Consider the following 252,500-nt stretch of genomic DNA (forward strand, 5'->3'; position numbering starts at 1 on the left):
GGCCCGGACCGACCCCCCAGATTCCCCCCTCAGCATCGAGGAATCTGGGGCGGCTCGGTTGGAAACGGAGATGTAATGACTGGAATGCTCACCAGAGAAATCTGTTGGTTAAAACGCTTGGTTGAAGCACAGCAGGTGAGCAGCCTGTGGAACAGCCGGTCAGACGGCCAACAGGCATACCAGCACAGATTTTACGGACTGGTTCCAATGCACAAGTCCAGCCGCTGAGCCCAACAACTTTTCTGGCTGAAACCCTGTAAAATATTATATGGTCTGGTGAACAAACAGAAAGTCTGGCAGCCACACACACTCGCACACAGTGTGTGTTACCTGGTTTGGTTGGTTGGATCTCGTCCCCTCGTCTCATTACACAACACAGAGTCGGCTGAGACCAAACAAAGCTTCAGTCCCTGATGAAGTATGTCACAGGAAGTCTCTGGCCAAATCCCAATGTTGCCCCTGAACCCTGAACCCTCACAGACTTAGTGACATCACCTGGTGAGTGGCTGAGTGTGAGAGGCTGAATGGGGCAGCACTATTATCACGTGACCTCGATGATGCCAAAAATTTGCATTGAATTATGGGTTTGGGAATTTTGATTGTTCATTTTCATTCCCTCCCTTCGCTCCCTGTTTGTAAACAAAAAGATAATGTTGGATCAGATCTGATCTGAATCACAGTGACTTTACTGTCACACGCTGTTTTCTTCTGATGCTAATGTTAGCGTTAGCTCCTCGCATGCTTGTCTGTTAACCGTTCTTCTTCTATCTTATTATTTCTTGCGTTTTATGGCCGTTGTTGGCCATTTTTTACGCTTCTGGGCGTCCCCTGATAACCCAGGCAACCCTGTGTTTAACGCTATGAACCTTGGGTAATTCCCTCTGGCAAAGTCTGCAGCAATGCGGACTTACAGAAAGCGTGAATAAAGGGCTCAAAATGTGTGTTAGAGAGTCCTCATGTCCTCGATGGGTTGACAGGATCGCCACTGGCTGTGCCGCCATGTTGTGTATGAGTGGCCTTTTAAGAATCTTTGTATTGGTGCATTTTTAGATATTTTCAGCCACTCGAGCTGCTGATTAAAGCCTGCTCGACTGCTCCACTGCTCCACTGCTCCACTGCTCGACTGCTCGACTTGAGAACTTCAGATCTGAGCAGGATGTGTGGTCTCTGAGGTCAGGTGTGAGTCAAGCAGTGGTTCGCATGGCTAGTTTCCATGGAAATAGGTTTGTTGAATCGCCCGGTGTGTTGTTAAGGTGTGTCCCCCGCCGTCGCACACAAAGCAGCCTATTAACACACCCGAATTCTCACACCCACACCCACACTGTGTCATAAAGGATACACAGCAGCAGATACACACTTCATAGCACTGAGCAGAAACTATGTTCAAACAATCAGCTGGGATCAAACTATTTTGATTTTCAAAGCTTTGCAGTTTTCAGTTTTACAAAAGTTTTACAAAGTGACCAGGATGTTGTTTCTGATAATTGTTGTTTCCACATGTTTATTGTGGAGCTTTTAAATCAGTGTCAGATTATTTCCATTCACCTCTGATGAACTGAGACATCAGCAGCAGCAGGTTCATGAGCGATCACCTCGAAATCTCAGTGGATGAAACCAAAACTTTGCTCAGTGATTGGTGAGAAAACGTGCTTCACCTGGTCTGGTTTCACTTTGCTGGTCAAATACTGGACTCAGTTCAAGCTGCTGCACTTTGATACAAGACAAAATCAAGCAGAAGAAAAGCTTGGCTGGCACTAATAATAATAATAATAATAATAATAATAACTTTATTTATATTGCACTTAGAAAGGTTACAGAGTGCTTTACAAGAAAAAAGTAAAACCAGATGAAAGAAAAGTCCAAATAAAACACGTATAAGACAAAGAAATGTCTTTTAAAAAGAGATTTAAAGGAGGTTGAAGTATCTGGTTCTTCTCAGAATAGAGTTACAGTTCTGTTGGGTGATAAATAAAAACATCTCAGAGTCGTGTTTCCTTGCGGAGTGACTGCAGCCTCTTATCATCCAGGTTAGTAAAAACTGCAGTGTGTTTATACTGGGAACTTGCAGGAACTCGTCAGCACGCAAATGGAAAAACATCCTCAAATATGTAAACACACTGATGTGAAAGTTTCCTGGATGCAGATCTCGCTAATGAAATTCCAGGGCTGAAATTTCATCGAGGCTTTGATCCCTGATCCGAAACAGTTTTGTTGTTTTGTCATTATTGTTATTTAATCGAGATTTTAGTCGGATGTTTCTATTAATTGTTGTGTGGTTGATTTTTCTTTGCAGGTTTGATTTGTTGGAAGATAAGATGCAGATTTTATTTCTTTCTGTGATGGTTTAAGTTATTTTTTGTTGAATTTCCTGGGATTCATTTTTCTTCTGTTTGGAAATATTTTTGTAAATAAAATCACATTTCTTTCAGACCTTCCTCCGGCCTGCTGACCGGCTTTCTTTCAACATCCCTTCTTAAAGTTTCCAGTGTCCAAACACCATCATCTGCCCTCTCCATGGTTTTCATCCAGCGCCGCCATCAGGTCACGTTATGTCCAATGAATGAGTGAAGTCATTTCACTGTGTCTCGTGATGCTGCAGCTCCACCTGCTGGCTGCCCAAAGGTGCAACACAACGAGGAGAATAATGGAGGATTTTTGTGTCGTATTAATGAAATTAGTCGTGAAAACACTCACAGGTCTGATCTGTCAGCTGAATGTAGATATCATTGATCCAGGTCCTGGTCCTTCAGGAGGCTTTGTCTCTGTATGAACCTGCACTTCACATCTTCACCCTCTCTCTAGCTTGACATAATTTACGGGTCATTTCCTGCACATTTATTTGTCTTTATTTACCTTATATTCTGATTTTGTGTTTGTGTCGACTGTGTGCACACGTCACTAAACCTGCGATCTCTCCTGTTGCTTCTTCCTGTTTCCCCTCGTGTGACCTGAGGCTCTGAGGTCAGATGGTGTGTTGTGATCTATGGACTGTATGTGGTCAGTTCTGTACCTGCAGAGGGAGACGTTACTCTACACACAACGGATTTAACTTCTGTTGGTGTCCAGACGAGTTGTAATAATTAATTCTGCTTAAAACATTTCGTGTTGTTAAATAGAAAATGAGCTTGTAGGAGCCTGATGCTGCGTCTCCAACTTCAAGTGTCATTTGTAGAAAACGTGGCTCCATATATTTATACAAAAAACACTTCAGCAAAAAGTTAAAGTCTGAAAATCTTTCCTTTGTTTTTCTCTCCTGCCTAAAAAAAACCTCCAAAAAGTGAAATGTGTAATTTACCAAATCACCTGTTAAAAGAGAAAAGAGTTTGGATTTTGATATTTTCCTCAGTATAAACGTCACAGCTTCAACAAACAGCTGGAACATTTCTTTAAAAGTTTACGAGTTCAACTCAAAAACTTTAATCTGCTTAATAAAAAAATGGCAAACTGTTTAATTCAAAGAGGAATTTATTCAAGTTTAACATGGTGACAAAGCTTTGCTTAAACAGTTCTACATAAAAATATATAAAATCATTTATTTTACATTGCACAGTAAAAAAAGGTCTGAGCCTTAAAAACACACAGAACACGACATAAAAACCCGACAGCACTGAAACAACAGGAAATAAAATGTGTTTTTCCTCTTAATTCATTAATCACATTAATATTTGTAACTTAAATATCTTTTAAAATGTGAGTTTTGATGGAAGAAGTTTGAAGGAAGTTTCTGATTTCAGGTTGAATTTGATTTGCAAGTGTTTTTTGTCGGCATGAAAAAAAGTTCATGATGTTTTTAATGCAAATTTCATCAGCTGAAACAAGATTATGTTTCTAAATAAACAGGATTCAACTGGATCTGACGCACGTCACACTGTGGTCGATGCCAGCGCAGCAGTTTCCTGCAGACGAGCTGAAACCACTTTCAGTGTGTTTATTTCTTTAAGAAGAGTCGATTCACCTCACCACAAACAAACCCCCTCAACCCTGGAGTTTGTATCCCTGCAGATAGTTTTCCAGTTCATTACAATGGAGGAGGACGGAAACAAGGTTGTGATCTTTAAGACTCTTTCACTTGAAGAAAATAGTCCCTATGAAAAATCATCCACAGTGATGAGGCCTGTAAAAACATTCTGATGTTTTCCACACCTCAAATTAAATCCCAGTCACTTCCATTGGATTGAGGTGGAGGCAGAAATCTCAAACAGCTGGACTAATCAAACTAATGTTAGTCCATTAGTCACCTGCGAGGAGAAATATCTTTGTGTAATTTGGGTGAATTGATTCTTTTCAGTTTCCAGATCATCAAATATTAAAGTGTCAGTGTGTTTAAAACGGTTCTGGACTCTGGACCAACTGTGGCTCAGCTCATTTGCATGAGTCCTGTTTCCAGCATTTGGTTCAGAGCGAAACACACTCCAATGTAAACAGTCAGGTTTCACTCACACACACACACACACACACACACACACACACACAGGGAAGCTTCCCGTCCCAGAGAGACGCAGTGGAGGAAGATTAATGTTTCAGTCCCTGGAATCAAAAGTTTAATGTTTGATTTTTGACTTTAATCTGGATGGAAACCACCAGAGACTTTGACCTGTTGTTAGAATAATAAACCTGCTATCAGGCTGTTATTTTATACTACAGTGCTATCAAATGACCTTCACATCACCCGGCTTGTATTACCTGACCGGCACTTTGGAGCCTCAAATTCAGGCCTCTGCCGTTACCTGGCCGCCATTTCCTTTTTTTTTTTTTTTTTTTTATAAAGGTGATTATTTTCAGCTTTTGGCACAAGCGAAGTGAAGCAGATAAAAGTTCACCCCCTCTCATATTCCTTGGTCCATTTCCTCCTCCGCTGTGACATGACGAAGTGATACTGAGGAGGGAAAAACAAAGATGGAGGGAGATCTACGTTTTCATGAAGCAGATTAAAGTCCACCGGGTCTCGGGTTCAGGTGTCTCCATTCCCACAGTTCCCCTCTCTGAGTCTTGGAAAGTCAGCAAGTTAGAAGCTGCTCAAGTTTTTAAATTGCACATCTGGATGTGATTTCTTTTAACCGCAGCAGCGAGACACACGTGGCTCAGTAACGGTGAGTAAAAGTAAAATGGAGACGGGGTGTGATGTCATGTGATGTCACTCACGGTCACTCCAAGTCCTTGCTGTTGATGAGGAGGAAGATGATGATGCAGGTCAGCAGCACCATCATCATCACCACGGCTGTCAGGAGGAAGGCTCGGCACGCCGGCCGGCCGGTCAGTCTGAACAGAGCGCCGCCCACGCCCACGCCCCCCGCCTCGCCACGGCCCCCCACGGGCGGACTGGGAAGCCCCACGTCCAGAGAGCGGTTCACTGACCTCAGAGATGTCAGCGACCTCTGACCCCACCTCCGAGGACTTTCAGATGACCTGAACGAGAAACAGAGGATGGATCCTGTGATTCATCAATAAAATCATTTATTATTACTATTGTTATGATTTCATCTGTTTTAAAAACTGAATTTATTCTGTGTGAGTGTTACGGTGGCCCTGAGGGGTCAAATCACAGGAACTTGAGAAAACACAAAACACAAATTCAGGAAAGATCTTCAGTACAGAAACGTCCCAGCCTGGTTCATCACTTTTTTTTTCACTCTGCTCGTGTTGTTTTCTTTAGTAGCAGCTTGTACAACATTATGTTCAACAGTGATTTCAGTTTATCCAGGTTAATGAGGTCTGATACGTTTGTGGAACTTGATCAATAACTGACATCAATATTCCAGTTAAATTTGGCAGAAGAACAAATGTGCTCCAATAAAAACCGGATCAGATAACATGTATTTCCTTGTAATAAATCAGTTTCTTCGAGGTGTTGTGTTTCCTCCGTGATGCACGAACACCTCAGCACCACATTTTCACCACAAGCCGACGGATGAGATTTTAAAAGGACTCGTCTGATCTGGATTAACTTTTCAGTTTCACCTGTTCTTACACGCACAACTTTCAAACACGTCATGGTTGTTTTATGTTGAAATCGTCCCCTCAGTGATAAACTGACCAGCAAAGGCTCCACAGAGGGAACGCCGACCACCAGAACTGAATTAATCTGACTCATGCTGCTGAATTTAGGTTCTGACAACTAATAATCATCAAATGAATCAAAACTGAAGTCTAGAAACTTAAACCCAATGTTGTTGAAGGTTGATGATAAATCCAATAAATGTTGACAGTGGAGGGAAATCATGAACAACTGTCTAGAGGTGAGAACAAATCATCTGTTACTGAATCAGTAGTTTTCATAAAGATTATTGACTCCTGATAGATTATTTTAACAGTCTGACCTCTTGACCTCCAGCTTCCCTTTGTTGCGGAGGAAGCGGATGCTGTAGACTCTCTGCATGGCGGCCGGCAGGAAGGAGAGCACGTCCGGGTCCGTGGTCAGTTTGGGCAGGCCGAGGGCGGGCAGGGGCGTGAGGCTGCGGCACAGCGGGCACTGGATGGCGCTGGGCTGGGCCGACTTGACGTTGATGCGCGCCAGGCACTCCAGGCAGAACGTGTGCTTGCAGTGAAGCATCTTGGGACAGCGGAAGACGTTGTTGAACTGGCTGAAGCAGATGGCGCACTCCAGGTCCGGACAGGTGTCTTCGGAGCACTGAGACGGGAGTGGGGACGGGCGGAGGTCTGGGGACGGGATGATGACGGAGACCTGGTAGGACGGCGGCGTGGCGGGGGCGGGGGCGGGGTAAGGGTTTAGTGTGGGAACAGATGGAGCCTGTATCTGCGGCGAGACCGGAGCCGGGCCGGACTGAGGCCTGGATGGGAGGCTGAAGCCTGGATCTGAGGCTGGAAGCGGCGAGGCGGAGTGGTCCGAGCTCGGTGATCGGATCAGGTTTTGACCTCCATCTTGGTCTGACGAGGTCTGAGGGGAGGTACGGCTCCAAACCGACAGAGAGGTATGACCTGTCTGGATGAGCGGAGGAGATGGTAAACTGGAGAGAGATGGATTATGGGAACTATCACAGGGGCCAGGGGCTGAAGGTGGAGGTGGACTTTGGAAGCCAGAGTTCAGGTTTGGATCTCCATAGGGATTCATGACTGGTGGATGACAGACGGACGGAGGGAGAGAAAGATGGAGGATGTTGAGCTTTCAGCCGTCAGCAGGGACAAGAGCTTCAGTGACGGCTTCACAGACTCATGGTGGATGGAGGATGATGAAGAAATGATGAAGATGCTCCTCATGCAGCCTCAGACGCCCTCATCAAAACTCACTCTAAAGAAGCAAAGACTTTATCAACACACTGCAAACCAACAGGATTAAAGATAATTCATTATGAAAACTAAGCAGTGACAGTTTGACCCTCAGTTCAGATGATCGGAAGTCTTAATGCTTCAAGCTTGGAAAGTAAAAAAAGAAAAGAGACATTTCTCTGCACTTCAAAGCTGCTGGAGCATCAAACTCTTTCCTTTCTTTTTAAAAAAAGTGAAATACAACAGCTTTTCAAACGGGGCCCGTTTCACAAAGACAGACTTCGACTGTGACTTCTAACAAACAGTCAGACTTCAGACGGACTGAGTCTGAATTCATCTGCTGCATGAAGCAGTTTAGTTGACTTAAGCCAGACGGCAGTACAATGAATTCTGGGTAAATTAAGAATTTTATGAATATAAAAATAAAGCCAACTGCTCAGCTCCGTTTACCTCAGCATCAAATGTTTGTCATACAGAAGAATTCAACCGTTACAACGACATTTTACTTTGAAAATTCAGTGCGTGAAACAATAAACTGAACTAATCTGATTTTGGTCTCTAAAAACTCTTTCCTTTCTCTCCATAACAAAGTCAGCAAACCACAAATCATGAGCCATGTTTTCCTGTGTCTTGTTGTTGGGTACTGCTCAGCGCAGGTGTGATTGACTGTTACCATGGTAACATTGGTCTTAGGCCTGAGTTAACCTGAGGGTGAGGCCTACAATTAGTCTGTTTTTATTGTTGTGAAACAGTTTGATTACCACTACAGACCAGTCTAAAATATCTCTGTGGAACTGACCCCAGATCTGTACTGCTGTTTTATAGCACCTTTCACCATTACAGTCACAACACTGTAGCTGTGCACGTTATTTATATCCAAAGGTCTTACTAACAGTTCTCTCCGCAAAACAAGGCAAATAAACTGTAATAAGTATATGAAGAAAGACATTTTTCATTATTGGTGCCATATTCCAACAAATCTGAGTGTTTCACGACAGTTTTCAGACGAAGAACTCGAGGTCTTGCAGCATATTATATCACACACACTAACACTGCCAGACCCGCCACGGGCTCTCAACTTCACAACCTCATGTAGTTTGTCTATAAATTCACTTTAAATCACAAAAAACTGAGCAGACTGAATTTTGAGTAACATATAAAATCATGCACAAGACATTTAACTTTCCAAAGCTTAAAAAGAAACCTGCTGGGAGGTGTATTAAAAGACAGAGTACCTACCTCCACAGTGACGGAGAAGCGCAGTCAGTTCTAACACATCAGCTCTCTGTATTAAACCGCTCAGGATCACTTTTCCTCTAGTTTGCATAAGTTTAGTTAAAACTGAGAGCAGGTCTGTGTCTGAATGAATAACACTGTGCCACACAACTGGATTCATATTCCAGTCCAGCGGGTGTCAACAGAACAGAAATTTGCATTGTCGTCTTATTTACAAAAGGGAAATAACATGCAAAACAAGATGGCCGCCCGTTCTGATGCTGGGACACGCTGAGCAGGAATCACCTCATAAAGCAGAAACGTAGACAGATCGTCTCGACTGCAACCTTCATCTGAGTCTGTTTATGTAGCAGTGTTTTAGGTTCTTGACCATCAGGCTGTGACATTTCCTGTTTCCTGTATACATTCCACGTGTTGTTGCCGTGTTCAATAGATCACTACAGATACACTGTGTGTGCAATTGCCATGAGGTGTTTGATAGTTGTAGCTGTGAGGTGAGAAGGTGAGAAGGTGAGAATTTGCTGCTTTTCCTCGTCTTACATTAGAGTTAAATTTAATATTTTGTGTTGGTCGGCTCTCAAACGTTTTACATTGGTTCAAGGTTCCACTGAAACTGGGAACGCACCGATATGATTTCTGAAGCTTTAATTGATCAAGGTTTTAGTAGGAAAATGTACAACTGCACACAAACCCATATCAGTTATATTCTAGTGATGGCTGTGCAAACACTGTCAGAAAAATAAATGCTGCCCCAACACAGCAATTACTTTTTAAAATCTGCTGCCAAAATGTCCACTATCGACTGAGACCATGAGTGATTCAGATATCCCAATGAAAGACACATGCAATTCCATTTATTTTAAGGGGTTAACGTATGACTACCTGGAATTGATCAGTTATGTTGTAAATACTTGTGAAAACCCAAATAAAGTCCATTATACAACTGTGGGAAAATGAGCAGATAGAGACATGGCAGTGTTGGCATAAAGGATCTTTGCTTCAGCGCTTCCCATGCAAAAAACCAGCACACCTGGAGATCTTACTGCTGTTTCAGGTAACACCTAAAACAGCAGGTACAGAGTAAGAGTCTTTCATCCTCATGTAAATAATCTCTTACTGTCAAATTTACCAGCTGCACATCACTGACAGAGCAGCTGATCTCCTGTCAGTTCCTACTACCTCTTCCTCCTCACTATATTAGATCTGTGAACCATGAAAGGCTTGACTGAACAACTGCTCTCGTGCAGGCCACCAAACTCCAGGCAAAAATATGGAAATTTACAATTTCAACAACAGCAACAACAACAACAACAACACCTCGTAGGACCTGGTTTCATCATAGAAAAACTACATAAAACGTATTTTGGTCAAACTGCCTGTTACTTTAACCACACACAAGATACAAGGCAGGAATTGTATAGGCTACCTGTATAGGCTACCTTGCATTGCACTTAGTTGGGAATCACCTATGCCGAATTTGACCTAAGACCCTCTTGATTTGAAAAAACATCTAAAATAATCTGTTAAATGTGTCCCCGACTTTGTGCATGAACAGGAAAGGTAAAATTATAAGGTTTATGAATGACGTTTGGCGCGCAAGCGGGAAAGATTGTTCTTACCATTTAGATAGATATCCACTCTCTCCCCTTCCACGCGCCACCATCACGGGGTCGGTTTATGACGTAGCTCCTCCAGGAGTTCACTTTTAACGGCTCGAGTTAACGGCCAACGGTCCGATTTTAAACGTTGTCTTTCCGGCTCAGCTCGCTTCTTTGGCTGTGCTTTGCGGTAGTGACTCCGTATTTGAATAACTGAATAAAAACGAGGAAACGGGTTTAGTCAAATCACCTGCTGGCCTCTTTCTTTCCTGGCTGTGTTGGAGGGTGAACACACCTGAAGAAAGTGATGTTGATGAAGGTGACGTTCTCCATTTTCCCTACCGACGTTGAAGCCCTTCACCTGGTAATTAGCTTCAACCCTTTTGTCAACATTTTCTTAATTTTTTCGTATATATGAACTTATCTTTGTATGTTTGATAAAATACTCTTTTGTTACAACTGTACTTAATGGTGAACAAAACGCCTAAATGTAGGCCAAAGGTTACACCAAAAACGTAAATTTCCACAGTAAGCTAGCTACCGTAGCAATTAGCTAGTTAACTAGCAGTTGGTGCTAACTGCTACATACAGTAACCGCGAAAAGAACAGCTTGGCCTAAAAAACCCCAATGTTATCCATCTAAGAAAATCAATCATGAATGGCCCTGTCACTTTGTCTTTACTAATCATACAATTTCGTTGGAATTTAACAAAGAGAAGTTAATTGGCAGCTGATGATAAGCTAATGATGGCTGGTTGTTAACTTTATCAAAATGAGGGATAACTAAAGTCTTTGATTGGCCTAAAAATTACACTTCAGAACAAAGAGGAGAAAAAGTGGCTAATGTACTGGCACTGTAGGCAGTTGGAGACATATTTAATAAACTCAAGAAGAAAAGGGCTTGAAATTGTGCCACTTTTCTATTTTAATTCTAGTATAATTCAGGAAATGTTTATAATTTCAACTGTAACCACATTATTGGCAAACTAAGACAGGTTTGTCTGGCTGGTTGATGACCTTTGCAAAATAGAACATAACATTCACTTTTAATGGAATCCAGATATTAGGTTTATATTAGGGATCATGCACCCTTCATTTTGGCTTTTTTTTTTTGGTTGTGTACCATACAATATCCATAAATAGAAAAATGGGCACCTAAAGTGTCTATTTTGCTTTTCTATTCATATAGTTTCAGTTCATTTCTGGTGAGATTTCACACTGTAAATATTACACACAGCTTTCAGCATTAAGCTACTTGTTTTTTTTAGGCTTGGATACCAAATTTAGAACTTTAAAGGGTAGTGACCTCTAGTGAGAGATAGACAGGATAGTCGGGGCGAGTAGCTAGTTCGATTAAGCTGTTGTTGGAGATAATTGTGCTTTTCTTCACTGTCTTGTTTGGCGTTAGCTTAGCATTTTTACTAACATTAACCAACATGACGCCACTGGCTGCATCCGAAATTCTTGCTCAACATGCTATTTAGTGCACTGAAACAGTATGTGTGATTTTTTAAGATGTTCGCCACCTTAGTATGAAACCAATAGACTGAATTGCATACTATGTACCGGGAAATATTACAGCTAGCACTATGCAAACACTGCAGTGAATGTGAATAGTACTCAACCCTAGTATTTTTGTATACCACCAATGGTATTTGATTGTTTAAAAATGATACGTCGGCCAATATGTTTATTTTTTTAAATAAATACAATGTAAACAAACACTTCTGGTAAAGATTTGTTCTTTCAATCTGTTGTTCCCAGACAGGTGGAGTCAAATCAGCATCATCTGAATCATAAACAATTTCAGACAGACAAAAAAATATGCGCAATTCAATTAACTAAATCAATCAAGGTCAAATCATTATGACAAACCCAGTCTTTTCATTCAGAGCCTGTGCACCATTCGGCAGTGCTGGTGTGCTGTATTTTCTGTGGGGGAGATGACAGCTGGGAAATATGCTAGATTGAGTTCAGACGGCAAATGCGATGGCAGGTATCATATTGAATCCTTGTCAGCTGGTGAAAAATAGTAACAGGTAATGTACCCGATTTTGTGTTAATACTACTGCTCTTACTGTTTTTTAACATTTCCACTGAAATGCACCGTAAATGTACCTCCTAATGCAACATAAAAAAGAATTTAAAAAAAAAAAAATCTTAGATAATATGAAAAGAGAGATATAGAGTTATTTATTTAATATGAAATTATGAAACTTCTTTCCTGGCTGTGTTTGAGTGTGAACACACCTGAAGAAAGTGATGCTGATGAAGGTGACGTTCTCCATTTTCCCCACCGACGTTGAAGCCCTTCACCTGGTAATTAGCTTTAACCCTTTTGTCAACATTTTCTTAATTTTTTCGTATATATGAACTTATCTTTTTATGTTTGATAACATATACATATGTAACATATACATACATACATACATAAATTATGAAACTTATCTTATTATCAAACTTTGCTGTCATCCTTTCAACACTGCTGAAAATTATATCAATGTAAGATCAGATGGTTATATCGCCATTAACGCTCAATGCTGAACTGTTAAAGATATTTTGAGATGAATAAGACATTTTCTGCACTAAAGGACAGAAATTGTAGTTATTGCAATGAAGAGAAAGTGTAAGGTATCACATTTAAGTACGCCCACTCATTTCACTCCCTCAATTCCTTGTCTAAAAAAGAGGAAAGTATCACATTCTATACTTGTTTTCATGACACTTTACAACAATACAGCCGACAACTTTCTCCTTCTCATCATGTATAAGGCGAGTGATTTTAGCTGTAGCCATAACTGGGAGTCAATGAACATGACTGGCAGAGGACCAGTTTCCCCAGTCAGGGACACATTTTTTCAATTATTCTCCACTTGAATGCATCAGCTAGACATTTCTCCATTCTTTGCTGAGATGGACAGACTAGTGCTGCAACAAATGTTTTCTGGTTTATTCAAATGTATTATTTGTAAGGACTGTTATTCTACAGTAGTAGTAAGTGCATGTTATTATAATTTGTAACATTTAAACAGTGGACAAAGCATCTTCACCACAGTAACTACACAACAGGCATTAGTTTGTTAACTAGTATGGTCTCAGTTTTTTGCATTGTCAAACAATACCTTACTACTTGCAGAATTCAGGTATGTTTTCATGCTTGTTGTGCCACTGTGGTTGGCCCAAATCACACTGCCTTTGTCTTATCATCGCTCAATTTAAAATGTTCCCACACAGCTGAGGGCTTCGGCATTCTGTCTTCCCTTTAACAGGCGGGATAAACTGAAACGTGACATTCACTGCTGTGAGTAAGACGGATGTCAGGTGTCCAAGCTGAGACTAAAAAAAAAAAAAAAAAACTAAAAAAAAAAATCTCTTGATAACCTCATTAACATTGATCATCACGTTATTTATTCAGGCTTTTGTGACTTTATTGATAGTGCAGTAGAGAGACAGGAAATGGGGAGGCAGAGAGAGGGGGAATGACATGCAGCTAAGGGCTGTCCGATGCGGGACTTGAACCAGGGCCGACTGCAGCGAGGACTGTGGATTTATTGCATGTATATATTCATTTTATTTGGTCAGTTGTATACCGATTTAAATTAAGATAAATGTTACATATGAAATCTATGAGGGTGTTACCTGAAATGACTGATTTGATAGTAACCTAGAAAACTCCCTCCTCAATCTTTTATGTTAAGTGGGTGTTGTTATGGCAGTTGGCGAAAATGTAGTTTATATCAAAGGATACATGGACTTATAGGGTACATGCATGTATTTCTATAGACTCTGCTCCAGGTTGAATGACCAACTCACTCTGCTTTGCTTTCACATGATAATGTCGCAGAATCTTAACAGGACTCTAGGCTTGTGGAAATAATTTTGGGAAATTGTGTATTCCATTGCAATTTCTGGTGGTCATTTCATTAGTCATTGGGAAAAATGACAGATATAGTAAAATATTTAAATCAACTTGAAAGAGCAGTACCAGTTGGCACCAGAGAGAGGAAATTGTTACAGCAAATGAAGAAAACTTTTTATAAAGCCAAATTGTTTCAAGGCCTACCCATCATCAAGTAAGTGGCATAGCTAGTACTAACAAGCCTTACGAATACAGCTTACTTGCATCAACAACAAATCTTCTACAAATCTAAAAAATGCTTGAATCATTTACTAGTACACAATAACTACTGCTTTCATTGCATAGCATTAGTGATTGATAAATGTAGCTATGACATTCATATTAGGTTGTATGCTGCCTAACATTAATCTTGTTAGGTAATACTTCATTTATATAATTTGTACTTCTTTTCATTTATATGGCTGACAGTTAGTTTGGTAATATAAAAAGTGAGTTACCATGGTTACACAGCAAGCCATAGTGGCAAGTTGGAAAAACTTGAAGCATTGTGAACTCTGACGGCAGCAGGCAGCCATTGTGCATTCATGACGGAAGCATCTGCCCTCCCTCTGCTTGCCACTGCCACCAACCTCATGCTCACACTGAAAGCAATGTAGGTGGTGGAACAGTTCTCTTTCTGAAAACACCTTAAATAAATAATGCATGAATAATGCATCATCATACATTATAGGCGAGCAAGTTGCTGCAGGCCCTATAGCTATGTTGTTAATGTGGACAAAAAGATAATAAGAATGTAAAGTTATGAACAGTGCATCTCTGAGGCTGTTAAGTGCTGGTGTATAACTTCAGGGCATGTTAAACATTAACCCAACTATTTTATGTCATATTGGTGCAGTGTCCTACCCACTCTGCTGAAAAAGAAGGTTGCCCCAGGTGAGTTGGTCGTCAGTGTGAAGTTGTAATTTCATATTTTGTACTTGGATATAAAGTGATGCACCAAGAATGGTACCAGGTAAGTAGAAACATGTTTCATCTGAAACATGAATCTAAATTTATAAACAAATTGTTGTTTAAGTTAATACATTCTTAAGTTGAATTTGTGTTACCTGTAATCCTCAGGTGTGTTTCAACTGCTCAGGCCAAGAGATCAAATGGACCAGAATAACTGTTCAACGTGACTACACAAATTAAGTTTAAGAGAATATACCTCATAACAACCTTCTACAAAGAAGATGGCTGGCATACCACCCAAGATTTCAACAACAGTCACCAGTCGTAAGTACCAGCATCTTGAGGATAATTTATTAGAAATTCATGAAGAAATAAATAGCTTTTTATAGAAGAAATTATATGGTGGTGAGATTAAAAAAAACTGTATACAGGCTACTTAAAAGAAAGATTAAAAAGGTATCTCTTAAGATGTATATGAATTTAAAGAAGTTGCATGGTGTATGTTTATGGGTAGCTTGTTACAGTTTTTTCCAAGGTAAAAGAAGGCAGCCTCTTCACCTATTAGTCTTTGCCTTAACCAGCTGTACATTTAATGCTGTCTGATGACCTACGGCAGTGAGTATAGAGTATAGACGGAGATACAGTTTAATGCTAACAGGATAAGTATGGATGTTCTAAACCTTTTAGAGTCTTATAAACTAGTAAAATCTTAAAAGAGATTGGAAGCCAATATGGATCTAAAGGGGCATAATGTGGCATTTTTATATTAACTGAAATCTGACCACTTTTTTTTTTCTTTTTTGGTAATCCACTTAGACGAGAGAAAGCCAATGCATAAATTGATTTTTGCGTCAGGAAGAGTAAGATATGGTCTGACTATTGCAGTATTCTCAGGTGGAAAAATACAGTCTTACCAGTGTAGTAATGAGAAAATTACATTTATCTCCTTATTAATGGAAATGGATTTATCAAACCAACCAGACAATATGGTGGTGATATTTCGATTTTTTTGTGTTTATGTGCTTTTTGTTTTGTAATCTTTGATGTGGACAACAGTGCTTTATTCAGTTATCAGTCTATAGATCAGTCCATAAAGATTAATCATTCTAGAGTCTGAAATACAGACTAAAGGTGAACAAGGAAGAAAATCCCATTATAAGCAACAGTAATAACAAGATTACAAGCAGTATCAATTCTTGGCACTGCTGCAGGGGGACTTTTTGAAAACTCATTCACTTTCTAGCAAACTCTGCTTCATTCACATTAGTGTTTATGCACACGTGTTCTGTAGGTACTGTACACCGATCAGCCACAATATTAAAGTCACCTGTTTTTTTTGTTGTGGTTTATTGGTGTACATTAAGCAATGAACATTTCATTATTGCATTCTAGCTGCCAAGTAGCATCTAACATCAGATTGTGAATTAAAAAAAAAAAAAAGAAAGAAAAATCTTAATGACAAAAAAATTACGCAATCACTGAGAATGATTCTCATGAGTAGGAATGGGCACTGAAACTCATTATTAAACAGACCTGGGGGCAAAATTTTTAAAGACCCGAGTATTGATAAGCTCCGAAATTATCAGTTCTGTTCGGTACTTGAGAAATTATGAAAATTGATTTACAATTTGTTATTGCACAAGTTCTCTCCCACATTTTATCTCATCAACTCTTTTTCTGATCAACACTGGTGTATTTTCACTGATTACAACGCAGCAGATCTCTCTCTCTCTCTCTCTCTCTCTGACCCTGTGTGTGTGTGTGTGTGTCTGTCTGTGTGTATGACTCACTGAATATGTATGTAAATTAACAATAAATATACTAACATCTATATACATTCAGTTTTATTCCCTGTTTCATTTATGCATGTGGTCATGGTTACAGGTTGATACAGGTTTGCATGTTGATGTCTACAAATGTATTCAGTGCTTGTAGATTGGTGCAGAACATACGCTCTGCATATAATGCTCAAACTCTACCCACTATGTACACGTACTTTTCTGCTATGATAAATAAAAGATTTTTCTATTGCTGATGTAGACACACCCAAAACATTGATCAAAATGTGGTTTGTGTGAGGGAGAGAGACAGGAGTAATATAGAAAGTTACGTTTTTGTTCGATTAATTTTTCCTTTTCTTTCTTCAAGAACATCCAGAGGGACTCGTCCGGGTGAATGTCTCTGTCACAGGTTTCCAGCAGGTTTCCAGTGACACCATGGCAGAGTCATCTGGTGAGTCCATTCACAGATTGTATCATAACATTACATGCAGATGTGTTTGGGTGTTTAATTTCATCAAACTCTCTATTGATATTCCTGTTATCTCTCTTACTGAGGTAGGCTAATTAAAATCATAATAAAACTATATAATCATTTCTGAATTTATATTTAGTCTGTGGCAAAGGGTAGCTGTTAAAAACTGACTTAAACTGGGTGCCCTGATAGCCAAATTGTTGGGGTTTGTACCAGATGGGCAAAAAATGCCCTGGTTCGACTCCTTGCTGGCCGGACCATTTGTTGCATGTCATTCACCTTTTCCCTACTTTCTCTCACTGCATTTCCTGTCTGTCTCTATTACGTTATCCAGTAAAGGCCTAAGATGGCCAAAAAAACTAAAAAAAGAAAAAAGAAAACTGAAAAATTTCCTGTTTGATGTGTTGATGATTAAATGATCATAAACATATGAAACCGGGATTTGTATATGAATATTATTATGAGCAAAATATTTTTTAGCAAATATACACAGTGTATGATTCCTACATTACATTTGTGAGGTACCCCTTGCCTTAAGTGGACAGGGCACATTTCAGCTTTCCATTGTCCTTAGCAAGTTAAAGGGATTGGTGTTTTACTGGTGTGCTACTAAGAAAAGAAACAGAGAGCCTCTATTTCTATTCCTTTGGAAGACAGATGGAAACTTAATTGTGGATTACATTAGGTGCAAAGGCAGTTTAGTTAATTCACAGCTTGGAGAGAAGACTTGAGTAGGAATAGATAGAGGCACAGCTATAGGTGGCCCTACCTAAGATGTCTTTAAGGCAGTACCACCGAAGGGAGTAGAAGAAGAGGAGGGAGATAAGGTGAAGGAAGAGAACGAGGAGAAGCTAGTTGAGTTGAATGAGACAGAAACAGTGGATTTGGACAAAGGGAAGCATCTGCTATATGTCCAATTATCATTTAGGTGAAAGTCAAGTTTTTTATTTCATTGATGGTATTTGTGGTGCATAAAATCAGTAAAAGAAAGAATTAAGTTCCACATTTCTACATTCTTACAGAGAAGTCTGATCAGGAACCCCTGAAGCGTAACAACAGCCTGCTGTATCTGCCACCTCACAGTGAGTTAAAACAAACTGAACACTAACTGATTTGCTATTTCATGAATTATTTCATAATAAATAATTTCATAATAATGTAAGTTTAAAAAACAAAAAACTCATTAATGCAGCTCAAGTGTTTGAAAGTAGTGATTGCTCAATGGGAATTATTTAGGCACATTATTTATTACTGACATTAATTAGCCATTACTGTCACAAATTTGAATAGATTCAATGTCATTAAGTTTTCTGTACAGTGTGGTTGTTTTCCAATAGGTTTACTTTACTACTTACTAAGTTGCCATGTTTAATCTGCGCTGGTCCTAAATACAGTGTTATTAAAAATAAGTAAAAGCCTTGTATATTTATTTCTCTTTGGATTAGAGATTATCGTTGTTGACATATTAATTCACATTTGCCCTTCATTTCAGTGTCTGAGCTGAAGGTTCTTGTGCTGGGGAACAACTGGTCTTCCAGGAGAGAAGTGGGGAACTTCATACTGGGAGAGAGTTCATTCAACAGTCACAAAGCACCTGATGGCTGTGTGATGGGAAGGAGACAGATGGCTGACAAAAAAATAGTTGTCATCAACACCCCAGATCTGCTCTCTCCCAATATCCCTGAAGACAAAGTTAGAAAATCTGTTGAGAACTGTGCACGTATGTCTGCTCCTGGACCTCATGTGTTCCTGCTGGTTCTACAGCCTGAAGACTTCACTGAGGATCAAAACCAGAGGCTCTGCAGAGTCCTTCAACTCTACAGTGATCAATCATTAGATCATTCACTGGTTCTGATATCAACACCCAGAGAAGAGAGGTCAGGTTTCAGGGAAAGTGACATGAACCATTTACAAGATATGATCAGAAAATGCAGAGGCAGATCACTGAAAAACCCTGAGCGTCCAGAACTTATGAAACACCTGATACAAATTACAGAGGAGAACAAAAGACAGTGTGTGAGCTGTGATCTATTGAACACAGTAAGTCCTGGTTTTACTAGAGATACCAACCTGAAAGGAAGGAGAGCACATCCACCAACAGCAACACGTGGAGCGTCTGGTAAGTGCAGAAAAATAATTATTGATGATGATGTGGCAGAGAGTTATTAATTAACCCAAATGACTGTATAGCCATATACTATCTTTTATTGCTGATATTATCTTTTGACAGGACTGAAACCAACTTTGGAAAATACCCTGTCCAACCAAAGTAAGTAAACAAAATGATCAAATTACTATCCAAATAACTATTTTCCAATTACACTGAGATACTCTAAGTTACTTGTACTATTCACACAGACAATGACTATGAAGTTAAAGTACTGACTCCCAGTTTGAATTTGAAGGTGTTGATGTACATTTCAGATGGACAGTGTATAAACTGTGAATCATTTGACAGATACATGTTCAATGAAGGCATAAAAATGGCTTTACAATCTACATTCTTCCCCCAGTATAGATATGAACACCCTCAAAGCTGAGAAACAGTTTAACCTCATAGTCACTTTTTCATTTCAACACAACTGTAAATAACCAGAATAATGAGAGAAAATTACTGTCTCGATACATTAATATCTGACAGCACTGTTTGTGGGTAAATGTAAAATTATTAAGAATGTTCTAATTTCAAGGAAAAACTTCTTTTCACAGCAGATAAACTCAGAATCGTGCTGTTTGGAGACTGTGAAGAGGACAAGATAACTCTATGTAACTTCATCACCAGAAAAGAAGCTTCTATATCTCAGAGAGACTCAGAGAGGATGCACTGTGAGACCACTGAAGGAGAGTGGAAAGGAAACTCTTTCATAGTTGTGAAAGCTCCAGACATCTTCAGTCTGAATGAGAAGACCATGAGAGAAGAGGTGAAGAAGTGTGAGACTCTTTGTTCTCCTGGACCAAATGTTCTGCTGCTGTTAGTGAAACCTTCTGATTTCACTGAGGAGAACAGACGAACACTGAAGTTCATCCTGAGTCTGTTTGGTCCAGATGCTTTTAAACACTCGATGGTCGTCATGACAGAGAAGAAGAGAGGAACACAACACACTGTCAATCAGCTGCTTCAAGACTGTGGAGGAAGACTCTACAACATGTTTGAAGATAAACACCAACTGTTGATGGAGAAGATTGAGAACATTGTGCATGAAAACAAAGAAACCTTCCTCACCTTCTCTGAAGAGCCTGAACACATGAAACCAGCTTTAAACCTGGTTCTGTGTGGGAGGAGAGGAGCAGGGAAGACTTCAGCAGCCGAGGCCATTTTAGGTCAGACAGAGCTTCATTCAGTCTCCAGCTCATCAGAGTGTGTTAAACATCAGGGAGAGGTGAGAGGACGTCAGGTTTCCCTGGTGGAGCTTCCTGCCTTGTATGGAAAACCTCAGGAGGAAGTGATGAAGGAATCATTCAGGTGTATCTCCCTCTGTGATCCTGAGGGCGTCCATGCCTTCATCCTGGTCCTACCTGTGGGTCCCCTCACTGATGAAGACAAGGGAGAGTTAGAGACCATCCAGAACTCATTCAGCTCTCCAGTCAATGACTTCACCATGATTCTGTTCACTGTGGAGTCAGATCCTGCAGCTCCAGCTGTTGATGACTTTATAAGAAAGAACAGAGACATCCAGGAGCTGCTTCAGAGCTGTGGAGGAGGATCTGTTGTTGTCAACATCAAGAAGAAACATCAGATCTCTGAGCTGTTGGAGGCTGTGGACAAGATGAGAGTTGAAGGATCTGAAAGCTTTAGAAAGGAAATGTTCACCAGGGCTCGGAGTGATAAAGGTGCAAGGCCAGACATTGAAGACAGAAGATTTCAAGCTGAAAGTAAAGATGTAAAAGTGCAGAATATAAAGACAGAGCCTCTGAGGATGGTGCTGATCGGGAAGACTGGCAGTGGGAAGAGTGCTGCTGGAAACACCATTTTAGGAAAGCACTTTGAATCCAGAGCCAGTCAGAGATCAGTTACCAAGTCCTGCCAGAAAGCATCAGGAGAGATTGATGGACGACCTGTTGTTGTGGTCGACACCCCCGGCTTGTTTGACACAGCTCTGGCCACTGATGAAGTTGAAGAGGAGATATTGAAATGTGTCAAGATGTTGTCTCCTGGACCTCATGTGTTCTTACTGGTGTTACAGATCGGCCGGTTTACACAAGAGGAACAAGACTCTGTGGAACTGATCAAGAAAATATTTGGTGAAAATTCAGGAGATTTCATCATCGTTCTGTTCACCAGAGGAGATGATCTGAAAAATCAGTCAATTGAAAACTACATAGAAGAAGACTGTGAGGACTTTGTTAAAAATCTAATTAAAGAGTGTGGAGGGAGATACCACGTCTTCAATAACAACGATAAGACAAATCACACACAAGTCAGTCAGCTGCTGAACAAGGTTGAGACATTGGTGAGAGAAAATGGTGGTGGATGCTACAGCACAGAGCTGCTAAATATTGAAAACAATTATCAGAAGGTGTTGAAAAAGATGGAAGAGATGCAGAGAGAGAAGGAGGACCTTGAAAGAAAACATGAGAATGAAATGGAGGTGCTGAAAAGAAAATTAGAAACACAGGCTTCTGAAATGGAAAAGCAACAGAACTGCAGTGAAGAAATGAAGAAAGAAATGAGGGACCTTATCCAGACCACTGAGACCCTGAAGAAGAAACAAGAAAAGGAAAGGAATCGTTTAAAAAAGAGACAAAAAAAAACATGTATAATCTTGTGATGACAACAGTGGTCAGATATGTGAAATGAGTCTCATCAGTTTACCACCAAGCTGAATAAGGATTGATTACTGTATGTAGCAAGGCTGTACTGCGCTGACTTTAACCTGCCCAGTTACCACTCACCACTAGCTGATCACTCCACCTCTCTCTCTCTCTCTCTCTCTCTCTCTCTCTCTCTCTGTCTCTCTCTGTCTCTCTCTCTCTCTCATCGGCAGGCTACGTCTCCTGTTTAGAGTTTTCCTGTATTACTGCACTCAGAAAATATTTGCTTGTATTTTATCTACTTATAGTTTGATATTGTTTTATAAATTCTGTATTCACTTTTTGCTTACAGAGAGACAAACCAGCTGCTTAAGACTTGAGTTTGTAATTTAAATTGAAGTAATTTTACCACTTAAATTTAGTATTTAATGTCAAGTTTTCATGCATCTTTTACTTTAACTCTGTCCAATTATATATTTCAGTTAATTTAATAAACCCAATATTGTTGCATTCAAAGCCACATCTGTCTTTTTATAAACACGTGTCATTGACCTGGTGTGTAAAGCAGTTTGTCTGATCCTCTAGTCCCTCAGGTCACATGTACATTACACTGTACATCATGCATCATCTCACAATAAGACTTTACTGTTACTCCTGCTTGCTGTGAAGAGCAGTACTTCCTTTAATATTACAGTGTATAAATGTGGTCAATACAAACTTTAAAATGCATACAATTAAAATATAACATTGTCCTGAATATAAGACAATATATTTTTCTGAAAACTGAAATTGAAAGAAGAAAAAACTAGAAAGTGTTGCATTATGAGTTGCTTGTAGCCTTAACATTGCTAAGATAGCGAGTTACAAAGCATGTTCGTTATGTCTTTTAGATTTATTGAACTCCAAAAGTGTATTTAGCAGATCGTGTATTGTTTCTTCTTGCCAGGTTTTCGTGAGGCTGGATGATAATTTGTCCAATCCATGGATGGATTGGTGAATGGGCCTTAAATGGGTCACAATTAAATGACTGTTATGAACAATGCTTAATGTAGAATGTATCAGTTGTGTTTTTACCCCAAGTTTGTCCTGTACATAGTGTTTATAATGAAAATATTTTTTCATACACAATAATTCATTAATAATGAATTTAAAGAGAAATAAATGCAGACACAAATAAATCATGAATAAATAAAGTTTTGTTGATTTATGTGCTTTCAGTGTCTGAGCAGTAACTTTACAAACTGGCTCTGTAGGTCTGTTCACAATAGACACCACAGGCTGTAAGGATTTACTGTGGTATTTGTATTGTTGACTATTTTACTTGTTGAGCTGCTGAGCTGTTGCTCTTGAGATTCAGTTTGTAAAGGACATGAATAATTAGGAGTTACAGCTTTTGCATGCTTTAAGTTGATGTAGTGTTGTTAGCTGCTGAGGTACAGGAAACTTAAAACTATGAATTTGTAGAATAATTATGTACAGTGAGGTCCAAAAGTCTGAGACCACTTTCCCATGGTCCACACTGAGTATCATGGATGCTGCTCGTTTTACGTTTAGAACTACATAAAGTGGCTGAGCTGCATGACATCACAAATACTTACAGAGAGTTATCTTACTACAGTTGAAGAGAAAAAAATCAAATCTAATGGAACTGCATCTATTGTCTCTACAGCTTATATTGAAAACATAATAAAAATAGACAGAAAGATTTTACCCCATAAATGTTACATTTTGGGAATACAGCTTAATTTGCCCTCATTCATTCTCAACTATCTCACAAACTTCCCCTGCACCACCAGTTTTTTTTTTTGTTCCAATATTTAACTTTTTCTTGAACAACTGACACTGGAAGTTTTGTTGTCCTCTGCTGTGACATCCCTAAAATATATTTCATGTGTTAAATTTGTCTGAAAATTATGCAAATGTGATGTGCTAACTGTTAATGACAGGTTAGCTACAAATAGCAAGGTCAATATCTGACACAAAAGTGTAACAGAAAATACCCACTGGTGCAGGACAAGATCTCTTTAAGAAGCAATTTGAATAATTAGATAAGACTTATTTAACTCCCTTTTATTCTTCTTCTTCTTTTAAGTCATAATCATAGTATAAATAGTGCTCTTTATAATTTTACATCAAATAAATAATACTACATGTAAATAAGTCTCTTACAATGAGCATAAATCTCTCTCATGCTATTTTAAAAGATTTTCTTTTCCCTTTTTTATGTCACACCATAGGACACATTAACGGTGCAGTAACGTTGAAAATATTCAAAAAAATAATAAAAAAGGTGATTTACAAAAAAAGCTTTTTGACTGCATATTTGTCAACCACCCATAAACACATAATAAAACAAAAATACCAAGAGCGAGGAGGCTTGCACAGACAGGCGCCATAAAACAACCAAAAGGAAAAAAAAGTATTTCAAAAGGAAAATGTGCATGTTGCTATGCTTATAATTTTCTAGAAAGAATGACAGTTCCGTTTCACGATCCTGTGTCTGAGCTATAACACTTATCCTGTTAATCCTGTATTGGCACAGTTTGTTAGGAGTGAAGCTCATGTCTAATTTGAGTTTCTATATTAATGTCACGGATCTGCCATACACCATGTCCACTGTATATCCAGTAATTGATATACCTGTAAGGAAAGAGCAGGATTTAAGTACATGCTAATGTTCAAATATAATAAATAGGATCAGTGTGTCCATACTCTTAACTTAACCTTGAACATGTAGCAGGCAAACAACCTGTTAAGATGTGTTGTTATTGTGTGATGGGGCCTCTGTGGTTTAATGAGTTGGGGTTAGGCTCTATAGGTGTGTATAGCCACTGCTACTAGCTGTGTGTCACATACAAATTCACCAGCAAGCTCATTTAATTGAAAGAACAGGAAAGCTATTATAGCATTCTGGAAACTTGCTATCCAGCATCTGCTGCAGGGTGTACACCCTCAATAGTTTGTAAACCTGAGACCTTTCTAAGTGAAGGAGAGCTCACGAGGTGCAGTTGAGGTGTAATGGTAGGATTCAATAGATATCACCAAGGCAGGAAAATCTTTAATACTTTTATGATCATAATTTTAAACAAATTCCAAGGGCAGCAGTTCAACTCCACCAGAGAAAACTGTCCATCACTCATCCGATTAAAATATTTCAATCTTTAGGCCTAATTACAGAGTTGCAGTCAAACATACGTGGTAAATGTATGAAACAAAGTTAAGTACTAAATTCAAATTTAAGTTTAATAAACACAAACCACAATAATTTGTTGTATTCTTTGTCTTCATTCATATAAATGTATATAAAGATTTATAAAAGTATTAGGTTAAACATTGACTATTGTTGATGTCATAGCTGTGCAGTGTCCCGCCCACTCAGGAGGACAGGAGGCTGTCTCAGGAAACATCAGTGTGGAGAGCTTTGAGCTTTAAGTTACAGTCATGTACGTGAACAGAGAAAGAAGAATTCCACTCGGTAAGTAAAACAAAGAAGCAAAGAAATCATCAATAAAAGACTATGTCCTTAAAACTGTGTTATAAAACCTGATTTTTGGTCTTCCTCAGGTGTGTGCTGACGGGTCAGGCCTGGTGATCAGGTGGACCAGATTCACTGTTGTTAGACACTGGTGTCAGAGTTATTGTACATACTCTGTTTGTACCATTACATCACTGTTACAGACCTTCAGAATCACAGCAGCAAACATCTCAGGTAAGTTCTGCCTGTTCAACTGCTTGGAGAAATATGTGACGGCTGTCAAACAGACTGATGTGATCTATTTAACTCTTTACTTTACTTTAGTTATAATTTGATTTTAGTCTTCAGCGGATAAGTCTTTGTTCCAGAGACCAGGGTCCGATGTTCAGTGAATCAAAGAGATAATGTTCATTTCATTGATAAAGTCATAAAGTAATTTAAGTAATAAAGTTATTGTACAACTTAATTACTGCAATAACAATAACTGTAGTTTCAGTCCAAGGATGAAGAAGTTACTGATTTATGTAGAAATGAATCAGTAAATGATTAATATGTTACAAGACAAAGGCACCTTTAAATCACTGTGTAAAGGTTAAAGGATTAATTTAGGCCTGGATTTAATGACACTTGTGAAGCCACAACATTAATGAAATGTCGAATTTTAAAGAATTATACTGTGAGCATTTCTCAAAGAATCACATCCATAAAGTTAATTGATACTTGATCTTATTTATACGAGTTTGGGTGTTTTAAGAGACAAACCAGTATTTACTAATGAAAGATGCTTATATCAAGTTTACGATTCCTATTTTTGTAATTTATCCTTACGATCCATCAAAGGAGCTTGTCCAGGGGCAGTTGTTGCTCCAAGGTCTCCAGCAGAGGGACAGTATGGCAGCATCAATGCCAGAACCATCTGGTGAGTCCAGTCATGATTTCAGACGTATTTATTATCTGGCTGAAGATACACTGACACTTGGATTCTGTCCTTTCCTTGGTCCTTTGTTTCATCAGCTTAATCATTTATAAAGTGAACATTTATTTACTGACCATTTCATTTTGTGAATTATGTCATGATTTCCAGTTTTACTTCAAATGTCTTCAAATGCAAAATGCACAAAGCGCCCTAGAAGTGTTCTTTATGCCGCTTTTACAACATTTTCGCACTATACCACTTTGTTAATCCTGGCAGTGTTGCTGCCTCTCTGTTCTCCTCTGTACTTTATCATTTGCTGTCTTTTGTTTTACTGTTTAGTGCAATGCTGTATAATCATATTGTTTAGTGTTGCATTGCTCTGTGCTTATTTTACATTGTTACCCATTTTGCACATTATGTAGTCACTGTGCTACTGCATTGTGTTATTGTTGCAGCACAGTCCATGGTACAACTGTGAATGAGTTAACAAATGAAATCTGTTTTATATGACATTGTAAATTGTCTTTGAGCCTCAGTAATTTATATTATTTGAACACAGAGAGTCAAGCTCTTCATGGAGTGAACAAGTTACAGTAGCTGAAAATGTCTGTGATCTAAGAGGGGGCAATTAACTTTCTTTAGGCTCCCTAATGAAACAGTTATTCTGCAATGATTCTCAGAATCTCCAGCGAGACAAATGAAAGAGCTTCTCACAAAGTCACCAAATGTAACAACAACAGTTTCTCCATTCATGTTAAAGTTTTCAAGGGTAAATCTAATGTTTACTATAATTGGCTCGACACATAATTAATTTAAGGATTCACAAGATAAAAGGTGAGTTTAATATTTAAGGTTAGTAAAGAGAACAGATTACAGATGATGATTGGAACAATGTTTGGAAAAGGTGCAAAAACCTTGAGAGTCAAAGCAATTCAACTCAAAGTTTTACACAGGACCCACATATCCCTCTCCCAACATGTTTAATATTGACTCCTCCTAACAATGTCCCAAATGCAAAATAGACACAGGCCATTCTCACCCATTGCCGAGGTCTTCCAGGAAAATACAGCAATTGTTCATGTTTTGGTTTAGATTTCTGCTTTTATCACAAGAGGGTTTTTGTTGTGTAAACCTCAGCAACACCTGTCTGAGCTCTTTATTATTTTTACTTTTACTTTATGTAAATCCTGAGTCTGTCATCTTTTTGAATGTGAATGTGTCATTTGCAATTACAATGCCTGTTGAAGAATCACTAAACAGAAAAATAAAATAAAGTGAGTGAAAGTTTTGCTTAAGATAAGGTTAATCTCTGTTGCCTTTTATAATGTTTTTCAAATCACATTTTTATCTCAGTGTAAATATAAAAGTTTTTTGTTTCTGATACGTGACAAAGTTAAGTTGCCCACACCAACAACCATCTGCATGACTAGCTGATCCTCCACAGAGACAATGTCCATACAGTCTTCTCTACTACAGTATGATCTGAACGGAAATATTATGGAGAACAAAGAAAGTTTAAGATTACATTTTTCTTACAGACGGAGACGATGTGGGACCCATACAATGCAGGAGCAGCTATCAGTGGCTGCCACCTCATAGTGAGTGAAACTGAACTGAGTCAGAACTGTTCTGATGTTATGTATCTGATGTATTCAGTACATATCCAATATTTCATGACTATAATGAAGGAAGGTTGTTGGACTGTAACAGCTGAATCTTAAGATGGACATTTGCTCCAGTGTATCATTGAGAATGCATTTGACAGACCCCAGTATTTGTTTACTGCCCTTTATTGACCTGATTGATTATAGTTTAAAGTGATAGTGTCTTCTGTGCCAGTATTCCTGGCTGCCGACCAGCCCACCGATCAACTGCTTGATTACAAAAACATTTTTGCTACAATAGATCCTCTAAACCACAGATAGGCTTTAATAATGCAATATAAAATTATGACTTTCAGTAAGATCATGTTTAGTTTTTTGCTGCTTTAGTGATGGCGTCTCTTTGTTTGTTTAAATTAATATTCCACTGTAAATGGAACTCATTCTGTAACTTTGAAAGATGACTGAAAGGTTTGTAGGTTACTTCTTCATGGAATATAGCAGCTATAGTTAGTTTGGATTTCACAGCAATTTTAGTCCATTCATATGGAGACCATTACTTTGGGTCTCGATTTGAAGGTGGCAATAACAGATGAGAGTTTTTCTCAGTTTTTCTACAAAGGAGCAAGGGTGAAGTCTTCTTCACTTCCTCTGTTGGCACATTTCTTCTAATCTTGATGCATTACTGTCACATGTAGTTCAGTGCTGTACTATGACACCACTGGCAGAAAATATATATTGCATCATTGTTGTGCACATGAGCACACATGTTCATTCTTGTGTGTGTTCACAAGACAAAACATGGTCTCACTGATAAATATACTGCTCCATAGCTGCTGGAGGTCAAAAACTCTTTAACCTTTAAGGTTTGTGTTTTCATTTCAGTGTCTGAGCTGAGGGTTGTTCTGCTGGGGAACAGCTGGTCTGAGAGGAGTTCAGTGGGGAACTTCATACTGGGAGAGACTGTGTTCAGCACTGAGGAAGAACCAGACCGCTGTCTGAGATTCAGTGGACAGTTGAAGGAGAAACGCATAGTCCTTGTCAACACCCCAGATCTGCTTCATTACAACATCTCTGAAGAGACACTAAAAGAACATGTAGAGAACTGTGTGAGACTCTCTGCTCCTGGACCTCATGTGTTCCTGCTGGTTCTACAGCCTGAAGACTTCACTGAGGAACAGAAACTGAGGCTCTGCAGAGTCCTGAAACTCTTCAGTGATCAATCATTTGATCATTCAATGGTTCTGATCTCACCCAGAGAGGAGAGTTCAGGGTTCAGGGAAAATTACATGAACCATTTGGCCTTACAAGATGTGATCAGAAAATGCAGAGACAGGTGTTTGACACTGAAAAACCTTGAACATCAAGAGCTTATGAAACACCTGATACAAATTTCAGAGAAGAACAAAAGACAGTGTGTGAGCTGTGATCTATTGAACACAATGAGTCCTGGTTTTACTAGAGACCAAGTCCTCAAACAAAAGAGAACAGCTCCACCACCACCAACACGTGGAGCTGCTGGTAAGTGCAGAACGATAATTTAATGATGATGATGATGTGGAGGAAAGTTATTAATTAAATCAAATGACTGGATGATCATAAGTTATTTTTCCTCAAGTTATTGGTGATATTATGTTTTAACAGGATTGAAACCAACTTTGGAAAATACCCTGTCAAACCATAGTAAGTAAATACAATTATTAAAATATTAAATTATTATCCAAAATTAACTATTTTACAATTACACTGAGATACTCTAAGTGACTTGTACTATTCACACAGACAATGACTATGAGAATAGTCATAATAATAGAATAAATCAGTAACAGTTTTTAAGAATGTTCTCATTGGAATCAAAAACTTCTTTTTACAGCAGATAAACTCAGAATCGTGCTGTTTGGAGACAGTGAAGAGGACAAGATAACTCTATGTAACTTCATCACCAGAAAAGAAGCTTCTATATCTCAGAGAGACTCAGAGAGGATGCACTGTGAGACCACTGAAGGAGAGTGGAAAGGAAAACCATTAACAGTGGTGAAAGCTCCAGACATCTTCAGTCTGTCTGAGGAAGCAGTGAGAGAAGAGGTGAAGAAGTGTGAGACTCTTTGTTCTCCTGGACCAAATGTTCTGCTGCTGTTAGTGAAACCTTCTGATTTCACTGAGAAGAACAGACGAACACTGAAGTTCATCCTGAGTCTGTTTGGTCCAGATGCTTTTAAACACTCGATGGTCGTCATGACAGAGAAGAAGAGAGGAACACAACACACTGTCAACCAGCTGCTTCAAGACTGTGGAGGAAGACTCTACAACATGTTTGAAGATAAACACCAACTGTTGATGGAGAAGATTGAGAACATTGTGCGTGAAAACAAAGAAACCTTCCTCACCTTCTCTGAAGAGCCTGAACACATGAAACCAGCTTTAAACCTGGTTCTGTGTGGGAGGAGAGGAGCAGGGAAGACTTCAGCAGCCGAGGCCATTTTAGGTCAGACGGAGCTTCATTCAGTCTCCAGCTCATCACAGTGTGTTAAACATCAGGGAGAGGTGAGAGGACATCAGGTTTCCCTGGTGGAGCTTCCTGCCTTGTATGGAAAACCTCAGGAGGAAGTGATGAAGGAATCATTCAGGTGTATCTCCCTCTGTGATCCTGAGGGCGTCCATGCCTTCATCCTGGTCCTACCTGTGGGTCCCCTCACTGATGAAGACAAGGGAGAGTTAGAGACCATCCAGAACTCATTCAGCTCTCCAGTCAATGACTTCACCATGATTCTGTTCACTGTGGAGTCAGATCCTGCAGCTCCAGCTGTTGTTGACTTTATAAGAAAGAACAGAGACATCCAGGAGCTGCTTCAGAGCTGTGGAGGAAGATCTGTTGTTGTCAACATCAAGGACAAGCAGCAGAAGTCTGAGGTGTTGGAGGCTGTGGACAAGATGGGAGTTGAAGGATCTGAAAGCTTTAGAAAGGAAATGTTCACCAGGATTCTGAGTGATAAAGGTACAAGGCCAGACATTGAAGACAGAAGATTTCAAGCTGAAAGTAAAGATGTAAAAGTGCAGAATATAAAGACAGAGCCTCTGAGGATGGTGCTGATCGGGAAGACTGGCAGTGGGAAGAGTGCAAGTGGAAACACCATTTTAAGTCAACAACATTTTGAATCTAAAGCCAGCCAGAAGTCTGTGACAGAGATCTGCCAAAAAGAAACAGGAGAGATTGATGGACGACCTGTCGTTGTGGTCGACACCCCCGGCTTGTTTGACACAGCTAGAACAATGTCCAATGAGGAAGTTGAACAGGAGCTTGTGAAATGCCTCAGCATGTTGTCTCCTGGACCTCATGTTATTTTACTGGTGATGTCAATCGGCTGCTTTACACTGGAAGAAAAAGGGACTGTTGAAATTATCAAGAAAATCTTTGGTGAAAATTCAGGAGATTTCATCATCGTTCTGTTCACCAGAGGAGATGATCTGAAAAATCAGTTAGTTGAAAAATACATAGAAGAAGAGTGTGATGACTTTGTTAAAAATCTAATTGAAGAGTGTGGAGGGAGATACCACGTCTTCAATAACAAAGATATGACAGATCGTACACAAGTCAGTGAGCTGCTGAACAAGATTGAACTAATGGTGAGAAAAAATGGCGGGAACTGCTACAGTACAGAGCTGCTAAACATTGAAAAAGATGTTCAGAAGATTTTCAAAGAGATAGAAGAGATGCAGGAAGAAATGCAGAGAGAGAAGGACCATAAAAAAAATCATGAGACAGAAATAACAGAGCTCAGAAAGGAAGTGGAGAACCTGAAGAAAACACAAGAAGAATACATGGAACTATTGAGATGTGCAAACAGATGCATTATCCAGTGATATTTTTCTCTGTACTTTTTACTCCATTACATTTATTTGTTGAGGTGCAAGTTACTTTCATATGCATATTTGTTGGGCCGCAGGCCACTCAAGATGGTGGATGAGACAGAGATGGTGCATTTTTTTGGTCTTCAGACAAAAGGGTGCCATTGAGCTCAGTTTCCCAAGATCCTTCATCTTTTCACGCCTGGCTGTGAAACCCATCCATGGGCCCAGTCTCCAACTACTGTGGGTCACTGTGTGGCATATGACCCAGGATGTCACCAAGTCAATGAAACCTCTGGCTGCTTTTCTCTTTCTGTCTTTCACCCCAGCTGCAGGGGGAGTAACAATAGCAACAACTCTTCTCTGCAGGCCTGCCCAGAGACTGCTACACTGCACTCTTTCTCAACTGTAGTGACAGGAGAGATTGCCTGAGATTAGTCTGGAGTGAACAAGTTTCATTTAGCACCAGTAGCTACAAAACAAAGTCTGCCATCTGATTTTTACAAGCAACAGGACCCACAGAGTTAGCGTCAAATGGCTAACTTGAAGAACAAAGGTGCTACCAGTGTCTTCTTCAGAAAGGCAGAGGCCAAGAAGCCTGCAACTCGCTGGACTTCACAAAGCAGCACACCAAAAAGGACCTCTATGGGTCACGTTAGATCGGCTCAACCTAAGCACAGCACAGTTAGGCACAGGACTGTTTAACCTTTGTCAATATACTGTACATGTATTTGTTTGGTTAATGTACCCACTGAGATTTATATGATGTCTGTTTATTTTAGGTTGTTGGTTAGCCACACCATTAAGTTGATGTTAGAATGATTCATTTGTAGTACATCAAGGACTTGGTCTTGCATGTGACTAACCTCTCTTTTAAGGTGGCACTTTTAACCAACGTGAATTAAGGTTGTGAATGAAGAAACACACTGTCTCTCTATCACACATCACATGTGGTCCCAGCAGCCATAATTGATCTTCTTTGTAGTTTCCTTTGGTTACCTTTCAACCACCATTTTGAATCAGCCATTTTGAGTTGCCTATTTTGTCTGTTTCCGCACAGACACACACACACCTATACATACTACTTTTGTTAGATTAGACATTGCATGTTTTTACTTTTGTTATCTTTTTAATAAATGCCTTTCACTAAAAGCTAACTGCTGGTCTGTGTAATGTTGGTGAATGTTTCCAGCCTCTCCTCTGCAGAACTGTAAATCCTTCAACTTTTACTGACTATTGATACGGTCATTTTGGTCAAAGTTATTTATGAATCAGTTCCAGATTAATAGTATATCCTGTCCCTGTTTATGGTTGTGCCCCATTGAACTTGGTCATTATGATATTTTTCTATTATTTTTTTTTTTTGTATTTGTTTTGTGGGAAAAATGTACATTTTCTTAATAAATTCCATTTAAAGAAAGATTTAAAAAATTTTCTATCTGGGCCTTTTTCCTCATAATTGTAGTCATTAGTGCCACGGGTGCTCAGCTCCGAGGCACTCCTCTACAGCTAGAATCTATTAATCTTCTGTTTCGGGTTTATTATTCTTCCGCCAAATTTCGCCGCGTAACTCGTCCCGCAGCTTTGAGAAAACCCCGGTAATATATACATCAAAACATGCGTCTTGATCCCGCAAGGGGTGCTATGACTTTTGGTGTTAAAATTCCAAAGTTATTCCCAAAAAACTGGGAATAAATAATGCATTAGAAATGCATTGGAATTTTCTTTAGAAACCCACCTTTTTTCGACAAAATTGCACCTTTTTTCTGAGTCACCCAGCTCTCTCATACCTGCACGTAGAAATGTGATTCAAACTGTAAAACGGAGGAAAACTTCTGCTCTCTCAAAAAGACAGGAACTGTTTTTACATAACATGTAAACTTTTCAAACTGTGAGCACTCAAAGGAGGAGTGCAAATCACTTTTTCTTCAAAGTTAGAGTGAAAGCGTCAGTTGGCTAGAGTGCGTGAAGCAGTAAAAAATAACCTTTATTTTTATTTTTAACTCGAGCTCACGGCCAAACCGTAAAAAGGAGACAAAAACGACTTTCTGAAAATGTAGACATAGTTGTTGGGATTCATAAAATGTAACTTTGACAGGCAGGGTCTGCACAAAATTTAAACGGGGGTGCCGAGTCCGGCAGCAATACCTGTCTCACTCTCATTGACACCTAATGTAATCGTCTTTTTTTTCAAAAGAATCTCACTCTGTCTTCGCACTGAGCTTACTCACTCATTTTAAGGAATATCTGAATAAAATAGAGACTGTAGAAACTTCTGGCTTCAGTGTCTGGCACGGTCTTTTCGGTTTATGAAAAGAAGTAACGGTTTTCTCATAATTTGCAGTTGTTTTGAAGCCATGTAGAAGCCAAATTCTGGGCAGATTTTCACATTGCCATGGCAACGGCAGCTCCTGACCTGTGTGCGTGCGCCTAGCAACCAGATAACCAACTCTCCAAGCTCCGCTAGCTTTACATTAGCCGTTTTCTTTACTTTCTTTTTTGATTTGCCGATCATTGGCTGTGTTACAGCTGAAGGTTTGGATTTCTGCAAGAAAGTGTCTTTTTTGACATATTTTTAAAATCTAATGTCAGTTACTGTTACAGGTCTATTATACACTGGTAACACATTTTGTACCCTCTGGGGTTCCTCGCGTCCAAAAAAGGACACACAAAGAAAATGCTATAAAATCATCATATATCAATATTTTTTTCTGCTTTTTTTGCATAAATCTCTTAAACCACTTCAGTTCTGCTCAAACCTACCAAATGTTTATTAGTTTTCAGGATTTTAACCCTTTAAATGCCAGTTTGAAGACATGTTGCCTCTTGTTTTATTAAAAAAAACAACACAGAATATGAGATATTTCCCACATAATACATGATGGAGGGATGTGACATTGTTTTATATCAGAGTCTTTTATATCAAGACATTTCTCAAAAGCAGAATCTGATCAGGGTGACTTTTGAACACTGGAAATAAATCATGTACTCATCCCGGCAGTAGCCCCCGTGGCACTCAAAATTTCCCTGGAATTTTCTAGTTCTTACTAATGATTCATGTCAACTTTGGACCCACCACCTCCATTGTAGGAATTCAGTACCTGTATTTCTTTTTTTTTCTATTTTTTGTGGTATATATTTTAGTGTTTCTTTTTCTAATCATTAAATTAACTGCAGTGAGATGTTTTTTGTAAATATACTTTTTTGTGGTCACAATCTTGCCATGCTTTCTCTCATTGCTGCAAATAAACTACACTTAACACTAAACTGACCTGAGGTAAGTTTTGTTTATTGTACTTCAGTGTGCTCTGCTCCTTAGCACTGAGAATACAAAACTGCTGCTGAGATTCTTGTAACAGCTCAGGTCAAATTAGCGAAACACAGATGTACTTGTACTGAAACTCCAGGCATATTAGATGTTTTTGCTGATATATCCCTAATTTGACCTTCTAAAAAGTGGGAGATACTGGTTCTAGTATGAGGTCAGTACCGATCTTCAACACAGAATAAACTTAACATTAAGATTCAAAGCACTGTCAAACAAAAAAAACACATTCAGTCTTTTTTGGCTGGACCACAACAGCATACCCGGCCTTATAATCTCGAATGTCACTGGCTGACTGACTGAGTGATGATATTTCCATCACTGGTCAGTGGAGTGCCAAGCCGCAGTCTGCCATGCCGCTCTGGTTTCCCGGCTGCTCGGGAAGTGTAACTAACATATCAAACTGAGTTAGACATAAAGACCTGCCTCTAATAAAAGTCTGTTACATTCTGTAGTTGAAGTAAATTAAGATTAAACTATTGTAGATCCCAGACGAAGGCTGTGCTCTGCGTGAGAGACTAAATAAGAAAGGCAGTCTGTTTCGGGTACAGCGTCTCACCTGGTGGAGCGTGTGCTATTTGGGCATTGTGCTTGCCACCACGGGTAGGGTTTGAGTCCGGCCTGTGGTCCTTTGCCGTGTGTCATCCCCGCCCTCTCCCTCTTCAATTTTCTGTCTCTTCTAACTGTGATCATTTTACAGTGAATACAGTTGAAATCACAGCTCAGTCTTTAATTTATTTGTGTGGTCATTTTGTCAGAAAAAGTGACAGTTATAAAATTAGGATTTGAAGATAGGCAGTCCACACATATGACCTAGTCTATTTTAACTGCAAGATGACATTTAGTCTACAGATTTACCTTCAAATCAAAACAAAGCACATGCAGAGATATTGTATGACATGGCCAAACAATTATAGGTCTATAGGAATGGATTAAAAAGAATAAATGAAATATTATATAAATATATATATATTATATAAACTGACATACAGGTGGGCGGCGCGGTGGTGCAGTGGTTAGCGCTGTCGCCCTACAGCAAGAAGGTGCCGGGTTCGAGTCCCGGCTCGGACGCGGGATCTTTCTGTGTGGAGTTTGCATGTTCTCCTCGTGCCAGTTTGGGTTCTCTCCGGCTTCCTCCCACAGTCCAAAGACATGCAAAATGGGGACTAGGCTAATTGGATAATCTAAATTGACCATAGGTGTGGCTGTGAGTGTGAATGGTTGTCTGTCTCTATGTGTTTGCCCTGCGATGGACTGGCGACCTGTCCAGGGTGTACCCCGCCTCTCGCCCGAGAAGATGCTGGGATAGGCTCCAGCCCCCCCGCGACCCTACTAGAGGATAAGCGGTAGAAAATGAATGAATGACATACAGGTTTTTGTTAAGCATTTGACGCCCTTTAGGATGTACAGAATCAGGTTAAATAAATTAATGTTCAATCATAGAGTAATAACTAAAAGGGGCAAGGAAAATAACTGTAAAGAGAAACTGATATTACATCCTACAAAATATTATTCAAAGTCCAACAATAAAGGAATAATACCACAATACCATTGTAAAGGGTGACATGGAGGCAAAGAACCACCTGCTTAGAACAAACTGCTTTACCACATTCAAACACTGATCATTGTTTTATTCATGAAACAATTTGTTGATTTAGATTTGTAGTAAAGATTACAATATATAGATCCCTTACCATAGAAATTAAGTTGCTAAGCAACATCAAATAGCTTATACAAGGAAAGGATTTTTTTGAGGAGACAATAAAGCAGGGCTGTGTCTGAAATTACACCCTCATTGCATTGCAGTTGCAACCCAGCACAGTGACTGCTTTAGCATTTATGGTCTTCAAGAGCTTATCTGGTTTCAGGCCAAACTCTACAAAAACTGCTGTCATTTACATGTTGCTTACTGTCCAGTCCACAGCCTCCTCTCAGTTCTGCTTGATCTGACCACTATATCTTCATACATAATCTTTTTTCAACATGAAAAATTTGGCATCACTAGCTCTGCAGTTTAATGGTCTATGCATGCAGAACACACACTGTAATTCCCTTGATGCTGCAGGGACAAACTTAGCTGTATATTTTGAGTTGAAAGATACTGTTGTGCGGTCTGTTTTGATTTGGCTGCTTAGCAAGGAGACAGTTACAATGACTTGTTGCAACCATCCCCAGCCTATCAACCATGACAAAACCTAATGTCCTAGCTAGATAAGCTGACTTTGAAGGTGTAATGTGTAAGATCATGCTACTTACCTACTTGCCTCCATAGGGGGCAGCATTTCACCTCTTTGCCCCTGTCCAGTTAATCATGTTGTTGTTTTCCCCATGTTCCTTATAATTTATTATTAAATGTGTATTTATTGTTGATAGTTAAAATTGTTGAGAGCACTGAAACAAATTATGAGAACTTGCAATACAAACAGTATGCTTTTACTTACCTATAAGAAATATGAAGGCAGGAGGATATTGCATGACACATGGGTGTCAGCTACAGCAAAAAACTATCTACAAAAGTATTGACAAAACTCCTGCTGAGCAGGATGTGCAACGGATCACAGTAGAGACAATATGTGTTCTGTGCAGGGATAATACTCCAAGGTGTCACTGTAATGTGGTTGATGATGATTGATGAGGCCAAACACAGAAGAAAAGGAAGGTGCTGGTCCATCACTGAAGATGACTGGACTAGTTTTCTGGTCCAAGTCCATAGACAAGTGGTGCAGAGTGGAGCAGGGTGACAGCTCAGAGGAAGAAGTGGATCTGAACCCACTGGACTGAGTGAGTTTTACTCACCTGGACCCTCCTCACTGTGTCTGTACACTCTCTGGTGTTGGTGAGACAGGTAAAGACAGAGATGCTAAAATCACTCCACTGACTCACACAGTGTCTAGTGTCACAAAGTGGTATTAAAACTCAGGACAGGTCGGGGCTAATTGGTTACCATGCTCATTTCAGAAGATATCTCTGAAATACAACAGATGGAGGTCTTGATCATGACATCATTACTGTGGTTGCTTCACACACTGTTGATAGTTTTAATCAATTTTTTGAACATTTTAAACTAAAGTTCTGGCCACATCTTACATTGCACCTTTAACACGTGCTAACCCTGTCACCCTGTCCACTTCCTCAAAAAACAAAGGTTGTAAGATCAGACCGCTGAGGAACATGGTGCTAGTAGACACTGTGACTTTAACAGAGGTTAAAAATTAACTCACCTGTTTCATTGATGTCATATCTGTGCAGAGTCTTGCCCAGAGGTTGAGGAGACATTGTTATAACTGCCATATGTGTTTATCAGTGTTGACAGTTTTGTCTTTTCATTTATCTATAGGAGAGAGAATGAAGTATTTCATCTGGTAAGTAGATCTGACTGACAACCTATGTAATAAATGTCAATTTATATAATATGTCCTTTGAAAACTTTTTGGTCTTGCTCAGGTGTGTGTGGACTGTTCGAGCCTGGTGATCAGATGGACCAGATTAACTGTCATTAACGGAGCAGAGGAGAGTTGATGTAGATACTCTGATTGAACCATTACAACACTATTACAGACCTTCAGACTCACAGCAGCAAACATCTCAGGTAAGAACTTTCAAATTTCAAATTTTCAGAGGAAAATAATGACAGTTCTCAAACAGAATCTGAATTTGAATCTGAATTCAGTTTGAAACTTTTGTTTTAATAGTAAACTTTTTTGATCCGATTGATCAGTTTACTATTTGTAAAATCTGCTTTTTAAATTTGCTGATTGATCAAGTAAATCATCATTAGTCTTAAATAAATGTTCCAAATCGAAGAGATAAATTATCATTCAGCTACAATAGTAATAAAGATAACAACAATACAGTAATAGCGACTGCAAGCGGCTTCAGTCCAGTTGTGCAGTCAAAAATATAGAAAGTCTTTATTGCTTAGTTTAGGTATAAATTATTATACAAATGCTCCATGTTTTATAAGTTAGTGTACTATAGGTTGTACAGTGCAGTGTGTTCATATTGTGTGGAGGGTCATGTCATTTTATGAGTTTAGTTTGTTGATGTTGTCACATTCAATTTAGAAAAGAACCATCCCATACACGTACAGTTTACAAGGTTAATAAGGTAAAATCCTACTTGTCAGTAGAAACCAATAATTATTGCATATTTCACTGCATGTCATTGCATGTAGACGACATAGAGAATTCATTTGTTTATTTTTGTATCTTTACAGTCGCAGATAAGATGGAACTCAGGAAGCACAGAAGTGGCGCGGAACACCTGCCACCTGAAGGTGAGTCAAACTGAAAAGAGTCTGAATTGTTTGTTTCTTTTTAGATATGAAATTACAGTGTTTCATATGAAAAGCTGTCAAAGTGTAAAATTTAAGCAACTACAAAGACTCACTGAAATCATTGTTAATATACTGTATATTTATTATATTCTATGTTTTAGACGTATACATTCAAGACGTGATTTGAATAATTTTCAGTGTCTGAGCTGAGGGTTGTTCTGCTGGGGAACAGCTGGTCTGAGAGGAGTTCAGTGGGGAACTTCATACTGGGAGAGACTGTGTTCAGCACTGAGGAAGAACCAGACTGCTGTCAGAGAGTCAGAGGACAGTTGAAGGAGAAACAAATAATTCTCATCAACACCCCAGATCTGCTGCATTACAACATCTCTGAACACAAACTGACAGAACATATGAAAAGTGTTGTGAGTCTCTCTGATCCTGGACCTCATGTGTTCCTGCTGGTTCTACAGCCTGAAGACTTCACTGAGGAACACAAACTGAAGCTCTGCAGAGTCCTGAAACTCTTCAGTGATCAATCATTTGATCAATCACTGGTTCTGATATCAACACCAGCAGAGGAGAGGTCAGGGTTCAGGGAAAGTGACATGAACCATTTGGCCTTACAAGATGTGATCAGAAAATGCAGAGGCAGGTGTTTGACACTGAAAAACCTTGAACATCAAGAGCTTATGAAACACCTGATACAAATTTCCGAGGAGAACAAGAGACAGTGTGTGAGCTGTGATCTATTGAACACAATGAGTCCTGGTTTTACTAGAGACCAAGTCCTCAAACAAAAGAGAACAGCTCCACCACCACCAACACGTGGAGCTGCTGGTAAGTGCAGAACGATAATTTAATGATGATGATGATGTGGAGGAAAGTTATTAATTAACTCAAATGACTGTACAGCGTTATATATTCATCACTGAGGTTATTGATTTATTTTGTGCTTTATATTTTTATAGGGCTGAAACCAAGAGTGGAAAATACCAAAACCCCTCAAAGTAAGTAAACTACAGGTGTTTATCAGTCCCATAGAGATCTGTGTTAATAGTTGTAGGGTGAACAGTGTCATCTGGGAATTAATTCACATCTTCAAACTAACTGTTCTTGTAGTCTTAGTCAAGCCCAAACTATTACTTATTAAATGTGGTCGAACGTACTAAAAGTACCTGGATTAAGACTGAATTATCTGTTGTTGTAAAAGTTGAAGCAGCTTTAACATCAAACCTTTTTGGAAAATTACGGCCTGTGTCTGAAGTATCTGAAGTCCAGATGAGTCTGTATCGTTACAACACAACTGGTGTCTGACCGCAACATGTTTTCATTTAAGAGACAATAACCGAAACATTCTGATAAGTTACCAAAGTTACTAAATCTGACCTGAGTACCAGTTACATAAACACAAGATCACAACAAGAGTTTATTCAGTTGTGAGTGGACTCGTGATTCTAGGGGTTTAGACAGACAGGTCGGCTTCGATATAGGCTGAGAGTTCATAGTTGTTGAGGTCACAAAAGTCACCTGAGCATTCTTCAATATCAAGGAGATTTTTCTTGAAGTAAAGGTTTAACTAAAAACGTGCACCAGTGATGACACAAACACTGAGGTGTAGGATCTGTAGCTCAAAGATGTGTTCACCAGGGGACTTCATTATATTTATCACTTGATTGTATACCTGTGAATATGTGACAGGTGTGAGAAAAAAAGTCTATTAATGATGACGTGAGGACTAGGAGAGTGGGTATGGATATGTTATCAGACATGTCATATGATGCAATGAAATGGTTAAGAGCTACAACCAAGTCACTTTTATTATCGTGGTTATGAGTTTTACTAGTTTCCAGAATGTATTACCATTACACTTTGAAAAGGCAGATAGATATTAATCAGATTTTGTTTTTCTTATGAAGGAGACGAGTCGGTTCCTCTGCTGTCTGAAGTCCTGCCAGCCAGTGTCTGTGCCAGAGGCTCAAGACTAAAGTTTAACATGATGCGACATGCTGATGAGCCTCTCAGGATGGTGCTGCTTGGGAAGACTGGTAATGGGAAGAGTGCAGCTGGAAACACCATTTTAGGAGTAGAACTTTTTAAATCCAGAGCCAGCCAGAGGTCTGTGACCAAGAGTTGCCAGAAAGAAACAGGAGAGATTGATGGACGACCTGTTGCTGTGGTCGACACCCCCGGCTTGTTTGATACAACTCTCTCTGAGGATGAAATTCATCAGGAGATTGTGGATTGTATCACCATGTTGTCTCCTGGACCTCATGTGTTCTTACTGGTGCTGCAGATCGGCCGATTTACACAAGAGGAAGAAGTCACAGTGGAACTGATCAAGAAGTACTTCGGCCAAAAGTCTAAAGATTTTACCATCATGCTGTTCACCAGAGGAGATAACCTGAACAATCAGTCAGTTGAAAGTTACATAGAAGAAGAGTGTGTTGACTTTGTGAAACACCTGATGGAAGAGTGTGGAGGGAGATACCACGTCTTCAATAACAAAGACAAAACAAACCACACACAAGTCAGTCAGCTGTTCTCCAAGATTGAAACAATGCTGCAGAAAACTGGTGACAGCTGCTACAACGCTGAGTTGTTCCGATCCTCAAAGGAAGAAATACGAAAGAAAGTGGGAAACATGATGAGAGAGATTCAAAGAAAAGAAGAGTGTGAAAGAAATGATGAAGAAAAGAGGAGAAGAGAACAAGCAGAGATATCTGGAATGAAACAAAGATATCAACAACTCATGGAAACAAAACAAATGAAAGAACAAATGAGAAGAATGACACACAAAAAAACGCAGCAGCTTGATGAGAAACAAACACGTGATTATTTTAAATTGGAGGAAGAAATAAAAAATCTAAAAGAAAAACTGGAAACCGTGAAACAACAAGACAAAACACACATAAACAATTACAACATAAAAATATGCGTCATCCTCTAAATATTCAGTCAGTACTGTAAATCATTATGATTTCATGTAGAACCATTTAGTGTCACTACACTGAAGATATGTCCTTTCAATGTGTTTGTGTTGTCTGGTCTGGAGGAGGACCTGCCTGAGGAGAAGGGGGAGGAGCCTAGCTTGATCAGGAGCTTCTATACAGTGAAGGAGTTCAGGTGTGAGCCCTTTAGCATACCAGGTACCTGGTACCTGTGTAGTGCATATGGTTTACAGTATATTATCTGTTGAGGTAAAAGATTTCATTGTTTCTGACTGATCCTTATGATAACTATACTTTGGTTGCCACACGCAGATATTGTATAAACGTTACATGATTGTTTTTCTTATGGCAATATTAAAAAAAATCATTATTATTATTATTATTATTATTATTATTATCATTATTACTTGTTTGTTTTGTTTTTGTTGTTCTTTGTTTAAGTGTGGAGAGTGAAAACTGTGGTACAAGGTAACATTTTTGTAGTTTTAAGAACCACACCTCTCCACTTTGTGGACTACATCATCCACTCAACCCCTCACATACAGTACTATATATTAAAATTCAATTCATTCGTTAGCTCTGTAATGGACTGCTGACATATCGAAGATGAGCGGACATTTGTCTTCCATATTGTGTGCATTTTATTTTACTACTTAATATGGTCACGTTATATTTTTGCTCAGTTTATGGTTTTAATTCTCTGTAAATATGAATTTGATAAAGATTGAAACTTGAGTCTGACTGTGAGCCCTAAAGACATTATTTTTATTCATTTATTTAAAAAGAAAAAAACGTCCCTAAAGTGAAAACCTGACTTTTTACTTTCAAACTACAGAAACATTTTCTCTGGTTTGTCTAGACTGTTGGAGTTTATTAACCAGTGTCACATTACATACAGCGGCGTATTGATGCCTCATTAGAAAAAGAAAAACATCAGTATCACATGAAAAGTTTATTGTTATAACAAGATATTTCACGTTATTATGACACAAACTTATCAGGTTGTCTCTTATTACTTTTCTTGTTATAACAATACAATATTTATCTTGTTGTGTTAAGTCTTAAGATTAGAACGCTGAATGAACAACCTCTTGTGATTTTACAAAGACATTTTTATTAAAACTATGTTTTTTAATCTGTTCCTGTTCCTGCTGTTTGTCCTCATCCATTGTCTTGTATTGTTTTAATTACTCAGGGATTTAAAGGATGTTACTAATTCAATGTGTGGTGCACATATATGGATTTAAATATAAATTTAGACATATCTTTGACATTTCCCTTTTGAATTTTCTTGTTCTCTTTACACATTGGTATCTGCACAGAATATTTCTCCTGGCAGTCTTGTGTAGGTTTTTTGCCTGAGTTTTGTTCCAATACGCTGCACATACCTGGGCGTATCCCTCTGCAACAGCCAGGGGCACGGCCAGGTGACAAAAAAAAAAGGCAACAAAATCAAAACTCTTTCCCTTCTCGTTGCTTTCTCCATAACAATTTTAACAAAACACCAATCATGAGCCGCGTTTTTCTGTTTTTTTGTTGTTGGGTGCTACTCGTCGGCACATGTTGTCATTGACTGTTACCATAGTAACATTGGTCTTAGGGCTGAATTAAGGTGTCTAATGTTTTTAGTTAAAAACGAGTATTTTTGTGAAATGGTCTGACTCACATCAGACTGATCTATGAGCAAAATTAAAACAGGACCAACACGACCGACCAGTCTGAAATATCCGGCCCCCGATGTTTAAATTTGTTATTGTTTTCAGTTTTACATCAGTTAATAAGTCTTTGTTCCAGAGACCAGGATCCAGTGTCCATCAATGAGATAAATGCTCAAAGTCATAAAGTCATAAAGTCATAAAGTCATAAAGTTTTTACGTAGTAATATTATTGTAAAATTGAATTACTGCAATAACAATAACTGTAGTTTCCGTGCAGCCATGGGGTCAAGGATAAAGAAGTTACTGATTTATATATAATTAATCCGTAAATGATTAATATGTTATAAGACAAAGGTGCATTCATATTACTGTGTAAAGGTTAAAGGATTCATTTTGGCAATTGTGAAGTCACAACTTTTACGGCTGGTTTTAACGTAATGTTGAATTTTTGAATAAATATAAATATATAATAAAGTTGATCCTGTAATAAAATCTGTATCATTCTGGATGAGACAGAACTTTCAATTAAATTCCAGTTTTGTGTTTTGGTCGTAGAATCGTGGAAGAAATGTTTCCACCCGAAGTCTCCAGCAGAGTGACAGCATGGCAGCATCAATGAGAGCGAGCTTGTTTTGAGACTCTCAGTTTCTGCTCCTGGACCTCATGTGTTCCTGCTGGTTCTACAGCCTGAAGACTTCACTGAGGAACAGAAACTGAAGCTCTGCAGAGTCCTGAAACTCTTCAGTGATCAATCATTTGATCAATCACTGGTTCTGATCTCAACACCCGGAGAGAGTTCAGGTTCCAGGGAAAATTACATGAACCATTTGGCCTTACAAAATATGATCAGAAAATGCAGAGACAGGTGTTTGTCACTGAAAAACTTTGAACACATTTCAGAGGAGGACAACAGACAGTTTGATCTATTTAAACAATAAGTCCTGGTTTTACTAGAGATCAACACCTGAAACAAAAGAGAACAGCTCCACCACCAACACATGGAGCTGCTGGTAAGTGCAGGGAAATAATGTAATGATGATGATGATTTTGTGGCGGAAAGTTATTAATTAACTCAGATGACTGGATGGTCCTATGTACTGTATTCATCACTGAGGTTATTGATTTATTTGTGCTTTATCTTTTTATAGGGCTGAAACCAAAACCCCTCAAAGTAAGTAAACTACAGGTGTTTATCAGTCCCATAGAGATTCATCAGAGGAGATAACCTGAACAATCAGTCAGTTGAAAGTTACATAGAAGAAGAGTGTGTTGACTTTGTGAAACACCTGATGGAAGAGTGTGGAGGGAGATACCACGTCTTCAATAACAAAGACAAAACAAACCACACACAAGTCAGTCAGCTGTTCTCCAAGATTGAAACAATGCTGCAGAAATCTGGTGACAGCTGCTACAACGCTGAGTTGTTCCAATCCTCAAAGGAAGAAATACGAAAGAAAGTGGGAAACGTGATGAGAGAGATTCAAAGAAAAGAAGAGTGTGAAAGAAATGTTTCTTGTCTCAAGTTGAACATCAAGTGTTTTTTATTTATTCTCAAAGGCTTTCCCTTCATCATATGAATAAATGTAAATTTAATGGTCCTTAAATTACCCCCAAACATATCTTTGACATTTCCCTTTTGAATATTCTTTTTCTTTTCAGCATATACTGTATATACACATTGGTATCTACACAAAATATTTGTCCTGGCAGTCATGTGTAGGTTTATTGCCGGAGTTCCAATATACTGTACAAATGACAACCTGGATGTATCCCTCTGCTCCAGCCAGGGATTTTGCCCCCATTAAAAGATATTACATTGATATCAAAATACATCACATCATTGAAAATATAATACTGTACAAACATGCATGCAACATTTTATACCCTCAATAAGAAATGTGCCATTTTTTCAGTTTGAATGTAATTTTAATGGTAAAATGATTTCAATGGCAATTTTATCATCATAATCAAAATTTCAGTTGACTTAAATTAACTGCATGCATTACAGAAAACATTAAGTAGCACTGAATCCTGCAAAGTATTGATCCAAACTACCTGCAGTTCCATATCACCACCACTAGATGTCAGTAAACGGCCATATTTCAGTCTGCATCAAACCCATGGAGACATACTGTACTTTGGCCGTATGAACTGAAGGTATTATTTTAACATTAGCTTCAGTACAGAGTCACTCAGTGCTTCAACTGTCCAGTCTACTGAATTTTTTTGTCTCATATAATGATCGGTATGTGGAAAAATAATCATAGTGTTTGAATTCTTATCATTGGAAGGAATCTAACACAATCCTGCCAACTGACGTGCCACTCAACACAGTGCTGCTCACCTCCTTCTCCAGCAGGGAGCAGGGCTGGTTCGTTGGTCTGACTGGGGATTAGGGGACAGGGCGGCCGAAAGTTTGTCTGCATTGATTAAATTTCGGCTAAAAGAGTGAAATGTAAACACTCTCTTTTCTGTGAAGATATTCAGTAATGATGTTAGTAAACTAATCTGTTTCACTATGGACTAAACCAACAGGTTAATCTTCCACTCACAGACTACACTCACTTTTCTTTGATTTCTCTTTATGAGGCTGAGACATGACACTCCAGCCTCCACCTGCACTCCTCACTTGCCCGAATCTATGGAAGCAAATCTGTCACACCAGATTTTGAAATTTAAAAGCCAGTGAATTTCCAGGACTGAATTGTTTTGCATTGAAATTATGTTTTTATGAATTCAACTCTTGAAATTTTCAATGACTCATTTCCCTGTTGTTTCTCAACGTTTAGAAAATTCAGAATGAATTCAACGTCTGTCACATGACCAATGGAGTGTTACTTGATATGGTTGGATGTTGGCTTGATTTGAGACAGAATCGATTGCTTTCCGTTGGTATCCCGGAATTTGAATCCTAATATTTTACTAAATTTCTGGGGTCTGAATTGAATTTGAGCAGCTTGAATATGTATGATTACTTTTTTTTTAAAGCTGGAATTTTTCATTCTGAATTTCTGAACATTGGGAAATAATTATAATATAATAAATAATAATAATAATAAAATTTCAAGAGTTGAATTTTGAACTTTTTGTATTAAATAGTTACATTTTTTCTTTTGGTGTTTTTGCCTTTATTCGACAGTTGAGAGTGAAGATGCAGACAGGACACATGATCCTTTGCTAGAACTGAACCATGGACGTGGCAGTTACTCATTTGGGAGACACTTTTATCCAAAGCAACTTACAAGTGAAGGACATCAGTAACCTTCAGTGCAGTAGGAGACTTTGGTGTAAGAATTAAGTACTACATCTATTTAGTAAGTTAAGGATATCAGGTAAAGAAATGCACTGAAAGTTCATAGAGAGAGCTGATTGGACATGTTAGGTTGTTAGAGGTGTTAGGAGAGGAAGTACTCTCAGAGGAGATGAGTCTTGAAGAGACTTTGGTAGCTTGTTCCACCATCAGGGAACCACAGACCAGAACAGTCTGGACTGAGACTGTCTTGTTTGCAGACATTCTGGACCATCTGCGAGGCTTTCTCTGTGCATGCCAGAAGAGGATTGCAGTAGTCGAGGTGAGAGATAACCAGGGCCTGGACCAGGAGTTGGGTGGCGTACTGAGTCAAGTAAGGCCTGATTTTTCTGATGTTGTATAAAGCAAAGTGGCACCCTGAGACAGAAGCTACATGGTCAGAGAAGGAAGGTCATCAAACCTGACACCCAGGTAGAGAGGTTAAGTTGAATGTGGCGTTCCTTCATCCATGTGGATATATCAGGGAGACAGGCTGAAGTCCGAACAGAGACCATGGGGTCGTCTGGTGGGAACAACAGGTATAGTTGGGTGTCATTAGCCTAGCAATGATATGAGAAGCCATGTGATTTGGATTTGGACCCAAGGAGGTGGTGTATATTGCAAAGAGGAGGGGTCCCGGTACCGATCCTTGAGGTACTCCAGTGGAGATGGGATAAGGACATTTGTCCTTGCCATGACACACTGAAAGAGCAACCAGTGAGATAGGATTCAAACCAAGAAAGTGCGTTGCCCAAGATGCCCATGTTGGATAGTAGAGATAGCAGGATGTGGTGGTTCACTGTATCAAAGGCTGCTGATAGGTCCAGCAAGATAAGAACTGAGGACTTATTGCCCTTATTTGGCATGTGCTGTAACCATTCAGCCACTGGGGCTTTCAACATTTGTTTCTTTGAACCATCATGACAAAGGTCATGTAACCTTAACAACATAGTCATTTTAGACTAGTTGTGTCTGTGCCTAAACCTGACCAAAGCTTAGCCATAGAGGTGTGAGAAAACTGGTGGAATTTGTAATAAAAGACACAGACAAATAATCTGGGCTGTAAAGGAGGCAGATCAGAAAATGTGTGTCAGTCATGGACAAACTATATATTTTAGTTTTTAGATTTTTTTTTATCTTCAAACAGAACTTTCACCTCCTTCAGAGGTGTAGCAAACAGTCAAACTGCAGGTCAAAGTTCACATTTACTGACTGTGACTGTGTTGCTGCCAAGTTTGTGAGTATCATATTAAGAGAAGCAGGAGAGAACTCGAGATCAGGATTTCCCTCCATGCTGTAAATGTATTCATATTAATCTGACATCTTAACATTGTTATTAGCATCATTACTTCATGACAGTTCACATTTTTCTAACAATTTTGTTTTGTTTTTGAATGTTTTCCCCTTAAGACAACCTTCTTCTTCCTCCCTCAATTTCCTTCAAAAACAATATGTAGAGTCATTCAAGTGCAGAATCATAATACCACAATCAACCTGTTTTTTTCTTTTTTCGTATTATGCATGCCATTCTTATTCTTAATGCAAGGCAGGGTAATGGTGTATGAAATAAAGGTCATTGCTGATAGTTGGAAAAAAGTATAACTTGAACAAACATAAAAACAGACATATTTACTATACTGACAGTTTGTCATAGGTTGCCCTGATGGACAGTATGTTTGAACACTTTTGGACTTTGTTGGACTCTTGGTTTGTACTTTTGAGTCATTTCCTGTTTTATTTTGAAATCACTTCACATGTGTGCCTAATGTTAGTTACTTCCTGTCTTTTTCTTGTGTTTTCCCTCCAGTATAATTATCTGCCCCGCCCTAATGTGTTTCACCTGTGTTCAATCATCCTTTCCTCCCTCATGTCTCTTTAGTCTCTCTGCTCCATCTTGTCTTTGTCAGTCTGTCTGACACTGTTTTACTTCAGTTTGCATTTTTGCAGTTGCCGGTGTCTTTTTCTCCCATGTTCCCAGTGTTTTTTTCAGTTTTTCTCTGTTAAGTTCCCAATGTTTTTTGGATTGGTTGTTAGTGACTTCTTTTGTTTTTACAACACCATTTTTCTTCGTATGTTTGCATTTGAGTCCTTAACACTCCTAAACCTGACACAGTTCCTTCCTCTGTAATCCTAACTGGACAAACCCACCACTTGCTGGGCTGTTGGCAGGAAAAGCAATAGGCCTTAATACCAAAACACAATCTGTTAGTAGTTGTATAGTTACTTCCTTTCAAAGTGAGTCATTTAACAAAAATGTTTCATATGGTCACTGCTGATCATATCAAATGATCCGCCACCTCTAAAGATCTGGTTAAAGTTTTGAACAAAAAGTATTTGGCTGAGGTCAGGAAATTTGTTTCTGTTTATAAAAACAAAACAAAGTTGATTGTTGGTCAGAGACAAGATGAAAACCACAATCTCTGATATTAAAGGGTTAGTGTTAATATTTAAGATGTCATTTATTTTATTTGGTAAAAAAACAGTCGAGCCATTTATTTAATAACTAAAACATTTCTAATTACAGTGTTAACGAATCCAGGAGGAGGTCACGGAAGGCCACACTTCTGTTCAATTTCTTTTTTTACGATCACTTGTGTTCTTCATTCTCGTCAAATGTTTCTTGTTATAAGTTTATGACAACAACAAACCAAATGGTTTCACAATCCAAAGATAAACACATAAATGACTGCAATGCAACACCGACATAATTTAATTTACACACACAAAAGTAAAAAGAGGTTGTTTTTTTTTAAATCACATGATAAAGAACACGTTTAGAATCCAAGAATTTCACCCATAATGCACTTGCATGCTTTTTAGTGACAGCTATTTTGAATGGAGTTCCTGTATCTCAGGATCAAAGTCTCAGTTTTTCTGTCCGTGATCCTTGTCGTGACTCACCTTCTGACCAGTGGCTGCTGTGGCTCAGCTCTCAGTGAGTCAGTTGTCGGTGTGGAGTCCGTACTTTCCTTCAGGAGCAAGAAGGTGAACTGACGCAGTAACAAATCCAGGTGAGTGGCTTCAACCAAAGACATGAGAACAAATAAGAATATACACAGGATAATAGAAGCAGCTGCAGTAGGATACAAGACAATAAAGTGCTACATACAGAACTTACACTGTTAACGTTTTAGGGCTTTGAGCTGTTAACACGCTTGGGTCAAACTGCAAAGGAAAACAATGGAGATCATCTGAGCTGTGATGTGTTTGAGGATGAGGATCCAGGTTTAACCATGACACCAAAGTCTGAACACATGAAACCAGCTTTAAACCTGGTTCTGTGTGGGAGGAGAGGAGCAGGGAAGACTTCAGCAGCCGAGGCCATTTTAGGTCAGACAGAGCTTCATTCAGTCTCCAGCTCATCACAGTGTGTTAAACATCAGGGAGAGGTGAGAGGACGTCAGGTTTCCCTGGTGGAGCTTCCTGCCTTGTATGGAAAACCTCAGGAGGAAGTGATGGAGGAATCACTCAGGTGTATCTCCCTCTGTGATCCTGAGGGCGTCCATGCCTTCATCCTGGTCCTACCTGTGGGTCCCCTCACTGATGATGACAAGAAAGAGTTAGAGACCATCCAGAACTCATTCAGCTCTCCAGTCAATGACTTCACCATGATTCTGTTCACTGTGGAGTCAGATCCTGCAGCTCCAGCTGTTGTTGACTTTATAAGAAAGAGCAGAGACATCCAGGAGCTGCTTCAGAGCTGTGGAGGAAGATCTGTTGTTGTCAACGTCAAGGACAAACATCAGATCTCTGAGATGTTGGACGCTGTGGACAAGATGAGAGTTGAAGGATAAAGATGCTTCACAAAGGACATGTTCACCAAGGCTCAGATGGAGAAGGTTTCACAACTCAAAGCTGAGCTTCAGGGTGTCAGACAGAGGAGTGGGATGGGAGGTGATGATGAGAGGCAGAGCAGAGAGCCTCTCAGGATGGTGCTGATTGGGAAGACTGGCAGTGGGAAGAGTGCAACAGCAAACACCATTTTGGGCAAAAAGCATTTTAAACCCAGAATCGCCCCAAAACCACCGACCACATCTTGTGAAACAGCAACTGGAGAGATTGATGGACGGCCTGTTGTTGTGGTCAACACTCCCGGCCTGTTTGATACAACTCTCTCTGATGATCAAATGAAACAGGAGCTTCAGAGATGCTTCGGCATGTTGGCTCCTGGACCTCATGTGTTCTTACTGGTTCTGCAGATTGGGAGTTTTACACCAGAGGAGAAAGACTCTGTGGAACTGATCAAGAGGGTTTTTGGCCAAAAGTCTGGAGATTTCTTCATCATTATATTCACCAGAGGAGAAGCCCTGGACGATCAGCCATTTGAGAGTTACATTGAAAATTGCGATGGCTTTGTCAAACAATTAATAAATGACTGTGGAGGAAGATATCAAGTCTTTAATAACAAAGAAAAATCAAACCGCACACAAGTCCCTGAGCTGCTGACCAAGATCCAGACCATGATGAAACAAAATGGCGGCAGCTGCTTCACTGCTGAGATGAAACAAATTATAAATGAGGAAGAGATGCAGAAGTTAATCAAAAGAAAAGACGAAGAAATGAAAGTGATGAAAAGAACATTAGAAGCAAAAATATCTGAAATGGAGAGAGCCAAACAACACGGAGAACAAAGTCAACCTAACCTGGAGGAAGAAATGAGAAAACTGAGAGAAGAACTGGAAAACATCAAACATAAACAAGCTGAAAAACAATGCCACGTCCAATGACTAGAAGACAGAACATCTACAAGAAATTCACTCAGACAAGAAGTTCTTGAACTCGCACTTTCAGCGGTGTATGATTACGTGACCCTTTGAGTGTGATCTTTTGTGCTGGTTGTGACGCCATTTATTTTAAAGTGTCACCTGCAGATGTCGGCTCTGCGTCGCCTCTTTCTCGGCTCTCCAATCAGACTGTGCCATGTTGTAACCAGACAGTAGGGATTTAAAGCAGCGACGGTTGAAGGGACAGCTGCAACGTGATTCGATGACGTAGTTGACACTTCCTACCATTGCAGCCAAACTGTCTACTATAGGAGAAAGACTAGTTTGCTGTACCCTGTGATACGTTAAAGAGTTAGCAGTTATTTGACACTGTCATTTCATTTCTATTAAATTATACCTTCAGTAGTTTTATGGATTATGAGTATATTTGTCAAAGATACCTCCTAATTTCTTTTTCCAGTTTATTCATAGACATGTCAGCACAAACTGTTGTTAACCTCCATCCTCTGTGTATTGATGAAACACGACGCTGTCCGTGGTGCTGAAACAGACGGATTTATACAAACTGATTGATTTGATATTAAATTGTCTCTAAAGCAAATATCAAGAGTTCTCGGCCATTTAAGAGACATTTCAGAACAGATTCAGTTTCCTGAAGTAGTGAAGTAGCCGTTGTTGGAGTTAAATGTTGCTTAGTGATCTTTGATCTCCATCACTATGGCAACGCACTGGTATATATATGGACACCGCAGTCATCACCTCAAACGTCGCTGCTTAAAGTCCCTAATGTGATCACTGTTTAGAGTAATAATCATATATTGTACATAAGAGTAGTCCTGGTGAGAAACTCCTGTTTATGTGAAGGAGGCAGGTAAGAAGTCTGTATTTTCTTTCCCTTTTTTTTTCTTTTTGTTGTTTATATATGAAGCTGTGTAAGTGATGTGCAGTTGAATGGCACAGTGGTAGTGTCGTAGTGCCATTTTGCATCCCAGCGCGTTTCCTCTCTTTGACCAGCAGAGGTCGCCATTGAGCTCTGATTTGAAAAGCAAGTAATGAACCACTTTTTTAAAACAACTGTGTTGAAAGCTTCACTGGTTCATAAAGCTTCACTTCACCGTCACTAAAAGTATGTCCCTCACTTGTAAACTACTTGGATAGAAGCATGTATAGAGGTGGAGCGTATGTGTAGAATATTAATTAGAATGACTGTTTTGTTTGTGATTGGTGAATAAATTTGTTGTTTTTGGACTGAAATCTGCTGTGGCACTGGTCGCCCTTGGCAAGTGATGGAAGACAGGAATCATTCAAATTCCCCTGGCAGCACGTTTTATTTTCTAACAGCTGAAGACAATGTTCCAATGTTCTCCCTGTAGTTTCCAGATGAAAACACTGACCTTAAACCACATTATGCCCAGTTTGAGTCAAGCCGGGAGACAATTGTTGCAAGCCTCTCTCATTTCCTGTCATCTCTCCACTCCAATGAAGACAGAGGTAACTGAATATTAAGATGTGAGCCATCTCAGTGCTCAGGTCTTGCTGTAAAGAAGTTTTATTAGTCGAGCGTCAGGTGCCAAATCATTACCCAGAGAGTAAAACTAACGGATTAAACCTTTTTTTTACTGTCTTCAGCAGAAGTTGTAATTAGACATGATGATATAATAGAATTATAAAACATATGCACATAGTGTTTAATAAAGAAATGAAGAGAAGTTCAGCCTTTGGTTTCAAACAAAGTTGTTAACATTCAGTTCAAAGATGAATAGATTATGTCTCATTGACTTAAACCAGATATTGAATAAAGGTCACTGCATGCGTCCGTTCCCCAACTGCTCGTTGATCAAGACACTGAACCGATCATCACCTCGCTGTGTGAATGAAGTGAAACACCTGAGTGAGTTGGGTGTTTCCTTTACAGGAAGAGTTGCTTATTTTGATGTGATACCTGGCAGGTGTGTGGTCAGGTGACCCCTCTGGTGCGTAGTACTTGACATAATGTCTTTCAGTGTGTGTTGGTGGGGATCTCCAGTGGCCACTGTTCTTACCTGCTTGTACAGTTGAACTGTTCGGCCTGAACTCTAAATAGCATTGCTGTGATTTAGTCATCAGTTAACATCTCTTTTTACACTGTTTTTATTTGTTTTGTTTGTAAATCTCAATAATTAAGGCATTTACACGAGCACCACATTTTATTTCATCAGCATGCATCAGCTTTAGGAGGAATTATTGTCTCTTTTGGAAGCAGCAGTCTGAGACACTAGCATCTGTGATCTGACAGAAGGAAACGCCTCAGTTATCACGTGGAAACATGTGGATCCAAACACAGAAAACTTAATACAGAGATCACAGCAGGTCCTCACCAACACTGCCTGACAGAGCCTGAACTAAACATTAACTCCACAGATCACTGTCTCCAAGACGACAACGGAGCTGAATGAACAACCTGCAGCAGTGACACGAAACGACAACAGCATGTTCAGAGCTCAGATGTTGCAAACTGTTGACCTGCGTTTTATTTTATATGAGTTCTTAATCACAATCACTGTTTTTCAGTTGATGGATGGTTAAATAGTTCCACTGTTTGTCCAGCAGGTGGAGCTCTAGTCTTTTCAGAAACGTTTCATGATTTGCATCTTGTTCTTCTCTCATGTGAGTGCTCATACACTTAAAGGTGGTTTAGGATGAATTTAATATTTCATAATGATAAAGTTAATATATAATATATACTATCTATATATCTATCTATCTATCTATCTATCTATCTATCTATCTATCTATCTATCTATCTATCTCTCTGCATATAATAAAAGTGGAGTAAATCTTTACAAAAACTGAAGCTCATTGTATAAAAGAAAGCACGAACCATCTTGTAATTATGAGTTATCTTATGATAAAACACAATAGACTAATGGGACAGGAAGTACAGTTCAGGTTTTTAAGTTTTCTTCTGTATCAAAGTCTAATTAACTTAACTTCAGTAACCTAATGATACACAGCAAAAAGAAGAACAAAAGAATAAAATAAATACATAAATAAAGCTGACAGTCTAAAAAGTAAATATTTGAATATGCAATATTTTAACATTTTCCAAAATACTTGCTTTAAACGCCTCGTGATAATGAGATAATCAGTCATCTGTTTATCTGTGACATTTATTCCCGTCAGAACTTTTCAGGGTTTTCCTGCTTCCTTCACCGTCCGCTATATAACGGTTTCTATTTTCACTTTGACACGTTGTGTCGCAGCAAGACTTTCAGCAGGTGAGTGAAAACCACTGCAACTGCATCAGCAAGAAATAACCAAGTAATTCAACTGAAAGGAAAGTAAATATATATCTGCGTTGTAAGTTGATCAATATAACTTATTATCAAAGGGAAAAAACACGGATCATCCTGTATTTCGATTTTCTGATCAGGTTCCGGTTATTATCAGTGAATTCATGAACCGACCGTCAGTTAGAGTCAGATGTTTATTCTGCTCCATCATGTTCAAGTTAACTGATGTAACACTGAAGTTAAACTAGTTAACACCTAGTTAACATTTTCATTTCTTCCTTTTAGGTTGTTAAACCCAGCAGCTGGTTTCCAGTTCACGAACAGCATCATGGCGAGTAAACAAACTGGTGAGTCTTCTCACACTGTTGCATATAAATATTATTTATAATATTAATATATTATTCTCTCTAAAATGTGTTGTTGAGCTAAAAGCTGTTTGATTTCCAGAGCTCAAATATTCATGAATAAGACATTAATTAGTGATTAATATAAGTATCATTAGTTACTGTAACATTATCCAGGGGAGTCAGGTTCTGGAGAAAATGCACAAGATCTTTATCTGTAAATGGAGGCACGTGCTCTTTTCAGTTTTGTAAATAACTGATCCTGATAATGTGTCTGTGGTTTGTCCAGATAGTATGGAGTCATGGGAGTGCCATAAAAAATAATTAATTTAAAAAGGAAAAAGAAAATAACTGGACATATAAAAGTGAATAAATAAAAGAATAAAAAACGATTTTACCCTTCAGCTTTTACTTTCACCCTTCAGCTTTTACTTTCACCCTTTAGCTTTTACTTTCACCACTCAGTGTATTTTTGCTCAGGCAACAGGGAATAGACACAGACTTTGCAGATGAATTCACCACCTGAAATATGGGAACAATTCTCCTAATGATGATGATGGTTTTAATTTCTATTTCTTTTATTTATTATTTGTTTTAGCACAGAACAAGCATGCTGATATGTATGTAGGACCCAAACTGTGATTTGTGGACAGTATAGTATTTGTCAGTTGATTCTCTGGTAACCAGTTTAGTAATGATGTGAGAACCAGAGTTACAGCGAGCTGCTGAGGTCCTTGTTACGGCCCTGCAGCTGCAGCATTCAGATGAATCTGTGTGATGACTGTTTTATCTATGAACAGTAGGAATCAAACTGTAATGTGACTTTTTGTGATCGCATATCCCATTGCATCCTAAGAACTTATATGAATGAATTTTTTTTTTTTTTTTGTGTTCCTTACAGTTTTCCTTCTGTTCGGCTTCATGACACTTTACGGTAAGTTAAACTGAACAGATTCATAAATATTCTCATGCATTTTAACATCTACAATTACAGTGTTGTGTAGATACAAACTCACATTTTATTTCAGAGACATATTTGTCAGTTTAGTTGTGAATTTGTAAGTTTGAGGTTAATAATGGATGATAAATTATCTTTTTTATTACAAACACTGTAAAAAGAGAGGCTCAGAGCCTCCTCTCCTCTGATTGGCTCACAGGCCTGTTGTTACTAGAGCTGCAGAGAGAAGCCTGAGAGAGGAGATGTGAAACTACACTGAGATGGTTTTTATATCTTCTGATGGATCAACACTTCAAATAAAACACAGAAGAAGAAGAAAATATGGAGCTTTGAAATCAGTTGTCATCCATCAGGAGAACGATCATGAATCATCTCACACTATGATGTTTATCGTCATCAGCAAGACGTCACTCACATGAAATGATGTGTTTAATGCAGGATGCATGTATTTGAGTTAAATACATTTGTGTGCTTTTATCTTCAGTGGTAATGAATGAATATATTGTATATTGAATATATTGTATATTTGTCTTTTACAGTGACAGCTGATCCACAACTTCGAGAGTTGATCAGGAGCGTTGCATATTGTTCACCCAGCAGTGAGTTTAACTGAACTGAGTCAGAACTCTTCTGCCGCCACATTTGTGATATATGTCTGATTGTATTGTTTTATCTTGCTGTCTTGTTGTTTTGCTTTTTAGAGTGGGTTGTGTACATTTGTATGTTTGTGTCCTTTAAAGGGGGCACTGATCTGGAATCTGTGAGGCACAGCATCGCAGAACTAAAGCAATATAACAGTGAGTTTCACCTGAACTGAGTCAGAATATGCTGCTGTTTAATAAGATCTGAATTTATAGTTTGAACTATAGGATTTGATGGACTGATTAAAACACCAACACGCTGTACTACGAAGCAGGATTTTAGGTTATCGAGGTAACTTCAGGTTTTCAGTCCCACGACAGTGGTTCACTTCTTACCTGGGGAAATCACCAAACTACTGACCAATCAGATCGCTGTCATCATTCCTACAGGATCCTGATGGGAACAAAAGAGTATACAATAAAGTGATAAATATTAACAACCAGTAGACGTTATAGAAGACAGATCAGTGGAATCATTTTGTCGTTTGAGTCTTTCCATGTGTCCGCTCTCTGTGCATTTATTAGCAGCTCTGTTTTAAAACAGAGTTCATCACACTAAATAAATATATAATAACTATTATAGCTTCATTTGAACTGAACACAGATTCTTTAATCTGACAGGATTCCTGACAGTGATGATGCTTTTACTCTCTTCTTCTTCTTCTACTACTACTACTACTACTACTACTACTACTACTACTCTTCGTAGTACAGGCCTCAGTTCATTAACTGAAATATTTACTGTCCACAAATTAGAAATTGTTTCACTGAGCATGTTTAAAGTGGCCTTAAAGAAGCAGTTACAAAATACCAAATAGTATATTCAGTTGATATTTTCATATAACCAAGAAAACATTAGTATCTTGACATCGCTGCCCACTGCCTGTTGGTTGCTTGCGATACATATGTTGATTGTATCGCCTTCACTTGCTGTTTTGTTGTTGTTTGCTCTTTAGTGTAGTTTGTGTACATTTGCATATTTCTGTCCTTTACAGGGGACGCTGATATGGAACCTACGTGGCGCAGAATCGAGGAAGAGCAACTTAATTGTGAGTTTAACCTGAACTGAGTCAGAATTACGCAGCTGTTTAATTAGATCAGAGTTTGCACAATTGAACAGTAGGACTTGAAAGACTAATCAAGACACCTGTTAATTCAGTGAAATATTCACTGTCCATAAATTAGAAATTGTTTCACTGATTATGTTTAAAGTGGACTTAAGAAGTATATTCAGTTTATATTTTTATGTTTATGACCAAGAAAATATGAGAATGTTGACATAGCTATCTGCTGGTTGCCAGCAGAAAATCAGGAGGAAACAGGAAGAGAGGCATTTTTAAAATTGTTTCATTTCAGGCCATTCAGCCTCCAGCTTGCAAGTTCTGCTTTTAATCTTCAGTTATTGCTTCAGCTTTGTTTCAGCAAAGGCATTCAGCTCTCAGCATTTTCTGCAGGAAATGCATTTTCTAGTTTGTGATTTATATTTTAATTGTATTCACTTTGCTTGCTATTGTGTTGTTTTGCTCTTTAGAGTGGGTTGTGTACATTTTTATATTTCTGTCCTTTACAGGGGAAGCTGAAGCTGAAGCTGATGAATCAGAGCAACCTAATAGTGAGTTTAACTGAACTGAACTATTCAGAACTATTCTGCTGTTTAATTACATCTGAATTTACAGAGTTTGAACTGCAGAATTTGAACAACAAATTAAAAACCGCAGTTCATTTGCTGAAATATTTACTGGATAATTTTGCCTAAAGTTACATTTCATTTCATTTAAAAATGGAAGAAAGACGTTTGATTGATGACAGATTCACTCCAAGTGCAAATTAAAGAAACTGTGATTTCCTCACTCGTAAATCCAATTTGAATCGATACTTTAGGATCCAAGTTGTTTTTCCTAATTTACTGTTTGCTTTTAAGCTGTGGGCAAAGAGATGGAGAAACCCACTCCTGTACATGCTCCCGAGCTAGATTCTGATCCTGTGGCCCCTGGTGAGTTCTGAGGGATTTCATTTTAACTTGTATTGGCCTTTCTGTTGTCTATTAGTGTGATAAGTCAGGATCTATGAGAGTATGGGGATGCTGTAGAGAGATTAACTGAGATCAGTTTAATTGGTTTGAATCATACCTTCAAACTAGAGAGCAGTGAGTGAAGACTGACCAAGAAATATCATCCCTTATAAGTAATAGAATGTGTGTCCCCCACGGTTCGATTTTGGGTCAACTGTTCTTTAGTTTGTTGCCTGCAAACTGTCAGCGTGAGAAGTCAAGTTTCATGAAAGTATGTGAAAACCGTAATGAGAATAATTATGCACCACCATCAGCACCAAGTAGACCATACTTTTAATAAACTAAAGCACAGAAAAAAGCCATGGTCGGTTTATCAACCTAAATAAAACTGTTCTGGATCACCAGTTTACCAGGAAATAAAAACTACAAGGTGGTAAAGTCTCCAGGCAACATGCAGCCTGTCTCTGTTATCATATTTGACTGTGCTGTCCCAACTCTACTGACAGCTGGTGTGCTGTTGCTATATTGATCGTCCCATGATCAGATTTAAAGTCACAGAGATATTTGATATTGTTTATTCATGGGGAAACCATCCAAAGACTTTCACATTCACACTTGTCATCAGTGTTTTGTCCATGACGTGATAGATGGTTTGTGGACTGACGAACCTTCTTCATTTTTTACAGAGGAGACCCAGTGCGTGTCCTCTGATGAGAAGGAAGAAGACGGATGCATCAAGAACCCAGCAGATGAGTCAGCTCCCTTCTCTGCTCCTTTGATGCCAGTGTTTCTTGCTTTTCTGGGTCATGTTCAGCAACTTCCCCAGTCAAAGTCTAAAAGTTGCAGTTAAGATGGGCCAACAGTGACTGTTGAGCAGCTGCATTCAATATAAACTTTCCTTGTTGAACATAAAACAACACAATCCAGGCAGCATTAGGCTGCTTTCATACATATACTGGTAATAATGGAAATAAATGCAGATTTTTTCAGGAGACAAGGTTGCCAACTTTGCTCAACTCTTGATCTTCAGATATAAACTTTGAGATCAGATGAGTTACCAAATAAACAATGAGAAAGGATTGACCTGAAAAACAAATTGTTAATACAATCAGGAGAAATAACAAATTGGAGAAAAACAAGAACAAGAAATCAACTGAAACTGGAACTGCAGAAACCTTTGACCCAAAGAAACAAAACACTGACGCACATGACAGATTGGCAATATGAGGTTTAATTTAAGAAGAAATGCAGATAGAAGACACGTCATAAATACTACGACCACTAGATGGCGCCTCGTACATACCATGGGTCACATGAACCTGCTGCACAGACGACCTGTTTGTAACTGATTCATGACAAACTTGTGTGATTCACATTTTTTTAAATTAGTTATTGATTGATTTTGACATTTGATTCAGTAATACAATGTGTTTTGTTAAATTAATTTCAGTTTTTAATCAACAGTTAACGTTATTTCAACATGTTTATCATTTTATCAAAATCATTTTTTATCCATTTATCCAGTTTAAGGGTGATATTAACATTCAGGACTTAATCATATGATTATTTTTGATAGTAGTGGGCGATATCGCTGTATATGTGAATTTATATTGTGGTATTTATATATATCATAGAGCAGATTTTCTCTAGGATCAAATGAGAAACTGTTAAAAAGGTAAAATGAACAAACTTGGCTGACTGAGAGACTTGAATACATATGAAGGTCACATCGAATCACATAAATATCCAATAAATCAGTCGTCTTGACTGAAACACTCAAAGATGATTTTAAAAGTATTTAAAATAAAATATGAGATAATCTCTGACAGACAAATGTATATCGTCAAATGGTATGTATCATGATATGACTAACACCTAATGATTTGATTTTTATTTTTTGAATTACAAATTTTCAGTTTTTACTACTTATTGTTTGCTTTTGCATTTATGAATTAAACCTGATAACCCTTAATGTGTCCTTGTGTTTTTGAATACTTGAGTATTTTCCATGAGTCTCTCCCTGACTGATTGGTCGTCTCAAGTTTCAAGGTTCATTATATTCATCTGTGAAATCATTGAAACAACTGACTCCAGTTTTAGTAACTTTATTTTATCAGATTATCTCAGAGAATTCAAGATCTGTTTTTTCAAGAGACCTGAGAAGAAGAAACAGTCAAACATCCAGACAACGGAAAAGACTTGGTATGTTTGAATGATGGAAGGGCACCAGGGAAGATGTGCGTAAAGGACATGAATCTATATTGGACTTGACACCGGTGTCTGATGCTTTGGCCATGAAATGTAGTTGGGAGATATGGGAGGAGTCTTGTGTTGGGAGTGACCACTATCCAGTAATTCCAACAGTGGATATTGAGGCAGAAAGGGTATCGACACAAGGAGTACGAAGGTGGGTGTTTGAGAAGGCAGACTGGGATAAGTTTGAGGTAAGTAGTGAAGATAAAATAGTAGTAGTTGATGAAAGCCAGGGTATAGAGGACTTAAATGAGAGTCTCTGGAAAAATCCTTGAGGCAGCCTTAGAGGCAATTCCAAAAAGTAAAGGGAAAATGAAAAAGAAAGCTGTGCCGTGGTGGACAGATAAGTGTAGCAGTGCTGTAAGTGACAGGAACAAGGCCTTTAAAGACGACACACATTTAAAACCACTTAGTTTGGTATCAGAGAGCCCAGGCTGTATTAACGAGAACCATAAGACAAGCAAAAAGGGAGAGTTGGCAAGATTTTGTAATAAGATTGGAAGAACAACTCCAACAGGAGATGTGTGGAGTATGATAAAAAAGAACGGGGGTTAATAGAAAGGATTGGGAGTATCCAGTTTTAGAATCTGAGGGAGAAGTGGCAGTTACAGACAGGGATAGGTCACAGGTGATGGCAAAAGCATTTGAGAAATAACAAAGAGACAACACTTATGAGCATTAGAAAGGAGTATGGATTTGGAGGAACACTCAAGTAACTGTCCTTTTACTTTAGATGAAGTGAAAAGAGCTATGATATGTAATGTTGAGGCGCCTCAATAATGGGGCATTAAAGAAACTTTTGGCTTTTTATAATAGAGTGTGGGAGGAAGGAAGGCTGCTGAAAGCCCGGAAAGAGGCTGTAATAATACCTGTAAGGAAGCCTGGGAAAGATCTAAGCCCTCTAATTATAAGCCTGTTGCTCTCACATCAAATGTGTGTGAGATCATAGAAAGAATGGTTACTGAATGGTTGACATATTTAAAGAAAAGAGATCAATTTTAATGAATTATCCGATCATTTGCCTTGAGATTAGAAAAGCACAAGCTAATAAAGAGTCTTTTTTGATGTTGAGAAAACATATGACATGATGTGGAAGGATGGTCCACTGATAAAGTTAAAATTTATATATAAGAGGAATGATGTTCAATTGGATGAAGGATTTTATGGAAGGTAGAGCTGTCCAAGTAAGGATAGGAAATAAAATATCAAATCAATATGAGGTGTTTTTTCTGTTGTTTTTTTCTCAGATTCAACCAGACATAGGCAGATCTCTTTTCGCTGATGATGGAGCTTTGTGGAAAAGGGAAAGAAATATCTTGCATATTAATTGTGATCTTCACAAGGAAAAGAGTTCTGCCTGAAGTAAACCTGCAGATGTACAGAAGAATACTGAAGAGAGGAATTCTTTTTGATTCAAAGTTAACATAGATTTGACCATTTAGATAAAACAGTTGTGAAATGTCATAAGGTTTTAAATATCATGAGGTGTGTAAATGGGGTGGAATAGGGAGCAAGCTTTTTCTTCATTAAAAACTACCTCTGTTACAATGATCCGGTCTGTGTTAGATTATGGAAGTGTCGTATCTGGCTCAGCTTAAAAAGATTCTGCTGGGAAAACTGGACAGGATACAAGCCCGAGGTGTAAGACAGTGCAGTGGTGCAGTGAAGACAACCCCTGTCTCGGCCCTACAAGTCCTCGGGGGAGAAATGCCTTAGAAACTAGGGAACAGTTAATGACTGACTACTGGGTTAGTCTCAAAGGACATAAAGAACAACGTCCTGCAAAAGTAGTGATGCAGGAGTGTTGGGAACAAGGTACAGGGCAAAGAGTTAGCTTCGGGAGGGCTGGTAAAAAAATATACAGAAGATGTGGGAGTAAATAATATCAAGATGAGCCCGACAGTATCCCAGAGCTTGAACCATGGACACACCACAAACAGATTTGTGGCTGCTGGAGCTCAGGAAGGCAGAGAGAGGGAAAGTGGATTTGTTCATGAACAATATTTTCAGCAAATCCCATTAAGTAAAGCAGAAGTCAAAGCAATAATTTGTAATACAGCAATAGAGGAATGGCAAGGGAAGTGGAACACAGAAACAAGGGAAAGATCTCTGTACAGATTGAACAATAAGAAATATTGGTAGCTCAAGAAGAGAGGAGGCGATATGCAACAGAATAAGGTCATTCCAACTTAAACAGCACACTCAGAATTATAGGAAAACACCCAACCGGCTTGTGTGAATATTGTCAGGCAGAGGAAACAATAATACATGTAATTACACAATATGATATGTATGAGCTAGAGAGACAAGCTATGAAGGAAGAGCTCAGGAAGGTGGAGATTCATGACGTCACACTCAAAACATTGATGGATTTACCTAATGGGCAGAGCAGAAAAGTCCTCATTGAGTTTCCTAGACAGAATTTAATCTCTGAGCCGCACTCCGGAGCAGAAGGTGGCGGTAATGCGCCTATTACTCTGGTTTACAACCGCCTTTAAAAACCTAAAAAGAAGAAGAAGAAGAAGAGGGAGAAGTGTTTTTACTTTCACTTTGCCACGTCGTGTCGCAGCAAGAATTATTTCAGTGGGTGAGTGAACTCCACTTAGGATCGATAAAAATAACAAATTAAACTAAAAGTAAAGTAAATATATATCGTTGTAAGTTGATAAATGGAACGTATTAAATGAAAACGCACGGATCATCTTGTATTTTCTGATCAGGTTCAGTTTATTATCAGAGTAAAGTCATTAGCTGATCTGAAAACAGTGATCGATGTAGAAACTATATAGTGTATGTTCAGTGTTTCACTGTTTACTGCTGCAACACGCAGCTGAACATGTGAAGTCTGTCAGAGAAGGAAACGGGCTTCATGTGTTTGAGGCGGAAATATACCCGAACATCAGAATCGGACCATTACACGGTTGCAGGCTGCAGATCAGTGGCCAACGCTGACCCGCCAGCAATGACATCTGGCCCGACAGATTATTTTTGAGAGTATTTTCTTTTTGTTTATCTAAAATAAATAATTTTATCCAAAATTATCTTTAAAAAAAATAGATCTCCGTCTGAGCAGCAAGTTACCCGCAAAATCACTTCCTCTTTAGCGATTTTTGCCAAGAGAAAATGGCGCAGGAAAGTTGTTTGCAGCAGCAACAATGTTTTATTTCAAGCTATTGTGAGCTTTTATTCTGAACTGCTTGACAGAAGGAAGTTGGCCCGAGACCACACTCGGCTGCACAGAGACTGTGGGAGCTATTTGGTGTTATTTAGTTTAGTGTTTAGATTTCATTATTCTATTTTGATTTAATTATGATTAAATTTCTGTTAGTATTCTGTTAGTTTATCATTTTTGTAGTTTGGGTGTTTTGTTGTTATTTGTTTGTTTCATTTGGGCACGGTAAGGAGGCACCGTAGGTTATATAGGTAAGCGCACGGTAGGGACCAGCATGCACCTGGGTGGGCAAATGGTTTTTTACCGGAGCGGGAGAGGCACAGGAATTTTTCTTTGTTCTGTGTTTGCTTGTTATCCGATTAAATAAATCACGTTTTTTGTCAAAAATTGAAAGTCGTTTGGACCTTATGCTTTCTCCCATCCGTGTACACCACAACCCACGGTGCAAAAGTGGCCTTTTGAGTTTTCTATGATTTAAAGTTTGATTAGAAACTTTTCGTTGCTCTTTGTGGACAAACGGCCACTATAGAGACGGTTGTTTGGATGGAAAGCAGCTTGTAGCTCCTTGTTTACCTCAGTACTCAGGAAAGAGGCTCGTTTGTCTCACAACAACAACAACGTTTCAGTTTTGAGTTGTTGAACTGGAAGGTTTGAATCTGTAAGTCTGTGTCATAAATTTAGGAAGTTCTGCACATTCATGTTCAGGTTAACTGATGTAACATAGTAAAACAAGTTAACAACTGGTTAACAGTTATTTTCCTTTTAGACTGTTAAACCCAGCAGCTGGTCTCCAGCTCACTGAGCGACATCATGGGCGGTGAACAGTCTGGTGAGTCTTCATCAGTCTAACACACTGTTCTCTCACAATGTTCATGTTACACTCATCAGAAACCAACCGTGTCCTGTCTCAAGTTGTAATGACATCACTATGACCAACAGTTGTGTATAAGTCAGTTATTTTCAGTAATATTGTTCTTTCATTGAAATTCATTTGATTTTCAAAGCTCAAATATTATATTTATAGATAACGACAGTCATTATATAACTATCATTATTTACTCTAACATTATCCCAGAGGAGTTAGGTTACACAGAAAATACATGCATTTTATTGTGCACGGAGAACTGTGGTGTTTTAGTAAATAATTTATTTAATCATGTGTCTGTAGTTTGTGGAGATGGTATGGAGTCACAGGAGTGGGAAAAATAACTGGAAATATATACAGGAATAAATAAGATAATAAAAAATGCTTTTACCCTTTTGCTTTTGGTTTTACCCAATTGCTTTGCTACTCCTTCAAAGCTGTCAATCAACTGGCTTTGGGCGGGTTTTACACACATGAATCCAGCTCTGGCTGAGGATTTTTTGGCTCGGCCAACAGGAAGGAGTCACAGATGAACTCACCGCCTGAAACATGGGGACAGTTCTCCTAATGGTGATGAAGATATGAACAAACGATAAACAATAAAAACTGTAACAATAAACTACTAAATCAATTTTGAAAAGACAAACAGATCTGTTTGTAGAACCTTGCTGAATGATAGAGACAAGAATCGGCCTGTTATCAGGTATATGCAGGTTTATTGAACTGTAGATCGGACCATGTAAATTAAAGTGCATGTAATTAAAAGCAATGTCTAACAGGTAGGTGTTGTGTAGGTGTTAGTTTGGGCTCTTGGACCAGCCAGTAATCCAGATCTAGCTGAGCTGAGAGGTCTGCAGGGTTCGCACCAGGTCAGGAGATCTGATATGTATCCCAACCAGAGTTACATCCTGGATACACAGATCAAATCTGTGTGATGACTGCTTTAACCACAGTTGTAGTCAATCTGTTATGTGACTTTTTCTGTGTGCCAGATGAACTACACACCACAAGAAGCACACCTGGATTATATTTTGTGACTCATGAGTCATTGCTGGGTCAGAAAACACCAGCTCCTGTTGGCAGGAAGCCAAAACACACACCTGATTTCAAATGTGATTTCTGGAAATGATTTCATCTTTACATGTAGTTAAAAGTCCCAGTGTTGTTGTACTCTATAGCAGAACTCATGGAATGACTAGCGTCCAATCAAATTACTTGGTCTGAACTAAGTGTTGTATAATTGTCAATAATGTATAGGTTACAAGTCCTGGTCCAGTTGTGACAACATCTGGGTCTGAACCCAGACCACAGTCCGTCTGTTATGAAATCAATTCTTCTTCACTGCTCTATAACTGTAGCTGCCAGTGGCTGTAACTTCCTGTGTAGACTACTGATTTAGAGCAGTGAAGAAGAACTGATTTCTGCTGTTTTATGTGAGTGTGAAACTATGAAGTTTATCAATAGAGACGTGGTATCTGATCGGTGCATAGACCCGTCAACTCACTGATTCCTGATCCAGTATTTTACAGCATCAGAGGCGTTTCCAATACTAGTATCAGAATCAGAACAACTCCAGTTCAGACCGAGCAGAGAAAACTATCAGTCTGTTAAAGCTGTGACAGAGTTAATGCAGGTTGTGGACACCGACAGTCATGGAAGGTTTGAAGTAAAAGACTTATTACAGAAAACATGTGAATGAATGAATATAATCATTTTCTGTTTCACTACAGCATCACCTCCACGACCTTCACCATTCCTGACGCGTAAGTCCAACTGAACTGACTGATGAATATTCTCTTGTGTTTTAACTTGTAGAATCAGAGTTTTGTAGGTGGTTGGTACAAACTCACATTTTATTTCAGTGAAGTATTTGGATATTTGGGGTTGGATGGATTAATGGAACGTCTCTAGGAACAAGTGGCTGTGAGCATATCTACCACAGAGCAGACTGAACAATGTGGTGAGGAGTGGAGAGCAGACTCTTGAACTGGTTACTTGATGGTTGGATGTGAAACAGGTGAAACAGGTGTGGGATGAAGCCAGGAGCTGGGAGAGAGAGGCCACGCCCACATACAAGAGGGGAGGGGGACTAGAGCTGAGACAGAACCAATGATGTGGAGGCTGACAGTCATGTGATGTTTCAACAGTCAGGATTATTATACATCACATGTTCCTCTGAAGCAGTTCTCTCAACAGTTTTATGCCCTTTTTATTTTCCAAAATGCAGATCACTATAAATTTGAGTGTGTGTAAGTGTGGTCCTGTGTGTCAGAATTATTATACATCACATGTGAATGAATTTATTAACTAATTGATATCTACATTTTCTGCTTCACTACAGTGCTAAGAAGATTGGAAAGACGTCGAGGTAAGTCCAACTGAACTGACTGATGAATATTCTCTTGTGTTTTAACATGTAGAATCAGTGTTTTGTAGGTGGTTGGTACAAACTCACATTTTATTTCAGGTCAGTGTGAATGTGTAAGTTTCATGTTGATAATGGACGACAGATTCTCTTCAGTCCACCTTAAAGAAGCTGTGACTTCCTCCCTGGTTGTTGATCCACTTTGATTGTGTTCAGATACATTAAGGTTACACTTAGTTGTGTTTCCTGATTCATTGCTTCCATTTAAGTTCATTGATTTAAAAGAGAGTAGATAAAGGTTGTTGGTGAGAACCAGAGTGAGTCTGGGTTCTGGATGGTAACTGTGCAGTTCAGGTGGCGTCAGTAAAAACTCCTCTGAAGCAGTTCTCTCAGCAGTTTTATGCCCTTTTTATTTTCCAAAGTGCAGATCACTATAAATTTGAGTGTGTGTGTCTATAGAAGGAAATCAAAAGGAATAATCATTAATTAGTCTCTGTGTTAACACGTTGCTATCATGCTACCAAATTAGCATCAGTATGTGTAAATGTTTTTCTGGGAATCCTAATGGAAAACACTGCTTGTGTAATTTTACAGATTTCAGTGAACGCCACACGGCTCATATACCTCAGTCTACACTTAAACTATATAAAACACCAACTCTTAACATAAGAGATAAAACCAACGATGCAGCTGCCATCACCGTCAACCAAACTGTAACAGCATATTCAATGGCATACATATGGCAAATACTGTTCATTTAGTTAGCGAGCTGAGCGCTAGTAGCTGCTAACCTTAGTTACAACTTAGACCTACATATCACCAACAATGAACTTCACCTAGATTAACTAACACTGTGTTCACACTTCATCAGAGATGCACACACTTCAACACACAACACAGTTCAGACAATACACTGCAGCAACTCCTTCTTAGCGTCTTGAACGCAGCATGAAACGGAGCTGAACAGCTGGACTCAGGTGACTGGGCTGAGCTACTACATCATCAGACAGGGAGACGTTTGTCCAATCCTTGTATCAGTCTGTTAAAGCTGTGACAGAGTTAATGCAGGTTGTGGACACCAACAGTCATGGAAGGTTTGAAGTAAAACACTTATTACAGAAAACATGTGAATGAATGAATATAATCATTTTCTGTATCTCTACACTTCCAGATCTGGATGACGACCTTCTACATTTTCGTAAGTCAAACTGAACTGACTGATGAATATTCTCTTGTGTTTTAACATGTAGAATCAGTGTTTTGTAGGTGGTTGGTACAAACTCACATTTTATTTCAGGTCAGTGTGAATGTGTAAGTTTCATGTTGATAATGGACGACAGATTCTCTTCAGTCCACCTTAAAGAAGCTGTGACTTCCTCCCTGGTTGTTGATCCACTTTGATTGTGGTCAGATACATTAAGGTTACACTTAGTTGTGTTTTCTAATTCTAAAGTTTTTCAAGTTAATTGATTAATTAACTTTGTGAGATTTCCCAGTCAGTGTGAATGTCAGTGACTGGTCACCTGTCCAGGTGTAACCCAGGAACTCACCTGGTCCCACATGACCTTGAACAGGATCAATGATTCAGAGAACCAATAGATGGATGTTTGCTTCAGATTTGCTGACACTCATTTTTACTGCACATGATCGTCATAATCCACAGCAGTGTGTCACACAAACCACTGAAACCATCAAGCTGCTCTTTGTGTCTGTTTTAGTGAGAACAGACATCACAGGTACTGAGGTGTGGTCTCCAGATGTTGACACAGATGCAGGTATAATGGACTTGGTTCGGACAGAGCAGATAAAACTGTATGAGGCTGTGAAAGTGTTAAAGGGGACCTGTCATACTTTCTGAGTTTCCCCTTACTTATAATGTGTTATAGAGGTTTTTGTGCATGTGAATGGTCTCCAGAGTCACAAGGATCAAAGTTTACACCAAAGGCAGTAACTCAGGGTAAAAACCACATTTTCTCCTTGGTATGAAATGTCTTGTTGCATCGGAGTTTCTTAATATCACTAAGTCTTTCAGTCCTACACAGCACCTTTCTGGGCCCACACATAGAGCAGGACAAACTCTGGACTTAGTTTTCTCTTACGGCCTGACTATTGATAATGTTGTCCTGGAGGATTTCCTGGTCAACGATCATAAGTGGGTTATTTTTAACGTTTCTTGTAATTTGGATCTGTTGCCCCATGAATATATATCTCGCATTATTAATCAGACCACAGCTGAAAATTTTACAACTCTCTCACCCCCAGGTGAACTGTCATACTGTAACATGGAGACATTGGTCCAGTTATTTAACAAAGAGTGCTCCTCTGTGTTAGACATAGTTTTTAAATCAAGAAAAATCTCCTCTGTCAAATCCTCACCCTGGATGAACGAGTCACTCCGCAGTTTTAAGCGTCAATGTAAGAGGACAGAGCGCTGACTGATAAATATTCTCTTGTGTTTTAACATGTAGAATCAGTGTTTTGTAGGTGGTTGGTACAAACTCACATTTTATTTCAGGTCAGTGTGAATGTGTAAGTTTCATGTTGATAATGGACGACAGATTCTCTTCAGTCCACCTTAAAGAAGCTGTGACTTCCTCCCTGGTTGTTGATCCACTTTGATTGTGTTCAGATACATTAAGGTTGCACTAAGTTGTGTTTTCTAATTCTAAAGTTTTTCAAGTTAATTGGTTAATTAACTTTGTGAGATTTCCCAGTCAGTGTGAATGTCAGTGACTGGTCACTAGTGATGGGTCATGCGCACAAGCATCAGCTCTGAGAGCCGGCTCTTTGTAGTGAATCAGAAGAGCTGGCTCGCATGGAGTGAGAGTCGGCTCCCAGTTTTTTGCCCATTCGCTGCTCAGGTTTCACTTTCAGTGCTCAGTCCCAGCTCTGGTTACGACAGAGCTTTGTTATGATTGGCCAGCATGGCGACCAGCATGCGGCATTCACGTGAGAATTAAGGATGTGTAAACAGAGAGGGGGCGGGGCAGACACACCACTTGACTCCACTGCAAGTGAAGAGAGAGACAGAGTGGTGAGGACTGAGGAGCGTGTGTGCGTCTTGCATTGTCCTGTAGTTTAACTATGAGTGACACTAGAAAGCGAAGCAGTATCTGGCTGCCGTTTAAAGATATTGGGAACAACAAAGCAGAGTGCCTTCACTGCAAAACGAAGGTCACTATAAGAGTAGGTTCCACCAAAAACCTGCATAGACATATCAGAACTGTCCATCCTACAGTGCAGTTAGAGGAGAGAGGGCAAGCCAGCTCACCATCTACTGATCCTGGTGTGTCTCATACCAAAACAACAGCTGCTGCAACGTCTACTGCCATCCCCATGCGTGCAAGTATAACCCCTCCTACTGCAACTAAAGTTTAATTGAAATAAACAAATGTAAGAGTGGTTTTGTCACAGAATAAATGCACAGAATTAGGCAATTATAAGGTCTCTCATAAAAACACTGAAAGCAAAAGGGTTTTCAACACAAACCATGATTTTTTTTGCAAAGTTAAGGTAAAATATAGGCTACAAAAGATCCTAAATAAAGAGCCGTTCGGGAGTCGAAAGAGCCGGCTCTCGGAAAAGAGCCGAACTTCCCATCACTGCTAGTCACCTGTCCAGGTGTAACCCAGGAACTCACCTGTTGTAACCTGGAACAGGTTTCAGCCCAAAATATAATAATTGTCAATAATGTATAGGTTACAGGTCCTGGTCCAGTTGTGACAACATCTGGGTCTGAACCCAGACCACAGTCCGTCTGTTAGTGACCTCGGCCAACGGCTGACGTTACTCTGTTTACCAGAAATCAATTCTTCTTCACTGCTCTATAACTGTAGCTGCCAGTGGCTGTAACTTCCTGTGTAGACTACTGATTTAGAGCAGTGAAGAAGAACTGATTTCTGCTGTTTTATGTGAGTGTGAAACTATGAAGTTTATCAATAGAGACGTGGTATCTGATCGGTGCATAGACCCGTCAACTCATTGATTCCTGATCCAGTATTTTAGGCAGCAGCAGAGGCGTTTCCAATACTAGTATCAGAATCAGAACAACTCCAGTTCAGACCGAGCAGAGAAAACTATCAGTCTGTTAAAGCTGTGACAGAGTTAATGCAGGTTGTGGACACCGACAGTCATGGAAGGTTTGAAGTAAAAGACTTATTACAGAAATCATGTGAATGAATGAATATAATCATTTTCTGTATCTCTACACTTCCAGATCTGGATGACGACCTTCCACATTTTCATAAGTCAAACTGAACTGACTGATGAATATTCTCTTGTGTTTTAACTTGTAGAATCAGAGTTTTGTAGGTGGTTGGTACAAACTCACATTTTATTTCAGTGAAGTATTTGGATATTTGGGGTTGGATGGATTAAAGGAACGTCTCTAGGAACAAGTGGCTGTGAGCATATCTACCACAGAGCAGACTGAACAATGTGGTGAGGAGTGGAGAGCAGACTCTTGAACTGGTTACTTGATGGTTGGATGTGAAACAGGTGAAACAGGTGTGGGATGAAGCCAGGAGCTGGGAGAGAGAGGCCACGCCCACATACAAGAGGGGAGGGGGACTAGAGCTGAGACAGAACCAATGATGTGGAGGCTGACAGTCATGTGATGTTTCAACAGTCAGGATTATTATACATCACATGTTCCTCTGAAGCAGTTCTCTCAACAGTTTTATGCCCTTTTTATTTTCCAAAATGCAGATCACTATAAATTTGAGTGTGTGTAAGTGTGGTCCTGTGTGTCAGAATTATTATACATCACATGTGAATGAATTTATTAACTAATTGATATCTACATTTTCTGCTTCACTACAGTGCTAAGAAGATTGGAAAGACGTCGACGTAAGTCAAACTGAACTGACTGATAAATATTCTCTTGTGTTTTAACATGTAGAATCAGTGTTTTGTAGGTGGTTGGTACAAACTCACATTTTATTTCAGGTCAGTGTGAATGTGTAAGTTTCATGTTGATAATGGACGACAGATTCTCTTCAGTCCACCTTAAAGAAGCTGTGACTTCCTCCCTGGTTGTTGATCCACTTTGATTGTGTTCAGATACATTAAGGTTACACTTAGTTGTGTTTTCTAATTCTAAAGTTTTTCAAGTTAATTGATTAATTAACTTTGTGAGATTTCCCAATCAGTGTGAATGTCAGTGACTGGTCACCTGTCCAGGTGTAACCTGGAACAAGATTCAGCCCAAAATATAATAATTGTCAATAATGTATAGGTTACAGGTCCTGGTCCAGTTGTGACAACATCTGGGTCTGAACTCAGACCACAGTCCGTCTGTTAGTGACCTCGGCCAACGGCTGACGTTACTCTGTTTACCAGAAATCAATTCTTCTTCACTGCTCTATAACTGTAGCTGCCAGTGGCTGTAACTTCCTGTGTAGACTACTGATTTAGAGCAGTGATGAAGAAGAATTGATTTCTGCTGTTTTATGTGAGTGTGAAACTATGAAGTTTATCAATAGAGACGTGGTATCTGATCGGTGCATAGACCCGTCAACTCACTGATTCCTGATCCAGTATTTTAGGCAGCAGCAGAGGCGTTTCCAATACTAGTATCAGAATCAGAACAACTCCAGTTCAGACCGAGCAGAGAAAACTATCAGTCTGTTAAAGCTGTGACAGAGTTAATGCAGGTTGTGGACACCAACAGTCATGGAAGGTTTGAAGTAAAAGACTTATTACAGAAAACATGTGAATGAATGAATATAATCATTTTCTGTATCTCTACACTTCCAGTTCTGGATGACGACCTTCTACATTCTCGTAAGTCAAACTGAACTGACTGATAAATATTCTCTTGTGTTTTAACTTGTAGAATCAGTGTTTTGTAGGTGGTTGGTACAAACTCACATTTTATTTCAGTGAAGTATTTGGATATTTGGGGTTGGATGGATTAAAGGAACGTCTCTAGGAACAAGTGGCTGTGAGCATATCTACCACAGAGCAGACTGAACAATGTGGTGAGGAGTGGAGAGCAGACTCTTGAACTGGTTACTTGATGGTTGGATGTGAAACAGGTGAAACAGGTGTGGGATGAAGCCAGGAGCTGGGAGAGAGAGGCCACGCCCACATACAAGAGGGGAGGGGGACTAGAGCTGAGACAGAACCAATGATGTGGAGGCTGACAGTCATGTGATGTTTCAACAGTCAGGATTATTATACATCACATGTTCCTCTGAAGCAGTTCTCTCAACAGTTTTATGCCCTTTTTATTTTCCAAAATGCAGATCACTATAAATTTGAGTGTGTGTAAGTGTGGTCCTGTGTGTCAGAATTATTATACATCACATGTGAATGAATTTATTAACTAATTGATATCTACATTTTCTGCTTCACTACAGTGCTAAGAAGATTGGAAAGACGTCGACGTAAGTCAAACTGAACTGACTGATAAATATTCTCTTGTGTTTTAACATGTAGAATCAGTGTTTTGTAGGTGGTTGGTACAAACTCACATTTTATTTCAGGTCAGTGTGAATGTGTAAGTTTCATGTTGATAATGGACGACAGATTCTCTTCAGTCCACCTTAAAGAAGCTGTGACTTCCTCCCTGGTTGTTGATCCACTTTGATTGTGTTCAGATACATTAAGGTTACACTTAGTTGTGTTTCCTGATTCATTGCTTCCATTTAAGTTCATTGATTTAAAAGAGAGTAGATAAAGGTTGTTGGTGAGAACCAGAGTGAGTCTGGGTTCTGGATGGTAACTGTGCAGTTCAGGTGGCGTCAGTAAAAACTCCTCTGAAGCAGTTCTCTCAGCAGTTTTATGCCCTTTTTATTTTCCAAAGTGCAGATCACTATAAATTTGAGTGTGTGTGTCTATAGAAGGAAATCAAAAGGAATAATCATTAATTAGTCTTTGTGTTAACACGTTGCTATCATGCTACCAAATTAGCATCAGTATGTGTAAATGTTTTTCTGGGAATCCTAATGGAAAACACTGCTTGTGTAATTTTACAGATTTCAGTGAACGCCACACGGCTCATATACCTCAGTCTACACTTAAACTATATAAAACACCAACTCTTAACATAAGAGATAAAACCAACGGTGCAGCTGCCATCACCGTCAACCAAACTGTAACAGCATATTCAATGGCATACATATGGCAAATACTGTTCATTTAGTTAGCGAGCTGAGCGCTAGTAGCTGCTAACCTTAGTTACAACTTAGACCTACATATCACCAACAATGAACTTCACCTAGATTAATTAGCACTGTGTTCACACTTCATCAGAGACGCACACACTTCAACACACAACACAGTTGAGACAATACACTGCAGCAACTCCTTCTTAGCGTCTTGAACGCAGCATGAAACGGAGCTGAACAGCTGCACTCAGGTGACTGGGCTGAGCTACTACATCATCAGACAGGGAGACGTTTGTCCAATCCTTGTATCAGTCTGTTAAAGCTGTGACAGAGTTAATGCAGGTTGTGGACACCAACAGTCATGGAAGGTTTGAAGTAAAACACTTATTACAGAAAACATGTGAATGAATGAATGAATGAATATCTACATTTTCTGGTTCACTACAGCATCACCTCCACGACCTTCACCATTCCTGATGCGTAAGTCCAACTGAACTGACTGATGAATATTCTCTTGTGTTTTAACATGTAGAATCAGAGTTTTGTAGGTGGTTGGTACAAACTCACATTTTATTTCAGGTCAGTGTGAATGTGTAAGTTTCATGTTGATAATGGACGACAGATTCTCTTCAGTCCACCTTAAAGAAGCTGTGACTTCCTCCCTGGTTGTTGATCCACTTTGATTGTGGTCAGATACATTAAGGTTACACTTAGTTGTGTTTTCTAATTCATTGCTTCCATTTAAGTTCATTGATTTAAAAGAGAGTAGATTAAACTTGTTGGTGAGAACCAGAGTGAGTCTGGGTTCTGGATGGTAACTGTGCAGTTCAGGTGGCGTCAGTAAAAACTCCTCTGAAGCAGTTCTCTCAGCAGTTTTATGCCCTTTTTATTTTCCAAAGTGCAGATCACTATAAATTTGAGTGTGTGTGTCTATAGAAGGAAGTAGCTGCTAACCTTAGTTACAACTTAGACCTACATGTCACCAACAATGAACTTCACCTAGATTAACTGACATTGTGTTCACACTTCATCAGAGATGCACACACTTCAGCACACAACACAATTCAGACAATACACTGCAGCAACTCCTTCTTAGCGTCTTGAACGCAGCATGAAACGGAGCTGAACAGCTGCACTCAGGTGACTGGGCTGAGCTACTACATCATCAGACAGGGAGACGTTTGTCCAATCCTTGTATCAGTCTGTTAAAGCTGTGACAGAGTTAATGCAGGTTGTGGACACCAACAGTCATGGAAGGTTTGAAGTAAAAGACTTATGACAGAAAACATGTGAATGAATGAATTTTTCTGTTTTATTTATTTCTACAGTTAAACATTGGACAAGAAGAAGCAGCCTTGATTTCCTGCCACCCAACAGTAAGTTAAACTGAACTGAGTTATAAATGTTCTCATCTATTTTAACATCTACAATCACAGTGTTCTGCAGGTCGTAGGTACAAACTTACATTTTAAATTCAGTTAGATTTTCTTCTGTCCACCTTAAATCAACATGGATTAAATATACACTGAGTTGTGTTTTTTAATTCACTGTTTTCATTTCAGTGTCTGAGCTGAGGGTTGTTCTGCTGGGGAACAGCTGGTCTGAGAGGAGTTCAGTGGTGAACTTCATACTGGGAGAGACTGAGTTCAACACTGAGGAAGAACCAGACTGCTGTCAGAGAGTCAGAGGACCATTGAAGGAGAAAGAAATGGTTCTCATCAACACCCCAGATCTGCTTCATTACAACATCTCTGAACACAAACTGACTGAACATGTGAGAAACTGTGTGAAACTCTCTGATCCTGGACCTCATGTGTTCCTGCTGGTTCTACAGCCTGAAGACTTCACTGAGGAACAGAAACTGAGGCTCTGCAGAGTCCTGAAACTCTTCAGTGATCAATCATTTGATCATTCACTGGTTCTGATATCAACACCCAGAGAGGAGAGTTCAGTTTCCATTGAAAACTATATGCAACATCCACCATTAGGAGACTTTATCACAAAATGTAGATCCAGGTTGTTGTGGCACAAGAACCTTGAACATCAACAGCTGTTAACACATCTGGATCGAGTGGTGAAGGGGAACAATGGAGATCATGTGAGCTGTGATGTTTTCAAAGATGCACCATCAGTCTCATCGAGGGGTCATCAAGGAGAAGGAGTCAGTGTCAAGCTGGATCCTGCTGAAGCTCCAGGTAAGTGCAGGAACAATCTTTATATTTCATCAATACAACTCATCAATTATCAGCTTTGAATATTGAGTTAAAGGTGTTTTCAGTTAATTATGTTTTATTGTTATAGGTCCAGGATATTCCATGTCAGGTTCACTGTATTCAACAGGAAACTATTTCCCCAGCTGTAAGTACACTTCCAAATGATTATCATCAGTTAGAGATCTAGGAGAAAGTTGATTTACTGAGATTAATATTGATTTTATTTTTTAACAGTGATGAAATCTTGGTCTACATCACAGACTCCTTCATCAGTCCAAAGCACAAGCCACCAGTGTAAGTGAATAAATAATTATCAGACAAAAGTTTCAGTTCCAACTCCTCACTTTGTCCAATTTTAATCAACTTCCAACAAAATTATAAAACATGACTGAGATATTCACTCAGGTCCCAGTTTAATAGGTAAACCTAGTTAAACTAATTAGATCTAATACAAAATGTACTTTTGTTATTTTGCCTACACTCAATGATATAAATGTGTAGACAACATTACAGAAACACCTGTCAGTATATCTTAATATAATTCAAATTACATCTTCCAAAATGAGTATTGCAGGATTGTTGGATTACACTGCATCTGTTTTAGCTAGGTGTTCCTAATAAACTGACATGTGAGTGTCATTTTAGGTCCTAATGTGTAAGACAGTAAAACATGAATAACAATAAATCTGCACCAATTACAGTGCAGAGTGTTTATGATGCACATAAGAAATATACATGTCACCACATACAGCTATGCAAGTTCAGAACCATGTTCTTCAGTTCAGTAGAGAATCAGCATCTAGTCTTATAATCAGTTTCACAAATGAGTCCAATGTGAGCAACTCCTGAACTCAGCAGACACATACTCTGAAGTTTGGAGAACTTGAGGAGGAAGCCTGAGTCATTTTCCTGGGACAGATCATTGAGGTAGTTAAAGGACAGAGGGGAAACTCTCCCTGAGTGGAGAGAGGCTCTGGATGTTGTTGAGCTGTCTTCATTGACATGCCTCTTCAGTGTGATGTGGAGGTCATGGACAGTGGACAGATTCGTTTTCATCAAACTACCTGCAGTTTCTTAGTATCTGAACTCAGGTTCACTCACCTGTTGACACCAACTCCAACTTGTGACATTTCTTCTCTGTTTTCTTTCAGTGTCTGAACTCAGGATTGTTCTGGTGGGAAAAAGTGACGACAGAAAGTCAAAGCTGTGTGACATCATCCTAAAGAATCAGAGTTCTCGTCTCCAAAAACAACGTGAGGTCATCAGTGGAGAGTGGAGAGGAAAACCATTAACAGTGGTGAAAGCTCCAGACATGTTCAGTCTGTCTGAGGAAGCAGTGATAGAAGAGGTGAAGAAGTGTGAGACTCTTTGTTCTCCTGGACCAAATGTTCTGCTGCTGTTAGTGAAACCTTCTGATTTCACTGAGGAGAACAGACGAACACTGAAGTTCATCCTGAGTCTGTTTGGTCCAGATGCTTTTAAACACTCGATGGTCGTCATGACAGAGAAGAAGAGAGGAACACAACACACTGTCAACAAGCTGCTTCAAGACTGTGGAGGAAGACTCTACAACATGTTTGAAGATAAACACCAACTGTTGATGCAGAAGATTGAGAACATTGTGCGTGAAAACAAAGAAACCTTCCTCACCTTCTCTGAAGAGCCTGAACACATGAAACCAGCTTTAAACCTGGTTCTGTGTGGGAGGAGAGGAGCAGGGAAGACTTCAGCAGCCGAGGCCATTTTAGGTCAGACAGAGCTTCATTCAGTCTCCAGCTCATCAGAGTGTGTTAAACATCAGGGAGAGGTGAGAGGACGTCAGGTTTCCCTGGTGCAGCTTCCTGCCTTGTATGGAAAACCTCAGGAGGAAGTGATGAAGGAATCACTCAGGTGTATCTCCCTCTGTGATCCTGAGGGCGTCCATGCCTTCATCCTGGTCCTACCTGTGGGTCCCCTCACTGATGACGACAAGGGAGAGTTAAAGACCATCCAGAACTCATTCAGCTCTCCAGTCAATGACTTCACCATGATTCTGTTCACTGTGGAGTCAGATCCTGCAGCTCCAGCTGTTGTTGACTTTATAAGAAAGAGCAGAGACATCCAGGAGCTGCTTCAGAGCTGTGGAGGAAGATCTGTTGTTGTCAACATCAAGGACAAACAGCAGATCTCTGAGATGTTGGAGACTGTGGACAAGATGAGACACAATGAGGACACAACATGCTGCTACACAACTGAGACATTTGCTTATGCTCAAATAGAAAAGATCATTAAACAAGAGCAAAGCCTTCAGTCACTAAACTCTGAGCTTATTAATCTGAAAACAAAAAAACAAGGAAATTGTAAGTACAATACATTTTTCTTAAAATATGAATAATAATCAATAATTTAAAAAAAAAATCTGTCATAAACCATTCATTCACGTTACGTTTATACTTGAACAAAGAAAACTTAATGTCTTCTCATTTCACAGGTGATGAAGAGACTCAGAGTCCAGAGCGTCTCAGGATCGTGCTGATAGGAAAGACTGGAAATGGAAAGAGCTCTACAGGAAACACCATTCTGGGAAGAAAAGAGTTTAAAGCTGAACCAAGTCAAACATCAGTCACTAAGTTTTGTCAGAAAGCACAGAGAGAAGTGGACGGTCGTCCTGTTGTTGTGCTCGACACTCCTGGTCTGTTTGACACGACCTTGACTCATGAAGAAGTTAATGAGGAGATGGTGAAGTGCATCAGTCTTCTGGCTCCAGGACCACATGTCTTCCTGTTGGTGTTACAGATCGGCAGATTCACACCAGAGGAGAAGGAGACATTAAATTTAATCAAGAAAGGCTTCGGGAAGAATTCTGAAAAGTTCACCATCATTCTTTTAACTGGTGGTGACTCACTGCATGAAGATGAGGTGTCCATTGAAGATTACATTAAAGAGAAATGTGATGATTCCTTTAAGAAGCTGATCTCTGACTGTGGAGGAAGATACCATGTGTTTAATAACCGTGAAAAACAAAACCACAGACAAGTCAGTGAGCTGATAAACAAGATCGACACCATGCTGAAGGAAAATGGAGGCAGCTGCTACACTAATGAGATGCTGCAAGAGGCTGAAGCAGCGATACAGAAAGAAGTGGAGAAGATCCTGAAGGAGAAGGAAGAAGAGATGAAGAGAGAGAGGGAGGAACTAGAAAGAAAACATGAGGAAGAGATGCAAAAAATGAAATGTAGAATGGAAGAACAAAGAACAGAGATTGAACAGGAGAGAAAACAGAGAGATAAACAACTCAAGGAAAAAGAGAAAAACATACAGAAGGAGCGTGAACAGAGAAACAAAGAAAAGGAGAAGAGAGAAGAGGAGGACAGGAAGAAGAAAGAGCAGGAAGAAATCCAAAGACAGGAGTGGAAGGAAAAACTTGAAGCTTTGGAGAAAAAAATAAAATCAGAATCCAAAGAAAAAGAAACAATTGATAAAGAGTTGGTGCAGAGTAGAGAAGAAATGAGAAAAGAAAGAGAGAACTGGGAGAGGGAAAGAACTGACTGGTGGGACAAACGAAATCGTGACGCCAAGAAAAGCCGACAGAAGGAGAAAACTAAAATTCAAAAGCTCCAAGAAGAATATGAAGTGGAAAAAGAAAAATATGAAAAGAAAAGAAAAGAAGAAGATCGAATCAGAAGAGAACAAGAAGAGAAGGAGAGAAAAGAATTCGAGGAAAACTATAAGAAAAAACTGGAGGAAATGAGGAAGAAATATGAAGAAGAGGCCAGAAAACAAGCTGAAGAATTCAATGAGTTCAGACAGAAATACATGAAAGACTTTGAAGCTCTGATGGAAAAACATGATGAAGAACTCAAGACTCTGAAGCATCAACATGAGAAAGAAATACAAGAGACAGAGGAGACACACAGCAAAGAGTACAATCTGTTACACAATCTCTCCAGTCACAAAGAAAAGGAACTGAAAGAAGAAATTGAACGAAAAGAAAAATTAGTTCAAGATGAAATGAATGAAAAAACAAAAGTAAAAGATGAAATGAAGGACCAAGAAAAACAACTCAGAGAACTGGAGGACTTGAAGAAAAAGCAACAACAAGAAATAAATGATCTGAAGAAGAATTACAAAAAGAAATGCACCATCTTATGATGACAAAATGATTCATTATGATGTTACAAGCTCAACATCATTTAATCAGCACTGAGGCCTTGAACACACAGACACTTAATCACAGTCAATCAAACAGTTTAATGATTTATACTAACAACAGAAAAAAATTGATTTAGCACAGCACCCCCTGAAGTACATTACAAAAGTAAATACATTATTAACTAGTAGGCATGTAGAGATAGAGTTCAGTATGATAAGCGGGTTACCAGTTTGCCAGAATGAAAACAAACTGTGATTGTTCAAAGTTTTTTTTTTCCTCTTTCAGTATTTAATATACCTACACTCAAGTTTAATCAAAATAATTTCTCTTAAAACAGACCAGCTTTTATACATGCTTATATTCAGCTACATAAAAATAGTGCATATATTACAGTGTCCTCATGAACTTATGTACACATATCTCAAGTGTCTGCACTTGAGTAGATCAACATTCTCACACTTGATGTGATGCTAGAAAGTGAATATGTGTTTAGGGATGAAATGTTGTAACTAGATAGAGGTTTTGGAGGGGGTTGACATTTTCTTCAATATTCCTCAATAGTTCTTTGGTCACACAATTTTGTTTTATTGAACGTTTTGTAACTTAACTTTAGATTTTGTTTTACAGTACTGTTACTGTAATGTAAGTAAACTGTGCTGATTTAAAGAAAAAGGTGCTAACAAAAATGAACAGGGGGGCAGACTAGAAAGTGAACAATTGACAGTGGGAAGTCTTTGAATAGATATTTTAAAATGATTGAAAAAAAAAAAAAAAGAGAGAGAAAAGAGATCCAAGTAGGCCACAAGGTTTTTGACTTGATCACTACAGAAAGTTTGATAAAATATTACTCCAAATATGAGATAAATATGAGAAAATGGAAATTAGATGGAAATGCTTCACTAAGTCAACAGGCCTGAGACCACATAAATGATGAGACTTTTTTTCCCCTAATAATGTGAAATAATAATAATGATAAAATAATGAAAAAGTTAATTAACAAGACGCAGAAATGCTTAGAACATTTCTAAGCATTTCTGGGACTTACTAATTTTTCTATTTTGACATTTTAATGAATTCGTGACCATTGAACTAACCACATCATAGATTTTTAAAAATGTTAATTATCAATTACTGGGCTGCTTTTAAATTTTATACTACATGTATTATTATTTACTTCAGGGAATCATCACTCAGTCTGAAACATGCAGTTTTTTTCTTTTTATCATGGTTATCCAATCAATAATGCTTTTTAAGTATTCAGCAAAAAATGTTGAAATATAATGTTTGTTTGCATTCTATTCATAATTCTCCAATCATCAGATCTTTTGGTTTGTAGTGTACATTTATTTGTTTACTCTTGTGATTTTTAATATTTTATCTGCATTTAAACAATCCCTCAGTCCTAACAATTGTTTCCTCATTGATTAAACAAAGTATTGAATCCTGTAATTTAATGTAAATGTAAACAAATTTTCTGAAATTAAAGGGTTAAAAAGGGCTTCATGAATAAATTGTCATTTTTATCATTTGTTCAGGATTCATCATACAAAGAGATTCAACCTTAACAATTCACATTCAAATCAAGAATTTGTCAAACATTTTAATGTTTTAAAATTACAATCATTACCATAGTGCTACAAGGACAGCTGATTCAACATATATTGTACATTGTTTTGGATGAGACTGGATTTTGATACATGGTAAAGATTTTTTGGCAAAAAAAAAAAGAAATCTGAAATTTATTTTAATACTAAGGATTGTAGGATTGCACATATTCCTGGGAGACTGTGGGAGACAGCAACATGCTCACTCTGACACAATAGATATTAATACACAAAAATAAAAAGATCAACCAATTATTGGATAAGAATAAAGCCAAATATAAATCATAAACATTTGACAAATATGACTATAAATAAATAATATAGAGTATAATAATATATGATGATCTTAAATTAACATACAACATATGAAAGGAAAAAGCTTAGGTATGTAGAGTTAGGGGCAGAAGCAGAGCAGCGAGGATGGAAAGTTAGGATTTGTCCAGTGGAAGTAGGATGTAGAGGATTTGTAGCAAGGTCTGTTGTCTCTTTGGTGAGGGAGTTAGGAGCAAGTGGACAGAGTGTGAGGAAAATAGTAAAGGATATGTCAGATGAGGCAGCAAGATCCAGTCAGTGGATCTGGATGAGAAGGAGTAATGGTAGCTGGGGGCCCAGCAGGGGGAGCACTTAGGATAGACAGACTCCGGAGATTTGAAACTAAATATACTGTGGAGTACAGAGAGTTTTACATTCCGCTAATAGACTCAATCAGCAGTATGTGAACTGGTTCAGCAAACGGCTTGAATGTAGTGGATGTTTAATTATATGTAAAGGTCCTGCACTCCAGCTTTAAAGAAAATGAATTATTTTCTGATAATAAGTCGATGAGTGTATTGCCTTGGACTACGTTAGGTGGTTACCTGATGTATTGTTTTCTTTTTTTAAAGTATATTTTTTTGGGCTTTTATGCCTTTAATGGACAGCACAGTGGAGAGTGACAGGAAACGGGGAGGCAGAGAGAGGGGGAATGACATGCAGTGAAAGGCCGTCCGATGCGGGATTCGAACCGGGGCCGACTGCAGCGAGGACTGTAGCCTCTACACATGGGGCGCCTGCTTAGACCACTACGCTACACGACGCCCCCTGATGTATAGTTTTCATTTCAGTGTCGGAGCTGAGGGTTGTTGTGCTGGGAAACAGCTGCTCCGAGAGGAGTTTGGTGTGGAACTTAATACTAGGAAAGACTGAGGTCACAAATGAAGAACAACACAGTAGTCTCAGAGCCAGTGGATTTTTGGAGGAGAAAGAAATAGTTCTCATCAACACCCAAGATCTGCCACTTCCCAACATCTCTGAAGACAAACTAAGAAAATATGTAGAGAACTGTGCGAGTCTCTCTGATCCTGGACCTCATGTGTTCCTGCTGGTTCTGCAGCCTGAAGACTTCACTGAGGAACAGAAACTGAAGCTCTGCAGAGTCCTGAAACTCTTCAGTGATCAATCATTTGATCATTCACTGGTTCTGATATCAACACCAGCAGAGGAGAGGTCAGGTTTCATGGAACAATACATGCAGCATCCACCCTTAAAAGACATGATCAGAAAATGTAAAAACAGGTTTTTGTGGCAGAAGAACCTTGAACTTGACGAGCTCTTAACACGCTTCAGCCAAATTGTGAAAGAAAACGACGGAGATCATGTGATCTGTGATTTATTTCAGCTCACAAAGTCTGATTTACCTCTTGATCATGAAAGCCTGAACAATCTGGAAAGATCTGCTGATTTGGACCCTGTTAAACCTGGTAAGTGGTAAATGTGTGATAAATACAAATGAGCCTCGATTAAGTCAGAAAATTAACTGAAACTTATCTCACTTGATGGTGTTATCTTTTTGAAGGGTGGATATCTTTAATGGAAGCTACAAAAATCTTACCAGCTGTAAGTGAATTGATTACAGTTAATCATTATCATAATCATTATCATGTTCTGTTCACAAAGTTCTATGAGATGAATTTTATATATTGTACAGTAACTGGTATTTTTTCTGTCGTAGGGCTTAAACCAAACACATCACAGAACCCATCACCAGTGGAATGCACACTGAACCTACGTAAGTAAAGACTGTTATATCCAGTCTATAATGTGCCATAAGTAAACATTTTAAACATGGTTCCTCAAGGTTCAGGGCTCACGCTAAACATTTGTGTTGAACACAGCTGAGGTCAAACACAACTGGTTGATTGTTTCATGTGATTTGCATATATTTGCCACATTGCAATATATGTCAGTATGGGATAATAATGCTAATAGTACTGAGGTAATAATAATGATAACACAACATGTATTCATATAGCACTTTTTCTGGGCAATGTTACAAAAATAAATGAAACCAGGTGAGGCCAAAAGAGCATGCGCATAGAGGAAGTTAAAATAAAATAAGATCAAATAAATATGAATAAGATTAATACAAAGAAAACTTAGGTCAAGTTCCATTGTCCGGGGACTTGAATAGCGTAAGCCTGGTCACCGGAGAGGGGCGGGATAATGGCCTGTTTAAGACATTATAGTACAGCCACGATATTGTACAAAAAATCACTAAAAGCTATCCAACTACATCAGTTGGATTTATATATAGCGCTTTGGCACATCAAGCTAACAAGTTGGCCATTGTGTGCCGTAGTTCACCTGGTGTGGTCAGAACCACTGAATAAAGCAGCGTTTGTTCTCAGATGTTAGTATGTATACAACCAAACCTAAATTCCCCCTGGGATCAATAAAGTATTCTGATATTTTTATGATTGAGTTTATGCACAGTATGGTCCTTATAGAATACAATAACAAAAGACCAGGTCTCCTCTCCAAATAAAGCAGTTTGACATGTTAGTCCCTCATAAATGAATAAAATTGAATGCAATTAAAAAGTATATGTGTCATTATCATTAAAAATTTTAATTAAAATGATGGGAAATAATAGATTATGACAAATACAAAACCACCTGTCAAAATGACAGACTACAGTCAAATGCAACGTCTGGTCTCATTTTAAAAATCAGTGTTTCACCGACACAGGACATGGCGGCTGGGAGCTGAGCGGGCTAACATTTCCTCAGCTTTGTTCTCTGATAACTTAAGATCCTGACGACCAATGACTAAAACCTTTCATCGGTTAAAATATGTAGTTCTAAACAACCAAGGTGTCAAAAGTGTATCTTAAAAATGTGACTTAAAACTGGAAGTTTTAAAGTCAATTTTGAGCGTCTGGCAAACAAACACAACACTGGAGAAGTATGAGCATAGAGGATATGACCTCATTGAAAGGTGACTGAATAAAATGATCACAATCACAGATTTCTCTAGGTTTGAGAATTGATGGAAACATTTGGGAAGCACACAACTCTAAAAAATATAACAGGTCTAGTTATGCTAAGACATTTTAATGTGGAAAACATACGTGTTATAACTCCAGCTGAAACAGGCTAACAAAACCTGTGCACAGTAAAACTTAAAAGTGCCAGTTCAAGCTTTTTATTAGACATATTTACATTTTGTGGCAGTTGTCAGAAAACAACTTGGTTTGTTATGACCCCAAAATTAGTCTTTTTGTCTCTGAAGAGAACTAAAGAGTGGAGAATCTGAAGGAAAAAGAAGCTGCAGAAACAAATAATATTCCTGAAAGAATTCGACAAACCAAATACATGTCCCATTTTATGAGGTATTTTATTTTGTTGCCGTGGTAGCAGCAACTTTGGGGACGGCCGTGACGTTCTGTCCTCCACTATGCTACAAACTGAAATATCTCAACTACTGGATGGATTTACATCATGTGTACAAGAAAGAGTCACAGCAGTAGAACAGACATAAACGCTGGACCAGAAAAAGCAAATGCAATGTACTTTAATTTGGACTTTCTGTGAGTTTCTCTAAGAACATTTTCAAAGTGCTCAAGGTATATTAACCTGCAGGTAACCATAGCAACAGTACTGATGGTTCAGGCTCTGTTAGCAAATAACTAACTGTGGGTTAATTTAACTAAAACCACATTTGAAAACATGGAGGACGGTTTAAGCACATAAATAACGAGTAACTGGGCATTGAGGATGAAGGTTTGCTTCCGTGAGTAATTATCGGTACCTTTGTTTATATTTTATTTACTAAATATCTGCATGTAGAAATAACTTGTCAAGTAATTATTTGGTCAAAACTGTAAATATAGTAAAAAAAAAAAAAATTCTCATCTAATACAGCAGTAAAAACAAACTTTCCATTTTGCAAAAAGACCAATACAGATATATCAGTGATTAGTGGATATCAGTTAAATAAACTGTTCTTGCTGATATATCCTTGGGGTTAATCCAAGTGTAGAGTGATATACTGTATATGTCAGGCTTGTGTATGTAGTGATAAACCAGGCTTTATAAAAGGTGGAGTATTGTAATACAGTAGCAATGTGTTGCCGTTTCAGACAACTCCTTTTCAGTGTGTAAAGAATCTTAATACAACATTTTCTTCTGTAGTGTCGTCGGGAATAATTGCCTTTTTTGTTTGTTTTATTTTATTTTTTCCTAAATGGTTGTCTCATTATTTTCAGACATAAGAAACAGACCAGAGCCTTTTTTATTCCAATATTAGAACATGTTTGTGTGAAAAGTAAAAAAAAAAATCTTGATATTATTCAGCTTGTTCGAAGCTACAGAACAAATATTGCAGCATATATCAAAAATTAAACCTGGAAATCATTCAAACTGCTCATGAGATAAATCTGACATTACAGACCGTGAATGCTTTGTTGTTTTGAATGGATGCTGTATAACTGTGAACGTCACATTAAGACATAATTTAGATGAATCTTTGCTGGTTTATTATTTATTCTTTACTATTATAACATGAATAAAGTGTTTCCTTGTAGTTCAGTGTGGACTGTTGTTAAAGGCTGAAGTCAAACAGACTCACAGGTTTTCTTCTGCACAGGAGACGCTGAAGGACGGAGTGGGCAGTATTTATAAAAATACTTATTATAGTATATAACTTACTTATCCTTTCTTCTTTCAAAGTCAGTTTTTCTTCCACTACCTAGATTTAAGTACCAGTAGGAACCAGTCTGTTTTACTGGTACCAGATTCACAGCATGTAAATAGTGCCCCGTTTTTCCAGAGCAGTCATTAATCATTCTTTAATAACAGTGAAATAAAATGAATTTAATCTTAACTGACTCTTGCTTTCTCTTCCACACAGAAACTGATATTACTGCAAATGTCAAATCTAAATACGTCAATTAAACTGCGCATAAGAGGAAATGAATCGAAATGTTGAAAGAAAATAAGGCATAAAGAATATAGAAAAGATTTTTAGAGTTTTAGAGATAAAAATCATGTTACTAAAAACCTAATTAAAATAAAAATGTTCCTGTTTTTCCAGTCACCTTGTCGTGACGCAGTTTTTTCTCTGATTTACTTTCACTTTCAAAGCCGGACTGACAGCAGCAAGTAATTCAGCCATGAAGGAAAGGAACAAATCTCCGTAAATAGAAGAGAAGGAATAAAGCTGCAAAATGCGTCTGTCGGAGATTCGAACTGATGGGAGAATTGATTAAGCCGATTTAAAGCAGAGGATTTCGTCACAAACTGATAATCAATCACTGGCAGGTGAGAGTCTGTCAGAGGCGCGAAGGAGGATTTTGTGTTCAGATCAACTTCTGTAACTGAGCAGTAAACAGCTTTTTACTCACTCTCACTTTAAACTGAGGCAGAAATACTTGTACATGAGATTAAATGACTGACAGCTTATTAAACTGAATGTAAAGTCGAGGTGAAGGAAGAGGCTGGAAATGAGGAAGACGGAAAGGCGGAAATAAAATGACGCTATAAAATGAGAAAAACTTAATTTACTGATTATTGTTTGACTTAAGAAGTTAGAGGTGTCTGATGTTTTAATGTTGAAACTGAATCAACTTGATTCTCTTCCACTGAGCTTGTTTTTATTACAGTAACTTCATCAACTGAGCAACAAACAGCTTCAAGATGTTACTGCCACAGTATGAGGCAACGAGCCTCTTGTTCAGACCGGAAATAGTCGACAAACATTTCTGCCTGTGTTAGTGTCTAACCAGAGTATCTGTTTGACTTTCCTGTCTGTCCTCTTTAAATGTAAATGTTTATCCGTCGACAGTCTCGTGAAAAGAGCTAACAATGTTGATGAAACTACCTGTTAAATGAAGGATTGTTATTATTAAAGAGATATGTTCCAGTCTTTTGCTCTGTGTTGAGAGTGTGATATGATTTCAGTCAGTCGACTCTAAAATGTCTGAAATGACAACAGTTGAACTTTTCCCTCTTCAGGTTCTTAAACCCAGCAGTTGGTTTTCAGCTGATTTAGTCTCTGACGTTTCCAGCAGAGCGACGTCATGGCGACAGCAGGATCAGGTGAGTCCAGTCAGACTTAAATACTCAGGATAACACCATAAAAGAACTACAGTATATCCTCTGTCTTATTCCTGCACTAAAAGTAATTTGGTCTCCAGAACTGCATGTTCATCTCTGCAACATTCCTGCTGACCTGTTTACTGATGGATTAGACAGCAGAAGTCATTTTTATGCTGAGTCATTCCTAAATTGAAGTTTCTTTTAATAATAATAATAATAATAATACATTTTATTTAAAGACGCCTTTCTTGGCACTCAAGGACACCGTACACAGTTACACAAATTGATTTTAAAACACATTAAGAATTAATTAATTAATTAACAACAATAAAAATGAAATATAAAAAAAATAAAAACAATACAAAAGTGACAGAGCAATTGGCATCAGATGGAAAAGGCAGTTTTAAACAGATGTGTTTTGAGTTGGGATTTGAAATGGGGGAATGAATCGATATTTCTGAGTTGGGGTGGTAGTAGGTTCCAGAGACGGGGAGCAGAGCGGCTGAATGCTCTACTCCCCATGGTGGTGAGACGGGCGGAGAGGACAGACAGGTGTGTGGAGGAAGAGGATCTGAGGGAGCGGGAGGGAGTGGGAACATGGAGGTCAGACAGATATGGGGGGGCGAGGTTGTGGATGGCCTTAAAAGTTAATAGAAGGACTTTGAAATGAATACGGAACTGAACCGGAAGCCAGTGGAGCTGTTGGAGGACAGGAGTGATGTGGTGGATGGAGGGGGTACGAGTAATGATACGGGCAGCTGAGTTCTGGACCAACTGAAGTTTATGGAGGGATTTAAGAGGGAGGCCGAAGAGGAGAGAGTTACAGTAATCCAGACGGGAAGTGACGAGGCTGTGGACAAAGATGGCGGCAGTGTGGGGGGTAAGGGAGGGGCGGAGGCGATTAATGTTTCGTAGGTGGAAGTAGGCAGACCGGGTAATGTTACTGATGTGGGATTGAAAGGATAGTGTGCTGTCAAGGATGACACCCAGACTCTTAACCCAGTCTTTTAATCAATAGTTGCAGGTTGTGTAGAGCCGGTTCCCTTTGTTTGGTGACTTTCTTTGATAAAAACAAAAAGATCAAAGATCAAAGACGAGATGATAACAATTAATAGTAATACAGTATTAAACTAATGGTCAAAAGTTCTTCACTTTTATGCCTCTGCCAGAGCCGCTTCATGCTTAATTAAAAGCTTCATGTTAATTAAAGATTACATGTGAATTCAATGTTTTGCATCTTTACAGTGACAGATGATCTGCAACCAGTGAAGCGCAGCAGCAGCTGTCCACATCTGCCTCCTTACAGTGAGTTAAACTGAGTCAAAATATTTTATTCTCAACCTCTAGAATTACAGTGTGTGCAGGTGGTGGGTACAAACTCAACTTAATTAGTTTATTTTATTGGAATATCTCACAGCTCACTGGTGAATCCACAGGTTTCTAAATATTGCTTATAATCCAGTTTTATTATTTATGTAAGTGATGGAGAATGTTTTTGAATAAGGCAATTAAGGATTATTTTTGTTTTGGATTAATCTGATCATTAGAGCTTCTAAGTGGGTTGTAGGTGGAGAGAGGCGGCAGGATGGGATGCGCCTTATACCAATTAGGGCCTACATGGATGACATGACGTTGATAACTACAACGGTGCCATGTATGAAAAGAATACTTGAGAGACTTAATAAAAACTTAAAGTGGAGGATTGGATAGGAAGTTTGTAATAGATGAAGAGGAAATTCCAATAATTAGGGAAAAATCAGTAAAGAGTCTAGGTAGGTGGTACAAGGGAGACTTGAATGAGGGAGAACAGGTAGTGCAGTTTCGGAAGGATGTTGCTGAGGGACTGGATAGAATAGATAAATCAGGGCTTCCAGGAAAGTTGAAACTGTGGTGTCTGCAGTTTGGGTTATTTCCCAGGCTGATGTGGCCACTGTCTGTTTATGAGATTCCAATATCTGCTGCAGAAAAAATGGAAAGATTAGTTAGCTTTTACATTAGGAAGTGGCTAGGTGTTCCTAGATGTTTAAGCACAGTGGCACTGTATGGGAAAGGCATACTTCAGCTCCCAGTAACTAGTCTAGTGGAGGAGTTTAAATGTACCAAGGTTAGGACAGAGCTCCTGTTATCTGGGAGTAAAGATGTGGTAGTTAGTAAGGTGGTTCCAAACCCAATCAAGGGGAGAAAGTGGAACCCAAGAATCGCAGTGCAGGAGGCAGAAGCAACGCTTAGGCATACAGAGATTGTGGGTAATGTCCAAATAGGCCGGGGAGGCTTGGCCCAGGCAAACCGGTGTGGAGTAGAGCAGGTCCCAAGGAGAAGAGAAAGCTAGTCGTGGAGCAGGTTCGTAGACAGGAGGAATTATTAAGGGGTGCTAAGGCAGTGGCCCAGGCTAAGCAGGGACAGTGGGTGAATTGGGAAGGTGTAGACAAGAAAATGCTTAGCTGGAAAGAACTCTGGAGCATGGAGGAAAGTAGTATTAGATTCTTGATAGGGGCAACTTATGATGTACTGCCAACTCCCCAGAACCTAAAACTCTGGGTAAATGGAGACCCACTATGTTCATTGTGTTTAGGTACTGCAACTTTAAAGCACATTCTGTCAGGGTGTAAGGTTAGTCTGTCGCAAGGCAGGTATACGTGGCGACATAACCAGGTTCTAAAAAGCTTAGCTGCAGGAATTGAAGAGTTACGGAGGCAGGCAAATTTAGGAGGGCCTAAAACAAAGAAAGTTGCAATCAAATTTGTTCAAGAGGGAGAGAAAGTTGGTAAGACAACAAGAAGGCAAGGCAGCTTAGAAGGTGCTTGTGATTGGGAAATGCAGGTAGATTTAGGAGGAAAGCTTGTTGTTCCCCAGGAAATAGCCAGTACAAAGCTAAAGCCTGATATAGTCTTGTGGTCTAGGAGTAGAATGAAAGTATATTTCATAGAGCTGACTGTTCCGTGGGAGGCCTTAGTTGAAGAAGCATATGAAAGGAAAAAGCTCAGGTATGCAGAGTTAGGGGCAGAAGCAGAGCAGCGAGGATGGAAAGTTAGGATTTGTCCAGTGGAAGTAGGATGTAGAGGATTTGTAGCAAGGTCTGTTGTCTCTTTGGTGAGGGAGTTAGGAGCAAGTGGACAGAGTGTGAGGAAAATAGTAAAGGACATGTCAGATGAGGCAGCAAGATCCAGTCAGTGGATTTGGATGAGAAGAAGTAATGGTAGCTGGGGGCCCAGCAGGGGGAGCACTTAGGATAGACAGATTCTTAGGAGAAGCAAGGAAGAAATCCAGGAAGAGGAAGTGTTTTTAAGTGGGGGTGTGGCCTGTGTGAGCCTCTTTGAGACCATGCGGTTAGTCCAGGTGAGGTGGCCTGTATTGTTTGCTTGTATTGAATTGGTTTGTAGTGTGTCTTTGGCTGTTTAGGTGAGTTTGATTGATTGTTTGTTTGTTTGTTTGATGTCTTGGAGAGTGGGGGAGTAGGGGGGGGGGTAGAGCACAGCCTAACCCGGCGGGGGAGAGTTTAGCTCAAAAGGCATCTCTCCTTGACTCTACCTCCCTCATTCAAAATGGCCGCCACTTTCTCCAATTGTTTAGGGGAGTTTGTTTGCTGAATCTGCTTAATCTGTTAGTGTGTTTTGTCAGAGTTGATGATGGTGTTGTTTGTGGTAGCATAGGCAAGATAAAGAAAATAGTCGTGGTGTGAGGAGCAGTGATGGCTGGCATTAGGGGAGTGACTCTGGGACGCCAGTGATCACTGTCTAGCCTCCTGGAGGTGTCGTGGGACCAACTAGACGAAACACTGGTGAAAGGAGGTTCCCACCTGATGACCCCAAAGACATGTTAGTTATCACTGCTCATTAGTCTGTATAGTTAAATCAAGTTATCATAGGACATGTTAAGCTTAGGGAGCTATTCACTGAGTCTGGTCCATTTTCTGTAGCACAAGCTTCTCGTGTTTATCGTAAATAAATGATAATTATTTTTCAATTAAGTGAGTTTTTTTTTTTGTAATCAAAACCAGTCATTCAGTTCAACGTGACTTCTTCTAATGCTTGTTTTGTCCAAACAATATTCCAACAAATATTAAAAACACATTTAACGTTTTTAAATAATTAAAAAAGAAAAGCAGCAAATTCTCATGTCTGTGGATGCGTCAAAATAGTTTGTTAATTTAGATAAATAATATTTCTGTTAGTAACCGAGTTACTGTTGTAGATTAATTTATAACAAAGCATCATAATTTATATCTCCTATAGATTTGTATGTAAAAATCTAAATATATGCAAAGTCTCTATGTAACATATTAACTTATAATAATAATTTATATTGGTTTCTACACAGAAGGTGATGAACTATATGGAACAATAACTGAGCAGAACAAAATATGCAGAGGAAGCTCAGTTAGCTGAGCTGAGTCTTAGACTGGTTTCATACTGCAGTTGATATTTTGATTGAAATGTGTTTTCCAGCAGTTTACAGTTACAACCAAATGTTGTTTCATACACTTTCTATTTCTACGGTCTTTTTTCCTATTTTAAGATCTGTGAACTATGAATTTAATTTTACTTAAATTTAAGAAGGAATTCATTTTCTCAGACTTTTGTACCTGAGGTGTTCCTCACATCATCCTCATTATCAAGAGGCATCAGGAGAACTAGTTGGTTACACTTGAAATGTGAAACAGACTTGAAATGTGCAATATGTGTCTATTTTATTGGATATTTTCTCTTCCAAAACCACCATTTAGTTGGATTCAAAATAAAGCAGTGCGTTTCTTGGTCCAGGCTCTATTAGATACGTGACTGAATCTGACACCTTGTATAGTCAGTTCTGGACGTGCTTCAAAGTATCTGAAATATTCAAATGTGAGACGTCTCATGTTATAATTTTTTTTTTTTAAATCAACAGTAATACGTCCTTTCAGAAAAAGCTTCATGTTAATTAAAGATTAAATGTGAATGACTCAATGTTGTGTATCTTTACAGTGACAGATGATCTGCAACCAGTGAAGCGCAGCAGCAGCTGTCCACATCTGCCTCCTCACAGTGAGTTAAACTGAGTCTGAGTCAGAATTACTCTTCTGTATTTTTAACTTCTAGAATTAAAGTATTTGTAGTTGGTTGGTTTTGAAGTTATGTTTTATTTTATTTACATGACTATTTGAAAGATCAGTGTTGAATTTCCAAGTTTTAAGATTTAACTGCAGACAACAGCAGAGACAGATTGTCATGTTACAGAAGGAAAAAGTAAAAAGTACAATATTTTCTTCAAGAACTTAGTCAAGTAAAGTACAAGCATGTGTACTTGAGTTAATGAGTAATTATTTACATTTGACCCCTGTGCAATTAGGATGAAGTCTACACAAAGATTTCTAATTCAGTGTTTTCATTTCAGTGTCTGAGCTGAGGGTTGTTCTGCTGGGGAACAGCTGGTCTGAGAGGAGTTCAGTGGGGAACCTCATACTGAGAAAGACTGTTTTCAACACTGAGGAAGAAGCAGACTGCTGTCTGAGAGTCAGAGGACCATTGAAGGAGAAACACATAGTTCTCATCAACACCCCAGATCTGCTTCATCCCAACATCTCTGACCACAAACTGACAGAACATGTGAGAAACTGTGTGAAACTCTCTGATCCTGGACCTCATGTGTTCCTGCTGGTTCTGCAGATCGGGAGTTTTACACCGGAGGAGAAAGAGTCTGTGAAACTGATCAAGAAATATTTTGGGAGAAAGTCTGGAGATTTCATCATCATTATATTCACCAGAGGAGATGAACTGAAAGATCAGTCATTTGAGAGTTACCTTAAAGATTGTGACGTCTTTGTCAAACAACTAATAAACGACTGTGGAGGAAGATATCAGGTCTTTAATAACAAAGATGAAACAAACCGCACACAAGTCCAGGAGCTGCTGACCAAGATCGAAACCATGGTGACGCAAAATGGTGGCAGCTGCTTCACTGCTGAGATGTTTGATGACACAGAGGAATCCACAAAAATACAAGTGGAGAGGATGAGGAAAGAGAAGGAAGAAGAGATGAAGGAGATGAAGAGAAAACATGAGGAAGAATTGAAAACACTGAGAAGAGAAATTGAACAGGAGAAAGAACTAAGAGCAAAACAGCTGAAGGAGAAAGACGAACGCATCAACAAGGACTGTGAGGAGAGAAAGAAAGAACGAGATGAAGATGAAAAGAGATGGAAAAAACAAGAAGAAACTCTACAACAGGAATGGAGAGGAAAACTGGAAGCTTCAGTTCAGTCAGAAAGAGAGCAAAAGGAAACTGCTGAGAGGAATCTGGAGCAGAGTAGAAGAGTTGTAGAAGAGATGAAGAGAGATCGAGAGGTCTGGGATAAAGAAAGAAAGGACATGTGGGAACGAATGCAGAACCTAAACCAGGAGGAAGAGAAAACAAGACTCAGAGAGGAGTGCCATCGTAAGACATATTCTTTTCTTATGCTGATGTTGTTTCTAACACTTGTGTGATGTATTTCTGAGTTGGTGGTGTGTTGAAGTCCTATCTGCTGTTTATTTGTATTGTTCCTGCTGTGTAAAGAACTTAATGGCTCTGGAAGTCAGCTAGCTTTTCTCAAACCTACGTCTCAAAGATACGTCCACACTAATACATGTTCATTTTAAAACTAGAGTGATCTCTGATCAGTTGAGTGTTTTAGCTTTGAATCAGAAATGAATGTGTCTGAATGTCTACTCTGCAGTTGGTTAGTTGAAGACAACACTACAAACCTGCAGAATTTAACTGCACAACAGCTGCTAGCAAAGACAACAAGGTCAGCAACGCTTGTGATTCATTATGCGTGTTGCATTCACCACTGGTAATCAGGAAGCTGGAACTTGTCCAGACCAGTCAGGTTTAAATTAAGAAACAGATCTCAAGTTTACTTGAGTTTATAGTTTATGACCAAAACTGCTTTTGTTGTGAAATTTTGCAGAATATTACTTATCAGTCTTAAATATATGTAGGAGATTGAGGTTTAATCAGCAGCAGCCCTGACTGTGAGTTAAACTGAAAGAGACAAACAATCAATCTGAACAATCAAGGAACATTTACTATATGGTTCAGTGGAGTCTCCGGTCATAATATTCAAAAAGTCAACAGGAGAGAAGAAGCTATGTTGAAAATACTCAACTAAATTCAGAGCCATTAAGTTTCCCTCGATCCCTTCACAAATTAAATAGAAGACAAAGGCTGTGTAAAAACTAAAAGTTTACTTGTGTCTTTTGGACACGGTAACATCAAACTTGGTGTTGGCTGTTGGATCAATGGGGGGGGGGGTTTCAAGGCAATGTCATCAGAGAAATTGGCTTTTGTAATTAATCTGATTGTAACTAATCAGTTGATACAATAATGAATTTAATTTACAAACAATTTACTGCCTCAAAGTTGATTTTAGTACAAAGTTTGTGTTTAAATGATTGAACTAATTTTCATTTCAGTGTCTGAGCTGAGGGTTGTTCTGCTGGGGAACAGCTGGTCTGGGAGGAGTTCAGTGGTGAACTTCATACTGGGAGTGACTGTGTTCGACACTGAGGAAGAACCACACCGCTGTCAGAGATTCAGTGGACAGCTGAAGGAGAAACACATAGTTCTCATCAACACCCCAGATCTGCTTCATTACAACATCTCTGAACACAAACTGACTGAGATTATAGAAAACTGTGTGAGTCTCTCTGATCCTGGACCTCATGTGTTCCTGCTGGTTCTAAAGCCTGAAGACTTCACTGAGGAACAGAAACTGAGGCTCTGCAGAGTCCTGAAACTCTTCAGTGATCAATCATTTGATCATTCACTGGTTCTGATATCAACACCCAGAGGGAGGAGTTCAGGTTCCATTGAAAACTATATGCAACATCCACCGTTAGGAGACTTTATCAGAAAATGTAAATCCAGGTTGTTGTGGCTCAAGAGCCTTGAACATCAACAGCTGTTAACACATCTGGATCTGGTGGTGAAGGGGAACAATGGAGATCATGTGAGCTGTGATGTTTTCAAAGATGCATCATCAGTCTCATGGAGGGGTCATCAAGGAGAAGGAGTCAGTGTCAAGCTGGATCCTGCTAAAGCTCCAGGTAAGTGCAGGAACAATCTTTATATTTCATCAATACGACTCATCAATTATCAGCTTTGAATATTGAGTTAAAGGTGTTTTCAGTTAATTATGTTTTATTGTTATAGGTCCAGGATATTCCATGTCAGGTTCACTGTATTCACCAAGAAACTACTTCCCCAACTGTAAGTACACTTCCAAATGATTATCATCAGTTAGAGATCTAGGAGAAAGTTCATTTACTGTGATTAATATTGATTTTATTTTTTAACAGTTGTGAAATCTTGGTCTACATCACAGACTCCTTCATCAGTCCAAAGCACAAGCCATCAGTGTAAGTGAATTAATAATATCAGGCAAAAGTTTCAGTTTCAAATCCTCACTTTGTCCAATTTTAATCAACTTCCTACAAAATTATAAAACATGACTGAGACATTCACTCAGGTCCCAGTTTAATAGGTAAACCTAGTTAAACTAATTAGATCTAATACAAAATGTACTTTTGTTATTTTGCCTACACTCAATGATATGAATGGGGTAGACAACATTACAGAAACACCTGTCAGTATATCTTAATATAATTCAAATTACATCTTCCAAAATGAGTATTGCAGGATTGTTGGATTACACTGCATCTGTTTTAGCTAGGTGTTCCTAATAAACTGACATGTGAGTGTCATTTTAGGTCCTAATGTGTAAGACAGTAAAACATGAATAACAATGAATCTGCACCAATTACAGTGCAGAGTGTTTATGATGCACATAAGAAATATACATGTCACCACATACAGCTATGCAAGTTCAGAACCATGTTCTTCAGTTCAGTAGAGAATCAGCATCTAGTCTTATAATCAGTTTCACAGATGAATCCAATGTGAGCAACTCCTGAACTCAGCAGACACATACTCTGAAGTTTGGAGAACTTGAGGAGGAAGCCTGAGTCATTTTCCTGGGACAGATCATTGAGGTAGTTAAAGGTTCAGAGGGGAAACTCTCCCTGAGTGGAGAGAGGCTCTGGATGTTGTTGAGCTGTCTTCATTGACAGGCCTCTTCACTGTGATGTGTAGGTCATGGACAGTGGACAGATTCGTTTTCATCAAACTACCTGCAGTTTCCTAGTATCTGAACTCAGGTTCACTCACCTGTTGACACCAACTCCAACTTGTGACATTTCTTCTCTGTTTTCTTTCAGTGTCTGGACTCAGGATTGTTCTGGTGGGAAAAAGTGACGACAAAAAGTCAAAGCTGTGTGACATCATCCTAAAGAATCTGAGTTCTCGTCTCCAAAAACAACGTGAGGTCATCAGTGGAGAGTGGAGAGGAAGACCATTAACAGTGGTGAAAGCTCCAGACATGTTCAGTCTGTTTGTGGAAGCAGTGAGAGAAGAGGTGAAGAAGTGTGAGACTCTTTGTTCTCCTGGACCAAATGTTCTGCTGCTGTTAGTGAAACCTTCTGATTTCACTGAGGAGAACAGACGAACACTGAAGTTCATCCTGAGTCTGTTTGGTCCAGATGCTTTTAAACACTCGATGGTCGTCATGACAGGGAAGAAGAGAGGAACACAACACACTGTCAATCAGCTGCTTCAAGACTGTGGAGGAAGACTCTACAACATGTTTGAAGATAAACACCAACTGTTGATGCAGAAGATTGAGAACATTGTGCGTGAAAACAAAGAAACCTTCCTCACCTTCTCTGAAGAGCCTGAACACATGAAACCAGCTTTAAACCTGGTTCTGTGTGGGAGGAGAGGAGCAGGGAAGACTTCAGCAGCCGAGGCCATTTTAGGTCAGACAGAGCTTCATTCAGTCTCCAGCTCATCAGAGTGTGTTAAACATCAGGGAGAGGTGAGAGGACGTCAGGTTTCCCTGGTGCAGCTTCCTGCCTTGTATGGAAAACCTCAGGAGGAAGTGATGAAGGAATCACTCAGGTGTATCTCCCTCTGTGATCCTGAGGGCGTCCATGCCTTCATCCTGGTCCTACCTGTGGGTCCCCTCACTGATGACGACAAGGGAGAGTTAGAGACCATCCAGAACTCATTCAGCTCTGCAGTCAATGACTTCACCATGATTCTGTTCACTGTGGAGTCAGATCCTGCAGCTCCAGCTGTTGTTGACTTTATAAGAAAGAGCAGAGACATCCAGGAGCTGCTTCAGAGCTGTGGAGGAAGATCTGTTGTTGTCAACGTCAGGGACAAACAGCAGATCTCTGAGCTGTTGGAGGCTGTGGACAAGATGAGACACATCAACAAACCATGCTGCTACACAACAGAAACATTTGCTTATGCACAAATAGAAAAGATCAGACAACTTCAGTCACTAAACTCTGAGCTTATGGATCAGACAACAAAAAACAAGGGCAGTTGTAAGTACAATAAATTCTTTTAAAATATGAATAATAATAAATCTTTTTTTCTCTGTCATTAATCATTCATCCAACATTAAAGTCTATACTGGAAGAACTTTTCATTTAAGGTAACTTCATGTTTTCTTATTTCACAGGTGATGAAGAGACTCAGAGTCCAGAGTGTCTCAGGATCGTGCTGATAGGAAAGACTGGAAGTGGAAAGAGCTCTACAGGAAACACCATTCTGGGAAGAGAAGAGTTTGAAGCTGAATCTGGTCAAACATCAGTCACTAGATGTTGTCAGAAAGCACAGAGTGAAGTGGACGGTCGTCCTGTTGTTGTGGTCGACACTCCTGGTCTGTTTGACACGACCTTGTCCCATGAACAGGTGAATGAGGAGATGGTGAAGTGCATCAGTCTTCTGGCTCCAGGACCACATGTCTTCCTGTTGGTGTTACAGATCGGACGACTCACACCAGAGGAGAAGGAGACACTGAAACTCATCAAGGAAGTCTTTGGGAAGAATTCTGAGAAATTCATCATCATTCTTTTCACAAGAGGAGATACGCTTAAGCGCGAGAAGCGGTCCATTGATGAGTACATTGGAAAAAAATGTGATGAATCCTTTAAGAAGCTGATCTCTGACTGTGGAGGAAGATACCATGTGTTTAATAACTATGATGAACACAATCGTACACAAGTCAGTGAGCTGATAAACAAGATCGACACCATGCTGAAGGAAAATGGAGGCAGCTGCTACACTAATGAGATGCTGCAAGAGGCTGAAGCAGCGATACAGAAAGAAATGGAGAAGATCCTGAAGGAGAAGGAAGAAGAGATGAAGAGAGAGAGGGAGGAACTAGAAAGAAAACATGAGGAAGAAAAGGAAGACATGAAAAGAAGAATGGATGAACAGAGAGCAGAAATGGAACATGAGAGAAAACTGAAAGACAAACAACTTAAAGAAATGGAGGAAAACATAAAGAAGGAGCGTGAAGAGAGAAAGAAAGAACAGGAAGAGAGAGAAGAAGAAGAGAGAAAGTGGAAAAAGCAAGATGATATTCAGCGACAGGAGTGGGAACAAAAACTGGAAGCTATGGAGAAAAAAATCAAGACTGAATCACAGGAAAAAGAAACCATTGACAAAAAACTGGAGCAAAGTAGAAAAGAGTTGAATGAAAAAAGAGAAGCCTGGGAGAAAGAACGAAAAGAGTGGTGGGAAAAACGAAACCAGGAAAACGAACAACGACACAAGGAGGAAGAAAAACATAAAAAGCTCCAAGAAGAATATGAACAGCAAAGAGAAAAATATGAAAATGAGAGGAAAGAAGAAGTTCGAATCAGACAAGAACAAGAAGAGAAGGAGAGAAAAGAATTAGAGGAAAAATATGAGGAAAAAATGGAGGAAATGAAGAAAAATTATGAAGCGGAGGCCAGAAAACAAGCTGAAGAGTTCAATGAGTTCAAAGAAAAGAAGGAGAAGGACTTTGCAGCTCTGATAGAGGAACATGTGAAGAAAGTGATGGATCTGAAGAAACAGCATGATAACAACATGAAGGAGAAACAGGAAGAATATGACAGCTTAAAGGATCTCTCAGAACACAAAGAAACACATCTGAAACAAGAAATCCAGCAGCTGGACAAACTGCAGGACAAACACAAAGGAGAATTGACTGACTTGGTCCTGCTGCTTCTGACCCAAAAGAAAGAATATAAGGATGAAAGGACGAAATTGCAGGAAACACACAAAGAAGAGATGACTGATCTTGGAAATTATCTTAAAAAACAAGAAGAGAGGAAACAAAAGCAGGAAACTGAAGAATTAGAACAAAATCACAAACAAGAAATTGAAGATTTGGAGAAGGAGGTCTCAACCCAAAGCAAAAAAGATCAGAGTAAAAAAAAGGCTGTCTTGTCGTCCAGACATCAACAAGAAATGAAGGAGCTGAAACAAAAACTTGTGACCCAGCAGGAAGAAATTCGGAAGAAACAGATGGATGAATTACAGGAACGACATGAGAAAGAAATTAATGAATTAAAACATAAAGTTTTAAGTGATAGTAACAAAGAACAGAAAGAAGATGTTGGTGAGTTGGAGAAGAAACATAATGAAGAGATCACTAGATTCATTGAGCATCTCAAGACCCAAGATGGATGCTGTCTGAAAGAAATAGATGAAAAGGAGAAAAACTATAAGAAAGAAATGAATGACCTGAAAGAAAAACTTCTTTTGACTCAGGAGGAGAAGGGATGGTGTTCATTAATGTGAGATTTGTTATTATTTCCCAACTGTTTCAACTGCAGTCTGGATTGTATTTTTCATTTACATAATGTTGGTTGTTTTGTGGTTTGTTTTTTAATGTTCCTACACATTCAGCAGGTACATATATATATATCTATATCCAGGTGTGTACTTGTTAAGTAAATGTTACATACAAAAACAATGGAGTTAAGGGGTACTCTAACAAAACTGATTGCGTATAGATAAGAATGGTACCTAATGTTTAATGGTCAGAGATACAAAATGTTGGAGTCTACATGTTTGAAAAACTTGATAATCTCAGTAAATCACATGATTTGAGTTCTTTTTTGTTCTATAATAATTAATTCTATAGGATATAAAACTTCTTCAGTTTGGTGAGATGTATTATTGTCTCCCAGCTTTTTAACTGCAGTCTGGATTGTATTTTTTATTTGCATGGTGTTGGTTGTTTCAGCTGGTGGGGGATTTGTTCTTTTTTTTGTATGTTCATAATTTTTAATGTCATTTCATTTGATCATTTTCCTGCTGTAAGGTTATGAATCTTACTCACTGGACATCTTTGAATATTCAATGCTCATGGCCAGGGTATGTATTTGTATTTGTATGTGTATAGAATCAGATGTGTCCATAATCATGAAACAATATCTGTCACCTTGATTTCTTTTTTGTTCTTCTTGTGTAAAGATTGCTCAGTTGGAACTGTATTATTTTAATAAACCTCTAAAACTGACATGGTCCTCTGTTCTCAGACATACACACAGACATATCAGGTGGGGACCTTCGAAAGTCAGATATTATAATAAATAATTCCTCCCTTCTGTTTTCTTGAGCTGCAGTGGAACAATAGTAAGTGAGAGGAAATGTGTACTAATAAGACTTTAGAAGACACACACTTGTTATAATTGATTAAGAAAAAAAGTCTCATATTTGCTTCAGTTGAACTTTTGCAAATATTTGTGCAAAAGACGTCCAGTGGTGCAACTTCAGCAGCCATGATGTGTGGACTGCAGTGTATGTGTATAGATATGAGTAATAAGTAAAATGTGTGTAATTTCAGTGAACTACACAATGAATCATTGAAATATTTCTAAATCAGATTATATTAAACGATTCATTTTGTGTAAAGAAAACAGAAAAAGCAAATTTAACAACATGATGACTTTTAAGTTTCAACAACAACCAAGACTGTGTTAAGTGTTTGCACAACTAACCATGAACTTAAATTGTTTCTTCTTAGAAATGTATATCTCACTGATTTGTCCTGCAAGGAATGAATGTGTTATTCATATGTAAGTGTAAGGTATAATTATGTTTTGCCATAATTTCAAACACTGACACCTTGTGGTAAAAACGTGAATTGCATCCATATGAGCAGCTGTCTTGCTCAGCCACAGCAGTGCTGTCCGGTTTGATCTAAACAGGTAATTAATGAGTCTGGGAGTTTTTCTCTGCACTCTATACATTTGATATGTTTACTGTCAGTTCAGAAAAAACTTGTTCAGACAGGAAGGAGGAAGCTGAAGATGTCCGGAGAGAGCAGCAAGATGGAGGAGAAACAGAACAGATGCTGAATTTAAGAGGGACTTGCTGCTGCTACTGTCATGAAAAGGTACGTTTTAGTTTGGTTTATATCTTTGACGCTGGTGAGTTGGGGGCTGGTGGGGGGCGCAGCTCTGTTTGCCTATCTGTAAAGGTCAACGCACACCACTGGTTCACAGTACTGAAAGACTGGGGTGGGGCTGGGGTCTGCTGATTGTAGATGATGGTTTGTTTCAGTCTGTGTTTAACCTGTTTTAAGTTGCTTCTTTGACTCTGACAGAGTTTCACTGATCCTCAACAAAGAAGAACTTTCATTAAACTCTCATGAACTGTCGTTCAAGAGCAACTTTTCAGCCTTTGCCAGTTGATATGAATCCCTTTGAACAAAGTCTGGTAGAGAGGAATAAATTTGACTGTAAATGTGTCTTGAATCATGTGTCCATTAGCTCATTGTTGATAATAATAATAATAATAGTAATAATAAAAACAGTTAATGACAAGTAAACAATAATAATTAGATGAGTCCACTTCCTCTGGCTGAGGTGTCGTATAGTCTGATGTCAGTGGGAACAAAGGATCTCCTGAACCTCTCTGTTCTGCAGTGAGATGAGACGTTGGCTGCAGCTGCAGCTGCTTCTCTGTCCTGCCAGAATGTTGTGGAGAGGATGGTTGGTATCGTCCAAGATGGCCTCCATCTTACATTGCATACGTCTCTCCACATCAGTCCTGAGTGAGTCCAGACTCCTGCCAAGCACAGACCCAGCATATCATTTTTTTTGCTAACATTTAATCTGTAATATGGTACTGGGTTGTAGCTGTTAGTTGCTGTCCACCCGGAGTGACAGACATTAGTTGGAAAAGTTATTTATTAGCAGTAAACCTGAACATCCAAACTGTTTCCACATTCAGACTTAAAAGCACATGAACGCACCGAAGTCAGAAGAACGACTTCCCAACTTTGAAAATGGAACCATCCGTAGAGCACATGAATGCAGCAGCATACTACGGGAGGAGTGAGGATCACATACAGTACCAATCAAAAGTTTGGACACACTTTTCCATTCACCTAAAGGAAATAAAATGAGTTGGTCTAAGTGTTAAAATCTAAACGTCAAATCAAACTAAACTTATCTGGGGGTTAAAACAGTGAGTCCAAAGACTGGATTTTTCTTGCTCAATTTATTGTTCCATGAGGCATTTCACTAGACGTATTTCACTGAAGGGAAATAAAATGGCAGCAATGACGATAATGATAATACTAATAATAATTATAATTATAATTATAATAGAATTGATAGTTTTCATCCTCAAATCTTCACTGACCCTTTAACTGTCAATCAGATGTTAGCTTATAAAATCATACTTGTCAGCAGACACTTATTATCATTCCACATTTGTCTGATGTTGTTGGTTGTGTCCCAAACATTAGTTAAACATCTGTTAGAGAACAGATGTAGACAACATGGACTTGATACAAACCCTTGAATAAATCTGTTAGTGGACCAGTAGAGGGCGGTGTGCATCAACAGGTTGTTCTGTTACTGTGGAAGTAGTTGTTGTTTTTACAAAGACAGCACCTGCTGTGTCACAGACAGACCTTCTGACGTGAGTGTTTCCTGAACATAAATTCACTTTATTAGGTACACCTGTACAGTCTAATGCAATCTAATACAACTGTTCTGCTATAAATACACCCTGTATATAATGATCAGTCATTTGATCATTCACTGATTTTGATATCAACACCCAAAGGGGAGAGTTCAGGTGAAAACCACATGAACCATCCACCATTAAAAGACATGATCAGAAGGTGTAGGTACAGATACTTGAAGCTGAAGAACCTTGAACATTCACAGCTGTTTGAATCAAACTGTAAAAGAGAACAATGGACGTGAGCTGTGATGGAAAAGGTACAAAGAGCAATTGTAAAACATGAGTGCAGTTGGAAACACCATTTTAGGCAGTGGACATTTTAAATCAAAAGCCAGCCAAATCATTTTTAATGATGTTCAAACTATGATCAATGAATATCTATGACCCCTTTGATACATGGCATGTCATTTGTTGAACCTTCACTGATGTAAAGCTCAGTTTTTATGTATAATAAAGAGACAAAAGTCTATGTAACAATAGTTCTTCAGACAGATTTAATGGGAATCCTTTTCTCTGCAGATATTCTGACGTCATCAATAATCGATATGGATGTGAGGAACAACACCTTGCAACATCACTGCAAAAAAATGATTGGAATCTGTTTTTTTTTTTAACTGTTTCTCTTCCACTCAGAAATGCAGATATTGCAGCAAATATTAGATTTAAACAAAACATGACATTAAACTGCACATCAGAGGAAAGTTTAAGAATGAAAACAGGATGAAGAGAAAATAAATATGTTTTAGTTTGATAAAATAATACATGAGCGTCCTTTAAATGTTAAAAGTTTTTTTATTTAATGTTAGAAAGTTTCAGTTTCAGTTGGGCGGGGCCTGATGGCGCCTTCAGAAAATCCGGTGAACAGGAAATTCCAAGGAAACGCTGAAATAAATCAAATGTGTCAGTCAGTGCGGTCATGACGGGGACACGGGCCGAATATTGATCATCCACAGGTGAGTGTGATTTGGAAACATACCTTCACTAACATCAGGAAACAACTTCCTGTTCAAACTCACTTCACACTGACAAACACCGTCAGCTCCGTGAAACGGCAACTGCTCCAGGATCCAGGCGGAAACGGCCGCTTCCAGGCAGGAAAAATCTCCGTGATTTGGTTTAAGCGAGAAGGGAAAGGAAACCGTGTAAAGTGAAAAACTTTCAGCACTCGACATTAATTAATGTCAGCGGTAATTTGAGTGGTTAAAACAGTAACTGGTGGTTAAAGAAGTTTCTTAACAGCACTAGAGCATCTAGATCCGGAACGTTTTCCCCCGCGTCCGCGTTTATTATAGTTAAATGTGTTCATATAAAGATTTAATAATCTTTACATAAAGAATTAAATATGTTTTATAAGAATCCATTTATCTTAAGGAAGCTCTACAAAGAACAAACCCTCCTTCTTTACCTTTAAGTTTTTATTTCCAGTTACTGAACATTTGCCCTTAAAGAATGAGGATTAAATATATAGAAACAAACTGAACTGAACATAATGACTGTGAAGAAGAATCCAATTATCAGACTTCAACTTAAATGCATTATACAGCTCAACATAGAAATATGGGGGCTGGGAGGATAAGAGGTATGATTGAGGCAAAAACAACAGTTTAGGGGGGTTGAAACATTTATATCCTTCTTACTTATTAATACAATTAATTTCCCATATATGTCCGGGAGAATCTTTTAATAATACGATTTCAGACACCCCTAAATTGGACCGTACCATTTCCTTACCTGACGTTGCCTGAACGTCTCGTCTGGCTGCGTCACTCTCTCCATCAGTGGCTCCTTCATTAAGTCTCTGTTCACTGAGGAAGAGTAGATATTGTTGGTAGTAGCAGTAGCTAACTATCTAGCTTGTTTGATACGCTTTGCTTTCTTACCTGTGTCAGGTATCTATGGATGAAGACTATTAGCTAGTTTCTAACTTTAGCCTTAAGTTTACAGTTTAGCTAACTAACGTTTTGTGTTTCTAACTTTAGCCTTAGGTTTACAGTTTAGCTAACTAACGTTTTGTGTTTCTAACTTTAGCCTTAGGTTTACAGTTTAGCTAACTAATGTCAGCTAGTTTCTAATTTTAGCCTTAAGGTACAGTTTAGCTAACTAATGTCAGCTAGTTTCTAACTTTAGCCTTAAGTTTACAGTTTAGCTAACTAATGTTTTGTGTTTCTAACTTTAGCCTTAAGGTACAGTTTAGCTAACTAATGTCAGCTAGTTTCTAATTTTAGCCTTAAGTTACAGTTTAGCTAACTAATGTCAGCTAGTTTCTAATTTTAGCCTTAAGTTTACAGTTTAGCTAACTAATGTTAGCTAGTTTTTCATTCTAAATGTAGCAAACACTGGTGTTAATTCATGAGCAGTGAGACAATGGAGGTTTTGGCTTTGACATCAATATAGAGTTTTTTATTTCATGTTAATAGTCTGTACTGTGGCTGTGGTGGTTTAATTAATCCTTTTTAATATTAGCTTGTATAAATATTGTACTTTCGACTTCATAATATTTATCTGAAAGCTTTAGTTAATCAAGCAAGATACTCTAGGGACTGTAACACAAAAGTTGACCCTCCTGATTGCCACTGTATGATTCGCAATGTGATCCAAACACTTCTCTGAGCTGAAACAATGCCATTTTTGCTTTCGAATAAGAAGAAACCTTCCGAAAATAACAACGTCTATATTTGGAGGTGAATCCTGTCAGTTGTGAAAGATGCAGTTTGTCAGAGTTAACAGGTATGTTTGTTGTAGTTCAGACAGAAACCGACAGTGTTGGTACTGAAAACTCACCTGCTCTGTGCTGCAGGAAAGGCGCCCACTCAGAGTTAGCTGGAGGGCGGGTCACATGTTTGCATTATGGTGCTGGGTGCAGTCCATTATCTCAGGGTAATAATTGGATTGTTTTATTCTCTCTATTATTGCATCCAGTGTCCCGTCTCCAATAAGTGTAGGATGTCAGGGGCCCCTTGGAGTGCAGGGCCCTTTTCTATTGAAACATGTGAAACATAGCCTAGAGAACATTTATTGATCACAGATCAGAGCCCACAGAGCTGAAACTCTCACTGTTTGTCCAAACACATTAACTAAACACTTGATAATGAGTTATGGCATCTGAGTATGTGAATAACAGAGAAGCTAAACTCTGGTTCCTCTTCCCTCCAGCTGATTTAGTCTCTGATGTTCTCAGCAGACGACAAGATGGCGGCTGCAGCACCAGGTGAGTCCAGTCAGACTTTATAACTCACTGTCTTCTCACACTGTCCTCATGTCACACACATCATAACAACACTTTGTCCTCAGACTGAAGTCTTGACAGGAAAATGTGTACAGAGGGACTTTTCTGTCACTAAGTAACTTTCCTCTGCTACTTCTGAAAGTTTTGTTTTATTCTGAAGCATCATATTTTGTTTGATACTTGCAGTTGAAAGATTCTGTGAGTGTTCTGTGATCTGAACAACATGTCGAAACCTGTCGAGTTCTGCAAAGGCCTGAATCTGAGACCCAGACCAAGACAGTCTTTGGCCACTTTTACTCCTGTCATTTCAAGTGTCTCATACCTGGATAAAATCCAGGTGAGATTTAATACACTTCAGCTCTACTCCAGCCCAGAAGCGGGTGATAATGCACCTGAGGCTGTTTGGTTTGGTTAGGCTATAAATCAAAGACACCACAGTCACATGACTTTAGTGTCACCACCACTAAACTTCAACTTGTAGTTTAATTCAGCTCTGACCTCTTCTACTAAAGCCTTTCCTCTGACAGAGTTAGTGACAGTTTGTATAAACACAACAAGGCTGTAAAGGTGGACTGGTGAGTTAACCAGGCTGTAAAGGTGGACTGGTGAGTAGATTAGTTTTCATGTTCAAAATGATGACGTTTAACGTCCCTGACAGCCTCTGTCATCTCATGTAGACCCTCGTTAGCAACCGAGACATAAAAGCTTAAAGAAATCAGGACTTGAGTATTAACTGACGTGTTTTATTTTGTAGAATAAAATGTGACAATGTCTCAAGCTGGTGTTAAACACAGACTTTATTTCAAAAACACATTCAAACTAGAATAACCGTCTCACAGTTGTATGCATCATCATCATCATCATCATCATCATCATCATCATCTTGGTACTCACTGCTCTTTCACCTGTCAACCTGGAGAAAGCAGGTGGGTGGGGGAAAAGGCCCGATCCAGAGTAGATCAGTATCTAGAGTAGATGACCTTCAGCCCCAGTTTTACATGTTTTTTTATGTATGAAAATCAGGTTCAACAAAATAATAATCATAGCAGAGGATTTGTACAGAGTATACAATATGTCTGTAGAGGAACTTAAAACCCATGGGTGCTCAAAAGGGTGAAAGTGTATATCTATTTAAACATCGTGGGCACTGGATGGGAAAACAACAACTGCGACTGGTTTGATTTGTCGTTTTGCACAATTTCAGTTTTTACATTAAATGCTGATAATTTCAGTTTTTAAGGCTGAACAACTTGAAATTGTTATTAATGCCAAATAATAACAAGTACAAGCTGTTTTTACAGTTGTGCTTGAAGGGCTCACATGGACTGAGAGTGCTGGCAGTCAGAGCTGATCCAGGCCTGAAGCTTCTCACAACAACACAACCTGGACCTGGTATTTTTTCCAGACCTGCAGGTTCAAGTTTAGATGCTGACATCAACTGATGACCGCCACTGTTTTGTCATGATTGTGTACAGAACATTACTGGTCAGTATAAAGGGATTTATATCTGTGTTTGTGTTTTTCTGTATTTTTATAGATGATGATTATTCAAATCCCGTGAAGCGCAGCAGAAGCCCTGACTTTGGTCGTCCTTACTGTGAGTCAAACTGAATGAGAACCTTCAATAACATTTTATATATCATGGATAAAATAAGAAAACAAATTAAACCAAAATCAAACCAATGAACTTCATCAAGTAAAAAGTGAACATCAGTCCAGTAGAGTTACATCAAGTATTAAAATCTAAAAATCAAATCAAACTAAATTTATCTGGGGGTAAAGTAAGTAAAATAAAATGGTAACAATGATAATAATAATAACCCAGAACTGTCCCTGGTCTTGAGGAACATGGTTGTTTTTATCTGTGGAGGGAACACTGAGGTAAAAGCAGCCAAATATTCAGTGTAAATGTATTTTCAAAAGAGGTGAGTTATACCCGATAGTGATTTGGGTATTCAATGAATGTCACTTTATTTTTTTTAATTACCTTTGTCTTTCTTTATTTAATACAATATGATCAAGGAGAAAATATGCTCATAGCTGGTAAAATCATACTTGTCAGCAGACACTAATAGTCATTGCAAATTTGTCTGATGTCGTTGGTTGTATCCCAAACGTGTCCGTTAGAGAACAGATGTAGAAGACATAAAGAATGACCTTGTTTACTTCTGTTTTTTTTTACAGTTTCAGATAAGATAGAACCCAGGAAGCGCAGAAGCAGCATTGTAGGCCTGCCACCTAACAGTGAGTCTGAATTGTTTTTTTATTTTAAAATCTAATATTACAGCGTTTCATATGAGAAGCTGTCAAAGTGTAAGATTTAAGAAACTAAAAAAACTCATTGAAATCATTGTTGATATACTACATTATGTGTTGTAATAGCAAATATGCCAAATGATTTGAATCATTTTCTTTTCAGTGTCTGAGCTGAGGGTTGTTCTGCTGGGGAACAGCTGGTCTGAGAGGAGTTCAGTGGGGAACTTCATACTGGGAGAGACTGAGTTCAACACTGAGGAAGAACCAGACTGCTGTCAGAGATTCACAGGACATTTGAAGAAGAAAGAAATAGTTCTCATCAACACCCCAGATCTGCTGCATTACAACATCTCTGAACACAAACTGATAGAAAATGTGAAAAACTGTGCGAGTCTCTCTGATCCTGGACCTCATGTGTTCCTGCTGGTTCTACAGCCTGAAGACTTCACTGAGGAACAAAAACTGAAGCTCTGCAGAGTCCTTCAACTCTTCAGTGATCAATCATTTGATCATTCACTGGTTCTGATATCAACACCCAGAGAGGAGAGTTCAGGTTCCATTGAAAACTATATGCAACATCCACGATTAGGAGACATGATCAGAATATGTGAATACAGATTTTTGTTACAGAAGAACCTTGAACTTGACGAGCTCTTAACACGCTTCAGCCAAATTGTAAAAGAGAACAACGGAGATCATGTGATCTGTGACGTGTTTGAGGACACAAAGTCTGACTTAACCAGCGGTCTTGGAAGCCTGAAACAAGGGGAAACGGACAGTGTCCGCTTGGATCCTTTTAGAGCAGCTGTTGGTAGGTTCAGGACCCATTTATTATAATGTGATGAATACAAATGATCCTTGATTAAGTTTGAACATTAAGTCAACTTAATATTATGGTTGACTCTTTCTGGTTTAAATGATTCTGGTATTCAGAAAAAAACTTTGGTGTCCACTGAGAGTGACTTAAAAATTCTCATCACATACAGTAAAACATCTGGATGAAGATGGCATCTTGTAATTGATGGTTTTGTCTTTTCACAGCAATCAAGTCACACACTCCTTCACCAGTGGAAAGTACAACCAACCAGAGTAAGTGAACTGAATAAATATACTACAGCAATTTACATGACATTACATGACACACCTGGTATTGCCTTCTGTAAATTGATCAAAAGTAACAGCATTTTCATTGCAGCTGTTAGAGGTGGGTGTATTAGCCAACAGCTGCTCTCAAGTAAAAGTAGTCTAGGTAGTAGAAGTAAAAGTAACATTTAGATGGCCCAATATTTATATTAAATACAAAAACTAGAATCACTTCCTAGTGTATGCCCTGACCCTAACCACAAACTCCCCCTCCTGAGTTACAGCATTGAATAATGGCCAGAGGTGTTTTTGCAGAACATTATGATGTCACAGGGAAGTTGACCCTTGACCCTTTGGATATGAAATGTCATCACTTCATTTTGTCCTTATAGACATTTGAGTTAGATTGTTAAATGGTTGTTATTAGTGTAAAAATCGTGAATTATGGCCAAAAATGTATTTTGTGACGTTACTGTGACCTTGACCTTTGAACTTTGACCCCCCAAAATCTAATCATACTTGAGTCCAAGTGAATGTTTGTGCCAAATTTGAAGAAGTTCCATCAAGGCGTTACTGAGATATTGCGTTCACTAGAACAACAACACGAAAACAATATATGTGTTGCCATCAAAATAACATTGTTTGCAGTCTGTTACACTAACTAGGTACCTGCTGTGCAGTGTAGTCCCGCCTCCCACATTGTTCAATGCGCCAAAACAGAACAACATGTCAGCCTTGTGGAACTTCTACAAAGTGTGTGAGACTGATATAATGTACGCCATCTGCAATGCAGGCCAAAAATGAACGTTATCAGCCGTGGATCGGCTGATCTCGACCACAGATGATCGGTATCGATATCAGTATTGGCAGAAAAAAAAAACGTGATCGCAGCATCACTAGTTTATAGTGTAGTCTTGACCAACCGGATTTCTTCGTCAGTGATTCCCTGACATGGTGCCGTGATTTGCCGTGTCTGCTTGTTACACGTCTGAAACCTGTGTAGAGATGTTCCGCTCAAAGCAGGGTATTCCACACAGTATTGACCTTTCAAAGCAGAACTATCGCTGCAAGATGTTTCAATGCCTTTCTTCATCCTGCAAAAACTCAGGTGACCATCCCAAACAAGCTCTGTTATGCCACATTCATATTAGGGGGGGTGTACACGCTTTATTGAAAGGAATAGTAATAATGAATATTGCGATCCCACTAATATTCTGGCCCAACTATTTCATCATGGTATCAGATGTAATCCATCTTCTCATATACAGTACCAAACCTTTGGCCAACAGATATCACCATTTTTTACTCTATCAGATGTTTTCAAACTATGGACCATTTTCAACACAACTGCTTGACAGTGAATTAGTGCTTCACAGCTTCTTTTAACCATCACTACTTATGTGTAGCTTCTGTCTGTGAAGATTCTCAGTCATCAAGTCATGGGTATCCAAGAAAAGTTGAATTGAGGGCAACTGGACTTGGTTGTAGATACTTGAAGAGGCTTCTGTTCAATGAACAGCGTTCATTGAACACGTTCATATTTTTTGTCAACGCCTAACTGAACGAATCTGTTTACAAATGATGAACACGAACATGAACTGCGTTTACTCCAGTGAGAATGACCGCCGCTCACGTTTTACGGCAAACTGCATGACGGCATGACAGGCACAACACGGTTGATAATGACCCACACAGAGGTTAAATCTAGATCTCTTCACCAGACAGAACCAAAGAAGCCTCGTGGATAAGAAGTGAACCATCTTCAAGTATCTTGGTCTAAGTCTAAGTCCATTTGCCCTCAATTCAACTTTTCTTACACGTCCCTTCTGTGTTTCGACCACCCTTTCCCTTATCATATGTCTACCTTTTCCTCCTTTGCTTCCTGTGAAGCAGCTGTTTAAACAGCTGTACCAATGATGTCCGTAAAGCTCAATTTTCACCATGATTGAGTACCTGCTTGGTCCTAGTGGCTGAATTTGTGTCCACTCACCTGTTGTCACCAACTCTGAATTGTGACCGTATGTTTTTTCTCTTGGTTGTGTTACAGGGCCTGTGCTCAGGATTCTGCTGGTCGGGAAAAGTGAGAAGAAAAAGACAAAACTTGGCAATTTCATTATGGGAGCTCCAGCATTTCATTTCCCCAAAGGTTTTCCAATCAAACAATGTGTGGCCACCTGTGGAGAGCAGAGAGGAAAATCTCTAACTGTAGTAAAAACATCAGACATGTTCAGTTTGTCTGAGCAGAAAGTGAGAAAAGAGGCAAGAAACTGCATGAATCTTTGTTCTCCTGGACCAAATGTTCTGCTGCTGTTAGTGAAACCCTCCGGTTTCACTGAGGAGAACAGACGAACACTGAAGTTCATCCTGAGTTTGTTTGGTCCAGATGCTTTTAAACACTCGATGGTCGTCATGACAGACAAGGAAAGTGGAACACATTCCACTGTGAATGAGCTGCTTAAAGACTGCGATGGAAGACACTATAGCATGGTTGAAAGTAACCACAAGCTGTTAATGCTGAAGATTGAGAACATTGTGCGTGAAAACAAAGAAACCTTCCTCACCTTCTCTGAAGAGCCTGAACACATGAAACCAGCTTTAAACCTGGTTCTGTGTGGGAGGAGAGGAGCAGGGAAGACTTCAGCAGCCGAGGCCATTTTAGGTCAGACAGAGCTTCATTCAGTCTCCAGCTCATCAGAGTGTGTTAAACATCAGGGAGAGGTGAGAGGACGTCAGGTTTCCCTGGTGCAGCTTCCTGCCTTGTATGGAAAACCTCAGGAGGAAGTGATGAAGGAATCACTCAGGTGTATCTCCCTCTGTGATCCTGAGGGCGTCCATGCCTTCATCCTGGTCCTACCTGTGGGTCCCCTCACTGATGATGACAAGAAAGAGTTAGAGACCATCCAGAACTCATTCAGCTCTCCAGTCAATGACTTCACCATGATTCTGTTCACTGTGGAGTCAGATCCTGCAGCTCCAGCTGTTGTTGACTTTATAAGAAAGAGCAGAGACATCCAGGATCTGCTTCAGAGCTGTGGAGGAAGATCTGTTGTTGTCAACATCAGGGACAAACAGCAGATCTCTGAGATGTTGGACGCTGTGGACAAGATGAGAGCTGAAGAATCCAGATGCTTCACAAAGGACATGTTCACCCAGGCTCAGATGGAGAAGGTTTCACAACTCAAAGCTGAGCTTCAGGGTGTCAGACAGAGGAGTGGGATGGGAGGTGATGATGAGAGGCAGAGCAGAGAGCCTCTCAGGATGGTGCTGATTGGGAAGACTGGCAGTGGGAAGAGTGCAACAGCAAACACCATTTTGGACATAAAGCATTTCAAACCCAGAATTGCCCCAAAACCACCAACCAAGTCTTGTGAAACAGCAACTGGAGAGATTGATGGACGGCCTGTTGTTGTGGTAAAAACACCCCCCTTGTTCAATACAACTTCCTCTGATGATCAAATGAAACAGGAGCTTCAGAGATGCTTCAGCATATTGGCTCCTGGACCTCATGTGTTCTTACTGGTTCTGCAGATCGGGAACTTCACGCCAGAGGAGAAAGAGTCTGTGGAACTGATCAAGAAATATTTTGGGAGAAAGTCTGGAGATTTCACCATCATTATATTCACCAGAGGAGAAGAACTGGACGATCAGTCATTTGAGAGTTACCTTAAAGATTGTGACGACTTTGTCAAACAACTAATAAACGACTGTGGAGGAAGATATCAGGTCTTTAATAACAAAGATGAAACAAACCGCACACAAGTCCAGGAGCTGCTGACCAAGATCGAAACCATGGTGACGCAAAATGGTGGCAGCTGCTTCACTGCTGAGATGTTTGATGACACAGAGGAATCCACAAAAATACAAGTGGAGAGGATGAGGAAAGAGAAGGAAGAAGAGATGAAGGAGATGAAGAGAAAACATGAGGAAGAATTGAAAACACTGAGAGGAGAAATTGAACAGGAGAAAGAACTAAGAGCAAAACAGCTGAAGGAGAAAGACGAACGCATCAACAAAGACTGTGAGGAGAGAAAGAAAGAACGAGATGAAGAGGAAAAGAGATGGAAAAAACAAGAAGAAACTCTACAACAGGAATGGAGAGGAAAACTGGAAGCTTCAGAGAAAAGAGTTCAGTCAGAAAAAGAGCAAAAGGAAACTGCTGAGAGGAATCTGGAGCAGAGTAGAAGAGTTGTAGAAGAGATGAAGAGAGATCAAGAGTCCTGGGATAAGGAAAGAAAGGACATGGGGAAAAAAATTCTCGAACTTGAACAGAATCTGGAGGACGAGAAAACAAGATACAGAAATCTCCAACAGGAGAACTGTTTATTCTAATATCACTTGTAATAGCTGAATTATGTTATATGTTATTTCTTAGATAGGTATACTCACACACTACAGAGTCCTAAGCCAAAAGAAGAGAAGAAGAAGAGTTTTACAACTTGCTAGTCAGGTAAAAGGTAACGTTTGACATAGACTTTGCAGATAAAGGTCTATTTATAAAGTTTACACTAGGAGTAAAATACAGAGAGGAAAGACAATAGAAACTAGCCAGCCAACTAACAATGTGAATGTCTGTGGTGCATTAAAGGTATACTATATGATTTTTCTAAACACACTATACAACGTTTGCAATGAGCAAGTGCGAGAGAGCAGCGGTGGTCAAGCGAGAATAAAGAGAGGAAGCGGCGTTTGTGAGAACAAAGCAGTGAATCAGAGAAATATAATGTCATTCTCTGATAGTTTCACAGTGGTTATGTTCAAATTTACGGATTACTTTTGTATTGTTATATGAGTCTATGCATTGTTTCTTTTACTTTAAGTCCTGCATATTATACTTTTAAAGTCACCTCTGAAAAATCCTCCTGAAGTCGTTCCTGATGTGCAAACACCTTTATGTCTTCTACATTCAGTTCTCTGGTTGTCGAATAGGTTTCCTCAAACCCCAGTTTACTATGTGACTTAAAATGAAAATGGACAAAAGTAATTGTTTTAATTTTCCAATGTGGCTGGAAACTCAACAACAAGGATACAGCTACTTTGAAATGAGTTGGTTAAACCTGTAAAATCACATTTCTGGTGCTTAAAAGCAGCGATGATCAAGTAACATAAAATATATTTAAAAATATAAAATACAGTTCTAAATACTGGTGAGTAATTAAAGCCTCCGGACCCACAGGTCTCATCTTCTCTATATAGAATATGTAGAAAAAGACTTAATGTCGCAGTTTAGAAATATTTACTAATCATCAATTGCTATCTTACAGTAACTCCAGTGGCCAGAAGTGTCCCTCTCTTCAGAGGTCCCGTCCTCTCAGTCATTGCTTTTACATGCACACTAGTAATCCAATAGTAGTATATCTAGTATTTCAATAGTTATTCATGGATATAACATTTTTAATATTGTCATATTCATGGTTCAAACACCTTTAAAAGTCTGATCAAAAGTGTGTATGAATTCCAGGAGAGGCCTGTGCTAACTAGCTAAGAAGAGATAACAGTAGATAGTAGTTACTACCATCAGTAAGTGTAATGTAAATACCACTGCTCACTGGAAATTCACTTCTTTGCAGCGGTTAGAGATAAATGAGAAGATTCATATGTTTTGTTTTTTGTTTTTTATCTCTATGTGTCTCACAACTCTGCTAGGCTGTAGAGAGACTGGAAACACTGGAACTGGTCTTCATCAAAAGACATTGTATTAGTGGTATAACTAATTTCAATTAATTTCAAAATATGAAAAAGCGCACCTGCTTCATACCAGCCACTATATGTATTGTGTAGATATATTGTGTACATAATTACACACACTATTGTACACACCGTTTCAGAAGATCTTTATGTATTTTATTCTATGGAAAACTTGAAGGTATACATGACAGTTTTTAAGAGTGCACCTTTGTTTCAATGAGATGTAACTTTGGCCATGTCATATATATATATATATACACGTATTTACTTTTTGTCTTTTTTTTTTGGGACATCCAACCATGTAGGCCGAACTCGAGCTTGTATTATGTTGAATTTTTGTTGACTCATTAATCAGAGTGTTAGTCTTGAGTTGCCTGTACAATTTGTCTACTGTATATCGTCAGACACTAATGAATGAATGTTTATTTCTTATATTTCTTTGTACAGTGTCATCTGCTTTCTTCTTTCATCACAGCCTCAGTTTGTTCTTATGTATAATTATATTCACGTCACACAGATCAGTGTGTGGTTCTGTTAAAAATAAATCTCTGAAAAATACAAATACTGGTTGCAGAATAAAAATGATTTACTGTTTACTTAAGAGCTGGACATGACATCCATCAGCTGCACAGGGATGATTTACAGAAACATTCGCTCCTACAGGTGATTTAGAGTCACTGATGGACCTGTTGGTTCCAGGTTTGAACCCAGAACCTTTTTGCTGTGACGTGACAGTGCTGATCACTGTTCCACCATGTCGCCGTGGAAATGACATTTGTCCTTGTTTATCTTGTACAGTACAAGAAAAATATATAATGTGTTTGTGCATGAAAATCCAAACTTAATGGAACATAATATTAATATGTACAAAGATAAGTGATACAGCTTTTTATTTTTGATACAGTTGATGGAATATGTCATTTCCAGCTCGGGTGTATCAGCTCTATGTACTGTTGGGCTTTGGGTAATGTTGATGGGATGACATGCAACCAAGGACCCTGGCAGGACCGGGGATGTTGTAAATACAGGTCACCAGGACCAGGACACCCCCACTTTGATGCATTTTTAAAGGCAAATTAACTTTGATCGTGTCCATCCAGTTCAGTCAGTTCAGTCAAGATGGAAAAATCATTACAGAATTATCAAACTATATGAGTGGAAAGGGGCACGGCCTGTATTTATGGTAATGAGGATGAAGTGACTCTTTCAACACAGTTGTATTATACAAATTGTACTGATTTACAAATCAGAGCTCAGTGGCGACCTCTGCTGGTCAAAGAGAGGTAAAGCAATGTGATGAAAAATGTTTCACAACAAACTGACATGATTCTCCTTGAAGCAAAAATGAATGAATTGATAAATTAATACATGAATGATTTAATAAATAAATAAATTGATACTTTAATAAATAAACCTTCCATTGAAAATTGCAAATAATAGAAAAACAATAAATATAATATTTTGCTTGTGGATTCTGACAATTTCCCTTTTGCACTCTGTATTTGTTCCCAGTAACTTATGAGGTGGGAATGTAATTTATAAATTAGTTTTTGTAACAACAAGTAGAAATACCATCTGCCCACCATCTAAATGTTTTTCACTCTGCCTTTTAATTATATTTCCTTTACATTTTAACCTTTTATTGCATTTCCTTTTTATCCCGCAAGAATGTATGAACCACAGATATCCTGCATTTCTGTTTACTTTATGGGACTGGTTATCAAAGTAATGTGAGTTTGATATGAATGAAATTAGAAATGGCTCGTTCGATTTAATATTAATCCGCTAGTGGCAAATAAAATGGTTTGAATAAATACTGTGTCCAGCAGGTGGAGCACCGACATGAACGACCTGTTTGAATGAAGGTTGGGGCAAATTTCAAAAGGAAAAAAAGTAATTCAGGACGGACATGTTAGGTTGAGTAGGTTCAGTAGGAGATAGTTTTGTTTCCCTGTTGAATTTATCTTCAAGATTTATCATTTACATATTTAGGCAACTTTTAATCTTGTAAAGATTCATCTGAACTTGAGGAAATAACCGATTTAAAACTTTTAAAAGTCGCGAATTTTACTTTCACTTTGATCGTTGGAGCGATGGCGCAGAAAGAATCAGCTGGTGAGTGAAATCCACTACAAACACAGGAATAAACGAAATATATAGATATTAAGATTCAGTGTTGATGGATCGAAACACTTGTATTATAAAGTTTTTATATCGTCATGAGGTTAGAAAGTAATTCAAAGTGATTGTGAATGATTGATTGCGGTGCAGGGTCACGCGGTGACAACAGCTTAAAAGCAGGCTGACGAAATTATAACCGGAAAACCAGGAATGAACATAACCATAACTCACATTATATGTATGTGTATACATGTTCAGCCTGTATATATATATATATATATATATATATATACACTGTATATATATATATATATATATATAACAGGCTGAAACAGCAGCTGTTTTAGGTGAGTGTGGCAAACATGTTGTACAGGAAGTAAATGATTGGAAATGGAAACAGTTTTTTTGAATGACATGTTAAAGAGTTTGGCAGTTAGTATAACTTTAAATATATATTTCACTTAAAACTGTTTCTGTTTTCACCAGAGAAAGAATAAGGAAGGAGATCCAGTAAGAAATATACTGTGAGGCTTCTGGCCTACGGCTCTGTACACACCTGTGTTCCTGCTGCTGCTCACTGTCTGTGGAAGTGTTACAGCTACTACAGTATTGCTACTGCTGCTACCAGGCAAGTTATACCTCTAATACATCTAACAGGTGAAGATGGAGAGCTTGGCCTTAGAGGCCTGCAGCAGGATTATTTTTAAAATCTCCACTTCAAGATGCGGTTTCAACAGATAAAGAGAAAAAGAATCAAATAAAACTAGAATCACCTCTTCCTTGTTTCCTCCGCCAACCAGCCAAGTCCATCCTGACTTACAGTGTTGAATAATGACTATTAGTGTTTTTGCATAACATTTTGATGTCACAGTGAAAATGACCTTTGACCTTTTGGATATAAAATGTCCTCACATCTGGTCATAGACTTTTGTGTCATAATTATTGTATGGATTTGTGAGTTATGGACAAAAATGTGTTTTCTGAGGTCACGGTGTGACAGAAGAAAATAACTTTATTAATATTGTATTTGTTTGCATTTTGAACATAAACAATTAGTGAGAACACATAAACAATAGACAAACAACGGGCCAGACATGTACACAAATCAGACACATACAGTACGTGTGCAGTAATTTAACAAAATAACGTGAGATAGCTGCCACTTGACTAAAGCGCTTAATATTGCAATACTAAGAGTCTCAAGTAGGAACCGTGGATCGTCCCACACTGGCCTTTTCCAGGTGAGCAAGGAAGGGGTTCTCAGGTGGTCGAAAAACTCATAATTGAGTCAGTCAGTTCATCCTTGAGTCCAAGTGAATTTGAAGTTGAATAAGTTCCGTCGAGGCGTTGCTGTGTGTACATACGTATGGACAGATAGACGACCCAAAAACAATATGCACAATACTGGAACAAACTCCTACATGGAATGCAGCTGTGAATGTTTTTCTAACCTGTGCTTTCCCTGTATGAGAGGTCAACTGTCAATTTGTTTTTCACTTTTTGCCTTTTAGCATCTGATGTGTTTTAAGAGACTTTGTAGGATTTGGTTTTCTTAAACCAAAGAAACAGAGACGAGGACAGGAAAAGGAATCTAGATTAGTGTTGTAGTCTTGTATGATTCAGTGTCTTCAGTGTCATCACACCTGTGTCTGCAGCAGTTATGGTATTGACCCATAAAGTTGGTTTGATCATTTATAGAGAGGAGTGACTGAGCTGCCCCCGGTTGTTAAAAGTGTCCTGGAGAACGACCTTCAAACCTTTTGTTCTTTTGTGTTTTCAGCATTTTGAAAACCAAATGTTGGTCTCCAGCTGAGCTTCTTCTGGTGTTTCCAGCACAGTGACAATATGGCCGCTGCTGCAACATCTGGTGAGTACGGTCAGATTTACAGCAGAAATATGCAACATCTCTTTTTATTTGTTCAGAGGTAGAGGAATGAACAGTATTATTTAATATGTAACAAGGATTGTGGAAGTTGTGGCCCATCTCTTTTATGGGACATGTGTTAGGAAGAATGATGACAGGCATGAGATGATTTGCTGAGGAGAACACACACTGAAAATAATAGGAATATCAATAATTATTGATCATTTATTTGATATGTTTAAAAATGTATATATCATATATATATATATATATATATATATATTCTCTTCTGAAGGAAGGCTCGACGGTATAAAGGAATCTGAATGTTAATTTGACTGAGGTTTGACTTTTCTGAAATGTTATTGTTCTGTTTTCTTACAGAGGAAGTGAGGGAGAGACCTCTGAGCCACAGCAGCAGCCTCCCATGGCTTCCCCCTTACAGTGAGTTCATCAGCTTTGACTGTGTTTAGATGTTTTATCTTCCAAAGTGACTTAAAGTTTTTCTGGAACTGTTATCAGAGCAGCAAGTGCTTCAGTAGTTGTGTTACCAAACGGACAAAAGTGCCGTGTCTTTACAACTGAATCATGACCAAGACGTTTTTAGCTGAAGCCCGTAAATGAAGTCATATCCAGAATCAAATGACTCTGGATAGAATGAGGTTTGGCACAACAAATACCACTTTTAACAAAGGTCATGATTTGAAATCAAACACCGGCCCCGAGAGAGAGAGAGAGAGAGAGAGAGAGAGAGAGAGAGAGAGAGAGGTCTCTCCTCTGGATTAGGAACAGAGAAAATGCATCACTAATAGATGAATGTCTTCATCCGAAATGGAGTTTGTGAAATAAAATGTGTGGAAGAATTTTTTGTCGCAATAGTAAACAGGAAATCTGTTTTCTTAATTTCTCAAGTACCAATAGATACTTAAACCGATAACGTCAAAGCTTATCGATACTCCGGTCTTAAGCCCCGGGGCCAGTTCAATACCAGGTTTCGGTACCCATGTCTTGTCCCCGAAGAGCTGCGTTAAATTCAAATGATCTCCATACGCTAGTATTGGCGTGTTTCTCGTTCACAAGTTGAGGTGGACCTGTTGCTACCACATGCACTTGTTGTGGTTATTGTTTACTGTGCCTCCTTCTTCTTATCTTCGTATCTACCTATGGTACTGTACAAAAACAAGTACTGTTATGTGTATATACTGTCTGGATTTTGGCAGCAAGTGAGTTATCTGACATCCCTAATCCCTAATTTCAGGTCAAGGTACTAGTGCTAGTTCATCTTTCTAATTCACTTCTTTGTTTTCAGTGTCTGAGCTGAGGGTTGTTCTGCTGGGGAACAGCTGGTCTGAGAGGAGTTCAGTGGGGAACTTCATACTGGGAAAGACTGAGTTCAACACTGAGGAAGAACCAGACTGCTGTCAGAGAGTCAGAGGACTCTTGAAGGAGAAACACATAGTTCTCATCAACACCCCAGATCTGCTGCATTACAACATCACTGAACACAAACTGACAGAACATGTGAGAAACTGTGTGAGTCTCTCTAATCCTGGACCTCATGTGTTCCTGCTGGTTCTACAGCCTGAAGACTTCACTGAGGAACAGAAACTGAAGCTCTGCAGAGTCCTGAAACTCTTCAGTGATCAATCATTTGATCATTCACTGGTTCTGATATCAACACCCAGAGAAGAGAGTTCAGCTGAAAACTACACATACCATCCACTGTTAAAAGACATGATCAGAAGGTGTAGGTACAGATACTTGTGGCAGAAGAACCTTGAACTTTCAGAGCTGTTAACACGCTTGGGTCAAACTGCAAAGGAAAACAGTGGAGATCATCTGAGCTGTGATGTGTTTGAGGATGAGGATCCAGGTTTAACCATGACACTAAAGTCTGAACACATGAAACCAGCTTTAAACCTGGTTCTGTGTGGGAGGAGAGGAGCAGGGAAGACTTCAGCAGCCAAGGCCATTTTAGGTCAGACAGAGCTTCATTCAGTCTCCAACTCATCAGAGTGTGTTAAACATCAGGGAGAGGTGAGAGGACGTCAGGTTTCCCTGGTGCAGCTTCCTGCCTTGTATGGAAAACCTCAGGAGGAAGTGATGGAGGAATCACTCAGGTGTATCTCCCTCTGTGATCCTGAGGGCGTCCATGCCTTCATCCTGGTCCTACCTGTGGGTCCCCTCACTGATGAAGACAAGAAAGAGTTAGAGACCATCCAGAACACATTCAGCTCTCCAGTCAATGACTTCACCATGATTCTGTTCACTGTGGAGTCAGATCCTGCAGCTCCAGCTGTTGTTGACTTTATAAGAAAGAACAGAGACATCCAGGAGCTGCTTCAGAGCTGTGGAGGAAGATCTGTTGTTGTCAACGTCAAGAACAAACATCAGATCTCTGAGATGTTGGACGCTGTGGACAAGATGAGAGTTGAAGGATCCAGATGCTTCACAAAGGACATGTTCACCAAGGCTCAGATGGAGAAGGTTTCACAACTCAAAGCTGAGCTTCAGGGTGTCAGACAGAGGAGTGGGATGGGAGGTGATGATGAGAGGCAGAGCAGAGAGCCTCTCAGGATGGTGCTGATTGGGAAGACTGGCAGTGGGAAGAGTGCAACAGCAAACACCATTTTGGGCAAAAACCAATTCAAAACCAGAATCGCCCCAAAACCACCGACCACGTCTTGTGAAACAGCAACTGGAGAGATTGATGGACGGCCTGTTGTTGTGGTCAACACTCCCGGCTTGTTTGATACAACTCTCTCTGATGATCAAATGAAACAGGAGCTTCAGAGATGCTTCGGCATGTTGGCTCCTGGACCTCATGTGTTCTTACTGGTTCTGCAGATCGGGAACTTCACACCAGAGGAGAAAGAGTCTGTGGAACTGATCAAGAAATATTTTGGGAGAAAGTCTGGAGATTTCATCATCATTATATTCACCAGAGGAGATGAACTGAAAGATCAGTCATTTGAGAGTTACCTTAAAGATTGTGACGTCTTTGTCAAACAACTAATAAACGACTGTGGAGGAAGATATCAGGTCTTTAATAACAAAGATGAAACAAACCGCACACAAGTCCAGGAGCTGCTGACCAAGATCGAAACCATGGTGACGCAAAATGGTGGCAGCTGCTTCAGTGCTGAGATGTTTGATGACACAGAGGAATCCACAAAAATACAAGTGGAGAGGATGAGGAAAGAGAAGGAAGAAGAGATGAAGGAGATGAAGAGAAAACATGAGGAAGAATTGAAAAAACTGAAAAGGAAAGTCAGTGATCAGAGAGGAGAAATTGAACAGGAGAGAAAACTAAGGTCAAAACAGCTGAAGGACAAAGACGAACGCATCAACAAAGAGCGTGAGGAGAGAAAGAAAGAACGAGAGGAATACGAAAAGAGACGGAAAAAACAAGAAGAAACTCTACGTCAGGATTGGAAAAGAAAACTGGAAGCTTCAGAGAAAAGAGTTCAGTCAGAAAGAGAGCAAAAGGAAACTGCTGAGAGGAAACTGGAGCAGAGTAGAAAAGATATGAAGAGAGATCGAGAGGTCTGGGATAAGGAAAAAAAGGACATGTGGGAACGAATGAATCAGGATCTAAAACAGAACCTGGAGGAGGAGAAAACAAGCTTCAGAAAACTCCAAGATGAGTACCATCGTAAGAGAAGAAAATGGACATATTCTTTTTTTGGGCTGATGTTGTCTTTAACATTACTATTATGTTATGTATTTCTGAAATAGGCATCGACACTTCAGAGCTCTGAGCCAATAGAACAACTTAGAGTCACGTGACCGTTGCGGGGGATGTAGGACGCCTCCTTTGCGGCTCCGCAGCATCCCCCCAGATTTTCACTTTATTTGCGTACCATAAACTGTTCTTTTTTTTTTTTTTTTTTTCGGTTTCGCTGTTTTATTTCACTTTTTACACAACGAAATGGCGACAAGTTCAAGAAAGGCAGCAGGCAAACAGCCAGTTACAGCCCCGTCATTCGACAACGAGGGACTAGCTAACATTTTTAAGCTAGCGGTTGCAGAAGCTATGAAGGAGGCTATCCCTACACTCAGACAAGATGTGGTGACGCAGCTGACAAGCAAGACGCAGGAGTTGATGGATGCTCAAGTCGCTGTTATTCGGGGCGAGATGTTGGCCATGCGCATTTCGGAGTGTATGATGTGTTTGGAGAAAGACGGGAACCGTTTGGCAGAGGTGGACAGCTAGCTTTCAGCATCTGTTAAAAGGTTTACTGCACAGCATGACCGACTGGAGGAGAAAATTGCAGACATGGAGGACAGGTCTCGCAGAGACAACATACATGTGCACGGAGTTCCTGAAACTGCAGAGACATCGCATCTCCTAAACTACATGTCGGAGTGCTGTTGTGGAAATCGAGAGCAAAGCCATCCGCTTCACCCCTGACTATAGCCCGTTTACTTAAAAGCGTAGGCTGGCCTTTTCCACTGCAATGGATGCTCTTCAAAAGCTGAACTTTTGCACCTTTCTGCACTACCCAGCGAAACTTAAAGTGATATGCGGAGAAGCGATCCACCTGTTCAACAATCCGCAGGAGGTGAGGGATCTCATAGACTCTTTAAAAGAATGAACTGCCATTCTGTCTGGTATAGAGGAGCTGATTTGATTTATATGATTACTATAGACCTTGCATTATTAGGCCTATGGCTCCTATTAAGTTTTTGTTTTTTAATTGGTCATGAAAATGTTTACATGATACAGCTGTTCATTGCCTAGTGTGTGGACAGAGATATGACCTTCAAGAATTACATATATGGTCCTGTAGTCCTGTGTACGAGTCCGACGTGGGGGTGAGTTTAGACTCCCTGGGAGAAGTTTGCAGTCCTTGTTATTATTTTCTATGTTCTTATGTTCTTATGTTCAAGTGTGGGACTATTTGGTTTTACCCTCTCCCGTTCTTTGGAGAGTGGTCAGTTCTATGGCGACTGGGTTTTTTGGGGTGGGATGGATCTCTCTCTTTACTCTGATTACTTATTGTTATCTGTTACCTGCATTAGGGTGCATATTATGTCTCCTCTCCCGAATGAAAAGGTATAACAATACATTAGCTACTGGTAGTCAACATGTGTAGTATACATGTTATTAGCTGGAACATTAATGGGCTGAATGGCCAGTTTAAATGCACAGCTTCTCTAGATCTATTGCACAGACAGTGTGTTGATGTTGCTTTCATACAAGAGTCTCATTTAAGATCTATAGATATTAATCGCTTTACAAACAAGCATCACTATGTGGCTGCATCTCTAGATACAAAAACCAGGGGCTCATTAGTAGTATTAAAATGCAACCTCCCCATTACTGTGATGGAGAAATATGGTGGTGATGATGGCAGGGTTTCCTATATCAAGACTGTCATAGCTGGGCGCAATTTCGCTTTTATTTCTGTTTATGCGCCATCTCAATATGAATCAGAGTTTTTTCCAAACTTAACTGCAACCCTACTGCAGCTACAAGATTTTTCTCTGATTCTTGGTGCAGACATGAATTGCTTTGCGTACATGACACTGGATAAATCAGTGCAACGTCTCACACACAATCAATCACGTGCATCCACAGATTTTCAAAAATTTCTATCTGCACTTGTTCTAACAGACCTGTACCATGCTGTCAATCCCACATCTAAACAGTATACTTTTTATTTAGCAAGACATTGAAATTACTCCAGAATAGATTATATACTGGCTTCACATGCGTCTTTCTCAGAGATACATGATGTTTTAATCAAACCCTGCTCTCTATCTGATCATAGCATTGTTGCAGCACGTTTCCCACTTCAGGGTACGCCTACCAGAGCGCCGCGGTGGTGGTTCAATACTTCTCTCCTGGAGAATGAAGACTTCCTGTACTTTCTTAGAGAGAATTTAAATATCTTTATAAATATAAATGTAGGTTCTGTAGATGACCAAAGATTTGGGTGGGATGCGATTAAGGGCTGCATCAGAGACTCCTCCGTCACTTATTCTTCTCATCTAAACAAAAACAGAATTAAGAAAATAACTGAGCTGGAGACTACTCTCACCCAACTAGAGGCCCAACAACAGGCCTCATACTCTGAGGCGCTTCAACGAAGAATAACCATAACGAGAACTGAGTTGAATTCTCTGTTAAGACACAGGGCAGAGTTTTTGATACATAGGACAAGAAGGACATACAACTTTAATGGAGCCAGGCCTAGCCACCTTCTATCTTTGAGATTGAAAAATAATGAGAAATACTCAAATATCGCGGCCATAAAAACTCCTACTGGTACTTTGAGCGACCCCCACGACATTAATACTGAATTCAAGACTTTTTATTCCACTCTGTATGCATCTGAAATCCCATTGACCCTGGTAAATGTACCTGTTTCTTTCAGGGGTTAGATCTGCCCTCCCTATCAAACGATGAAGCCGAGTTCCTCAATGACCCTATATCCTTAGAAGAGTTAAGGTTGGCTCTTGTTAGTATGAAGAAGGATAAGTCACCAGGATGGGATGGAATTCCGCCAGAGTTATACCTCGCCTTCTTGGATGTATTGGGAAAACCGCTGCTGGAAATGATTAATGCAGCAATTCATAAGGGTGCATTCAATGTATGCGTCAACGCGGCCATAATCTCTGTACTTCCAAAACCAAGTAAAGACCTGTCTCAATGTGATAATTATAGACCCCTTTCTCTTTTGAATAGTGATGTTAAATAATATGCCAAAGTATTCGCAACCCGACTAGAAGTAAATCTCACAAAATTAATTCATAATGATCATACTGGCTTTATTAAGACTCGTCAAGCATCGGACAACATGCGTCGCTTATTGCACATTATCCATTCAGCTAGCAGTATTGATTCTCCGTGCTCGGTTCTATCACTGGATGCTATAGCTGAAAAACCCCTTTCAGGGGTCGCTACTGGGGTAAAGGGGTGGGGGAGAGTTCAGTTATTACGACTGTTAATTGTTTATGATGACGTAACCTTTACCGTAACATTGTAACCTTTTCCATAGTAGATCTCGCAAAGTTTAAGATTGTACATATGTGACATTATGGGGGGAGTGGAAAAGAGGAGAAAACATGTAAAATGTATAATGTTTACACTTGTGTGATATACTGATATACAATAAAAAATTGATCGAAAAAAAAAGTTTTACAACTTGGTAGTCAGGACGAAGACGAATGCATCAGCAAGCAGCATTAGGAAAATAATTCAGATCTAAAGTGGTTGTAATTATATTACAATGTGTACACAGTACACAACATGACAGTTTTTAAGAGTGCACCTTTGTTTCAATAAGATGTAACTTTGGCCATGTCATATATATATACGTATTTACTTTTTGTCATTTTCTTTAGGACATCCAACCATGTAGGCCGAGCCCGTGCTTGTATTATGTTATTATGTTTTAGTTGACTCATTAATCACAGTGTTCGTCTTGAGTCTGATTTTATTTTATGGATTTTTGTGGTGATTAAGAGACTAAATGAGTTGAGTTGAATTGAGTTGATGCAGTTTGTCTACTGTATATCGTCAGACACTAATGAATGAATGTTTATTTCTTATATTTCTTTGTACAGTGTCATCTGCTTTCTTATTTCATCACAGCATAAGTTTGTTCTTATGTATAATTATATTCACGTCACACAGATCAGTGTGTGGTTCTGTTAAAAATAAATCTCTGAAAAATACAAATACTGGTTGCAGCATAAAAATGATTTACTGTTTACTTAAGAGCTGGACATGACATCCATCAGCTGCACAGGGATGATTTACAGAAACATTCGCTCCTACAGGTGATTTAGAGTCACTGATGAACCTGTTGGTTCCAGGTTTGAACCCAGAAACTTTTTGCTGTGACGTGACAGTGCTGATCACTGTTCCATCATGTCGCCGTGGAAATGACATTTGTCCTTGTTTATCTTGTACAGTACAAGAAAAATATATAATGTGTTTGTGCATGAAAATCCAAACTTAATGGAAAATAATATTAATATGTACAAAGATAAGTGATACAGCTTTTTATTTTTGATACAGTTGATGGAATATGTCATTTCCAGCTCAGGTGTATCAGCTCTATGTACTGTTGGGCTTTGGGTAATGTTGATGGGATGACATGCAACCAAGGACTCTGGCAGGACCGGGGATGTTGTAAATACAGGTCACCAGGACCAGGACACCCCCACTTTGATGCATTTTTAAAGGCAAATTAACTTTGATCATGTCCATCCAGTTCAGTCAGTTCAGTAAAGATGGAAAAATCATGACTGTATTTATGGAAACTGTATTTTGTAGTGAGGGTGAAGTGAAGCAGTTGTATGGAAACATGGTTCATTATTGAAGCTCTTTATATCAGAGCTCAGTGGGGACCCCTGCTGTTCAAAGAGAGGAACAGCCCTGTGATGCATACATGAAAATAAGTACAAAAGTAAAAAACTAAATTGATACATTAATAAATAAACCTATTCCACTAAATACTCCAAATAACTGAAAAACAATGAAGATAACATTTTGCATTGTGGATTTGGACAATTGTCTTTTTGTAAACATGCAAAACTCATGAATTGAAGAGGTTTGAGTAGGAAAAAGAAAAAGGATGTCATGCAGCAGAGGGCCAGGTGTCAGACTCAGACCATGGCCATTTACCACAGGGATTAAACCTATACGATGCGTGCTCTACCAGGTGAGTATGAGATGTCTCCGAGGACATAACTGAATACTTCACTTGTAGATAAATGAATACTATCATGCTTACATACACATATACATTAAAAATGTGCACCAAAATGGTATATAAACATCACAGTATAGTAGGGCATAAAAATTAAACAATAAAAATTTCATAGTATATTATGGCATCATATAGGCATAAAAAGTCACAAAAACGTCATAGTATATTAAGGCATAAAAAGTAAAAAAAAATTTCATAGTACAGTAAGGCATAAAACGTCATATTATAGTAAGGCATAAAATGTCAGTATATTAAGGCATAAGAAGTTATAGTATAGTAAGGCATAAAAAGTCATGAGAACTTCATAGTATAGTAAGGCATAAAAAGTCATAGTACAGTAAGGCATAAAAAGTCATATTATAGTAAGGCATAAAACGTCATAAAAACGTCATAATATAGTAAGGCATAAAAAGTCAAAAAAACGACATAGTATAGTAAGGCATAAAAAGTCATAAAAACGTCGTAGTATAGTAAGGCATAAAAAGTCATAAAAACGTCATAGTATAGTAAGGCATAAAAAGTCATAATATAGTGAGACATAAAAAGTCAAAAAAATATATTATAGTAAGGTATAAAAAGTCAAAAAAAAACGTCATAGTATAGTAAGGCACAAAAAGTCATAAAAACGTCATAGTATAGTAAGGCATAAAAAGTCATAATATATCGAGGCATAAAAAGTAAAAGAAACGTCAGTATAGTAAGGCATAAAAAGTCATAGTATAGTAAGGCATAAAAAGTCAAAAAAACATAGTATAGTAAGGCATAAAAAGTCATGAGAACTTCATAGTATAGTAAGGCATAAAAAGTCATAGTACAGTAAGGCATAAAAAGTCATATTATAGTAAGGCATAAAACGTCATAAAAACGTCATAATATAGTAAGGCATAAAAAGTCATAAAAACGTCATAGTATAGTAAGGCATAAAAAGTCATAAAAACGTCGTAGTATAGTAAGGCATAAAAAGTCATAAAAACGTCATAGTATAGTAAGGCATAAAAAGTCATAATATAGTGAGGCATAAAAAGTCAAAAAAATATATTATAGTAAGGTATAAAAAGTCAAAAAAAAACGTCATAGTATAGTAAGGCACAAAAAGTCATAAAAACGTCATAGTATAGTAAGGCATAAAAAGTCATAATATATCGAGGCATAAAAAGTAAAAAAAACGTCAGTATAGTAAGGCATAAAAAGTCATAGTATAGTAAGGCATAAAAAGTCAAAAAAACATAGTGTAGTAAGGCAAAAAAATTCATAAAAACGACATAGTATAGTAAGGCATAAAAAGTCATAGTATAGTAAGGCATAAAAAGTCATATTATAGTAATGCAAAAAAATTATAAAAACGACATAGTATAGTAAGGCATAAAATGTCAGTATATTAAGGCATAAAAAGTCATTGTATAGTAAGGCATAAAAAGTCATAATATATCAAGGCATAAAAAGTCATAAAAACGTCATAGTATAGTAAGGCATAAAAAGTCATAATATATCGAGGCATAAAAAGTAAAGAAAAACGTCATAGTATAGTATGGCATAAAAAGTCAAAAAAGCATCATAGTATAGTAAGGCAAAAAAATTCATAAAAACGACATAGTATAGTAAGGCATAAAAAGTCAAAAAAACATCATAGTATAGTAAGGCAAAAAAATTCATAAAAACGACATAGTATAGTAAGGCATAAAAAGTCATAGTATAGTAAGGCATAAAAAGTCAAAAAAATATATTATAGTAAGGCAAAAAAATTATAAAAACGACATAGTATAGTAAGGCATAAAACGTCATAAAAACGTCATTGTATAGTAAGGCATAAAAAGTCATAATATATCGAGGCATAAAAAGTTAAAAAAACGTCATAGTATAGTAAGGCATAAAACGTCATAAAAACGTCATAGTATAGTAAGGCATAAAAAGTCATAATATAGTAAGGCATAAAAATTCATAAAAACGACATAGTATATTAAGGCATAAAAAGTCATAAAAACGTCATAGTATAGTAAGGCATAAAAAGTCATAAAAACGTCATACTATAGTAAGGCATAAAAAGTCACAAAATCATCATAGTGTAGTAAGGCGTAACACGTCATAGTATAGTAAGGCATAAAAAGTCACAAAATCATCATAGTGTAGTAAGGCATAAAAAGTCATATTATAGTAAGGCAAAAAAAATCATAAAAACGACATAGTATAGTAAGGCATAAAACGTCATAAAAACGTCATAGTGTAGTAAGGCATAAAAAGTCATATTATAGTAAGGCAAAAAAAATCATAAAAACGATGTAGTATAGGAAGGCATAAAACGTCATAAAAACGTCATAGTATAGTAAGGCATAAAAAGTAAAAAAAAACGTCATAGTATAGTAAGGCATAAAAAGTAAAAAAAACATCATAGTATAGTAAGGCATGAAAAGTCATAGTATAGTAAGGCATAACAAGTCATATTATAGTAAGGCAAAAAAATTCATAAAAACAACATAGTATAGTAAGGCATAAAAAGTCATAGTATAGTAAGGCAAAAAAATTCATAAAAACGACATAGTATAGTAAGGCATAAAAAGTCATAATATATCGAGGCATAAAAAGTAAAGAAAAACGTCATAGTATAGTATGGCATAAAAAGTCAAAAAAGCATCATAGTATAGTAAGGCAAAAAAATTCATAAAAACGACATAGTATAGTAAGGCATAAAAAGTCAAAAAAACATCATAGTATAGTAAGGCAAAAAAATTCATAAAAACGACATAGTATAGTAAGACATAAAAAGTCATAGTATAGTAAGCCAAAAAAATTATAAAAACGACATAGTATAGTAAGGCATAAAACGTCATAAAAACGTCATAGTATAGTAAGGCATAAAAAGTCATAAAAACGTCATAGTATAGTAAGGCAAAAAAATTCATAAAAACGACATAGTATAGGAAGGCATAAAACGTCATAAAAACGTCATAGTATAGTAAGGCATAAAAAGTCATAATATAGTAAGGCATAAAAATTCATAAAAACGACATAGTATATTAAGGCATAAAAAGTCATAAAAACGTCATAGTATAGTAAGGCATAAAAAGTCATAAAAACGTCACACTATAGTAAGGCATAAAAAGTCACAAAATCATCATAGTGTAGTAAGGCGTAACACGTCATAGTATAGTAAGGCATAAAAAGTCACAAAATCATCATAGTGTAGTAAGGCATAAAAAGTCATATTATAGTAAGGCAAAAAAAATCATAAAAACGACATAGTATAGTAAGGCATAAAACGTCATAAAAACGTCATAGTGTAGTAAGGCATAAAAAGTCATATTATAGTAAGGCAAAAAAAATCATAAAAACGATGTAGTATAGGAAGGCATAAAACGTCATAAAAACGTCATAGTATAGTAAGGCATAAAAAGTAAAAAAAAACGTCATAGTATAGTAAGGCATAAAAAGTCATAAAAACGACAAAGGCATAAAAAGTAAAAAAAACATCATAGTATAGTAAGGCATGAAAAGTCATAGTATAGTAAGGCATAACAAGTCATATTATAGTAAGGCAAAAAAATTCATAAAAACGACATAGTATAGTAAGGCATAAAAAGTGATAATATATCGAGGCATAAAAAGTAAAGAAAAACGTCATAGTATAGTATGGCATAAAAAGTCAAAAAAGCATCATAGTATAGTAAGGCAAAAAAATTCATAAAAACGACATAGTATAGTAAGGCATAAAAAGTCAAAAAAACATCATAGTATAGTAAGGCAAAAAAATTCATAAAAACGACATAGTATAGTAAGACATAAAAAGTCATAGTATAGTAAGGCAAAAAAATTCATAAAAACGTCATAAAAACGTCATAGTGTAGTAAGGCATAAAACGTCATAAAAACGTCATAGTATAGTAAGGCATAAAAAGTCATAAAAACGTCATAGTATAGTAAGGCAAAAAAATTCATAAAAACGACATAGTATAGGAAGGCATAAAACGTCATAAAAACGTCATAGTATAGTAAGGCATAAAAAGTCATAATATAGTAAGGCATAAAAATTCATAAAAACGACATAGTATATTAAGGCATAAAAAGTCATAAAAACGTCATAGTATAGTAAGGCATAAAAAGTCATAAAAACGTCATACTATAGTAAGGCATAAAAAGTCACAAAATCATCATAGTGTAGTAAGGCGTAACACGTCATAGTATAGTAAGGCATAAAAAGTCACAAAATCATCATAGTGTAGTAAGGCATAAAAAGTCATATTATAGTAAGGCAAAAAAAAATCATAAAAACGACATAGTATAGTAAGGCATAAAACGTCATAAAAACGTCATAGTGTAGTAAGGCATAAAAAGTCATATTATAGTAAGGCAAAAAAAATCATAAAAACGATGTAGTATAGGAAGGCATAAAACGTCATAAAAATGTCATAGTATAGTAAGGCATAAAAAGTAAAAAAAAACGTCATAGTATAGTAAGGCATAAAAAGTCAATAAAAACGTCATAAAAACGTCATAATATAGTAAGGCATGAAAAGTCATAGTATAGTAAGGCATAACAAGTCATATTATAGTAAGGCAAAAAAATTCATAAAAACGACATAGTATAGTAAGGCATAAAAAGTCATATTATAGTAAGGCAAAAAAATTCATAAAAACGACATAGTATAGTAAGGCATAAAAAGTCAAAAAAAAAGTCATAGTATAGTAAGGCATAAAAAGTCATAATATAGTGAGGCATAAAAAGTCATAAAAACGTCGTAGTATAGTAAGGCATAAAAAGTAATAAAAACGTCATAGTATAGTAAGGCATAAAAAGTCATAATATATCGAGGCATAAAAAGTCAAAAAAACGTCATAGTATAGTAAGGCATAAAAAGTCATAATATAGTGAGGCATAAAAAGTAAAAAAAATATATTATAGTAAGGTATAAAAAGTCGAAAAAAAACAATAGTATAGTAAGGCATAAAAAGTCATAATATAGTAAGGCATAAAAAGTCATAAAAACGTCGTAGTATAGTAAGGCATAAAAAGTCATAATATAGTGAGGTATAAAAAGTCAAAAAATATATTATAGTAAGGTATAAAAAGTACAAAAAAAAAGTCATAGTATAGTAAGGCACGAAAAGTCATAAAAACGTCATAGTATAGTAAGGCATAAAAAGTCAAAAAAACATCATAGTATAGTAAGGCAAAAAAATTCATAAAAACGACATAGTATAGTAAGGCATAAAAAGTCATAGTATAGTAAGGCATAAAAAGTCATATTATAGTAAGGCAAAAAAATTCATAAAAACGACATAGTATAGTATGGCATAAAAAGTCATACAAACGTCATAGTATAGTAAGGCATAAAAAGTCATAGTATAGTAAGGCATAAAAAGTCAAAACAAACATCATAGTATAGTAAGGCAAAAAAATTCATAAAAACGACATAGTATAGGAAGGCATAAAAAGTCATAGTATAGTAAGGCATAAAAAGTCATATTATAGTAAGGCAAAAAAATTATAAAAACGACATAGTATAGTAAGGCAAAAAAATTCATAAAAACGACATAGTATAGTAAGGCATAAAAAGTCATAGTATAGTAAGGCATAAAAAGTCATATTATAGTAAGGCAAAAAAATTATAAAAACGACATAGTATAGTAAGGCATAAAACGTCATAAAAACGTCATTGTATAGTAAGGCATAAAAAGTCATAATATATCGAGGCATAAAATGTAAAAAAAACGTCATAGTATAGTATGGCATAAAAAGTCATAAAAACGTCATAGTATAGTAAGGCATAAAAAGTCATAGTATAGTAAGGCATAAAAAGTCAAAAAAACATCATAGTATAGTAAGGCATAAAAAGTCAAAAAAACATCATAGTATAGTAAGGCAAAAAAATTCATAAAAACGACATAGTATAGTAAGGCATAAAAAGTCATAGTATAGTAAGGCATAAAAAGTCATATTATAGTAAGGCAAAAAAATTATAAAAACGACATAGTATAGTAAGGCATAAAACGTCATAAAAACGTCATTGTATAGTAAGGCATAAAAAGTCATAATATATCGAGGCATAAAAAGTCAAAAAAACGTCATAGTATAGTGAGGCATAAAAAGTCATAAAAACGTCATAGTATATTAAGGCATAAAAAGTCATAGTATAGTAAGGCAAAAAAATTATAAAAACGACATAGTATAGTAAGGCATAAAACGTCATAAAAACGTCATAGTATAGTAAGGCATAAAAAGTCATAAAAACGTCATAGTATAGTAAGGCAAAAAAATTCATAAAAACGACATAGTATAGGAAGGCATAAAACGTCATAAAAACGTCATAATATAGTAAGGCATAAAAAGTCAAAAAAACATAATAGTATAGTAAGGCACAAAAAGTCATAAAAACATCATAGGGCATAAAAAGTCATAGTATAGTAAGGCAAAAAAATTCATAAAAACGACATAGTATAGTAAGGCATAAAACGTCATAAAAACGTCATAGTGTAGTAAGGCATAAAAAGTCATATTATAGTAAGGCAAAAAAAATCATAAAAACGATGTAGTATAGGAAGGCATAAAACGTCATAAAAATGTCATAGTATAGTAAGGCATAAAAAGTAAAAAAAAACGTCATAGTATAGTAAGGCATAAAAAGTAAAAAAACATCATAGTATAGTAAGGCATGAAAAGTCATAGTATAGTAAGGCATAACAAGTCATATTATAGTAAGGCAAAAAAATTCATAAAAACGACATAGTATAGTAACGCATAAAAAGTCATTGTATAGTAAGGCAAAAAAATTCATAAAAACGACATAGTATAGTAAGGCATAAAAAGTCAAAAAAAAAGTCATAGTATAGTAAGGCATAAAAAGTCATAATATAGTGAGGCATAAAAAGTCATAAAAACGTCGTAGTATAGTAAGGCATAAAAAGTAATAAAAACGTCATAGTATAGTAAGGCATAAAAAGTCATAATATATCGAGGCATAAAAAGTAAAAAAAATATATTATAGTAAGGTATAAAAAGTCGAAAAAAAACAATAGTATAGTAAGGCATAAAAAGTCATAATATAGTAAGGCATAAAAAGTCATAAAAACGTCGTAGTATAGTAAGGCATAAAAAGTCATAATATAGTGAGGTATAAAAAGTCAAAAAATATATTATAGTAAGGTATAAAAAGTACAAAAAAAAAGTCATAGTATAGTAAGGCATAAAAAGTCAAAAAAACATCATAGTATAGTAAGGCAAAAAAATTCATAAAAACGACATAGTATAGTAAGGCATAAAAAGTCATAGTATAGTAAGGCATAAAAAGTCATATTATAGTAAGGCAAAAAAATTCATAAAAACGACATAGTATAGTATGGCATAAAAAGTCATACAAACGTCATAGTATAGTAAGGCATAAAAAGTCATAGTATAGTAAGGCATAAAAAGTCAAAACAAACATCATAGTATAGTAAGGCAAAAAAATTCATAAAAACGACATAGTATAGTAAGGCATAAAAAGTCATAGTATAGTAAGGCATAAAAAGTCATATTATAGTAAGGCAAAAAAATTATAAAAACGACATAGTATAGTAAGGCATAAAACGTCATAAAAACGTCATTGTATAGTAAGGCATAAAAAGTCATAATATATCGAGGCATAAAATGTAAAAAAAACGTCATAGTATAGTATGGCATAAAAAGTCATAAAAACGTCATAGTATAGTAAGGCATAAAAAGTCATAGTATAGTAAGGCATAAAAAGTCAAAAAAACATCATAGTATAGTAAGGCAAAAAAATTCATAAAAACGACATAGTATAGTAAGGCATAAAAAGTCATAGTATAGTAAGGCATAAAAAGTCATATTATAGTAAGGCAAAAAAATTATAAAAACGACATAGTATAGTAAGGCATAAAACGTCATAAAAACGTCATTGTATAGTAAGGCATAAAAAGTCATAATATATCGAGGCATAAAAAGTCAAAAAAACGTCATAGTATAGTAAGGCATAAAAAGTCATAAAAACGTCATAGTATATTAAGGCATAAAAAGTCATAGTATAGTAAGGCAAAAAAATTATAAAAACGACATAGTATAGTAAGGCATAAAACGTCATAAAAACGTCATAGTATAGTAAGGCATAAAAAGTCATAAAAACGTCATAGTATAGTAAGGCAAAAAAATTCATAAAAACGACATAGTATAGGAAGGCATAAAACGTCATAAAAACGTCATAATATAGTAAGGCATAAAAAGTCAAAAAAACATAATAGTATAGTAAGGCACAAAAAGTCATAAAAACATCATAGGGCATAAAAAGTCATAGTATAGTAAGGCAAAAAAATTCATAAAAACGACATAGTATAGTAAGGCATAAAACGTCATAAAAACGTCATTGTATAGTAAGGCATAAAAAGTCATAATATATCGAGGCATAAAAAGTAAAGAAAAACGTCATAGTATAGTATGGCATAAAAAGTCATAATATAGTGAGGCATAAAAAGTCAAAAAAATATATTATAGTAAGGTATAAAAAGTAAAAAAAAAACGTCATAGTATAGTAAGGCATAAAAAGTCATAATATATCGAGGCATAAAAAGTAAAAAATACGTCATAGTATAGTATGGCATAAAAAGTCATAAAAACATCATAGTATAGTAAGGCATAAAAAGTCAAAAAAACATCATAGTATAGTAAGGCAAAAAAATTCATAAAAACGACATAGTATAGTAAGGCATAAAAAGTCATTGTATAGTAAGACATAAAAAGTCATATTATAGTAAGGCAAAAAAATTCATAAAAACGACATAGTATAGTAAGGCATAAAAAGTCAAAAAAAACGTCATAGTATAGTAAGGCATAAAAAGTCATAATATAGTGAGGCATAAAAAGTCAAAAAAATATATTATAGTAAGGTATAAAAAGTCGAAAAAAAACATAATAGTATAGTCAGGCATAAAAAGTCATAATATAGTAAGGCATAAAAAGTCATAAAAACGTCGTAGTATAGTAAGGCATAAAAAGTCATAAAAACGTCATAGTATAGTAAGGCATAAAAAGTCATAATATAGTGAGGCATAAAAAGTCAAAAAAATATATTATAGTAAGGTATAAAAAGTTAAAAAAAAACGTCATAGTATAGTAAGGCATAAAAAGTCATAAAAACATCATAGTATAGTAAGGCATAAAAAGTCAAAAAAACATCATAGTATAGTAAGGCAAAAAAATTCATAAAAACGACATAGTATAGTAAGGCATAAAAAGTCATAGTATAGTAAGGCATAAAAAGTCATATTATAGTAAGGCAAAAAAATTATAAAAACGACATAGTATAGTAAGGCATAAAACGTCATAAAAACGTCATAGTATAGTAAGGCATAAAAAGTCATAAAAACGTCATAGTATAGTAAGGCATAAAAAGTCATAGTATATTAAGGCATAAAAAGTAAAAAAAACGTCATAGTATAGTAAGGCATAAAAAGTCACAAAATCATCATAGTGTAGTAAGGCATAAAACGTCATAGTATAGTAAGGCATAAAAATTCATAAAAACGACATAGTATAGTAAGGCATAAAAAGTCATAAAAACGTCATAGTATAGTAAGGCATAAAAAGTCATAAAAACGTCATACTATAGTAAGGCATAAAAAGTCACAAAATCATCATAGTGTAGTAAGGCGTAAGACGTCATCGTATAGTAAGGCATAAAACGTCAAAAAAAACATCATAGTGTAGTAAGGCATAAAAAGTCATATTATAGTAAGGCAAAAAAAATCATAAAAACGATGTAGTATAGGAAGGCATAAAACGTCATAAAAACGTCATAGTATAGTAAGGCATAAAAAGTAAAAAAAAACGTCATAGTATAGTAAGGCATAAAAAGTAAAAAAAAAATCATAGTATAGTAAGGCATAAAAAGTCATAATATATCGAGGCATAAAAAGTAAAAAAAAAATCATAGTATAGTAAGGCACAAAAAGTCATAAAAACGTCATAGTATAGTAAGGCATAAAAAGTCATAAAAACGTCATAGTATAGTAAGGAATAAAAAGTCATAAAAACGTCATAGTATATTAAGGCATAAAAAGTAAAAAAAACGTCATAGTATAGTAAGGCATAAAAAGTCATAATATAGTGAGGCATAAAAAGTCATAAAAACGTCGTAGTATAGTAAGGCATAAAACGTCATAGTATAGTAAGGCATAAAAAGTCACAAAATCATCATAGTGTAGTAAGGCGTAAGACGTCATCGTATAGTAAGGCATAAAACGTCAAAAAAAACATCATAGTGTAGTAAGGCATAAAAAGTCATATTATAGTAAGGCAAAAAAAATCATAAAAACGATGTAGTATAGGAAGGCATAAAACGTCATAAAAACGTCATAGTATAGTAAGGCATAAAAAGTAAAAAAAACGTCATAGTATAGTAAGGCATAAAAAGTAAAAAAAAAGTCATAGTATAGTAAGGCATAAAAAGTCATAATATATCGAGGCATAAAAAGTAAAAAAAAAATCATAGTATAGTAAGGCACAAAAAGTCATAAAAACGTCATAGTATAGTAAGGCATAAAAAGTCATAAAAACGTCATAGTATAGTAAGGAATAAAAAGTCATAAAAACGTCATAGTATATTAAGGCATAAAAAGTAAAAAAAACGTCATAGTATAGTAAGGCATAAAAAGTCATAATATAGTGAGGCATAAAAAGTCATAAAAACGTCGTAGTATAGTAAGGCATAAAACGTCATAGTATAGTAAGGCATAAAAATTCATAAAAATGACATAGTATAGTAAGGCATAAAAAGTCATAAAAACGTCATAGTATAGTAAGGCATAAAAATTCATAAAAATGACATAGTATAGTAAGGCATAAAACGTCATAAAAACGTCATATTGTAGTAAGGCATAAAAAGTCATATTATAGTAAGGCAAAAAAAATCATAAAAACGATGTAGTATAGGAAGGCATAAAACGTCATAAAAACGTCATAGTATAGTAAGGCATAAAAAGTAAAAAAAACGTCATAGTATAGTAAGGCATAAAAAGTTAAAAAAAATCATAGTATAGTAAGGCATAAAAAGTCATAATATATCGAGGCATAAAAAGTAAAAAAAAAATCATAGTATAGTAAGGCACAAAAAGTCATAAAAACGTCATAGTATAGTAAGGCATAAAAAGTCAGAAAAACGTCATAGTATAGTAAGGAATAAAAAGTCATAAAAACATCATAGTATATTAAGGCATAAAAAGTAAAAAAAACGTCATAGTATAGTAAGGCATAAAAAGTCATAATATAGTGAGGCATAAAAAGTCATAAAAACGTCGTAGTATAGTAAGGCATAAAACGTCATAGTATAGTAAGGCATAAAAATTCATAAAAATGACATAGTATAGTAAGGCATAAAAAGTCATAAAAACGTCATAGTATAGTAAGGCATAAAAAGTCATAAAAACGTCATACTATAGTAAGGCATAAAAAGTCACAAAATCATCATAGTGTAGTAAGGCGTAAGACGTCATAGTATAGTAAGGCATAAAACGTCAAAAAAACATCATAGTGTAGTAAGGCATAAAAAGTCATATTATAGTAAGGCAAAAAAAAATCATAAAAACGACATAGTATGGTAAGGCATAAAACGTCATAAAAACGTCATATTGTAGTAAGGCATAAAAAGTCATATTATAGTAAGGCAAAAAAAATCATAAAAACGATGTAGTATAGGAAGGTATAAAACGTCATAAAAACGTCATAGTATAGTAAGGCATAAAAAGTAAAAAAAAACGTCATAGTATAGTAAGGCATAAAAAGTAAAAAAAAATCATAGTATAGTAAGGCATAAAAAGTCATAATATATCGAGGCATAAAAAGTAAAAAAAAAATCATAGTATAGTAAGGCACAAAAAGTCATAAAAACGTCATAGTATAGTAAGGCATAAAAAGTCAGAAAAACGTCATAGTATAGTAAGGAATAAAAAGTCATAAAAACGTCATAGTATATTAAGGCATAAAAAGTAAAAAAAACGTCATAGTATAGTAAGGCATAAAAAGTCATAATATAGTGAGGCATAAAAAGTCATAAAAACGTCGTAGTATAGTAAGGCATAAAACGTCATAGTATAGTAAGGCATAAAAATTCATAAAAACGACATAGTATAGTAAGGCATAAAAAGTCATAAAAACGTCATAGTATAGTAAGGCATAAAAAGTCATAAAAACGTCATACTATAGTAAGGCATAAAAAGTCACAAAATCATCATAGTGTAGTAAGGCGTAAGACGTCATAGTATAGTAAGGCATAAAAAGTCATAAAAACGACATAGTATAGTAAGGCATAAAAAGTCATAAAAACGTCATAGTATAGTAAGGCATAAAAAGTCATAAAAACGACATAGTATAGTAAGGCATAAAACGTCAAAAAAACATCATAGTGTAGTAAGGCATAAAAAGTCATATTATAGTAAGGCAAAAAAAATCATAAAAACGACATAGTATGGTAAGGCATAAAACGTCATAAAAACGTCATATTGTAGTAAGGCATAAAAAGTCATATTATAGTAAGGCAAAAAAAATCATAAAAACGATGTAGTATAGGAAGGCATAAAACGTCATAAAAACGTCATAGTATAGTAAGGCATAAAAAGTAAAAAAAAACGTCATAGTATAGTAAGGCATAAAAAGTAAAAAAAAATCATAGTATAGTAAGGCATAAAAAGTCATAATATATCGAGGCATAAAAAGTAAAAATAAAATCATAGTATAGTAAGGCACAAAAAGTCATAAAAACGACATAGTATAGTAAGGCATAAAAAGTCAGAAAAACGTCATAGTATAGTAAGGAATAAAAAGTCATAAAAACGTCTTAGTATATTAAGGCATAAAAAGTAAAAAAAACGTCATAGTATAGTAAGGCATAAAAAGTCATAATATAGTGAGGCATAAAAAGTCATAAAAACGTCGTAGTATAGTAAGGCATAAAACGTCATAGTATAGTAAGGCATAAAAATTCATAAAAACGACATAGTATAGTAAGGCATAAAAAGTCATAAAAACGTCATAGTATAGTAAGGCATAAAAAGTCATAAAAACGTCATAGTATAGTAAGGCATAAAAATTCATAAAAACGACATAGTATAGTAAGGCATAAAAATTCATAAAAACGACAGTATAGTAAGGCATAAAAAGTCACAAAATCTTTGTCAAAAAGTCATAAAAACGTCATAGTATAGTAAGGCATAAAAAGTCATAATATATCGAGGCATAAAAAGTAAAAAATACGTCATAGTATAGTATGGCATAAAAAGTCAAAAAAACATCATAGTATAGTAAGGCAAAAAAATTCATAAAAACGACATAGTATAATAAGGCATAAAAAGTCATAGTATAGTAAGGCATAAAAAGTCATATTATAGTAAGGCAAAAAAATTATAAAAACGACATAGTATAGTAAGGCATAAAACGTCATAAAAACATCATAGTATAGTAAGGCATAAAAAGTCATAAAAACGTCATAGTATAGTAAGGCATAAAAAGTCATAGTATATTAAGGCATAAAAAGTAAAAAAAACGTCATAGTATAGTAAGGCATAAAAAGTCATAGTATATTAAGGCATAAAAAGTCATAATATAGTGAGGCATAAAAAGTCATAATATATCGAGGCATAAAAAGTCAAAAAAACGTCATAGTATAGTATGGCATAAAAAGTCAAAAAAACATAATATAGTAAGGCATAAAAAGTCAAAAAAACATCATAGTATAGTAAGGCAAAAAAAATCATAAAAACGACATAGTATAGTAAGGCATAAAAAGTCATAAAAACGTCACAGTATAGTAAGGCATAAAAAGTCACAAAATCATCATAGTGTAGTAAGGCATAAAACGTCATAGTATAGTATGGCATAAAAAGTCATAGTATATTAAGGCATAAAAAGTCATATTATAGTAAGGCATAAAAAGTCATATTATAGTAAGGCATAAAAAGTCATATTATAGTAAGGCATAAAAATTCATAGTATATTAAGGCATAAATAGTCATAGTACAGTAAGTCATAAAAAGTCATATTATAGTAAGGCATAAAAAGTCATATTATAGTAAGGCAAAAAAATTCATAAAAACGACATAGTATAGTAAGGCATAAATAGTCATAGTACAGTAAGGCATAAAAAGTCATATTATAGTAAGGCATAAAACGTCATAAAAAGTCATAGTATATTAAGGCATAAAAAGTCATAATATAGTGAGGCATAAAATGTCAAAAAAACATAGTATAATAAGGTATAAAAAGTCAAAAAAGCATCATAGTATAGTAAGGCAAAAAAATTCATAAAAACGACATAGTATAGTAAGGCATAAAAAGTCATATTATAGTAAGGCAAAAAAAATCATAAAAACGACATAGTATAGTAATGCATAAAAAGTCATAGTATAGTAAGGCATAAAAAGTAAAAAAAACGTCATTATAGTAAGGCATAAAAAGTCATAAAAACGTCATAGTATAGTAAGGCATAAAGTCATAATATATCGAGGCATAAAAAGTCAAAAAAACATCATAGTATAGTAATGCATAAAAAGTCAGTATAGTAAGGCATAAAAAGTCATAATATGGTGAGGCATAAAAAGTCAAAAAAATATATTATAGTAAGGTATAAAAAGTCGAAAAAAACAGTATAGTAAGGCACAAAAAGTCAAACACATCCTAGTATAGTAAGACATAAAACGTAAAAAAAAACAAAAAACGTCATAGTACAGTAAGGCATCGAAAGTCATAAAAACGTCAGTATATTAGGGTATAAAAAGTCATTAAAATATAGTAAGACAAACTGCATAGTATAGTAAGGATGAAAAGTCGTAGAAAATGTCACAGCATAATGCATAAAAAGTAATACATTTATACTATACTAAGGCGCTGTAATTTAGTATTGCTTAAAAAGTTAAATACATTATAGTATACCAAGGCGTAAAAAGTCATAGTATAGTAAGGCATAAATCATAAAGTCCTAGTATACTAAGGCATAAAAAGTCATGTAAACGTCACAGTATAGTAAGTCATCAAAAATGTAATAAAAATGTAGTGTACTGATTAAAATAGTTTTGGTCACCTTCCATCTGAAAGTGGCTGGACAGTAAGAAAACCAAAGCATCAAACAGCAAATGACCACAGAGACGCTGTAAACATCAAATGTTGGCATTTTATTGAAAAGTATAAACACTGGTGGAAAGCACCTACACAGCTGAACAGAACATGAGAAAGGCTGAATGTTGATGTGCAATTTAATGCATTAGATTGTTAAAGAGGTAGAAAGACATGGGTAGAGGATGTTCAGTGATAATACTGTTTGTTTTCTGACCATCAGTAGTTTATCACCAGAGGAGTGAAAGCTGTGAGCAGAGTAACACTAACATGTTGAGAAATGTTTGACAGTCCATCAGAAGTTCAGTTTAAGCTGCTGAAACATTAAAATGTAAACAGTCACTGGATTATTCTTGTGTGCGGCGTCTCACATCTTTCAGTCTGTTCACACAAGATAAACCAGAGACTTTTCTAGGTGGATGGAACGGTTGAAAGTGTTGGCTTCCTCTCCAGGGGGGCGGAGGACGACGACGTGGAGGTTTGGGTTTGTTTTGTTTAGAAGCACTTGCGGTGGACGATGGCGGGGCCAGACTCGTCATACTCCTGCTTGCTGATCCACATCTGCTGGAAGGTGGAGAGGGAGGCCAGGATGGAGCCACCGATCCAGACCGAGTATTTCCTCTCTGGGGGAGCGATGATCTGCAGGAGAGAGGAGGGAAAGGTGAGATGGAAGCAGTGATGTGGGATTTTTCAGATTTGAAATATTGGTAAATCTATTAAATTCACAAATATTGGACAGGTTTGATTTTAGTCTAAGGTTGACAAAGTCTGAAACCTCTAGCATTTAAAAACTGTCTTGAATTTAGAAAACTGAAAAGAATCTGCTTCATAGTGAGTTTTCATTTTGTTATTGTGATCAGGAGAATACCGGATAGATTTTAATGAAAAATCAGGAAGTTTCAATCTCCCCATCTGGTTAAAAATACTGCCATAGCATATTGTTTCTGCAGGTAGAAAGCTATTTAAAAAAAATAAATTAAAAAAATAAATAAATAAAATAGGTCAAGTGTTTTCATACCCTGAAATGGGGAGTGATACATTCACTGCTAATTAAACAACAAGTTGACTAATGTTTTTCTAAAGATTTAAAAAAGGTTTACAGATCTGACCCTTTAGAAAACAAATGATGTGTTTCACAGCAGAACTGATAGTCAGACTCAAACCTGCCAGCAGACTGAACTTTACCCTCAGGTAAAGGATTAGGTGACTGATTTGAGTTCACCTTCACTGACCTGCATGAATATAGAGACTGTACCTTTATTTTCATGGTGGGTGGGGCCAGCGCAGTGATCTCCTTCTGCATGCGGTCAGCGATGCCGGGGTACATGGTGGTGCCGCCGGACAGCACAGTGTTGGCGTACAGGTCCTTACGGATGTCCACGTCGCACTTCATGATGCTGTTGTACGTCGTCTCGTGGACGCCAGCTGACTCCATTCCTGAACACACAGAACAAGAGTTTATTAAATGTTTGACTGAACTTGAAACTCAAGTAGGGCGACATCTTGGTGGTACAGTCCTGCTGACCGAGGCGAGTTACAAACCGATGAATGACGGCTGGAAGAGCGTCTCGGGGCAGCGGAACCTCTCGTTGCCGATGGTGATGACCTGTCCGTCAGGGAGCTCGTAGCTCTTCTCCAGGGAGGAAGAGGAAGCCGCCGTCTGCATCTCCTGCTCAAAGTCCAGAGCCACGTAGCAGAGCTTCTCCTTGATGTCACGCACGATCTCACGCTCGGCTGGAGTTCAGAGGTTAAAGGTTTGCGTTAGAACGAGAGACACAACAGGCTCCACAAATATTGAGACATTAAAAAGCTTCACCTCCTCAGACATTAGAGATTATAAATTGGACTAAATATCTTTAGAGGTAAAAGTCAGTGGTCTGTATTGTACCGGTGGTGGTGAAGCTGTAGCCTCTCTCCGTCAGGATCTTCATCAGGTAGTCTGTCAGGTCTCTGCCAGCCAGGTCCAGACGGAGGATGGCATGAGGCAGAGCGTAGCCCTCGTAGATGGGCACAGTGTGGCTGACACCGTCACCGGAGTCCATCACAATACCTGTGAGACAAACAGCAGCCAGTTAGAAAAGAAACTCCTTCATCTTTCATGGTTCAACATGAAGGCCAGCACAGAGATGTGTATGGCTGCAGTTCCTCTAAATGACCACTAGATGCTCCAAGAGGCTCAATTACTTTTGAATCAGACCTGAGCTTAGGAGATGGAAAGTTGTTGTTTTTCTTAAAAACAGGATCTATAAAAAGCTGATTTGTGACAGTGTTTTAAGATCTTACAGCAGAGACATGAGTTTTCTCACCTGTGGTACGACCGGAGGCGTACAGTGACAGGACGGCCTGGATGGCCACGTACATGGCAGGACAGTTGAAGGTCTCAAACATGATCTGGACCAAAGACAAAGATACATGTCACTGTGGAAGCCATGACAACTGCAATAAAGTTAAACTGATAAAGACCAAACTGAAACTCAGTAGCTCGTTTTATTGGGATGTATTGTAGGTCAGGATACTGATCCATTAGTTGAAGTAAAAAAAATAAATAAATAAATAAATAAAAAATGCAGTAATACATTGAACAGGTCCAGAGCAGCTGACAGTCTGAACACACCTGAGTCATCTTCTCCCTGTTGGCCTTGGGGTTCAGCGGCGCCTCGGTCAGCAGGACTGGATGCTCCTCGGGAGCGACACGGAGCTCGTTGTAGAAGGTGTGATGCCAGATCTGCAGGACAGGACGGCCGGTTAGAGGATCAACTACAAGTCATAAAGCTGCTGGCTTCAGATTTACGATGAAGACAAATCAAAGATAAATTTGGTGTGTTTGTCGTCTGCTCATGTCCTGTATTCACTTTGCAGTTAAAGGACCAGTGTAAGATTTAGTGATCCTTTGGCAGAAATGGAATATTAATTTTCATAATTATGTTTTCATTAGTGTTAATCACCTGAAACTAACTGTTCATTAGCTTACGATGAGCCCTTCATATCTACATATGGAATGGAGCTGGTTGCAATCTGCACCCTCACCACTAGATGGCACTAAACCCTGACACTGAATTCACAGGGATGATTCAGCTCCGTTTCCTGTCTGAGCTCCAGGTGTCAGAGCCCTAACACCAGGTGCGAACTCATGTAAACACAATGCTCAAGTCTTCACCTTCTCCATGTCGTCCCAGTTGGTGACGATACCGTGCTCGATGGGGTACTTCAGGGTCAGGATGCCTCTCTTGCTCTGGGCCTCGTCTCCCACGTAGCTGTCCTTCTGTCCCATTCCCACCATCACACCCTGAAACCACACAACAGTCACATGATGCACTGCATTTAGTTTAATGTACCTGAGACAGAAGGCGACGTTCAGGTTTCATACCTGGTGTCTGGGGCGACCGACGATGGATGGGAAGACGGCGCGGGGGGCGTCGTCTCCGGCGAAACCGGCCTTGCACATGCCAGAGCCGTTGTCAACAACGAGGGCAGCGATTTCATCTTCCATGTCTGAAAGGAAACAATTAGATTAAACATGCTGCTCCACACATTTCCCAACATCCCGTTTGTTCTTCATTTTCCCCTCGTCTCTAAACTGATGAACCACCTGCTCAAACTGAAAACCTCCTGATTATAATATTTATTAAAGAATCATGCAGTTTTAAATTTCAGTGTCAAACTAATTGTTTAACAAACCACTTTTTTTTTTTTAAAACTGCATTTTGAATAAAGATTTAATCATAATATTTAAAGAACGAACATCTAATAAGAAATAAATCAGGTTAGGACGTTTAATCTTTTCCTCCGTTTATCATTGAAATTTTTACATTAAAGTTTCCAGATTTGAAAACTTAAATATCAGGAATGCGTCTTTAAAGTGATGGTTCATCCTTATTCATGAGTCTTGAGGTTGATGAAGCTTGAGTATCTCAGCACACCGACTTTAAAGAGTATAATAAAATAAATTAATAAAAAAATAATCTGCATCTTGCTGTTATTTCCTTTTTCTGAGACTGAAGAGTGGAATTAGTTTTTACTTCAGTCTGCTCCATCTTTTAAAATCATTTCTCCTCCAGCAGCCCAGAGGAAGGACAGCTGTTTGCCGGGCGCGGCAGCTCAAGTCATCCAACCAGATGCTCTTAAATTATGTGTCCTGAAGTCCCGTCGCTTCAGGACGATTTCAAAACCAGTTCAGGCGGAACACAAACCTCTCCTGGTTAAACTCCACAGGCTCCGAGCTGCGACTCTCCACGATACACATTTTTTATTTTTTAATTATTAATTATTTTTAAGTAAACTCCAGCTGTTGAGAAGTTAATGAGGGAACGGAAATGTTTGTTTCATGAAATTCAGGAGGTTTTATTTTGAAGAGGGGCTGAAACAGGAAGCAGACAGGAGCAGCCCTTCCCTCAGGACATTCAGATTCATCTGATATTAGTTCATTCACTCAAACAGCTGCAACCAAATAAATAAACACTTCGAACAATAGTCAGTGAGGAAACAAACTGATTTAGAATAAAAATCTAATTATAAATAACAAACAGATTCCTTCCTAAATGTTTTACTCCTGAACTAAAAACTGTATAAATTTGACTGGAGTTTTGTTTACTTTGATTTTACCTCCTTTTGACAAACAATTAGAGAAAAAGAGAAAGAAAAACCTGAAAGATCTGGTCACAGATTTCCTTCTGTATATTTGTGTTTGTGCTGATTTCAGTTTCAGCTCCAGACTCAGATGGTTCAGTTCATCAGGATGAAAAATCCTGCTGCTGATTTTCAGATCAACATCTTTATACTTGCAGAGATCTTGTCAGGTAGTTTTTACCTGAACGTGCTGATCTCAAACCAGGTTACAGTTTACCTTCACCTGGTTATGTGATTATTATTATTATTTTTATTATTATCTGTAACCCTGAAATAAAAAGATTCAATTTAACCAGAAAGTTCAACCTTAAAAACTAATTTTCTGGACAATATGAGTTTTGTGGATGAACTTAAATCTTTTCTTTTACTGTTAAAAGGCTGAAACTTCCAGGATGAGAAAACCGCTGATGGAAAAGGTGAATAAAGCAGAGACCTCGCGCTCTCAGCTGCCGGTAACACACCTGAAGTGACTCAGTATCTGTGCCTGATAAAAACTCACCTGTAGCGGTTTAGTTAGGTTTTAGTTTTGTGAGATTTCAGATAAAAATAACTTTAAAATTAAAAAACACAGCTGCTTCTTACCTGTGCAGGTGAGTCTCGGGTGTGTCTGTCGGTGAGGTGAAGCGGGAGTCTTTCTGCCCCAGACTTGTTCAGTAAATGCAGCATCACGAGCCAAACCGCACCGGTTTTATTTGCGTTCGCGGGACTTTAGCTGGCGTTGACCATAAAAGGCAACGTTCCCTCAGCTCGCGCGCTGATTGGTCCAGGTGAGCATGATCCGCCATGTTGTCCAAACTCGCGTCCTGATTGGCTTGAGAAGGCATCTGTCAAGGGGGAGCGGGTACGCGGGATGACAGCCTGCCCCCCCCCCCCCCCCTCCGCCCACAACCTGCAGGGCTCATACTGAAATCATGGATTCCACCTGAGCAGGAGGAGAGCTGTGATTGGTCCGTCACACCGGAAAGGTTTCAGCTGCTGGAGGAGAGAGAGATGACAGGGAATTAGAAATGAATCATTTCTACAGACACTGTAACAAAGACAGACTCTCTTAGATTTCACAAACAGGCTTCAGATAGACTCTGAATTCATCTGTCACACAAAGCAGTTTAGTTCTTGGAGTATGGTGCAATGAATTCTGGGTAAATTAAGACTTTTTTCAATATGGAGGAGCATCCAACCACTGAGCCTTCTCTTTGCTCCGCACACAGAAATGTAATATGTGACATATATGTCCCTTTATATAATATATAATTAATTAAGTTAATATATATAATATAATATTATATATTATTAACACATATAGACATCAAATATTCACACTGTGGGATTAAAAAGGTTTTATGTTGTTTTTGTTTGTTTACTCGTGTAAATCTCAGTCACGTGTGTGAGAGTTCATTGATCGATGTTTGTTTATCTTCAGTTTGAATGTGTCAGTGTGACGTTCGTCTGGTTCTTCATCCTGCATCAGACGATTTTATCTGATGTTACAACTTTAAAACTGTTTGTGTCGGTTTCAAGCTGCGAGTAAATCCTGCAAATCAGGACCAACAGCTGAAGACAAGATTTATTGTCCTCTATTGTCCTCTATTGTCTTCTATTGTCTTCTCTTCTTTTTGGAAACGTCACCACAGAAAAACAAATGTTAGACCGAATATGAATTTGATCTTGAAAAAGAAAACTGACAAATAAAACTTGATCCACCACTTCCTCCATCCATCATCCATCATCCATCCGTCAATCATGTCATCATCTGATAAGCTCTGGCCTTCTTCATCATCCTCCTCCTCTGTGGCTCCTGAGTTTTGCTCCTCATGACGTTTGGATCCATCACAATGTGTTTTTAACTGAGAGGCCTGCAGAGGTAGAACATCTTCCTGATGCTGCATCTCTGTTCATTCTGTCCAACATCACGTCCGTCTGTCCTGGAGGACGAATCCAAGGTTTTATATTTTTAATATTTCCCCCAGTTAAAGTTGTTTTTACTGGACGCGGGGTCGTCAAGTGTTCACAGATTAATCTGGCCCCTGATCTTTTCCTTTACCTTCGTCGCCTCTAAAGGTTTTTCTTCTTCTCTAAACAAAGTGACATCACCTCTGGCCACATCAGTGCACGTTTACTGTTTATGCTCTTTAACAGATTCAGTGAAAACTGAACATCCCCTCTGTGTGTCAGCTGTTCCTGTTGTTGTGTCCACACCCTGAACCTGCAGACGTGTTCATCTGTTGTTGCAACTCGACCGCTCGTCTTCACCGAATCCTGGTGTTTGATGTTAAAAACACAGAAATGGTGTTTTTAACATCTAACTTCACATTCAGCCAATCATAAGGCAGGATTTCAGGGCTCTACCTGAACCTGCTTTTACAGATTTGAGGAGGCGGGCCTTACCAGGTGTGACCACACCCCCCCTGCAGCGTCATGAGACCACAGCTGCTCGTGTCTTGTCCTTGTATGGACTTCAGTGCAGCTGAAACTCCACCAAACGACACTCCTGCTGCGGGGGGGGGGGGGGGGGGGGGGGGGGGGGGGGGGGTTAAAGATTCAGAACAAAAAAGGTGGAGGAGGAGATTTTTAAACAAAATCTGAGAATCTAAGTTTTACCTGTAGTTGAGCAGAAACGCTATGAAGCTACTTTCCTTATATGGACTGAACTGCACCAGACGACACAGCTGCTGCAGATGTTTGACAGATCGACACAGTTTATACTTTTACATCACAACGCTGAAGGATGGAGGAACCAGAGATAAATAAAAACAATTAACTGATCAAATTCTACTGTTTTTTATTCATACTCCATGACACTCAGTTGTTTTTACTTTGCACAGTGAAGTTTTTATAAATGTGATGAACTTTTAGTGGATTAAACTTCACCACCAACAAAGATTACTAAAACAATATATTATTAATACTATAAACATTCTGCATGAGGAGTACTTTTACTTTTGATACTTTAAGTACATTTTTCTGAAAGCTTTTATTTTTACATTAATTTTATGTTACAAAACAGGAAGTTTTCAATATTTAAAGTTAAAAGTGATATCTTCATGTAAAATCTGCCTCAGTTGCAGCTTTTCTAACCAGACTGAAGGTGTGAATGCTGCAGGTGAACTCAGCGCCGTGCAGCGTCTGACTGCAGTGAAGTGACAGCACCGGTTTACATCCCCGACCCTGCAGTCGGGCACAGCCGACATTGTCCACATTCTCCGGCTGGTTCGGGCCTGTTCGTGCAGCCGGAGGAGTGTCGGCCGGCCTCCTGCACCGCACGCTCACCCTGAGACTGATTTACATGCACCAGCTCTTGAGACCAAAAAAGGCGAGAAGACGAGGGAAACTTCCTGACTGGGAGGATGTCGCAGACTCTCTGGGAACCCTCTGCTCTTCCTGGGGATCTACATGCAGAGACATGAACCCTGCAGCTCAGAGACATCATGTCGGCCTTTATCTCCGTCACAGTTACACTTCTAGTTTTGTGGCCTTGAGCAGACGATGAAGACACTGACTGACTGACGGGGATTAAATGTAGGTTTCAGGTTGTACAGGTTTAATTTTAATGGAAATGAGCTGAAACTAACAGCAGCTGAGAGGGACGGAGCGATTCATTCAGAGATGGAAAACGTGTTTGAAAAGTGGTTTGGGGTTTTATTGTCACAAGAAAAGAAGTAAATCAAGCTTCACAAGACTTTTTAAAACCTGCGTTACGAAGTGAATCATGTACTGACCTGCAGATTATTTTCTCATTAATCATTTTGTCCATTAAATGATGATGAAATAGTTGTAAAGTTTCCTTAAGACCAAGATAAAATCTCGTTCCTTTGTTTGAATCTAAAAAGTTTCTGTTAATTATCACAGAAGAAAAAGGAAAATTCTACAACCAGATTTTTGCTTCAAAAAGATTATCTTGATAATCAATTATTATTTTTTATAGTGGTTTAAAATCAAAGAATTTTCTCTAAGTAGGTCGATATATCAAAAAAGGTCAAGAAACATAGAAAGATCATGTCACAGAGACTGAGTTTTAACATGATAAAATGACATATATTATTATATCATATATTATTATATGATATATACATGTACATGTGTCTGTGACCGTGTTTATACCATGATTCACTAACAGAGGAAAACAAGCTTTGGAAATAAGAGACTAAAATCACGGCAGAGTTCAGATTCAACACTTCAACTAGAATTTAAAAACTATGAAATCATGAAGTAAAACTTTTGAACATCATCAGGGGAAAATATAAATATAAAGACCAGAGTGTGGTTTTACAAAAGCATGACCTGAATGAAACAAGTCTGATTACTGGGTCACTACAGTCTGATTACAGCAACGAATTTAAAAAAGAAAAAAAGGAAAAAGACAATTGTGTTTTTCAAGTTTCCAAACAGTTAACAAAATAAAATCTTAATCATGACGTTGTAAAGTCCTGGGATATTTTTTTCGGAACTATTTTTGCATCAATATCACAATGTAAAATGTACAAATACTCCATCACTGCAAGTCCTGTATTTAAAATCTTCACTCCTACAGAACAGGAAAGAAATTGAACGAGTCATTAAATTATTTTCATCTAAAGTCTGATTGTGTCCTCGGACAGATGCAGGTACAACGCTGGTGCAGGTGTTCACACTTCTGTTGCTCTGTAGAGTCAAGGTGATAATATCAATTAACCTTCAAGTATCATGTAGGAAGTCGACTACACTCCTCCAGCGCCCCCTGTAGGTGGAACATTACCTGTCTCTTAAAAAGAAAATAAACAACTCTCTGTAACGTCACTGTACTATGAATAAAAGCTCATGATTCCACTGTATACAGCAGTTTCTGTAGACTGCAATTTGAATTTATACTTTACTACTTCAGGTTTCAATTCCGGTTTTCAGATTTTTGTTCGCTGTAGTTGCTGAAGTCCATCCCATTTCAGTTTTTCAGTTTTAATTTTAACTCTCCCCTCTTTCAGTCTTTTTAACATTGCTTTCATAACTTCTTCCAGATTCCCATGAAGCTCCTCTCTCTCCTCATCTCTTCATGTTTTCTTTCTAGTTCCTCCCTCTCTCTCTTCATCTCTTCTTCTTTCTCCTTCAGGATCTTCTCCACTTCTTTCTGTATCGCTGCTTCAGCCTCTTGCAGCATCTCATTAGTGTAGCAGCTGCCTCCATTTTCCTTCAGCATGGTGTCGATCTTGTTTATCAGCTCACTGACTTGTCTGTGGTTTTGTTTATCACGGTTATTAAACACATGGTATCTTCCTCCACAGTCAGAGATCAGCTTCTTAAAGGAATCATCACATTTTTTTTCAATGTACTCATCAATGGACATCTTATCTTCGTCCACATCATCTCCTCTTGTGAAAAGAATGATGGTAAATTTTTCTGAATTCTTTCCAAAACCTTCCTTGATGAGTTTCAGTGTCTCCTTCTCCTCTGGTGTGAGTCGTCCGATCTGTAACACCAACAGGAAGACATGTGGTCCTGGAGCCAGAAGACTGATGCACTTCACCATCTCATCATTCACCTCTTCATGAGTCAAGGTCGTATCAAACAGACCAGGAGTGTCGACCACAACAACAGGACGACCGTCCACTTCACTCTGTGCTTTCTGACAAAACCTGGTGACTGATGTTTGACTTGATTTGGCTTTAAACTCTTTTCTTCCCAGAATGGTGTTTCCTGTAGAGCTCTTTCCACTTCCAGTCTTTCCTATCAGCACAATCCTGAGACACTCTGAACTCTGAGTCTCTTCATCACCTGCAACATGTAATAAAAGTTTGAATTACTTTACGTTGACAGTTGCTACAGTAAAGACTCCAGATTATATAAGACATGATTTAGGACAGAGACTAAACTTTAAATACTTACACATGTTCTGTCTTTTGTTTTTAAACCTTTCAAGTTCCGCCTGTTGAGCAGTGATGTGTTTCTCTAGTTGTACAATCTTTCCTATTTGGGCATGTGCAAATGTCTCAGTTGTGTAGCTGGATGGTTTTTCTTTGTTGAATCTCATTTTTTCTAAACTATCCAACACTTCAGAGATCTGCTGTTTGTTCTTGATGTTGAGAACAACAGATCTTCCTCCACAGCTCTGAAGCAGCTCCTGGATGTCTCTGCTCTTTCTTATAAAGTCAACAACAGCTGGAGCTGCAGGATCTGACTCCACAGTGAACAGAATCATGGTGAAGTCATTGACTGGAGAGCTGAATGAGTTCTGGATGGTCTCTAACTCTCCCTTGTCTTCATCAGTGAGGGGACCCACAGGTAGGACCAGGATGAAGGCATGGACGCCCTCAGGATCACAGAGGGAGATGCACCTGAGTGATTCCTCCATCACTTCCTCCTGAGGTTTTCCATACAAGGCAGGAAGCTCCACCAGGGAAACCTGACGTCCTCTCACCTCTCCCTGATGTTTAACACACTCTGATGAGCTGGAGACTGAATGAAGCTCTGTCTGACCTAAAATGGCCTCGGCTGCTGAAGTCTTCCCTGCTCCTCTCCTCCCACACAGAACCAGGTTTAAAGCTGGTTTCATGTGTTCAGGCTCTTCAGAGAAGGTGAGGAAGGTTTCTTTGTTTTCACGCACAATGTTCTCAATCTTCTCCATCAACAGTTGGTGTTTATCTTCAAACATGTTGTAGAGTCTTCCTCCACAGTCTCGAAGCAGCTGGTTCACAGAGACACTCGTCTCATTCCAGTGATGACAGTATGTGGTGACGACCATCGAGTGTTTAAAAGCATCTGGACCAAACAGACTCAGGATGAACTTCAGTGTTCGTCTGTTCTCCTCAGTGAAATCAGAAGGTTTCACTAACAGCAGCAGAACATTTGGTCCAGGAGAACAAAGAGTCTCACACTTCTTCACCTCTTCTCTCACTGCTTCCACAGACAGACTGAACATGTCTGGAGCTTTCACCACTGTTAATGGCCTTCCTCTCCACTCTCCACTGGCAGCCTCACATTGTGTAACTGGACAAAATATTTGAAAATTAAAAGATTTTTCCGTAATGATGAAGTTACCAAGTGTCGTCATTTCTTCCTCCCTTTTCCCAAACAGCACAATCCTGAGTCCACGAGCTGTCAGACGACAGGAAATAAAATCAGTTCAATGTAGAAACTTCCTCATCATCATCGTTGAGAAAAGACAAGAGAACCGATATGAGATTTGATCTTATATTCAGAAACGATGAATGTTTGGAACATTTAAATTAGAGATGGGTTCTGATATCTAGATTCCAAGTTAAGCTGCAGCCAATGAATTGATTATTGGATCCTTAATTGATGATCAGAGTCTTAGATTGTCTCTCTAATTTTTTTCTGACACTAAAGGTACGAGAGGACGTTTAACACCTACTAACTCAGCTACACAGTGGATAACAAGACTGACTGAACATGGCAGACCTCCTTAACCTGAAGTTCTCATTACATTGTTGTCAAAAGCTTTTCCTCACTTACCAACATTTCGAGCAGGATTCCAGTTCACAGGAACTGAGCTCTGTGGGTTCAGGTTTTGATGAAGCCGAGCTGCTTCACTGTCAGATAAATCGCAGCTCACATGTTCTCCGTTGTTCACCCTCACAATTTCACCCAAGCGTGTTAACAGTTGCAGAAGTTCAAGGTTCTTTTGCTTCAGAGATCTGAATCTGCACATTTTGATCATGTGTTTTAAAGGTGGATGCTGCTCATACTTTTCTGAGGAACCTGGACTCTCCTCTCTGGGTGTTGTTATCAGAACCAGTGAGTGTTCAAACGATCGATCACCAAAGTTTTCTAGGACTGTTTGTAGTCTCAGTCTGTGTTGCTCAGTGAAGTCTTCAGGCTGCAGAACCAGCAGGAACACATGAGGTCCAGGATCAGACAGACTCACACAGTTCTCTATGAACTCTGTCAGTTTGTCTTCAGAGATGTTCGGATGCAGCAGATCTGGGGTGTTGATGAGAACTGTTTCTTTCCATTTGCACCGTCCACTGACTCTCTGACAGCAGACTGGTTCTTCCTTAGTGATGAACACAGCATCTCCCAGTATGAAGTTCCCCACTGAACTCCTCCCAGACCAGCTGTTCCCCAGCAGAACAACCCTCAGCTCAGACACTGAAATGAAAACACAGAGAGAGACACCATCCACAAACATGAGCTGAGATCAGTATACACCCCTCTACAATCAAGATCAGGCTGAAAACTCTTTGATAAAGCTTATAGTTAGGGATGGCTGACTCTCTCTCTCTCTCTCTCTCTCTCTCTCTCTCTATCTCCACCCTCACCAAACATGAGTCCGGTTCTGTTGGAGGTTAAAAGGGTTAAAAACAGCTTTATCATCTCATGATAAATGATGAAAATATGGAAAACAGCAGCAGGAGTGGAACAAAAACATTTTTCAATAAATCTTTCACACAGGAAGAAACTTGTCAGTTGTGGTCTGAATCTCCAAAACAGAACAAATCAGAACCTGACTCAGTTCAGTTTAACTCACTATTGGGGGGCAGTAGGTCATAGCTGCTCGTGCGCTCCCACGGCTTAGAGTCATCTTTCACTGTGAAAATGTAGAGGGATAAAAATTAGGCTACAGACAAAACTTAACAGCTGAATATTCAAGATCCCATACATGCTATAATTCATGAATATAAAATGCCCAGAGCTTGTTGACGTGGGGGGAAACCACTGGGAGGGAGCTGAGGCGTCAAATATAACAATGAACCTGTGAGACATATTTTAATAGAATCTTTCTGTAACAACTTTATGACATTTGCAGCTTCTGTCGTCTAAAAGTCCAAGAGAACATGAAACCTACCAAGAATTAAACTAGCTGCAGAACCATCCTTGAAATAGTAAGTGAAGAAATGAAATCTGTGTCACACCAGTTCAGTCATACAGATCGAAAATTTAAATAAAACCAACAGCATTTAGCCAAAATTAATCCAATAATACTGAAGAACCAAATATCAAAATAACATTATAACAGCAAAACATACTTTACTCAATCCACATTAATGCACAAACTGGATAATTAAGAAGAAGAGACGACTTCTATGTCTATCAATATGAGTCTACACTGTTCAGCTGCATTAAAACAATGTCTCAGTTCGGCCACTAGAGGGCACTACAGGCTTTCTGACATCACTTACCTGTGCGTTGATTTAATGATTACTCTGCCTCCATGCAGCTTTAAATGCAGGTTAAAGGCAGTGTTCATGTAAATTACTCATTTCAATAAGAGGAGAATCACAATTTTTGAATTAAATGGGTTTTAACTGCCATAAAATATATTTATGTTGTCATTTGATATTTTCTTATTTTGCACACATTATTTATATGATTTATTTTCAAGAATTTTCCTTTTTTCTATTTATTATTTCAATGACTCAAATTTCTCTACTTGTATTTTTCTTTCATGTTTTCTTATTCAACATTTCCGTCCTGTTTGTTTCTGTGGTTAGTGAAGGAGAATTTATCCTCCATGTGTTATAAATAAAGTTAGTTAAAGAAACACGCTCGTGTAAGTGCAGTCAGATTCCTGATTAACTCTCCTTCACATCTGTTATTCTTCTTTCCTCACCATGTTTTCTATCAAGGTCGAGAGGAAGTGGAGATTATTTAGATTTCTCCACCGCAGCCTTAGTTTTTATCTCTGTTAATGTTTAAGTTAAACGTGACGCACTTCCTGTTTTTAAGATTCATTTTCAGTCCATTCATTCCCTCTTGTTCATGTGCAGACACGTTTCTGTAGTTTGGTGTAATTTAAATTACTCGTTTAATTACTTTAAACAATGTTATGTATCTGATTAGTTCAACAGTGGTGGCGTCTGAGATGATGAAGTGCAGAAGATGAATAAATCCATCAGCGAGTCGTGGTGTCGTCTATTTCCTGGAAGGAGTGACACGGGTATCAAAGTCAGACTGGACTCACCAGGTGCTGCAGCCGCCATGACGTCACCCTGCTGGACGCAACAGAGACAAGAACCTGAATGAAGCGCACAGCTGCACAGTGTTAACTGAATAATGTTGAAGTGCACCTCAGAGAAACTCACCTACTGCTGCACCGCGACCTCTGACCTCTGAGGAGTCACCACCGCTCCTGTAAGACGGCAGCAGCATCACAATCATCACAACACAAGCATGAACGCGTCACGACACACTGACACTGTGACGTGATAAATGTTTGACAGTCTGATGGACGATACCTGCATGTCAGTGCTGAAGCTCTGCGAACACGTCACCGTGGTCACAGTCGTTCTGGAGACAGAAAGAACACCTCAGCAGATGGAGGGGAGAGGCAGATAAACATAAAACTAGTTAGTCAGTTAGTTAAGTGGTTAATTAGTTGTTCTGATTTGCAGTTCGCATCCTGCCTGCTTTGTTTTGGTGGCTCTTATTTGCCCATAGCGCCTCCCTGAGGGTAAAAGCTCAAAGTGTGCTTTACTTTTATATTTAATTCACATTTAATCGTTAGTTGCATCTACAGCGTCACTTTACTTTAACTAGCTTTACTAACTTTTCTCTGCAGCCTCAGTTTATTCCAAACATTCATGATGATTAATTACACACCAACATTAAGTTCAGCTGAGGTGGCATGATGACTCAGGGAAGTTCGTCGGTGTCTTGCTGGATAAAATAAATTGTTTGGTTTTACATTCAAGCCTCACAGCAACTCTGCAGAGAAAAGACATGATTAAAACCAGTGTTGATGTAGAGGTCATTAGGTCGACACGTTTCTACAAGGCACTGACTAAATGAAATGTATAGAAAAATAATAAGTTACACTGCAGATACTAAAACTATTAATACTGACACTACTGGGACATATATATATGCATAATGTAGTGAATGTGAAATATTTAAATAAAATGTAAGTGATCACATGGAGCTGAATGAGGAAATGATCGACAGGTAGGCTTCGATCACAGACTTCAATTCAACATGGCGGCTGTAAGGTTTATATGAGTCTGATATAAAACATTCTCTGTTGAGAACGAGACGCAGAAAAAACGTTTCCGGTTGCGTCAAACACCTGAACGTGAACCTGAACGTGCGCTTTTACCTGAAGATTAAACAGAGTCAGTGAGTTTGTGTTTTCTGTCGAGTCTGAGAAAACTGTGTCCGGTTACTGTGATAATTACAAACTCAGAACGTGAACTCACCAAACGATCAATGATCAATGATCAATCCATTCGTGCCCTCGCGCGGTAAAATGATCGGTGTTAAAGGTTAAAATCGGCTGATCGCTTCTATTGATCCACCCACAGAACCGATGCTACATGGAGCAACTTTAATTACTTGATTTTAAATGCGTTTAATGATGAGCTGAACTTTTTCCTCTGTTCGACCGTCCAGGACGAAACTGAAAGTAACATCATCCAACTACTGAGCAGCGACTATCACACCCGGAAATACCAAAATAAAATCATTAAAACAAAATAAACTAACATGAAAAACGTTGATGGATGATTGTAGATTGATTCCTTGATTTATTGATTATTTTGGACATATCAGCCTACTACTTCTACTTCTACTACTACTACTACTACTACTACTTCTACTACTACTACCACTAATATTAATAATAATAATAATAATAATAATAATAATAATAACAATAATAATAATGAACAGTAGTAGTAAAGGTTAATCAAATTAATTGACGATGTTCATACCGGGTTTATAAAGCATAATTAATTCTGATAACTCTAATCACCAGGAATATTAATAACAAATAAAAATAATTAATAAAGATGTGTTTTAATACAGTGAAGCCGAATAAGAATTTCCATGATTGAAATTAGATAGAGATATGCTGTAGTATGTGTATTTAAAACATATAATCACATGAATACACCTCCGCCCACCTGAATATACTGTACATTGATGTTATCCATTGCATTGACTTTTACTTTTTTATTTTGTTGCACAATGATTTAGACCATAAATATTAAAACTATATTATTTATGCTCTCATATACCAATACATATATATACAATATCCATACTGTTTACTTTAATATTATACTGTATTTACTGTACAAATGACCAAGAGTGCCTAAACATATTCATCTCTATCTCTTTGTTCATACCCCTCACTGATATATATATATGTATATACACATTGTATATCTCTACATATGTACACTTTACCGCTTTTTGAATTTGGTTTCCTGGTTAGATGCTAAAATGCATTTCATTGTCAGTAAAGTTGAATCTTATCTGATAAAAGTAATACTTTTTTACATTGAAGAAAGTCAATGACACACATTTCCGAAACAGCCAACCCACGAATTAATATGACGTACATGTTTTTGGTAAATACAAAATGTTATGTATTATGTTTAATATCCATTAAAATATCCCTGAGGGTTTTATTATTACATGTTTCAGGTATATAAGCTCTACAAAGTCACTGCTGGTTGCCACAGTGTCATTCTTCACCGCACAATACACACATTCTAACTAATATATTTTTCCACAGTGAATAAGGACAAAAATAGAGACGTTTAAATACACAGAAAACATTAAGGGTGAACTACCTGGAATTCAAAGAAATCAATGAAACCAGTTTTGTACTTTCTGACAGAAAAGTAGCTTATACAAGACAATAGATGAACACAGGAATAAATACATGATGAATTATTTGTTGTTTGTTTTTGGAGTTTGTCCCGCCCCCATTTTTTTAATACCACAGATTATCAGTTCATATTCAGTTCATATTTTATCCACTGAAGAAGAATACATTACTCTACCTGTAAGACTCAAAGACTGACTAGTTTTACTGTAGATTTTGAGGGGTATTCATCTGAACATAGTCTGCAACTTCACCACTAGATGGCACTAAATCGCACACACTGGTGCTTTCAGATCAGATGAGAGTGGGGCTGATGTACTGTATATGCACCTCAACTCTCCTGTTTCCACCAAAACTGTCCATAGGGAGCTCCAAAGGGTCAATATACACGGCCGGGCTGCTATAGCCAAACCTTTGGTCACTCGTGCCAATGCCAAACGTCGGTTTCAATGGTGCCAGCAGCGCAAATCTTGGGCTGTGGACAATGTGAAACATGTATTATTCTCTGATGAGTCCACCTTTACTTTCTTTCCCACATCCGGGAGAGTTACGGTATGGAGAAGCCCCAAAGAAGCGTACCACCCAGACTGTTGCATGCCCAGAGTGAAGCATGGGGGTGGATCAGTGATAGTTTGGGCTGCAATATTATGGCATTCCCTTGGCCCAATACTTGTGCTAGATGGGCGCGTCACTGCCAAGGACTACCGAACCATTCTAGAGGACCATGTGCACCCAATGGTTCAAACATTGTATCCTGAAGGCGGTGCCGTGTATCAGGATGATAATGCACCAATACACACAGCAAGACTGGTGACAGAGTGGTTTGATGAACATGAGAGTGAAGTTGAACATCTCCCATGGCACAGTCACCAGATCTAAATATTATTGAGCCACTTTGGGGTGTTTTGGAGGAGCGAGTCAGGAAAACGTTTTCCTCCACCAGCATCACGTAGTGACCTGGCCACTATTCTGCAAAAAGAATGGCTCAAAATCCCTCTGGCCACTGTGCAGGACTTGTATCTGTCATTCCCAAGACGAATTGATGCTGTATTGGCCGCAAAAGGAGGCCCTACACCATACTAATGAATTATTGTGGTCTAAAACCAGGCGTTTCAGTTTCATTGTCCAACCCCTGTACATGACTCATGTCAGTTAGCTAAGCTACAGTATTTTCTCCATTGTTTTATGGAGCTAGCTGCTATGTGTCATTTACGCCATTTACACCGTTATTCTGTGACTGTTGCTGCATGGATGTCAGCCTACTTTGTGTCTGTGGTTGTTATTAACATTATTAATTCTCTAATAAAGGTGAAGCACCTGACAATAATAAGTTGCTCATTTTGGTTCAGTTTTCAGATACAATGGGGTCATAGGTTCTGATGATCTGTGTCGGAAACTGTTACCATCATTATAAAGTACCTGTGTTGTTGAACTATGGAAATTAAAAAAGAAAAAAAGCTGCTGTATCCATGGAGGGTTTCTTTGCAGTCATCTTGCACCTCTTTGCGTTCATTTTGTGTCTGTTGGAAGTTGTTTTGTGTCTGGTTAGACAAGTTGTTTTACATGTTGCAGTTTGTAACCAGTCATTTTGGATTTCTTTGCAGTTGCTTTGCTTCTGTTGATGTTTTGAATGTCTTTGTTCTTGTTTTGTGTCTTTTTGTCGTCATTTTCTGTTTGTAGTCAGTTTAAAGTAGTTTTGTTTCTCTTTGACCTTCATACAGGAAATGTTACGAGTCATTTCGACCAGGCTCCTGACCACAGTAGACCCAGGTTCAGTGATCCATCCATGGCTACATCCAATACTAATCCGGCATTTGGTATTTTTCTCACTTTCTAGAAGCACATTAGAATTAAGTAACAATTTTTTTGTTCTAACATAAAGAACACTTTCAGACTTTACATTGGTCACAGAATATGATTTAACACTGGATTATTTTATGGAACTTACTAATATTTCACTGGAACGCTAAAATTATTATGTTGTTACCAGATCCCTGTTTGTGGAACTCACTCTCAGCCTGGAAGGTGGACCGCCGATGGGAGGAGGTGAGGTGGTATTTGATGGAGCTGTAGGCAAAGTAAGCAACTGCCTGTGAGCCCCATCAGCAGAGAGCTTCTTCAAACTTATTTCACTGAAACTTTCTAATGATGTCTGTGAAGCTGTTGACTTTGGACACAGTGAGATGAATAAACAGCCTGATTGTGATCATTCAAAACTGGAAACAGAGTTGATTTCAAATGAGACATTATTATTGTTATTATACTGTTTAGCACTGAACAATATTCACTTACACTGATCACCTGAACTGAAAAAGATGGCTCTCACTGAACCGTTTCTCATCTCGCTCTCTTTTCAGGATTTGATCAGCACCATAATTTTCCTGACTTTTCAACATGGTGTCAAGGTAGGACTGTTAATCAACCTACAAGCACCACAAGACAATTGTTGGTGAAGGAAGAGAGGAAAAATCATCCTCCCTAAAAACAAAGACAAATTACTATTTAATTTAACAGAAGTAAAACATTTACTTTTATCATTACTATATATCCATAAGCAGAGACTTAAAAGCAGTTACTGAGATAAATGTATTCAGTTTTAATTCTGTCAAGACTCAAGGCAAGTTTTCAGGTTTCACACTTCAAGTTTATCTGTGTGGCCTTAGAGACCCACACCTACCCTATGAGACATGATAAGGTGAAGCTTGATGGTAAGTCAGTGACCTGACCGAGTGATGTCAGTTACAAATTAATATCTAGCTGAAGTTTGCTAAAGTTATCTTCTATTAGACACCATGAGCTACTGGTCATACCAGACAAAGATTGTAAGTGAGACAGAGATTGTTTTATTCCTTCTTCCAAATGTTACATACTGCCACAAAAACAGAACATATTGACAATAGACAAACATCAATTCCATCCCACAAATTAGCCTGGCAGCATTTGGAAAACTTGAATTAAAAAAGAAGACAAAAAATTGAAAAAAGATTCTTCCGTTTGTAAGTAAAATAAAATCAATACATGGCACATGCTTAATTTTGTCCACCTGAGGAATTTTGCTGCCTTTTATTTTGTTAACATGAAATATTTGTCATGATATATACTATTTAGGGGTTATAGGGAAAAAAAAGGACATACCGCTGTAAAGATATTATCTCTTTTGGTTCTTTACTGATTTCATACATCTTGAATCAAAACCTGCACTAAAGCACAAATAAACAATAACATCTGAATTTACTTAACACATCCTCCAGCAGTTGAGGCCTGCTTTACTAACATGACATGTCAATTTACACCTGTACCTACAGTTTAGAAGTATTAGAACAAAATCATTTTCAGTAATGCACACAAAATTCAACACAGCTTACTTTAACTGTAACTGTGTGTTTGACATAAAGAAAATCTTAGAAAACTGTTCAGCCCCAGCAGAAATTTACAGTTTTTACTAATTAATTTAAAGCAAACTTAATAAGAACCATGAGTGTATATTAATAACAGGCCAATATTATACTTAATGTATCATTAAAATCAATCTGTTTAATGTTTTTATTCTTTGATACTAAAATCTATGATAAAACGTGTCAGAGCTGAAACTTCTCTGCTGTTGTTGCATTTCATAAAATGCAACATTTTTCAACAGCTTTCTTCACATGTTCCATTATCCAGTCATTGATTTCTTCCTCATGTTTTGTCTTTAGAGCATCATTTGCTTTTTTCGGATCTTCTGTGTTTTGAGTAGAAATTTTATCTTGTAACTTACTGATTTCTTCTTCTTGCCTTTGCTTTAATTTGTCAAATTCTTTCTTGTATCTTTCATCTATCATCAACTGTTCAATTACCATGTCTCTGTTCTTTTCTATTTTCATCATCATACTATCAAAGTCATTTTTGTATTTCTGTTCGAAGTCATTGAATTCTTCAGCTGTCTTTCGGGCCTCTGATTCATGTTTCTTTTTAATATTCTCAATTTCTCTGGTATGTTCTTCTATTAACAGTTTTCGCTGCGTTTCTTCCAGGTTTTTTCTCATCTGATCCTCTTTTATTCTTCGATTCTCATCTTCTTTCTTTGCCTTCTCGTACTCTTCTTGGAGTTTTTGAATTTTTTCTTTTTCCTCCTTTTCTCTCAGTTTATCTTCCTCATGACGGTTCGCCCACCATTCTTTTCTTTCATTCTCCCAAACTTCTCGTTGTTTTCTCATCTCTTCTCTACTCTGCTCCAGCTCTATACCTGTCTTCTCCTTCGACTCTGATTCTGCTTTTATTTTTTGCTCCAAAGCTTGACGTTTTTGTTCCCACTCCTTTTCTTTACTTTCATCATCTTCTTTTCTCTTCTCCTCATCTCTTTTTCTTTTCTCACACTCCTTTTTGATGTTTTCTTCTTTTTCCTCAAGTTGTTTTTCTCTCTGTTTTCTCTCCTCTTCCATCTTTGCTTCCTGTTCCAACATTTTATTTTTCATTTCTTGCACTTGTTCCTCATGTTTTCTTTCAAGTTCCTCCTTCTCCCTCTGCATCTCTTCGTCTTTTGCTTTTAAAATCCTCTTCATCTCATGTTGTATGGCTGCCTCTGCTTCTTGGAGCAACTCATTTGTGTAGTAGTTGCTGCCATTTTTCTTCATCATAGATTCAACCATGGTCAATAGGTGAGTGACTTGTGAACGATTTTCCTGGTTCTTATTATTAAGTAAATGGTATCTGCCTCCACAGTCATGAATCAGTTTTTTGACTGAGTCATCACAGTCATTTATGTAATCCTTAAATGATTCATCTTGGAAGTTGTCTCCTCCTGTGAATACGATGACTATAAATTCACTTGAATTCTTCCCAAAAAACTTCTTGATCAGTTTCACAGATTCTTTTTCTGCCTCATCAAAGCGACCAGTGTTCATCACCAGTAAGAACACATGAGGTCCAGGAGCCAACATGTTGACGCATTTCACAAGCTCCTCTTGAACATCTTCATTGGACAGAGTTGTATCGAACAAGCCGGGGGTGTCGACCACAACAACAGGCCGTCCATCAATCTCTCCAGCTGCTTTCTGGCAAAACTTGGTTACTGACTTTGGGTTGCGTTTAGAAAGAAAATCATTTCTGCCTAAAATGGTGTTTCCAGTCGCACTCTTCCCATTGCCAGTCTTCCCAATCAGCACCATCCTGAGAGGCTCTCTGCTCTGACTATGATTTTCATCTTCCATCCCACTCCTATGTTTCACATCCTGAAGTTCAGCTCTGAGTCTTGTGACATTCTCCATCTGAGCCTTAGTGAACATGTCCTTTGTGAAGCGTCTAGATCCTTCAGCTTTCATCTTGTCCACAGCCTCCAACACCTTAGACACCTGCTGCTTGTTCTTGATGTTGACAACAACAGATCTTCCTCCACAGCTCTGAAGCAGCTCCTGGATGTCCTTGGTTTCCTTAACATCAACAACAGCTGGAGCTGCAGGATCTGACTCCACAGTGAACAGAATCATGGTGAAGTCATTGATTCGAGAGCTGAATGTGTTCTGGATGGTCTCTAACTCTCCCTTGTCGTCATCAGTGAGGGGACCCACAGGTAGGACCAGGATGAAGGCATGGACGCCCTCAGGATCACAGAGGGAGATACACCTGAGTGATTCCTCCATCACTTCCTCCTGAGGTTTTCCATACAAGGCAGGAAGCTCCACCAGGGAAACCTGACGTCCTCTCACCTCTCCCTGATGTTTAACACACTCTGATGAGCTGGAGACTGAATGAAGCTCTGTCTGACCTAAAATGGCCTCGGCTGCTGAAGTCTTCCCTGCTCCTCTCCTCCCACACAGAACCAGGTTTAAAGCTGGTTTCATGTGTTCAGGCTCTTCAGAGAAGGTGAGGAAGGTTTCTTTGTTTTCACGCACAATGTTCTCAATCTTCTCCATCAACAGTTGGTGTTTATCTTCAAACATGTTGTAGAGTCTTCCTCCACAGTCTTGAAGCAGCTGGTTGACAGTGTGTTGTGTTCCACTCTTCTTCTCTGTCATGACGACCATCGAGTGTTTAAAAGCATCTGGACCAAACAGACTCAGGATGAACTTCAGTGTTCGTCTGTTCTCCTCAGTGAAATCAGAAGGTTTCACTAACAGCAGCAGAACATTTGGTCCAGGAGAACAAAGAGTCTCACACTTCTTCACCTTTTCTCTCACTGCTTCCTCAGACAGACTGAACATGTCTGGAGCTTTCACCACTGTTAATGGTTTTCCTCTCCACTCTCCACAGGAGGCCACACAGTGTTTGATTTGTTTTTGGGAATGAAAAACTTGGTCGTTGATGACGAAATTACCAAGTTTTGTCTTTTTGTCATCCCTTTTCCCCAGCAACAAAATCCTTAGTGCAGATTCTGTAAAACAACAGAGACAAAGATAAAATGACATAAACTCCCTAAGAGGCTTAAATCTACACACTTGTCTTTTCAGTCATCTTCTTTCAGTCAGTAATCTATTAGTGTCAACATTCAGTTTGTTAAAATGTCATGGTATTAACAATTGACATGGATTTAAAATTTTTAAATGTACAAAAAGTAAATTCTTTCTCACAAAAAACAAAACTTAGATTTCAAAACAATGTGCCAGACCCACCATCACTTTTGTTTGGCTGCTATTCACTACTCTTTCTGAAATATTTGTGTAAGATCAGATTTTCTGGCTGATACCATCATGTGTCTCCAAACAACGATGTCTGAACAGATGTTCCACTTTACAAGAAAACCCACTTTTTACTTGACACATTGTCAGCCACCATGAAACATAAAAAGATCATTAAAGCTGCAACCAGAGCAGCCCTCGCACTCCTGTGCATCTTAGGGGGTGTCACAGCAGCCAGTTAGGGCAGCTGTGCATTGTGGCGACCATAGGACCACACTCATGGGTTATGATTTCCTGCACGGACAGCGTGTCAGTGGACAAGAAGTACTGCATGTTTATTTGCATTCTTAATTAACTGTGTCCACTGTGTGGAGCCAGAGACCATGCAACAAGCACACATTATGTTCCGGTATATCAAGTGTAGACCAGAAAATGCACGTCATGTAAATAAAAGGATTGTTACTCAAGAGTTACTTCCTGTTTTCAGTAGGTTGTATGTGACAATGAGTTCATATTAGTATGCAGATGCCATCAAACGTGAAATTTGAGTCAGATTCAAGGAGTCAATGGAATAAAAGCAACTTCTTGTTTCCAATTCCCTGTGCCACCAGAGCCACACATTTAAATAAATACTCACGATATTCACAACAAAGAATTATCAGGTTCTGAAGTATTTTCTGACCAAGTTTGAGGTGGTTGTGGGGAACCTGTTAGGAGGAGTACAACAACCACTAAAAAGCTTCACAATTTAACATTACAAAAGTCTTAAGATTGTACTGACCAAATGTGGAGTTGATCTGATTAAATCTCTAAGAGGAGTTCGTTAAAGAACAATGCTTTGAAATTACAGAAAAATGCACCAAAATTGCACACTAAATTCAAAATGGCTGACTTCTGGTTGGGTTTATGGTATAGCTCAAAGAGGCTTTTTTGTAGATCGAAATACAATACACATCCCCACCGATTTTCATACATCTGGTTGCAACCCACAGCGGGGGCTACTTCGTTGACATTTTCTACAGGGCGCCCATGACCAATTTTGCCACTCCCATACCGTTTACTGAGTTAAGCCACTTGTGATGGATGTGCAAACTTTCATGAGTTTTCAAACACCCCTATCCCAACAAAAATGCCTAAAAAAACTAGGGGGCGCTATAGAGCCAATTTGCCACACCTATGCCCAAAGGCGATATCAGAAAATTAAAGTTCATTAGTATAAACGTGTGCAGAGTTTTGTGAGTTTTTGCACATCCTAAACACCTCAAAAATGTGTCAGTAAAATGAAAATTGCTGCAGAAAATCCAAAATGGCTACTTCCTGTACTGCAAAAAAAATTTGTCCTTTTATGATGTGACCAATCATCTGTCTGAATTTCATGAACATCTGAGCACCTTTGTCCCCATATTTACTTCTAGCGAGTTTTTGAGCATGCTAAAGCCCTCAGCAATGCATTTTTCCAGCAAAATGATAATAATCTCAGCAAAAACAACTTCCTTGCACTTTCGGTTGGACCCTGGCACACTCCGTACTCGGTCCCTAATAAGAAACACTACAGTTTCAACAGGGTTCTCGCATCCTCGGTACTTCGGTCCTGAAAAAGGAAGGTGACCACAGTAAACATGTAGAGGAGTAGGAAAAGCAGAGGATCAATCTATTTTCAAAATAAGTTCCCAAAGGAGATTATAACGTGAAATGATTTGACTCTTTTCTGGTGTTTTACAGTGTGGAAGCCATATGAGAAAAATGCTATGCCATGTTAACAGCTACAGAGGCAAGGGTGGGCTGTTACACACACACACACACACACACACACACACACACACACACACACACACACACACACACACACACAAACACACACACACACACACACAACACACACACACACACACACACACACACACACACACACACACACACACTACTTATCAATTATGAAGAATTTGTGGATGTTTGCGTGAATCCTGGAGAGAAGATGCCACCAAATATTTATCAGCAAATAAATGTGATGTCTTTACTTACTGTGAGACAGAGGGTTTTTCTCTGAGTGTGAGAGCTGTGGAGTCATTTGTTTACGCTCATGCAGCCCTGTGAATAGATGACAGAATTAATTTTCAGCTTTATGCTTTAATATAATAAAGGAAGATTTGCTTGAACATTTTCATTTCATTGTTAGAACTTTTTCACTCACCAGCAGCTATAACAGCATCTGTGATAGGAGTTGTTGTTCTCTGTTGTTTTGGGTTCTGTTGATCACCTGGTAAAATTTCTTCTGATTCCTCAAATCTTTCATGACCAACATGTTTTCCATTGTTCTCCTTTGCAGTTTGACCCAACCGTGTTAACAGCTCTGCACGGTCCAGGTTCTTCTGCTTCAGGCATCTGTATCTACATTTTATGATCATGTCTTTTAATGGTGAGTTTTCCATCAAACCTGAACTCTTCCCTCTGGGTGATATCAGAACCAGTGAATGATCAAATGATCGATCACTGTAATTTTGAAGGAATCTGCAGAGCCTCAGTTTCTGTTCCTCAGTGAAGTCTTCAGGCTGTAGAACCAGCAGGAACACATGAGGTCCAGGAGCAGAGAGACTCACACAGTCTTGTATAAACTCTGTCAGTTTGTGTTCAGTGATGTTGGGATGAAGCAGATCTGGGGTGTTGATGAGAACTATTTTCTTCTCCTCCACTGGTCCATTGATTCTCACACAGCATTCAGGCGCTTTGTTCAACCCAGTCACTCCCAGTATGAAGTTCCCCACTGAACTTCTCTCTGACCAGCTGTTCCCCAGCAGAACAACCCTCAGCTCAGACACTGAAAGACAAAACAAAAGTCAGCTACGTGCACATTTAAGTCAAGAAGATGAACTCAAACCAGAGGTCAGTGACAATCACGTATTGTGATTTTTAATTATTACAATGTCAAAAGTATTGCAGTTCAATATTTCCATTTATTGCAGCTTTTGTTCACTTTTTTAACATCAGACGTGAAAAACTTGAATCCTAAAATAATGCACATCACATGTCAGTCAGTCTTTAAGAATGATAATACACAATTCATTCAAATGAATTACAAATGCACACACCCCACATATCCTTACATATAAATCAGGTGTGCAGTGTGCAGAATAACAGGCGGTCAGATAAGATTGTACTTGACGTTTCCTCCATTTTTACATCAAATAACACAACATTACTAGCTGCTTAGTTTCCTGAAAGGTCATGAGGTCACAGGTCCAGCTGTTAGTGAATGTTTAGAGCGCCCTCTGTTGGATCACAAGGTAAACTGCTTCAAACCATCTGTGCTTATAGGCTGGAAATTTAAATTCAAACAGGTCATTACAGTTCGAACATTAACTTTTTACCAAACATTTGTTAAAGTTACAGCCTTAGTCTGTGCACATGCTAGTTCATCTAGACTTTATTTCTAATGAAGGAAAACATTTAGGAGCATTTTGGATTTTATAATATTCAATATTAATCCGTTCCAAGACGAAGATCAAGTGTGATGGGCAAAGTATTCATATGGTACCATCACCCAGAAACTACAATCCCCAGGACAACAGAGTCTGTGAACAGATGAGTCAGACAATCTTCTCCCTGTTTTTAAGCTAAGAGGAGAAAGTCAGGCAGCCAGACAGTTAGGACACCTCATCACTGATGAGTGGGTGGGATACCACCACACAAGACCCTCACAGGTGCCTCCAAACAAGTCTTGATCCAACACCAGAACTTTCAGTGTGATTATTAGAAGTTATTTGAGATGCTTGATGAATAAAGACTGAAGTCCTATGAAACACCAGAGAAATTCAGACTCAGTTCAGCTGAAACTCACTGTAAGGTGGCAGGAATTCATAGCTGCTGCTGCGCTTCAGGGACACATCTGTGCCTGTAAAGACAGACAGAGGAACAAAGTCATTCATTAAAGCAATTAATAAAATAGTTTAGTATTTACTGTAGTATTTTGCAAAAAGCTAAACCACAATGTGGATCAAGATCTGAACTTAATATGAATGTTGTAAAAGGCCACATCAGTGTCAGAATATTATTTTATACTTTGGAGTCAGTGGGTGATGAACATCCCAACATGAAATGTTTGTCTTGTTCAAAGGTTCAATTTACTGTTAAACTTCAGGTGAAAGGTCTGTTTTACTGACGCGTGTCTGTTGCTGCCAAGTTTAGCTGGATCATGTCCAGGGTTGCAAACTTATTATCATAGTTGTAAAATAAACCCGACTCACCAGAAGCTTCAGCCATACTGTCACTCCTCAGGAGAGAGGTTCAACTAGAGCTGAAACACAAAGCAAATTACAAATTTAAAAAATCTCTTAATGCTTGTTGAATTAAAATGTGTTATTTAAAGGCCAGGAGAGATATACAAGATAAATATATGTTATGAACATTAGGAAGTGTAGAAATCAAATTGTCTGAGACTTTTCCACCTCTGTCCTGCTTCACATTCAGTTTCACACTTTATATTCACTCTGCAGTGCGATTACATTCTTCAGCAGGTGACGACTGGGCCAGAGTAGGAGGTTCAGTAGCTGGTACACCTGGACAGCACTTAGGTGTTCCTCATTCAGCTTCTTATCAATACTTCAACCTTTCTTTAGCAAACACACCCTGAACTAAAAAGTTACTGTCCTGTTCTGTAATGAAATAGTTGGACTACAAAGAACATAATCAGTAAAGTTATATTAGAGTTCTTATCACTGTTTCTTAACCTTGTGAGGATTTTGCTTCCTTATTGGAGTTTATTTTGGACTCTGGACCCTGATAAAGTGATTCTCTTATCTTTAAATTTTGTTGAATAACCTAAGTAGAGAATAGAAAACGGCTTCTTTAAAACTGATTCCTTTCTGCACATACATGAGGTTAATGCTGTTATCTTGAACATTTGGTCCACAGTAGAGTTTTATTTAAAAGTGAGAAGATGTTGAAGGTTATGGTGGTATTTAAATCGTCTGTGCCTGGTCCATCTGATGACCAGGCCTCGATGGTCAAGACCCACACAAAGATTGTTTAAAATCAGATGGTAAAACAAACAGTGAAGACCAGACATACAGTATAGAAACCCAATAGTCCTGTATCTCTTTAACAATTAATGTACATAGATTAAAGTTATGAAGAGCTTTTCTAGTCTTATCAACCACTCAGGTGCTTTACACTACAAGCCACATTCACACACAGACATTCATACACTGGAACATCACAGTGGTTCAGTGTCTTGGTCAAAGACACTTCCAGAACTTTAACAGGAAGATCAAACCACCGACCTTCTGATTAGTGGACGGCCCGCTCTAACTCCTGATCTACAGCCGACACAAATGTGTTGATTCGAGTCTGTAGTTTGTCATTATGTTGTAGCACTTTAATGTCAGGTGTTTCTTATACACTCACACTGGCACCATGAAGTACAGACACAGAATAAAGTCAACAAGTATTCATTGCAACAAAAACTGAACATTGAGGACTGTTTAACCGTACTGCATCAAACTATTCAGCTGTTTCTAAACTCATCATGTTGAATTTGTATTTGTCTTGTGTATATCTTGGGTGTACTCACCAGAAATTGTTACTGCGTCATTTTCCCCCCAATAATGGAAAGTGGAGATTTCACAACCTTGACTGACTCACTGAGAGCTGAGCGACTGCACAGAAGGTGTGTCAGGAGAAAACAGGGAACCTGATTGGAGAGAATAACGTCATGAGGAGAGTCACCCTGTGACATACAGATAAACAGATCAGTTAACTCACGACAAGTACACACAGGCTGAATGTAATATGAGTGGTCCATGAAATGAAAGAAATCCAGTAACAGTCCAACTTTTGACAAGTTTACTTTCTCATCATTAGTGTTGTACTTTCACACTTACAGGTGCATCTCAATAAATTAGAATATCATGGAAAAGTTCATTTATTTCAGTAATTCAATTCAAAAAGTGAAACTCATATATTATATAGATTCATGACACACAGAGTGTAAATATTTCAGGCATTTATTTCTTTTAATTTTGATGATTATAGCTTATAGCTAATGAAAACCCAAAATTCAGTATCTCCGAAAATTCGAATATTGGGAAAAAGTTCAATATTGTAGACTCACGGAGTCACAGTCTAATCAGCTAATTAACTCAAAACTCCTGCAAAGGTTTCCTGAGCCTCTAAATGGTCTCTCAGTCTGGTTCAGTAGGCTTCACAATCATTGGGAACACTGCTGACTGGACAGTTGTCCAGGAGACAGTCATTGATACCCTCCACAAGGAGGGTAAGCCACAAAAGGTCATTGCTAAAGAAGCTGGCTGTTCACAGAGTGCTGTGTCCAAGCATATTCATAGAAAGTTGAGTGGAAGGAAAAAGAGAATCTGGGGTTCAGCTCTTGATCTCCTAACAGTAATGTAAAGTGGTTACAACACGGTGAACCGATCGACGTGTATTCACTCGGTCTGCTGGCTCCATACAATCTCAAGTTACAGTCAGTTACAAGATGAGCCTGAAGTTACTGACGTCACTAGCTGGACAACAGCCGAGAGCAACAGACACAATCCTAGTAACCGCAAAAAGGTCTGTCGACAACGTCAATATCACCACCTGAAATGTTTGTCGGTCGTTGCACTGATTATACTTTTAGCTAAGAGCTAGCATAATGCTAGGAGCTAACATTAATGCTACTCACCAGGCTAACAGGAGCTCGGCATCAAACCGCATCTCTTTCCTCTCAGGAGCTTCTCCAGCGGTTGAAAGCCACATCGAGATTTACTCACGTCGCTTCTTTTCTTTGCCGTTGAACGTGGTTTATTTCGGGATGCAAATGAATATCGTCTTTTAGGAGGTTCAGCCATTCCTGTGTTTCTGTGATGCTAACTTCAAGAGCTGCCGGAAGTTGTTCTTCTTCGTGGGACTGAGGGCAGACTTGACGCGCCGCTGACTCACACAGGTAATCCATCAGTTAGTGTTAAAATGCCCGAGCTTTGTGCAGCAACAGGCTATAATAACAAGAACAGCTGTAGAGAATCTTTGCTCTGCACGGCCGCCTACACCTGCTCCCTGCCCGCAGCAGGCTCCTGGATACACGTTACGAAGTCGCTGCTAACAGTTAGCATTCATAACTTGAGGTAAAGTTTATATCTTAGTGTTAAAATAATCTTAGTAGCTAATTGCATACATGTCCACATTTGGTAAATATCACATACAGTATATTTACACTTTACCGCTTTTTGAATTTGGTTTCCTGGTTGGATGCTAAAATGCATTTCATTCTTAGTAAAGTTGAATCTAATCTAATAAAAGTAATATTTTTTTACATTGAAGAAAGTCAATGACTCTTGCACATTTCCGAAATAGCCAACCCACAAATTAATATGACGTACATGTTTTTGGTAAATATAAAATGCTGTGTATTATGTTAAATATCCATTCATATATCACTGAGGGTTTTATTATTACATGTTTCAGGTATATAAACTCTACAAAGTCACTGCTGGTTGCCACAGTGTCATTCTTCACCGCACAATACACACATTGAAACTAATATATTTTTCCACAGTGAATAAGGACAAAAATAGAGACGTTTAAATACACAGAAAACATTAAGGGACAAACCCCAAAAACAAACAACGAATAATTCACCATGTATTTACTCCTGTTTTCATCTATTGTTTTGTATAAGCTACTTTTCTGTCAGAAAGTACAAAGTTGGTTTTGTTGATTTCTTTAAATTCCTGGTAGTTCACACGCCCCCATTTTTTTTTATACCATAGATTATCAGTTCATATTCAGTTCACATTTTATCCACTGAAGAGGAATACATTACTCTACCTGCAGGATTCAAAGACTGACTAGTTTTACTGTAGATTTTGAGGGGTATTCAGCTGGTTGCAATCTGAAACCTCACCACTAGATAGCACCAAATCCCACACACTGGAGCTTTCAGATCAGATTAGAGTGGGACTGATGTACTGATTGTAACTATTTCAAACTAGTGTTAATAGACTGATAAAGGGCACCAAGGCAAATCAATCCCCAACCTCTCTGAGATGAAGATTTACATTTTTGCATCAAGTCCGTCTTTTGTTTCAGGTGACCGTACTTGTCGTGTGTATTTTGTTGTGGAGTGATTTGTTGTATAGTTGACCTAGCTCACTTGATATATACACAACTCATGTCAGTTAGCTAGGCTACAGTATTTTCTCCATTGTTTTATGGAGCTAGCTGCTATGTGTCATTTACACCATTTACACCGTTATTCTGTGACTGTTGCTGCATGGATGTCAGCCTACTTTGTGTCAGTGGTTGATATTAACATTATTAATTCTCTAATAAGGTGAAGTACCTGTCACTAATAACTTGCTCATTTTTGTTCAGTTTCCAGACACAATGGGGTCATAGGTTCTGATGATCTGTGTCAAAAACCTATCTTCATTATAATGTGGCTGTGTTGTTGAACTATTGAAAATAAGAGAGATAAGAATGTTTTTTTCATGGGTCTTTTGGAGCAGCAGAATCATGTTGATGCTGTTCCTGGTCGTCCTAAAGGCTGCTTACGGTCGATTCAGAGAGAAATGTGGCAAAAACAGGTACATTGTTGTTGACTGTGCACAACTTTTAAAAGGTCTTTGTTCCTGTACAGAACAAAAGATCTGGTCATATATTATTATATTATATATTATTCATCATTTTTTTCTTGAAATTCTTGATTTTAATGTGAATTGTTAAGGTTGAATCTCTTTATACAATGAATTCTGAAGAAATTATAAACATTACAAGATTACTTTTCAACCATTTCATTTTCAAAGATTTGTTTACATTTACATTATATTAACGGATCCAATACTTTGTTTAATCAATGCAAATGAGGAAACAATTGTTAGGACTGAGTGATTGTTTAAATGCAGATTAAATACTAAAAATCAAAAGAGTAAACAAATAAATGCACATTTCGTACTGAAAGATCTGAAATTATGAATATATAGACATATATATACATACTGCCAATTAAACACATTGTATTAAGTCCTATCCTAATATATAGTATTTACAACAAAACCCCAAAACAATAATAGGCATAATAATAATAATAATACCAATAGCCGTTTCAAATGTCTATTCAAAGATTTCTCACGGTAAATTTTTTTGTAATGGACATGATTTCTGTTGTTAGTACACATCCTTAAACCATAAACAATAATATCCTTAAAACTGTGATTTACTGTGTGTGTGTTCAAGGCGTTGATGCTGATTAAATTATGTTGAGCTTGTAACATCATAATGAATAATATTGATAGTTCCAGCTGTAGGAAGCATCATCAGCAGATGGTGCATTTCTTTTTGTATTTCTTCTTCAGATCATTTATTTCTTGTTGTTGCTTTTTCTTCAAGTCCTCCAGTTCTCTGAGTTGTTTTTCTTTGTCCTTCATTTCATCTTTTACTTTTGTTTTTTCATTCATTTCATCTTGAACTAATTTTTCTTTTCGCTCAATTTCTTCTTTCAGTTCCTTTTCTTTGTGACTGGAGAGATTGAGTAACAGATTGTAATCTTTGCTGTGTGTCTCCTTCAGAGCCTTGAGTTCCTCATCATGTTTTTCCATCAGAGCTTCAAAGTCTTTCATGTATTTCTGTCTGAACTCATTGAATTCTTCAGCTTGTTTTCTGGCCTCTTCTTCATATTTCTTCTTCATTTCCTCCAGTTTTTTCTTATAATTTTCCTCTAATTCGTTTCTCTCCTTCTCCTCTTGTTCTCTTCGGATTCGTTCTTCTTTTCTTCTTTTCATTTCATATTTTTCTCTTTCCCGTTCATATTCTTCTTGGAGTTTTTTCAGTCTTTCTTGCTCCTCCTGTCGTCTCTGTTCATCTTCTCGATATCGTTTCTCCCACCCCTCCTTTCTTTCCTTTTCCCAGGTCTCATGTTGTTTTCTCATCTCCTCTCTGCTCTGTTCCAGCTGTCTGTCAATAGTTTCCTTTTCCTTTGATTCAGACTTTATTTGTTTCTCCAGATCTTTAAGTTTTTGCTCCCACTCTTGCTGTTGAATTTCTTCCTGCTTTTTCTTCTTCCTATCTTCCTCTTCTCTCATTTCCTGCTCTTTATGTCTCTCTTCTTGCTCTTTTTTGATGTTTTCCTCCATTTCTTTAAGTTGTTTAGCTCTCTCCAGTTCAATTTCTGCCTTCTGTTCTTCCATTCTTCTCGTCACTGCTGTCATTTCTTCCTCATGTTTTCTTTTCAGTTCCTCCTCCTTCCTCTTCATTTCCTCTTCCTTCTCCTTCAGGATTCTCTCCACTTCCTTCTGTATCGCTGCCTCAGCTTCTTGAAACATCTCTGAGGTGTAACAGCTGCCGCCATTTTCCTTCACCATTGTTTTTGACTTTGTGATCAGCTGTCTGACTTGTGTGCGGTCTGTCTGATTGTTGTTATTGAAGACCTGGTATCTCCCTCCACAGTCATATATCAGTTTTTTGACAAAGTCTTCACTGTCTTCTATGTAACTCTCAATTGTTTGATTCTTCAGATCATCTCCTCTGGTGAATATAATCATGATGTTATCTCCTGATTTCTTGCCAAAATATTTCTTGATCAGTTCCACAGACTCTTTTTCCTCTTGTGTGAATCGACCGATCTGCAGCACCAGTAGAAACACATGAGGTCCAGGAGACAATATGCTGATGCATTTCACAAGCTCCTGTTGAATATCATCGTTGGACAGACTTGTGTCAAACAAGCCGGGGGTGTCGACCACAACAACAGACTGTCCATCAATCTCTCCTGATGATTTCTGGCAAAACTTGGTGACAGACTTTGAGCTGGCTTTAGATGTGAAATGGTTTTTGCCCAGAATGGTGTTTCCTGTTGCACTCTTCCCACTGCCAGTCCGGCCAATCAGCACCATCCTGAGAGGCTCTTTGCTCTGATTTTCTTTACCTTCTTTCTTTTGTTTCACATTGTGAAGTTCAGATTTGAGTTTTGAAACCATGTCCATTTGAGCCTGGGTGAACATGTCCTTTGTGAAGCACCTGGATCCTTCAACTCCCATCTTGTCCACAGCCTCCAACACCTCAGAGATCTGCTGTTTGTTCTTGATGTTGACAACAACAGATCTTCCTCCACAGCTCTGAAGCAGATCCTGGATGTCTCTGTTCTTTCTTATAAAGTCAACAACAGCTGGAGCTGCAGGATCTGACTCCACAGTGAACAGAATCATGGTGAAGTCATTGATTCGAGAGCTGAATGTGTTCTGGATGGTCTCTAACTCTCCCTTGTCATCATCAGTGAGGGGACCCACAGGTAGGACCAGGATGAAGGCGTGGACGCCCTCAGGATCACAGAGGGAGATACACCTGAATGATTCCTTCATCACTTCCTCCTGAGGTTTTCCATACAAGGCAGGAAGCTCCACCAGGGAAACCTGATGTCCTCTCACCTCTCCCTGATGTTTAACACACTCTGATGAGCTGGAGACTGAATGAAGCTCTGTCTGACCTAAAATGGCCTCGGCTGCTGAAGTCTTCCCTGCTCCTCTCCTCCCACACAGAACCAGGTTTAAAGCTGGTTTCATGTGTTCAGGCTCTTCAGAGAAGGTGAGGAAGGTTTCTTTGTTTTCACGCACAATGTTCTCAATCTTCTCCATCAACAGTTGGTGTTTATCTTCAGACATGTTGTAGAGTCTTCCTCCACAGTCTTGAAGCAGCTGGTTGACAGTGCATCGTGTTCCTCTCTTCTTCTCTGTCATGACGACCATCGAGTGTTTAAAAGCATCTGGACCAAACAGACTCAGGATGAACTTCAGTGTTCGTCTGTTCTTCTCAGTGAAATCAGAAGGTTTCACTAACAGCAGCAGAACATTTGGTCCAGGAGAACAAAGAGTCTCACACTTCTTCACCTCTTCTATCACTGCTTCCTCAGACAGACTGAACATGTCTGGAGCTTTCACCACTGTTAATGGTTTTCCTCTCCACTCTCCACAGGAGGCCACACACTGCCTGATTTGTTTTTGGTAATGAAAACCTTGGTTTCCAATGATCAAGTTCCCAAGTTTTGTCTTTTTGTCATCACTTTTCCCCAGCAGCACAATCCTGAGGACAGAAGCTGTAACACAATAGAGACAAAGATAAAATTATATAATACTGATTACTGAACAGTATGTTGTACAAATGCAAATAAGGCTGAACTGAACGTCACTTGATCTTTTCAGTCATCTGTGGGCGATATTTTAGTGCAATTTATTATGTCAGCATTGTATTTAATAAATATGATATCATTATATTAGTCACGATATCTTAACTCTATCTCCTGTAAATAACGTGAATAGTAGGTAAAGAACTGTATAAAATGTGTATGGATGTGTAGAGAAACAATGCCACTAAAAAGTCTATCAGCAATTTAATGATTAGCATTGTTAGGTCTTTACTTACTGTGAGACAGAGGGTTTTTTTCTGAGTGTGAGAGCTGTGGAGTCATTTGTTTACGCTCATGCAGCCCTGTGAATAGATGACAGAATTAATTTGCAGCTCTATGCTATAATATAATAAAGGAGGATTTGTCTGAACATTTTCATTTCATTGTTAGAACTTTTTCACTCACCAGCAGCTTTAACAGCATCTGTGATAGGAGTTGTTGTTCTCTGTTGTTTTGGGATCTGTTGATCACCTGGTAAAGTTTCCACTGATTCCTCAAATCTTTCATGACAAACATGTTTTCCATTGTTCTCCTTTGCAGTTTGACCCAACCGTGTTAACAGCTCTGCACGGTCCAGGTTCTTCTGCTTCAGGCATCTGTATCTACACCTTCTGATCATGTCTTTTAATGGTGAGTTTTCCATCAAACCTGAACTTTCCTCTCTGGGTGTTGATATCAGAACCAGTGAATGATCAAATGATCGATCACTGTAATTTTGAAGGACTCTGCAGAGCCTCAGTTTGTGTTCCAGAGTGAAGTCTTCAGGCTGTAGAACCAGCAGGAACACATGAGGTCCAGGATCAGAGACATTGACACAGTCTTGTATAAACTCTGTCAGTTTGTGTTCAGTGATGTTGGGATGAAGCAGATCTGGGGTGTTGATGACAACTATTTTCTTCTCCTCCACTGGTCCACTGATTCTCACACAGCATTCAGGTGCTTTGCTGAACTCAGTCACTCCCATTATGAAGTTTCCCACTGAACTTCTCTCAGACCAGCTGTTCCCCAGCAGAACAACCCTCAGCTCAGACACTGAAAGACAAAACAAAAGTCAGCTACGTGCACATTTAAGTCAAGAAGATGAACTCAAACCAGAGGTCAGTGACCTGTAAAATGTGTAAATTATAGAATATGTGTCTTGATTGTTGTGTATATAATGTATTTGTCAGGGCTTGGACGATATGTTCATCTCGTTATATGACACTTAATATAAATATATTTGATACTAAAATACTTACAGTATTGTGATTTTTAATTACTACAATGTCAAAAGTATTGCATTTCAATATTTCCATTTATTGCAGTTTTTGTTCAGTTTTTTAACATCAGACGTGAAAAACTTGAATCCTAAAATAATGCACATCACATGTCAGTCAGTCTTTAAGAATGATAATACACAATTCATTCAAATGAATTACAACATGCACACACCCCACATATCCTTACATATAAATCAGGGGTGCAGAATAACAGGCGGTCAGATAAGGTTGTACTTGACGTTGCTCCACTCGTCAGTTGTAGAGTAACGCAGCTGAAGTCCATAAACAGCCTTATCTTTAGTTACTTTGCCATCTACCTTGTACAACCTAAAGTACTTTGTTAGTTTCTTCCATTTTTACATCAAATAACACAACATTACTAGCTGCTTAGTTTCCTGAAAGGTCATGAGGTCACAGGTCCAGCTGTTAGTGAATGTTTAGAGCGCCCTCTGTTGGATCACAAGGTAAACTGCTTCAAACCATCTGTGCTTATAGGCTGGAAATCTAAATTCAAACAGGTCATTACAGTTCGAACATTAACTTTTTACCAAACATTTGTTAAAGTTACAGCCTTAGTCTGTGCACATGCTAGTTCATCTAGACTTTATTTCTAATGAAGGAAAACATTTAGGAGCATTTTGGATTTTATAATATTCAATATTAATCCGTTCAAAGACGAAGATCAAGTGTGATGGGCATAGTATTCATATCGTACCATCACCCAGAAAACTACAATCCCCAGGACAATAGAGTCTGTGAACAGATGAGTCAGACAATCTTCTCCCTGTTTTTAAGCTAAGAGGAGAAAGTCAGGCAGCCAGACGTCCTGTCTGCCTTTTCTCCTTATAACAAAACAATCCACAGCAAAACAGGTCTCACTTCTCACTTTGTGTTGAAATGCAAGACTGTGAAGAAATGACAGCGAGAGCTCCAGCACAGTTAGAACACCTCATCACTGATGAGTGGGTGGGATACCACCACACAAGACCCTCACAGGTGCCTTCAAACAGGTCTTGATCAACACCAGAACTTTCAGTGTGATTATTAGAAGTTATTTGAGATGCTTGATGAATAAAGACTGAGGTCCTATGAAACACCAGAGAAATTCAGACTCAGTTCAGCTGAAACTCACTTGAAGGTGGCAGATATTCATAGCTGCTGCTGCGCTTCAGGGACACATCTGTGCCTGTAAAGACAGACAGAGGAACAAAGTCATTCATAAAAACAATTATAAAGTAGTTTCTGTAAAGTCACCTCATTTTAGGAAATGCACAAAAACAATAAACGTATCCCTTAAACATTATAGACCCACTAATATCTGAAATGTAAATAAATCTGTTGTTATTATGATGAGATTCATTATGCAGTTGAGAGAAGTTGTCACAAGACTCAGTTTCTATCTGACACTGAGCTGCCAACCTTTGGGGGACAGCACACATTTGTTAATCCTCCCAGCTTCAGAATATTTTATTCGTAGGTCAGTGAAGGAAGGAGAAAGCGTTCAGGTTGGCAGGTCTAGTAACACGTGATGCACCTGCTCATGACAAAACTGAGACAGTTGCACCACAGTCAAGAGCTGTGCTGCATTTTAACTTTGGGATACAACATACTGTCAATATCTTCACCCAAAGTTGACGTCAACAAACCTGGGAAACTCCAGACTAATAAAGTCTGACCGGACTCACCTGTTGCTGCTGTGTCCATACTGTCGGTCAGCTGGAGACATCAAGCAACTGCTGGATCCAGAAATCTAAGAGACGTGCAACAAAAAATAATTACCTCACATATTCACATACAGATAATTATAGACATGGGTTTCATAAAGGTCCAAATATGTGGCTGCTTCACAACTTCAATCAATTAAAATTTAGAATCTGAAATTTAATATTTTATTAAAACATTAATTAAATGCATTGACATCGGTAAACATCAAGAATATGCCAAACATCAGCTCACACAGTCAGTGTGAGGAGAAAAGAGTTTCTATCAGTAAATGTGTTGAAGTTGAAGCACAAACATCCTCTCGTTCTGCCTGTAAGTGACTTCATGACATCCAAGCTACGTTAACGCTATGAGCAGAACATAAGTTACTGTAGCCAGCTAAACCAATATATAAAATATCTTGGGGAGAACTTGTAGTGATAAAATAAATGAGACTGTTTGAAGTTGGAGCTTCCCAGTTAAACCAGTCTGTTCTGTTGCTGCTGCACCAACTCAGTCACTTCTGAACATCAAACCAGCAACTTTCCTTCATTACATCTGGCTTCTCTACGCTGCTGCTTACTGAGCAAGGAAGGTCTGAGTGTGTGCATAGTGGGGTGTGCTCTCTCACACACACACACACTCCTAAATTAAATTACTTAATAAATAAATAAATAATGCGAACTCTATTTTATAGTTAAATTACAAAGACATTTATGCATCTAGTGTTAATAAAATCAAACATTATTTAGATGGTGCTTTGTCTCTTTGTCTCTGACACCTCTTCCTGGATCTGTCACCACGCTGCAATGGCGGCTTTACACTTTATGTAAGAGTTGACAATTAAAGACACAGTGTTTGAAACTGTGTCTCAGAAACAGATTTTCTTCCCAGATTATAAACAGAATTAATTTTGCTTTAAACATCAAAACACAAGAAAATATTAGTTTGTCTTGCATTTGTTTGATCAATTTCCGCTTCAGACAACAGAACTAATTTACCGCCTTTACCTGAAGTGAACTCAGTTATTAACCTGAGTGGACGGTCTGGACAACGAGCGGATGATCAGAAATCTGTTTCCAGCTCATTTAGTGAAGTTACTGTGATTATATCGAACTGTGAATCTAATCTGAACAGACGCACCTGACATGATCACTGATCGATTTTCAGTCGATAATGTCAATACTAACGCTTCGTGCAGGTTAATGATCGGATCTGTTGATCAGTTAAATTAATGTTGGTATTTTATTATAAGTTGAATTTACTCACCAACTGAAGTGCGTCAGAAATCCTCCACAAAAATGAAAGTGAAATTAAACTGTTCACCAGAAAGAGAGGAGGGGGAGGGGAAATGGGTGAGAGCCGGTGGAGCGTCGCGTCTGTTTCCTAAACAAGAGATTAAAGTTGGGTGAGTGCAGTCTGTGTAAATCAGCCTGGTATCTAGTCTAGTTCAGTATGTGTATATCACTCCTCCTTCATTTAAGTAATGCAGGCACACTTTCAAAACTAAACTATTCATACTAATTTTTTTTACGATTATAAAATAAAGAATAACAGTTGAATCTTTTTCCACATTCTGATCATTATATGAGACAAGAACATCCTGTAGTCTGTAGTGGACACTTCATAGTCTGTATTGAAGCCACTGTTAAAGGTCATACGGCCAAAGTACAGTATGTCTCTGTCTCCATCTAGTGGTGGCGATGTGGAACTGCAGGTAGTTTGGGTCAATATTCTGCAGGATTCAGTGCTGCTTAATGTTTTCTGAATTGCATTCTGAAATATTGGTTATGATGTTATTACAGTTGGTTTAATATTATGGGCAAAATTAACATATGTCATGTACTCTCGTTGTTGCATGTATGTCTGCACAATGTTATATAGGTGAGGCCTATGATGGTGAATTTCTGGTTAGTTTCTGTTGATCAACTTATTGCTTCAGCTCTATGATGCATCACTTAACATGAAATCACTAAATTACACAGCATTAAATTATGTTTATGTTAATGAATCAGTGTGGGCTACTTTTACTTTTAATACTTCAACAAGATAATAATACTTATATAGTAGTTTAATATTCACATATTGTTGCTTCTCTTAACATCAGATTTCTTCTTTTACCACTGGAAACCAAAAGCATTCAGTGGTACAACATATAAGTTCTTTAAAATACTAACCTTTAGTTCAGTCTACAGTAGCTGTTGAGTTAAATCTTTGTATCAGTTCAGAGAGACAGTTGACAATCCACAGAGAGACAGTAAACAAATCCAGATCGAGGGAGACAGGTATGGCATGCAACAAGGTTCCCTTGGAGGTTATGTGGTATTTGCTTTGACTCCTCACATTTTAGCAGCTTGATGATGCATCATATTTGAAATCATCCAAAAGCATTTTGAGAGGTTTCTACATGAGCCAACAGTGGTCACAGAACCTCCTCAACCATCACATGAATACAGTTCTTAGGTTTTCATGTGACAATAGTGATCCGTAACTTACAACGTCTAAAGGTTAACTGCTGCTAGTAACATGAAAAGACTGATTTCATGTTTCATGCGGTGTTCATCACTTTACAACAGTGAAAGAGTCCGATGGAACTGCCATTAAACCACTGCAGGAGTCTGAACAAAACAATGAGGGTGGAGTTAGAGCAAAGAACGTTACAAGAAGGACTTCACACAGAAAATCACACACAGTCCACAGTGATTTCAACATTTTATTTATTTGTAGTGAAGGTTTTTTGTACAAATACAGAATAATGTGACAAAAATAGAAGAGAAAACCTAAGCTCAAATTATCTTCATTACATAACATTGATCAAATGCAGGGTATTGTGTATTATGTAAAATATCCATTCATATATCATTAAGGGTTTTATTATTACATGTACCAGTTATATAAACTGTACAATGTCACTGCTGGTTGCCACAGTGTCATTCATCCCCGCACTGACTCCAAATATATACACACATTGAAACTAATATATATAAGGAAGGACAAAAATTAAAATGCAGATGTTGAGATAGACAGAAAACATTAAAAAATAATAAACATCAGTCTAACCTAATTGGTTTTACCAGTTTAATTAAAATGGCACCAGTTACCTCACAATGGCTGATAGGCTTCACCACAAAGAACAAGCTAGACAAGTTTTCTTGCTTTTTGTTTCTCTTTTGCCCCCCTCCCCCCTTTTTCTTTTAATTGCTATAATTGTTGTTGTACATACACAATGTTAAATGTAAAATATTCTGTTACTATGTGGATATTATGTAAGCGATAAGTGTGTGTATATGCAGAGAATATATAATTTTCTACTATTCTACGCCGACTCTATGTTTGGGTGTATGTATGTACATATATATGTATGTTGATATATACACACCTATTTATCGTATTTATCATTATAATTATTGTATTATTAGTAGTACTTTTGTTATTATTATCAAAAATCTACATGTGCCTTCTTGTTCTGTTGTTCCTTGTTTGTAAAATTAATTAAATGTGCAATGAATAGATGTTTTTTTAAAAAAATGGCGCCAGTTAAAGTTTCTATAAACACAAACTTTAACAAGATACATTCACAGACTCAAGTTATTTCAGATTGAGTAAAGTAATTTGACTGAAAGACAAAATCTGGAGGCAAGACAAGAAAACAAAACGATAAAATTATAATAGTAATATTTATTGTAGCTGTTTCCTCCTCCTTCACCTGATCAAACCTGCACATTTACCTGAAGTACTATAATGAGGGAGAAAACAAAGCTATTTCCAGCTCATTTAAAGTTACTAAAACAAACTGAAATGGGTCGAAAACTCACCTGAGGTCGATGATATTACCTGTAGTTAGGTTGAAATATGACTGATGTTCCGTCGCTGGTCCACAACGATAGAAACGGAAATTAAGGACGGTTCAGAAAGAATGTGGGAGGGAAGAAGGAGGATCCCATCCATCAACATTTCATTGTGCTCCGGAGTCAGAGAAAGAACTGTAGCCTAGCTAACTGACCGATGTTATCAAGTTAGCGTGATGCTAACTGACATATGTTATCAAGTTAGCGTGAAGCTAACTGACAGACGTCATCAAGTTAGCGTGAGGCTAACTGACAGACGTCATCAAGTTAGCGTGAGGCTAACTGACAGACGTCATCAAGTTAGCGTGAGGCTAACTGACAGACGTCATCAAGTTAGCGTGAGGCTAACTGACAGACGTTATCAAGTTAGCGTGAGGCTAACTGACCGACGTTATCAAGTTAGCGTGAGGCTAACTGACAGACGTTATCAAGTTAGCGTGAGGCTAACTAACTGACGTTATCAAGTTAGCTAGGTCAACGAAGCAATAAAATACAAACGACTAATACGCCCACAAATCATTTAAAACGTATCTGTAAGTGCTTTTAACATAAAACCAACATACGAAATTCGATTACATCCACAAAAATGGGACTATTTCGTTTATTTAATCCGACTGTTTTCACCTACCTCCGGGAGACAACTGAAGACTCACGTTCTCAGAGCTCCACAAGATGGCGCCGGAGCCACAGAGAGAAAACCTGATGAAAACAACCCGGGGAGAGAAGTGACTTTACAGCCTGTAAACCTGTGAACTGCTACTACTTCTAATACTAATAATAAATAGTATAATAATATGTAGTATGTTCATTGCTGCCATTATCATCGTAATCAGTTATTGCAATTATAATATATCATTGTTGCCATTATAATTGTTATCAATTCTCATCATTGTTATTTTGTCATTATTATTATATACAATCACAAACAAAATGTCACTTATTTACACGTTGTCGCTTGTCTATCGTGCGTCATGGTTAAAATGTTCTGTGTCACCTTCTGTTTGTGTTTGTCACGACTTGTTATTTTGCAATATTATGAACTTGTTAAATTCATTCATCGATGAAGCAGAGCAGCGGACACGTGTGTTAGTTCATATTAAGTTTGGTTCAGTGTTGGTTCTAGTTCATTTCATTATTGATGACAGGAGTCAAAACATCTGTTTGAATGATTCTGTCTCTGTCAGAATAAAGAACATCACTGAGAGCTGAGAACCATCATGACATGTGGTCCAATAAAGTTATTTCTGAAGCTCTTGCTTTAACTTTGTTGATGGTTTTTATAGAACACATCTGGTATGAATTTTCACAATAGTAACACGTACAGCATTGTGTGGCTATTTCTATCTTAGCTTTAATCAACAACATAAATATTAGAAATGTTTAAATGTCCGACAACACTGACAGTGAAGGATCAAAAAACATGCTGATGTTAATTGGTAAATACTTTCACCTGTGGAGGTGGTGACAGCTAGAGATGATCCATCATTAATCACAGTTTAATATTTATAAATTCTGATCTTAAAAGTGTTGCTACCATCACCTGTCAACAACAGCAGAATGAAGCTGCAGGTAAGAAACTGAACCTGTGAATACTGAAGACAGAATAATAAACAAACTCATCAGCAGATAGTCTGTCATTTCATCAGAGGAAGATGAACTGGGAGGTTTTCTAGCATCATCATCACCATCATCATCATCACAGCACATTAGAGAACTAAGGATGTCCATGCAGTCTCCCTTCAACCAGATGAATGGAAACTAATGGGCTGCTCTGTACATGAGGTCCTCCTTCTGTTTTCAGTGTGGAAACCTTTCAAATGACAATAAAACACAAACACTTGAGTTAAGATGCGGTGGATCATGGTTGATTTAAGCTCCTGCTCCCCTGTGTGGGGAGGTGGAGAGGGGGTGAGGGGGTCGCTGATGAAAATCAGCCCCTGTTATCGAGGCACAAGAGAAGTTAATAATGACAGGAAGTAAAACACAACAACTGACAGGAAGTAAAGAGGCGATCTCGACTTCATTAATGTGTCTTACAGCTTTATGTAAACTTTTGACTGAAACTCTGTATATCTATATAACAATAGAATAAAAATCAAACAAGGTTCAATAACTGAAGGGAAAAAGGAAAAAAACACACGTGTTAAATGAGAGACACAAAGACGAGTCTGACTCCAATCTTCATGTTCACGAGTCGAGTTTCTCTTCTCAAGTCTGAACTCGACATGCGTCATTAAAACATTAGAATGAACATTTGAAGCAGCCTGTCAGTTAAAAGCTCTTGTCGCTTGTGTAAGATTATAATGATGTTGACCTCCTGTTGCTCAGTTATGACCTGCCGCAGTGGACTGTGGTATTTATGAGCCTGAGGCGACCACCTGGACTTCTTCAAGAGGCTGCTGATGCATGTTGGGACATTTTCAGCACATACAAGAAAAAAACCTCATACATGCTGTTGGCTCTGTCTTCGACTGGAGGTGAGCGGTGACTTTAAAGACGTTTAGTCGTGCAATCAAATAACGTAAATACGAACCCCTGTTCGCTTTTCTCTAACACGATACAAAGGTCCCGTCATCAGTCCTACCTCAGTGAAGCAGCCACTTTGTTGTTGTTGACATCGAGTCAGAAGGTGTGTTTCCATTCACCTGTTTAAATCTGTGAAATTAAAAATAAACTCTCAAATGTTGTGAGGTGGTTTTTTTCAGACGATTGAACAAATTGAAATGGAAACACTTTCTTGTTGATTCAGGCCCGAAGGAGCCGGATCCGACCGAGAGGCAGGTGTTGGAAATCTCTGTCGTCACTTTTAATTTGAACGATGTCGCGAGAGGAGAAAACGCAGCTTTAATCATATAACATCAGCCAGTGGAAACACAGAACATTCACACCTGTGTTTTACCCACTTTTCTAAAAAGTCAGTTCTATTTGGTGTGTTTGTGTTTTATTTACACTCGTCTCTGTCCGACTCAAACAGCTGATCTGTGGAGTCATATGATAATTTAACTGTTCACGAACTGTGTTTCCAAAGTAAAGGGCTGTTTGACAGCAACATAAACCTGCACTTAAACTGATATTAGCTTTTTCCTGTGGACATGTTTTTAAAGTTGCAGATGTCCTCAGCAGCTCAGCAGCTCATCACTCAGCTGCTGCTGCTGGGAGCTGATCTGAATCTACTGCAGGTCAAACACTGACCTGAACCCCACGTCACAAAACCTGAACTTATCACTTTAACGTTTGTCACGTGGGTCAAAGAAATGCGTCAGTTTAAATCTTGTTATTGACTGACAACGACCTGCACAGTTGCAAACACCTCATCCTCATTTTCCTTTCTTTATTTTTCTCTCTGGTAAAAGAAGTTGACGTCTTCAGTCTTCCTGCCTGTAAAGCTCTGATTGGCTCAGTTCTTTTCCAACTCAGGCTTCAGGCGTCAGTGTGAACAGAACCAGACCTTTTTGAATTGGTGCTGGATCCAGGCCACTGTGAGAGCTTCACATCATCAGCAGGCAGCTGGATTTCAGGAGTAATGAGTTTCGGTGTTTGTGCAGAAAAACCACTGAGTCTGTCACAGAGATTAAAGTCCCTATATGGAGCTGTATATGTACAGGTTCTTCAAAACATGCACATTTGGTAAATGTGGGCCTGTTAGCCGACACAGTTTCCAGCCCTGCTTTAACACATCCAGATGTTTTTGCTTTTAAGTTTTGAGCTTCTTAATGAGAAATATGGAGGAGAATGAGGAGCAGCTGGGATTTAAAGAGTTAAAGGTCCTGAAACCTGTGGCTTTATAGATCTCTCTCCTGCAGCTCCGCAGGGTTTTACATGTTCATCACATCTGGGGCAGGAGGCCCCGCATGCCTGCGGCGGCGGGGGACAGGCGTCTGCATGTCTGCCGTCAGGACGGACACATAAATACCTGGACGTCCAGATGCCGCGCTCACTGTCAGACCGTCTGCAGGTGGAAGACACGACAGGAAGCTGAGAGACGCCAACATGGTCCCACTGAGGCTGGTCGCCTTCGGCTGTGAGTATCTGCTGTTTGGAGACGGTTTTACTCTCCTGGCAGATTTCTTCTGAAATACAAACACATATGGTGTAATAACTGTTTTGGATCGGTTGGATGTTGTATTACAGTAATTTATAAATGTCAGAATGCAGATTTACTCCCTGGACACCGTCCCGCAGTGGGACACATGAATATTGTGGATTATGATGTTAAGATCATTTTTCATTTGCTGATGACGGAGCTGTAACTTGTTCCTTCACTGACTCATCAAACCTTCACAGGATCAACGTTTTATGAAATTTTAAACAATTTTCTCTTTGATTTAATGAAGATGATGATGATGATGATGATGATACAAGCTTGATTTGACGTTCATCTTTTTTACTGTGGAGGTTTTACATTATGACATCAGACATTCAGACCTTCATAACGTCTCATTTTTAATGTTCAGAATTTAAAAAATTGATGATTTTATTTTATAATTTGTGAGTGAAGATGTTGGACACCTCCTCCTTTCATTCACCTTCCTGGCAGCTGTCACTTCCTTCACTTTATTGTTGGTAATAATTGTTTGTGACAGTTTTCGTCCTGACTTAGTGAAATACATGTTTGAAGTGACACGAGCTCGTGTTGTGTTTTCAGTGCTGGCTGCATCTTGGTATTTCACTCGTGCTGCTGGTGAGTCACAGTGATGACGGGCTGCATGTAAAATGTGTTGTTACTCATTTTAATTAATACTGCAACGATTAAACCCTAACTCATCTCTTTAACTTCTATCACTATTATTATTTTCTTCAGGTAAATACTTTTTATATTCATTATACTTCAGACTTTTATAATTACTATTTAAATACTGATTATTTTGAATGTTTTCACTTTTATCAAGCACATGACAATAAACCTGAAACTTTAAGTTTAAGACTCAATAATGGAAGATAGTTTATTTATTTTTTATTTCTATAATATTTAGAAATAGTTTTTCAAATTCTATTATTTATTCATGAATAAATAAATGTTTTTATAAATGTTTTATCTAATGAGAGTTTTATGTTGTTTTTGGAAATCCGTTTTTAAATCTGAAGTATTGATCGATGGATTAATCGTTCATTTATAAATTCTTTTTACAATTCCTGTTTTTAATGTCTATTAAAATACGAAATTAATTTTCCTGTGACGTCCCTGGTCCTCCATAATCGACCTGTAAAATAAACACTGACCAGTAAACGATGACGATGATGATGATGATGATGATGAGGATGATGAAGTCATGTCTTGCACTCTGACCTGTGTGTGTTTAAACAGAGGGAGAGGTCATCTACGCCTGTCTCAACGACACTGCTGTGATGTCATGTGGTAAGAAAAACACAGAGAAACACACTCATCGTCACTGTGCTGTCGTCATGGTGAACCTGCACCTAAATCACAACGTCATAACTCACCACGAAACGACCGACTGTCGGTTTGAAACTTTGGTTTTTCTTCAGACTCAATGAACCAGATACAAAATGTTAAACACAGGATTATTCATTAAGCATTTATTGAACTTTTAAAAACAATTCAACAGAAAAACAAATAAGAAAATAAATAAAAAAGTAGATAGATAGATAGACAGACAGACAGACAGACAGACAGACAGACAGACAGACAGACAGACAGACAGACAGACAGACAGACAGATAGATAGATAGATAGATAACTTCTGGCTCGTCTCTCCTCCAGACGTCGGCACCAAGATAAACCTGGATTACGTCCTGTACAAGGTCGGCGTGGGGACGAGGTGCGGGGAGGGAAAACGCCACCCGGACGACGGGCCCGACACCTACTGCTCCTTCCCCTGGGCCGAGATGGTGGTGGAGGATCTGTAAGAGCAGAGCTGACGCTCAGTCTGATTTATTGATTAATTATTAATTAATTTAATCCAAAGGGTGGAGTGACACCGACCCTGTTCTGGTTCTGACTTCCTGTCTCTGCGTCTCCAGCTGTGCAAACAGGAGGTCCTGCGAGGTCCCCGTCACCGAGCTGGTGTTCGGTGAATATCCCTGTAAGGAGCAGACCAGGTACCTGGAGGTGACCTACACCTGCGCCAAACCACCTCCTCCCCCTCCACCACCACCTCCTCCAACCAAGCCTGACTGTACGTACACACACACACACACACACACACACACACACACACACACACACACACACACTTCACAACATGTGAATATAAACACACGGTTCACTGGTGATTCAGTCTGAACTCTAGTTATTTGTCCTATAACATGAATAAATTCAGAATGTGCTTTCATCAGATCAGATCCAGTATCATCATGTTGTCTACAAACAGGAAGCAGGACGGCCTGGGGGGGGGGGGGCTTATCCTCTGATCCTCTCCTGTCAGCTGTGTGGACGTTGCGCCCCCTGCTGGCTCATTTTCACACCAGCTCTCCTCTTGTTTCTTCTGAGCGCGAAGATCCTGACACGTGACTCTCTCCATGTTTCTCTGCAGGTGAAGACAAACCGGCCGCTGAAGCCTGATGCCTCTAAAAACTTTATTGTTCATCGCCGTGGACAGAACAGTCTGAAGACACGTCACCTCCACGTCAGTGCTGACGATGATATTTAAAAATGAAATATTGATAATGTGTTAATGACATCATGACGGCAGATGTTTGGCCTCGCGGGTCTGTTGTTTATCACGTCATCTTGTCGCCTTTTCACGAGCCACTCGGTGTAACTGTTGTCATGGTTACAGACTCTCTCTCCACCCCCGACACTCGGATCTGAGTCTGACCTCACCATTCACCTGACGAGAAAGAGACAAAACACAAAGTTAAAGATGAATTCTTTCTCCATAGATATTGTGATTATGTCGTCAGTTAAAATCTGATATTGTGAGATCTTAAATAATCTGCTGATGTTTTATAATGTCTCTATGTCTCTATAAAACTTATCTCATTTAAAGTCAATAAAATAAATACTCAGTGAAACAGATCGTGTTTTCTTCTCTTTCTTACTACTGTAGAAAGCAGATGCCATTGAGTATCTGCTCTGAAGCCATTTCTATCACATCACATGGTCTTAATTAATCCATGTTTACATTCTTATAAATCATATATGTATGAATTATTATTATTGTTTTTAAACTCGGCAGGTGAAGCTGAATCAGTTGATTAATCCATTAGTTTATTGACAGGAAATGAATCAAATCATTGTTGATTGGTGTTTAGAGGCAGTTTCAGACAAGTGCTTTAAAAAAGACTAAATGTTTTTCCACTTTTATAAAATCATCATTTTGAGAGAAACAGCTCATGTAGTATTGACATATATAGTATTGACGCTGGGTGGCGCTGTCGCTCTGTCCAACAGGGTTTATTGATGCTGTTTATGTCACATTAGATAGAATAAAGTAAAGTACATTTTGAGTCTAAGTATTTTACCATTGTAAGTTGTAATAATGAAATTAAAAAAGTTTTGAACTGACACTTTTAATGATCATTTATCATTTTAGTTTTTATATCAATTACCTGTAAATGTGATTATTTGTTTAGTTTGTTGAAATTTCATGTTCATTCTTTGACTGAAGCTGTTACTGCTCAAACTGTCCTGATGGTCCGGATCAATCAAAACGTCCAGAGTTTGAATCTTTGTTGTGTTGACTTCTGAGTGACATGGTGAACATGTGTCAAGGTGTGTTTAGCTAATATATGTTGTTTTTAGTTCAAAATAGGTAAAACATGCAGCTAATTTTGTCTCATAGCAACAACAGATGCAACAATAATTGCTCACAGTGACACAGAAAATACAAACTAGTTATTTTGTGAATTATTTTGTCAGTCTCTCATTGTCTTATAATATATTTGCCTATTCTTTTTTATTATAAGCAATAAAATAAACAATTGTGTGTATTTTAACTCGAGGTGAAGAACTATGTTCTGTGCCATACGAAACTCAGTAACTGTTGTTTGATAAATATGATCACATAAATCAATATACTATAATCATATTGTAAAGCAGCAGTGCATCTTTCAGAACAATAGGCTTAATGAGGCAGAAAGGAAAAGTTCAATGAAATTTTATATATTTTTAATGTTGCAACATCTGAATTCCTCCATTCACATAAATGAATAGTTCGTTCTGACCAAGCGATCTGATTGGACGAGAGTCACTCCACACTGGGACTTTTAACTACGTGTATCACTCCGCTTCACAGGTGTTTTATTAACCGTTAACTGACGTCACATTAACGGTCGTTATCGATCTGAGATTGTAACAAACAAAGATGAAAATATTTCCAGAAATAACATTTGAATCAAATGATGTCTGGTTGTCAGAGGAGGGTGAAGGGAAGAAGAATGGACCCCTCCAGGTGCGCTCATATGACGTCATCAGGTCAGGAAAATGTTTATGTGTTGCTAAGCAACAGTCCAGCATACTCAAGTGGCGGAACTATTTGTGTTGGTGTAGACCAACAAATGATAAAATAAATAAAATTCATAATCTGTTGTTGTTTATTACTGTTGACTAAAATGGCGCCGGTTGAACTGCGCGTGACGTTGTTTTAATAGAGAATGATCCGTCATGTGTAATCATCTTTAAATGCTAAAGCTAATTAGCAGACAGACTTCAGTTTAATATATAAAAGTTTGGATGGTCTCTGAGTAACAGAGAAACACAAGGTCCGTCTCAGTCTCCTCCGCTTCACTAAACTCAGCATCTACATTGTTCTATTTTTCACTTGATATGATAATAAACTATTATTACTATAAAGAATCATTATATAAATAAAGAGATGTATGGGTCTGTATCCTCCTCCCTCGGTGACTCAGCTCCTGAACTTGATTCTATTTTTCCCTCGTTTGGTGAAGAAACGAAAGTGAAAGCACGAAGTGAATCCGGAGCCTCCGCCTCCTCGTCCTCAGTCCGTCTTCGTGTTGGTACCTGACGGCGGGATGGACGGGTCCGACAGTCCGCGGCCGGTGACCGTGGAGGGGGACTGGAGTCCGGTTCAGCCCAAAACCCTGAAGAACAAGCTGCAGCTTTACTTCCAGAGCAAGAAGAAGTCGAGCGGAGGAGACTGCTGGGTGGAGGTGGAGGACGGAGCCGCGAGAGCCGCCGTGTTCTTCCGATCAGAGGAAGGTGAGTCTCCGGCACGTTTCACCGCAGAGCACCTGGACCTGGACCGGGTCTCTGTCGGACCGGGTTCAAGGGTCCAGACAGTCCGACAGAAGAGACTAAACACTTTCCTGCAGAAACAACAGACAGGCCCGAGTCTCACTGCGACACAGTCTGAAAATCTACACTGTAAAAAAATATCAGAAAACAACATTTAACCACCGAACAAAGACGCAAAGATTCATATTTGTATCCAGTTAAACTCATTAAATTAATCTTTAATCTTCACTTTGAACTTTCCAGCTCTGATTAATGTAGAAACTGACTTTAAACCGTCATCGGACAGGTAAGACGTCACGTGTCAGCTCATCAAACACATTGAGGCTATTGATCTGTTGAATTATCAGCTTTCAGCGACAAGTTTTTAAATCTTACACATCCGCATCAAACAGATCTATCAGGCAATTAGAGTTAATAAACACTGAGACATGTCATCTGACTTCCCAGCATGCACTGCGCCTCTCCAGCCACCACTCACCCCCCTCTTCCTGCTTGGTGATGTCACAGCAGGTCAATCAGGTGTATTGACAGATAATTGATCTCTTTACTTTGAGTCTCTCAGACTGTTGACAAACAAGAAGTCCAGGTCACCTAAATTATATATTTGTCCTTTTTTTACTTTATGTATTTGTTTTTGTTTTGTTTTTTTTAAATTAATTTTTATAATAATAATCATAATTACTAAAAAGATTTTGTTGAAATTTTATGCGTTTCTTTTATTTAAGAACTGAAGTAAGAAAAAACACATGTAATATAATAATGAGCGTTAAACCAGATGCTGCTTTTACACATTTCAATTTAAATGAGTCTGAAATCACAGGTGGAAAATACACTTACTTAAATACTTTACCAAGGTATAATTTTAACTACTTTTATTATACTGTAATATATTAATTTTATTCTACTTTAAACCTTTAAAACATTTATCCGACAGCTGTAGTTGCTGAGTTTAAAAACTTTATATTTTAAATCACCCAACACGTATTTAAAATGAGTAAAGTTATCTCCACTGCAGACAACAGTAATATTAATACGCTGCTTAAATGTTAACGTATCAATAATAATAATTCAGTAACGTAAACTGACGAGGGCCCAGGTTGCTGCACAGTGAGGACTTTTATTTGTAAGGGAATATTTGTTTTTATTTAAATTGTGAAACTGTTATTTTTACTTCATTAAATATCTGAATTCTTGGACTTGATTTAAACGTAAAAAAAAAAAAAAAAGATGTGTTTCCATGGTAACAGCCAACAACACCTGCCGGCCAGTGTTTCCATTAAAAAAGTGGAGTTAATGTCTAAAGTGAGCCGAGTGGTCGGCAGTGTGCCGGGTGTTTCCTGTTCTTTCAGGGTTTGATTCTCTGAGGTGTCACATGTTGGTAGCTGCTGGGAAATGAAGCAGGACTCTGTTGTTGGCTCTGGTTGCAGTGAGACAGCGAGTCCTCGCCAGGGAGAACCATGAAATCAACGTGGAGAATCAAACCATCAGGTTACGGCTGCTTTCTGCTACAGTAAGTCGAGTTTTCATTTAAACCATCAACATGTTGTTTGTTCAGATTAACACTGAAACCTCTGATTCCACTGCTGTTTTCATTTAGTGTTTATTCCACTTTAACACAGTGAACCTCACTGATCCGTTTCCTTTAAAGCTCCTCCAGTGTAAAGGTCTGTGTCCATGTGTAGTGTGATTATAGATTATAGATCAGCTCTAGCTTCTATATTAATACTGTGAAAGTATCAAAGCCTCAGTCCACAGAGAAATGCACACAGCCTGTATTCAGAAACTGAGCCTTAAAACCAGCCGTCAGGACTTCTGGAACTTTGTGATGTCACAACAAAGCAGTCACCAAGCCCCGCCCACTCTACTTTTTTTGATCCCATATTTGTTTTATTTATTAATTCATTTTAATGCAGTAAAAATCAATTGTGGCTGTAGTTTCTCTGTGTTGTAATGTTTACTGTAAACATGTTGAGATGTAGTTTCCTTCGTTTGGAGGTTCTTGTTCTTCACTTGAGTATCGCTGGTTTCTGTTAATGATACTTAAAGTTACTGATGATTTTTACGTATAAAACAAAAACAGGTATAAATGCTGATAAATACAATGTTCTGGTTGTGACTTTATACAAATCAGGATCTAGTTGTGTCACATTTCAGATGTCTGAGATCTGAGGTGACGACTTTTATACAGGACTTTTATACTGAAATAACATTTTGAATTCAGGACTGGTTATTTGTTACAGAATATTTTTTTATTTAAATTGTGATAATGATACTTTACTTCAGTAAAATATCTTAATACTTGAACTTATTTTAAACCTAAAAAGTTGTGTTTGAAAAAATGTCAAAATTTGAGTGGTTAAAGCTCAGAAACTGAATCTAGATCAGTGAATCGTCTTTGATTTCTCTCTCTTTCTTTATCTGGTGGCCCTGTGGAGGGGCCCGACCCTTAGGTTGGGTACCAGTGCACTAAATAAAGTGTATATGACTTAGTTGAAGCAGCTACAACAGTAAAATGACTGAGGATCAATGATCCGATCAGAGAATCAGGTCAGTGTTTTTACAGTGGTGCTTCCTCCACCACTGGGCGGGAGGGGGTGGAGCCTCCTGCTCCTGTTATGACATCACAAGTTTCCACTTCTGTGATCAACATGTTATAAATTCCTGAACGTGTGACGGCAGCAGGAGGTTTGGCCTGGAGTCCGTGTTCTTCTTCTGTGGTTTCAGGGCGTGGATCCACATGAGGTTCATAAGACAATAAAAGCAACATGGAGGTCACATGTTGAGGCAGCAGCTCTTCCTACTGATCTTATCGTCAACATCTGTCAAACCAAAGTCTCTCATATTGTCTGATCCTGTTTTATGTCCTAATTTAAGTGAAATGACGTTTAAACCGAGTCACTTATTATTATTAGCTTTTTATGGATGAAACATTCAGTCAAATGAAAATATTTCAAAAATCTTCTGACACATTTTGAAGTTGTAAAATAAAGTTGAGTTTAAATCAACTCCAGTTTATAAAGGTCAGATCATGAACATCAGCTGATTTGTTAAAACGGAGCTAAAACTCACTGAACTGCACTGAGGTCAGTTTTATGGAGAGCTGTGAAACATTTACTGACTGAGCAGCAGTAAAAATATCCTTTATGTATTTTATAAGTCATCACATACCAGACAGTCATTCTTGTTTTCACAGAACCTGGAAAACCTGATACTGACTTTGTTTATTAACACATTTTATTGTATTTTGTTATTCGTACAAATGTGGTTGTTGTGAGTTTGTTCTCGATGGTGTCAAAGCTTTTATCCACCAGCTGCACACGATAAAATAGCTGAATTTAAAGGGCCATACCTGTGTTTTTGGTTTATTTTAGTTCATTAAAGGAGTTTAAGTTTCAAGCTTGTTTTGATTTATTTTAAAGTCTGCATGTTAAACAGATGTTTATTCCTCTTCATGTTTTCATTCTGTGTGACTGAATCATTACTGTTCTTGTCTCCTTAGAGCGCGACGAACAGCGACGACGTCTCAGGTAAAACTCACCTCTGAACTTTCTCTTCTTCTTCCATGTTCAGGGTTTTATGGCCGCTGTCTTTTTAACGTCATACTGATGTAAATGATCAGTCAGGTGTTATCCTGTATTTTTCTTATTGTCAAGACTGTCAACCAACAGGAAGTTAGTCTGACTCTCAACACTTCCTGGTTTCCTGTCTGTGGCTCTCAGCTCTGAGCTCATCGGTTTCGTCTGAAAACATTAATCTTTGAAAACACCTCACAAATATATTGTTTCATTTCTGTAGTTTTTGTCAAGGAAATAAGCGTTTGTTGGGGCGTGTTCAGTATCACCAGGCTTCATGTGCGTCCTGTCAGGAGCTGATGCAGTCGAGGTTTTACCGAACAAACTCATCAAAAGCAACTTGTCCTTACATTATTACAAAATAGAAATATTTATTTAAAAACAATGTAGATTCTACAAAATTAAATTTAATATCTGGCTCTTTTTTGGTTTGAATGAGACGTGTTATCGTCATGGTGATAGTTTATTTCTCCTCAGATGATCACGTCTTGTTTAGTTGTGTTCATGTTGCAGATAAATAATTTGAACTGGACAAACCTGATTCTCTTGTTCTTCAGATACAACCACGGACTCAAAGACTCAGAGGTCGGAGGTCGAACATGGAGCTGGAGCTGGAGCTGCTGCAGCGAACACACAAGGTAAAAACACACTGTGTTTGAATATAAAGAATACACAGTAATAATAATAATAATAATAATAATAATAATAAAAAACTTATTTTGTATAGCACCTTTCATACATAGTTGCAGCTCAAAGTGCTTTACAGAAGAAAATAAAATCAATAACAAGTAACAGCAACAGACATAAGGGACAATATAATAAATAAAAGGGCAATAAAATAATATAAAAAACTTAAAAAATATATATAAAAAGGTATAAAAGAAATAAAAAATGTATCAAGTAAAAGCAAAGTAAGTAGTTAATTAAAATCATAAAAATTGTTTTTCACTTGTTTCTTAAAACTAGTAAGTAAGTTATAACTAAGTAGTTATAACTGCATTTCTTTTTTCAACAATTTCTCCAGGAATTAAAAAAAAAAAAAATTATTAATGATAATAAAAATAATAACAAGTTCCACTTACTTGGTTTTTCCAGAGTTTTCAGCCACATTGCTTGTCCTTCATCAGAGGATAGAGTTTTCTGGAAAGAAGAATATTATTTAATTTTATTGCATTGTTATCAGAGCTGTTATGTGTTTATGCTGCATCTTTGCATGAATATATAATATATAAAAAACTTAGTTATTATTATTTTTGTGTCTAATTTGGCACAGTTATACAATGCAATGAGAAGTTTTTCAATTACAAATTAATAATTAATGCAAATTAACTTGGGTTTAAAAAGAACAGCTTTTAAATCTCTGCACAACAAAATAAACTTTCCTCATAATTAATATTAAGTTTTATGGCTTTTTCCAGGAATCTTTCATAAAATATTTGGGCATTAACAGGAAGTAACAGACCTGTGAAATACATAATTACACAACTTTTTTTGTTGTTAATCTTTGCATTATATACGTGATAAATATATTTTTTGTAAAATTTTCAACTTAAATTTCAAAGTCAAAAATCCAAAACAAATACACATAACTAAATGAATGATGCAGAGAAGATAAAACAGGTTTTTGTACTTGTCTCGTCTCAGACTCGGAGTCGGTCCAGAGTTCTGCAGTGGTGCTGGAGAACGTGTCGGACAACATGTGCAGGGATCTGCTGATGATGCTGGTGGAGAACGTCTCAGGGTCGGACGAGAGCGGCTTCAGTCTGGAGATCATCTGGGAATCCAACAGAGCCGTGGTCGCCTTCACCAAGCCTGAAGGTAACGGATGACACACTGTGTTACTGTCACCAGGACAGATTCTTTTACATAGAGTCTGAGACTAAATCAGTCACGTTTAAAGTGAAAGACTCCAAACTGAAAAACATCATGAGCTGACCTTTTTATTTTCTTTTTTTATTGTGGACAATTTTGGAAAAACTTGACCTGAAGTAACAAGGAAGGCAACACCAAGAAAGTACTGACTAATATCAAAGAAACGAGAGCATAATTTAATAACATCGTTCACTAATAATAAGCCGATACATAGATTTATTCATCGCCCAGGGGCAATTCAAGTGTCCAGCAGCTCAATAGTAGTAAGAATAATAGTTAATAATACTTAATAATAGACAATAATAGTTCAATACTCTAGGTCATGAGCCACTGCCTTTGGCTGAGGTGTTATACGGCCTAAATATATGTAAATAAAGTATGTGGTATATTTGATAAACCAACCACTGTTACAACAAAATGGGAACTGTACCAGAGCTCGACTGATGCAGGTTTGATGATGTTTGGGGTAGAAAATTCCAATATGAAAATATTGAGCAATAATCTTATTCTATATACAACGGGTTGTTATAGGTTGTTGGTCCATTTGTTGTGGAAATTATGGGGTTGTTGTCGAGTAACTTTCCAGCAGCGTTTTTCACAAATGCGACTGTCACAGATACCGCTGATACTACTGTATATACTGTAACTACGGTAAAGAGTGGAGTGGGAGCGCGCTCTGCTGGACAAACTGTGTAATGACACAGTTTCTAAATGAGGCCAAGCATGTATTTCTTCATATGTTCTTTTAAAACTGCGAAATATCAGACAACATTCCCTCCGATACGGATAAATATCTGTGATTGTCTCTGAACTATACATGAACGTGCAGACGGCAATGTGCACGTGGACGTCGTGCAAACAGACGTGAACAGATGTTTCAAAACACAGAAGAAGAGGAGCTGGGTCGTGAAGTTTCATACTAAAGTTTTTCTTCGATTAGAGATTGATTGCATGTGTCGTCCTTCAGTCTGGATACTGTTTCTCCCTCTTAACGGTGGATCTGTTTCTGAGGCATGTAACAGCCTGGTTTCATCCTGACGAGCCTGTTCCAGGCTGAAAGGAGTAATGTGGAGTGTTTTGCAGATGCAGAGAAGTTCCTCACTGTGAGTCAGACCAGCAGCAAGATGCAGAAACAGGGACTGACTGCTCGACCGCTGGAGGCAGCAAAGAGCGTCCGAGTGGAGAGACTTCAACCGACTGTGGTCAAAGGTACGAAAACTGTTCACACACTGTTTGACCTCGAGTGTCTGGGTGTAGAGGGTGTAGGTGTATTACTAGTTTATTAAATACATGTTGTCGTCACACAATCCTCAAAGCAGCCTGCAAGAGGAGGAACTGCTGTTTTACTATCACATGAACTAATGATTATGTAAGTAAAAATTTGATTATACAATTAATTTTTCTGCAGTTCTTTGGTTGAAAATTAACTTATGGCAAGAAATCACAGGAATCATGACAAAGTAATAATGATATCACAAAATAGTGATTTTAAAATCTCTAGAAATCCTTCAACAGCATTGAAAATTTACTGCAACAACAAAATCTCTCTCTAGGATCAAAGTGTCGATCAGTCTTTATTAGGTCTCCCACTACACTGAAGTCTTAGTTTTGTCTAAAGTGACTTTAAATAAAAGCTGGATAGTGGTTTGGAAAATCACCAAACTCATTGTTACTAGTTTTCTTTAGAACGACTTTCATCCACAGAGACCAGAAGAAAATGTAGATATGTTCATGCGACATTTTAAATCTGACAATGATCTCACATTCAAGTTGATGATCACATCATGTGTTGGTTTACATCACATTTGCCATATTATACAGAGCAGTTCTAGTAGCTCAGGTGTTTCTGGATAGTTGAAAGCCTTTTCATCGTTTAAGTTTTCTGTCTTTGTGATTGAAAACTCTGTTTCTGTTTTTTTAGACTTGTTGGATCTGTACTTTGAGAAGAAGTGGACTCTACCGGACAAAATCGTCATGATCCAGAATGAACAGGCTGCCATTGTCACTTTCAGTGACCCTAAAGGTTTTACATTTAATTCTATTTGTCTTAAGTGGATTCAGTGTGTGTAGAGGTACTACAGTAAGTCTAAGGCTTGAACATGCTGGCAAGCTTTGAGAGGCCTTAAAGACCAAACTACAAGAAATACACTATTTGCCAAAGGTATTTGGACACCCTCATAATATACCCACATTATAGTTGAGTCTTCGATTGCACCACCATGGACATTGATATGTACAGCCTCCACTCTTCTGGTCTCAGTCTCTCCACCAGATGTTGAACCAGCTGCAGGGATTTGCTCCCATTCAGCCACAACAGCATCAGTGAGGTCCAACGCTGGTGTTGGTAATGAGATCTGGCTCAGTCAGTGTTCCAGTTCATCCCAAAGGTGTTCCATGGGTATTGAGATCAGGGGACTGTGCAGACCAGTCAAGTACTTCTACAAATTACACAAAGTACACGCTTTAAAGTCTCAGTATGTGCTGTAGTAATAAGATTCCTCTTCACTGCAAGAGTGAAAAATCAACAGCGAAATATTGACCAAAAGTAAGACCAAAGGACAGTGAGGGTGTCCGTGTACTTTTGGACACATAGTGCATCCCGTGACCTGGACAACTGAATCTTCATAGAAACTTCAAAGAAAATCATTATTATTTATTTGTAGTAGAATAACCATTTACCTGAGCTTTCCTCCTTTATTCCCTGTATTGCTACAGTTGTGGAAAACATTTGCATAAAAACAGACTACATGATAGGCTCCAACCCTGTCAAGATGTATCCATACCACGAGTCCCTGGGCACCGCCTTGTACGGCAAAGAACGACCAACATGGAAGATGCCCGATCCCTTCACTGAGGGTGTTCACCATACCGTCTGGAAATTCCTCCTGATGAAGAAGCAGTTAAAAAGCATCAACGATCAGATGCGTCCGTACTTCTGCAGTGTGGATTTGGATAATCCAGAGGTGAAGCTCAGCCCTCTCCCAAACTTTTTGAGGCAGAAAGATCTGACTGCAAAACATGTAGAAAACTGGGCAGGTACCGCCCAAGAGGCCTTCCGTAAGCTGATGTCTCACTACACTGTCTTTGAATGTCCAGCGAATGCACCTGCATGGAAAGCTGCAGAGAAAGAGGTCCGTTCGGTTGTAGAGGAAGACGCTTACCTGGTGCTGGATGCACCCAAGGGGGCTTTGATGGTGGCTGGCCGAGCTGACCATTTAAAACAAATCAAAGCTCCTGTGGAAAACCTTGTTCTTAAAGCCATGAGTCAGATCGAACGGCAGAGAAATGGTGTCTCTGAGGTGATGAGTTTATCCCCTGCAATGTTCTACATCCTGAAGCAGGACGGGCTGCAGAACGCTGCACTCAACATTTCCGCTGACATGACCCTCTCCTACGATGAAGGTGCTCAGAAGTTAACCATTTCAGGACTCCGTGCAGAGGTTTTCCAGGCTAAAGCATGGATCTTGGAGAGGAATGTGCATATGAGTAAAAAACAGCTGAATATCCCCCCAGGTCTTCTAGACTTTCTTAAGGTAGTGGATCCCATGGACATGTCACAGGACCTGTTCACATCTCAAGGGATCAGCGCCATCTACAGCATTGACAACAAAGGGGTTTTACTGTTGGGGAGTTCTGACAGCATCCTTGCTGAAGCAGAGACTAGGATGAAGATGGTTTTGGCTGTGAACACTCTGGATGTGGAAGACCAGGAAGTCCTGAAACTTCACAACTGGGTGGACCTGAACCAACAACTTCTGGATGCATACAACTTCTCAAAGAAGAAAACCGTGGACATACAGATCCACACAGTGAGAAGAGACAAAATAACGGTGGCTGGCTTTAAGACTCCAGTCAAAGAGGTCAGCTCCAGCCTGAATGAATTCATTGTGAACTACTCACGAGTTAAAGAAACCATTTGTGTTGAGTCCTGTGCTGTGGTTCAGTTCATTGAGAAGAAGAAATCACATGATTGGTTCAGTATTGCCAAAGCTAATGGCGTGACAGTCGATTTTGACCCGGAGCGACCAAGATTCATCATCGCCGGGGCTCGTCTTCACGTTCAGAAAGCCAAGTCCTGCTTTCAGGAACTGACCAGCACTCTCTTCACTGACAACTTCATTGTTGACAAGCCTGGAGCTAAGAAGTATTTCCAGTCATATGGAAGCATGTTCCTGTCGACAATAATGACAGAGTTCAGCTGTGTGGTGGTGCTTCGTCCAGAGAATCAAGAGGACGATGAGGAGGAAGAGAACTACGAGGAAGAAAGTGGCCTTTGTTACTGCAAAGTGAAGACCACCAGTGGAGTTCTGGTTTCAGTTAGCAAGGCAGATATCTGTAGCTTCAACGTTGACGCAGTGGTTAATGCAGCTAACGAGGAACTACAGCACATTGGTGGCCTGGCTTTGGCACTGCTCAAGGCTGCAGGACCACAGCTGCAGAAGATCAGCAACGACTATATTTCCAAACATGGAAAACTACGCCCAGGTGACGCCATCGTAACAGATGCATGTAACCTCCCTTGCAAGTATGTCGTTCATGCAGTTGGTCCACGTTTCTCTGACTCTGACAAGAAGACGTCAGTGTCGCGTCTGAAGCTTGCTGTTAAAGAAAGTCTGAAACAAGCAGAGATGGTAAACTGCTCCACCATCGCCCTGCCTGCGATCAGCTCAGGTGTGTTTGGTTTTCCTGTTGACCTCTGTGCTGAGACCATAGCTCAGGCGGTGCGGGAGTACTGCGACAGTCCTCGAGGTCCGGGATCGTTGACTCAGATTCACCTGGTGGATAACAACAACAACACCGTCGGAGTCTTGGCCAAAGCTATCAACCGAGAGTTCATTGACCTGGGACCTACCATGACAGCACCAGAGCAGGCAGGCGGGAAAGGCGCTTGGGCTTCAGGGTAATTTTTGTTTACTACACAACATTTACTGTTGATCAGAACATACTGCGAGGATTTAACTGAATAGTTAAACATTCTGTGACATACGCTTTGAGTAAGATATTCAGATTGATACCACTTGTATGGTACATATGGAGCTAGCTTAGCTTAGCATGAAAACAGGGAAAACAGCTATCCTGACTGTCCATAAGTAACAAAATCCACCTAAAAGAAGAAAAACAGAAATGTAAAAACACCAATTAGCTGTTTTACATGGGGGTCATACAACCAGCACAGACTTCAGGAAGTTGCTGCTCCCATCACCTTTAAAATTACAAATTTGTGTTTTTACACTTTTAGTTTTTTATGAATTAGAAAGACAGATATAATGCGTTGATTGTTAACTTTAGAGGTGCTGGTAAGTAAGAATGTTGTTACTTTTGGACTTTAATCATTTTTAGCATTTTCTGGGTTTAATGAACAGTAAACTAGAGACCCCACTGTCAGTTCAGGACTTCAGAGAAGCTGCGCTCAGTCACTGCTTTATGTTTCTACACCTGTTCAATAAACAAAATGTAAATCAGACAGTCTGGTTTTATTATTCTCTTCCCAGTGGACATCAGCGGGGTCGAGGTCGAGGTGGCGGAAGAGGAGGTGGCGGAAGAGGAGGAGGCGGAAGAGGAGGAAGAGGAGGAGGAGGAAGAGGAGGAGGAAGGGGAGCTGAATTTCATGGGGGCCAGCAGGGTAACAGGGGAGGTCACAGTCCCAAGGGACACACCAGGCCTGGAGGACATGGAGGACATGGAGGGTAAGGTTCTTCATCTTCTTTTCTTTAATCTCTATTTTCTGGTTTCTGTTTCTTCTTCTGTGTTTTTAATCTTGAATTAGCTCTTCAGTGAAGTATTTAAGACCACGTTATGAGTCTGAGATATCTCTTATTCCCAGTCCATCATAGGATCAGGAGCAAAAACACCAAAATGTAAGAATAAGGACTAGAGGGAGCAGCATTGTGAAGGAACTCACACTGATATTTTTTGCCAGATGTGGCTGGTACCACTGACCTAACATTTTACTTTCTGAGTAACAAGCTTTGGACGCAGTAATGCTGACAGTACTCACTGATGACATCAGTCCTGTTCTCTGATTGGCTGCAGGCCGGGCAGGATGGAGCAGACCACCGCTGAGGGTCTGAAGATTGTTCTCTGCAAAGGAAACATTCAGGACCAGACGGTGAGTACTGACCCTGCAGTCATTTGATCATTTGAATAATGTAGTTTATGATGAACTGCAGTATTGTGCAGATGTGGATACTAACAGGTGACACAAGGTGACAAACAGTGAGAACTAAAATTTTGAGGGGACTTCTTTCAGCAGGTGAAGTCATCTGACTCCCTTTTATTTCTGTTGAGCATCATATTGTTGAACAGGAGTGTTTGTCTACAACACCCTTGAATATTCGGCAATCGCAGTCTGTAAGCGGCCATGTTAAGTCTGCTTCACGTTGTTATTCGTCTAGTTTGGAGACACCACGTACTCCAGTATGTGGTGTACAGTATGTGTCACTGTAACATCTGATTTACATGGTTTTCCATAAAAAGATGTGATTATTATTTACATACAGTGAACTGTGTTTGACTGTGTCTCAAGTACCAAGTCGGCCTTATTACACACAGTCAGTGGAAAGTCCTTGTAATGTAAATATTTAGTATATTTGCAGGAGCATAAAGCCTGTTCAAGAAGATGGAGCAGACCCAGAAGTCACTCTGAAGACATCCTTAGTGACTTGTATATGATGATGCAGCCATGGGTAGCCAGTGTAGGTTGATGAGTAGCGGAGTGACATGTGACCTTTTGGGCTGATCAGAGACCAGACAAGCTGCTGCATTCTGGACCATTGTAAGGGTTTCTCTGTGCACAAAGGAAGAGCTCTGCAGTAGTCGAGGCCTTTACTGGTCGTTTCAAATTAATGTTCTGTTGATGATATAATTGATCCTCTCAGCTGTTGTCCTGACCTTGTGTACAACGCTGTGATTCTGATCCACAGACCAATGTCATCGTCAACACCATCTCAGAGAACATGAATCTGACCCAGGGAGCTGTTTCCAATGCGATCCTGGGGGCAGCCGGGTCCAGTCTGCAGTTGGCTGTTCGGTCCGAAGCTGGGGCGGCCACGCTGCAGCAGGGCAACGTCGTCATCACCGACGGCTTCAAACTCACCTGTCAGAAAATCTTTCACACTGTTTGCCCTTACTGGGACAACGGAGGAGGGCGGGCAGAGGAGGTGAGAGGTTTCACTCAGGGGTTTAAAACACAGCACGGTGATACACCAGTACAGAGTGACTGAGAAAGATTTAAAGGATTATTACACTGAAAAATAAAAAGCTCAGCCTTGTATAGAGACAGTATGTTGGGTGGTTCACTCTGTAAGTCTCGATGGGGACAGTCTATCTAATATCTTTAAAGTTAAATCGCCCTTATTGAACACAATTTCCTACAAGCCCGAGACCATCATGGCTCAAGAGTGGAGTTGAGGATAGAGCATTGGGTGAATATTAGGGATATAGATGTGTCCTCTTAAAGTAATTGTTGTTCAGTTTTTATTCTATTCATTTTTATGAGGATCTTCAGTTTTCCTTCAGTTTTTATGTCCACAGGCTACTTGTACCTTCAGCTTTTTATCTAAGAATATTTTCGAACACAGTTGTTCATCTTTTTATGCATCAGAGTGTTTCACGTCCCTCTAACACTCGAACTGGTCTTTACTTACCCTGGAGGTCTGACATAACTCCCTCTACTTTGCACTGAATTGTTTGGTGGTGACTCTTTAGGATGACCCAGTGACAGCATTCGTAACTACAGCTACCCAATACTCCTCCACGGAGAATGAGTGGAAGAAGTAGCAGTACAGTCTTACAGTTTTACTAGCAAAACCAGTAAAAATAAATATAATTCAGAAAAATAGCTCCCATCAGTTACACTGTATATTATTGTATTATAATAACTCATACTTTACTGTGTAAGTAGCATTGTGGTGTTGCAGCATTGCAGCAGTGATGATGGAGATTTAACACAAATATACTGCTGGGTAGTTTAACCTACGACAGAACATCATGTTTTAAAAGCTCATCGTATGTTTGGTTCGTAAAATCTGTAAAATAAGTAATAACTAAAGTCGTCAGATAAATGTAGTAAAGTCAAGAAAAGTAAAATGTTTGCCTCTATAAATGGAAATGTTCCAGTAAAGTTTTCTTCAGTGAATGTACTTTGTTAATTTCCACTGCTCAGAGCAGCAGAATAGTTCAGGGGAATTTAAACCAACAACTTTCCAATCACAGCATTATTTATCGGACCTAATTGGCATCTTTCATCTTCATATGTAAGTTCACACTCACTGAATTCATTGAGCAGCTTGTTGACCTCTCAGTCTCACTCGTTCTCTCTGTGTCCTCTTTCCGTCTCAGGCGTTGATAACCATCGTCAGATATTGTCTGGAGGAGGCGGAGAAGCTTAAGATGGCGTCCCTGTCCTTCCCGGCCATCGGTACGGGAAACCTGAGCTTCCCCAGAGACGTGGTGTCCAGAGTCCTGCTGAGGGAGATCCACTCGTTCAGTCGCAGAAGTAGTCCGCGCCATCTGAGACAGGTGGCCATCGTCGTCCACCCTAGTGACAACCAGACTGTGGATGTAAGTGTCCGGTTCATGTTTACGTGCTCATCGTGTCCTGAGAATGAAAACTGTTCCTTTTAAAGCTGAAAAGTACAAAAATCATGAGGTGTGGAGATAGAAAGAAGTGAACTCACCTGACCTCTGTAGCCCCGCCTCCAGGCTACATTAGCTGCTACTAGCATAACACACCCCAATCTCACACCCAACTGTCTGCAGCCGAGTTGCATTGTGGGTAAAGTAGACACAAGGAAGGAGAATGGATGGAATAAAAAGATGATTTCTCTGTCCATCATGAATGTGACAGTGTTGTAGGAGTGCAGCATCAGTGGAGCGCCAAGTCTTTGCAAAGCAAATGTTTACTACTGGAAAAATCACCTGTATTAACATAAGATGTCAACATTATTGTTCGTCAGTGTTTCACCAGGGAGTTCAAAGGTCAGACTGGTCAGAGAAACGTCCAACACGAAGCACAGAACTTTAACGAGTCACCGGTTCACAAATCCACCGGCCAGTCACAGCAGTCCTCAGGTAAGAAGCCTCCAACACCTGTCGTTTATAACCTTTACTCATCAGCAACAGAACTACTGAGAACAAATCAAATCAAAACAAACAGAAGAAGTCTGTAAATAGAGATTTGAGAGTGTCACGGGTCAGATTTGTGAACCCAGCTGAGACAATCTGTGTTGATCTGTTTTTCAGATGTGTTCAGAACACAAAGTAAATGTTCACCTACATCTTTCTATTGACTCAGCTACGTTCACGCTACTACGGTTTCATTTTAAAACAAAAACAATCTCCGTTTTAGCTCCGTATCAGAAGCAATCTCCTAACACACCTGAAAACACACACATACATGAGCAATCATGTACACTGAGCATGTGCGAGCCGGTAAAAACAGGAAGCAGATCGTCTAAAGTTGATTGGTTGCAAGAAATACTATGAACCAGGGACATTAAAGACAGTTGTAGTGTTAAAATATAGAATTAAACTGAACAACAGCTGCTAGCAAAGACAACAAGTTCAAAAACACTTGTATATTTTTCATTATTCGTGGGTGTGACATCATCGTTTCCAAAGGTCTCAGTTTCTGTCCGTCCAGACTACAACACAACCCCAGAGTTTTCAAACTAAAACACAACCCTAGAGTTTTCTGAAAGTCTCCGTTGTCGGTGCTCAAAAACCTGGGAGTCATGTGGACGGGAGGTGAAAACGTAGCAAAAGAGATGAGCTTTGCGTTCTGTCTTACGGCTTCAGGGACAAAACAGTGAGAGTATACAATGTTGTTAGAGAGCAGCGGGGACAGAACGCTGAGTTAATCATGTGCCATGGAGAGCTAAGAATGTTGTTCACCTTTAACCATGATTTTATGAGCTAAACAGTGAATTGAGCTAATGTTTGGTTGTACTCAAAACCTGCCGACTCTGCACAGTGCTGTGGCTTGATAAAGAAAGATAAGATCCAAGTCTGGTCAATGAGTATTTTAAATAAGCTGTGTTTGTTTGTGTGTGTGTGTGTGTGTGTGTGTGTGTGTGTGTGTGTGTGTGTGTGTGTGTGTGTGTGTGTGTGTCAGCCTCCTTCGGTAATGTATCGTCCCCCTCCCTCGGTGTGTACCGGATGGAGATGGGTCAGCTCACCCTCGAGGTGTCATCAGGAGACATCACCAGGGAGGCCAGTGATGTCATCATTAACTCCTCCAATCCGAGCTTTACCCTGAACTCAGGTGATTGTTGCCCTGCGGCCTCTCTTCTTTTCTTCCGTTTCTCTTGGAGTGAACGTTACGTTAAACGTTGTAAATGTTTCTCTTCACATACGGCAAACCGTTTTTAAACGATCAGCACTTCCTGAACCTGTCGCTCTCTCTTCTTTGTATCTCAGGAGTGTCGAAGGCGATCTTAGACAGCGCTGGGTCAACAGTCCAGCTGGAGTGCTCACAGATGGGTATGTACTGTATCTGGACTTGAACCTGTTTCACCAGAGTCCAAATTGTACAATGAAAATCAAAGGGGTCAAATGTTTCTCAAGCGTACAAGGGAACCCAGTACAGCGCAGACACATGCTTCAATGAACATTTACTGTAGTTAGAGAGGGAGGGGGTGTTTTGAACTTTGATTTTCCCAAACATATTTTCCAGCTAGTCTTATTGCTGTTTTACTTTCAGTGATGGAGGAAGTATTCAGACCCTTCACTTAAAAGTAAACGTACCACACAATAAAAAAAAAACTAACTAACCAATCGAGTCCAGTATCTCCCTTTAAACAAAAGGAACTTACTCTTTAACCAAAAGGTCTCTCTCTTAGACACTTAATAACAATCTGAACAAGCTCTGTAGTGGACGTACTTTGATTGGTTCAGTTTGGACTGTAGCTTTACTGTAAAATGTAATTGTGTCTGACCTGATGTTTGGTTCCTCTCTGAAGTGAGCTCTCCGGGTTACCAGCCTCGTCCAATGATCTTGACGTCAGCCGGAAACCTGCCCAGCGGACACATCATGCACATCGTCGGCCAGAACGATCCTGCAAAGATCAAGGACATGGTTTACTCTGTGCTGAAGACCTGCGAGGAAAACAAGTTCAACTCTGTCGCCTTCCCAGCCCTGGGAACAGGTCTGTCCAAACTATGTATGACTGTATTCTGAAGAAGAGCCTTCTGTTGTAGGGACTGAAATGAGACTCAACATCTCTGGTTCCCTTTTTCCTCTCACTTGTTTCCTCCGTTTATTGGTTCATTTTGTCATTTCTATCATTTCACTGCTTCCACGTGGTTTGGATTTACAGTTGATAGGTATTTTTCACTGGCCTCGCTCTGTTAGAACAGACAGAAGCTGCATTTGATCTGATGTGCAGGTACAGTAGACAGAAGCAGATGTAAAGTAAATTCTGTTTGTCAGCGAAGCAAAATGAACCAGATCTTCTCAAAAACCTAAATATAGCTTTTATGTTTTTTGACTAGAAACGGCACAGAGTTCTGTAAAACCGTTCTCGACCAGCTCTTAAATCTGCACATCTGACAAATGTAGGGAAATGTAACACAACTGCAGATTACAGAGAGATGGTAAGAGGAAAATCATGATCATCAGAGGATGATTCCTAACGGTTTTGGGACGGTCTCCTCAGAGAAACAATTAATTTGTGATGTTCTGAAAAAAGTTTTAAAAAATTACTCATCCCAATTTTCCAGAGCACGGATGTCGAGTTTTGTCGTTTCATGAGTTTATAAACGGGAGTTTGGATATTATATATTTAGTTCAGAACCTTTAGCACTTCATATAAATATTCTTCTTAATGAGACTGATCATATCACTAAGGCTGCAACTAATGATTATTTTCTTTGCTAATTAATCTGTAGATTTTTTCCTCAATTCATTGATGAATCTTTTGCTCCAAAGAAAATGTCACAAAATTTTGAGAAATGTCCGTGACATTGTAATTTCAAAATAGTTGTGGATCAGTTTCCTGTTGGTTGAGTAATTGTTTCAGCTCTAAACATTGTATATTAGTAATTTGAGAAATAGATCTTCCGCTTTAAACTTTGATCAGAAAACAATTGAAATATAATTTCTAAGATACCAGGACTGTAGACTGTTGGTCTGTACTGCCATCGAGTTTCAAGACTACGATGTTTTTGCATCCTGATCGTCTTGTCCATCCTCACATCATCATCACCATCATCATCGTCATCATCATCACCGGTCCTTGTCTGCCTGTTAGGTCAGGGAAGGGCCAACCCGTCGGCGGTGGCAGACGCGATGGTGGAAGCGGTGGTGGAGTTTGTGAGGAAGAAGCACCCGAAGTTTGTTCGCAGCGTGAAGATCCTGATCTTCCAGGCGATCATGATGACGGAGTTCCACAAGAGCATGAAGAGGAGACAGGGAGAGGAGGTGGAGGGGAAGAGCGTCTTCTCCAAGATCAAAGGTATTTTAACTCCACCTACTCTAGTATATTATGTTTATTCTTTCTTCCTGTTCTTTCTGATGAAGACTGCTCAGGGAATCATATTGTAATGTCTTTCTTAGAGATGAAACAATAATACTGGTCTATACTTTTCTTATTGTCAGCAAATCTCTTGTGCAGACTCGAACCAACGATGTGTTGGCATCTCAACTCTCTCTCTCTTCCTTCCTCTGTCTGTGGCTCTCAGCCACAAACCCACTGGCCACTCCTCACAAATTCATCGCTTCATCTTTAAAACAGTTCAGCAGTTTCCTTAAACAGCTGCTCACTGTAGTTTTTATCAAACAAACAGGAGGAAATGGTGCATCTGTTGAGGACTATTTTCAGGAGCGTATTACTCCACATTTAGTGCTGTAAATAACTGTTGGACTCCAGCAAAAACACTGCACTCTTTGAGAATGATCATCTCTGCCATAAACATGTGTCTGTCATGTTAATGTAAAATAACAGACTGTTATTTTATGCTGTTCCAGACACTGTCACTTCCTTTTTTACGGGATTAATGGAGGAGCGGCCCAGCACTGACAGCTTGGTCCTGGAGGGGGAGGAGTTTGAGTCCACAGAGTTTCAGCTGTGTGCCGACAACAAAAAGGTTGACAAGCATTCATTCCCTCCATGTTTCAGCTCTTTGCTTTGTCTTGATTCTGGACACACGTCAACAAGTTGTCCCTTTAAAAATTCACACAGAACAGCAGAACAGTTTGACACTGAACCACTAGAAGAACGCTGGCAGCTTATTTAAAGGAGTAGTTCAACATTTTGGGTAACTTCTCTTTTCTTTCTGAGAAGGAACTGAAGGAACTGATATCACTGTGTCAAGTACAGAGGTGGAGTCAGGAAACAGTCTAGCTTAGCATAAAGACTATAGTTCAGACATCCACCTACCAACACCTCTAAAGTACAGTAACTAATAATGTTTGTTTCATGTATAAAAAACAGAAATGTAAAAATGAGGGTTTGTGGTTTTAGGGTTATGTGCTGGAACTATTTCTTGTTGAACAACAGTCGCTGCAGTGACTGTGCGCAGCTTCCTGCAGTGTTGTCACCACAGTGAGGTCGGCAGGTTTAGTACCATCGTGTTTGTACAGAGACCCAGACTAAACCTGTGCTCTCGGACCAAATCTGGCAACCTGTGCTATCACTGGAGAAGTGGGTGGATGGATGGAACACTGTTGTTCAACAATAGGGATGTGATTGGTGAAGGATATAGATAAAAGCAGCTAACGCTATGTAAATTAACTTTCACAAACACTAGTTATTTAGTTTCATATAAACTGAATCTTTATCATCGGATTGATCCGGCGACAACAGAGTCAGAGTTGACCTGCATCTTAGACATATGGATTAGACAAATCACAAGGAATAATCAGGACATACCTGTATCCCGTCTGAAACAACAATCAACTGACAAACCACAACACATGAGCATGACTGGGGTGTGCAGCAGCTGTGGACCTGGGCAGAAAATGTCTTTTTACGTATCTGCATGATTCACGTCGGTCACATTTTCAGGTTGGAAAATTACAACACATAGTTCACACATAGTATTTTACATGTCTGTTTCTGTGTGGATCAAACAAAAGAGATACAGCATGTTAATTCAGCACAAACCAGATGTATGAGATTATTAAAATGCATCAATACCTGTCTGTAACTTCACAACCATTTCTCTGTCACAGGCTGTGAGCGAGGCTAAGAAGAGGATAGAGCAGCTGATTGTGGCCGAGCAGGCGAAGAGAACCATCACCGACCCGCTCATTATTCACCTGTCGCAGGCCGACGTGGAGCAGCTGAGGGCCCTGCAGAGGGAGCTGACGGTTAGCATCCGTCTGGACAAAGGGCTGGAGGACCAGGAGCCCAGCATCCACCTGGAGGGCCTGACCAGGGACGTCTTCACCGCTGAGTCAGCAGTCAGGTCTGAAAACAGGGACCACAGTGATTTATGACACAACAAAGGAGAAAGAATACACGATAAAGCTTCAGTCTGGAGTACTACGTGGTAAAGTATTTATTTTCTTTATCTTGTTTCTGACCATCAGTAACATCATCCGGAGGGTGGAGAGGACGGAGAACTTGAAGACCAAGGCCTTGATGCTGAGTGCACTGGTAGAATGGCAGTTTCAGCTCCCCGGTGGGATGATGGTGCCCTTCGACATCTACACCAACCTCACCCTGGAGGAAGCTCTGGAGAGAAAAGAAAAGGTGAAGATCAAGATCAACAATGAAACGTACTTGGCTAACGTACTGTTTAGAAAAGCAGCTTCGGCGGATGGGCGAAGAGAGCTGGAGCTGCTCAGAAAAGACTTGAAAGGTGAGTCATTATTGTGTGAATCATCAACTTACCTGTTAATAAGAAACACGGTCTTATGTGCAGTACAACCAGAATCACAGTCCATAACAAAGTGAGGAGGCCATTATCCCCCAACATGTTACAGATTTTAACAATTTCAAATGACTAAATGTTTGTTTCGGGCTTATTTTTGGTGGCAGACCTTTTCCAGACTGCTTTGATTGGGGGGGGGGGGGGGGGTTGACTGGTCACTAGCTGCCAGACTTCATTACCTGGGTCCTCTATGCGTGTTCTTTACACACAATTAACAAGGAGGGAAACACAAGACAAAGACAGGAAGTAAAGTAACATGAGACACACAAGGCAAGTGGTTTAAAAAATAAAAGAGGAAATAAATCAAATCCCAAAAAATCAACATAAAGTGTCCAAAACAGTCCAAAGTCCAAAAGTTTTCAAACCAAAAGAGTCCTCTTATGGGCAAACACTGTAAACTACAACTTTCACCATTTTATCTGATCTAAAACTAAAGTCATAGAATCTAATTTTATTTTTCTGATAATTTGTTCTGTGATAAAAGTCAAAGGTACAAGAGGCCCATAGATATAAAAACTGAATAGAAGTCAACTACGACTCCCATGGTGCATTTTCGCAAAAGTAATCCAATAGAGCGGAAGGTTTGCCGGAAAGATAAAGGATAAAACTGGTGAGAAAAATTAAAACAGTTAATCAGGTTAAGTCAGGTTTTGATTCTTGGTCAATTTTGGACAAATTCATTCAATTCTCTGATTAAAATCTTTGATACAGTGAACCACAACCAATGCCCTTTCTTGGTTTGAAGCCCATTTCACTGGACATTCACTACAGATCAAATGTTTTGTCTTGGTTCATATAATAATTCAAATTTGAAATACAAAGTGACAGCTGCAGTCTAAACAGTGAGATGAACGATGGGCAAGACTATGAAAATATCTGTATATCTGTATCTTACCCTTTATTACCTTCAAACAAACGCTCCTGTTGTGATGTTTGCAGATGACACCGCTCTGCCTGGACACTGGGACGACATGAAAGGCGACCTCGTGAAGCTGTTTCCTCTGACGGTGGGATCTAAGGAATACAGTGATGTGGAGACAGAACTTACAAGGACCGGTCTTATTCCAAACATTATCAGTGTATGTTCACGTTCTGATCATTCTAACTGTATTATTATGTTATAATTTCAGTATTATCATCCCCTAAAGTCACAATAGTCCAAGTCATTACTGTATCTTTACTCCTTCTTTCTTCAAAACAATCAGATCATCAGTTTATATGTATAATCCTCACAATGTAACTGACAAGGAAGTGGAGTCCAGTCGTCCATCTTTACATACAGTCATTTGTTGATACTATAAAAATAATGTTCATCATATTTAGGAAAGACACAAATTAAAAACCACATTCAGGCAGCAGAGTGAGAATGATTAACAGAACGATGAACATGTTGTGTTGTAACTCTGGTGGCAGATTGAACGGGTCCAAAATACGACACTGTGGCAGAGTTACCAGCTCATGAAGAAACAACTGGAGGTGAAGAACAAACACACCAACAATGAAAAGCTGCTGTTTCACGGCACCGGTGCCAAATCCATCGATCTCATCAACAACCAGGGCTTCAACCGCGGCTACGCAGGAGCACACGGTAACCACCGCCTCGCACATCTGACTCCGCAGGTGGAATATTTATACATTAGTGTTGGGACAAACTAGCTCATCAGTATTGGTAATTACAGCAACTATGTGTTGGATTTTAAAATGCGTGACTCTAAAACCATTAGAAATCACTGTAATAAAACTGATTCATAGTGTTTTCTGATCTGATACCTCCAGTTAAGGTTTGGTAACGTTTTAATGAGGTACAGCCTTTGTAAGCAGAGCAATGCTTGGATTACCTGAGTGGTATCAGCTGCTTCATTCATGCATCAAGCCGCATGATCTGAAATTAACCCTTAATCTTCCTAATCTATGGATGGTGATGTCAATTTGTTGGTCCACCACTTTGGTTGGATACAGACATTCATGATCCCAAGAGGATTAATCCTACTGACTTTAGTAAGTCTCTAACTTTTTATCTAGTGCCACCAGCAGGTCAAAGTTGTCACTCACAATGAGAAGTATCTCAACACACTGACGTATATGATCCCTGTATCCTAATGACTCAGGTGACCCACTGGTTTCCTCAGTCGCCATCATCAGGTCAAAATGTAAAGTTGTCCAACACTTTGGTTTATAATAAAATCTCTGAAGCTGCTCTTTTATGTTATTGGACTTCAGTGTCCAACAAAAAAAAAAAAGGAAGTTAACAGCAGTTCAAGTTTCATAGTGGACAGAAGCACCAATGATGCAGCAGCAGCGATCTAATTCAACCTGAGGGAATTATCCCGATCTGGAAACCATTTCATTGATGTATTTGATTTAATGATGAATGGTGGTTTAGTCTGTTTAATGTGTTTATTTTTGCTGCAGGTGCGATGTATGGCAATGGTTCCTACTTTGCAGTGGACCCTGCCTACTCTGCGGGAGGCTACGCCAAGCCAGACATCAAGCAGCACAAGCGCATGTACTTTGCCAGGGTCCTGGTTGGAGACTATACCACTGGAAGAAATGGCATGATCACTCCACCCGCCAGAGGCTCTGGGAATGCTGCAGATCTCTATGACAGTGTTGCTGATAACACTGCCAACCCAGCCATATTTGTTGTCTTCAATGACATACAGGCTTACCCAGAATACCTTATCACGTTTACATAAATTACCATGATCACACTGTGCAAAAGTTATGCTAAAAAATTTACTGTTTTATCTGTTCATTCAGTCTACAAAATCAGTTTCATAACTTCTGTAATAGCTGTAAAATTGTAAATCTTTCTAAAGGTGCTATATGCAAGTTTTTGCTATTGCTACATAATCAAGGTTACCATTAACAGCTCTTTACTTACTAGTGTAGAAGAAACAGTTCAGCATCAAACTTCATTCTTTTACGCACCAGGAGCTGCCTCCAGTGGTGGAAAGTAACACCAATGTCAACTCTTATTTTGCTTTTGTTTCTATCAGTTCCTTTCTTCTACTGAAGTTAGCATGCTAAACAGCTAACCCTTGCTCATCCCATATTGTAATAGCCCGCCATTTTGCAAGTCAGTCATAAGATGACATGAGATAAAGACGTAGCGCAGTTAAGAGGGCGTATTCTAACCTCTTGTCTTATAAACACAACTATGGCTGGAGTAAACAGCTGTTAATGCTAACGTTGGCTATGCAGTGATAGCAAAAACTTTCATGTAGCAATTATAAAGGGGGAGTTGTAATGCGTTGGCTGTTTTTTTTTCTGGAGTCAGATTTCAGTAACAGCTCCATCTTTGTGTGATGTAGAACAATATGCTAATTGAGATCAAGTGTGTTTTTATATGGTGGGGAGGGTTTGCTAGCCACTAGCCACCGAAATCAAAATTTATGTAATACTGACTGAGTGTTTTGTTTGGTAAACACACAAATTTCCAGCATCTATGGTGGATGGTTGTTTACAAATGGTAAATGGTGTGTTCATTCTGAAACATAATATCTGGGCTACAGCATTAGCTTTCTGGTAGTATCGTTCTGTTGGTCTGCCTCCTTTGTTCACACTCAAATATCTCCACAAATATTGGTTGGATTATTGTGTTCGGACATTCCTGGTCCCCAGAGGATGAATGCTATTAAGGCTGCTGATCCTCTGACTTTTCATCTGTTGCCATCATCAGGTCAAAATTGGATTCATCCAACACTTGCACATTTATGACCAAATATCATCAAAAACTAATGATATTCCCATCAGCCTCAGCTGGACATTGTATTGCTAATTATTAAGTGCTAATTAGCAAATTTTACCATGCTAACACACTAGCAACAAGCATGGCAAACATCATGCTAAACATCAGCATGTTGGCTATAGATTCATAGTCTTATTTTCAAAACAATTTCCCATGATACCTGATCGAGTGGAGACACTGTAACTACAAGTGCTGTGGCCATGTTCCTTTAAACTTAAACTGCCTTTAAATAAAGTTTGAAATCTGAATTCTGCCCAGTGTGTTTGTCATATGATACAACATTGTTTTTGTAGCATATTAGACTGAATAATACATTTTTCAACATTATTTTTATAAACAAACAACAGCTTTTTCAGAATGCGCAAATTATTACATTTGCGAGACAGATGTATGAAAAGCATTTCTTCATAACACCTACAGGGCTCTGAAAGTGTGGTATGCTGCACAATGTCAGACAATATAGCATATATATATATATATTATAGCAATCAGCAGAAATAACATATATATAGATATAGATATAATGTAGAATAGTTAAACAGTCACAGGGGACATTTATACAGTTTATTTTTAGGACTTTTACTTGTAAAAGTATTTCCACAGTATGGTGTTAGTACTTTGACTTAGTTAAAGGGTCTGAATACTAATTCCTCTACTGGATCTATATATTGTTCCCTTGTGACATTTCATTTTTTGAAGGGGAAGAGGTTCTGTGTCAGACTATGGTATTTTTAACTATGTGCTGGTGCCAGGAATTGAATATTTCTCCAGTGCTTGAGGTTCATTATTTGTTGGACTGTATTCATGATGCCAAACCTGATTTGTAGGTGTGTTTATTTGTGATGTACAGAATGAATTACAAGCTTTTTTTGTAAGCTTATCAGTGTGATCAGCATATCATATTAAAAATGTCATTTCACAAGAGAGGTCTGGTAACAAAGACAGTGGAGTTAAAATAAAGTGTTGTTTCAGGTTTACAACATTTGTCCTGGCCTGAGTTCCCGGAGTGGATGAAGAAAGAGGAAAGGGGAAGTAAAAAGAAAGACTATAATAAAAGCTTCATAGAAATCTGGTGTTTCTAAGAACACAACTGTCCAGTAATACTGGAGTAGGTGGAGACTGCTGTGACTGAAGAGCACAAACGATTATTTATAAAGCGCTCTGTACTTTCACTTCTTACATGTCTTTCAGACTGCACAGGACCTGGGTCACATCTGGGTAAGTTCCATCAGACCAAACAAACTGAAATTTTAAGTGTGTGTACAGTTTGTGTTATTAACTGTAACTAGAACATATTTCATAAAAGCAGGTGAACTCTGAGTTTCTCAGTGTTCCTCATTATGTTTAATGGAAATATGTTTAGTGGTTGTTTGAGGTCCTGGACTCTGAAGTTCTGGTTTTGATTTCAACTTCAATAAATTAACTATTTCAAATGTGTTTGATGATTTTCTATAGGCATGCCACTAACGGACGAGACTTAACAGATGTTGTAAAACTGGAGTATTAATTGTAAAGGCTCGGTGTGTGACTCAGTCCTGTGTGTGTCTCTGTGTGTGATGTTTTGCAGCGTGATGGCAGGTCGGAGGCAGAGCCGGTGGAGACTGAGGCTCCTGATCCTCTTCAGCCTCGTCATCCTCACTGAACCGTTTAGTAAGAAACATTTGACATTTTAACGAAGCTCAGGTTCAGACTCTGTTCTACGTCTTTAAAGTTGTGACCCTTAAGACTCAGTCCTGGTTGATTTGGCAATACCTGTGGTTACTATGGTAACACTACAACTCTGAATAGGGAAGACACAACTTGTGTGAAATCAGAACAGCAACTGTCTCTCACTCAACTCAGTGAATCAGTGACTGAGGCACAGACCAGCACAAGAGCTCCCCCTACAGGCCGTTTAACAGAAGTGATTTTTATTGATTTGAATTCTGAACTTCCTTCTTTTACTTTTACCACAGTAAGAGAGCAAAACTGTCAAGACACATTATAACTCAGATAACATTAATCACACACTAAATTAATTTATGTCTTTTCTTTCATTTGATCCACGACAGTAACAGTGAGTGTGCTTTAATAACAGCAAACACTAACTGGCGTCTCTGTTGGGTTTTACTGCAGACGTCAGTCAGTAAGAATGAGCATAAGAAAAACCTGCAGCTGATCCTGTGGATCATTAAATGTGACGTTTGCTTCAACTTCAGAGGTGAGAGAGGAAGAGTGGCAGCAGCTCGGCCCAGACATCGCTGCACTGCACCGCCTCAGAGGACTGCCTCAAAACATGTTTCATGAAAGGCTGAAGGAGCCTTCACACCACAGGTATCTGGGACAATGTCTGCAGCTGTTAAGGCTCTGGGACAGTTTGTTTTTAGTTGCTTAGATTTTGTATTTCCTGACTGTCTCTGTCAAAGCTCTCAAAGTATAAACATAGTATTATTTTATTAGAGTAACACATTCAATTTTATTAGTAAAAATTCATTTTTTACAATAATAATAATAATAATAATTATAGTAATTAAACTGTGGTTCCATTGTTGACATATTGAAATTATGTTAAAGCAACAATGTGTAACTTCTGCTGAGCAACAGCGACCTCTGCAGCCACAGGTGCTAATTAATTCTGTTGGTTTGACCGTAGAGCGGTGTATACTCCTCATGATCCACAGCATCCCAATCTGGAAATGTAATGCTGTGACAAACAAGCCAAACTCCATTTATAGTTCTTGATATTTCGTCGCTGAATATCAGAGATGAATGCTGATTGTGAATGAGTTCTAAGTCTTTCTAACTGATCTACAATTCGGCATTACTCTTGAACTTGCTGGGCCTGATTCTGGCAGTTCTGACAGAAGCTCACTTAGGCACTTCTTGCAAGAGACCACACCTGCTCAGCAAAGTTACACTGTGCGAAAAGAGGCAGCATTCTCCCTCTTACAAGTCAGTGTCCTATAAAAATGATTAATAAGGTAAAATAGTTGGTTAATGTTGCTTTAAATTTTATGACAGTTTACCACTTGTTTAGGACCCAGAACCCAAAGTGACCATCTTAGTACTGGATTTGAGTGTAAAGTACAGCCTGATCAATACAAGACTTAAGGCTGACATCAATTTATACTCAACCAACATATACTCCAATATATCTGTGATCAGCTAATGTCAGGAACGAAAGCAATGTGCATTGAAAAAGTAATGATGACTGTATTTCATCTTAGGAACACATCCATGAATGGGGCCAGAACTGAGAGATCCATTAGGAGGTAAGGAGGTATTTATGCTGTGTTGTTGCTATGACTGAATATTTTTGGGGGTCAGACAGTCAGACAAAACAAAACATTTGATAATCGGCCTGGGCATTGGGAAATTGTGATGTTCAGTAAATCGGCAGAATAAATTATCTCCAGATTCTTCAATTATGAAGAGAATCACTTGTTGCAGGTCTATATAACATTCATTAATTGATTGATTAATTGATCGAATTGTTTCAGGGTTGCTTTTTAAAATGTTACATTTTGTGAAATTATTTATTAAAATTAATTTTCTTCTACTACTAAATTGATATTATTTTAAGATTAATGAAATATACTGAAAATGTATTGACATTTTTCTTTTGCCTCTTCATTGTTAACTTATCAGCATATTTACCAGGATGTATTTGAGTCAAAACTACTGTGCTATCCTTCATTCTTTATTTTGACTCAAGTTAAATGATGCAGAATTGTCACTAGGTCTGGGAACACTAGTAAAGGTCTGGGGCATGGGATGGATCTGGTTAGTTTTGGCCATTTGTTGTGGTATAGGATGGAAGCTAATAGTCACATCACATAAAGGTATGACCTGACAATAACTGTCAAGTGTTTGTGAGGTTTTTTTTTATTTTTTATCTTGAATATCATCATGTCCCTCAGAGTCAATGTGGATTGACCTTTTTGTACAAATGAAATCTGTTTTGAGACTAAGATGCTACAGAAAAGACAGTCTGACGCCTTGCTACAGATTCGAAAAATATTTTTCAATTTATTCTTATACTGATACTAATGGGGCGTTCATGTTTATATCAGACATTCATTTTTCAAGTTGTCTTCATCTGGTTTTAATTAATTTATGTGATTACTGTTTACCCCTATGTGACATAAACATGTTAATGTTCTTTTAGGGTGGACATTAACCAAAACACAATGAGTTTGCTGGATGCGTTTCAGGACTGTCAGAATTTCACAGCCTGTGTCAATCAAATGAAACAGGTTGGTGGATTTTAAAAGAAGATGGGAATCAGCATTGAGTTTAGAGGAACTAAACCCAGTCAAGCAAAATCAGTCAGTTTAATTAATAAATGCAGTTATTAAAAGACATATATCCAATAAAATGGAATGAGATAAAACATCTTGCTTAAATGCGCTCACAGAAAAATAAAATAAAAGTTGTACCACTACAGTTCAACAATGTATTTTCTCACAGTTGTGGGATGTGAGGAAGAGATTAAGACAACTACATGGACATTCATGCTTTCTCACTTATCTATGATAAAGTTATCTATATCAAAATCTGTCGTTTTATCTTGATCTGTCTTTTATTCTCCAGGACTTTGACACCTTCTTGGCATCTGTTGATGAACAGAAGATACAAGATCGACTCCTAGGTGCATCTGAGATCTCGCACAGCTACAACCAAAAACTTCTGGTCATGACTGACCAAGAAAAGTCAACGAATGACAGAGTCCAACAGGAATACAGCATGGATCCTCATTACTCACTAATAGTCAGCAAAGAATGCCTGTACAATGAATCATGTTTACCTGAAGCAGACAGCTATACTGTAGTGAAAATATTTGGAAGAGTTTCAGACGATGGACAAACTGTGTCTGGGCTTTCTGGATCATCACTTGCAGAGCTGGTTTTGAAACCATCACTGGAAGCTGCACCAGTGTTCTCCCTTGATGGAAACACAACCAGACACTTCCAGTATAACTTCATTCGAGTGTTGATGGTCCGTGGAAACAAAGCAGTCTTAGAAACTAACCAGGAGAATCATCAGATTTACCAGGTTATGGATCAACATGACTCAGTTTCCAGTTACCGAATTCCACAAAGACCCGTAGATCACACCACACAGTACGAAGACCAGCAGATCCTCATGATGCAAGATGACCCTGCAGTAAGAAAAGCTGCTGCTTATCTTTATGAGAAGCATCCAACAGTTAGCTCCATCTACGTTCTTGATAAAAACCAAAGACCAAAACTGATCCACGGAGACTCTGTGCCACTGTCAGAGGACAGCAGACTGGTGCTGGTAGGTCATGGAGTCAGAGACAGTTCAGGAGAGATGAGGCTGGCAGGGCACACAGCCCAAGATGTGGCCAAAAGCATTGCAAAGACCTTCAGAGTCCGCAATACAATCAAAACAATACGTGTGGTGGCATGTGAGGTCGGATCAGATAAAACATTTGTAGAAACCATGCTGAGAGAGCTTCATAAAATCAATATCAAGACAGAGCTGCACTTGAGTAATACTGTGATCCAGGTCATGCACACAGGACAGAAGATTACCCAAGAAGTCTCTCTAGACGGGGTGCAATGGCGACACAAAGATGACAGCAAGAAAGTGGTGGCAACCCTTGATAGGAACGGAAACGTGATTATTAGAAATGAGCCTGGCAGTAGAGGAGAGCCAGTTTTTACCAATGAAAGAAATGTTCTAATGGACGAAAATCCGACCTACAGAAACAGCTGGCCAAAAGAGCCAAGGACATTTGTTGACCAGAATGTGTACCAAAAATTTGACTCAGATATATATATTAGGGAAGTTGCGATTTATACACTTGAGGCCTTGACCTGGGCATTCTTTAAGTCAGACCAACCCCTTCCCAATAAAGTCAACTTCAACAACCTCCAACAGATTAAGGAAAAATTTGTAATAAAAGACCAGAAAGAGATGACTGATACAGTAAAGTGGATCGAGGATGAGCAGCAACTAAAGGATATTCTAAAGGAGTGTTATGAGATTAAATCAGGACAAGATGTTAGAAATGTGATCCGTCACTACGCAAAGACTGGAGAAGAAGGGGTGACATACCTGATGGTCAATGACTGGATATATTTGGTCAATCCTAAAACTCTATATGTCTATCCGGTTGGAAAAAAGCTTGACAATAATCAAATGGGAAAGGAGGAAAAAATTAATGAAGTTAAGGGGAGTATACAGATATATGAAAGACATCATTCTTCATAAAAATATAGAAAACCCAAAAGAGCGATATGCTGAGTTTGTAAGAAATATTTTTCTTGGAGAGCACACAACTGCCCAATCTCTGTCCACTGAGGCCTGGTACACCACATATTTCACTGCATCAGTTATTTGTGAATCTGCTAGAAATTTCCGGACGTTTCCTCTGATTCTCATGGCTCTGGATATGGTCGTAAATGAAAACAACAATATCCGAGAGAAAGGACTCAATTTCTTTGTGAAAGACCACCCAATGGCAAGAGGAGGAAGTTGGATTGATCTAAACAGCCGTGGATTTAGTGGCTCAGCAACACCTCAAGGTTCCAGCAAACTGAAAAATGTAAAAAAAAGAAGCTCAATATGAAAGAAAGTTGCGTAAATTATGGCTTGACCTCAAAGGCGTTCTAGAAAAGGAATATGAATTGTTCATAACATGGGAGCCAACCGTTGCTGGCAAAACTGTAGAAGAATCAATGGCTGACATTGCAGAACAATTCAAGATAAATGAAGACAGTTCACAGAGAGAGGTATTCTCAGAGAGTTACAATGATTACACACAAAAAGTTAATAGACCTGTTTCAACATCATCTAGAAATGTCCAGGAAGATTCAACATCTGGAACACTGGGAGGCAATGATGATGGCTACATAACGTTGCAAGACGTGAATTCTGCCTCAGAATTAGAGAATTCCTTTAGACTTGAATCCTATTTCTCCAGGACATCTGCGTCATTTGCTGATCAAATCCACAGCCAGCTGAAGGCAGAATATGGTGAAAGTCTTGCAGGGCTGCATCTCAAAGAGGGTAGTGCCAGAATAGAAAATGGACAGTTCGTATGTCAGCTTGTGACTGAGGGTGCTGACATTGAACCTCGTGAGTTGAGGGTTGATTTATCTCAGAGAGAGTCAACGCTACAGTGATAATATGTTGAACGGCATTGAGGCAGCAGTTCGTGACATGGAGAAACACAGTTCACAATCCTCCCATCAGGTCAGCAAATATGTAGAGCACACTGGGACTGCTGTTGGGACACTAGGCCTCATGCTGGGGATGAAAGGAGCTGTTCGGGCTTTTGAACAGGGCGACATCAAAGATGGCGTGGTGGGGGCTTTGCAAACAGCTCATGGAGTGACAGCTATGACAACGTCTGTTATTGCAAAACAAGCTCTGTCCTCAGAGACAAGAGTTGCCAGAGCTGCAGCAGTAATCATGAGAAGCCCTGCAATGAGGGGCGCAATGACAGTTATACCAATAGTGGGAATTGGATTTGGGGTATATAATTTAAAACAAGATTTAGAGAGACATGACACACTGGGATACATTGATGCTGGCCTTGATGCTGGTGTGATTGCTTTGGATGTTCTTGAAATTGCTCAGCCTGAACTTGCACCGTTTATCATACCTATAAACCTGGCACTGTCAGTAGTCCGGATGGCCATTGATGATGTTTATATGGGCATCCAGGATGAACTAAAGAGTCTCCCGAAGGATGCTGGAGTTTTAGATAAACTGGGGGCTGTTTTTGTTGGCACTGGAGAAGGGATTGTGCATTTTTTAATTCATGTGGCTAGTGTGTTCTATGATTGGCATTATGATGAAATTGAGGAGGGACGAAGACTTGTTGCTCAGATATCAGACTATCACAAATATTACATAGTTAAAAAGGAGCAGGATGGAACAACTACCATTGATTTTAGTGGTGGTGAGTCGTCCTGGAATGGAGGAGGCATTTACTTCTGTCTCGCTGATCAGGGTCTGTCTGAGTTCTGCATGAACTATTTTGTGTCTAGTGATGAGAGTTTTGGGAAGGGTTGTTGGCCCATTGATGTACAAGGAAGCAAAGACATCATACTTGGCCTGGGAGAGTCGCATCGATTAGAGTATTCGACACTACAGAAAAAAGTATTCATGTTCATACCAGCTGGTTCTGTGGATGTTGTTTCAGGTTATGAAGCTGTATCAAATTCAAAATATGGGATATACAAGGGAAACAGAGATGCTAATCGTTTTTTTGCAGTTCAGAAATCAGAGGACAAACATGTGATTGAACTAATGTTGAGTTACTATTACCAGCTGTATGGTGAATCAGGTGATGACATATTCTTCCTCGGTCCACAGAGAAATTATGTTGAAGGCTCTGGTGGAAAAGACACGTACATCATTCCTGACGATGGAGGGAAAACAATAATTAACAACTATGATCCTTCCAAAGCACTAGACACTCTTCATTTCAGTGTTGATTACAGTCACATTTCTGTGTCTAAATCTGGGAATGATGTTGTGTTAATGTACGAGGGCAGCCATACTGTGACCATTAACAACTGGTTTTCAGGGGAAGTGTATCGTCATATGAACATGATATCAGGAGATGGAGTCTTATTTGAGGTGTCCTCCACTGTGGTTTCCTCTGTTCAGCTGGTGGCAAGAGGAATTAACAAGATGTTTAAGACGCAGGGTCTAACTGTAAATGCATCTCAGCCACTTTTACTTACAGTTACAAACATCTTTGGGACTCAGTATAATGATGTGCTCATTGGAAATGGAGAGAAGAATCTGATAGATGGAGGAGGAGGCTCAGATTGTTTGATTGGTGGTGAAGGAGAAGACATATATATGGTGAAAAACAAGAAACAGTCTTCGGTGCAGATTGACAATTACTCCAGAGACAATAAAACAGATCTGGTCATAGTAGAAGCAAATCTTCACACTTTTAAAGTCAGGGTAGAAGGTCACCATGTTCTGATGAATGCTCTCCATGACAGTACAGCCATCCATGTGACTTTACTGAACTGGTTCAGATCACCAGAAGACAGACACTTACTCCTCATCACAAAAGATCTGATCACTTCTACAATCTCAGATAACAAGGCTGACTGCCTGGAGAGTAACCCGTTCACCAAGTGCATAAAAAGTCGCAGCATTGAGTACAGCAGCTCCCCATCTCGTCTGGTGGTGGACCTTCAGGAGGACGAGGCTTTTGACAGTGTGACGGAGGTCCGTGGGTCAGAGTTTAATGATGTCATCAAAGGAAACAAAGAACATAATGTTTTCGTTCCAGGAGGAGGGGATGATTTTATTCAGGGAAGAGGAGGAGAGGACTGGTACGTTATCACACCAGGCCAGGGTGTAAAGACCATCAACAATCAATCACCAGATCTAGTCTTGGATGTTCTCTTCCTGAAAGAACAATATCAGCATGTAACATGTGCTTGTGAAGGCCAGAGCATCATAATTTCAGTATCCGGCAGAAGAAATGTTATCTTACAGAACTGGTTTGATTCAAAGCGTCATCAGCACCTGCAGATCAAGACCAATGACGGAATAACAGCTGAACTGATTTCCAACCTCGTCAACTGCAGCAAGTGTGTAATGCTTCCCTTGATTGTTGATTACAGAAACCACAAACCTGAACCATTTAACATACTCCAAATATTCCAGTCACTAATTTTCCCTCTAGGAGAACAGTCCAGGTGTTTCAGATGTAGTCACATGGACCACATGTCCTTCCTTGACCTCCGAGGCAAAGCGATGATGATGAATGAAACTGATTCAGTGAGAGAAATGTACGGCTCCCCGGGTTTCGACATCATGGTTGGGAACAGGAATGAGAATTTGCTTGATCCTTACACCGGTGGTGCACTGATGATTGGAGGTGAAGGAAAAGACACTTATATAATCAGACATGGATATGGAAACACATTACTAATCTGTAACTTTGCTGACGACCATAATATTGATACTGTGTTGGTTGACATGGATTTCATCGATGGCGGCCAAGTCACACTGGACTCATCATCCACAGGAGACCTGACTGTGAAAATCACGTCAAAAGGGGAACAATTACAATTCATTCTACTCAAATACACTGAAGGTTCCCGTCACCAGCATCTGGAATTTCAGAGCTCTGATGGAGTGACATTTAAATTGAAATCACTAAACTCAACTGATGATCTTTCCTTTGAGGTCGAAGCTTTCAAAGTGACTCTGAAACCATCGCAGATAGACTGCCGTTTGGATCTCAGCTCTCAGAGAAATTTGTCAAAGGTCCACACAGTGCAAGGCTGCCCCTTCCAATCCAACGACATACTAGGTAATCATCAAAACAGTACTCTAATTGGTGGGTGGAAGGATGACGTCTTGGAAGGAGGCCAAGGAGATGACACACTGATTGGAGGAAATGGAGCTGACCTCATGATTGGTGGCGTGGGACACGACACTCTTTATGGTGAGGATGGAAATGACACAATGATGGGGAACTCCGGCAGTGACATCTTCATTCCTGGACCAGGGGCAGATCTAGTGGACGGAGGTCCCGGAAGAGACACTGTTCTTTACCGGGGTGATCATGAGAAGGGTAAAGGTGTTTATGTCAACCTGTTGACCGGACAAGGCCGCTACGCTGATGCTGAGGGGGACATGTTGAAGGACGTAGAGATTGTGATCGGCACCATCTATTCTGACATCTTGGTGTCTGGTTATGAAAGTTCACTTCTCAAAGGCTCGGACGGCAACGACATCTTGGTGTCCACTGGTGGTGATTACCTGGTCGGGGGTGATGGACACGACATTTACATGTTGGCTTTCCACCACGGCTCAGTCACCATTGACAACTGTGCAAAGGACAATGCCACGGATGTCTTGTACTTCAGCTCAAAGTCATTACCAATATTTGACTGCCAACTTTTGTCGGACAGAGTTCTCCTGACTTTCTTTGGATCCAACCAAACTGCTGTTAAGATTGCACTGGAAGGCTGGATCAGTGATGACGATGAATGTGGTCATCTGGTGTTAGTTTTCAGAGAGGTGAAGGTGTCAGTGGACAGGCTGTTACAGGAGTGTCAATTAAGACAGAAGGAATTGTTTTGGTCATCAGTTATAACTTGGGTTATCTGCATCAGTCTTGTCCTTTTCCTCTGTGTTTTCATGTTGCTCATTTTTGGAAAATGTATCAAAAGGGCACAACAACAAAAGACCCTGAAACAAACAGAAACAAATGTTAATGAAGAGGCAGTTGCCATGGAAGCTGATGTACAGTTCAACAGTGATATTAGTCCTTGAATATCACTAAAGCTAAGTGTTAAACTAAATATCATAATTTGATTGATCATTTGTTATTTTATCCTCAATCATCTGTGGTTTTCAATCATTCATTTAGTTAACCTTATACCTTGTTTTTCACCTTTCCTTGTACTAAATCAGAACTTTTAGTTTGCTTAGCTCTTAAGTGGCACTTGTGTGATTTATAGCTTCATTTTGCATTTCAACATATTGACTTATCTTTAACTTTCTTTGTATTTGCAATTTTTTACCAGCCTTTATGATTTTTTGATCTTATTGTGAAGTCAGACAGTCTGCATTAATTTTAAGTTCCACTGTGTTTTCATGTTGTTCATGTAGAAAATTAATTAAACGCATTAAAACCACCTATAAAATCCTCCGAATGTGACATCACAACTCAGTAATCTATTTACATTTTGTTTGGCACGGGTTTCGGATAATGCCGTCACAGATATAATGTATATGACAAGAGCTGGACTATATATCAATTTAATATTGTATCATTGTATGAGATAATGTAATGGTGATAAAATAATGCTTTTATAATTACCACAACCTATTTTAATATTTATATCATAATATTTAATACATTTGTCAATAAGATACAAAATTTACAGTTACTGAAACTGTTAAGTGGTTAATGTCTTAAGACGTCAGAAAATACTGTGTTAACAAACCACTTGAATGTCTTAAGCTGTTTAAACCTTACTCAGACCTCAATCATTATAAGAGAAAAACAATTCCCCACTCAACCTATACAAGTAATAATATTGATAGAATTGGGCCTATGAAATAATATTTAAGGTGAAAATGTAAACATCTGCGTTTTTAATAGGATGGGGGTTGCTTTGCTAAAAAAATGTAACTTGTATACAATATAATTTAATGTGGTGTGTTTGTTTAAGTGCCCACTAGAGGACAGTATTACAGCACAAATGGCAACCTGTTGAATTTTGAGCAGACTGAAGAAAAAAGAGACATTTCTACAAGCCATTGATTTCAGTGAAAACTGGTTAAGATCCTCTCTGATTAGTAGATAGACAGTAGCCTATCTGGCATATTTATTGGTATTTGGTATTAAGTGTTCAAATCCCCAATTTGACCATCTGTTGTTATTTTATTAATTAGCAGCTGTTATCGGAAACAGTAACACCTTGGTGAGGTTACCTTGGACAGGTCAGCAGTCTACCACAGGGTTGACAACCATTCACGCTCACACGCAGGTACGGCAACTGAGAATAGCCAATTAACCTAACCCGCATGGGGGGAACATAAACTCTACAAAAAAAGGTCCTAAACAAGCCATGGTTCAAACCCAGAACCTTCACTGAACCACCAACGGAGTCTTAAATCCTAAATTTAAGCCAAATGTTTTACTCAGTCAGCTGAACACACCCGGGATGTTCTTTCACAAAGAGTTTGTTCATCAGTTTGTGCCCTGGTACAGACAGAGTCATCAAAAAAAGTTGGGGCACCTGTAGGAATTGTTTGCATTAACCTTCAAGGCTTCATTTACTCCCATAGCTGCAGGAAAGTTGGAAGTTGTTGTTTATGAAATATTAGGAGGAAAAAACGACTAAAACTGCATCAAAATCTATATCAAATAATATATAAATAAAAGTATTTCATGTATATAAATCATCAATTGAATATAAAACCTCAAAAACTGCCAAATAAGGACATATATCTATCACGGAAAACAGTCTGCAATGGTTTACCACATGATATTTGGTCGCACCAGATGTTTTCAAGTTCAGTCAAAATTTACAGGCTCATAATCGGCAACCTAAACAAAACAAGCTAGCTCTCCACAAAAGGTCACAATTGTAGCCCTCCTACTCAACTCTAATTTATTACTGAATTGTCATGGCATACCTCTTTATACCTGATAACACCTTTAGCATGGGAGGTTAATTGGTAGGAGTCTACTAAAATATTGAATTTGGTATGTGTCTACTTTAACAAAAACATATGACTGCAGAGAGGCCTGGTTAGCTTGATGTTATAGTTATACTGTTTATGTGAGCTTACAAACTCCCATGCATACCTTTAAGACACCATAGCCCTTACCTATCAGACATGAATAAACTTTAATACTGCAGCAGCATAATATATTTATTGACACAAAAATATAAACCGGCAATCATCCTTTTAAAATGTCCTGGTGACTCTTAAAATAAAATGAAATAAAATACCCGCGGTTTTGTAAACTCAGTTATGGCACCATCTCGTTGGCGCGCGCATGTTGGAGCTCATTTGAATCCTGAAGAAAAGTATTTCCACTGTACTCACTGATCCGTGGAAACTCAGGAGCTGTCAGCAGCAGTTCGCTCAAACCCTCAGTCCAGCGACCAGATGTGAGATGAGACGGAGAAACCAGTCGTGGAGCCCGGTCCGTATAAACACTGTTGAAGTCCTGAGAAACTTGGCGCAAAATATCTCCCACACGCACTCAGTCTTCTTCTCCGCACAGCTAGCGAGGGCGAGGCTAACTAGCTAACTAGCTAACTAGTTCACAGCAGACAATGGCGTCGCCGAAATTAAGGTTGAATTACCGGCTGAAGCGGCTCTAAACACGCCTCACTCTTCTGTTTTCTAACAGTTAATACACATATAAAATGTCCGGTTTTTACTTACATTAACAACAGCAAATTTAAACACTTTAACTGGCTTACACCTAGCTCTTTCCGTCTCCGTATTTCTGCCGGTTCTCTCACGTTTCCCGCCCGAGCCTCGTCTCTTTAAGCCTCGCCCCCTATCAGATGACGCTCATCTCTGACTGGCACTGATTGGCTAATAACAGATTGACACCTGGTTACCCAAATAAACAAAGAAAAAAAACACATGAGATGTTCAAGGACTATTGAGAACAGAGGATATTTCAGTACCTTCCCAAATAAAATATCAAATATAAATTCGTCCATATTAATGCAAACTTATTTCACACCAGCAGTAATTTAACAGTCAATATTTCAACATATGCTGCATATTTATCAACTGAAACACATATTTAAAGAAACAAAATGTTACCAAATGTAGCAGGGCACTGCACAATGAAATATCAAATCAAAATATATATTGGTAGAATAACTTTATATTGTTTTTTTTTAGGTTACACCACATGACATCCAAAAATGGCAACTTACATACCAGCTGTTCAAAAGGTTATTCTTTTTCAAATTTGACAGTTACAAACCTGCGTGTTGTTTCCATGGTTCCTTGGCAAGCTGGTAAATAATGCATCTTCCTGTCTGTGAATGCATTTCAACATAAAAGTCTCAAAATCTCAAAATGGTGTTTCTGAATGATCGCACCACATGATGTTACATAAAATGGACATGACCAGGCAAAATTTGTTTGTATTTTGTGATGAAAATACGAATACAAATGCTTTGAAATTTTCTACAGGACTACAAATAGGGCAGAAAATAAATTTGAATAATTTAAAATAAGTTTTCAAAACAGCAAATTGCTGTAATATTTTGACGCTTTAAAACAGAAAAATTAAGAATACTAAGGTTTTATAAAAGTTCAAGTGAGTACATATTTGGGAGAGTAACACATATATATATATTTGCTGTGACTTTTACAGATATTCAAGCAAGAGCTAAGCAACTCATAATGCCTTTGAAACGACAGTAAACATATTAAATGTGCAGTATAAAGGAAAATCTCCATTAACTGACATTATAGAACAGTTAGTTCAAACCAAGTACATTGATTGGACGAGAGCCAATCCATGAGTGCTGATGTAGTATAACAGCACTGGGGCTTTTAACTACATGTATCACTCCGCCTCACAGATGTTCTAATAACGTTAATTTGCGTTACTTTGACTATCGCTAGTCACTCGTCAGATACCGGGTTTATTTTCTTATCCATCTCATTTCACATCAATGTTTTTAACGTGTTTTATGTTCATTTTATGTCTTTTCATGTGAAGCACTTTGTGCTACATTTGTTGTATGAAAGGTGATACACAAATCAAGTTTATTATTATAATTGAGCTGAAATGATCAGCTGATAAATTAATTACAAGGATTGTGATAACTGATTAAGTGTTGGAGACCAACTATTCTCTGGTTTCAGCTTCTGTCTTATACGTCTCTTAAATTTGCAGTTTTTCACCGATAAACATCCGTGTAAACTTGAGTATTGAAAAACAATCAATTCATTCTTAAGGGAATTTTCTCCAAACATTTGCAGGTTGCAGGTTCAACACTGTTTGTGCGACAGTAAACTCAACATCTACTGAGCTTTAGAGGGAAGGTCGGATGAATCCGCTGTAATTAACATTTTTCACCATTATCTGATCATTTGTTGCCCCAGCGATGAAATCGAGAAAATAATCAGATTAACTGATAATTAAAATAATTGTTAGTTGCAGCTCCGTTGAATATATTTGGGTTTTCACGTGTTGTTTGGTAAAAAGACATTTGCTTCCATAATAAAGATATGATCAGTTTATATGATGTTTATGTGACGTCACCTATTAGACAAAGTTGTATCCAGAGCTGCAGTGATTAGTCAATTAATCGATCAGTTGATCAACAGAAAAGGAATCTGCAGCTGTTCTGGTAATCGAAGAATTGTTCTAGTCAGTTTTTAAGTTTTTAATAAAATGCATTTATTAATTGTTGTTGTAATGGATCCTGCAACAAAACCAGAACTACTATACTAAAACTCCAACTATTTTTCTTCGACTATTTTTGATCTTGTTCTATAAGAAAAGAACCTGTGGACAAAATATTATCTTTTACATGAGATTCTGTAAAATGAGTCTTTTACTTCTACTGTAAATACATTTAGCTGGTAATTCTTCTGTTCACTTGCTGAAGCTGAATTTTGAACACAGGTCACAGTATGTTTTCATTAAGGTATTACTTTTACTTAAGGATCGACCAGTGGTAAACCTAGTCAATCATAAAATTAATCAACAGATTAATCAATAATGAAAAGAATCCTCAGTTGCAGCCGTACACAGAAGATGTGCTGAGCGTCACACACACACACACACACACACACACACACACACACACACACACACACACACACACACACACACACACACACACACACACACACACACACACACACAAACACACAAACAAATAATTTGGACAAAGCAGAGACAGGAAGTTTCAGTATTACAGTATAAAGGCCTTGAGATGATCAGACCAACTGCTTTATTAATAATATCCTAAACAATTAACTTTTCATGACTTCTTATTGTCTAATGTTACAGGTTGTTGTCAGTTTTAATTGTGTTTTGAGTTGCTCCTCCCGCACAGAATCTACCAGCTGTCACAGACAATACTCAGAAAAATAAAACAAAACAAAAGAAAACAAAAAAAACACCAGAATTTGAAAAATTCAGGACATTTCCAAACATTTTGTAATGTGTGCTGTGAGGTCACGACCAGGTGGTTACCATGACTACAGACTCCCTCAAATTGTTGTAGACAGTTTCCTCTCCTGTACCTGGCGCCTCTTAGAAGAAGTCGAGTGTCTTTATGCACAAAAAGGAAAAATAATCCATAAAGACAAAATGTTGTAAAATCAGCCGAGCGTCGTGTCGACCACGAGGCGTCCGGATAAATCCAGAAGTGTTTGGATGCAAAATGAGATCCAGTTCTTGTCATTCCTGACTCGCAGTCTTGATCCAGCAGGATCTTTGTGTCCGACGGACGTTTATTGAAATGAAAGAACAAAAAGGACTCATCCGTCAGTTCTACAAAAACTAAACCAGCCGCCAAAAACTACGACTCCAAACGTCCAAACGAGACCTGAAGAAACAGGAACCTGGAAAACACTGATGGTGGGGTTTTGGGGGGGGGAGGGGGCTTTGGATGAGCTCGGGATGCAGGTTTTTCTCCTGATATGAAATGCGGATCAGCTGATTCGCCCTCATTTTAAACCTCGTTCAGAGTCACTCACAGTGGTTGCAAGAAGTCTCTCTCGGGATTGTCCGTCATTTTGCATCTGACATCATCATCATCATCATCATCATCATCATCATCATCATCATCATCATCATCATCATCATCATTGGTCCACAAATGTAGCTTCAGAGACCGGTCCAGCTGTGGTTCTGTTCTGTTGAAGCGCGCTGGACCAGCAGTTCAGTGCTGTGATTAAAGGAGGAGTCATTAGTTCAGTCCAGACCAGCTCCGACCTCCGACCTCCGTACAGTACCTCGTTTCTCCACAGACAGTAAACCGGAAAATCACACGGGACTTGTTTCAAACTTTGGACCTGGAGGCCACGATGGTAACGAACTCCAACCCTCAGAGACGTTCAGGGGAAAACAACGAGACACCCTGTTTCAGTCACATCACGTGACAGAATTACTGAATTCTATCATTTTATAATCATTTCTATAAAACGGGACCTGGAGAGTCCGAGTCAAGGAAGTGGACTTTTGTGTCTTGTTGCTCTCTAATGTTTGACGTTCAGACATCCTGAGAACCAATCAGAGCCTCAGCTGTGAGGACCGGTCCGCAACGCATCGCATGACTGAACCGAATCATCGGCTTCACTTGAACAAAGAAACGAGTCTCAAGCCGCGGACCTGCTCAGATCCATGAACTCGTGTTCCTGATTTAAATTCTCCAGTTTCAGTCTGAACATTTGAAAACGCTGCAAAAAGGGATTTTGTAGAAAAACGTTAAAATTTCTCAACGTGAGGAAAAATTAAAAAAAGAACAGCTGTGGTATCATTACTAAAACACTTTGCTGTTGTGTTAAAATAAAATTCAAACGATACCCAGTCACACCTGAGCTCAGACAGGTGAGTGGGAGAATAAATGATGAGTCATCACACTGAAGGTAAATTTACTGAATAGTGACATTTCAGTAAAGAGACCTTTGACAGAAACATCTTTATGTTTTTGTTTGCAGCCACAGATCATCGTGATCGGCAACATCCTCCTCTCATGTTTCTGTTCCTTCATATGATCCTTTTTTTGAAGGATCCATATAGTTTTACTGTATCTGGTTTGTACCTGCTGCACAGAATCCTCCAGGTGAGGAAGAGCCAGACTCGTCACAGTCGAGGTGCCAGGTGCCAGATTTAAGACGACCTTCTGTACTGACCCCTCGTTACCTCCTGGTTCGTTTTATTTCACTCCTCGTAGCATGTGTCTTACCTTAGTGAAGCTTAGGAACCCAGCACCAGGACTGATTCTTTTTTATTGTCAGTTAAACAAAGTGCAGCTTGACGTCTGTCGTCATCGAGCCGGCTTCTCACGCCGAGCTTTAAACGCGACGTGTTCAGAGCGAAAAGCATCGAGTGGTCAGGTACTGGTCTGCGAGGAGAGACAAGGGGGGTGTTGACTTCCCTCCCGTAGGTTTGGTGAGGCGTGTCGGACTAACCGGCTCGTGTTCTGGGGGGGAGGGGTGGCGGGTCGGGTGTGTAAACGAGGTCAGGCCGCTGGTCTGCGATGGCGGTATAAATGAGGAGGAAGTGGGCGGGTCACCGTCGCTGCTGGCTGTAGACGGGGAAGGCCAGCGTGACGTTGAGCGAGTCGTTGTGTTGGACCAGCGAGGTGTGCTGGTAGTGCAGCACCAGCTCCTTCAGGGATCCGTACAGGTTGTAGGGCTCCGCGAAACCGTAACCGGTGCTCGTCTTGTTGATGACGCAGTGTTTCACCTCTCCGTCCACCCTGAGAGAAGAAGAAGAAACTGAGGTCAGAGTGGGGTCACACGGACAGACTCAAAGTACAGACAACGGAAATATGCGTTATAAGCCTCCAGCTGACGGGCAAACGTCCACACACACAGGTGCGCAGACAGACAGGATCGCAGACAGACAGGTGAAGAGACTTACACCACGGAGCAGGCGTAGCAGCCCGGTTTGCTGCTGTCTCGGACCAGGAAGGTGCCGTCTCGCTTCCCTCGGAGCAGAGACTCCGCCTGACTGCGGTTGATGTTTCCCAGACGCCAGAGCCGCTCGTCGTGGTGAGGAAGGTCCTCCTCATCCTCCACCATACTGTACTCGCTGTGGGGAGGAGGACATGTTAGCCGGGGACACAGACTCACACAAGGTCTCACATTTTCATTCTATGACTATTGTGGCCAAATATAAAGAATCTTTCCTCAACTAATTAAATATAGAGAAACTTTGGTTGCTTTACTTTTATACTGTATTCTCACTTTGAGAACAGACACACATTGATGTGAACCTCAGTGAGTCCTACAGAGGCCGCTCCAACTGTTCACCTGGCTGCTGTACAAGGTGAACGGCGCCCCCTTGTGGCCAATCACAAATAAAAGTGCTAATGAAAGCGACGACGCTGTGCTGTCTTTGATTGGTAGTCCTGCAACTTTTACATCTTTTAATTCTTTTAACTGGTCCTCTAACCAGCTTTTTCCAAAGCTTTCAGCCACATCTCATTGTCTTCCTCAGTCTTGCTAAGTTACTGTTTCATGTCTTGAGCGCAGTGACCTCTGAAGTCATGGCGGTCATAGAGATGGGCTGCGTCCCAATTGAAGCCCGATTGCGTCACAGCGGCGCGACTAGACCGTCCCATTTCAAATACGTCCTTCTCCTGGACAACAAAGTTTCCAACATGTGGATCCTTCGTGAAACACAAAGAAGTTACACTTTGTGTTTTCAATCAAACGCGTCAGAGGTCGGCTCAGTGGTGTCACTTCCTGCCACAGTGTCAATGTGTCTTTACATCCAGACACACGTTCGACGGTTCAGACTTACTCCTCTGTGGTTTCGTTCTTCAGACCGAGCCACTCGTTCAGTTTCCTCTGACGGACTCCCTTCTGTGTCAACCACCTGAGAAACACACAGCAGCTGTTAGTACAACGTGTCCTACTATACGGTTTTGATTTGACCTGTGTGTTTGCGTCCGGGTGTGACCTACATGAGGTACTGGTCCCTGGTCTTGCGGAGCTGGATCAGGTCTGGTTTGATGCTGTTCATCTTCTTGTCGATCTCTCTGTAGTCGGCGGCCTGTTTCTTCAGATCCACCTCCAGGTGGCGCTTGCTGTCCACGATCTCACTGATGCGAGACTTCAGCTTGTCGTAGTTCTCCATGATCCTTTAGAGAGAAAAAAAATCAATCTAATTATGTGTCTGAAGAAGAAGAAGAAGTTGATGTAAGAATTTACTTCAGCATTTGAAAACCCTCTAACCTCTTATTATACATTTTGTATTTGTGTTGTGGTCTTTTGGTATTTGTTAGTTGTGTTACATCATTAATTCATCATTTATTTCTTTCCAATGCTGAACTAGTTTGCACATGACAGCTCCATAGTTTCCTCTTCTTCTGTGTTTTATTTCAAGTGTTGATCGATAATGGCCGACTGTTTTCTAAGTGATCCAATAAAAATAAAGCAGATTTCAGGTAAAAAAACTCAGAGAAACCAAATCCTGCAAGGTTTGGATGGTGGGTCCAGGTGGGCGGGGCTTGGTGACTGCTTTGTTGTGACATCACAAAGTTCCAGAAGTCCTGACGGCTGGTTTTAAGGCTCAGTTTCTGAATACAGGCTGTGTGCATTTCTCTGTGGACTGAGGCTTTGATACTTTCACAGTATTAATATAGAAGCTAGAGCTGATCTATAATCACACTACACATGGACACAGACCTTTACACTGGAGGAGCTTTAAAGACACTGAATCACCAGAGAGCTGGACCTCCTTTCAGCTTCAGACTACATCCACCAGCAGGTGTTTCTTCCTGCAGGCTCTGTTGCTACGGCAGCCAGGCCCCCTTCAAATATATATATATAAATTTGTGGGTTTTAAAGGTCTCCATCTCAGTTGCCAAGGCAACAGCCTCATACCTCTGGATCTCCTTGTCGTTGCCCTCCCGGCGAAACTTCTCGATGTACTCTTTGCTGAAGCGCTCCTGAGTCTGACACTGCTCCTCGAAGATCTTGATGGTCTCGTTGAACGCCTCGATGGCCGTCCTCTTCATCTGGATCTCCTGCGGGACGGAGACGGACACGCGTGACACGGGCGTGAGCGGAAGTTGTAATTACCACAGTGATTTTGGATTGACTGAAAATACGATACAAAAATCTACAGAAATGAAAACCTATTTATTTAATTTGGCTTTTAATTAATTACCTCATATTTTACTTTTCTTGCTGTTTCCTGGTTTTATTTTCATTTACATTTTCTATCATCTACTGTGAGCGAGTGGTGACAGCTCCACCTGGTGGTGTCGGCCTGTTACTGCAACAATGTGATCATGATTAACTAGGAAGCCTCAAATCGATATCCTTATCAATAATAACTCATAACTTATGTGATAAATATACATGTTTTTACTTGTTCAGCCACAGGTGTGTCTACAGTGTCTGTCTCTGAAAGACGTCACAGCACGGAAAACAATAAATTCACTATTCCCTTGTTGACAGAGTGGACATGCAGCAGCAGCAGACGACACAGACGTGTTGGACACGCTGTTATTTTAATGTTTAAATACAAACAGCCACTTGGTGAAATGACCTCAGGTTGTTTTATTACCTTTTGAACATGTTCAGCACATTTTAACAACACTGTGATGAAACTGACAGCTGATCATTCTGGTCACTATAATCGTGACACTACATCTCCTCACCGTGTCGTGTGTAATCTGCAGCGTACTGTAGTGTGGTGTATCGTACCTGCGACGTCCTGGTGTACTCTTCATACAGCCGGTCGTACTCTCGGTTCTTCTCCTGGTACTGCAGGTGATACTCGTGGAGCTTCTTCCCCACGGCTTCAATACTGTCCTCCTTCACCACCTGGTCCTGAGCAAACACAACCACACAACGTCCAGTCAGACGACTCAACAACCGGCACAGGAGGAACAGAAAGCTGGGACGGCGGGACACACCTGCTGGTGCTTGGAGACCGGGTAGAGCAGCTTGACGTCCAGTTTGGGGTTGTACTGGGCCAGAGACTCGTGGCGGTAATGGTTGATCAGCTCCACCACCGAGCTGAAGGTCAGCGGGTCGGAGAAGCCGTACTTCCCCTCCCGATGGAAAATCTTTATCAGTTTGTTGTTGCCTCCTTTCCTGCAGGACGTCACAACAAACCGAATATTATATATCATATATTGTAACGTTGATCCAGACAAACTGAGGTCTGACCGATGTGACGGGGAAGTTAGCCGAGAAGAATTCAGAAATATTAAAACATTAATACTGATGTTTTTTCCTTCAAACCCTGCAGACGTCTGATTCTTCATTAATAATTAAATGATCATTCTAGTAAAATATTTCATTACAATCAGACGACCCCTTTAAAGGATTTATAAATGGTTAATAATCAGGTGATTATTTCTGTTGTAAACACTTTATAAATCATAAACAATTATAAACAAGTTCTAACAGTTTTCCTGCAGGTTCATTATTACTGCTCATTAATCTGACTAATGAGTTACAATCATCTCTAACAGGTTAATAAACGGTCATGAGTCAGATCAATGTTAATGTTTGGCCGCGTGGGCGTGAGCGAGGCGACGGCGTCGGACAGTTCACCTCAGAGTCAGAGTGTAATCTCCGTGCATCTTGGTGGAGGCGTCTCGGACCAGAAATGTACCGTCAGCTGTGTCTCTCAGCTTCTCGTTCACCTCCTCTCTGTAAATATGGACAACATTAAGATTTTAACAGTAGAGCTACTTTTATCGATAATGCTGATCGGTACTTTGTGTGTATTTCACATGGACATCTGTGGACAGGTGTTACATTAAATCAGGGCACGAGTTCTATAAAAAATAAATGTTAAATAAAATAAATACATGTCTGTTCTCACGTCTACAGGATGGAAACTGTACAAGTGAATTTAACCTGGAAACCTGGATTATAAACTCATCATTCATTTTTTGTAGGATTGATTTTTTAGTTTCTTACTTTAATTGTTCAGGTTTAGCTTTTAGTCTGGATATATATATATATACATATGTATATCTGATATTTCTGTGTGTGTGTGTTACCTGGAAATGTCTCCCCAGTACCACTCGGCGTCCTGCAGAGCCATACTGTTGTTAAAACTACTGGAAGCTGCAGGAGTCGACGACTTCACTGGTTTAGGAGGTAAAGCTGAAAAGACACAATCAGACAGAGAGAGGAAGTAAATTAGCATTAGCATCGGCTGCTTAATGCAAACCTGAAAACTGTTTTCAATTCTCCACATTTAATCGTTCTAATAAAATCTGTGGAGGCACCAATACATTGGCCAATAATAAGAGCATGTCACAGATTTAAAGCTCCGTGTTTCTTATTCTTCTGTGTTTTATTTGAAGTGTTGATCCATCAGAAGATATAAAAACCATCTCAGTGTAGTTTTACATCTCCTCTCTCAGGCTTCTCTCTGCAGCTCTAGTAACAACAATGATCCAATAATAAATATAACAGACTCCAGGTAAAAACACTCAGAGAAACCAAATCCTGCAAGGTTTGGATGGTGGGTCCAGGTGGGCGGGGCTTGGTGACTGCTTTGTTGTGACATCACAAAGTTCCAGAAGTCCTGACGGCTGGTTTTAAGGCTCAGTTTCTGAATACAGGCTGTGTGCATTTCTCTGTGGACTGAGGCTTTGATACTTTCACAGTATTAATATAGAAGCTAGAGCTGATCTATAATCTATAATCACACTACACATGGACACAGACCTTTACACTGGAGGAGCTTTAAATGGGGAGGTTTGCCCACACCACTAATAACTTAAGGTTGTTAATATATTTCACTCTTACTTTGACTGTTTCCTGTTGTATTTCCTGTGATTGCTCTGATTCAGTAAACTCTCTTAAACCTAATTCAATTTATTTGTTACATAATGTGGAAGTGTGGAAACAAAAATGACTGGCTTGATATATTGTTATCAAAGTCTGCTGATGTTTATGTGACGCTTCAACAGTGCAAGTTAGTAAAAATCAAGCGTCCATCTTCCAGGTTTTACGTCTTTTTAGGACCAAATTTCACCTTCGGCTGCAACTAATGACTGTTTTTATTTTCACTTAATCTGCAGACGGTGAACTCATCAATTATCCAAACTCAAAGAATGTTTCATTTGCTATTAGACGAGATAAAAACCTTCAGATTTGAGAAGCTACAACCAGCAAATACTAAAAGATTACTAATCAAAAAATCACTTAACTGACTGATTGTAATTACAACTCTAATTACAACACAGTATCAGATACTGAGAATTACTATTATAATTGATTTCCCCATTTTATATCAGTTTTTCAATGTCCAGTTCTTCTCACTGCGGTTAACAGCCAATCACATCCCTTGATAATGGAGCCAATCACTGAGCAGGTGTGTTGTTGGGTCACAGCACTCCACAGCAGTGCACTGAAGGTGACTCAACACACCTCCTTGTTGGAGGTCTGCGCTCTGCTCGGCACATTTTCCAGTTTTCTGTTTTATCAAATTAAGATTTAAAAGCAACGATTAACGAGAAACCGGCTCGTCCCATCGTTTCAGTGTCGGTTGCCAGATGTTTGGGTGTCATGACCAAAGTCTATATGGTCAGTCTATATATGTGGAGCTGAAACCTTGGTTCATTGTAGGCATACGCTCACCCACCTGTCACTCAAAGAGGCCACGCCCCTTAATCCTCCATAACTTTAGTCCTTAATAAAATGTAAACAGGTGAGTTATATGAACAGGTGAGTTATATAAACAGGTGAGTTATATAAACAGGTGAGTTATATAAACAGGTGAGTTATATAAACAGGTGTCATGAAGGAGGAAATCAGCTCTAGAGACCAGAACAGTTTTTGTACCAGGCTGTAAACATGTTTATTTCTGCTGTAAAGTTGGACATTTTAACATGGGAGTCTATGGGGACTGACTCACTGTTGGAGCCAGACTCTAGTGGTCGTTAGAGGAACTGCAGCTTCTGCTTCTTTGTGTTGACGCTTCATGTTTCAGCCTCGGAGGTTGCAGCTTGGTAACGACGCTACAGCTTCAACGATCAGCTTATCAATTGATTCATCGATCAATGGTGAATGAATCAGCAGCTATTTTCCTGTTTAAATAAAGATTTCAAACGTTTGTTGGTTGAAGTTTCTCAGATGATTCTTTTGTCAGATCTGATGGTCAAATTGAAATATTATATTTCATGATCTCGGATGCGGCTCGCTGTTTTCTGATCCGTTTAACTTATCGACGGAGAAATTAATCAAGAGAATAATTGGATGAGTTTATAATGAAAAGAATCAGTTAGAGCCAAAACGTTTTTTTAACCACACTATTTACGTGTAGAAGTTTTGATTTCTGTCAGTGTAGATTTAATTAAAAAAACTTAACTCATTAGTCCAAACAACATTTGACAAAATGGCTCAGGACAATGAGCAGGAGCCTCCACATCCGTCTGACGTGCTGCGAGTCAGACGGCTGCAGGTGTCGGTTCCCTCTAACGGCTCAGGTTCGGGTCTGAGCTCCTACCTGGACTCTGCATGTTAATGTAGCAGAGGATTTTGTCTCGTCCTCCCCTCGGCGGCTCGGCCTCGGCCCTGCCTCCCTCCTCTCGCTCCATGTCGGCCTCTAAACTGTCGCCCGCCTCCGCGGCGCCTCAGAGGTGAAATGAAATGCGGATCCTTCCTTTCTGGATCTCATGGTCTCCTGCCTTCAGCCGAGCGCTCCGGTCCTGCCTCGAAAAAACTGACGTCATCTGGAAGGAAACGGGTCCAGCTACATTTTCCTCACTGAGCCGTTCGTCTCTCTTTTCGACTCTTCCTCTAATTTCTACTCGACCGCACTGATATCCTCTCTCTCTCTTTCTCTCTCTCCCTCACTCCGTCTGCACCTTCAGGTAGATCTCTTACATTTCCACCTTCGCTGAGACTCTGCAGAGAAACTATCAGCCTGAAAACAGTTTCCCAGCATTCATCAGATTTCAGCCTCGTCTCCTCTTCAGTTGTTCAGACGTTTAAAACGACGCAACTTTCTTCTCTCCGTCTGCCTCTCTCTCTCTCTCTCTCTCTCCCTCCCTCAGCCTCAGTTCAAAGCTCAGGAGAGCAGCTTGGAGATGTGTGACATCACCGTTGCCCCCAGCCAATCCTGCGATGGCAGTGATATCACCGAGGCAACACCCCCCTCCCCTACCCTCTTCTCCTCTCTCCTCTGCTGCATCTCTCACTCTGTGGATGGATGATGTCATCGTTTCAGCTGCCGCTCAGCCTGACCGACCGACTGATCCACTGACTGACTGAGTGACTGTTACTCAATTCATCAGACAACGCTTCATTATTGATTCATCTGCCGATCATCTATCCGATTACCTGAATAGACACGTGTCGTCTTTATTAAGTTTGTTGTATTAACTCATAATAATTCACCTGCTTCTGAAGGGGTTAATGTCACCACCGTACAGAACTGGGTATTGTTCTTATTGTGTGTATAAGAAACGTGTCCACAGCAGAGGTTCATAACCTTTTAGACTCTGAGACTAAGAGACAACAGCCAGATGGACGTGGAGTTTATAACCGTATGAATCAGACAAATATTAGAACCATAAAACCAAACCTGCCTTATCATCAGTAACACTGGACACAGGTTTCAGATTCATACCCGACACTGAAGAATATAAAAACAAGCCGCAGCTACAACAACTCTGTCTAATTAAAATACAAAGAGTTTTGAATTAAACGAGGAACTCTCAGATGAGAGAATGAGATAACGAGGTCACAGAGCTCATCATCTGACTCGTACGATTGAGCAACAGCTGCGACGTTATGACAGTGACACAGATCCAGCGTGACGCTGCTTCACGGCTTTTAGAGGAACTGAAAACGACCTTCGAAGAAATCAAGTGACATCTGAATGATTCAGTTGACACAGAGAACAGTCACAGACGACCGTAAACAGCTGTCCTATAAAACACTGAGAGGCTTTGAGTCCATTTCTCAAAGCTTCCTCCAGTGTAAAGGTCTGTGTCCATGTGTAGTGTGATTATAGATCAGCTCTAGCTTCTATATTAATACTGTGAAAGTATCAAAGCCTCAGTCCACAGAGAAATGCACACAGCCTGTATTCAGAAACTGAGCCTTAAAACCAGCCGTCAGGACTTCTGGAACTTTGTGATGTCACAACAAAGCAGTCACCAAGCCCCGCCCACCTGGACCCACCATCCAAACCTTGCAGGATTTGGTTTCTCTGAGTGTTTTTACCTGAAATCTGCTTTATTTTTATTGGATCACTCAGAAATCAGTCAGCCAATCAGAAGAGAGGCTCAGAGCCTCCTCTCTTCTGATTGGCTCACTGACCTGTTGTTACTAGAGCTCCAGAGAGAAGCCTGAGAGAGGAGATGTAAAACTACACTGAGATGTTTTTTTATATCAGAAGAAGAAGAAACATGGAGCTTTAAAAAACTATATTAATATTAAACAGCTGAAGGGAAGAAATTAATGTTTCAGTGACACGTTCAGGTAAATTTGTCTTCAACAATCCTTTTTGTTTCCAGTCACAGAGTCAGGTGTGTGTGTGTGTGTGTGTGTGTGTGTGTGTGTGTGTGTGTGTGTGTGTGTGTGTGTGTGTTGTGTGTGTGTGTTACCTGGTGCAGCCTGGTTCATGTTGAGCTCGCTGGTTATCAGAACCTCCAGGACCTGAACCAGAGGATCCAAACCGGACTCAGACCTGAGCAGACACACAGAGACTCAAGAGTCAGATCCATCAACATCACTCACTCACACAGACGACGTTTGAACCTTGTTGCTCCTGGAGTTTTTGTTCGAGCGTCTCAGGAAGACTCAAAGTTACAGGAGGACAAAGAGAAAATGGTGCCGCTGACTTTGAGTGAAACATACACTTCCTGTTCTCATGATTCATGTTATTCACATTATCATCATATTACTCATTATAACATCAACTTTCTCATACATTTTTTTTAAATTTGCCAAATGAAGTAATGAACAGAAACATCGTCTTTTCCCTCGTCTCCCCTGTAAACTGTTGGCCGTCAATTAACACATAAAAAATCAAAGAAAAGGTTTTTTTAAAAAAGTTAAAAATGTTTATAACTATAAATTGAATAACACCGAGAACTTCACCTTCAACGTCCCTGAATGTTCCTGCATCATATCTCGAGGAAAAGAAAATCTAGCTGTGACTGAGAGGAGGGTGATATGACCAACATCTATCAGTGTTTGTAACTTCATATCACGATACAGTAATTCTGTAAATTTAATTAGGAAATGGTTTAAATTGACCGAAACGTCCTCACAACATGAGTCAGACTCCTTTTAGTTACAACTTCCTTTCCCTTGTCTTGGTTTGGTTCACACCCAGGATGCTCTGTTATTTACAATTTCATCCTCTTGTCACTCTCTTCTTCTGTGGTGTTTGGAAAACATGAAGCTCAGAGGTGCATCACCACCAACAACTGCCACATCCAGCTGCCAGGATCACGTCACCTACAGAGGCAGCTGGATCCAGGATCACCCAACCAGGTGTGACTTCCTGTTCCTGCACCATTTAAAACATCTAAATCAATGCTTTTTAAGACCTTTGTAAGACATCAATAAATAAAAACTAAGACCGAACAACGTCTAAATGATTTCTTTTACTCAGACTTCAACACCTAAACACCTGCAGCAGCATTAAAGAACCACACCAGTCATTTTGCACATTGGTAGAAATAACTACTACTTCCTATTACTGCTAAACATTTTCTAAATCCTACTTCAAGATTAATTCATATGAACTTTTAAATAATCAGGTGTCAGCGTTTTATAGTTCAGACTTTTACTATGCACAATGACTTTTTATTTTCTCACAAAGAATGACCTAATTATCTACCTGGAGTTTTATGCCAAACGATTAGCATGACATCACCACAACAAATTTACAGTAAATATGAGACATTTTAAGTCCTTATTTTCTGATATTTTAATTTCAGTGACCTGCAGGAAAGCTGTGACTTTCAGTCTGTTTGAGCTCGACTAGTTTGAATTTGCCTAAACTTAACCATCTCTGACCTGATCCACCAGACTCCGCCCCTCAGCCAAAACCAACAGAACCAATTCCATTTTCAAAATAAAAGCACAAACGTTTTGCTTCCCTTTTAAATAAAATATAAACAACTAGACATCATTTCTGCTTTTATTACTATTTGTGTGTGTGTGTGTGTGTGTGTGTGTGTGTGTGTGTGTGTGTCACTCACCCTGCAGTCTGTCTGAACAGCAGTGGACTGAAGCTCTCCGCCAGGTTTCGGGGGCTCAGCTGGTTTCTGGAACCGTGCAAACAGAGTCGGGCGAGGTGTCGGACCACGCTGAGCAGAGTCAGGCCGTACTGGGCCGGGCAGGCCGGCGAGCTCGCCACACCTCGTAGCACCTGGGCGCAGTCCTCTGGGTCTCGGACTTCTGCGGACGGAGACAGGAGAACAGAACCGTGAATAAACACAGAGAGTCAACCACTAAAAACAACAAGCCGTTTCAGAACCGCCGGGACGAGGCGGCTGCGGTCTGCTTTCTGCTGACCTTGTACTGCGTGGATCATGTCGGCCTGCAGCGTGGAGGGGAGGACGGGACCAGGGAGGTCCAGCAGGAACCGAACCACCCCGTCACACACGGACGACACCTCCAGCTGCTCTAGGTCTGAAAACAAACACACCTCAGTTTAAGAGACAAGGATCAACCACAGTTTCCTTCAAGATAATAATTAAAGATTTTGATTATAAAGCAGGACTTCTGGAACCTTGTGACCAAGCCCCGCCCACCTGGACCCACCATCCAAACCTTGCAGGATTTGGTTTCTCTGAGTGTTTTTACCTGAAATCTGCTTTATTTTTATTGGATCACTCAGAAAACAGTCAGCCAATCAGAAGAGAGGCTCAGAGCCTCCTCTCTTCTGATTGGCTGACTGACCTGTTGTTACTAGAGCTGCAGAGAGAAGCCTGAGAGAGGAGATGTAAAACTACACTGAGATGGTTTTTATATCTTCTGATGGATCAACACTTCAAATAAAAGTGAAGACGTGTCAAATATGGGACCTTTAATTTGAAGTCTCCTGTCTCTCACCAGTATTTCTCTGTGTGAATGAGGTTTACTGTTGTCATGATAAAAAACATGCAGCTCTTCTGAGGCGTACGGCTGCGTCACGTCTTCCTCAGAGTTTACCAGTCGAAATGCAGCCGCTCAAATAACTATTTTTCTGAGCACCTGAAGAACTTTTTCTCATCCGTTGGATTTAAAACTGAACCTACGACAACTCCTGAACCCTGCTGGTCTACGGTCGATCTCCTGATCTGAGGTTTACTGACAGTAGGAAGTGAGTCCTCACCGGTGTCGGCCAGCTGCCGGGTGTCCACACCTCCTCCATTCACACTGCGATACACGCCGGGACTGTCCAGACCTGCAGCGACACAGACCAGAGACCAACAACACAACACATGAGCCACGTTCATCCTTCCAACGTGGCGTTTTCACGTCACCTCGACTCGCTGCGAACCTCCGCGTACCAGCTTCTATCTGTGTTGGTGTTCAACCAATCAGAAGAGGAGTGTTTGTCTAGGTGGATCAGTCGTCAGATTCACCTTCCCTGCTGCTCCGCACAGGTTCATGTTCATGTTTACAGGTGTGAATGCCGTACCTTTGCTCTCTACGGCCTCCATCAGTCTGCTGAGGAGGGGGGGGGCGGTGTCCGGGGGTCCGAACTGCTCTGGGAGGTCCGGCAACATGAAGCCTAGAAGAAAAAACCACAAAGTGTTCAACGTGACGCAGTCTGTCGGAAAGTCAGAGTCAAAATGAACAAGAAGGAGAGGACTACAACTCCCAAGGTGCATTTCACTAGAGTATCACGTTCTATAGTGAAAGCTAAATATCGCACTTCATACAAACATGATGAAACTTTCAGCAGTTTAAAATCATTTCACTTCAGATTCTGAGTCTCTGATTGGTTACATCTCCATAGAAACAGCAGCTGAGGCTCATGGGTATTGTAGTGTTTAGAGCCGTCCACAAAACCGGCAGAAAAAAACACTTAAGTTGAATTAAACTCAAAGCAATTCGATGAATTTCACACAACCCCAGAGTTTTCAAAATAAAACACAACCCCGGTGTTTTCAAAATAAGACAGTCCAGCAGAGTTTCTGAAAGACTCTGATTTCCGGGCTTGAAAACAGCAGCCGTAAACGTAGCAAAAGAGATGTGTTTAAAACTAAAACGTTGTCGTGTGAACAAACGTAGACTTTTCATTGATGTTCGT

General features: G+C 38.8%; 13 protein-coding genes and 4 long non-coding RNA genes across 27 annotated transcripts in view; 11 read left to right on the plus strand and 6 right to left on the minus strand.

The window, feature by feature from the left end:
* Window positions 1-5,144: 5,144 nt before the first annotated feature.
* On the minus strand, window positions 5,145-6,712 carry LOC130169276 (RING finger protein 223; the record flags this gene model as incomplete). Its single annotated transcript, XM_056375855.1, has 2 exons — window positions 5,145-5,406; window positions 6,318-6,712. Coding segments are annotated over 2 exons (657 nt in total), but the record flags the coding sequence as incomplete, so codon positions are not given.
* Window positions 6,713-14,919: 8,207 nt separating this feature from the next.
* On the plus strand, window positions 14,920-21,890 carry LOC130169277 (GTPase IMAP family member 8-like). The gene is made up of 5 exons (XM_056375856.1): window positions 14,920-14,929; window positions 17,017-17,100; window positions 18,120-18,203; window positions 18,614-19,015; window positions 19,834-21,890. The coding sequence occupies exons 1-5, from the start codon at window positions 14,920-14,922 to the stop codon at window positions 21,888-21,890; spliced, it is 2,637 nt and encodes an 878-aa protein (XP_056231831.1).
* Window positions 21,891-26,239: 4,349 nt separating this feature from the next.
* On the plus strand, window positions 26,240-31,726 carry LOC130169278 (GTPase IMAP family member 8-like). The gene is made up of 4 exons (XM_056375858.1): window positions 26,240-26,267; window positions 27,803-27,862; window positions 28,751-29,386; window positions 29,739-31,726. The coding sequence occupies exons 1-4, from the start codon at window positions 26,240-26,242 to the stop codon at window positions 31,724-31,726; spliced, it is 2,712 nt and encodes a 903-aa protein (XP_056231833.1).
* Window positions 31,727-39,263: 7,537 nt separating this feature from the next.
* On the plus strand, window positions 39,264-51,934 carry LOC130169279 (GTPase IMAP family member 8-like). The gene is given in 6 exon segments (XM_056375859.1): window positions 39,264-39,312; window positions 39,511-40,149; window positions 41,229-41,944; window positions 42,365-42,435; window positions 50,063-50,192; window positions 50,342-51,934. Coding segments are annotated over 6 exon segments (3,198 nt in total).
* Window positions 51,935-55,486: 3,552 nt separating this feature from the next.
* LOC130169374 (uncharacterized) lies at window positions 55,487-57,306 on the plus strand. Its single transcript, XR_008827819.1, has 4 exons — window positions 55,487-55,550; window positions 56,449-56,481; window positions 57,045-57,104; window positions 57,246-57,306. It is a non-coding gene; the product is annotated as an uncharacterized LOC130169374 (long non-coding RNA).
* A 1,410-nt stretch (window positions 57,307-58,716) lies between these two features.
* On the plus strand, window positions 58,717-61,129 carry LOC130169377 (uncharacterized). The gene is made up of 3 exons (XR_008827823.1): window positions 58,717-58,758; window positions 59,068-59,139; window positions 59,844-61,129. It is a non-coding gene; the product is annotated as an uncharacterized LOC130169377 (long non-coding RNA).
* Window positions 61,130-63,891: 2,762 nt separating this feature from the next.
* LOC130169280 (uncharacterized) lies at window positions 63,892-102,609 on the plus strand. Its single transcript, XM_056375860.1, has 27 exons — window positions 63,892-63,997; window positions 65,349-65,411; window positions 67,178-67,210; window positions 67,789-67,815; window positions 68,984-69,010; window positions 72,634-72,660; window positions 73,570-73,596; window positions 74,175-74,201; window positions 75,372-75,404; window positions 76,253-76,300; window positions 76,487-77,119; window positions 77,226-77,282; window positions 77,372-77,431; window positions 78,289-79,476; window positions 79,608-81,265; window positions 83,964-84,612; window positions 84,708-84,748; window positions 84,864-84,905; window positions 90,010-90,109; window positions 90,475-90,534; window positions 94,191-94,250; window positions 94,600-95,640; window positions 96,660-97,292; window positions 97,399-97,455; window positions 97,545-97,604; window positions 98,463-99,635; window positions 99,773-102,609. The coding sequence occupies exons 2-27, from the start codon at window positions 65,393-65,395 to the stop codon at window positions 101,884-101,886; spliced, it is 9,894 nt and encodes a 3,297-aa protein (XP_056231835.1). The 5' UTR covers window positions 63,892-63,997; window positions 65,349-65,392; the 3' UTR covers window positions 101,887-102,609.
* Window positions 102,610-105,659: 3,050 nt separating this feature from the next.
* Window positions 105,660-117,884, plus strand: LOC130169358 (GTPase IMAP family member 8-like). The gene is made up of 7 exons (XM_056376049.1): window positions 105,660-106,025; window positions 108,226-108,280; window positions 109,836-109,895; window positions 110,483-110,542; window positions 110,718-111,365; window positions 111,596-111,643; window positions 113,685-117,884. Exons 2-7 carry the CDS (start codon window positions 108,241-108,243, stop codon window positions 115,964-115,966), a joined length of 3,138 nt encoding a protein of 1,045 aa, XP_056232024.1. The 5' UTR covers window positions 105,660-106,025; window positions 108,226-108,240; the 3' UTR covers window positions 115,967-117,884.
* A 1,342-nt stretch (window positions 117,885-119,226) lies between these two features.
* On the plus strand, window positions 119,227-129,525 carry LOC130169361 (GTPase IMAP family member 8-like). 2 transcript variants are annotated; one of them, XM_056376061.1, is made up of 5 exons: window positions 119,227-119,437; window positions 119,932-120,071; window positions 121,224-121,310; window positions 121,689-121,748; window positions 122,614-129,525. In XM_056376061.1, the coding sequence occupies exons 3-5, from the start codon at window positions 121,289-121,291 to the stop codon at window positions 125,040-125,042; spliced, it is 2,511 nt and encodes an 836-aa protein (XP_056232036.1). In that variant the 5' UTR covers window positions 119,227-119,437; window positions 119,932-120,071; window positions 121,224-121,288; the 3' UTR covers window positions 125,043-129,525. The 2 variants fall into 2 exon arrangements, with proteins under 2 accessions (XP_056232036.1, XP_056232037.1); XM_056376062.1 differs by lacking the exon at window positions 119,932-120,071.
* Window positions 129,526-145,152: 15,627 nt separating this feature from the next.
* LOC130169366 (actin, non-muscle 6.2) lies at window positions 145,153-150,541 on the minus strand. The gene is made up of 9 exons (XM_056376069.1): window positions 150,323-150,541; window positions 148,482-148,606; window positions 148,272-148,400; window positions 147,729-147,839; window positions 147,421-147,505; window positions 147,003-147,164; window positions 146,657-146,848; window positions 146,370-146,551; window positions 145,153-145,753 (listed from the first exon to the last, which is right to left on the minus strand). Exons 2-9 carry the CDS (start codon window positions 148,602-148,604, stop codon window positions 145,610-145,612), a joined length of 1,128 nt encoding a protein of 375 aa, XP_056232044.1. The 5' UTR covers window positions 148,605-148,606; window positions 150,323-150,541; the 3' UTR covers window positions 145,153-145,609.
* Window positions 150,542-152,502: 1,961 nt separating this feature from the next.
* LOC130169360 (GTPase IMAP family member 8-like) lies at window positions 152,503-161,089 on the minus strand. Of its 7 annotated transcripts, none has more exons than XM_056376058.1 (9): window positions 160,861-161,089; window positions 160,272-160,372; window positions 159,904-159,955; window positions 159,751-159,797; window positions 159,630-159,660; window positions 158,196-158,255; window positions 157,181-157,816; window positions 155,594-156,802; window positions 152,503-155,482 (listed from the first exon to the last, which is right to left on the minus strand). In XM_056376058.1, exons 5-9 carry the CDS (start codon window positions 159,646-159,648, stop codon window positions 154,713-154,715), a joined length of 2,694 nt encoding a protein of 897 aa, XP_056232033.1. In that variant the 5' UTR covers window positions 159,649-159,660; window positions 159,751-159,797; window positions 159,904-159,955; window positions 160,272-160,372; window positions 160,861-161,089; the 3' UTR covers window positions 152,503-154,712. The 7 variants fall into 7 exon arrangements, with proteins under 7 accessions (XP_056232033.1, XP_056232035.1, XP_056232029.1 ...); XM_056376060.1 differs by having other exon boundaries at window positions 159,630-159,657; window positions 160,268-160,372; XM_056376054.1 differs by having other exon boundaries at window positions 160,268-160,372.
* A 3,885-nt stretch (window positions 161,090-164,974) lies between these two features.
* LOC130169357 (GTPase IMAP family member 8-like) lies at window positions 164,975-185,348 on the minus strand. Of its 2 annotated transcripts, none has more exons than XM_056376048.1 (6): window positions 185,264-185,348; window positions 183,979-184,043; window positions 172,704-172,757; window positions 171,060-171,683; window positions 170,891-170,956; window positions 164,975-168,624 (listed from the first exon to the last, which is right to left on the minus strand). In XM_056376048.1, the coding sequence occupies exons 2-6, from the start codon at window positions 183,995-183,997 to the stop codon at window positions 165,887-165,889; spliced, it is 3,501 nt and encodes a 1,166-aa protein (XP_056232023.1). In that variant the 5' UTR covers window positions 183,998-184,043; window positions 185,264-185,348; the 3' UTR covers window positions 164,975-165,886. The 2 variants fall into 2 exon arrangements, with proteins under 2 accessions (XP_056232023.1, XP_056232022.1); XM_056376047.1 differs by lacking the exons at window positions 164,975-168,624; window positions 170,891-170,956; window positions 171,060-171,683; window positions 172,704-172,757 and adding exons at window positions 176,893-180,944; window positions 181,271-181,336; window positions 181,440-182,066; window positions 183,426-183,479.
* Window positions 185,349-193,584: 8,236 nt separating this feature from the next.
* LOC130169375 (uncharacterized) lies at window positions 193,585-194,828 on the plus strand. Its single transcript, XR_008827820.1, has 3 exons — window positions 193,585-193,706; window positions 193,825-193,979; window positions 194,337-194,828. It is a non-coding gene; the product is annotated as an uncharacterized LOC130169375 (long non-coding RNA).
* A 1,053-nt stretch (window positions 194,829-195,881) lies between these two features.
* On the plus strand, window positions 195,882-221,327 carry LOC130169355 (protein mono-ADP-ribosyltransferase PARP14-like). The gene is made up of 23 exons (XM_056376045.1): window positions 195,882-196,966; window positions 198,430-198,512; window positions 200,502-200,529; window positions 201,132-201,212; window positions 202,219-202,392; window positions 203,530-203,655; window positions 204,368-204,469; window positions 205,162-207,346; window positions 207,939-208,133; window positions 208,480-208,555; window positions 209,370-209,606; window positions 210,787-211,008; window positions 211,404-211,518; window positions 212,561-212,710; window positions 212,866-212,928; window positions 213,408-213,593; window positions 214,698-214,901; window positions 215,414-215,532; window positions 216,620-216,855; window positions 216,980-217,251; window positions 218,263-218,402; window positions 218,737-218,911; window positions 219,736-221,327. Exons 1-23 carry the CDS (start codon window positions 196,780-196,782, stop codon window positions 220,017-220,019), a joined length of 5,640 nt encoding a protein of 1,879 aa, XP_056232020.1. The 5' UTR covers window positions 195,882-196,779; the 3' UTR covers window positions 220,020-221,327.
* LOC130169376 (uncharacterized) lies at window positions 202,265-210,797 on the minus strand. Of its 2 annotated transcripts, none has more exons than XR_008827822.1 (3): window positions 210,718-210,797; window positions 208,445-208,527; window positions 202,265-202,386 (listed from the first exon to the last, which is right to left on the minus strand). It is a non-coding gene; the product is annotated as an uncharacterized LOC130169376 (long non-coding RNA). The 2 variants fall into 2 exon arrangements; XR_008827821.1 differs by lacking the exon at window positions 202,265-202,386 and adding an exon at window positions 208,021-208,108.
* Window positions 221,328-225,111: 3,784 nt separating the features above from the next.
* Window positions 225,112-227,293, plus strand: LOC130169281 (uncharacterized). Its single transcript, XM_056375861.1, has 2 exons — window positions 225,112-225,309; window positions 225,647-227,293. The coding sequence occupies exons 1-2, from the start codon at window positions 225,244-225,246 to the stop codon at window positions 227,291-227,293; spliced, it is 1,713 nt and encodes a 570-aa protein (XP_056231836.1). The 5' UTR covers window positions 225,112-225,243.
* Window positions 227,294-237,484: 10,191 nt separating this feature from the next.
* The window catches only part of LOC130169362 (phosphatidylinositol 3-kinase regulatory subunit alpha-like), a 21,655-nt gene continuing 6,639 nt past the window's right edge, over window positions 237,485-252,500 (minus strand). Inside the window, exons 4-17 of one of the 2 annotated variants that reach the window (XM_056376064.1) lie at window positions 251,886-251,978; window positions 251,577-251,648; window positions 250,775-250,891; window positions 250,459-250,657; window positions 248,851-248,933; window positions 244,285-244,390; window positions 243,830-243,928; window positions 243,184-243,364; window positions 242,972-243,097; window positions 242,144-242,286; window positions 241,222-241,398; window positions 241,059-241,133; window positions 240,174-240,344; window positions 237,485-240,009 (exon numbers count right to left, since the gene is read on the minus strand). In XM_056376064.1, coding sequence (XP_056232039.1) covers window positions 239,820-240,009; window positions 240,174-240,344; window positions 241,059-241,133; window positions 241,222-241,398; window positions 242,144-242,286; window positions 242,972-243,097; window positions 243,184-243,364; window positions 243,830-243,928; window positions 244,285-244,390; window positions 248,851-248,933; window positions 250,459-250,657; window positions 250,775-250,891; window positions 251,577-251,648; window positions 251,886-251,978 — 1,832 coding nt within the window. In that variant the 3' untranslated portion in view covers window positions 237,485-239,819. Of the gene's footprint in view, window positions 240,010-240,173; window positions 240,345-241,058; window positions 241,134-241,221; window positions 241,399-242,143; window positions 242,287-242,971; window positions 243,098-243,183; window positions 243,365-243,829; window positions 243,929-244,284; window positions 244,391-246,743; window positions 247,269-248,850; window positions 248,934-250,458; window positions 250,658-250,774; window positions 250,892-251,576; window positions 251,649-251,885; window positions 251,979-252,500 lie in introns of those variants that run through there. The other variant, XM_056376065.1, reaches the window with a different exon arrangement.

This window comes from Seriola aureovittata, chromosome 5 (genome assembly GCF_021018895.1).
Source record: "Seriola aureovittata isolate HTS-2021-v1 ecotype China chromosome 5, ASM2101889v1, whole genome shotgun sequence".
NCBI lineage: Eukaryota > Metazoa > Chordata > Actinopteri > Carangiformes > Carangidae > Seriola > Seriola aureovittata.

Coding starts and splice junctions, on each gene's coding strand:
- LOC130169277 (XM_056375856.1), top strand. Junction 18,204..18,613: donor GCTGTATCTGCCACCTCACA/GTGAGTTAAAAC, acceptor CCTTCATTTCAG/TGTCTGAGCTGAAGGTTCTT. Junction 19,016..19,833: donor GAGGTCAGGTTTCAGGGAAA/GTGACATGAACC, acceptor TTTTCACAGCAG/ATAAACTCAGAATCGTGCTG.
- LOC130169278 (XM_056375858.1), top strand. CDS start 26,240: ATGGCAGCATCAATGCCAGAACCATCTG. Junction 26,268..27,802: donor ATCAATGCCAGAACCATCTG/GTGAGTCCAGTC, acceptor TTTTTCTTACAG/ACGGAGACGATGTGGGACCC. Junction 29,387..29,738: donor ACCAACACGTGGAGCTGCTG/GTAAGTGCAGAA, acceptor TTCTTTTTACAG/CAGATAAACTCAGAATCGTG.
- LOC130169280 (XM_056375860.1), top strand. Junction 67,211..67,788: donor ACCTTCACCATTCCTGACGC/GTAAGTCCAACT, acceptor GCTTCACTACAG/TGCTAAGAAGATTGGAAAGA. Junction 74,202..75,371: donor AAGATTGGAAAGACGTCGAC/GTAAGTCAAACT, acceptor GGTTCACTACAG/CATCACCTCCACGACCTTCA.
- LOC130169358 (XM_056376049.1), top strand. CDS start 108,241: ATGTTCTCAGCAGACGACAAGATGGCGGCTGCAGCACCAG. Junction 109,896..110,482: donor TGACTTTGGTCGTCCTTACT/GTGAGTCAAACT, acceptor TTTTTTTTACAG/TTTCAGATAAGATAGAACCC. Junction 111,366..111,595: donor TCCTTTTAGAGCAGCTGTTG/GTAGGTTCAGGA, acceptor GTCTTTTCACAG/CAATCAAGTCACACACTCCT.
- LOC130169361 (XM_056376061.1), top strand. CDS start 121,289: ATGGCCGCTGCTGCAACATCTG. Junction 121,311..121,688: donor GGCCGCTGCTGCAACATCTG/GTGAGTACGGTC, acceptor GTTTTCTTACAG/AGGAAGTGAGGGAGAGACCT. Junction 121,749..122,613: donor CCCATGGCTTCCCCCTTACA/GTGAGTTCATCA, acceptor CTTTGTTTTCAG/TGTCTGAGCTGAGGGTTGTT.
- LOC130169366 (XM_056376069.1), bottom strand. CDS start 148,604: ATGGAAGATGAAATCGCTGCCCTCGTTGTTGACAACGGCTCTGGCATG. Junction 147,840..148,271: donor ACTGGGACGACATGGAGAAG/GTGAAGACTTGA, acceptor CCTGTCCTGCAG/ATCTGGCATCACACCTTCTA. Junction 145,754..146,369: donor CACCCACCATGAAAATAAAG/GTACAGTCTCTA, acceptor TCTCTCCTGCAG/ATCATCGCTCCCCCAGAGAG.
- LOC130169360 (XM_056376055.1), bottom strand. Junction 156,803..157,180: donor GAATCCTGCTCGAAATGTTG/GTAAGTGAGGAA, acceptor GTCGTCTGACAG/CTCGTGGACTCAGGATTGTG. Junction 155,483..155,593: donor AAACAAAAGACAGAACATGT/GTAAGTATTTAA, acceptor TACATGTTGCAG/GTGATGAAGAGACTCAGAGT.
- LOC130169357 (XM_056376047.1), bottom strand. Junction 181,337..181,439: donor AGATGCTGTTAAAGCTGCTG/GTGAGTGAAAAA, acceptor ATCTATTCACAG/GGCTGCATGAGCGTAAACAA. Junction 180,945..181,270: donor AAAAAACCCTCTGTCTCACA/GTAAGTAAAGAC, acceptor ATTGTGTTACAG/CTTCTGTCCTCAGGATTGTG.
- LOC130169355 (XM_056376045.1), top strand. CDS start 196,780: ATGGACGGGTCCGACAGTCCGCGGCCGGTGACCGTGGAGGGGGACTGG. Junction 212,929..213,407: donor GCTGGAGTGCTCACAGATGG/GTATGTACTGTA, acceptor TCCTCTCTGAAG/TGAGCTCTCCGGGTTACCAG. Junction 213,594..214,697: donor CTTCCCAGCCCTGGGAACAG/GTCTGTCCAAAC, acceptor TCTGCCTGTTAG/GTCAGGGAAGGGCCAACCCG.
- LOC130169281 (XM_056375861.1), top strand. CDS start 225,244: ATGAGTTTGCTGGATGCGTTTCAGGACTGTCAGAATTTCACAGCCTGT. Junction 225,310..225,646: donor GTGTCAATCAAATGAAACAG/GTTGGTGGATTT, acceptor TTTATTCTCCAG/GACTTTGACACCTTCTTGGC.